The sequence below is a fragment of the Chlorocebus sabaeus genome, chromosome 9 (assembly GCF_047675955.1).
Source record: "Chlorocebus sabaeus isolate Y175 chromosome 9, mChlSab1.0.hap1, whole genome shotgun sequence".
Lineage (NCBI taxonomy): Eukaryota > Metazoa > Chordata > Mammalia > Primates > Cercopithecidae > Chlorocebus > Chlorocebus sabaeus.
The window spans coordinates 93,473,085-93,733,510 of NC_132912.1; the positions used below are offsets into that span (position 1 = coordinate 93,473,085).

At 39.1% G+C, this 260,426-nt stretch overlaps 3 protein-coding genes, 1 non-coding gene and 1 pseudogene across 6 annotated transcripts; 1 reads left to right on the forward strand and 4 right to left on the reverse strand.

Moving 5' to 3' along the window:
- Window positions 1-12,180: 12,180 nt before the first annotated feature.
- Window positions 12,181-14,710, reverse strand: LOC140712469 (uncharacterized; annotated as a pseudogene).
- Window positions 14,711-56,435: 41,725 nt separating this feature from the next.
- Window positions 56,436-169,814, reverse strand: HTR7 (5-hydroxytryptamine receptor 7). 3 transcript variants are annotated; one of them, XM_007963520.3, is made up of 4 exons: window positions 168,897-169,793; window positions 65,549-66,304; window position 65,069; window positions 58,152-59,309 (listed from the first exon to the last, which is right to left on the reverse strand). In XM_007963520.3, exons 1-4 carry the CDS (start codon window positions 169,433-169,435, stop codon window positions 59,205-59,207), a joined length of 1,401 nt encoding a protein of 466 aa, XP_007961711.1. In that variant the 5' UTR covers window positions 169,436-169,793; the 3' UTR covers window positions 58,152-59,204. The 3 variants fall into 3 exon arrangements, with proteins under 3 accessions (XP_007961709.1, XP_007961710.1, XP_007961711.1); XM_007963518.3 differs by lacking the exons at window positions 58,152-59,309; window position 65,069 and adding an exon at window positions 56,436-58,143 and having other exon boundaries at window positions 168,897-169,814; XM_007963519.3 differs by lacking the exons at window positions 58,152-59,309; window position 65,069 and adding an exon at window positions 56,436-58,143 and having other exon boundaries at window positions 65,544-66,304; window positions 168,897-169,814.
- Window positions 169,815-186,749: 16,935 nt separating this feature from the next.
- RPP30 (ribonuclease P/MRP subunit p30) lies at window positions 186,750-215,634 on the forward strand. Its single transcript, XM_007963522.3, has 11 exons — window positions 186,750-186,851; window positions 189,659-189,714; window positions 190,348-190,404; window positions 190,813-190,887; window positions 193,669-193,740; window positions 200,402-200,491; window positions 209,640-209,756; window positions 210,310-210,339; window positions 210,731-210,768; window positions 211,163-211,242; window positions 215,429-215,634. Exons 1-11 carry the CDS (start codon window positions 186,770-186,772, stop codon window positions 215,536-215,538), a joined length of 807 nt encoding a protein of 268 aa, XP_007961713.1. The 5' UTR covers window positions 186,750-186,769; the 3' UTR covers window positions 215,539-215,634.
- An 11,079-nt stretch (window positions 215,635-226,713) lies between these two features.
- ANKRD1 (ankyrin repeat domain 1) lies at window positions 226,714-235,719 on the reverse strand. The gene is made up of 9 exons (XM_007963523.3): window positions 235,588-235,719; window positions 234,751-234,930; window positions 233,713-233,850; window positions 233,462-233,569; window positions 232,325-232,423; window positions 230,760-230,858; window positions 230,380-230,478; window positions 230,141-230,239; window positions 226,714-227,585 (listed from the first exon to the last, which is right to left on the reverse strand). Exons 1-9 carry the CDS (start codon window positions 235,612-235,614, stop codon window positions 227,475-227,477), a joined length of 960 nt encoding a protein of 319 aa, XP_007961714.3. The 5' UTR covers window positions 235,615-235,719; the 3' UTR covers window positions 226,714-227,474.
- Window positions 235,720-237,411: 1,692 nt separating this feature from the next.
- On the reverse strand, window positions 237,412-237,513 carry LOC119628164 (U6 spliceosomal RNA). Its single transcript, XR_005244474.1, has one exon. It is a non-coding gene; the product is annotated as a U6 spliceosomal RNA (small nuclear RNA).
- Between the last annotated feature and the right edge of the window lie 22,913 nt (window positions 237,514-260,426).

Consider the following 260,426-nt stretch of genomic DNA (forward strand, 5'->3'; position numbering starts at 1 on the left):
GTAAAGGAAATAAAGCTTAAAGAATAGTCAGCAGCCACCTCCTTAGGCACTTATGAAAACTTAACTTAAAGGTTCATGTCTGACTTCCCAGGGCAGCAAAGAGAAAGGACAGATAAAAGCTTTCAAGAGTTGTAACCTTCTGGCATTCATTCGGTCAGTACTTTCTTTCCATAGTGATAGCAAATGCAGACTATGTCAAAGATTTTTAGTTTTGCTAATACTCCCTAAGCAATTCTCAAGCTGTTGCTATAAGCAGCTCATGTTTTCTAATGCACAAGAGCATTTTAGTAATTAGGCATGAGATGCTGCTTACCATTTTAGAACCTCAATATTGAAGCCTAGTAGAGGAAGCTTTGACTGAGTCTTCTCAGTTTACGAGGGCTACTTACTTGTACAATTTTTTTTTTTCAAGAAGAGTCCTGGGTACAATGACGAGCTGGGACCAAACCCAAGACAGAGCTGGCTCCCCATAGAGTACCAAAAAGTGAGAACTGTACCAACTGCTTCCTTTTGTGCTTCACAACAGCAGGGGAGGATTATGATAAGGGAAGGTAGGAGGGAAGAAAAAGGAGGGAAGGCCAGGGCTGACCAAAGGTGGAAAGAGAGGAAGTTAGAGGACATATTCTGGCAAAATCTGGTTACCTTCCCTCTGTGGGCAGAGGTAAGAAATAACAAGGAAGGTGCTTGATGACACTGCATTTCTTGGGGTGGCACGAGGGAAGAGGGGAAGGGGCCTTGCATTCTGGAATAACCCCACAAGCTCTTTACCTCATCTGGCTCCCTCAACCTCCATGCAAACACAAATGGCTAAACCTCCTCCATATAATATGCTGCCCTAACCAGGAATGGACCCCAAAATTAAATCTGTTATTTATTATAAAAATATTACATATTCAGAGTAAAATCTTCAATTATGCAAAATGGCATATGATGAAAGGTAAAATTCCTTTGCCTGTCACCTGACTTCCCCTCATGGGCCCTTGTCACAGAAGCTCACACTTAACAATTTATTTTACATCCCTAGAGAAATTATTCATATATGCAACTACACCTATATATAATGTTTTTGTAAAAAATACTCAAATGAGAATCACGCAAAGCATACTGTTCTGCCACTTGCTTTTTTAACTCAGTGTATTTGAACATTTTTCCATAATCATACAGCAGACCAAATTCACTGTTTTTAAGGACTGCATAGTGTTTGGGCAGACCATACTGGAAAGTCTTCTCATAAGTGACCATTAGATAACTTCCACTTACTTTGCATTACAAGCCATGCTGTAGTTAAAGTTATTTGTACATCTATCTTTGTGTACCTGTGAGAGTATATCTTATAAGACTGGAATCCTAGGCTTAAGAAGTATATACATTGTAAATTTTGGTAGATAATGCCAGATTGCGCCCAACAATACTGCTAACAAGTTTTTGCTTTCCAATGTCCTTGCCAATACCCAATATTCACTAAAAGGTAAAAACTGTATTTTATTATTTTCATTTACAATTCTTTAATTATGAATAAAACTGGGTATACACCCACTCATTACAAATCCTAAGTATGGATTTATAATGCCCTATTTACAGACACATACATATACACAGAAACATTTCTCCCAGGAAGGGCCTATTCATATCATTTACTCATTTTCCTTTGTATTGTTCATTCATTCTTCTTAATTTGTAAGGATATATAATATGAAATTACTATATTTTTATCAGAGCGCTTTTACCTTGTTTACAGTACTATTTTAATACTGAAGTTTTGATACTTTTTTTAAGTAGCCCAATTCATCCATCTTGTGCTTTATAACTTCTGGGTTTTATGTCAGGCCCCAAGGACTTACCAACTCCAAAATTATTTTTTAAATCACTGGTATTTTCTTCTATTATGTTCATGTTTTAATTTTTTAAGTATAAATGTTTTAATTATTTGGAATTACTTTTGGTGTAAGATGTAAAGAATCTACCTGTATATTTGCCCAAAATTTTCAGTTGTCCTAACCTAATTTATTACTAATCTAATTTTGTCCCACTGATTTCAGACAAAATTGGGTGCATTCAGGGTGGTATGGCCGTAGACTGCGCCGCTGATTTCAAATGTCAAATGCCAAAACATATGCAGGTCTTTTTCTAGACTCTGTAATATGTTTCATTGATTTTTTATTTTTACCTCAGTTATAAACTGATTTAATTCTGTAACTTTTTATACATTTCAGTATCTGCTAGGGTTAGTCTTTCCTCATAACTCTTCTTTAGTATATTTTATTTTCAAGCTGGAAAAGTTAGAAGCAGACTCTGTCTTCAAAGGTGGAAGCTTGCATTTGCTTTGAAGGATGACTATGCTGGAGCTTTGTGAAAAGCCATTTGAATAGGTCCTCTGGTTATGTAACAATTACCTACAGCTCTGGGGAAGACCTCAATGCAAACTCAGATGCATTCTGTTCCAGCTGAAGCCAAATGTTCTCTTTAGAAATATAAATTGGGCAAATCTTCTAGCAGAACTATGTTTCTACTTATATAGTCAATAGAGAAATGTTTCTTCTCTAAACATGAATTTATAATATCCTATTCTTATATATGAATTCATGTGGCAGAGAAATATGTTTTCCTGCCCTGGCAGAATTTGTGCCCAGGAGGTGCAGAGACAGGGTGAGAGAGCCAGTGCAAGAGAGAGGCCAGGATGGAATCCTGATGCTGTCTTCAGCCTACACTACAAGAGAGACTGTAGGAAACAAAAAGAAACAAAAGGAAAAGAAAAAACAGGCCTGGAGAAGGCAGCCCATCCTGAACCTGAGCTCTTTATTCCACATTTTGTGTTATCAAATATTGAATGGGCTGAATTGGGAAAATGTATATTGTTCTGATTTATTCTGAAGCCTTCAGGGAAACCCTTATTTCTGTGGCCTTTTCCTTTCAGGGAAAAGAGAATGACTATTCCCAGTCATCCAGGAAGGTGAGTGAGGAAATGTGGATATTTGGAGGCCTTTAGGATCCATGGACCTAGACTCCAGGCAAGAGAGATGTGCTCAAGGGCAGTCCACTGTGAGTGTCTGAGTAGTGCATGGCTGGTTTTGAGAGTTGGAAAAGAGGAGATGGCCCAGGAGATGGCCTTACAGAGGAGCTTTGAAAACTGCCATATCTGGAATCCTTATTGTATCCTCTTTGTTGTGATTCGCTTCTGAAACCGCCAAGCCTTCACAAAGCCTTGGATTATCTAACAAGCAATTATGGCAGGCTTAAGGAAAGTGGCTTGCCCACCCTGGGGAAAGTGGTCAAGATGCATGCAGCTGCAGGGTGAAGAGAGAGGGGAAACAGAGCACAGAGGGCAGTCAGATAACTAAAGTGACAACACCCCCCACTCCCAATTTCTCTAACATGTGAAGCTTTACCACGGGGTCCCAGAAATGCTGAAGTGGGGAAAGCTGGGATACACTGGAATTCCTAGAGGCAGACAAAATCGCATACTGACGGAAAATGTGACCTCACATCTGCTGAAGGATAATCATTTCTTGTAACAAATGCTCAACTCTTGTAATTTCTACTTTTGTTACTAAAAGTGAGGTATCCTTTCATTCATTAAACTATTTAAGTTTTTCAAACAGGCCAGCTTCTTTTTTATGTTTTTATTTCAATAGTTTTGAGGTACAAGTGGTTTTTGGTTACATGGATAAATTCTTTAGTGGTGATTTCTAAGATTTCAGTGCATCTGTCACCTGAGCAGTGTACACTGTACCCAGTATGTAGTCTTTTATCCCTTAACCCCTCCCAATCTTTCCCCTACCCTGGCTCCCCAAAGTCCATTATATCACTCTTATGCCTTTGCATCCTCATAACTTAGCTCCCATTTATAAGTGAGAACACACGATATTTGGTTTTCCATTCCTGAGTAACTTCATTTAGAATAATGGTTTCCAAGTCCATCCAAGTTGCTGCAAAAGACATTATTTCAATCTTTTTTATGACTGAGTAGTATTCCATGGTGTATATATGCCCCATTTTCTTTATCCACCATTGATCCACGGTCAATGGGCACATAGGTGAGTTTCATATCTTTTTGTAACACTCAAATTTGGAGACTCTACTTTTGTTTCATAAAATGAGGTATCTTTTTACTCATTAAATTATTTAAATGTTTCAAACAGGCCAGCTTCTATCTAGGCCTTACCCAACAGACACTGTTTTCATGTCGTCCAGTCAATCCTATCAAGGTAGAAAGAGTTTTTATCCTAAACAACAATAAATGAAAATCCAGCTTATCCAGGTGGTTACCTCAAGTCTCCTTTTATCAGACTGAGGGCTTGGAGATCAGTCTTGGTTGCAACCTTTGCCAGCAAGCAGAGAAAGTCTCCAGTGGTGGGTCTTGCTCTATTCCCCACACCCTCACATTTCCACATGGAGATGGCCTCTAGGGGAGGACATTGCTTTTCCAGGTGTTGCTAAATAAAAATAATTAAAGAACCGAGGTTCATATGAGCCTTTTTGTTGTTGTTGTTGTTGTTGTTTTTGACAGGGTCTTGTTCTGTTGCCCAGGCTAGAGTGCAGTGGAGGGATTATAGTTCACTGCAGCCTTGAGCTTGTACATTCAAGCAATCCTTTCTACAGACAATTTTGTAACGTGATTTTCACTTAAGGTCTCCCCAGATTTTTTTCTGAGACAGTGTCTCACTCTGTCCCCCAGGCTGGAGTGCAGTGGTGTAATCATGGTTCATTGCAGCCTCGACCTCTCTGGCTCAAGTGATTCTCCTGCCTCAGCCTCTGGAGTAGCTGGGACTACAGGCACACACCACCATGACTGGTCGACTTTTGTATTTTTTGTAGAGATGAGGTTTCACCATATTTTCCAGGATGGTCTCAAACTACTGGGCTCAAGCAATCTGCCTGCCTCAGTCTCCCAAAACGTTGGGATTATAGGCGTGAGCCACTACGTCCAGCCAAGGTCTCCCAGGCTTTGAACAATCATGAAAAATCATCGTTTGACTAATGTACCATTAGTCTTTATGAGTTCATTCATTCATTTAATAAGCATCTATTGAGCACGTCTATTGTATATGCAACTTTATACTATAGAAAATAGAGATGTTGATGACACTTTGCTTGCATTTTTACAATGCTGCTATTTTTAAAATAATGTCCAAATGTATTACTTTATCTAATCTCAAGGATAAGAAACATCTTTGATTTTCTTTTTGAAATATTAGGCTCTTTGAGAAACAATAAGTCCCACACCAATGTAAAAAAATTAATTTTATGCTTTGCTTATGTTTTATAAAACAGGAAAATTAATATGAAGTCATCTGAGAAGGATACTTGAAGGTGTTTCAAACTTAGAGCAACTTTTAAATTTGAGGATGAATATGAGTACATTTTTTGAATTTTTCATATAATCACTATGTGGAAATTTTGGGAAAACCCACTATACTAACTGATGCTATTAGCATGTGCAAGAAAAAAATAGTGCAATGGAATATGTAATGGAGTCTTTCCTTCCATTAATTTTCCTGTATGTGCTGTGATTACATATATTTCAATACATGTAATTTAATATTCTTATTTTTTTTTTTTTTTTTGAGATGGAGTCTCACTCTGTTGCCCAGGCTAGAGTCCAGTGGCTCGATCTCATCTCAATGCAACCTCCACCTCCCAGGTTCAAGCAATTCTCCTGCCTCAGTCTCCCGAGTAGCTGGGATTACAGGCACCTTCCACCACACCTGGCTAATTTTTGTATTTTTAGAAGAGACAGGGTTTCACCATGGTGGCCAGGCTGGTCTCGAACTCCTGACCTCAGGCGATCCACCCACCTCAGCCTCCCAAAGTGCTGGGATTACAGGCATGAGCCACCACACCCAACCTAATATTCTGAATTTTAAGTAATATTAGAGCATAAATATTAACATGCTATTGAATAGTATTCATAACCATCATGTTAGTATTTATATTATATTACAGTGACTACTATATGATTATAATGTATTGTAATGCCCTATTACTAGACACAGAGTCTTCCAGCTTTTCAACTATATCGTACATAATTATCTCTTCATATTGCTGTTGTTTTCTTATGGTAGTTACTAGAAACCTATTTTTAATAATTTATCTGCTTTTGACTTTAAGCTTTCTTGTTGAAATTATGACAGATCATTGCAAAATTAAGATCATTAAAATCTCAATAAAGAGTTTTGCTGCACATGTCACTCGTTTAAATCCACATCTGTTCTTGAGTTACTAGTCCTCCACAATTTTCTCTGACTGCTTTATTCCTCTGCAAAGTAAATAATAAATTTTTCTGTCAACTTTTGTTGTACAGAAGTGGGCTCATTAACATCAATAAGCCACTCTGTGCCCAAATATAAGAGCTAAACATAAAAAATGAATCAGTAATGAGTGACGCTAAGTGTTGAATTAAACAGCGAAATATCTTGGGCCTCTGGAAGCATTCCTGTGTGTTGAAGACTGACTTAGTAACACACTTTCCTGAGTAACACAGTAGGTTTGCTCTGCTTCTATTTATTTTCTGTCTTTTTTCCCTAAGCCTGTTTGCATAAAAACAAGAAATGTTTCCGGTTTCCACCTGCATAACACCACTCTGCTACTCTTTACACTCCTTTAATTAATCAGTCATCATGAAATCATCTTTTATATTCCTCCCATCTCATGAATAGAGACATCTATACATAGATCCTATTGAGCCATTCACAGTGCTTGCTAACATCCCATTGACGGTAGATTTTATAAAAGAAAGCAAATCAACAATTCTGTTATATTTAAAGTTTCACATCCATAAAGGTTTATTGTGGACTCCCTGCAATTGACTCCTAGAAAATGTTTTCTTTCAGTGAATTTCAGTGCAGATCATTTAAAGGGGGAGAAATATGCAATTATTGCAGAAGCAAAAACTAAAGGACAAAAAATCTCCACCCAAAAAAATAAAAAAATACATGGTTCTACAAGATACATGCACTTTGAAATGTCTCTACATAAATTGCCAAATATAACTAGGAGCGCTTCAGAAGACTGATTAGCTATTTAAGGTATATACAAAGAAGACTGGATAAGAATTTGCAAATAGGAATGTTAAGGTCTTTTTATCTTTCATGTTGCAACAAATGAAATACATTATTCACTAAAAAAATTTCAAATTAACAGAAAAGCACCAGGAAGAAAATAAAATAAAATCCACTGGTAATCCTGTAATCTTTTACATAGAAACAACCACATTATTAATATTACACATGTTTTAAATATTTCTCTGTTATAGTTTTTTGGGGTTTTAGTTTTAGTTTTCACAAAACAAGGACCATGCTCCATGCATTTTAAACCTTGATTTTTTTCAATTAACAATACACTGTGAACAATTTCCTGTGGTATTAGGTTCCTAAAATGTGGTTTTTATCAGTCATATATTCTATATGTTAATATATCACAAATTATTTAGTTCCTGTTTTCAAGTTGGGATTTTTTAGTATACATAATTGTAATTACAACTTTACATAAATTTTTGTATACTCCTTATTATTTCCTTAGGAGAGACTTCTGGGAAAATCACTGATTTTGCTAGCCAAACAGTATTTTAAAGACATTTGGAAAATGTTGTCAAGATGTCCATGAAGGACATGTCATTCATTTAATCTATGAAAATTACATTAAATTTTATTTATTTTTTTCCAGCTTTTTGGTAGCATTATTGACAAACAAAAGTTCTATATAGTTCTATGTATTTAACGTATACAATGTGATATTTTTGTGTACATATATGTTGTGAAATGATTACCACAATTAAGTTAACTGACATATCTACTACTTCACATAGTTAGCATTATGTGTGTGTGTGTGTGTGCGTGTGTGTGTATGGTGAAAACACTCTAGATCTACTCTCTTAACAAATTTTGAGTACAAAATACATTATTATTAACTACAGTCACCATGCTGTATAGGTCTCCAGAACTTATTCATCTTATACCAGAAGGTTTTATGCTTTAACTAACATCTCCCCAACATCCACCCCCGAGCCACTGGCACACCATAATACTCTGTTTCTATTAATTTGTCTATTTTAGAGTCCACAAATAAGTGAGATTATGTAGTATTTTTCTTACTGTGACTGATGTATTTCACTTAACATAATTTCCTTCAGGTTCATCCATGTTGTCACAAATAAGATTTCCTTCTTGTTTAAAGCAGAGTAGTGTCCTATTGTGTATATATACATTTTCTTTAGGAATTCACCAGTTGATGGACACTTAGGTTGTTTCCATATCTTGGCTTTCTACAATGGCTGTACTAATTTACATTGCCACCAACAGCATGCAAGGGCTCCCTTTCTCCACATCCTCACCAACACTTTCTTTCGTCTGTTGAGAATAGCCTCTCTAACAAATGTGAGGTGATATTGAAGCGGCATCAGTCATCTGGGGTGATATCCAAGGTTCGTTGCCTCAAGCAAAGGAAATCAAGGACACAGATACATAAGGAGTGAGAACAAGAGAAGTTTAATATGTGAAAGAAAGAGAAAAGCTCTCACTCCTGCAGAGAAAGGGGGCTCTCAAGTGGGTCTTCCAGTTATGTGGTGAAATGCACAGGGTTTTTTTGTTTGTTTGTTTGTCTGCTTGTTTGTTTTTGACAGAGTCTCGCTGTGTTGCCCAGGCTGGAGTGCAGTGGTGCGATCTTGGCTTCCTGCAAGCTCCACCTCCTGGGTTCATGCCATTCTCCTGCCTCAGCCTCCCGAGCAGCTGGGACTACAGGTGCCAGCCACCATGCCCAGCTAATTTTTTCTTGTATTTTTAGTAGAGATGGTGTTTCACCATGTTAGCCGGGATGGTCTTGATCTCCTGACCTCATGATCCACCCACCTCAGCCTCCCAAAGTGCTGGGATTACAGGCATGAGTCACCGCACCTGTTCAATGCACAGGGTTTTATAGACTAGCTTGAGGAGGCAGTGTCTGATTTACACCAGGCCCAAAAGGTGTACCATTTACATAGCATGCAGAGAAGCTGGCTGCCCCACCTTAATCTTCTATTATGCAGATAGGTTCTCTACCTGGCCGGCACCATGTTGCCTGTTCCTTTACTGTACATGTGGTTGACAAAGAAAAAGGAAGATGGAGCCTCCATGTTGAACATGCCTGGCTCCCAGGGAGCCGTTTCCTGTTGGTACAGCTGCCAGCATTTACATGTGCAAGCTTCTGCCTTGCTTTTCTATGTCTGCAGCTTGATTTTTCAGGCTGCTCTTTATTAGAAAAGAAAAATCAAGCTGCCCTTTGTTAGAAAAGAAATTATTTGGGGGCTGCTTTTTATTAAAAAAAAATGGGAAACCTTACTGAGGACTCTCTTACCTCCACTATTTGTCTAAATAATTTCTTTTTAGCTCCTGTATCAATATCTTTTATGGTTTTAGTTTGCATTCCTTTAATCAATAGTGATGTTGAACATTTTTCATATACCTGTTGGCCATTTGTTTGTCTCCTTTTGAGAAATGTCTCTTCAGATCCTTTGCCCATCTTTAAATCAGGTTATTTGTTTTCTTACCATTGAGTTGTTTTAGTTTCTTATATATTTTGAATATCAATCCCTTTCAGATGTGTAATTTGCAAATATCTTCTCCCATTCTGTAGGTTGCCTTCTCAGTCTGTTGATTGCTTTTTAGTTGTGCAGAAGTTTTTCAGTTTGATGTAATTTCCTTGCCTATTTTCAATTTTGTTGCCTGTGCTTTGGAATTCATAGCCAAAAAATAATTACCCAGAAAAACATCAAGGGGCTTTACGCCTATGTTTTCTTCTACAAGTTTTACAATTTCAGGTCCTACAGTTAAGTTGTTAATCCATCTTGAGTCAATTTTTGTATGTGGTGTGAGAAAAGGGTCTAATTTCATTCTTCTGCAGGAAGATACCCAGTTGTGGAAGAGACGGTCATTCCCAGTTGTGTGTTCTGGTACCTTTGTCAAAACTCAGTTAACTGTATATAAGTAGATTTATTTCTCTTCCATTCATCTATATGTTGTTGATTTTGTTTTAATGCCAGTACCATGATGTTTTGATTACTATAGCTTTGTAACATGTTTTAAGGTCAAGTAATATGCTACCTCCAACTTTGTTCTTTTTGCTTAGGATTCCATTAGCTATTCCAGGTCATTGTGGTTCCATATGATTTTTAGGGTTATTTTTCATATTTCTGTGAAAATATCATTGTAATTTTTATAGGAATTTCACTGATTATGTCAATTACTCTGAGTAGTATGGACCTTTTAACAATATTAATTCCTGCAATCTGTGAACATGGAATATCTTTCCATTTATTTGAATCTTCTTCAATTTATTTCATCAGTGCCTTACAGTGTAGTTTTCAGGGTGTACAATTTTCACTTCCTCAGTTAAATTTAGTCCTAAGTATTTTGTTATTTTTGATAATATCATAAACAGGATTATTTTATTAATTTCTTATTTGGATAGGTCATTATTGATGTACAAAAATTGGTATACAGAAATGAAACTGATATTTGGATGTTGATTTTTTATTCTGCAAGTTTTCTGAATTCATTTGTTGTAAAGTTTTTTTAGTGAAGTCCTTAAGGTTTTCTATATAAATGACCATGTTGTCTGCAAAAAGAGACAATTTAACATTTTCTATTCTGACTTGAATCCTTTTTTACTTCTTCCTGTTGCCCAATTATTCTGTCTAGGACTTCCAGAACTATGTTGACTAGAAGTAGTGAGAGTAGACATTCAGGTCTTGTTCTTGATCTTAGAAAAAAAAACTTGCAACTCTTTCCTGTTGTGTATGATGTTAGCTGTGGCTTTGTAATATATGGCTTTTATTGTGTTGAGGTACATTTTTCTATCACTAATTTATTGAGAATTTTATCATGAAAGGATGTTGAGTTTTGTCAAATGCTTTTTAAGCATCTAGTGAGATGATTATATAGTTTTTCTTCTTTATTCTGTTAATATGGTACATATTATATTTATAGATTTGTGAATGTTTCACCATCCTTACATCCCTAAGATACTTTTAAAGTGTTGTTGAATTCAGTTTGCTGGTATTTTCTTGAGGATTTTTGCATTTATGTCCATCAGCATTAAGGGCCTGTAATTTTCTTGTTTTGTCCTTATCTGACCTTACTATCAGAGTAATGCTGGCCTCTTAAAATGGGTTTGAAAATATTCATTCTTCTAAGTTTTTTTTTCTGAGAAAGTTTGAGAATGATTGATATTTGTTTGTTAAATGTTTGATAGAATTCAGCAGTGAAGCCATCAGGTCCTGGACTTTTCGTCGATGGGAGACATCTTATTGCTGATTCATTCTCGTTACTCAAAATTAGTCTGTTTAGATTTTCTGCTTTTTTGTGATTCAGTCTTGGTAGGTTTTATGTGTCTAAGGATTTATTTATTTCCTCTATGTTATCCAATTTGTTGGTGAATAATTGTTTGTAGTCATCTCATGATCCTTTATATTTCTCTGGTATCCATTGTAATGTCTCCTTTTCATTTCTGATTTTATTTTTCTTCCTTTTTTTCTTAGTCTAGCTAAAGCTTTGTCAATTTTGCTTCTTTTCAAAAAACCAACTGTTATTGATCTTTTCTACTGTTTTTCTAGTTTCTAATTTATTTCTGCTCTGATCTTTGTTATTTCATTCCTTCTGCTAACCTTGGGCTTAGTTTGTTCTTTTTCTAGTTCTTTGAGATGTCGAGTTCAGTTGTTTGCGATCTTTCTTCTTTTTTAATATCATTATGTGTTTCTCTCTTAGTACTGCTTTTGCTGCATCACATAAGTTTTGGTGAGTTGTGTTTTATTTTCATTTCTCCTATTTTCTATTTTCTCTTTTGATTTCTTCTTTGACCTATTGGATGTTCAGAAGTATGATGTTTGATTTCCACAAACAGTCTGCATCACTTAATGACACGGTTACATCCTGCGAAATGCATTGTTAGTTGACTTTGTCATTTGTGCTAACAAAATAGAGGGTACTTACATAACCCTAGAAGATATAGCCTACTACACAACTAGGCTATATGGTATAGCCTATTGCTTCCAGGCTACAAGCCTGTACAACCTGTTACTGTACTGAATACTATAGGCAATTGTAACACAATGGTAAGTATTTGTGTTTCTAAACAAAGAAAAGGTAATGTGTTGTGCTGAGTCATTAGGCTGCTGCCATGCCAATAGGAAACAAGACTTTTTGAGCTAGGTTACAATCTAATGAGACCACAGTGGTATATGCAGTTAGTCCCTGATGGAAATGTTGTTATACTATGCATGACTATATTTGTGAACTTTCTAGTTTTCCTCCTGTTGATTTCTAGTTTCATATCATTGCGGTTGGAAAAGATACTAGAGGATTTCAATTTTCTTAAATATGTTAAGACTGTTTGTGCACTGGATGGGGTGATGTGGTTCCTATTCTGATTTGGGCATAGTCTACATAGTCTAGGTGCAGCTACATCAGCTGAGGGCAGTGATGCTGAAGACTGCAGGGTCCTGGTGGCCAATGCTGTTATGTCCACAGCATTGAGGAAAGCTGTTGGGGTCTTAGGTGGTGAAGACTGCTGAGGTCATCCTGATCTGTTTTTCTCCAATAGAGGAAGTCTTACAAGAAGGAATCCCTCTTGGTGCCAGGTATATCTCACAGGTGTGCTTATATGATAGGGACACTGTCTGATGCATGGTGCCTATGGAGCGGCCAGGAGGCCCATGTCTAGAACCAGGCTTTCATGGAAGTTCAGGCCTCCTGGGTCTGAGACAGCAAAGGCCCTTGTTTTCAGGGTGCAGGGCCTCCCACTGCCTCTATGGTAACGGTGTATGAGGCATGGGAGCTTGTTGAGCAGCAGTGAATTTAGTGTCTAGAGCCTGGGCAGAAGCAGAGTTACAGCAAGAGGTGCGGAAGCGCCTGCTGTGGATTAGCTCTGGTGTCTAAGGATGGAGATGGGCAGGCTCATAGGAGCCAGGATCTAGAGCAACCACCACTTGGGGTTAGAGTATGTCCAAGGCTGGCAAGAGTGGTTGGCTTGTCCCAGGGTAGCACAAGAGCAGTTCTTTCTTGGGAGTTGGGGAGTGCAGAAATATCTCCCTCACCCAAGGACACAAGGTGGCATTGACTGTTGGCTACCTCAGTGGTGAAAGCTGCTGGTATCTTTCGTGGCACAAGCTACTGGGGTCCATATGCTTCCACTAAATACTAGCAGGGAACTAAGGAGTTCAAGGCTGCCATGGGGCTGTGGAGGTCTTAGGCACAGAGATCACCAGAGTCCCCTGCAGAGCTGGTCTTTGGGGATGTGCTAGCAACCACCGCATGACCAATAAATAGCCCTTGTCCTTCCTTGTTTGCAGCCGTCTCCAGGAGTCTCAGGTATGCTATCTCCACAGTGATCCTTTCTAGGAGTTTATTCTCCATTTTTTGCCCCACCGTGTTGCTGCAGTTTCTTAGTTGAGGAAATATTCCTGCTCTCTTGCAGCCTAGGGCCTATTTGGAAGAATTGGCCAAGTTAGACCTACTGGAGTTATCTCCTAGGATTTTATATGCTAACAGTAAGAGAAATACTCTTTCCTCTCAATTGGGAGCTATAATTACACTATCCTGGAGTTCTCATCAGTCTTGCCCTCTGCTATGTGGAGTAAACAGAATAAAGAGGTCAAGATGGAAGCTGAAGAAAATGGTAGTGGCCACAAGATCAACAGTCTTTAAGGCTGATTTGATTCCCGAGACTCATCCCTGTGTTCCCAGTTACAAGAGATAGTATGGCGCTCCCTGCCTTTTTGTCTTTAACCTACTTGTCTAACACAGACTTCTTCTGGTTGGCACTAGTAAGTGCCTTATTTTCTTCTCTTCTCTTCTGTTTTAGAAGATGGGATCTAGGAGTCCTGGAAGCAAGAGACTAGAAAGGAAATTCTAAGCTTAAGTGCATGTTTTAATTATTCTTTCCTGTAGCAGTACTTTCTCCAACTATTTTATTTACTTATATAATTAATTCATTCAACAAATATTGAGCAACTGCTATGCACCAGGTAGTCTACTAGGTGCTAAGGATACAGCAGTAAACAAAATACATAAAATTCTTTACCCTTAGGGAATGTGCTTTCTAGTTACTTTACCATGATTACCGCATAGTTAACTACTGGTGATAAGAAAATTAATCATTAGAAATTCGTCCCTTGTTAATTTGGCATCCATATGCATATCCTTAAGAATTGTGGAGCCATCCCAAAATGAGGATTCTGAAGATGGATTATTGTGCTGCTTGCTCAAAGTTGTGATTGACTCCCCAAACTTGCCTGCTCACTCTCCCAGCGGACCAGCTGGTGTGAGGGGCCCCAAGCAAGAGAGGTTTTAAGGATGCAGACTGGCTGATGTAGGTTATGCCGGTCTCTATCTCCATTGATGTGGGCTCATGTTTCAGGCAGATGGGTAGTACTTAAGGTAGCAAATCCTTTATGGAAAGAAAACTTGACATTCAGATGGTTTTTTAAAAATGTTTATACATTTTACATTTATTGATAGATACCATAAATAATATCTGATAGATATCATAAATAACTCAACTGGTGTTGGTTCTTTTGCTGGTGGGGTGACTGTAACCTTCATGCCAAGATTCTGGGCCCTACACAGTCTTGCCTGAGTTGGGTTGCTGTAATTTCCCATGATGGTAATCACAGGTCACAGTCATACTAAAAGACACCTGAAGGGATCTCCTGTATTGCAGACACACCCTTCCTTACCTCCATTGTGGAGTAGTAGTCCAATTTCCCCTTTGTAGTCAGGATCAATTACCTCAGCCAGAGTCATAACTCCTTTCTTAGCTTGTTGACACAGAGGCACCAGTAGCCCAAAGTGGCCCAGTATCAATCTTAACTTCCAGTTCAGTTGGAATCATTGCTGTGTCTCCTGGTGGAATGATTCTTCTCTCCGAAATTATGACCTCCATGCCAGCAGAGCATAAAGTCATGGGAACAGGGAGCAAAAATTTTGCTACTGGGTCACTAGAGATAATGGTGAGTGGTGCTACTCCCATTTCCACCCCATAATTCCTGGACCCATGAATCCTGGCTATGGGAAAAATAGTATCAAATCTTGGACATTAATTCAGAGCATATACACCCTTCTGTTGAACCTTGCCCAAGCCCTGCAAAGTATTGTCGCCTACCTGGTGCTGCAACTGCAACTTCAAAGGACTGTCTGACTGCGAGATAAAGCTAGCTACTTCAGGATGATGGGGAACATGGTAAGACCGATGAATTCCAGGAGCATGAGTCCATTGCCACACTTCTTTGGCTGTACAGTGAGTTCCTTGGTCAGAATGAATGCTGTGTGGAATACCATGACAGTGGATAAGGCATTCTGTGAGTCCAGAGATGGTAGTTTTGGTAGAAGCATTGCATGCAGGGAAGGTAAATCCATATGAGAGTGTCTATTTCAGTAAGGACAAAATACTGTCCCTTCTATGATTAAAGTAGTCCAATATAATCATCCTGCCACCAACGTAATCATCCTGCCATTTTGTAGCTAGCTGATCGTCCCAAGTGCATGGTGCCATATAGGGAGCTCAGTGTTGGTCTCTGCTGCTGACAAATTGGACACTCAGTGGCTGCTATAGCCAGCTCATCCTTGGTGAGTGGAAGTTCATGTTGCTGAGCCCATGCATAATCTCCTTCCCAGCCACCATGGCCATTTTGTTCATGAGCCCATTGGGTGATAATAGAGATGGCTGGGGAAAGAGGCTAACTAGTAGGCACAGAAGAGATCACTCTATCCGCCTGTATCCACACACCTCTTCCCCAAATTTCTTCATCACCAATTTTCCAATCATTTTCCTTCCAATTCCATGATCATCTGTCCAGACAATTGGCTACAGCTCATAAATCTGTATATAATAACACATCTGGCCCTTTCTCCTTTCAAGTAAAATACACAACCAGCAGCACTGCCATATGTTCTGCCCACTAAGATTTCCTTCACCACTGTCCTTCAAGGATGTCCCAGAAAGGGACTGTATTGCTGCAAGTTGTCCATACTGAACCATCTGTAAACGAGGCCCCAGTCTTCTCTTTCTCTGTCAATTGATTATAGAGTACTCTCCATGAGGACATAGATGCAGGCTAGGAGAGAGAAGGCAATGTAGCAGGAGTGAACTATGGGCATTTGGGCCACTTCACATAACTTACTTATACCTTCAGGACCTGTTCAAGCAGGATCATATATAGACCATTTCCATTTAATAATGAAGTGTTACTGTGCATGCCCAACTTAACAATATGGTGGGTCAGATAACACCCAATGTATAATGGGCAGCTCAGGTCACATGGTAACTTGACAGCCTATGGTCAAACATATAGTGTCAACTGAGGCCCAGCACCAGGCCAAAAGCTGTCTGTCAAAAGGAAAGTAGTTATCTCTGGGTGATGGCAGGACCTTGTTCCAAAATCCTAAGGGCCTCTGCTGCAATTCACCTATGGGGACCTTTCAAAGGCTTCAAACAGCATTCATACCTACCACTGACAGCTCAAGTACCATGGATCTGCTGGGTCTTGTGGCCCTAGTGGCAGAGCGACTTGCACAGCAGCCTGGACCTCTTATAGAGCCTTCCTCTCTTCTGGGTCCCACTCAAAACTAGCAGCCTTCTGGGTCACTCAGTAGATGGGCCAGAGTAACACATGCAAATTAAGAATATGTTGCCTCCAAAATCCACATAGGCCCACTAGGCATTGTGCCACTTTCTTAGCTGTAGGAGCAGCCAGATGCAACAATTTATCCTTCCCCTTAGAAAGGATATCTTGACATGCCCCATACCACTGGACCTCTAGAAAACTTCACAGAGGTAGAAGGTCTCTGAATTTTAGCTGGATTTATTTCCTATCTTCTGACACACAAATTTCTGATCAATAAGTCCAGACTGGTTGGTACTTTATGCTCACTAGATCCAATCAGCATAACATCATCAATGTAATAGACCAGTGTGATATCTTGTGGAAAGGAAAGGCAATCAAGATCCTTGAAAACCTAATTGTGACAAAGTGCCAGAGAGTTCATATACTTCTGAGGTAGAACAGTGAAGGTATGTTGCTGGTCTTGCCAGCTAAAAGCAAAGTGCTTCTGGTGGGCCTTATGGACAGGAATGAAGCATTTGCCAGATTAATAACTCCATACCAGGATATGTGTTCATTTGCTCAAGCAATGAAATGCCATCTGGTACAGCAGTTGGAACTGGGGTCACAATTTGGTTAAGGTTACAGTGATCCACTGTCATTCTCTAAGATCCATCTGTCTTCTTTACAGGCCAAATAGGAGAGTTGAATAAAGACGAGGTGAGAATAACTACCCTTGCATCTTTCAAGTCCTTGATGGTGGCACTAATTTCTATTGTTTTTGATTGACTATTTTCCTCAGTAGAGGTAGTTCTAGTGGCTTCAATTTGGCCTTTCTCACCACACTAGCTTTCACTCCATTAGTTTAGGAACTAATATGGGGATTCTGCCCACTGCTAAGTATGTCTGTGCCAATTATACATTCTAGAATTAGAGAAATGACCACAGACTGGGTTTGGGGACCCACTGAACCCACTGTGAGGCAGACCTGAACTACAACTCCATTGATCACCTCACCTCCAGAAGCTCCTACTTTTGCTGAAGAGCCACAGTGACATTTTGGGTCTCCTAGAATCTGTCAGTTCAGAGTCAGTGTCCAATAGTCTCCAAAGGTCTGATTATTTTCTTTTCCCCAGTGCACAGTTACCCTGGCAAAATGTCATAAGTCTTTTGGGGAAAGCTAAAAGAAACATTATCAGTACAAATTTTTGGTGTACCAGGGTCCTTCCTGGAGGGCACCTGGTCTCCTTTGCTTTCAAGGGGTTTTTTAAACTGACTCATGTCTGGGAACTAATTGAGGGGCCATGATTCTCTGCTTTCATTATTGGAGTTAGACTTTTTGTTTGCCTGACCTGAAAGTATTCTGCTTATACAGTAAAGTAAGGATTTAGTAGGTTTTCTATCTATTTTATATCTAGGAATACCGTAATTGACTACTCAATGCCTTAGGTCTACATCAGTCAGACTATTCTGATTGTTGATTTGCCTCTTCTATTCATTACAATAACTACATCCACCTTACTTTTGGTGTTGGGAACCACCACTTGGCCCCTACCACCCCAGATCCGATTATCCCCATTGCATGTAAGTTTTCCCATTGAGTGACAGTACTTCTCACCATAAGGTCGGGCCTACAGAAAAGTGCAATCACAGAGCTCTTCAGGGATGCTGGAACTCCCCTTACAAATCTGTTTCTCAAAGTATTCGTGAAAGAGCTATCTGGACCTTCCCAGTGTGGGTCAGTAGGTTTTACTACTCTAACTCCACTCTAGCATTACAGTCTCTTTAAGCCTCTAAATCCCTTCCTTTGTGTAAACCAAACGGAGATGAGGCTTATCCAACTTGCCCTCAGTGGGTCATCTTTTGATCTATGTTTCAGCCAACCAACCAACCAAACTGTTACTGCCTTTACTAACTTCCTGAGCTGCAATGTTACATGCAGAATCTCTGCTTAGTGGGGCCGTATCAATAAATTCAGCCTATCCCACTATTCCTTCCATCATTCTTCTATACCTTTAGTATCCATTTCCATATGTTTCCCCCCTTTTCTGCTTATATACATTAGAAAACTCAAGTAGTTCTATCAGCGTATAGGGCGCCTCCTCATGGGTCACACTCTCTACATCACACGTAGGGGCCTGCTGGGTCTCAAGTCTAGTTACAGGGATAGAAACAAAGAGAGATGGTGGGCATGAGTCCTGAGGAGAATCAGCATTGTCTTGCTTGGCAACTGCTTCAAGGGAGGCCACTAACCTTTTCCATAGGCAATGCACAGATCATCCCTTCAGAAAGAGATGGAAAGGCCAATACCACTGGGAGTGAGAACACCACTGCCTTGGAAGGTGGAGAGACCACTTCCAATGGCAAACAAGACTCATGAGGATTTAGGAGCTCGATGTCCCCAGCCTCATCAGAGTCTTCTCACACATCCCCATCCCAACTTACAGGATCCCATTCTTTCCCAACCAATGCCCTCTCTTCAACAGCAGATACGAGGCTGGGAGTTCAACTTTTGTTGTAATGCAGTTAATTGCATGACGAGGGCCTGTGTTGATTTTCAGCAATTTCAGCCCTTTCCTACAGGAAAGAAGATTCTAACTCAGGGCACATTCAGAAGCTCTTAGGCTATTTATACATAGCTGCAGCTGGTAAATCAAATTCATAAGCTCATCCTTTTCTTTCATCGCTTCGTCCAGCAACATTAAAAGTAACCAACCAATATCATTATATTCCTTGGTTTTCCAGAAATGTTCAAAATATCACATGCCAAGTCACCAAGTTCCTTGCCTTTTATGCATGGTGAATTAAAAGTATCAAATGCATTTATTCTGCATGTCTCTGTAAACAGTTCACACCATTGACTATGAGGCACTTCGTACTATTAGAAGTAGAGTCCTTAGCATTTTTAGGTCTAATTAGATAGAGAGCCAATTCCAGGAAACTCCAAAACCAATTAAGAAAACTCATCCTCAAAATTCTATTTCTCTAGGACCATACTTGGTTCCAGAATCTGTATTCGAGAGGGTTCTCTGAGACACAGAACCAATAAGATCGATATAGATATATAAGAGGGGATTTATTAGAAGAATTGGCTCACATGATTATGTAGGCTGAGAAATCCAAGAAAGATCATCAGTAAGTTGTATACTGTGGGATCCTGGTAGCATGGCTAAGTTCAAGTCCAAAGGCCTGAGAACCCAGGAGACCACTGATATAAGTCAGTACAGTCTTCCTTCTTGATACCTGTGCCCTGTAGTGTCTACTAAAGATGCTTTCAGTTATTCTTGGAAATCAGGATGCAGAATGTTTGTTGACAGGAGACCAACTCTGATGACAGAGTCACGATGTCAACCCTTCCCAGGCAAAATGAATTAAATTTAAATTTAAATTGGATTTTAAAATTAAGAGTGCAGTGTGTGGCCCCATCCTATGGATGACAAAATGGAAGAAAAAGTCCAAAAGGAATAAATGGAGGTCAGAGGATGGAGTGCAAGGCACTACAGAAAGAGTAGAGAAAAGTAGAAGAAAAAAAGGAGGAAAAAAGCAGAAGCAGTGTAAATGCATAGGAAGAGTAAAGTGAGAAAACAGAGAACAAGGGTTAGGAAGCTGATAATGACAAACAGACAGTGAGTCCTTCCTAGTGTGAGTCAGTCACCTCCAGGACTGCAGCCCAAGAAGCAACAAGAACAACGCATCTTTAGGAATGACAGCCAGCTCAACAAGAGAAGTCAACAGAAAAGTGTAACAGATGAGATGGAGCACAGGGAATAGAGATGAAAACCCACTTCTCTGGCTGACCAGCTTTTGCCAGCTCTCTAGTCATCTAAGCACAAAATGCAGCATTTGTGCAGGTGCACCTGTAGATATAATAGCTTAACATATTGTAGATTAATTTTGTATGATTCTTTATGTGTAAAGGGTAGAAAAGAACGAATTATTTTCATAAAACTGTTCATTCTCATAAAACAATTTCAGCAATACTAAATAGTAGAAGGAAAAAATGAGACAAAGACTTCATGACAAAAACACCAAAAGCAATTGCAACAAAAGCCAAAATTGACAAATGGAATTTAATTAAACTAAAGAGCTTCTGCACAGCAAAAGAAACTAGCATCAGAGTGAACAGACAACCCACAGAATGGGAGAAAATTTTTGTAATGTACCCAACTGACAAAGGTCTAATATCCAGAATCTACAAGGAACTTAAACAAATTTACAAGATAAAAAAAAAACAACTTCATCAAAAAGTGGGCAAAGGATATTGACAGATACTTCTCAAAAGAAGACATTTACGTGGCTGACAAACAAGATAAAAAAGCTCATCATCACTGATCATTAGAGAAATACAAATGAAAACTACAATGAGATAACATCCCATGCTAGTCAGAATAGCAATTATTAAAAAGTCAAGAAACAATAGATGCTGGCGAGGCTGTGGAGAAGTAGGAATACTTTTACACTGTTGTTGGGAATGTAAATTTGTTCAACTATTGTGAAGGTCAGTGTGGCGGTTCCTCAAAAATCTAAAACCAGAAATACCATTTGACCCAGCAATCTCATTACTGGGTATATATCCAAAGGAATATAAATTATTCTACTATAATGACACATAAACACATATGTTTATTTCAGCACTATTTACAATAGCAACGACACGGAACCAATCCAAATGGCCATCAATGATAGACTGGATAAAGAAAATGTGGCACATATACACCATAGAATACTATGTAGCCATAAGAAAGAATTAGATCATGTCCTCTGCAAGGACATGGATGAAGCTGGAATCCATCATCCTCAGCAAACTAACATAGGAACAGAAAACCAAACACCACATGTTCTCACCCATATGTAGAAGTTGAACAATGAGAACACATGGGCACTGGGAGGGGAACAACACACACCCAGGCCTGTTGGAGGATGGGAGGAAAGGGGAGGGAGAGCATTAGGACAAATACCTAATGCAAGTGGGGCTTAAAACCTAGATGACAAGTTGTTAGGTACAGCAAACCACCATGGCACATGTATACCTATGTAACAAACCTGCGCATTCTGTATATGTATCTAGGAACATAAAGTAAAATAAAAATTTTTTAAAAGAGAAAAAAATGAGACAGTTAAGTCCTACCTCCTGGAAATAAGCATTGTTAACACATAGTGGACATCATTTCAGATAAAACAGCTAAATCAATCTCTCTCTACATGTAGATATAGATATTAACATAAGTAGATGTGTAACATATATGTACACACACATATACATACACACACACACAAGCATATCTCTCTCTCTCCACACATACATACTTACATAAATATATGCTACACACACACATAAAAGAATGCATGGTTGGATGAACAGAAAGATGTGCATATAACAATAGAAAAATAGAAAAAAAAATCAATGATGGATAGAGAGATGATAGATGACAGACTTGCAAAATGGACTTATATTACCTATTTTTAATAAAAAGATTTCAATGGAGTCCTATTATTTAAGCATTTATTTAACTTATATATGTACAGTCATACACTAGAACAGATAAAGAGTGAGAGGAAAATAAAAAATTTATATAATGCAGACAATTTAACTTACATTCACCTCATACAATGAGCATGAATGAGATTTTCATCTATTTTTCTCCATTCACTTTCAATAACAGTGTACCTCTTACAATGCAAGCATTTCACTGCACTGAATATGGGCTTTGGTATTTAAAAATATTATTTGCATAATATGACCTCAAAGACCACAGTAGGCATTAAGTTTATCTAGTAATCAACTGAAAAAACAGCAATCTCCTCCAAAGCTGGAGATTAAATTGGCTGTGTTGAGCTCACTCAGCAAGTGACTTTCACTGCCACGCACTTTTTTATGAGATTTTCAGAGAAAATTTTGACTATATTTTAATATTCATATTCAGAGATCATTTGAAAGCCTATGTCTTAAGCAAGATGCAATTTGTCACTGTAGATTTTTTAAAACTTACTAGAAGGTACTCAAGAGCAACTGAAAAGTTACTAAATCTCAAATTAATATTGATTTACAGGAGATTTTGTTTATGAAAAGTTTCTGACATGGCTTGACTCTGTGTCCTCACCCAAATCTCATCTCTAATTGTAATCCCCACATATAGAGGGAGAGACCTGGTGGGAGGTGATTTGATTATGGGGGCTGTTTCCCCCATGCTGTTCTTGTAATAGTGAGAGAGTTCTCATGAGATCTGATGGTTTTAAATGTGGCAATTTCCCCTGTGTTCGCTCTCTTTCTCCTGCCAACTTGTGAAGAAGGTGGTTGCTTTCTTTTGCCTTCTGCCATGATTGTAAGTTTTCTGAGGCCTCCTGAGCCATGTGGAACTGGGAATCAATTGAACCTCTTTTGCTTATAAATTACCCAGTCTCAGGTAGTATCTTTATAGCAATGTAAAAATAGACTAATACAGTTTCCAAAACAAAACACACAGGGTTGTTTTTTAAACTGTGCTTAGGATTCCTTTTCAATTAACCTATTTTATGTAATTTTAGTTAATATTTATTAATGCATTCCTTTGAAAGACATGGAAATTAACACTTAAACTTTCTTCCAACATCCCTCCCTCAACTCACACTTTTTATTAGTTATATGATTATTTCACATTGCCAAGCCTTACAGGATTACGATCTGTCCTACAGTCATAATTCCCCATTTTTGTTTGGTCTCTGTTATCAAGCATTCCACCACTACTCCACGCATCATGACATCATCATTCATCTCTTTACGTTTGAATGTTGCCGTCAAGTCAGTTTTTCAAGATTGGCTTACAGAGATCACAAAGTTTAGAATGTCTATTTTATAGCTTACCATCTGTATTACCAAGTTACTGAGTTACTGGTAACTATTGTTCCATTATCTTTAGGCACTGAGTAGTGCTGTTAAGAAGCCCGGGCCAGGTGCGGTGGCTCACACCTGTAATCCCAGCACTTTGGGAGGCCAAGGCAGGTGGGTTACCTGAGGTCAGGAGTTTAAGACCAGCTTGTCCAACATGGCAAAACCCTGTCTCTACTAAAAATACAAAAAATTTCCTGGGTGTGGTGGTGGGCACCTGTAATTCCAGCTACTTGGAAGGCTGAGGCAGGAGAATCACTTGAACCCAGGAGGTGGAGGGTGCAGTGAGCAGAGATAGCATCATTGCACTCCGGCCTGGGAAACAAGAGTGAAACACTGTCTCAAAAAAAAAAAAAAGAAGAAGAAGAAGAAGAAGAAGAAGAAGAAGAAGAAGAAGAAGAAGAAGAAGAAGCAGAAGCCCAAGCTCAAGACCAAACATATTTTTCCCTTGTACAGGATTTCATTGTTTGACTGTTGAAATTTTCTTTACTCCTAAAATTCAGTAATTTAGCTTACATATGTCTTACTATTAGTTGTTGTATTAAGGTATTTTTTGCTTTCTAGAATAAACTGGTATTTTTAATCTGTAATTTCATGTTTTTATTTAGTTCAGGAAAGTTGCCTTTCATTATATTTTTGTTAAATACTTTTGCCCCATGTCTAAATTAACATAATAGGCTTCCAATAAATATTCCTTTAATGAATAAATATGTTTGAATACTTTTCCTGTTTCATTTTTTTTGTTCTCTCCTTCAGGAAGTCAACTATATTTATATTGATGATGTTTTCTCTGTCTTCCAGTTTGATCACCTTTGATAATCTTTTAAATATCTGTATTTTCCATTTTGTTTTTGTGATTTTTGAAGCCTGTCCAGCACTCCTATCTTTAGCTGTGTTTTCAGCGTTTACATTATTCTTGTTGCTTCTAAAGTATGTTTCATCTTTATAATGATATTATTTTCTTGCAGTTCTTCCTTAGATTCTACTGGCACACTATTAACTTCCTGCTTATGTATTACATTTTCTTCTCAGAACTCTTTGAGTTCTTTTTAGAGAAAACATCATCATTTCTTTGAAAACATACAAACTTATTTTTCTGAACTCTACCCTATGTTTTAGGGTAATTCTTTTTGTGATATATTCTCTAGGTTACTTCCTTAAAATGAAAACAATAATTCCTCTTTAAATGGAGCCAACTATTAGCTAAGGAATAATATGGGCAAGAGGATCTAAGGCCATTTACAATGTAAATTGAGGTTTATTGTTATGGGCACAGTCTTACCAAGTCTGCCACTACCTACGCGGTAGGCAAGAAGCTCTTGAGTATAAATATACACATTTTAAGCCTACAGTTTTAATGAGAATAAAAGGAAAGAGCCATCTGGACACCTTCATCCACCTCAGAGAGATGCTTGTCTTTAACATTCTTTGCTGATAAAACAAGGAAAACGAGATTGAAATATATATAGTTCCTGTTGTAGACTCAACACTCCCAGAAACAGACAGACCTTTGTCTGTCTCTTTCAAGTCTCCCACAGGAGCAAAAGTTCATGGAGGCAACACTTCTGCTCAGTGTTGTTCAGCATCACTGTGGAATATCTGCTCTTCCCAAGTGAAATTCTGAAATGGTAATGCAGACAGTTGGCAAATAAGAAACCAGGAATAAACAAGGGCAAAATTATTTAGGACCAAAAGATGTGTAACTGAAATGGATGCTTGAGAAAAAAGGGGGATGACTCATGCTGCAAATTATGCAGGAGACAGAGTTAAGTGTATAAGAAATTCTAATATTGGGATTTAGAGTTTGAGTATGGCAGCATTTCAAATCCAATCTGTGCCACTAGTCAGACAATCAATTAAGCTCTGATTACCCACATTCATCCTCTTGCTCATATTTCCAGGACCTACACAGAACAGCCAAAAGCAGAGCAAAGATTCAAATCACAGCTTTGACTACTCTGCTCCTTCCCCAGTGCCTCTGCCTGCACCAGGACCTGAGGAGCCATGGCAAGGGCAACATAGATGTAGAGAGGGAAGGCACGGCTGCTGAGATCTGCCAGAGGGCAAGTTCGCAGATGGAGGGACCTAATGCTTTGCCCTTGAAGCTTTAGTGCTGATGACAATCAAGTCCTTTCTATATTGTGGGTAGATGAACATGGTTTCCCTGCTCTCCATACTGCTCCTGGTGAGATGGATCTTAGACCATAAACACAGTGTCAGTAAGGCTCCTTTTTTAGAGATGCCATCCCTGCCATTGAAAATCACTAAACTGTAACTCCACAGGGGTATTCCTCACTTAGTAAACTGAGTCCTGACACAGCCATAGACATTCTACAAATCATTAGAACTGTAGGATGGGGCTGCAGGTTTGAGGAAAATCTGTATGCCTCTGCTCTCCTGTTCCTACCTCTTCAGGTCGAGAATACACTTTGGGGCAGGAATACCACATAGATTGCATGCTGGAGTTGTGGCCATTTTCTTGTTTCTTTGAATATAAACAGGCTTTTCTTTTTCCTATTTTTCATTCCTTTTATTGCTTTTTATATGTTTTAAGAGAAGAAAGAGGAGCAAAGATGCTTTTACGAGAACACACTTAACCAGAAATGCTATAAGTTTGATTTAAACATTTAGCATATTTTGATTACACTTCACAGTATATGTAAGGAGAACGTTTGGTGGCTCAGAGCATGGAGTCTCGAGTCAGTTTAAATCCTGCTTCTAGCACTCATGAGATCTTGAACCAGTGATTTAATCTCTCTATGTCTCGGTTTCCCCATATAAAAACATGTAGGTAATAGGACCTTACTGATAAACTTATTTTCAGGGTTAAACAAAATAACTCATTTTAAACATCAAGCATATAGTAGGAGCACCAAAAAAAACTACCATTTTTATAAATTTTCCTTAACTGTTCTCTTATTAGAAAATGCTGGTTTAAAAAACAATGAAGTATTGGTTGATTTGCCATATCTACATCTAGGTAGAATTTATTAATCACCTAATATAATTAGTCTTATATCCAAGTAAGAAAATACAGCATCCTTTTCCCCAGAAGGAAAAATATGCAACACTTCCCTGTAGTTCTATTCCACCAATGTATCAATGACAGGTCATAGCAACCTTTTATAAAAGTATGGCACTTTATAAGTCACTTGCATATTTATTATCAACTTTGATGCTTTAATAACACTCTGCACTCTAAAGCAGACATCTATTATTCCCATTATATGTAGATAAAAAAATGAAAGTGATCTGTTTGAGATTTCACAGTAAGGGTCTTAAACTAGAACTTCTCTCTTCCTGTTCTCTTTATGACACAGAGACCCTCATAAGAGGAACGCAGCAGTGCTAAGGAAACAAGTCATCCTCTGCCTCCCTAAAGTACTGGAGGAAATAAAACACCGAAACAGACACGGCCCACATGCCTCTCCTCTTTAAAATCATGCAACTTAGGAAGGCTTAGAATAAGTTAATAGACATTTTCTCAAATCCTATTTGAGGAAGGAAGAAGGGAAAGAAACAAACCCTACTTCTGTCCTTAAAAAGTTGATAGTCAATTTTAGGCTCTCACAGACCTGAATGATGTAATTTAAGAATTTTATTTTATATAATCTTTGTGGAACCAACCTATAGCCATGCCTGACATTATCAATTCTCTTCAAACTTCCCCCTGGTACCTGAAAAAAAAAGGACAAGGCTTGAAGAGATGGCAAGAAGAGATATTAGAAATGGCAGCCTACAAATTGCTCAATGTCAGGCTGTCATTGGAAACTGAGAGCTGTGATACTAATGGGTAGCAGCTGAGCCTGGCTGAGGCGGTGCTGCACATGAGGTAAAAAGAGTGAGCTTTATTAACTGGACTTTCCTCCTTGGACTCCAAACCTCTTGATATCTAGAGAAGGTTGAGTATAGACCTAGAGCAAATATGCCAGTCACAATCATTGGAAGAGTTCTTTAATACATGACTTTACGAAGATGCCAACAATTTTATAAGAATAACTGATTCAAGTTGTAATAAGATCTGCATACAGTTTTACAGTTGTTAACTTCAGCATATGGACCTGCAGAAAATATTTAAGTAGATTTCTCCCAAAAAGATGTTCTCTCTTGCTCTTCTAACTCTGTTTAGTCCATGTACCTAAACTAATTCATTTCACAGCAGAGAGGACGTTTTAGTTTCCTAGCTTTGGGTCAAGAAGCATAATTCCCAGACTGAGTTTGGCAATAGCCTATCACTGTTAAACATCCTCCAAAGAGGCCAGCACTTTAAATGTATAACTGTCCACTAATCGTGCTCGTTAATCAGGAAGACCAACTACAGACTTTAAGAGATAAAAACAAAATAAGGATTCCTAATAAAGAGAGAAGATGGTTTATTTCTCCACGCCTCAAGACTAAAACAGATTTTACTTGGCCATCGAAGAAGTAGCTTGGGCTTCAGAGTAGCTCTCTCTCAGCACAGGCTGCAGTCACTGGAAAGAAATACCAGCCCATGCCCTCCCCAGTGCCCTCTGATTCTCAGAGTCCTCCACAGCTGAGCAACACAATGGAGTCCCTTGCACATTCACAGCATCATCTCAGTCAGTCCTTTTAGGGCCCTTCCAACACTTCCAGTCCTTCTAGGATTTTGTGGACAACAGGCTAAATCAACCACTGAAAATAACAAGACAGGCTCTTCCAGCAGTAGTTGAGGCAGTTGCTTGTGGATCCATCCTGAAGTATCTATTGCATAATAGAACTTTGAGCTGCTACTTTGTACTTGTTGTGTGTTATTTCCCAGGCAGGCAAGTGCTGCCTCCTGTGACAACTTCTGAAATCAGCACCTAGGCCTTTACTATCCCACAACTCCACATCACTGCCGCATGCATTGCTACTGCCCAGTCCTGGTTTTGCCCAGGAAAAAAGCTCTCTGGAAAAGTACAAAAGTTTTCATCTTACACTAAAGCTGAGTAGTGCTGAAATAGAAATTAAAAATAAGAATTCTCCTTTACACATATAGTGGATTCTTGGTCACTCTCTTCAAGCATAATGCTAACACCAGGTGATATCTATTTAGAATAATGTAAAACCAACAATAAGAAACATCTGGCGGAGCGGTGGGGGGGGGAAGGTTACTATAGGCCAAACATGATCTTAATTGTTTTTATGTATTATCCGTTTTTGAAAACACTCCTAAAAGGTTGTTATCCATATCCATATGTTATCCATATGATATTGTTATCCATATGCTGCAGATGAGAAAGTTAGGCAGAGAGATTTAAAAAATTGCCCAAAGTCACACAGCCAGTAGGTGGTTCGGCAGGCATCCAACCCAGGTCTGTCTGACCTCATGCCTTGGGCTCCTACCCACCATGTTTACCATCTCCCAGGGCTTAGACATACATCATGGAATAACTTTATAAAGATATTACTAATGCTTTATATTTGTGTTACATGTTATAGTTTATGAGGCCCTTACATGTTGGTTGTCATAGTTTATCTTTCCAACCCCAAGAAGTAGCCTATCTGATTTCATAAATGAAAGTTCTTCAGTGTTAGGTCATTGAGAGTCAAAGTAAAATTGACCAATGAATCAAAGCGTTTAATCAAATTATCAAGTTAAGCCTCAAAAGGAGCTCTTCTGAATACCAGACCAACATTTAATTTTTACTGAACCACCATGTAAAGCATGTTTTTTTACATAGAAAAATTACAGGAAAATTTAAAGCTTTCTTTCTATTTATAAATGACTAATATTTGATTAACACAAGGATTAGAAACTAAATACATTTCCAAATGCTAAATAACGTGCATAGTCAAGTGCAATTTTGTCATTGCTTTAATCTTGGTGCCTAGAAAACTGCCAGCACAAAGTCGTTGCTCAATAAATGTTTGTGGAATAAGTGAAAGAATGGCAGGAGTAGGGGATCATGGTACAGCTGCACATAATATGTTGTGAGCAGCTCTTTAGTCATGTAACAAGAAAGATCTGATGCGCTAGAGAAAAGTCCTTGAATTGATCATAGTCTGATGCAATGGGACATGGCAGCATGGCATATTGGGAGTTGGGAGGAAGCTTGGGTTTTAAAATCTAAAAAGCAGCCTTTGACTTGTTCCTCCACCACTTCCTATATCGCCTTGGGAATTGATGCAACCACTCACAGCCTCTGCCTTCTTCAGTAAAAAGAGAATTTATTTAAGTCACATCACATGAGTGTTTATATTACGAGTTTAATCAATTATTTAGATATAAGGACATGCGAAAAGCACAGAAATTTATTATTTGAATTGTGCTGCCAGTCCATTAAATAAGCATATGCACTGGAGGGTTTTTCGCTTCTGTCTCTCTCTCTCTCTCAAAATTGTTTAACATTTTCATTTGCATATAAACTGTTTATTTTATAGTGTATATTATGGTACATGGTTATTAAACTAGTCTATCTTAGTTGAATACCTGAAACCATGTTTACTTGATGGACAATTTAAAGGATTTTCAAGAGCAGTTCAGACTGGGGATGATTTTCATCTTATATAATGACACTAAAATCTAAACTCTATGTAAAATAGGACTCCACTAAACAAAGCTATTCAGGAGGCTGAGACAGAGAATCGCTTGAACCTGGGAGGCCAGGGTGCAGTAAGCCAAGATTGTGCCACTGCACTCCAACCTGGGCAACAGAGCAGGACTCTATTTCAAAAAAAAAAAAAAAAAAGGAGTTTATAGATTTAGGGGTGACAATTAAATGAGGTAACACCCATAAAACACTGAACACTGGAGCAATACTCAAGAAGTACTATTTTCTCCACCCACCTCCAAAATCTAATACAAACTTCCCTCTGTCAGTGGAAATTACAAGTCTGAGATCAAACCAGTTGAAATATAGTTCATGTTCCCTTTTCTGAGATTCATTTAGGCACATTTGCTGGGAGTCTTCTCTAAAAACAGCTGAGGAAATGAGCTAGAGACTGCCAATAACATTCAACTGCTTAAATGTTTCTATTGGTCGAATTTTCATATTTTTCATCTTTCTCTTATTATTTCTTAAGCTAAATAAACTATCTCAAAAAATAATTAGGATAGATTTCTAAATTCATGGCATGATAGACATCAGAAAATTGTTCATCTTCAAAACTTCTGTCTGGCAATTTGATACAATGTCAAGACAATTTCAGTTTCTTAATTTCTTTCATACAGCAATCACTTAAATAATTGAAACAAATTTTCTAAGTCATATCCTTCCCTATTTATTCATAATTATCCAATCAATTGAAATATTTTCTTGTAACTTCAACTATAATATAATAAGTGCTTTAATCAGATAAGTTTAAAGTTTAATCAACTCAGACTTCTATGTCTATGGAAATGTTTTAATAATCTAAATTAAAATCACCTACAATAATTCACTCACTCCTCTCAATGGTATTTGGTAGTTCAAGGAGGGGCATATGCCACGGGATTAGCCTTCAACAGCTTTGTATTGTATTAAGCAAAAGTCATTTTCTTTAAACACAATGTAAATTACATTTTAATATCTCTATAGATTTCCATATTAACAAGTGGAAAGCACAGCAGATTTACCAAATAAACTTGAACAGAATTGCCTAGTGTTATTAATAATTTCACCTCCATATTTTAAAGATATAAATTTGCTTGTTTAAAAGCCACCAGATGTAATTTTAGTACTTCTATTTTGAAAACAGGTAAAGTCAATGTCATTAGAGTCTTTGATGTCACAGTAAAGGTAAGCATATGCACATTGTGTTTTAAAAATAATCCAATCCATTATATTGCAAAAATACAGTTAGATTGTGTGTATGTGTATGTGTGTATGAAAGTGATATATAATGTCTAAAATATTACATAAAAGCCAAAGATTATTATTTGGTAGGTGATATGGTTTGGCTCTGTGTCCCCACCCAAATCTCAAGTTGAATTGTAATCCTCAGTGTTGGGGGAGGGACCTGGTGGGAGGTCATTGGATCATAGGGGTGGAATTCCCCCTTGCTGTTCTTGTAACAGTGAGTGAGTTCTGACGGGATCTGCTTGTTTAAAAGTGTGTAGCACTTCCCCCTTTGCTCTCTCTCCTGTCGTCATGTGAAGATGTGCTTGCTTCCCCTTCACCTTCTGCCATGATTGTAAGTTTCCTGAAGCCTCCCCAGCTATGCCTCCTGTACAACCTGCAGAACTGTAAGTCAATTAAACTTCTTTTCTTTATAAACTGCCCAATCTCAGGTAGTTCTTTATAGCAATGTGAGAACAGACTAATACAGTAGGCAAGTCATTACAAGTAGCTTAATTCAGGCCACAGGGTTATTGGAAGCAAAAATCGACTAAGCCAGGAAGCCACTCCTCCGATGGTTTCTCAGTTCATAATGATATCAAATACTGTGATTTGATTGATGCCTTTTTCTAATTATATATTCTATTAACACTTGGAAAATAATCAGCAAAGGAATAAGGATAATCTGAAAGTCCCACTTACTACTAAAAATGTACTTATTTTAATAAAAATAAAAATAAAAATATTTTGAAAATATGAAAAAGTATAAATGGAAATAAAAATCACCTGTAATATCAATATCCAGAGATAATACCTTTTAATAGTTTGATATATATGTACATATACATACATATGCAAGGATATATATATATAAATTTTTTAATTGGTATTAAATTACTATATATGTAGCTTCCTACCTGAAGTTCTTCACTGGAAATTTTTTTTTATATTATTTAACTTTATTTCCAAAACATGATTATTAATGGCCATAACATATTACTGTTAATATACAAGCTCCATGAGCATAGTGACCAAATCTGTCTTGTTCTTACAACCAGTATGTTGTAAATTAAATATGCCATAATTTATTTAACTACTTCCTTAATGTTTGACATTCAGGTGGTTTCCAAATTTTCATTGCCATAAATGTTACAATATTATTAACGTATGAATTTTCCCTTTCTCTGACTTTCCCCTTTTTCTGACAGATGTTTAATTTTCATCTTTCTCCCACCCTCAAAAGGGAGTTCTGTTTTGCCTGATGATTATTTGAGCTTTTGCGATGCAGATTCAGAAGGAAAGAAGTGAGGCTGGAGTTGAAGAACAAGAGGTGTGTGGGCAGGATTGGAAGATAAATTTTCTGAGAATTTTGAAGGATAAGATGTGGGAGTAACTGTGTGAGGAAATTATATGGGAGATTTTTAAAAAATTACCATGGTCTATGTAACCTCCTCATTGGTTTTTTTAATGTAAGTATGGAAATTATAGAATCAAATTTTGGTTTTTTGTTTTGTTTTTTGTCTGTCAAATATACACCCTTGAATATTAGGGTAGCCCCATTTCTGAAATAAAGAACCTCCAAATCTCAGTGGCTTAACATCATTACAGTTTATTTCTCATGCCTCTTTCCGTCCAATGGTGGTACAGACGGTGGACTCCATGTGATGACAAAGAGAACTCAGCTCCTTCTGTGTGGTGGATTTGACGTCCCACAGGGCCTCTGAGTCCTGCACTGGTCCTTTTGCAATCTGCCTTGAGATGAAGAAGGAGAAGGAGCATGGAGGATCTGCAGGAGTTTAATGGGCCAGGCTAGAGGTGCCGTACATCACTTTTGCCCCCAATCCATTGCCTGGAACTCAGTCACATGGTCCCCACCTAGCTGCAAGGGAAATCAAGAGTGTAGTTCATTGTGTTCCAGAGATAGTCTCTGCTATCATTTCCCACGCTATGAAATCTTGATAAAACTGTTACTCGAGGTACCTATGTTCCCTTGGCCAAATGACAGACATAGGGCCTTGGTAAGGCTATTTGGAAGATCTTTCTCAGGTATTTGAATCGTGAGTACAGTGACAGAAGAGAGGAAAGTATTTGCAGTTGGCTCACCTTGATGGTAGTGCCCTGTAAAAATCCTTCATGTGTTCCTAAAATCTACACCCTTAGTGCAGCCTCATACTTATCTTTCATAAGGGCTATTCAGCTTTTCCTTCATGTCTGTGAACTACCCACATCCTTCCAAATAATTCTTTTTATCTATGTTATCCGCAATTATTATTTGTTGCCTGTAACCAAAGGAACCTAATTAATACTGAACTCACAGTGTTTTTTGTTTTTTGTTTTCTGTTTTTTGAGGCGGAGTTTCACTCTTGTTGCCCAGGCTGGAGTGCAATGGCATGATCTTGGCTCACCGCAACCTCCTCCTCCCAGGTTCAAGCAATTCTCCTGCCTCAGCCTCCCTAGTAGCTGGGATTATAGGCATGTGCCACCAGGCCCAGCTAATTTTGTATTTTTAGTAGAGATGGGGTTTCTCCATGTTTGGTCAGGCTGCTCTCGAACTCCCGACCTCAGGTGATCCACCCGCCTCAGCCTCCCAAAGTGCTGGGATTACAGGCATGAGCAACTGCGCCCAGCCTTACAGTGTTTTAAAATTATATTCAGTTGTTATTGATACGTGTTTCTCGGTTCACAACACTACTCTCAGATGATGACTTCATAAGGTTTACACAAATAATGTCAAGATAAATTGATTTGTACATAAATCTTTACCCTATTTCTGATTATTAGGCCAAATGCCTAGATCAAATGTATGTTTATTAAAATATAGTAATACTAATTATGTACTTCAGTCAATTAAATATTATTATAGAATCTTTTCATATGATACACATTCCATTACAGCTTTAGAAAATTGTGTTTTCAGCATTAATGTAATAACAAACAGAAGAAAGTACACTTGAGCACTACACAACACAGTACTCATGTTAAAGTTACATCGATGAACCTTAAATGTGTCTTGAGGAAACCTGTACAGAAATTCTAGATACAGTACGAGTGTTCCTGGAGAGTGCTGCCCTCTGTTGCAAGAGAAAGGGAGGAAGGGACGAGTGTAACTAGATCATTAGTGCAGCCTTCTGCAGCTTGTTTGATTTCCATTGCAGTCAGTTCAGATCTGGGATTTAGGAGAGACCATTCCTTCCCCCTTCCGCCATGCTTGTCCCTTTTCCTCTACGTAGTGACTTCTCGGCCTCCATAAAGCACCAGCCACAACAGAATCAGCCCACTTAAGTCAGTTGGGTCTTTATGAAACTGCCCATGAGGCCTTGTTGTTGCATGTAGACAAATTCAGAGAGAATTTGGTTTGTCTTCTTGGCTTAAGAAAGGATATAGGAAATTTGGGGATATAGGGATTCATGATTTTTACTGAGAGAAAAAGCCTTTTTTTTTTTCAGCTTTGCGTATCTAGGACAATTCACATACAATAAGAGTCAGCTGTGACACTGAAGTAGCTTACATTCTTTTAAAATTTATCTCAGGTGTGGACAACATGGCCAAGTGTTTTGTTGTTGTCTTGTTGTGCTGTTTGAAAAACACATCCTTTACCAAAATTTTACCATAAAATGTTTTAAAATAATATTTAATGCTAAAATATGTATTTAAAGAAGCACAAACACAAAATTAATTAAATGAAGATAACTTACGGAGTAATACAAAGGAAAGAGTATACACTTTTAATAAGAATAGGGTAGAAAAAGTCTTAATTTGATACCAAAGCCAGAAGAAAACAAAAAAACTTTTTAAAAGGCACCTATCAAAAAGATCTGGTAGGATACTTTTGTGAGCAAATTTTAAAATAAATAACATTTGTTTACTTACATAAAAAAAACTTCTCTACTGGGCCTGGAACAATTTATAGAAAAATAGGAATATTTCAAAAATGTGTCAATACATGACACTACTGTCAAATCTTATTAAACAAAAAAAGAACTACTGACCAATCTCACTTATGAATATATTGACCCCCAAAATCCTAAACATAATAGTAGGAAATAGAATTAAATAAGACACTGAAAGGATTTTAGACTGCAAAAATGTATTAATCATTCTAGACTGCAAAGATAACATTATATTAGTAAGTCAATTAATATACTCTCTTAGCTGCCAACAACATTTGTCTATTTCCAAATCTATTCCTGGTTTTAAAAATAACAAACTGTAAAATAGGATTGGATATATCCTGCCTGAATATTATTTTTTAAATGCATATTGCAAATCTAAGGCCAGCACTATGCTCAGGGAAGAAATAATGGAAGTATTTCCATTAAAGTCAGAAATAAAGATGTATTAGATCATCATAATAATTTAATAGTGTTCTCAACATCAAGCCAATGCTATTAATTAAAGAAATGAAGTAAGAGGTATACATATTTAAAGAAAGGATGCAAAATTATTTCCAGCCAATAAAATTTTATATAATTTTTAAATATGTATAATTTTCTGTGAAGCCCTGGAAAACTTCTGGAACTGTTAAGAGAATAAGTAAGGCAGCTAGCTTCGAAATAAATATACAATAATATGCAATCATTCTTCACATACCAGAGATAATCAGTAATAAAGCTACCACACATACAATCATAATAAACACCAAAAATACAAAGAGAAAAAGCTAAAAAAAATGTGCAACGACAAAAATTATAAAACTTTACCAAGAAATACACAAGAATTGTCAAATAAATGAAAAGACATACCTTGTTTATTAACAGAAAGACTTGGTGTTGTAAAGACGTCAGTTCTTTAGTTCTTTCTCTAAAACAGACCATAACTTGTATGTAATGCCAGTCAAAATTACAACAAGAGTATTTTAAAATTTAACAAAAATTATTTTTAAGTTCATCTGCAAAGACCATAACAAAAATTATGAAAGGACTAGAAGAGAGGAGTATACACTTTTTCTATTAGATAGTAACAGTTTGTGTTTAGCAGTAATAGTAATAACAACAGCAACAACATGAATAGTATTGGTGCAGGAAAAGATAAACTGCCAAGGGACAGAGAATCCCAGAAACAGACACTAATCTCACATATTATGAGATTTAATGTATGATAAATGTGGCATTTTAAATCACAGGGGACAGATTGATTACTCACTAAACAATTGGGGACAACAAATTAGCCACATTAGGGGGAAAATTAAATTTCATAAATTCCAGTTAGATTAAAATTCTTAATAAATGTAAAGAGTGAAGCAAAAGTATGAGTAAACACTTTTTCTTTTTTTTTTTTTTTTGAGACAGAGTCTCGCTCTGTTGCCCAGGCTGGAGTGCAGTGGCATGATCTCGGCTCACTGCAAGCTCCGTTTCCCGGGTTCACACCATTCTCCTGCCTCAGCCTCCCGAGTAGCTGGGGCCACAGGCGCCCACCACCGCGCCCAGCTAATTATTTATATTTTTAGTAGAGACACGGTTTCACCGTGTTAGCCAGGATGGTCTCCATCTCCTGAAGTTGTGATCTGCCCACTTCGGCTTTCCAAAGCGCTGGGATTACAGGCGTGAGCGACCGCGCCCGGCCAAGTATGAGTAAACACTTGTAATAACTATAGAATGGAACAAGTCTTTCTAAACTTGACACCAAAGCCAGAAGCCATCGATGAAAATGAATTTACCTACAAATTAAATATTTCTGGGCAACCAAAACAAAGAATCATAATTATTATAGACATTCGGAAAACAGAAAAAAAGTTTAGTAACACACATATTGGACAAAGAATTACTACTGTACAAAGAGCTCTTGAAAATAAATTATAAAAAGAAAAATGGTCAAAGACTATCAATAGTTGATTTACCAAAGAAGAAATTAAAGTAGACTAAAAAATAGAGATGTTCGGTTTCATTATTTTCTCAAATATAAGTAAAACAATAAAAATTAAATATTTTAAAACCATAAGATTGGCATCAGATAAACGTCAAAAGCCTAACATTGGCAAAAGAAAAGGAAATTTGGCATTATCAAAAACTTTTGATAGAGTACGAATAGACATAATTTTGGTGAGAGGTTGGTCAATCCATATCGTAATCATAAATGTTATTTTTGTAATCCATTATAAATAAATCCCATTCAATCCAACAGTCTTATAACTACAAATTCTCCACAAAGAGATAATAACACAACAGGGAAACCATAAATGCATAAATATGCCTATTATTTTAGCATTCATAAAAGTGAAATTGAAAAGGCACAACAAAATGTCCATCACTGGATGATTGGTTAAGAACATGAGATACTCTGCTACCATTAAAAAATAAGAGTGTAGGTTTTTTATTTACTGAGGTAGAAACATGATCTCAGCATGTTTTTTGTCTGTTTGGTTTTGTTTTTGTTTTTTGGGACAGAGTCTGTCTCTGTCTCCCAGGCTGTGGCACATGCAGTGGCGCGATCTCGGTTCACTGCAACCTCCACCTCCCAGGTTCAAGTGTTCTCCTGCCACAGCCTCCCGAGTAGCTGGACTACAGGCATGCACCACCATGCCAGGCCAGTTTTTGTGTTTTTAGTAGAAATGGGGTTTCGCCATGTTGGCTAGGCTAGTTTCGAACTCCTGACCTCAGACGATCCACCAAAGTGCTGGGATTACAGGTGTGAGCCACCACGCCTGGCCTCTCAGCATGTTTTTAAGTGTGAAAAAATTAACCTGCAATGTAGCATAAACTTATTTATAAAGCATTATGTCCACATAGCTATATGTGTCTATATACATTCAGGAATCTGGAAGTTTATCTCTGAATGGTGAGATTTTTGTGATTTTATTGTCTTCTTAGTAGCTTTTTCTGCATTTAATCATGTTGTCAATGAGTATGTCGTCTTAACTACAAAATATTCGAGTTTTTCAAAATAAATATCCTTACCAACAAGATCACTGACTCTTTGCACTGTCTTTGTCCTTCCCTTTACATTAATACTACCACACCTTATCAATCTTGTGATATATGTTCTGCACATTTTCTTTCACTAGGATGCATCTTAAAATAGATGGCATCAGCCGGGCACGGTGGCTCATGCATGTAAACCCATCACTTTGGGAGGACGAGGCGGGCAGATCACGAGGTCAGGAGTTCGAGACTAGCCTAGCCAACACAATGAAACTCTGTCTCTACTGAAAATACAAAAATTAGCCGGGCGTGGTGGCAGATGCCCATAATCCCAGCTACTCGTGAGGCTGAGGCAGGAGAATTGCTTGAACCTGGGAGGCAGAGGTTGCAGTGAGCTGAAATCACGCCGCTGCACTCCAGTCTGGGCAACAGAGCTACACTCTGTCTCAAAAAAAAAAAAAAAAAAAAAGATGGCATCTAACAATTGTTGTTGGCCAGGAGAATGTCATGACAGAGTTGTCACTGCCTGTGCATGTACAAACTTGGTCATAGTTATTCATATTGTCATCAATTATGAGTTATGCAACACATGACTGTACAGCATTTATTGAGTACAACTGGTATTTAAAATTACTTTGGTTACTACTGGTACATAACTAATTACCTCAAAGCGTGGTGGCTTAAAATAACAACAAGCAGTTTATTCTCTCTCACAGTTTCTGTGGACCAGAAATTTGGGAGGGGTTTGGCTGGGTGGTTCTAGTTAAGAAATATCTCATGAGGTTTGTAATTTTGGTAGAGACGGGGTTTCACCATGTTAGCCAGGATGGTCTCGATCTCCTGACCTTGTGATTCTTGGCTGGAACCGGAACAGCAGAAGTGGAGCAAGCAGGAGCTACTGGAAACTGGCAAAGCATCTTTTGTCATGTAGTTTTGGGGCTTCTCCATGTAGTCCTTCTGGAGTTGGGCTAGTCTGGGCTTCCTCACAGCATGGCAGCCATAAGGTGGTCAGACAGTTAACATGGAGACTCTGGGCTTCAGAGCAAGCATTCCAGCAAGCACGGTGGAAGTTGCATCATCTTTTCGGACCTAGCTTCAAGAGTCATACCGTACCACATCTGAGGCATTCTTTTGGTTACAAGCAAGACAGAAACTAGCCTGGATGGGGAGAAACCAAGCTTCCCGTCTTAATGTGGATATAGTAAGGTTCTAGAAGCATGTGTGGAACAAGAGTTATTATTGTAGTCATCTTTGGGGAAAAAAATATCTATCACAAATGTTTTCAAAAATGTTACACCATTATTTAGCATTGAAATGTAGTTATTTTAAATCCAGAAAGGTACTGCAGGATAAAAATAAATCCATTTCTTTATCTGTTGAACAGAGCTCTTTCAATAGGTGTAAAATAAAAATTCTAAGTGATAAGAAAGCAGTGCCTCATAGTTTAATCACCAGAATTTATTCTTGCTTAGTAGCTGTACCAGAGATGTCTCTCATTTCCCCTTGCAGATCCACTCCCCACACTTCTCCTTGTGAGGTTGATGGTTAGACAATGTGGACATGCTCCTGTGCCCTCTGGCTTCATGTTGGGTTGGACCAACGAGGAGCCCTGGCAGGAGACGGGAGGGAGCGGGAGAGTAAGGGCAGAGCATTGGCTGCTCCCTTGCTTCCTCCTGGGAGCTTACCTGACCCACTCAACTTGCTCGACAAAGCTCTCCCCTTCCAGACGTCTGTAACATCTTCCTCTCATTCTTTTGTGGTGAGGTAGTAACAGCTTTTTAAATTCTAACCCCAGTTTCCTGCACGTTTTTTTGTGGTTTCTCTATACCTCTGTAAATAAATCCCCTGCTGGTAGAGAGGTGCACAGAACAATGTTGCATCTTACAAGTAATGGCATCTTAGAAAAAATTAAGTACAGCTTTAAAACTGACTCATTCTCTTTCACTTTACATGTTGGCAAGATGTGCAGAGACTGGCCTCCCAAGGCCTTCCCACTGTCGGGAGGTAGGCTGGTGGTAGGCGAGACCTAAGGGGAGAGACATGAGAAAAATTCCCCATTGTAGAAGGCCATGGCTACTGGACTCAGGGCAATGATACACTGTAATATTTTCTATGTTGGAATTCCCTTGTGCTACAAGCACAATTCTCATGTGTTGCAGTAATATTTTCTCAGTGTTACAGCCTGATCTTATGTATGACCTAAGTAAGGCCTAAACCCTCCCTTACTATATAACAGAAATAGAAAAACAGCAAGAAGGGGGAACCGGTTACCAGACAGCAAGCAGTGACCTAAAAAAGCAGAGGATGACTACATAGAAACACTTGAGTGAGGTGAGAAGTAATGAGCAGAGTGGAATAAGGACCCGAATGCTTTGTGGTATCTCCAACACCTGGGGTGGAAAAGGTAAAAGACAGTACCCCCTTCTGCCACATATGACTCAGGGTGCCAAAGGAGAGAAGAAGGGGATCCCTGCAGACTAGGACACCTGGGTTTCATATAGGTTCAATCATATTTAGGTGAACGTATTTCTTGAATGCTCTTGTGCATGAGCCCATTCTTAGCCAGGGGTATGCATTTTAGTGGTAGGAGCAAGCTAGAACTTCCCAAATCACCTTGAAATCTGCTTAACAATTAGCAATTTAATACTCCCAGATACATCAGACATTCGTCGCATTGAAAACAAGGCATATTCTTTTCAAACAGGATTGGAAGAAGAGACATTTTCCTACTTTCATCTGATTCTTTTGAAAGTTACCAGAAAAGAGTATCCAGACTCCAATTGGTTGTGAGAAGTTGCTTTATAAAAAGTCAGTTAACTTTTTTGAATAAAAGCATTATCTCATAGATGACTGATAAGCTAATTTCAACAAAAATGAACTCTCTTTTTTCTAAAATAATAATTCTAATTATTAAAATTCATCAAGTAAACAAATGCACTGAATTAAGGATCCTGAGGAGAGCCAGAGCTTTGTTACACCGTGCACAGTTTACGGCGGGAGAGCTCTTGCAACTTTCTCCTTCTTTATTCTCTCCTCTTTTATTTTCCAGATTATAAACATTTCTTCTACATGCAGAGATCCTCTGACTCCACAATTGTAGTTGATACTTATCTTCTTTCACCTGGATATTTATGGTGTCTCCTAAAGATAAGCTATGATGTTATATTTTGCCAAAGGTGTTCACCTCCCTTGAATGTGAATTTCTCTAGCATAATTATTTAGTATTTCAAATGCAAATGAAAGTTATCTGAAAAATAATCCACAAGACACCTCCCCCCATTCTGAGGCTTTTCTACTTTCATGTGTTAATGGATTGATACATTTGTGGTGGAAGGTAAGGAAATAGATGTTTCTTTATACTACTTGGCCCCCACCTGAAACCATGCAGATCTAGAAAACTCCACCTACCTACGGCAGCAAACCTGGGTAAATATTACCAGGAGTCCCAATTATCCACATGTGCAATGTTTGATGTATACACTTTATATCATAATTATAGGTACATAAGTATAAAATGTTACACAATACAGTCAGTGAAGCAAAATGTTCACTCTTAAAATGTAAACTTTGAGATATTAGAAATGGAAAAACTGAACAAGCTTTTGCCTTGTTCCTTTCAATGCAAGTTCTCTATTAGGCAGAATTCTTTTAGTTGCTGGTGTCAGAAACCCAATTCCAATTAAAACAAAAACTGAAAACTACTCGCTTGTAAAACTGGGAAAGGTCAAGGGTGATGTGGGCCTCAGGCACCACGATTTAAATGAATAACTACAGTGTTATTTGAATTCGTTCACCTCCTGACTCTGGTTTTCTCTGCATGGGCAGCTGACAACCTTGGCAAGGCAGAAGTCACCATGAAAGCTTCCCTTTCTCAAGTATTTACCATTCAAAAATTTAGGGAAATTCATTAACATAAATTGGCAATGATATTAGATGACCTTAATTTTGAAGGCAAATAAAAGGTTTTTGCAGGATACTGTTGCATTGTTGCTAGGAATATAAATTGGTCTAACCACTTTGCAAAACTATTAGGCAGTATTTACTAAAGCAACATATACATGTGGTCTATGGCCCAGCAATTCCATTTCTGGGTATGTTCCCAAAAGAACTGAAGGCTTGTGTTTATAAAAAAATATGTGCAAGAATAGTCATAGCAGCATTATACATAAGTCTCCAAACGGAAACGAACCAATTATCTACCAATAATAAAATGGATAAATTGTGTTATAGCTATACAATGGAATTCAATGGAATATATGCAATTTTGAAAAAGAAACAGCTAGTGCTACACACAGCAAGATGAATGGATCTCATAAACATTGAGAAACTAAACACCAGAGAATACATATTATATTATTCTATTTATACAAAGTTCAAAAACAAAGAAAACTAACTTATGATAATAGAGTTCAGAATATTAGTAACCTTTGCAGTTATTGAGTGGTGAAGGTATAAGTGATCTGTTAGGGTGCTGGAAATGCTAATAATAAAGAAGCGGTAGTTATATGGATATGTAAAACTTCATCAAACTTTGATGTTCTTTATTGAACATAAAATATACCTCACCAGAAAGTTTAAAGAAAGGAGGAAAAAAAAAGGTGCTTAGAGCAATAAAAAAAAAAAAATACCTATGCCTGATATGTGATTGTCTTCTGGGCATACACATAGTACTCATCTGAGTACCAATCCAATTATTTAAAAAAAAAATTCCTAAGAAGTGACATTTAATGTAACTTGTATATAAAATATTTGACTTCAAATACTTAATAAATGTTTGAACATTCTTATGTTTTACTTTATTATATTCTTATTTCTTCTTTACAATCCGTCTTAGAGTTCTAATAATTATAATCTTGAGAGTCTGTTTCTACTGTCAGTTTTTCCTTCTGGTTCTTACTTATTTCCTTATGTGCTTATTTGTTTACTATGTACTGATAATGTCCTTAAAACAATATTAATGGGAATCCTTTGAAGACTAGACTTCTGCAAAGAGGATTTATGTCTGATAGCTACAGGTGCCTGGAAGTATTAGCAACTCACTCTGACCCACCTCCAACCAAATGCAGAAGCTTGGGGTCCCATAGACCACCTAGACAATGTGAACCAAGCCTGCAAATCTGTTTTAGAACGGACTATGGCTCCAACTTCTCAGGAAAGGTTTTTTCCCCCTTTTTTCTTCCCTGCAACCAACTCAAGACAACCCTATCCAAAGATACCAAGGGACAGAAATGGGAATTGAGTATTACTGAGGCTGAAGTGGGTGTACTTGTATTTAGTTTTACCTCCCACTACTAATAATATAAAGAACTGCCTGAGGCTGGGTAATTTATAAAGGACAGAGGTTTAATTGACTTACAGTTCTACATGGTTGGGGAGCCCTCAGGAAACTTACAATCATGGCAGAAGGGGAAGCAAACATGTCCTTCTTCACAAGGTGGCAGGAGAGAGAAGAGTGAGGAGTGAAGGGAGAAGAGCCCCTATAAAACCAACAGATCTCATGCGAACTCACTATCACAAGAACATCATGGGGGAAACTGCCCCCAAGATCCAATCACCTCCCACCAGATCTCTCCCTAGATGCGTAGGGATTACAATTCGAGATGAGATTTGGGTGGGGACACAGAGTCAAACCATATCAGTTGTGGACTTTTACCCTGGGGATATCTCTGCTCTTTAAGGTCTGATCTTAATTTGGGGAGTCTCCTATTTGACTCTCCTTCTTGGGAGATCCCTTCATTTCTGTACTTGAAGTCCAGCAGAAGTGAACCCCAGCAGCCCCTTACAGGCAGTTCCCTCAGAACAGAAACAGCTTTGGGCTCTGCTTACTTCTATGGGCTCATTTCCCTCTCTGTTTCTTTACTATGTTGTCAGGTGCTCTCAAGGTGCTTTTCTATTTTAATTTTATCCAGCTATTTTATTTCTTGTTACTAGAATCATTGGTCTGAATAACATAGTCCACAAATTATACTTGAATCTTTCATTTATTCTCATCAACTTTGGTATTTTTCTGATACAAAAAGAATTTCCAAAATTAGATCACATTTCATGATTCTAAACTCATAAAATAGAAGGATCCTTCTTATTATAATGGAAAGAATATAACTCTTCCAATTATCATGGAATTTCAGAATAAAGCCCCAAACCAAAGACAAGAGGTGATTGTTTCCTCCACATTCTGAAGAGGAACTGTGGATCCACCAGACACCTCCCCTCAAGACTTGGTGAGAATTAACTGGTTCTTTGACCCCCCCCAAGCCCCTCCATTCCCATCCTACCTAGCCTTTCTAGTATGTTTTAAGAAGGTCAGGGTGATAAAGACTTCCAGGCCTTAGGGGCAAGAATTTTGGATTTTGTCCTCTCTACTCATGAAGAAAGAAAGCGCTCTCCCTTCCAGACTAAATGACAGAGACGCCTACAGAAATTTTAAGAAACTGGAAGTTCTAACAATAAGGTACCCCAGCAGGATGAGAGTGAGCTGCAAAAGCGTAGGGTGGATCCAAAGAGGGTGTTGTGAGAGAATTTGAGAGAGCCTTACATGAGTCTCCTGGAGTGCAGAGGTCAACCTGAATATAGAGACCAGCGCCTGCCTCTGGCCTAAGTCAGAGCTTCTCACACTTTAATGTGCACATGAATCACCTGGGGATCATGGTAAAAAGCATATTCTAATTCAATGGGGCATGGGTGGAGCCTGAGGTTCTTTTGCATTTCTAGCAAGGTTCCACATGATGCTGCTGGTCCCTAGACCACACTTTAAGTAGCCATGGCCTACGGAATTCTGAAAGTGGGAGGCTGGCTAGAACAACCTCCAAAGCAAGGTGGAAGAAAGAACAGTAGTGCCTAGTGAGGAGCCACACTTCTAGCTCTTGGCATGGCCAAGATGTGTGACATTGCCCTTGTGCAAAATGTAGGTCACAGAAGTAGGTAGGCTTGAGCTGGCTTCAATGTGACACCCGGAAAGATGGCCTGTAAGAAACAGAGGAATCCCAGTAGTAGGAGGTCATGGAGCTTAGGGGGGGTCTCGGAAGAAGTTATCTGGAGAGCACAGAACCCACATCAGAATGGATTTGTGTCCAATTAAACCAAAACATAACCCACAAAACGTCAGCCCAAAGACACCTGCCATATCAAAGAACAATAATAACACCAGCTAACTAAAAATACTTCTGTTCCTTTTCCTCATGTATTCCATTTCCTCTCATCTTCCCTCCTCTTCCAACCAGGGAAAAAAGTGAAAGGGTGGGATGTGTGAAACAAGAGACTACACTGTCTTTTGCACGAAAGGTCCCTGAGTTAAAGACCTCAGGTTAAGACTGAGCTGCAGACAAAGGACTTAAATGGCTTTGGGACTAAAGTTTTCATCTGTATCAGAATGGACTTTTTAATACTTTATTCTTAATCATTGAAAAGACATTTTCTTATCCCTGAAAGTGACCAGAAAGTTTTGGGCTTTGCCCACATTAGTGTTCAGGGACCAGGAAAAGAGATCTGATGACCAAAGAGAAAAGAACGGTGAGAAGAAAATCCTGGAAATATCCATATCCTTCATGAGGTTTAGCTCATTCCATAAACCAATTCTATTAATACTTCATCGGCTCAATTTGTAACCATTGCCTTAGTCAATTTGCTCATAAATCAAGGATTACCTGTATTTCAAATAATCACTGAATACCTCAAGAGGGAAGCTTCTCTCTAAACAATTTCAGGTTTAAAAGAATCAAATCTTATTAAACCAATCAACATGACCCTAGGTTTTTAGTAAAGTAATCAATTGCTTTTATTTTATATTTTTTATTCATTTGTATCAAGTTACCTATATATCTAGGCTTGTAAAAATATGTAGTTCTCTTCATGTTGTCAGAAGTGTCCAGATGGTTTGATGCCTTACATGGAAAGAAAATCAGCAGTTAACTTCTAAAGAGGGAACCCTCTGGGAACAGATGAAAAATAAGAATGCTGTGTTAAGGGAAATATTTTTGGCTAAGGACTAGATTGAGAACTAGAAGAGTAAAAGAAATTTAAAGGTGTTTTCCCCAAAATAAGCTGCAAAAGCCAACATCCTATAAAAACTAGTTCCTTACATTACAAATATGTACATTAATCAATTGAAAAATGGGTGAAGATATGAGCAGGTAGTTCACAGAAGAGGAATTCACTAGTAATCAGGGAAGTGCAAACTTAAAACACAGAGTGATAGCATTTTACACTCTATGGACATGCAAAAACTTAAAAGTTGACAATGCAAAATGTTTGAGAAAATATGGAAATAAGAGAATTCCCATACACTGTTGTGGGAGTGCAAAGTAAGGCAACCACTTAAAATTTGGCAAAAAATCTAGGTAAGGATATACACACCCTCCTACATAGCAACTCCACTTTCAGCATACTGTTGGGCATCTAAGCTTTTTACACATGTACTCCATAAAATAATTTTGGAAAACTATGCAGTCACTTGAAAATTTTTAAATTGAGATATAATTTTTAATAATGAATTTAAATACTTGCAAAATATATAATTTTGAAATTATTATAAATACTGACATTCACAAAATAAAACTGTGATGCCATTCTTTCAAAAGTAGTATCAGATAACCATTACCATCTATTTTTTAAAATATGCAAGCAGCTTTTCTTTAACATTGGAAAAACTTATCTTGTTTCCTTTTTTGTTTTGACTTGTATTTCCATTCCACTTTATTACTGAAGTTTATAGTAATATATTTTTATGCTTGAATATCTTTCATTGACCACTCTAACATATTGTTACAGAAATGTGTATATAATGAAAAACTGAAAAAAATATTTTTCTTATTACTTTAAGATGGTGAGGATTAAAAACTTTCTCTTGATATAAAAAATTATTACCACTTTAAATGGTAATTTAAATATTAGCAATTCCTCTTTAATTACTACTAAATTACTGTTGATCAAAAGCTAAATGTATTACAGTTTGACAAGTAATTATTAAATGTAAAATTTTATCAAGAATGCATCTTTCAATGAAATTAATGAGAATTTTTCATTCATTTAGTTTATATATCCAGAGATGAATATTGTTTACTGCTAAAATGAAACCGGGTTCACTGTAAATTCATAGCAAAATAAACGGAAGGAGGCTACCAGTAGTACAAGGCTAACCAACAGTATATTAATGATGAAGTGCATTTTTTACAGTAAAATCCATGACATATACTTGTTAAGTTACGTAAATTTAATAAGAACATAAGAATGAACAAATGAGTGAATCATTGGTTGATGGGTAACAGTGAGCAGGGACATTGAGTCCAAATAAAAAGTGTGTATAGATTTATAGTATCCAATAATTTTGTCAAAGGGAATGGAAATCTTTCTTAGCCTGAATAAATGTTCAAGAAAATATAAAACACTAATTTATTTTTAACATGCATTTACTTTACTTAAAAGTGTAATGTTGATCTACAGGAAATAAACATGGACGTTTTTACCTCTTCCCTTCTCAAACTTGCAAATAATACAGGTGAGCCCAGTGAATAGGAGCAGTCACCAAAGTCTTTCTCCTTTCTTAGAATGAGAAATCCAGGCTATGTTTCTCAACACACTGGTGTTTCCCAGATTGCCTTTTGGAACTCCTGAATATGAATATTCTTACGTGGGTAAATACCAAAACTTTGTCATGAGGTCACTGTCCCAATGAAATACAACACCAATGCCCTCTATATTTCTTACCTGTTTTGCTGTCACAGGACTCCCCACTCAGAAGTGATGTGTACTTTAACAATCAGGAGAAGTAACAGAAGACATCATTAAACAAAAATTGTCCTGCCAACCCACTCTACAATATATCTGAATTCAGATCATCCCTTCAAGGGTCAAAAGACCATTTCTAACTCCACTAGCTTTGCCAGATTTAACAAACTCACACACGCATACAAATGTACACGATGCCCAGTTAAACTGAAATTTCAGTAAATGACAAATAATTTTCTAATGTAAGTATGGGAGAAGATGGCAAATAAGAAAGTGGGAACTTACATGTGGCTCTCAGGCTGTCAATATTAGGATCTGAAAACCGATTCCTTTAACAACCATTCATACTGAAAAAGCCTCTGTGTTTGTGTGTGCACACACATGTGTGTTTTTGTGTGCATGCGTGTGAGTGCATGTTGGCAGGGGGCTGTTGGTTCAGTGTGTTTACCCTAATTTGAAGACCAATGTCCTGGAAAGGGCAGGGCTTCCCAACAGGTCTGCATTAAATAGGCACATGGGTTATGATTTATGCCACAAGATACTGACCTCCTCAGCCCTTAGGGCAGCGCTGGCTTAGAGGCACAGTGACATCTGGCAGGGCAATCCATGTGAAAAAGGTTGGGAAGCCCCATATGGAAGCTATTCTCACTAATATGCAAGGTGACACATCCATAAATGCTCACAGCAGCGTTCTTTATAATTCCAAAAAAAAAAAACTGGAAATAAAATGTCCACGAGAGGGAAAATGGATGAATTGCAGTGTATTCAATTAACCAAATATCGTAAATTTAAATTGACGAACTTGATCTACATCTCTCAATATAAAGAGATCTCAAAATCCTAGCATTGAGAAAAAAGCAGGTTGCAGGAGAATGCACACAATATGGCAGTATGTGTAAATTTTACACAGTTATATAAGGTTTTGAAAGACAAAAATATTGTATATTAAAAGCATTCAAGCATTGATTAGAAGGATGAACAGTAACTTCAGAGAAATGCCTGCCACTGAAGGAAGAAGGGAGATGGGGGAGGAGGAGTAAACACTGGCAGCAGACATCCTTCAGGCATCAGGGCATCAGGGTTTGTTCTCAGTTCTTTACATTTTTAATCACTTAATCCTCTCAACAATTCTATGAGGTACTGGATAGTATTATCTCCATTTTGCAGATGAAGTATCTGAAGCCCAGAAACAGGAAGATGAGAATATTTGTCTAAGGTCACACAGCTTTCACAAATGGCACAAAATGGGTTATACACTGTACATTTAGATTTTTCTTTTATTGAAATAATTTGAATATGATAAAATGATAATGTAACAGATGAATGGGTCTTAGATGTTTCATCAGTTGCCATTTGTTTGAAATATTAAATTTAAAAGCTCTGCTTTATTCTTTCATAGGTTCACATTTCTCTAATAAGATCATTCTAAAATTCTGGTTATGGCTTCTTTAAAAAATATATATCTTTTCCTTAACTGTCCTCACTAATATTAGACAAATTAAATATATTAGTATCCTTTTTAATATTTGCTATGGTGAAATGGAAATAAAAACATTTTATCTGTCTTTATTAGCCAATTTTGCTATAAAACTGCATCCCACACTAGAATTCGTGTTATAATATTTAAGAAGTGGTTTTTGTCCAAAATATTTGTACTCTGCATGATCCAAATGGATGGATGGCAAGTAGGCCAAATTTTCCCTTATTGATTGAATTAAGCAAAGTGTTTTTACAGATAAATTAAATGCCAATGTGTAAAAGCTTGCTGCAATTAAAATTCTAAGAGCCAAGAGAATAAGTAATTTGAAGAGTAATCTCTGATTTATGTGCCCAGAAAAAAATTTCAGGTGTTAATTTTATCTCCACACCCAAAATATATTCTAATATTTCATACAAAGCTGTTGATGAGGAAATTGATGGTCACTAGAATTGCTCTCTGGGGCTGGGAGTGCAGCCAAAGCTGCCCCACAGAAGCAGATCTCCACAAAGACCAGGAGCTGGAGGCAACTGGCCAATAGTTCCTGACAAATCTCAGCTGTTACCTAATTACCTTCATTCATTTTGCTTTAAAAATCTAGGGAATTCCCTCAGTTCTCTGCTCTAATGTTGGCAGAAAATAGACCTGGCCCAAGTCATGTAGATAAGTTTGGATAACAGCAGGCTTTCAGCTTCTGGGGCCCCTGGGAGGTCTGTAATTAAATAACTCTAGGATTTTCAGAATCCTAGTCAAGGAGGCACATACTTTGAGCTGCTTTCTCCATGACCAACTTGTCCCATAGTGAGACGCTTCTATCAATACTTTTTAGGTTCAGACGCTGATCAAAGAAGTTGCGAGGCTCAATGTAATGATATGCCATGTAAGAAGAGGATCTTGCACCTGAATGGATTTGTGTATTTGATTAATTGGCAGTTAAAAGACAGCACAAGATAGAATGGAATACAGGGAAGACACGTTTTAATGAGGAAAGTATAGAAAGGTACACATTATAGGGCAATAGAAGTTAGGGTAGGTTATTAGGGTTTTCCAGAGAAACAGAACCAATATATGAGAAGGGAAGAGATTGAGAGATTTATTTTGAGGCACTGGCTCACATGATTGAGAAAGCTAAGAAATCCCATGATCTGCAATTTGCAGGCAGGAGAGCCAGGAAAGCCAGTGGTGTAGTTCAGTAGGAGGCCAAAGGCCTAAGAACTGGTGTGCTGACGGTCCCCATCCCAGGGCAGGAGAAACAGTCAGACACAAAGCAAATTTTCCCTTCCTCCATCTTTTTGCTCTATTCAGGCCCTCAACAGATTGGATGATGCTCACCCATACAGAAATGGGCAATCCGCTTTAATGAATGAACTGATTGAAATGCTAACCTTATCCATTCACACCCCCATAGACACATCTGGAAATAATGTTTAGACAAATATATGGGTACACCATGATCCTATGAAGATGATACATAAAATGAACTATCACAGGCAGGCTACAAAAGAAATGCATAACTAGGAAAAACCATCAGGATACCCAGGAAATGGAAAAAACCAAGAATAGGATGAGGAGGCAAGAATCATAATCTTTGTGCCCTTCACAATGATCTAGGATTTGACCTTGAACTTGGGACTCTGTCGTACTTTGTATAATAAAGAAGATATTTGAACCCCCTAGAGTGAGTCTCCTCAGAGTTCAGTTGCAGATTTCCAGGTCCACAAAACCAGTCAGCAACCACTGAGATGTATTTTGCCAGAAGGAAGAATATAATGAAAAGTACAGGCTGGGCTCACACCTGCAATCCCAGTACTCTGGGAGGCTGAGGTGAAAGGATTGCTTGAGGCCAGGAGTTTGAGACCAACCTAGGCAACATGGTGAGACCACCCCCCTATCTCTACAAAAATATTTTAAAAATATTTTAAGTAATAAAAAATCATAACAATGAAAAGTACAAGTCAGCTGAGCTCAATTTTTCTATTTACAAGTTAAAATTTTTCTACTTAACAAGTTAAAGGAGTTACAAGGCTAACTCCTTTAGCCTCAGTTCCTTCACCCATAAAATAGAGATAACAATTTTTAGGATTGTTGTGAAGACTATCAGAATGACTGATGAGTAATAAACAATCAAATGTGAGATGTTGTTAATCATTGCCATGATATATATATATACACACACACACACACAAAATGATGAAAGTGTACACCTTGGCCAATGTCAATAGCTCTCACTCAATGGCTAATATTCAACATGTGTTTTACAAAGATCTTATCTTTGTTTTGTTGACAAACATCTGATCAGCTTCTTGGCTATAAGGAATGTGATGCATTGATTCTCATTTGACCCTGTGCTGGTGCCAATATTAATTAATTATAAGAGGGGTTGATTGATGAATACAAAAATACAGTTATATAGTAGAAATAAGATCTAGTGTTTGGTAGCACAATAGGGTGACTACAGTTAATAATTGTACATTTCAAAATAACTAGACGAGTGTTTCTGGAATGTCCTCAACACAAATTATAAATGTTTGAGGTGATGGATATCCCAACTACCCTGATTTGACCATTACACACCTTGTGCTTTTATCAAAATATCACATGTATTCTGTAAATATGTACAACTAGTATGTACCCGTAACAATTGAAAATAAAATAAACTTCATTAACATCAGGAGTCACTCAATCTTGTGGGAATTTGCCAGCTCAGCACCTGTCATAAATGTGTGTAATATAGTTGCTGTCTTGGCCTCCATTTTTAACTTTGACATAAGTTATCTGCAACCTAGTCATAACCCGTCACCATTGGCCTAGTGAAAACTTCCCCTCCCTTTGTGGAACTGTTGACCACACAAAACTTAATTGTCAACACCAGGGTCATACAAGCAAGTTCCCACCCCCCAATTTTTCAGATGTTTTATTGAAACTAGCTGACCCACAATCCCTTCGGGAAAGCCTAAGGGATAACCATGGACCTTAAAAAGGACAAAGTCCACAGGTCCTCTCTCTGTCTAGCTCCCCAACTGCTGGTTGAGCTCCCTGTGACCTCCAGACTTACCATGGACCTCCTGTCAGCACCACTAATTCTCAGGGTCCTGTGAGTAATAATTTCTTGCTTCACGAATTTTGGTTTCACCTCCTCATTGTGCCTCACTTGACCAACACACTCCAATCTAACTTTCCCCTGGTCAGGTCTTCTCTAGAGAGGGGCTATCTTGGCTGATGGCCACATTCGAGAGAGGCCTTAAGGCCAAATGAGAAAGAAACCATAACAATAGATGTCACTTAAACATCTATGTGTCTTTAAATATCATATTTGTAAACTATCTAAGGTGATCTGTGGATTATTTTCCTCTGCAAGCTTCCTGGATTTTTGGTACCAACAATAAGTACTGAGCACTAAAGGATATGTAAGAGAGAGCTTGTGAACAAATGGTGCATTTCTTTGGCAAGATTCTATAACCATATACTAATGATTTGGATATTATTTCACACTGAGCATGCTTCTCCTCACTAATAGCACACAGAACTGGCTAGGTAATTCAGTTTGCCAGCACATTTGGAAATAGCAATTTTTAACACGTGGAACCAGCTGTACCAGAATCACCTGCTAGACTGTGAAAAGCCCTCTTCACTCTGCATCTCCCTATCCCCACCCCTGTACCAGACACAACATACAAGAGTCTCTTGAAGTGGGACCAAGGGATCTTCATGTTTAACAAGCTCCCTGGATAATTCTTACTCAGAGTGAAGGTTGAAAACTGGGCTTAAGATATAAAACGATGTGATTACTTGATAGTAACCTTTCAATATCACAACCCTTTGCCTTCAAACTGTTGGGGACACTTTGTCAAAATGTAGTCTTTAAGAAAAATTTCATTAATATGATCATTCTAAAAATAAAATACCTTTCAAAGCATTCAGATCAGCATTATGGATACAATTTCATTGCAGATAACAAAAGAGGAAAAACGCAGGAAAAAAAGTTTCAGTTGTTCATAGGCCCTGCTTCCTGACTATTTCAGAGCACATACTGAAGCAGGCAGCTTCTCTGTATCAGTACTCCAGGTGTACTTCTCAGGGACAAGGGGTTCCTTGTAGGTCTTCACCCTTCCTGTCAGGATGTTCTCCCTATATTGCAGTCATCACAGTAAGCCTTGCAACTTAGTGTCATGCACTTGCAATGATCACGCTACAGTAATTTCTCATCTGGGTAACTGCTAGGTTTTCCCTACTTGAGTAACTGCTCACTTTCAGTGAACGATGGTCAGTTTTCGTTGTTGTTTTTTCTTCATGTTATATTTGTTCTGAATATATTTATTGAAATGTAGTTTTATGTCTCTTAAATCTTTTGTATGTTTTTGCACTTCATTGTTTTGCCTCAACATACTTCAACAAGATTTTTTGCCTCAATGCATTTTTCTTATAATTCATTTTTATTAATACTTATGTGACGGATTTTTAAAATTATTTCTTCACCAAATATTATATAGAGAAAAGCACTGCCCCGTACCATACTCCTTCAAACAAATTCAGACGAAACACAGCTCTAGTGTTTTAGTGTTGTCTCACCTGCAGAAGAGTAGAGGGGTTGTATTAGATTATCCATGAGATTCCCCAGCTCTGTGATTGTGGATATAGTTATAGCTCATTTTTCCTACAACTGGATCATGCACTTTGTGAATTATCCATAACAAACTTTTATATGTACAGCTGACTTTCTGCTGCCTCTCATCATAGCTTTGAACCACTTCTCCTACTGTGAGACTGTGTGGGTTTAAAGAATAAAGAGCATTTTAATAATAGCCCAATCAAAAGGTAATTAGGAAAAGGTAATTTGGCACCAAAAATGTTACATAATACCGCATCAAAGATAAATTCCAGATATTTCTTATCATCTGCTATTTTAGATTACCATTTTCCCCCTCTACTAGTACAGGTATAATTCTTTCATCTTGGCTTTTTTAATGTACCAAAGACTAAACAGAACCGTTAGCTGCAAATCTACTTCCGATACTTCTCAACGTCTCTCACTTTCTGTTTCATATCAGCGATAGCAAATTTTCTTTTACATTTGTACTGATGACCACATCATATCTCTGTTAACATGTACCGCATAAGCAGGTTTTCTTTAAAAAAATGTATTTAACCCAGCAGCAACTTACAAAGCAAAGTATTTTAAATTAAGACATTATATTCCTTTTTCAGAGAACATGCAGACAAAACAAGTCTAAAGGGTGATCCAATTAAATAAATTTCTATCTCTGGGGGCTAGAACCTCTGAGTTGGTTCTCAAAGTCTGCATGTTTCATATTCAGTACCTAACAAGATATTCCTCACTGTAAGCTTAAAGCAAGCAATGACATCACAATATGCATTACTCTGAGTTGTTTTCAAAACGTGCTGACCCTCTGAAAGTTTCCAAATGGCTTCTTTGTGCGCTGTTACAGACCATCTGGCTAGCTGTAGATAAACAAGTTTCAACATATGGGCCATAGCACATACATGGCTCTGCTTCACTAGTGCAGAAAATTAAGAAAAGGATGCTCTCATGATATGAGTAGCTAACTCATGCAAGAGAAGCAGGACCATGTAGTGGAGGGCCTGACCTAAGGGGCACACAGAATAGCTTAATTCCATTTCCTTCTCTTCCATTCACTGGGCATGTTGCTGGATCATGGCAAGTCTTCTCTGTTTCCTCATATAAACATTTTTTTAAAGGTGCCAGTGAACTCTTGCCTTTCTCTCCTTCCCTCTATCCTTCTCATTAAGATATATCCATTATGGGCCTACCATATATCTGTTCCCAGCATGGTGCTAGGTAATGGGCATATTGTTGAGAAAAACAGACGTGGTCCCTACCCTTGAAGATTTACTGGACAATAATGGAGACATACATCAAATAAATGAGATCAGGAAGAATATCGCAAACCAAGAGGGAAAACATGTGTGATATCAAAAGGAGCATGAACAACTTTTCAAGACTCCAATATTTAGAAACACTTATAGCCATTAAATTGAAAACTCAATTGACAATGAAAATGCTGAAAGGGAAATTCCCATTATCTCTAGATGGTAAATCAGACACTTATTATATTAGCATAAACTATTTGAAAAAATTGCCTGCATTTTCCATTCATATTTTGACCCACTGCCTGCAATCAATGAACCTAATAAAACTACATGAAAATATGATCATCAAATACATGCATAAGCATATCAAGCCCATGACAATATAATCAATGCTTTCAGTTATGAAACAGTTGCTAGAAAACCTAGGAACTCTGAGTGTCTCCTGTTTCATATTTACAGAATAAAACTAAATGCTAAGGCAACAGTGACTCAGTTATCTCTTACAAGTAAGTGATTTACTTCTCAAGCATGGTTTCCCAGTACTCAACCTTGCCAGAAAATGACAGCTGATACCCTAGAGTGAGAAGAGGAATAGTCCTTCTTGCTTGAACAGTCATTATATACAAAATGTTCATTTCAATGATTTTTCCAGTTCTTAGTTAAAACAAAAGCTGTGTCTTTGACACAAATTATGTCATATGTGAAACTGTATTAATGATTTATTTTTCTCATCCCTTTGCCATTTCTACCTTTGCCTTTCATTTGCTGCCATATATTTAAAGTACAGTATACATATGAAGCTCAGCCTTTGTAGCCAGAATGAAGCAGAGAGGTCAACAGTCAGGCATTCAAGTCAGGCAGGATAAAGAGTCAATTTGAATCACGAAAGTCTTCATAAAAAATTAAACAACACATCTGAAAACTTGAATCAATCCAACTAACCATAGTGCCCTGTCTTACACTACAGGAAAGAAAAAGTCACTCCCTAAAACCTGCTATAGCACTTACTATACTACATTGTGACAAACCGAGACATGTTTGCCATCTACCTGATGGCAAACTCTTAAAAGCAAGGACTGTGTCATACCCATCTTTGTCCCCTCGATGCCAGCAATGCCAAGTGTGCCAGGAGCCCAAACAATGCTCATTCATCAGATCAAGTAATGAACAGGCATTGTTTTATAAAAATAAAGTCACTAAGGCAATGAATCCTCACAGTGAAATGTAATTGAATCCAGAGCTGTCTTAGCTACCTGTTAGGATTTTAGCAAACATGTAAAGTGTTTGCCCTTCAGTCATTCTACAGACAGCAACATGTATGACATAAGACCTTTAATTAAAAATTTTTACTTACATTGCTTTATTTCAGCTACAAATAAACTTTATTTGATGTAATGTAATAAAACATTTTCAAGTTTAACAATATGTATCTGACCATAAATAATCATTTAAATTATGAATATAATATATACGGTCACTTTAGCAAATTTGCGGTTCAGGAATTTATACAAGCTTTGTCTGAAAGGACAGTGCCCTCCTCCCCTTTCAGGAAAGGCAACTCTTCCCCATGTCTGGTAAGAAGCAATGTCAATGGGAGTTAGAAGAAGTCCATAATCCATGTCGGAATTCCACTTTATCCTGTGACAGGACAGCTTGCTTTATTGTAGGAAAATAATAATATCTTTCAGTTCTCTCTTATCAAATAAAGAATTGCATTCATTTTTCCCCTTGTAGGTACAGGTACTCTTCTATTCTCATCTGCTGTCTTTCTGTCTCCTTAGCTCTTAATTGCTACATAGTGCCATTTAAAAAATATATATCCGCAAAGAGACCTTTTCTGTTTCCTTACCTGCCCTTCATGTCTACCATTTTTTGGTGGGTAGGGGTGGGAATCAGAGGACAGAATTGCTTAGGCACACATTTGATTTAAGATACAGAGAACACAAAAACAAATTCTCTAGAAGGAACAGACTGGGGTTCTGAAGCATTTCCCAAGAGTGGTCCAGGTGACCTTGCTTCACACAATTTGGTTTAATACAGTGCAGCTCTACAAGAATGAACATGTTTATGCCCCATCTCCAGAAGCATCACAACATTTCATGGAAAACCCATCATTCCCACACTTCTTCCACATAACATACAGTTATGAGCCAGCCCATGGGTGGGCCCACTGCAGCCTGGTAGAAAATGAGAGTCAAAAACATGCCAATAATCATGTTAATTACAATGCAGTTGGGTACCACTTGAGCTTCACTGCGATAAAAATCCTCACAGAAGGCATCACCCTCACCTCTCAAGACCCTTCAGAGCACAAGAAAAAGCTTTGCTCAAGTTATATGCTTCTCTCCATCCTGAGACCTGTTCCTGAGTTATACCATAATAAGTGAGTTAACAAAGAAAGTACATTGGTGGGGAAATCACAGAGACCCTGCAGAAAAGCCAAACTATTTGACAGAAGCTTGAAACAAACACTGCTCTGGGAAATCATCTGTATTAGCTGATGACTGGATTCTGTTTTCTAACATAGACATGCAACATATTCAACACTACACTCACTGCAGTTTGCTTGGAAAAGCCTTCTGTCATACAACAAAATACATTCTGTCTCAGGAATGATTCCTGCATATTCACCACAACACCTAGACTCAGAAGCATGGGAAGTGTGCATTGGAACTTTCTCCCACTTGCATGGATTTGGACATATGCAAAGCACCAGAAACTGCTTCCTTTGTGGAACTCAGTTCTGTCGGTGTGCTTACTGCTGAGATGATCTGCTATCTTAAACTGAGAACACACAATAGCACTGATCCACAGAAAAAAGGAGAAGTCACCATCTCCCTTGTAAGGTAATGTGTACAACAGATCACCCTGTTTGTCACGTTTTAGACATCCCAAGAAAGGAGAGAAGTCGCATTCCATTCTGCAGTCTCAGCAAATGACTTCCTTCTGTTTCCACCTCTAATTTGCCTTGTTTATTTCATCTCCATTGTTCTGCTTTCGATCATGAATCATGACCTTTTTTTCTACAGTAGTCAGCGTTTTGTCTAAAAAAAAAAAAAAGAGAGAGAAATAAGAAAATGATTTAGCAGAACCGTAAATGTGAGTTTTCATTTTGTGGTGGGTGGACTTAATTTTTACAGCAGTCAGTAATTTGAATCATTTGTGGCTTCTAATGGATTATGAGTATCATTAAAGGGAAAGAAAAAGTGCTGTGACTCTTTGGGTAAGTTTCATAACACCCACAAGTTGCCAAGGCTTTAATATATTTGCAAATCAGCCCCAAATAACCCATTTAGAAATTCACCTTTTTAATACAGCTATAGACAAAAATGACTTTGCTCTCAAAAATCCTTGCAAAATACTATTGCACTTGCCCTACTTGAAAAGAATAATGACTAAATAATGATTACCAACGAGAAGTGTTCTCTCCCTCAAACCTAGGAAGGTGTGTTATTGTAAGGTAAGTGTGCAGGGACCAAGAAACTTCACTTCTCTCCCTCGTTCCTAGATGCACAGAAGTGGTATTAGTGATAGAGAAGTGTCAGCCAGTGGCTGAGAAAAGTCCCTTTCTCCTGGTGTAAAGCCACTCCCCTAACTCTGCACCTCCACCGGCCTCGACTTATCACACTACATCATGTGCTTAAGAGCTAGGTCTATGAGGACCCAGAGACTGGGACTGTGCAACCAATCTCAGCCTACCCACCCCATCTAAAGCACTCCCTACCCTGCCATTTGGCTATTTTGCCTGCAGTCCTGCTGTTCCTTCTTTGAGGTCCCCCTCTCAGCCCAGCCCTTCAGATGGGTGATCAATAGATGGATTTTGCTGGAGACATGGTTTCTGGCTTTTCCCCTCAGCCTCACACAATAACACTTGAGGACAAGTGCTGCACTTCAGCCCAGACCCAGCACTATAGGCTCCTAGGTATCTGAAGAGGGGACTGGCAACCATCTGTGCTCCACAGACACGTTCCTAGCCTAGGGCCTCTGTCTCTTCCCAGCACAGGAGAGACCACACTTTCTCCAGCTCAGCACTGCTCTGCTCACATAGTTCATGTTCTGAATTCCTCTAGGCCACAGCACTATCTCCAAAGTCTCCCTTTCCTTGCTACCCACCTGCTAACCAATTGTGATGGTCTGGAGATTGTAGCATCCACACAGACACCTGTGGCCTCTTTGCTAGTCTCAACAGCACCCTCCTTGTGCAGGCCCTCTTGACATGAGACCCCACTCTTGCATCAGTCTTCTAACCCATATCCCTTCTCCTATTGTGAAGCCTTCCATACATCATTTATACTGCATCCCTAGTCTCACTCCTGCTCAAAAGCCTTCATCTCCCTCCCTCACCCCTGCCCACTTAGCCCTCCATGCTGACCATAGACTACCCAGCTTCCCAGTACTGCTGAAGACATGCCCCAAACTTCTTGTCCACCTCTATCAACATCTGGGCCCCTCGGTCCATGCTGTCCCCTCTGCCTTGAGCAGCCACCACTCCACCTCCACCCCTACTATGTCTTCTTGTTAAAATCCTACTCTTTCTTCAAGACCCACCTCAAATATCCCCCTGTTCTTGATATCTACCATGGATATTTTCTTTCTAAGAATGCCCCTCAAGACTTATTTTTCTTCTGTACTCCTCTGTACTGCTTGATTTTATATTGTGCTATATGAATTTATTATCTACTAATAGAACAAAAATATATAAATATTAGACAAAGCAAGGGAGGGAAATCACCTGCCTTCCTTAAAGAAACATTGCAAAGTTAAAATGTAGGCAATTGCGAAGCATGAAGCAAATAAGCTATTATTACTAATTGATGATTTAGTAAAAATAAAATGATGATTTAATGAAAATAAATCATCTATGGAGAAGAAAAGTCCATGAAATAGCAAACTTTTTGTTTGTTTCTGCCTTTAAGGCAGCATCCGATCACAGATACCCAGGGTTTCAGAGGCTTTGATGCTTCTTCCCAATTTTCTCTGGGATCTATTTTATTTTATTTTATTTTATTTTATTTTTATTACTGGTTTCCAAAAAGAAAGAAAGCACCTTTCAGGATGCTTCACGACAAACCCTGGAGCACTGTATTGGCAGAATTCATGGCAGAAACTCAAGGTTACTCTACTACAAGTCACCACTAGGACCCCTGCAATCCACAGGAATTATAAGAGGCCCTTTGAAGACAATGACAATACAATCACCAGGAAAAAAGGGAGGAGGAAAAGAAGAGCTACTTTAAAATAATTTCATGACATTCTTTTATATGGAAGTATTTAGAAAGTGCTGTTCAATGTTATTCATAAATGACATCAACAAAATTCATGAAAACAGGATACTTAAAAGCAATTGATGGCAATTCAAAGCAAATCCATAAGTAATCAAATTTAAAAAGAAAAAAGAATCCTTGATTATATTTCATTATCATATTTGGTTTTATATTACCAATCTGTGAATACTTGTGAAAAGGATTAAAATTGATAGCAGTAAATTAAAATTACCAGTGCAAAAGTATTCACAACTTTTCCCCCATCTATTCACTTCATTACCCCAGGGAAAATTTTCAAGTGCCTGCTGAACTCCTGAGGTTCTGGTTATGCTGATCAAGAAAATGGGGAAAAATAGGTAAATATTTGGGAGTAGGAACACAGTCTCACAGGTTTACACAGGAAAGAAAGAAACTATTATGAAGGAGAATACGTAGAGCCAAGAAGGCAGAACAGGGCGAGAAGGTAAGAGAGACTAGAAGCCCAGAAGCTAATGGGAGGAAAAGAGCTGGAGAAAGCTCAGAGTCTGGAGGAGCCCAGAGTCTGTAGGGTGACCACAAGATGAGTGAGAGCTAGAGAGAGGCAGGGGGAGCAAAGGGTTCTGATTACAAGTCTCCTACTAGACACCACCACCTCTACAGCCACCCCAGCATACTAGGTTAAAAGCTTCCAGAGACTACAACTGTCATTTACTCACCTTTCTACCCTACCCATGCCTGGTTCCATATCTTGTACACAGCAGACCCTCAAATGTTTCTGGGAAAAACAAGCCAATTTTCTGGGAAAAACAACATCCATTTTTTACCTTCTGAGTTACCCACACAGTGCTACTGCATCAGTCTTGACCATTGTGATGACTCCATTCCCCTACCTGCAGATTCACTGACGGCTTACTATATTTACACCAGAGTGTCACAACTTTAGCAATAAGGACTGGGTACTTCTTTGTTGGGGCAGGGAGGGGGGCAGGGGTGCTGGCCTGTATACTGTAAAATCCTTAACAGCAGCCCTGGCCTCTACCCAGTAGATGCCAGAAGCGTCCCACCCCCACTTGTGACAACCAAAAATGCCTCCAGAAAATGCCAAATGTTTCCAAAGAGTTGGGATGGGAGGCAAAATTACTCCTGATTAAGAACCATTTGTCAATACTAAAAGTCCAAATTATTGGAGCTGGCATAGAAGATCCTTTACAATTTCATCTCAATCTACTTTTCTGCTTTGATCTCCAACAGTTCCTATACCCAAATGCTTAGTTTCAACCAGGTGGTCCTTTGCATAAGCTCCCACATTGGTGCCTTTACAAAAAAAAAAGTCCTCTTCACCTAGAATAACATTTCTGCTCTCCTTTCACTATAAATGCTTTGACCAACTTAATAGACATTCTTGAGTTCATATCCTTCAGGAAGTCTTCTCTGATCAGGGTTAGTATAAGCTCTGGGTTATTTTCCTTTCCTTTGAATCCTATAGCTTTTCCTGTCTCCACCTTTCCTTATTACAGAAAGGTTGCATGTGCGTATGTCTTAGCCTAGCCAGGCTGCTATAACAAAATACCATAAGCTGATAGCTTATAAACAACAGAGATTTATTTCTTAGAGTTCAAGAGGCTGAGAAATCCAAGATTAAGCCACCAGCAGATCCCATGTCTGGTGAGGGCTCGCTGTCTGCTTCATAGAAGGTAACTTCTAACTGCGTCCTCACATGGTAGAAGATGTGAACAAGCTCCCTCAGGCCTCTTTTATAAAGGCAATAATCCCATTTATGAGGGCCCTGCCCTCATGACCTAATTACCTCCTAGAGAATCCACATTTTCATACTATTGCATTGGGAATTTGGTTTCAAAATACGAATTTTGCAGGAGACACAAATATTCAGGCCACAGCAACATATGTCTGTTTGTGTAAGGTATATCCAACAAAAATATATGCACAAGGACATGAAAGATATCATCTGTTTTCTGTATTTTCCTCAATGCATGGCAGCCACATTAGAAATTTCCTAAAGCTGATGGATGTTTTTAGGCTAATCATCCTTTATGAAGTGGATATTCTGTAATTAAAAATTCAAACTGAGAGAAATGTAAAGAGGATACAGCAGACTATGGCCTGTGGGCCAAATACAACTGGCAGCCTCTTTTTGTAAATAAAGTTTTATTGGTACACGGGCCTATCCGTTTACTTATGTCAGTGACAAATTACTCATCAGTGAGAAGAGTAGTTTCAATAGGGACCATATGGCTAGCAAAGTTTAAAATATTTACCACTTGGCCCTTCACAGTTAAAGTTTGCTGACCTCTGTGTTAAGCTAACAGGGAAACAACACCCAAGCCTCCAGACCAGCTAAAGATACAAAGGCAAGTATCTTTAGACTTTACATTAGCTGATTTATTTTTATAAAAGGCACAGTAGCATAGAAGTTAAAAGCACTTTTGAACACAGATGTCCTGGGCTCAAATCCAGCTCTATCACTCTCTGTATGACTGTGGGGGAAATTATTTTACTTCTCCAAGGCCTTGTTTTGTTATTTGCAGAATGGAAATGAAGAAAACTAACCTATCATAAACTTTTGAGGATTAATTGATCAAATTCACATGAAGTGATCCTCAGCAAACACAAGCTATTATTTTAAATTGGAAAACCTTTTTGTGTTACATTTTAAAGATTACCATTTTATGATCTATCTGAATTATCTATAAATTGTTAACTAAAATAATCAATAAAATTATTCTCAAGTTCTTTGACCCTATAGGATGCATGCAAATATAGCAGTGTTTCCTTGCTCATGACATGATCTGTTCTTTCCTAGTTTATACACTGGCTGCTTAACTGGATCCCCTGCCACCCATCTTTCCCTTGTCTGCCCTCCTCACTATTGCCAGAGAGACCTTCCCATGTTACTCCTGAGAACTAGAACCAACATGCTTTCCTTTTCCTGTGCTAAACAATGCTGGAGCCAGGCAAAATAGCCTAGCTATTTGTTCTAGGAAATAGTCACTTTCAGAAGATAAGACTATATGCCAACAAAAATAGCCTACTTATCAAAACTAATAGTTTGCTCATTAGCACTTACTTCACAGCCCTCATCTAGTTGTACTTACCAGTCTAAAGCTATTATGTCATAAACTCTGCCTAATCTTCACCAGTTCCCCACCTTCAAATCACCCAGCCCAAGCCCCAAAACTCTATCAATATCCTTGCCTTATTTCCTTCATCTGAGAAACTACTAAGACTGTCTAGGAGTGGATACCACTCATAGTGCAATAAGTCTAATAAACTTTACTTACTAAGTGTAACAAGTCATTCTCATTGTCTTCTTAGAGAGCTTACGGCTAGTCTCCAGCTCAAAAATATTCTGAGACTCTTCACTGCCTATATACTGAAGTCACTTGACAAGTATTATTGCATAACATTCCATAGAAGCATCGGAGTGATTCATATCACAGCTACCACTTAGGGACTGTGTGAACATAGGTCAGTTACTTTATGCTCCTGAGCCTTAAGTTGTTCTTCTGAAAAGTGGGGATGCCAGAAGCACCTATTTTGCAGGTAGCATGCTGCATAGCATGTAGCAGGTGTTCAATAATGGTTAGCAGTTATTACTTTTATTTATCATCTATTATGTGTCAAGCACTGTACTAGATTCTGCAGAAAGAAATCTGATTAAGACATAGTTCCTTCTCTGAAGGAATTCAGAATCTGGTGGGAAAATCCTAATGGTAAATTCAATGAACTCTTACAGGCATAGTAAGATCTCTGGGTTTGCTCATAGTACATGTTCTAGAACTTAAAATTACATTATTTTTTAATGCTACTTTTTATATTGTGAACAATCTCATGTGTACAAAAGAGTATATAGAAGTAAATATGAATGCCTGTGAAGCTACACTCAGCTTAAGAATTAGCATAACTGTAGTCTTCCAACTTTCAGTTGTAAGATAAAGGCAGTCCAGTATAAGAAAAATGAGTAGCACTGAGATTCAGATGATTTAGGATCTAGACTTAGTTGTGACACTAGCTAAGTGTGAGACATCTCACTTTTCAACTCCCAGTTAGCTCTTCTGTTGATTGACAGGGGTGGACAAGATGACTGGGAAGGTCCCTCTCTGCTAGAGTGGTCCCTGGTTCTCTAGTCTGCTCCTTCCCGCAAGGCTGTGAAGACGGATGCCTCCAACATTAATCTGCTCACTGTCCCACCAGAACCTTCCAATTTTTCATTCCAAGTTTATTTTTCCCCTGACTTTCAAATGTGAAGAAATCTCCTCTACCTCACATTTAAAACAGAGTCTTCATCTGACATGTTGACACCTCTAACTAATATACTATCTCTTTCCTTCTTTACAATGTCAATTTTTTAACACGTGGGTCACTTCTGAAATTTCCATTTCTCTATCACCATCAGATCCTTTTTCAGATCCCAAGACCCTATGGTAATTGCTTCCTTGAAAGTCATTAAGACTTCTTAGACCAATTCTTGGTTCTCTCCTGCCAAGATGGCCAAGAACATTTCCTAAATGGTCCTGTGGCTCTTTTCTTTTTCTTTTTTAGAGGCAGGTCTTGCTCTGTCAACCAGGTTGGAGTGCAATGGCATGATCATAGTTCACTGCATAATCCAACCCCTGGGCTCAAGCTATCCTCCCGCCTCGGCCTCCCAAGAGGCTAGAATTACAGAGGCGCTCTACCACGTCCGGTTCTTGAGACCCACACTAACCACTCTTCTTTTTCCTGGGCTGCCTTTCAGCCCAGGTGAATGTAACTGCATACTAGAGAGATCATTGTGCCTCCTACCTCAAAAGAATTTATCGGTGAAGGTTGAGGTCATCAAAAAAATTTTACTAGACAGAAGAATAATAACAACTAAAATAATAATGTTACACAAATTCAGATGTAAGGACATAATTTGGATGTCATTTATGGAGAAAGAATGGAAAATATCACCTCTTTGTTGTCAATCACATCAATTGCAATTCTTCAGCAAATTAGTCTCATCTACCAATCCAACTAAGTACTTATTTTTGGCTTTTGGAATTTTACTGGGTGGAAGATTGGAATCTATACTGTTGTCAATTCAAATCTGGTATGTTTAGTAAAAAATAAGCTAGCTACTCGTTCAGGAAACTTTCTGTGATGTGTTTCAAAAAGCTGCATGAAAGGGTTTGGGGGATAAAAGGAAAATAATGATAAATGACCTTACAGCACAAACTCAGCTCTCTCTGGCCGCTCAGCAAGCTTCAGGGCTTCATGCATGCCTGCAGCTGAGAGCTTCCGGTTAATATTCCGGTACTGGCACTGAAGCAGGCTGCGATAGGTGGTCCTCAGGTCCCGGTTGAAGAAGGCATATATAAAAGGGTTAATGAGAGAGTTTGCATAGCCTAGCCACAGAAATGTCCTCTCCACCCACAGTGGGATGCAGCTGCAGGAAGTGCCACAGATGAAGGGTCTGGCTGTTGAGAGGAGGAAAAATGGCAGCCAGCACACGGTAAAGGCCCCGACGATGATCCCCAGGGTGGTGGCTGCTTTCTGTTCCCGCTTAAAGATGGAGATGTTTTTCCTTTCATGCTTGAGGAGTCTCGAAAGGTTTGCACACTCTTCCACCTCCTTCTGGAGCTTCACTATGCCATTCAGGGCAATGACGCTGTCTGGCTCCACTCGAGGGAAGCCAGGGAATTTGTGCTTGGCAGCACTCTTCCTGGCAGCCTTGTAAATCTGGTAGTACATGAAAAGCATGACGGACATGGGGATATAAAACGCCACGGCGGTCGAGTAAATCGTGTAGCCAAAGTCCTGGCTGATCAAGCACACCTTATCGTCATTTACATTCTGAGCCCATCCAAAGAGCGGAGGTAAAGTGATGGAGGCAGAGAGAAGCCAGACGGAGAGAATCATCTTCGCCATGCATTTCCCATTTTGCCTCACAGGGTAGGTGAGGGGCCTTGTGATTCCAAGGTACCTAGTGGAGAGATGGAAAGATAACAGGTGAACACTGTGATCATAGCTGGTCAACTGAGCAAGTCCTGCCAGCCAGGTACCAGCACCAGTCCTCACAACAGCCCTTCTAGGTAGGCATCATTACTCCCATTTTGCAGAAAGGTAAACTAAGGCTCTGAGATGTTACCTATTTTATTCCAGGTCACAAAGAGGCATTGCCAGATTGTAGCCTGAGAGCCCTCTGGCTCTAAAGTCAGTCCATGCTTTTTGCATGCCTTACAGTTTTTCACAATCCATGTAGTCAACAAAGTTTAAAGAGCTCCCCCTCCCCATGACCACAGCCACCAAAATCAGCCAGGACAACATATCAACTCTGATGTAGGATGCTGTGACACATTCTCAAAACAACCAAGGTCTACCACACTCTGGTCTTATACACCCAGTGATCACCCCAGCTGTCTTAATTTAGGCCAGCTTTTAATTCATTTTAGCTTTCCCTTTGCATTACAGCAGAAGCATTTCTTTAAGATCACACAGATTCGTGAGATAGTCTGGGAATCCTAGAGTGTTGAAATGGTTAGCAGAAAATGATATTATTATTATTATTTACCCACAGAAAAGTCTCACACAACAGCAATGTCAGAGGAACAATCTAAGAAATAAAAACAGCCTGCCTTCTCTCTCCAGTTCTTAGGAGAATCACAAAACAAGGGTACAGTTCTGCAAAATATCAGGGAAATCCAGCATTTGCTCTGTGCTTAGTTCTATACAGGGAATAAATATGACTCCAAGTCTGTGATCAAGGATTTGTAATGCAAACAAATCTGTGCACACAGAGAAAACATATACAGAAGAGATATTCTGCCAAATGCTTAATACTTTTCAGCTTTTCAAACCTGTGTTTTCCTCATATTTAATAGCCTTAGATTCTGTTTTGGGAAGCTAGGAGCACTTGAGAAGCAAAGACAGAAAAAAAGATGGTCATTTTGTTGTTGTTTTTACTTCCTTTATGTATATAAAAGATACATTATTGAAATATAAAAAGGAAAGATACAGAGAGTCCCTAACTTACCAACAGGTTATTTTCTGAAAGTTGGCCAGTTAGTAGGTTAGAACTTAAAAAACAATTTCTGCTAGAAATATCATTTAATACTTAAATTATCCCACAAAAGTCCAAAATCATACTTTCACAATGAAAATTAGCATCACTATAACACTTACAAGAAGACAACATCGAAATACAGTAAAAAATGATGAGCCAGATGTTCTTACTCCTCTAGAATTCCTTCCTTCAACAAGTATTAGTGGAGCTCGTTTTACTGGACAGGTACTGTTCCAGGTGCTGGAGATATGGCAGTGGGTAGAAGAGATGAAAATCCTGCGTGCAGGCAAATGGAGAAATCATGTCGGATGAAGGGGAAAATCCGACACCATGGTAATGTTGAAGGGGACTTCTGATCCCTTCCAAGGACTCATGCGTTCACAATGCTGGATTCTTCATTTGCCAACTTCTGCCTTCCCTTTTCCTTAATAAAGTTGACCTACAATCACTACCCTTAGACTTATCAGCTGTAGTTAGGATTATGATGCTGCTCCCAAACAGAATGAGGGAAGAGAGAGAGGGAGGCTTTCCTTAGAATGCAAGAACAAGAGTTAAGAAAAAGGCAGGCAGTGTGGGGGAAAGTAACTCAGAAGAAGAGAGGGAGGGAAGGAGGAAGGAAGACGGAAAAGGGAGGAGGGAGGGAAAAGGAAAATCTAGTCCTTGTTCTCAACCAGCTCCTGTGAATGTGGCCTTTTGGGCACCTTCCTTATTCCCCCAGCAGCCTTTCCCCAGACCTGCACTTTGATTTCTTGTCTCTCTTTTTCTACAGCCCCATTGCAAATTGCCTGCTCTCAAGCCTGAATGTGGCATCCAAGACATGAGCCCAGGTCGGTACCTCAGGTTCACCAAGGAGTGAAGTCCAGCAGGTAGAGGTTACTGTACACAATTCCCCAGGAGGCCACCAGATGGCATTGTCAGACAATTTTACACCTACTTACTGGGATTGGGGGTGTGTCGATAGGGTAGATGGTTGATGTAACAGGTGTTATGTTGGAAAAATTAAGACAAAAAAAGAAGTTATATTTTATTTGTGGAGAATTAAAAAAATTAGCAAGCCTGGAATTCACAACCTAGTAAACTTCTATTTTGAGGAAATCCTTTTTCTCTCCCATTTCTTCATACTTTCCTTACTAGAACTATGCCTTCCCACTTAAGTAACAATTCCATCTTTTTCCTGGTTAAGTAAATAATATAGAATTCACAAAGATTAATCCTGAGAGATTAATAAAGTACAAAGAACATTTCAGAATATTAATCTCATTTAAATGGTATGTTTATTCATTCTAGTACACTTAGGCTGACACATTATATTTCAATCATGATTAGTCTACATTCAGCCTGCCCTGGATGTACAAATTATATTTCATAAACTCTGTTCTACTTTAGGCACCATTCTCTAATTATTTCAGGACATCCTACAATAAGATAGTTATATTTACTTCTTAGGCCCCTCACTTCCACCTGGTGAGACATTATAAGGCTAAAATCAACTGAAATATTACTAGAAAAAAAAAAATGAGTGCTCACTGAAGTGTCTGGATATAAAATAAATAAACAAAAGTTAATAGTTTATGTTTTAACCATTAACAATCAGAAAATAGTGTGGAGATGATGCAATTAACAACAATTAAAAACATCTAGGAAAAAGCTTTTTTAAAATAATACCTAGGGCCTATATGGAGAAAATACAAAATGCTACTGAGGTACATTTTTAAAAATACTTAAATCCATGGGGGAAAAACTTGTTTTTTCAATAAGAAAATCTAGTATTATAAAAGTACCTATTTCCCCTTAATCTGTAAATACTGTATAACCCCAAATGAATAAACTGGCATGGCTTTTGTTAATGATTTTAAATCTCACCAAGTCAACATGCAAAAATGTACAGATAATCTGAAAAAGAATAATGAAGGGATACTTTTCCTATTAAAAAAAAGCCACAGAAATAAAAGCCCCCCCAAAATTATTCAAAAAGATGTCAATAAAACAGGATAGTTTCAAATTGATTCAAATATATAAGGGAATTCAATATAAAAGGAGTCACTTTAAATCACTAGTAAAAAATTGGATATTCATAAAGTCTCACAACTGTTCAGCGATTGAGGTAAAAGTATTACTGGCTTCTTACCTTTCTTTTGATTAAATATAAATCCCAGATGGATCAAAGATTATCATGTAAAAAAAATTAAACCCTAAGACTATGAAAAATATTGGCAAGTATTTCACAATCCTGAGATGACAAAGGCCATTCTTAACTATAATACAAAAGCTTGAAAGTATAAAATGAAACATCAATAAATGTTTGTAACAAACAAAATAAATGAGTGACATTTATAAGCAACATTTAGTTTAATTCAAAAATCATTCTGTGAAGAGTTAAAAGTCAAATCATAAACTAGAAATCTAAATGGCAATATCACAATATTCACAGATTTCCTACAGGTCAGTACAAAACACAACCATCCCATAGTAAGAACTTCATAGTTTGTAAAAGAAAAAGGAAAAAGCCAATCATCTCCCAAAAAATATTTAAGCAACTGATCAAAGAAGAAAAACTAATGGCCAAAGCCGGGTGCCGTGGCTCATGCCTATAATCCCAGCACTTTGGGAGGCCAAGGTGGAAGCATCACTTGAGGCCAGGAGTTTGGGACCAGCCTGAGCAACATAGCAAGACGCTATCTCTACTTTAAAGGCAGAGAGAGAGAAACTATGACCAATAAGCACTTAAAAATATGTAGAACTTCATTAATAATCAAAGAGATGCAAATTTTAAAACGACACATTTTTATCATTTGCCAATATTTAAGAAAGACAAAATCCAGTATTAGAAAACTGTGAAAAAGCAATCGTTCTATTACGTTGCTACTGGAAGTGTCAACTGAAATAATTCTGGTAGACAGTTTGGTAATTAATCAGATACCTAGGATTTTGTCTTAAGAAGATAATTGTACAGATGCAAAATGACTAATGTGCAGAGATGTTGCTAAACACATAATAGAGGAAAAAGGATGCAATCTAAGTATTATCAATAGGAGATTAGATATGGTATACATATATATACTGTATATAACATCTATAATGCAACCATTAAAATGATAATGTACATCTGTATTTACTAACACAGAAACAACAGAAGAGTGCATTAAAAATGCATTGATAATAGAATATCGTATAACATATTTTATTAACCTTTCTACATAAAACTGGGTGTATGCCTGTGTGAGCACGTCTGTGTATGCACAGATGTCTACAAGAATATTAACTAAAATATCAATAGTAGTTCTACCTGAGATGTAGAAATTTTAATGATTTTAAATTTTCTTTATATTTTTCTATGCTTGATATTTTTGTAGTGAGCACGTAAAAAAACCCTACTACTTTAAGAACAAAATAAAAGATTTAAGAGGATTCTGAGATTCCTAAATTACTAAATGATTCTGGCAATAGAAACAATCTGGTTCATAAAACCTTTAGAAAGCTGATAATTAAATCTTACATTGTTTTATTTGATTAGCTTGTCAAAAGTGCTTTATTATAATACATTCATAAGTTCATACAAAAGAAAAAGAACTCATTGGCATTTAAAATCCCATAATTACTATATAAAGTAATATTGGTATTCGGGGAAGTGTTTCTCTAAATTATACATTCATTCTTCCAAACCTTGTATTGGATAAATCTTACCTTCAAGGGAGAGAAAGAAAAAAAGAAAAAAAAACTAGACTGATTTTTAATATTCCTTAATTATGCATGTTTAATATTTATCACACTAACATTTTATCCTCACTGTTAATTAGAAAGCAGGATGCTTATAAAGTTTTCAAAATTTTACTGTAAAATGCATACAAATGTTAAAGTACAGTAAATCTCGGAGACAAAAGCACCAAAGTATTATATAATTGAGAAATATATGCAACTCACATTAGGGGTGCCATTGAAGTACAGGTTCAGAGAAAAAGAGGATTAGGGAGTTATAATCTGCATAGAGAGGGATCGGAAGTAAACTAACTCTGCTGCCTGTCTTCTGTTCTAACTGTATAGAAACGGTAGATAATGGTTCTTTAATCAAATGGCTTCTTCTGAGTTTCACTGCTATAGAATAATAATTTAGGGAGTAAAAGAAACTGGGTAGAATTATTCTGAAATATGGTGGTTTTTCAGAATGTTAGCTTAAAAAGGGTTCACACACTTAGAACACCGCCTCCAGGAGATTCCTCCCTTGCAGTTGGCAAAATCCACTAGAATCTCCAGCTAATGTCAGTGGCTCCTGAAACTGCCAGATTATCAGAATCACTCAGGAGCTTTAGAAACACGCAGATTCCCAAGCCAATATTCTCATTCAAGGATTGGAGACCTAGGACTTTGCGTTTAGGATTGACTGTTCTGGGTCTTTATCCCACACACTGCTGTCAAAGCAGCCTTCTCCCATTCAATTACAAGGACTTTATACTTATCACATGAAGGGCTTTACTTACCATATATTTCATCTGAACAGTTTGCTTCCAGTTTAGTCTAACAAAATCATTATGAATCATGTTTCCATTATCTCAGCTACTAGATTTATTTCCCAGTACTGTGCTAAATGAGATATGTGTGGTCTTTATGTTTTAATCAAGTTGTAGATTTTTCTTAAGCACATAATACTCAACAGGGTTTTTTAAAACCTTTTTGACCATAGTTCACAAAAAGAAATATAACAGTTTACCTATATAATAAACGATATGTGTGTATATTTATATTTAGGAAATTAAAACAAAAGTTTCACACATCTATATTTACCATTATAAACCATTATTTACTCTCTTCTATTCTATTTCAGACTTTTTAAGTGCTGGCCTTAATGCACTAAATTGATTTCATAACCCATTATTGGATCAAGGCCTAAAGTTTGAAAATTACTCACCTTCACCAAACACATGAAAAGGTGTTTAACATCATGAGTCATGAGAAAAATGCAGATTAGCACAATGAAATGTCACTAACAGCCAGCAGAGTAGTTAAAATTAATGATGATGATGATGATAATGATGATGATGATGATAAAAGCTATGATGCCAAGTGTTCTGTGAAGATATGAAACAATTGTGATTCTCACACATTACTGGTGGGAGTGTAAACTGAGGCAGTAACTTTGGGAAACTATTTTGTAATATCTACTAAAGCTAAATAATACACACACTATGATCTAGCAATTCCAAGTATATAATGAATATTAACCAAAATACACATACAAAACTTTATAGTAGCACTGTTGGTAATAGCCCCAAATGAAACTCACCCACTCTACAAAAGTAAAATTAGTATAACTCTATAATAGTAGGATAAGTACATAAACTGTGGCATATTTATGCAATGGAATTCTATAAAACAATGAGAATGAACCCACTACTGCTTGTCAACATGGATGATTTTCACAAACATAAGGTCGAGCTAAAGAAGCTAAAAAACAAAAGAGAACATACTATCCCAAACCAGGCAAAACTAGCCCCTGGTAACAGAAGCCACAATGGCAGTTACCTGTGGGGAACAGCAGGTCCTAAGCAGTGAGGGTGCAGGAGGAAAGCTTGGAGTTCTGAAAATGTTCTTTCTCTTCCTCTGGGTGTGTTAAGCAGGTATGCTTACCTTGTAGAAAGTAAGTGAGCTATTCAGTTATGACTGGTGCAGTGTTCTGGATGTATGGAAATCAGGGTTTTTTAAAATACTAAAAGTAAATTTTTAACAATACACTGAACTTATCATTTGCCATTAACCTAGATGCTGACCTGTTCTCTAAAACCATCATTACAGTGGGGTTCCAACATACTTTTAAACCATTTCCATCAGTGTTTCTAAGCTGCACTTATAGTTAGGACCAATAAACAACTTAAATTCCTTATTCTGCCCTCAGCATTGAGGGAGGGAAGTAGATAAAAGAGAAGGGGAGAAAAAGCAACAAAATTCAATCAAGTTTGGAAACACAGTAGCAAAGCCTCCTCTTTGAGAAAGCATATTATCATTAAACAAAAAGGAGAGTTTCCCTTAAGAGAGAAAATCAGATTTAATTAAAATAAAACAAATCACTTAATTCTAAAAGTACTTGTAAAAATTCATATATTATATTTGTTAACTGTTGCTACATAACTAATTAGCCCACTTTAGTGGCTTAAAACACCACCAAGGAAAACCCTGTGGCAAAAAAAAAAAAAAAAAAGAAAAAAGAAAGAAAAAGAAAACTACGTAACTATTAAAGGATTTTTAGATAATTATACAAAGTCATGAAAATGAATAGTGTGAGAGATTAGTAGTGACCCCTGAATTATACTTGTTAATTACCTCAGTTGTATATGGATTCACAATAAACTAAATTTTCCCAAAGATTTGGCCTTTTATTCTTCAGAAAAAGGGGGTGGGGGTGGCAGCAAAGAAAGAACCAAAATTTATCAGCAATAATACAAGAAATTAATGGCATAAAACCTTAAAAACTTTGTAAAGGTTAGAGGCAGGAAAAGAAAAGAAAATATTCTGTTTTATGATGCTTCTGTGTGGCTTTCAACCCCATCCCATAGAAGCAGTACTGAGGAAAGGGGGTGAGTAAATCCTTAAAATTCCAAATAATACCTTCATATTGGGGAGAAGCAAATCGAGCGGGTGAGAAGACAACCTAAAGAAAAGTACTGAAAAGCCATGAAGAGCAAAAGCCCCACATACCATTTTAGCAGAGTTAAGGGCCAGCAGAACTTGTCATCTTTCAGGACACTAAGCTGAACCAGAGTAGTATGCCAAGTTCCAGAAGATGGGTAAATCCTGAGCTTAGCAGGATATTTTCTGGTCCGGGACATCTAATGAGTATTCAGAGTACAGAGTAGTCCTCCTTAACAAACTTCACTCAGCTGCAGTGGAATCTACTCCCTTCCTTTCCCTGCAACCCTACACTTTCAGGCAATTGAAAAGTAGATACACTAAATACTAGCCTAAAAAGAGAAAAATAGCATATCAAATAAGGCAGAATATCAATGATAATTCAACCACAGTATGTGAGAACAAATATTAGGGTTTAAATAAACAACTCATGTTAAGAATGAGCAAAATGAAAAAACTGTTACAGCAACTACACAAACATGCTCCAACAATAAATAACAACAATGAAAGGAAAAAACAAAGAAAGAGAACATGGCTAAGACTTGAAGAACCAAGTCAAGAGGCAAACACAATTTTCAGAATAGAAGTTGTTTTCCTAAAAGTACTTTTCACTGTAAGAGACCTTAATAAATATATGTAATCACTGAAGTAGAGGCTCAAAGATGTTAAAACAGCAGAATGAGATAAAAAGAGACTGCTAAGTTAAGAAAATAAATTGAGGCCAGAACATTATCAGGGCAGATCTAATGGATGAATAAGCAGGAGCCGAGAATAGAAACAGACACACCTGACCAGGTGCTGTGGGTCACGCCTGCAATCCCAGTACTTTGGGAGGCCAAGGCGGGCAGATCACGAGGTTAGGAGTGCGAGACCATCCTAGCCAATATGGTGAAACTCTGTCTCTACTAAAAATACAAAAATTAGCTGGGCGTAGTGGTGCTCGTCTGTAGTCCCAGCTACTTGGGAGGCTGAAGCAGAAAAATTGCTTGAACCCAGGAGGTAGAGGTTACAGTGAGTAGAGATCATGCCACTGCACTCCAGCCTGGGTGACAGAGCGAGGCTCCATCTCAAAAAAAGAAAAGAAAAGAAACAAGACATACCTGAAAAGCAAATCAATGGCATGAAGTAAAAAGGCTTGAGGTAATCATATCAATGCATAAGGAAAAATTTATTCAAGCAATTAGAAGGTGATAGGTAAGGAGAACACACAAAGATAAGACACAATAATAACATCTCCCTGAAGAAAAGAAAGAAACTAAACAAGGAGGGCGGAAATTGTTTAAGTAAATAGAGCTGCAACATGTAAAAAGTACACAGTGATATAATTTAGGACATTTTCCTTGAATCAATGAAAGAGCTGAATCTTACCAGCAAAAGGACACATAACATAGTTGGGAAAAAGTGATACAGAATTATTATCCATGATACCTATCCTAGTAAAGTTACTGAACTTCAAGACATGGAAAGACCACTGCAGGAATTTGGGAATGAAAAAAAAAAAAATCAGAAAATACGCAAGGTGGAAAAAAAATCAGGCTGATTCTCAACAGCATAATTCCATGCCAAAATATAATAGAAAATGTCTAAAAATACAGAGTGTATAAAATGTGAAATAGCATTATGTCTGTTATCTAAAATTATAAAGCTAAGAAGTAGACATTCTCAAACATGAGAGAATTTGAAGAATAAAGTATCCATAAAGCCTATTTTGGGGGAGGAAATAAAATCCATCCAACCAAAAATGAACCAAATGAAGAATTTAAAACCAGGGAAACAATGCCTATTATTGAACTTGTTTAAATGCAACAGTAAGACCTATGGGAATTATATTAGCACAACAGAATGTAAATTTTACAAAGTAAAAATAATATAAGCCACAAGAATCAGGAGCTGGGGGAAGCAACGTAGGATACAGTGTTAGAGCACTAATCAATTCAACTTTCAAAGTAGACATCAACTGATGCTGTCTAAAATTGTAACATTTTAAAATTGTAACATATAGTTTATACAAATCCAACCTCCTAATGGCTTTCACATTTTCCCATAATCTTTACACAATCTTTCAGGAACAAATAGCTCTTAAAATTAGTGTTGCACAAAGGAAAGGAAATCAGTGTATCAAAGGGACATCTGCATCCCCATGTTTACTGTAGCCCTATTCACAATAGCCAAGGTATTGAATCAACCTAGGTGTCCACCAAGAGATTAATGGATATAGAAAGTGTGGTGTATACACACAATGAATACTATTCAGCCATAAAAAGAGGGAAAGCCTGTCGTTCACAGAAACATGAATGAAACTGGAAGACATTAAGTGAAATACGCCAGGTACAGAAAAACACCGCATGTTCTCACTCTAAAATCAGTTGATCTCATAGGAGTAAAAACTAGGACAGAGGATAACAGAGGCTGGAAAGGGTAGGAGGAAAGAAGGATATACAAAGATTTGTTAAAGGCACAAAATTAAAGCTAGATAAGAGGAACAAGTTCTAGTGTTCTATAGCACTGTAGGATGACTATAGTTAACAATGCATTATATAGTTTCAAATAGCTAGAAGGAGGATATCGAAAATATTCCCAATGCAAAGAAATGATAAATGTTTGAGATGAGGGATATGTTAATTACCCTGAGCTGATCACTATACATTATATGTATCAAAACATCAATACGGGCTGGATGCATTGGCTCACGCCTGTAATCCCAGCAATTTGGAAGGCCAAGGTAAGTGAATCACCTGAAGTCAGGAGTTTGAGACCAACCTGGCCAACATGGCGAAACCCCATCTGTACTAAAAATACAGAAAATTAGCCAGGCGTGTTGGTGGGCAACTGTAATCCCAGCTACTTGCGAGGCTGAGGAGGGAGAATTGCTTGGATCCAGGAAGTGGAGGTTCCACTCAGTGGTACAATTCCACTCACTGGTACAATTCCACTGGTACAGATTCCACTCACTGGTACAATCCCAGTGAGCTGAGATTGTACCATTGAACTCCAGCCTGGGCAACAGAGTGAGACTCTGTCTCAAACATAAATAAATAAAATAAACATGTACCCCACAAATATGTACAATTATTATGTGTCAAAAAAATTAAATGAAAAAATAGTAGCTCTGACTGAAAGTTCTTCTACTTCAGTTTATTTTTCTTCTTTTAAATTTAAGTAAATTTAGTTTTAATATTTTGTTAAAATAACATGCATAGTGTGATATCATTTTTATAACTTTTTTAATCAATCAACTTTCTATCTACCTGTCATTGAGTCAACTAACCAGCTAGCCAGTCATCCTCCTAAGTGGACATAAGTATAAAGAAATATCTAAAATGATACGTACTACGTGTTATTTATTTTATTTGTCTGCATAAGAGTTTAGATGATTTGTTTTCTTTTTCATATTTTTTATAATTGAATTTTCATAATGAGCACATACAGTTTTCAAAAAATTAAAGAATTACTCTAAAATACTGCAAAGCTTTATTTTTTATTTTTGGACTGTTTCTACCTTAGCACTTTCTCTTTTTTACTATACATATATTGTGAAATGATTACCACAGTAAAGTTAGTTAACACATTTATTACCTCACATAGTTACCATTGTGTGGGGGGGACAGGGGCGGGGGACGGTGAGGTTTACTCTCTCAGCAAATTTCAAGTATACAATGCACTACTGTTAACAATAGTCACCATGCTGTACATTAGATTCCCATACCTTATTCATCCTACAACTAAGAGTTTGGACCAACATTTCCCCTTTTCCCACATTCCCATCCAATGCCCTGCCAACAACCATGCTACTCTCTGTTTCTAAGTTTTTAAGATTCCACATACAAGTGAGATTATGCAGTATTTATCTTTCTCTGTCTGACTTATTTCACTTAGCATAATGCCCTGAAGGTTCATCTATGTTACTGCAAATGGCAGGATTGCCTTCTTTTGTAGCTGAAAAATATTCTATTGTGTATATATACCACATTTTCTTTATCCACTCATCCCTTAACAGACACTTAGATTGCTTCCATAGCTTGGCTATAGTAAATAGTGGGCAATTAACATGGGAGTGCAGATATCTCTTCAACATACTGGCTTCATTTCCTTTGGATATATACCCAGAAGTAGAAGCACTGGATCATATGGCAGTTAGTTGTATTTTTATTTTTTAAGGAACCTCCATACTGTTTTCCATAAGAGCTGTACTAACTTACATTCTCACCAACAAGTGCACAAGGGTTCCCTTTTCTCCACATCCTCATGAACACTCAAGATTTCTTGTCTTTTTGATAACAGCTATCCCAACAAGTGTGAGGTGATAGCTCATTGTGGTTCTGTTTATGTTTCCCTGATGACAAGTGATGTTGAGCACCTTTTCATGTACCTGTTGTCCATATGTATGTCTTCTTTGGAAAAATGTCTATTCAGGTCCTTTTCCCATTTTTAATGGAATTATTTGGGTTTTTGTTGTTGAGTGATATGGGTTCTTTAAATATATTGAATATTAACCTCTCATAAGATACATGGTTTGTGAATATTTTCTCCCATTCTGTACGTGGCCTTTTCATTTTGTTAACTGTTTCCTTTTATGTGAGGAAGATTTTTATTTTAATGTAGTACCATTTGTTTATCTTTGCTTTTGTTGGTGTTATGTCCAAAAATATCACTGCCAATACCAATATAAAGGAGTTTTTACCCTGTGTTTTCTTCTTGGAGTTTTATGGTGTCAGATACTACATTTAAATCATTAAGCAATTTCAAGTTAATTTTTGTTAGTGGTGTAAGATAAGGGTTGGATTTCATTATTTTACATGTGGATATAGTTTTTTCGGCACCATTTATTGAAGAGACTATTCTTTCCCCATTATGCACACTTGGCATCCTTGTCAATTATCAGTTGACCGTATATGTGGAGGTTTGCATGGATTCCATGCTGTCAATTCTGTTACATTAATCTATGTGTCTGTTTTTATGCCAGTACCATATTGTTTTCAGTGCCATTTTGTAATATAGTTTTAAATGAGGAAATGTGATGCCTCGAGCTTTATTCTTTCTCATGATTGTTTTTCTGTCTGGGGTCTTTTCTGATTCCATGTGAATTTTAGGATTGTTTTCCATTTCTGTGAAAAATGCCATTGGAATTTTGATAGTAGTTGCATTGAATTTATAGATTGTGCTGGGTTTTATGGGCATTTTAACAATATGAATTCTTCTACTCCATGAACATGGGGTATCTAGACATTTATTTGTGTCTTCTTCAATTTCCTTCATCAATGTCTTATAGATTTCAGTATATATATCTTTCACCTTCTTGGTTAAATTTATTCCTAAGGATTTTATTGGTTTTGATGCTACTATAATTGGAATTGTTTTATTTCTTTTTTTATGAGATGCATAGATAAAACTTAGTCATGTTTACATTTTACTTTGAGTTCCGGGATATGTGTGCAAAACATGCAGGTTTGTTACACAGGTATACATGTGCCATGGTGGTTTGCTGCACCTATCAACCCATCATCTAGGTTTTAAGGCCCACATGCATTAGGTATTTGTCCTAATGCTCTCCCTCCTCTTGCCCCCTCATCCCCTAACAGACCCCGGTGTGTGTTGTTCCCCTCCCTGTGTCCATGAGTTCTCATTGTTCAACTCCTACTTATGAGTTAGAACATGCGGTGTTTGGTTTTCTTTCCTGTGTTAGTTTGCTGAGGATGATGGCTTCCAGCTTCATCCATGTCCCTACAAAGGACATGAACTCATCCTTTTTTATGGCTGCATAGTATTCCATGGTGTATATGTACCACATTTTCTTTATCTGGTCTATCATTGACGAGCATTTGGGTTGGTTCCATATCTTTACTAATGTAAAAAGTGTTGCAGTAAACATATGTGTGCATGTGTCTTTATAGTAGGATAATTTATATTCCTTTTGGTATATACCCAGTAACGGGATTGCTGGGTCAAATGGTATTTCTGCTTCTAGGTCCTTGAGGAATCGCCACACTGTCTTCCACAATGGTTGAAATAATTTACATTCCCACCAACAGTGTGAAAGCATTCCTATTTCTCTACAGGCTCGCCAGCATCTATTGTTTTTTGACTTTTTAATAATTGCCATTCTGACTAGCCTGAGATGGTATCTCATTGTGGTTTTGATTTGCATTTCTTTAATGATCAGTGATGCTGAGCTTTTTTTCCTATGTTTGTTGGTCACATAAATGTCTTCTTTTGAGAAGTATCTGTTCATATCCTTTGCCCACTTTTTGATGGGGTTGCTTGTTTTTTTCTTGTAAATTTGTTTAAGTTCCTTGTAGATTCTGGATATTAGACCTTTGTCAGATGGGTGGATTGCAAAAATTTTCTCCCATTCTGTAGGTTGTCTGATCACTCTGTGGTTTTCTTTCTTTTTCAGATAGTTTGTTGTTACTCTACAGAAACACGATTAATTTGTATGTGTTGCTTTTGTATCTCACAACTTTACTAAATTCACTTATTTAGTTTTTGGCAGAGTTTTGGTACAGTTTTTTTGGGTGGAGTCTTTAGAGTTTTCTACATATAAAATCATCATGTCATCTGAAAACAGAAACAATTTTACTTCTTCCTTTCTAATTCGAATGCTTTTTCTTTTTCTTGCCTAATTAGTATGGCTAGGACTTCCAGCAGTATGTTGAACAGAAGTGGTGCGAGTGGACAACCCTGTCATTCCCAATATTAAAGAAAAAAATTTCAGCTTTACACCACCGAGTATGATGTTAACTAAAAGGATGTTGAATTGTGTCAAATGCTTTTTATTCATCTACTGACATAATTATATTATTTTTATCTTTCCTTCTGCTAATGTGGTGTATCATATTTATTGATTTGCATACATTGGACCATCTTTTGCTAGTATTAATATCATGCTGAGGATTTTTGCATCTATGTTCATCAGAGATATTGGCCTATAATTTTATTTTCTCATAGAGTCCTCATCCAACTGTGGTATCAAGGTAATGTTAGCCTCATAAAATGAATTTGGAAGTGTTCCTTCCTGTTCAACTTTTTGGAAGAGTTTGAGAATAATTCACATTAATTCTTCCTTAAAAGTTGGGCAGATTCCCCAGTGAAGTCATCTGGCTCTGGACTTTGGTTTGTTGGGAGGTTTTTTTATTATTGATTCAATTGACTTACTAGTTATTGGTCTGTTCAGATTTTCTCTTTCTTCCTAATTCAGTTTTGATAAGTTGTATATTTCTAGCAATTTACCCATTTCTTCTAGGCTACTCCTAGAAGTAACCCTATTAGTTACTTTATGATTATTCATAATAGTCTCTTATGATCCTTTGTATTTCTGTGACATCGGGTTTAATGCATCCTCTTTCATTTCTGATTTATTTAATTATTCTCTCTCATTTTGAGTCCAGTTAATGGTTTGTTGATTTATCTTTTCAAAAAAAAAAAAAAAAAACTAGCTCTGGTTTGTTAGTGTTTACTATTGTTCATCTAGTCCATTTCATTTATTTTTGCTCTGATCTTTATTATGTCCTTCCTTCTGCTAAATTTGGTCTTTTCTATTTCTAATTCCTTGACATATAAAGTTACATTGTTTATTTAGGTTCTTTCTTTTTTTCTTAACATGTAGGTGTTTATTCCTATAAACCTTTCTCTTAGAAATACTTTCATGGCATCCTGTTATTTTTGGTATGTTGTGTTTCCATTTTTGTTTGTTTCAGAATTTTTAATTACTCTTTACATTTCTTCTTTAACCCATTGGTTGTTCAGAAGTATGTTGTTTAATTTCCACATAGCTGTGAATTTTCCCCTTTTACTCTTGTGATTGATTTCCAGTTTCATACTACTGTGTTCAGAAAAGATACACGACATGATTTCAATCTTCTTGAATTTGTGAAGCATATTTTGTGGCCTAACATATGACCTATCCTGGAAAATGTTCTGTGTGTGCTTGAGAAGAATGTATATTCTGCTGCTGCCGGGTGGAATGTTCTGTATATGTCTGTTAGGTTCATTTGGCCTATAGTTCTGCTCATATCTGGGGTTCCTTATTGACATTATGCTTGGATGATTTATTCATTGTTGAGAGTATGATATTTAAGTCTCCTACTATTATTGTATTGCTGTTTATTTCTCCCTTCTATTAGTATTTGCTTTACATACTTAGGTGTTCCAAAGTCAAATGCATAACTATTTAAATTGTTGTATCTTCCTGATTAACTGACCTCTTTATCATTGCCTAATGACCTTGTTTGTCTCTTGTGATTGTTTTGGCATAAAGTCTATTTTGTTTGATGTAAGTGTAGCCACTGCTATTCTCTTTTGGTACCACTTGCATGAAATATCTTTTTCCATCCCATTTTCCATCCCACTTTCAGCCCATGTGTGTCCTTAAAGCTAAAGTGAGTCTCTTGTAGGCATCATGTTATTGGCTCTTATATTTTATCCATTCAGCCATTTTATGTCTCTTGTTTGGAGAATTTAATCCATGTACATTGAAATTACATGTTGATAGGTAAACATTCACCACTGCCATTTTGTTCATTGTTTTCTACCTGTTTTGTAGTTCCTTTATTTCATTCTTCCTCTCTTGCTGTCTTCCTTTGTAACTTGAAGATTTTTTTGTAGCAGTGGTATACTTTCTTTCCTCTTTATCTTGTGTGTATCTACTACAGGTCTTTCCTTTATGTTTACCATAAGGATTACATAAAATATCTTACAGTTATAACATCACCCTATTTTAAGCTGATATCTTAACTTCCATTGCGTATAAAACTCTACAGTTATCTCTTCTAACCTTTATAGGTTCGCTTTGGCAGGGAAAGAACTTCACTACTCAGTCCAGCCTATGGTTCTTGATGGGTCAACTGGTAGCACTGACAGACAGATAGAGCTTCCTGTTGAGGTCTCTAATTGAGTGGGACCATTGCAGGTACTCTAAAGCTGGTTGGGTTTGCTGCCTGGGATCCGAGGTCAAGCAGGGGCTACCGGCTGGACTCCCTGGTCTGGCTGGGCTACTAGCTGGACTCTACTCACAGGCTGTGTTCAGCAATTGGGAAGAGCCTTAGGCTGGGCTCCATGGCCAGGCAGGGTCACTGGCCAGGCTTTCTGGTGGGATGACGCCATGAGCTATGCTCCTCAGTTGAAAGGGGCTACTGGATTGGCTCTCTGCTCGGTGGGGCCATAGGCTGGGTTCCACAGAGGGGTGGGGTTGCTGGCTGAGCTCCCTGGTTAGGTGGGTCCTAGGGGTAAAACTTTCTTTAAAATTATCATTTCAGCCATTAATTTCATTTGCCTGCCAATTGGTCCTTCTTTATAAATCTCTTCACGAACTTGGCAAGTTTGGAATTAACAGCTGATTTAACCATATTCAATTTCTCTGAAATTTTTACAAATTATCTTTGCACTATAAATTCTCATTAGCTTCTTAGTTTATTAAGTAAATGTTGGGAGAAAGTCAGTTCTATGCATCCTAATGGCATAATCTCCCAATGAGCTGTAGTGGACTAAATATGGCCATATATTCTTTGCCATCCCTTTTGATAGATAAATTTTTCTCCTCCCCTTTATTCTGGTCTGGCCTTGTGGCGTATTTTTACCAACAGAGAGTACAGCAAGTGATGCCATGTGACCTCTGAGGCTGACCCTGAAGAGATGTGCAGCTTCCACCTTTATTGCCTGGAAAACTCCCCCTGCATTTAGCTGGTATTTGTGTTGGGCTGTAGGATGCTTCACTCACATTCTCAGTGCTTCCCCAATTATGCTTTCCTTCTTAGCATAGTTAGCCTAGGCTTCCTGAGAGCATGACAGACTTCTCATGTGTCAGTTAGCTTCTCAGGGGGAGTTTTCTAAGCAATAAAGGTGGAAGCTTCCTAGATTATCTCAAAATTTGGATCCCAGCCAAGACTTCCCCCTGGAGCTCCAGACCCATGAATTGACTGCCTCCTTCAAATCTCTACTTGGGTATCTTTAAAGTGTCTTTTTCATTCCCTCCTCTAACAAGTTTTTATTAAACACTTCTATGAGTCTGGCATCATCTCGACATGTCCAAATATATCATCTCTACAAAACTGAACATCCTTCCATTTCCCCAACTTAGTGAGTCTGTCCCAGAAACCAGAGAGTCCTTCTCATTCACCATCTTAACCCAGCTCTGCCTATTTTACCTCCTCAATGTCTCTAAAACCTATCTACTTTTCTGTCTCCATTGCCATCACTCAAGAATCATTCCCTCTCCACAAGTATTGCAATAGCCTCTAAATTGGTTCCCCCACAACTACTATTCTCCTTCCTAACCCATTCTCCTCATGTATCTGGGGTGATCTTTTTCTTAATGTTAATTTATTTCATCAAGTAAGTAACATTTTCCCACACTTCGAAAATACATAAGGCATATATTGAGAAACCTTGCTTCAAATTCCGTTTCCATCCTCTTCATCCCCCACCTCCAATATGTATCACTTTTATTAAAATCTTGTGTGCCCTTCATCTTTTCTTTGTCCAAATGCAAGCAAATAAGAATATATGTTCTTATCTCTCTCTTTCTTATATGTAAGATAGCATACTGGATACCCTCTTCTGGAGGTTGCTTTTTTCACTTAATATATCCTCAAGGTACTTCCATACTAGTGCATCAAGAGCTCCCTCATGCTTTTTTAAAACTGCAAGTATTAAATTGTGGGACTCTGCCATCATTTATTTATCTAGTAATAAATAAATAATGTGATAAATAAATTCAAATGATATTCACATCATTCTTATTCTCATGTCCACCAATCAAGGACAAAATGAAATCCACACTTCAGATGTGAATGGTCAAACATATAAAGAAAAAAACAACTCCAACTTCTTCCTTGGTGATGTGACTTCTAAAACTTAGTGGCTGTCAGTCCTTCAGTTGGCCTTTGAAGAAAAGGAAGAATGTTGTTGGCTAAGGCTGGTGTTCAGTTACAGAAGGTACCACTGAAACAGCACAGTTCTGATGATTCCTCCCACTAGCCAAGAACACTTTCATTACTACAGCCCACAGCACTACGTTCCCAAAAAAAATCCTGCAACTACTAAGGGTGTGTGTCCCAGAGCCATCTTTGCAGAAAAGAAGAGCTTCCTCAAATTTCCTCAATTGCTGCACTATTTGAATGTAAACATTATTTTACTTCTAACTGTAAGGATACCATGCATAGCAATCTAGTTCCATCAATATTCAAGTTTTTAAAAGCATATAAAACTATGGCACCTGGGTAAGCTTTGGGTAAGACATTTATCTCTGTATTTCATACTTTGACAAGACCATTTCTCTTTCTTAAGGAAGTTGTATGGAAAGTTTTGGATTAAATTTACTCTATATTCTCTTTTCTATTCATTACTTTTGATAATTGTTAATTAATTTGCCCATTTCCATTAATCTTCCCCCAAAGCAATCAACTAACAAACGTGTTCAATATTTAAATGCATGTTATTTTTGCATATGTATGCATATTTTCAATGTGTTTTCTTTCTGAATTAAATTGCTTATCTGATCGAGGTCTATCACAAATGTTCATATATTTCCACTAAAATAGAGTAAAATACAAATACATATTTATCAAAATGATTTGTGGTTTACAGTTTAAATAATAAGCTTTAGACTTTACAGTGTAACCAAATATGCGCTTTAAAATAGCCATGAGGATAAATGAACAAAAGAATTTTTAGAATTAGAAAATCAATTATATATTCCAACCTAGAAAAGGAATTTAAAAAAATTAGATTCCAAAAACCAAAGCAAAAACTTTAACAGCAAAACCAGTTGCCAAAATAACAAACATTATTGACAAAAATAAATAAATCTATTACTATTTAAATTACTGACAAAAATAAATAAAACTGAAAATCCCTTTTACAGACAACAAAATTGACAGCGGCAGTAGGCAGTCCGGAGCGGCCGCTGCCATCACGCTGGATGCAGCAAGGAGGTGCCAGTAGTGGCAGCAGGAGCCGCAGCGGGAGCAGCAGTGCGGGTGGCTGGACCCCTGTGCCCCGCATCCCCAAGGCAGCTGACTGCTCTGCACCCACCCTTGCAAAACCAGGTGGGACCTGCCCCAAGGCCCACAGCCTCCGGGGCTCTGAACCCTGGCCCAGCATGACCATTCTAGCATACCGCAGCTGCGGGGAGGGCAAGGGGAGGAGGCAGAGCTGGGCCTAGAATGGTGCTGCGCTCCACGGAGCTGGATGGAGCCAGGGATAAGAGGGACCCTCTGAGAGCCTGCCGCCCTGGGGGCCACTGAGACAGGCCTGAGCTGAGCTACCTGCCAGCGCGGGAGCAGCACAGTTAGACACGGAGGGGCAGGCAGAGAGGAGCCCGGTGAGGAACTGGAGGCCCCACCCCAGGCTGCAAAGAGGCATAGCCTGGGTTGCCTGCAGGCTCCATGGAGACAGCAGGGTTCCGCCCTCCCAGGCGCAGGACCTGGGGTCTCTGACTCTGTACCCTCAGTGGCCCAGAAGGCGCACCAACCCCCTGGAGTTTCTGCTCCCACTGCCTGGCGTCTCCCCACTCCCAGTGCCTGCTCCGATCTCAGAGCCGGATTGGAGCTGAGCTGGGCACTGTCACAGCCCAGCCAGGTGTGCTCACAATCGGGACAGCACTGACATGCCAGTCCCCTGTCACCTCGGCCCCCTCTAGACATTGGATACCAACAAGCGCTGCAGGGAAGCCAAGAGGGGTGCTGAGGGCAGCTTGGCACTGGCCTGCAGGTGCCCCTTGGTGCAAGCCGCCTGGGTGCCATGGACCCTAGCAGGACACAGACAGGCTCCTGGGCAGAAGGCGGTGGGTTCCCGATGAGGCCCCACCTTCAGGCCAGTGAGGGCCTGAAGACTGGGGGTCATGCTGCCAGTCCCACACTGACTGAGGTGGGAACTTGTGGTGCCTTTTCCAGACCCACCCATGGCCGCCCATGGACTAATGGGCACACACTTCCTCCCATCTGAGGCCCATAAAAGCCCCAGGCTCAGACAGAGCAGAAGAGATAGCAGGACCACAAGCTGTAGAGAGGAGCTACCCTCTCTGCTGAGAACTGAACGCTCATCGGGATGACCAGCTGCAGACAGCAGCTACCCTCTCTGCTGGGAGCCAAACACTTGTTGGGAAGACCTGCCTGCAAAGAGGAGCTACCCTCTCTGCTAGGAGCTGAACACTCAATGGGACACCCTGGCCTTTGAAAGGAGCTGCCCGCTGTGGGTCTCTGCTGAGTTGTTCTATTGCTCAGTAAAGCTCCTCTTCATCTTGCTCACCCTTCACTTGTCTGCATACCTCATTCTTCCTGTTCACAGAACAAGAACTCAGGACCCACCAAATGGCGAGGCTAAAAGAGTAGTTATTACACAGACAGAGTTGAAACATGCGCATTGCTCACCACGTTGCAGGCAAAGAGGAGAGAAGAGTTGCAGCCCTTTGGGGAGACCAGACCTGAGGAGCTCCCTGAGCCAGGGCTGTGACTCCCTCTTTGAGGCCCTGTGATTCCTGGTGTCCCCAAGCTTCTGGGTGCCACCACATTCCTCAGTGTCAGCTGGGGAAGCTGCTTGCAGTGTGCCTGGTCCAGCCGCAGCCTCCCAGAGAGCTGGCGCCCATGCCAGCACCTGGAGCTGCCTGCCCCATGGCAGCATCCAGCATGTCTGACCGTGCAGTGGCCAGACCCCACATTCACTCACACACCCCTCACCACCCCACACCTGACTCGCAGTCTCCCTTGAAGGTGTGGGACCCAGGCTGGTAGCATGAGCCAAGTGCAGCCTGCTAGGCCAAGTGGGCAGAACAAGCACAGCAGGCCCAAGCAAAACTCAGGCAAAGGCACCACGAGACAGAGATTTCCAGCCAGAGAAATGACAACCCCAAAATCCTGTAACAAAATGAGAGATTAAAAGGGAAAGAAAATAGAGAGGAAAAAAAAGTAAAAGATACCTAACTTTAAAAATACTTTTTTTTTTAGAAAAAAAATCCCTTTTGGTCAGAACTATAAGCCATTTATGTATAAAAGCATTTAGGAAGATAGTTGAAGTAGAAAATCAATGATAAAATTACCATAAAATTTATTAAGTGAACTATATTCAGACAGTATTCAAACAAATTTCTAAAAATAAAACCCTAAGTCATAGCAGCATAATTTTTACTCTTACTTAATATTTTCAAAAAGCAAATAGTCATTAGATATTGAGTTTATTATTTATCTTCTTTCATTCTAATCCTTTATCCTCATATCCTTTTAATGTTTTTCTTTTAAAATGGAATCATTCTAATAGTTGTAAATAATATTCAACAGTAGTAGCCTATATGAGCCATTAGTTATAGTCTAATAATTTCAATGTCTTACTTTCCTCCTAGGAAATAAGAAATTTATCAATAAGAGTGGAGATGTTTCTTCTCTTCTACCTCTCCCATTTAGCATGTTAGCCATTAAAAAACCACAAAAGTTTAGTTCAAAGGATGTTGTTATTCATCTTTTATTTCTTTGTAGTCCCTTTTCACACGACATATCCTTAAAATAAAGCAAAAACCTTTCAGAATTTAAAATTGTAGCTAATAAACTTACCGTCCATTTCTAAGCATGTGTGTGTGGTGAGGAGGTCATATTCTTTAACACATGTATCTACCCAGAAACCCAATTGCTTTGTCTAAGTTTAATGAAACATGGTATATATTTTCCTTTTATGCCCAGAATAAGTATTACTAAAATCAGAACAAGAACAAAATTAATTCCGCCTCAAGTTTTTATTAAATACTAGCTAACTGAGCATATGTAACATGCCAGGGTCTGGGATAAAAGCTTATCTATAGCACTGGATTCAGTCTTTACAAACCTCTAGATATTATTATCATCCTTATTTTACAAATGAGGAAACTGAGGCTCAGAACGGTTTACTCTCCCAACATCACATGATTAATAAAGCTCAAAACTAGGTTTCACCATGAGTTTTTTCATTCTAGAGCCTCCTCTTAACCAATACACACACACATAATCATTTACAAAGTATATCCATACACGTGCTCTTCTCATATAATCCCAATTTGCCATTTCCAGTTGAAGAATAACTGAAATTTCCAGTTGGAAAAAACTTAGAAACCCTGACAGTAACTCAATATAGAAATATCCGTTTAAAGCATCCCTTGTTTTCGGTTAAACTCATACATTGACGGAGAAGTCGCAGCTGCTTGAAGCAACCAGCTACACTGTGGGATAGTCACAAGTGTTTAAAAGTTCTATATTAAGTCAAGAACAAAGCTCCTTTTAATGAATTTCCCTCTATAGGTGTCATTCCTTTTTTTTAATTTTTGTGGGTATATAATAGGTGTATATATTTATGAGGTACATAGGATATTCTAATACAGGCATGCAATGTATAATAATCACATCATGGAGAATGAAGTGTCCATCCTCTTAAGCATTTATCTTTTGTGTTACAAACAATCTAATTATACTTTTTTAGTTATTTTTAAATGTACAATTAAGTTTTTACTGACTATAGTCACCCTGTTGTGCTATTGAATAGGATGTCTTATTCTTTTTTTTTTTTTTTTTTTTTTTTTTTTTTTTTTTTTTTTTTTTTTTTTTTTTTTTGGTACCCATTAATCATCCTCACCTCCTCTCCATCCCCTACTATTCTTACCAGCTTCTGGTAACCATCCTTCTACTCTCTATGTCCATGGGTTCAATTACTTTGATTTTTAGATCCCATGAGTGAAAACATGTGATGTTTACCTTTCTGTGCCTGGCTTATTTCACTTAACATAATAACCTCCAATTCCACTCATACTGTTGCAAATGACAGAATCTCCTTCTTTTCGTGTGGCTGAATAGTACTGCATTGTGTATATGTACCACATTTTCTTTATCCATTTGTCAGGTGATAGACACTTAGGTTGCTTCCAAATCTTGGTTATTGTGAGTAACAACAGCAACAAACATGGGAATGCAAGGGTGTTCTTCTTTTAGAGCCATTGAAAATAAGGCTATTTTTTTTCCATCTGCCAACTATATGACTGCAGACATTTATGATACATTCCTTTCACATCCTCTGTTCAGTTAGGTCCTTTTTATTAGCGATGCTATAACCCTAAGCTCAAGCAGGAATAAGCAAGATGGCAAACATAATGGCTCACTGAATTAAAAAAAGTTCAGGTTATCTTCAGGCCCATCTTGATCCAGGAGCTCAAATGATACCATCAGAATTTTCCACTGAAGATGGCATCAATTTTTTTCAGAATTGAATTCCAGACTCCAAATGTGTCTGAATCAGCATAGATTACATGAAAAGGGGAGCAGCTTTCTACTTTTTCCACTTTCCTGTTATATTTATAAATCAAGTTTTGTATAAACATATCAATCATTCAGAGTATTTCTTCTTTATTGGAGTTGTTCGTTCCCTTAGTACTCAGTACTCACTTTGTGTTAATTACATCACCAGCTTGTTCCTTGGGGAGAAATTCTACAATAGTACCTCTTATTATGACTTCTGCACTTTTATCTGACAGGTTTATAATTTGGAGGCTGCTTCACATGAATTTTGTTATGGCATAGCATCAGTCAGATATATTTGGCTGGAAAAATTTTTCAGAAAACTCAACTCAAAATGGCCCAAATAAGAATGATTTAATAACTAGGACAGATCTGAAATACTTAATTTGGCAGCCCAATGACACAATGAGGGGCTTGATTTCCTTCCATCTTTTTACTAAGTGCATGGGCCCCACAGCCCCAGGACCACAATATGGCTGCTGCAGTTCCAAACATCACATGCAAACCAAGACCAGCAAAACTCTGACAAACCTTCTTCAAAAGCATTCATTTCTTAAAAAGAAAATTCATTTCTTTTTAAGAAATGAAACCTTTCCAAGATGGCCTTTTCAGCCCTCCATTCACAGCTCAATGGCAAGAAATACATCACATACCCATTCTTAAATGAATCACAGATAGAAATATAAAATATATGAAATATAAAACAACCCTGAGTGGGTTAGTGAAACATGACCAGGTGCAGCAGAGGGACTGCCTAAACAAAATAGAGCTCTCTAAATAAGGAAGAAAATGAGACCGGCTGTTGGGTAGAAAACCGAAGAAAATTAAAGTTACCCATACTCTCATCACTCAAAAATAGATCTAGTATTTTGATGTATATCCTTCTAATAATTTTTCCCTTTTTGTTTGCTTAAACTTATTTCATCCATTTATTCATTGATTAGTTTATTGAAGTCGAGGGCCTACTACATTCCACTACTGTTCGAGGCAATAGTGATAGGATGGTGATAAAGGCAAGGAAACAAGTCATCATCCTTGGTGATTTCAGTCCATGCTTGGTGCTATGTAGACAGTTACAGGGATAGAGGGAGGGGGCAGCAGTGGGGTAAGGTGACACAGCGAGTTGAGAGGTCTCTGTCCCAGCAGAGTCCAAAGAGGTGAAAGAGGGAGCTGTGTGAAGATGCCGGGGAAGAGAATCCCACGTGCAAAGGCCCACAGGGAGCACCATGTGGCCATGATCATGAAACAGCAGAAATGCCAGCGTGGCCAGCATGAAACACGCAAGGGGAAAAGGAAGTGATACGTTTCCAAAGTGGTCAGAAGCCAAACCTCACAGGGCCCAGCAGGCAGCTATGAGGCCTTTTGTTTTATTCTAAGAAAGCCCTGGAGGGTTGAGCAGGGGAAGAGTTGGCCTGACATATTTTTTAATGCTCACTCAGGCTGTTCTGTGGATAACAGACTCTATAGAGACAAAATTCTAGAAAGTAGATTCTTGAAGAATTTGTGACAGCTTTCTCAGATCAATTTTTCCTCAGTTACAAGAACAGTGCTTTCTATTCACTGACTTTCTTCTCTATCTCTGAGAATGTTTCAATTACTTGGTTGAGACCAGCACTACCCAAGAGAAACATAACATAAACCACAAATGCAAGCCATATATGTGAAGTTTCTTGTAAAAGAAGTAAAAAACAAGCAGGTGAAATTAATTTTAATAATGTATTTTGTTTCACACAATATATCCTAAATATAATTTCCACATATAAATATAAAAATTATTAAAGAGATAGTTTGCATTCTATTTCTTGCATACATTCTTTTAAATGTAGTGAATATTTCACACTGACAGCACATCATAATTCTCATGGGCCACATTTCTAATTTTTAAAAGCCCCACATGGCTATTGCCTACCATATAGGATATGGCAGGTGTAGACAATAGGGTCTACGTGCTCTGTTTCCCCAGTGTGCTCTTAGTACTATTTCATGTCTGTAATAGTTGACTACTTAATTTCATAAATATTTTAATCATGAAAGGTCTGGCTAATTTCCATATCCAATGTCACTCAGGTCTGCTGGATGGACACTGTTTCCTTCTTCTGCTGTCTCTAACTTTCCATTTTCAAATGTTTTAATTCAGATACACCCTCATACATATGTATGCCAACCAACTCTAACTCACAGATATTTATTTGAAAAAGCAGCAGGTAGGTAATCTTTGTATCCTCTAATAAGTGAATAAATTTGATCAACCTTAGACAAGATGTGAAGCTTCTAATGTTTTCTTCTTTGTCTAAAGTTTATAATTTAAATTTGATTTAGTCACACAGGTAATTTCCTAAACTTCATACCTCACATGTCACACAGGTTGAAAGAACATGAGTTTGTTCTGTTTTTTTAAATTTTAAAACCAATATTCAAGCAGAAAATATTAGATTAAGAAGAATACTGAGGGAGTAAGATCATTATCTTTTTTGAATCATAAGATTAATGTTTTGCTCCTTAATGTGAAAAACCTTTTTAAAATATATTAGGTAGATTTCCACTTAGATAAGTATTGTATACAGACTATAATAGAAGTTTCTTTGCTGATTACAGAGGTTACACACACTCAGTGCTGTTATTCCATAACAGCTGTCCATATACAGCAAGAATTCGCTATGGCATGGCAAATGAGAGCAATTATTCTGTAGAATAAGTGAGTATATATCAGATAGGAATGTTTTGGGCTGAATATAATAGCCTCACTAACTGGCTTAAATAAATAAGCTTTGTTTTCCTCGGGAGTTCAGCAGGCCAGGACAGGTATGGCCACTTACTCTACAATACTGTCAAGGACCCAAAGGACCCAACATCCTTCTAAATTCCCATTTTTAAAAGACTTACCTGTGGCCTTAAGATGCCTCCCACAAAAAGAGGTACATCATTCACGTTCCAGGCAAGAAGACAGGCAAAAGGCCAAAGGCAAAAGATAATGCCAACCAAGTCAGTCCATTTTTAAGAACTTTTCCAGGAGCCCCCTGCAAGAAATTTCATTTCGGTCTCACTGGCCAGAGCTGTGTAACCTGACCATCATAGCACCAAGAGAGGCTGGGAGGCAACTATCTTGACTGAAAGCATTGCTATCCTAAACAAAACCAGATAACCAGCAGTTGTGAACAATGAGGTTATTGCACAATTCAGGGAAACACAGAGTTGGCTCCTGAATTGCTGTGTCGTGTGACAGCTGATGGGAAGTGAAAGCACACAGGATTGGTATGAGAGATAAAAATCTATAGCAAGATGTAACGATGCCACTTCCTTACCCAGCACCCCCAAATCCCACACACCCCTTCATCTCTTCCTCCTCTGTCCATGCTCAAAATTCCTCTATGAACGCTTCCAAGGCTACAATTTCCTACAGTTCTTCAATCTTCCATTTCCCCTAAAGTTGATTCTAACTAGCTGAACCATGGATTCCAAAGGACAAGGATGTTGACATTACTCTATCCGCCCAGCCATTTCAGCATTGCAGAGTAGACCAATGGACATAATGAGTTCTTGATTATCCTCCTGTGCTATAGTTTGAATGTCTGTCCCTTCGAAAACTCACGTTGAAATTTAATCCCCAACGTGGCAGTATTGAGAGGTGGGGCCTTTAAGAGGTGACTGGGTCAGGAGGGCTCTGCCCTGATGAATGATTAATCCATTCATGGATTAATGGATTAGTGGGACAATGGGTTAATGGATTCATAGATTTTCATGGGAGTGGAAGTGGTAGCTGTATAAGAAAAGGAAGAGAGACTTGCTCAGCCCGCTCACTAAGTGATGTTCCGCACCGCCTGGGGACTCTGCAGAGTCTCCACCAGCAAGAAGGCCTTCACCAGATGTGACCCCTCAACCTTGGGCTTCTCAGCCTCCAAAATTTTAGGTAATAAATTCATTTTCCTCATAAATTACCCACTTTTAGGTATTATGTTACAAACAACAGAAAATAAGCTAAGACATCCTGAAACAGAGACTGTACTAAACTAAAAGTTCCACTGCTACGACTGCTCAAACATGGCTCCTTTAAATGAAATGGGGTCTCCCACAGAAACGTACACTATGTACTCACCCTCTACCTGTGTACTTAATCTAGGTGGCTTTCCACTTGCTCACCCTCACTGCTTTCCTGTCTCTTGCACTGTCTAATTAGTATCCATTCCTGGATACTATTTTCCATGTGATCTCCTTCAACCTCTGCTCTTCCCAACTCAAGTCTGAACTTGAGTTTTTAGCTTTGATCCAACACTCTCCAGATACAACTTCAAAACAGTCTTCCTCGGCCTCAGGCACCCTGACCTTTGCCTTGTTCCTGCATAACCCCCAGCTGGTGTGCCCCCATCAGGAGACGAGATCAGGCACTCCTAACTTTCTACACAGTGTGCTAGATTGAGAGAGTCAACCACCATGAAGGGAGAGAACTGCTGCCCTGATTCTCACTGATGAAGGGCCAGGAGGGAGGAAGGATTTTAAACATGCCACTTCAGTGTTATTTCTTTGCACAGCCCCCAGGAGCCATCCCTGAAGAAACATAGTGCCTCTTGAAGATTTTTTAAAAGATTTTTCCAGTTTGTTCTTCCCCACTTTGGAGCAGAGAATGTTAGAGGTTAGGACAATAGAGAAAGAAGGACCAGCATCACCAGGAATGACAAAATAGAATTCTCTATACTTCTAAATCTGCTAAGAAATAAAATCTGATGTGATTGTGAGAAGTGGGCAACGTTCGGTCCCAAGAAGGAAGACAAGGCCTTCCCTGCTCTGACCCTGCGTTTTGCTCTAGCCTCATTGCTGGCTCCCTGCCTCCACCTGCTTTTTGTTTCTCATATACTACACTGGTCCAAAGAAGCTAGGTTATGGGCTGGTCACAAACAACTCCAAAATCACAACAAATACACATTTTTCACTCGTCGCCTCTTCTCTGAGTCCAAGCAACTCTTTAGGCCAGCTCTCCTCCATGCTATGGCTAAATAGTACATCTCTGTGTCAAGATACTCCTACAATGCCCAGGCCAGGGGAGGAGGGCTCTAGAGAACTCGACCCCCATAATTAAATGATCCCACCCAGAAAAAACACTTGTCATTTCTCCTCATATTGCATAACCTTGATGAACCACAAGGAGGCAGGGAAGTGCAATTTGTCATGTGTCCAGATGGAGGGCAAATGGAAATATTGGTGTGTGACACGAATGCCTAACACACATTCCATGTTATTTTTTACCTCCATACTTTAGGGGAGTGTGGCCCCTGTGCTTAGGACACCCCATCCCCAACCCTTTTCTTGGTTAATCTGTATTCCCATCAGTCATCCTTCATCCTCCAGCCCTGCATGCAGGCTAGGTTAGAACTCTGTCCGTATCATTGCACTGGTCACATCATGTTATTGTCTCTCTTACTCAAAATTACAAGCTTCTAAGTGTATCACTTATCTTTTAAAATTTCAAGTATGAGGCCGGGTGTCGTGGCTCACACCTGTAATCCCAGCACATTGAGAGGCTGAGGCCAAAGGATCACTCGAGGTCAGGGGTTCAAGACCAGCCTGGGTGACATGGCAAGACCCTGTCTCTACAAAAATAAGTAAGTAAACAATAAGAAAATAAAATTTGGCCAGGCACGGTGGCTCACGACTGTAATCCCAGTACTTTGGGAGGCCGAGGCGGGTGGATCACCTGAGGTCAGGAGTTCGAGACCAGCCTGGCCAACGTGGTGAAACCCCGTCTCTACTAAAAATGCATAAAATTAGCTGGGTGTGGTGGCGGGCACCTGTAATCCCAGCTACTCGGGAGGCTGAGGTAGGAGAATTGCTTGAACCCAGGAGACAGAGGTTGCAGTGAGCCGAGATCATGCCATTGCACTCTAGCCTGGACGACAGAGTGAGACTCCATCTCAAAAAAAAAAAAAGAAAAGAAAAAGAAAAGAACATTCAAGAATGAAGCGCAGTATGTCAGTATGTGCCACATGGAAAGTGATTTGTAAATGAGTGATAAATGATTAAATGAATAAACACATAGCAGCCCAGAGAGTGTCAAGGAACAGTGAGAGGCACACACCACAGGGCAGTGGAACAGACCCACACTCACGCACACTCAGTACAAAGGTCAATCAACATTATCAAGAATGACAAAATCAAACTCTCCACGTGTATAAATATGCTAAGAAGTAAAATCCAATGGGATTGTGGGAAGTGGTCTGTTTCTTTGTCCCAGAAAGAGACAGACATAACCCCTAGTGCCTGGAATGTTGTGGGACCATATGCTTTAGTTTCCTACCTTTCCTAAGAGTTCCATTGATTTGAAGAAGAAAACATACAGAACTCCTGTGCAAGGAATAAACGTTTACATCTATGACAGATATGGCTTGAAATTTAACATTCTGAAACTTTTAATTTTTAGATTAGAAAACAATATATGACCACAGCAAAATTTCAAATAATGCAAAATAGTATTAATTGAAAAGTGAAAGTTCTCTCCCCTATTTCTACCCTAGATCCCCAACACTGCTCTTAGAAGTAATCATTGTTAAGTGTATTCCTCCAGAAATTCTCTATGTATAACTTATTTATGTATGTTTATATGTAATCTTTTCCTAAAAATGAGATCATATTCTGCATATTCTACAACTTGCTCTTTTCTCTTCACAGTATATACATATACATATATATATATATGGCATCTCTCTATTAGTATATTTAAACACATTTCATCAATTTTAAAGCTGAATTATGAGAATACAGAATTTAAGCCAAATCCTTAACAAATAAGCAACAAGTTTTTACAGTTTTACTTTTAAATAACTCTTTCAAAGAGAAAAAAAGTCTTTCAGACATTCTTCTCTGGAAACAACTAGAAAACTAACTTCATATTCCACACAAGATCCAGAAGACATCAGAAGGGTAATACATGGTCAACACAATGCTATTATTTATCTTCTAACTTAAAAAAAAAATCCTTTTCCTAGAAAATACTGTGTGCTATTCTACCAGGAAATAAAAAATCTGATTTCAAATGTCCTTATTTCAAACATTTTGTCTTGTTATATAATAAAGCTTCTTCATTTATTTATCTTAGGCACAGAATCAGAACTAAAGTCCCTCTCCCATCAACTTAAAGAAATATTCATGCTTCAGATTTTCTGGATCAAAATCTAGATGTAGCTGGAAAAAGCCCTCTAGCCACTGTTCTTTGCCCATTACAATTCAGTTCATGACATAACCCTGCCTGTGGCCATAGTAAGCACAGGCAGCAGTCAAACCACAATTGGTACTTTACTGAAGACTTTCTCCAAGCCCCCAGCCTTTCTTCCTTGCTTTGGGCACTTTCTCCTTTGGCTGCAGACCTTGACTCTCTCACTTCTCTCCCTGGGTTGGATCAGGCTGGACTCCAGGACAAAGCATTGGCTTCTTGCTCTGCTGGCTCCTGCCTTGGGAGGCCTGACATCAATGGGACATCACAAATACAAGTGAGAGAGCTCCACTCCTGGATACCACCCTAGCAGCGTTCATGGCACCTCCAATTCCACAGACATGGGCGAGAGACTGCACTCAATGCCCCAGACTCCTCAGGATACCACATTGACTGCTCTGCTTCTCAGAGGACACTGAGCAGCTTCCAGAGGCAGCAAAGGTCAGAAATGTGAGCTCAGAAGTCTTAATCTTGAGCAAACCATGGAACCCCTCTAATGCTTAATTCTGTCACTTGTAACATAGGGTTTCTAATAGTAATTATGTAATAAGATTATAATAAGGTTAAGTAAAGCAAAATAATCCATATTATATTTTCAATACAATGCATGATATATAGTATGCCCCTAATAAGTATAAGTGGGGATGATGATGATGATGATGATGGCAATGATGAAGCTAAATCTCTTCAAAACATCTTTGGAATTCCTGACTTCCTTGAGCAGTCAACCCACTAGAATCATGCCCCATCACCTTTCCTATACTTCAAGGAATGAGATCACCTAGATCCTTTCAGAGGAAAGGCATTCTGAAAAAAAAAAAATAATAAATAAATAAATAAATAAATAAATAAAACATATGATTGTGCCCTTCAGTGGTGAAATAGACTCAACAAGGATCTTCCAAAACAAGGTAAACCCCTGATCCATGGAGATGCTTCTGAGGCTCCCCAAGTGTTCACTGACGTGTACAATTTTCTAATATTTTCTAATGTCACTCATTCTGGGGCCTTTTTTTTTTCTTTCCCACAAATCTGCTTCATTTTTGAGGTGTTTTTTGTTTGTTTGCTTGTTTCTTGCTCATACTATTGATTCCATCTTTTATATATTTAAAACCGTGAACATGGCTATTTTATGTTTGGTATTTGATAATTCTAACCTGTCAAGTCTGCAGATCCATTGTGCTGTGTGTAGTTTTTTGTGGAAGTGCCTTGTTTCCTGATAAGTTTTATGATTTGGTTACTAGGAGCCCATGCTTACTGGGACTGGAACTGTGGGAATTCTCTAAGGCCTGTAATAAGGGTCTGTTTCTCCAATTACCGTTTGCATCTATTTCTGTCAGGCCAGCTGTGCTGTCAATCCAGGACCCCTTTAAATTAAATTCCAATTTGAAGTGGTTTTATTTCACTTTTTCTGGACCTCAGGAGTAGTGTGAACTTAGCCCCATGCCCCATGAGTGCCTGCTATAATTACAGATTCTCAAGAAAGACTTCCCACTACCAGTGCCCAAGTTGAAAAGGCAAATTTTCCTTCCTGGGTCATGTTTTTAAAAGTCCTAGATTTGGTGGCAGCTTCAGTCTGACTCCCCACTTTGTAAAAGCCCTGTTTATTTCCCACCTCGAGAATGCAGCCTTTATATTCAAAGTTCTAGGTCACCAGAAATCAGCATCTATCCCCAGTGGAAGCTAACAGTTTCTACACTGGTTTACCTCTTGGGCTTCTTGCTTTCTCTCCATTTCAGATCTCTAAGGATTCCTCTTACTTTCTTGCCAGCTTAGCCACGCATTTGAAATGGTATGTATTTTTAAAATTTTATCCAGGCTTTTTAGTGTTTTGCTTTTTAGTGATAGGCTTTTTAGAATATTTAATCCATCCGTAATCCTACCAGAAATAACCTAGGTTTTAATTTCATGTTAAAATTTTACTCAGTATTTTCTCCACCCCATTACTTGAATGGTTTATGTTAGCCTCTCCTTGTCACCTGCTTCAATTACCGTGATGTTTCTGCTATACTCTGGAGCCCCTGCTAATGCACAATTCACCTCTGCCTGGGTCTTCTTTTCTCAGGCTCCACTCATGGTGGAGCGAAGACTCTTCACCGTTAATTTTTCCAACTAGGTTGGTCCACAGGGGAAAGGTTACTGTATAATTACCCTTTTTATTCTGTGACTTCAAGCAAAATGTCTAGAACATTTAGTTCTTGACAGCTACAATACAATTATACAAAGAAAGACGGGGATTAATTACATTCTTGCTAAAACAAATCATATTAAATAGATGATGTGGAATAGTATAACATTTTATACATTATCTATCATAAAATACACCACATATAAAACTCTCTAATCATGATGCCAGCGAGCTGCCAGCCAGCTGAGGAGATTTAACCATTTATCTCTTAAAATCCTTTCGTTATCTTAAAATTAATTACAAAGGACTCTGAAAAGATCCATTAATAACCCTCCTTTCATCACGTGCTAAATACCTCTGTGTTCTTTCTCTGAAGCTCAGGTATTGGGGTTCTGTGCCCATCCTCTGAGCCTGGGTTTGAACCCTGCTCTAATCCTTCTTAGGCAAGCATCCCAGAGCAGGCCACTTCATCTCTTGGACTGTCTGGCCCTCATCTGCACAATGGAAATATAACAACTCTTCCCTTACAGGACTATGTCAGGGTTTAAATATGAACACTTTTAAAATCCTTGGTACAATGCCAGCACAAAGGTCATCCTCTATAAATGGAAGCCATAAAAACAAATTCTACTACTATCTAGTTTTTTAAAAAACATTCACCCAGTATTATCATAAATGCAGTAGTATATATAATAAATGAATTACAACTGAGCCAATATCAGTAAAATGTCAGGAAGCCAAGAGGTTTGCTTAAGAAATGGGGATTAATGTGAATTGACTTTACTACCTTCTTTCACTTTATCCTATGTGGAGCCAACACACTCTCTAAGACAGACAGTCAGGAGAAAGCCTAATGATTCTCACCTTGATCCAGAACAATGTGTAATAGCTGACCATATGACTTGGCATCATTTGTTCCAGAACAAACAGTTCTATATTACTTCCCAGTTTCTTAACACCTATTCACGTTGTCAACCACTCTGGAAAAGGCTCAAGCTTCCACCATTGCACAGGCTGCTCCTCTGCTGAGAACATTCCATAGACTTCTTCGGCTAAGACTTACTCATTTTTTAGATATCAGCTAGGATGCCATGTCCTCCAGAAAGACTCTGATCTCACGGAGCTCCCTGCTCTGAGTTCTCAGGGAATCTCCTCATCATCCACTGCAGGAGGCTATATGTGACCTACTTATTTGTCTGGATTCCCAGTAATGTAAGATGCATTAGCACAAGAACCGTGTTTTTCATTGTTCAGGTCACCATTAAACCCAAACCCTGGTACAATGGTTGATATGACATAAACATTAAATAAATATTGGTTGGATGAATAAATGAATGAATGAAACATGCAGAAAACTGTAGCAAAAATTGTACCTGTCCCATAAACATCAGAGGCAGCTAAAAACATCAAAAGTGTTTGATCACTCAGAAAGACCTAAATATATAATTGACAATCTAATTAAAGAAGTGGCAGAGACATGTACTTTGAACTCTGTCTTCTCAGTGAAAGTGAAATAGAGTCTAGGGGATTTTCAAACCCTATATGTAAATTCCTTTGATACCTTTGTAATGTCTATCTGTCTGCCTCCTCACCTCCACTGCCCCCGGACACACACACTTCTCCATATAACATATGACTCAGTACCTGGTGCACAGGCACTAAATACATATGAATAACTGACTGTACCTGTGCATTCCCCCGCCAATCTTAACACTGCCTGTGGCAATAGCCATTTCAGCCAAGAACCAGTATTGAGCGTCCAGAACTCCAACCTTGATTTTGTGATATATTTTAAGTAACACTATGGTTCATTCTTATCCTTTACTTTAGTCTTCAAAACTATGTTGATTTTTTTCCCCAACAATTCTTACTCCTCCTCAGAACACACCATAACACCTGATGACAAGAACTGAGCCAAGAAAACAGTAATCCACGAAGTCTTGTGGCCTTGGCGCCCCTTCTCAGGAGAGCTGGAAAGCAGCCACGGTACTGCCAGCTGAGCAGCCCGATGTGGGAATGTAACTGACCCTGGAGTGTGATTTCTCACCTGTGTTCATGTGACCACTGGGATGTGGCCTTTCTACAAGGTGCTTTCCTACCACCTGGCTTCCTTCTTAAATACTGCTCATTCCAAGCATTTCTTGGGATGGAACTTCCTCAGCACATATGTTGGGTTTATCTCTGACCTCAGCCAAACTGTGTTTTCATTAAAAACACATAATTTAGAAGAGCAGGCAGATTAACACCTGATCTTTACTCAGCATTATAAACCCAACACATCCCAACACAGAGGATAACCATCGGGGGCCCTAACACTCTGTAAATGCCAAGTGGCATTTAGCCAACGATCCTTGGCTAAGGATGGTTCATCCACTTCATTATCAGGAAAATGCTGTGGTTCTCGCCTGCTGCTAGGTATCTGTTCATGTTTCTCTATGCAGACCACCGATTTTTTTTTTTTTTTTTTTTTTTTTTTGCCACATACGTATTTTGGGAAATTTGAAGCTAATGAGGAAGCCAGATTTGTGCCTGAGCTCATACTCCACATGTATTTGTTCCTAATATCTAAGAACCAACATAAGAATAGGCTATGAAATGCTTAAATAGATGGAAAAGTCATGTGACCAGGAAAGAGTAAGAAAACCTGACAGAATTTATCTTCTCTTATTTTGGTTATTACCTGAATTTTTATTTTTAAACTACAAAGCTTAAAATTCATGAATAATACAGGAAATCTGTAAAATGCCACTTTTCGGGAATAAGCAGGACATTAAAATGCAAATTGCAGTTCTACACACAGCTGTACTCAACGTGACAAATTAAGCTCTTCCTATTCCTTGTCTTGACATTTGCCTTCAAGATGTTTGTTCAATGTAGAGAGAAAGCATGAGGGCAAGAGGGGAATCAGACAGGATGAGTGGTGACACCTCCAGGAGACCAGCCCCCTGTAAGAGGTGCCCAAGGCACGAAAGGTCTTCATGGAAGCCTTCCTCTCTGGCACACCACATGGGAAAAATAATCGACTGTGTTATTGTATTTTCTGAGGAAGACCTTCTTAGGAAAATGGCATACTTTCATAATAAGATACCTCTTTAAAATGAGTAGGACAGAAATCTAGAAGAAAGTGAGTAAACTAGAAAGTTTCTGAGCTCCTGCTAGACCCTCACTTCCACACATCACTCACTCAGGTAGATTCACAAAGCCATCCTCTAACTGTGCTTTATTCATTCAACATATTTACTCAAGAGGAGGGCCTACTATGTGCCAGACATACTGGGGATACATTAGTAAATAAGACGACAAACCACCAAGCACAGTGGGTCACGGCTGTAATCCCAGAACTTTGGGAGGCCAAGGTGTGTGGATCACGAGGTCAGGAGTTCAAGACCAGGCTGGACAATATGGTGAAACTCCATCTCTACTAAAAGTACAAAAATTAGCTGGGTGTGGTGGCATGCATCTGTAGTCCCAGCAACTCGGGAGGCAGAGACAGGAGAATCATTTGAACCCAGGAGGCAGAGGTTGCAGTGAGTGAGCTGAGATCGCACCACTGCACTCCAGCCTGGGTTACAGAGCGAGACTCTGTCTCAAAAAATAAAAATGAAAAAAATAATAATAAGACAAAGCTCACTACCTGCACTGGACTTACATGCTGGTAGCTGTGGGTGGGGATTTATGTCAGTTATAGTGCTAAGTGCTTCACATATTTAACTCATGTAATCCTCACACCAGCCACATGAGGGAGGTAATATTATCATTTGCATTTTACAGATGAGAAATGGTAAATAAATGAGGAATTATAAATTAAATGTGAATATTATTATTCACATTTTACAGATGACAAAGCTGAGGCACAAAGAAGTGAAGTAATTTACCTAGTAAACTAGCAAATGAACAAGCTGGGATGTGAAACCAGGAACTCTGTCTCCAGAATACGCAAGCTAAACCACTTTATTAGACTGCCTCTCTTATGACCTCTTCCACCTGCTCCCTTGCTATTTCTGTATGACAATAAGAGTATATTCTCCCAAGGTCAGGGTCTGAGGCCTAGTTATCTTTGTAACCCACTACTCACAACCCCTGTAGGGTCTGGTTTGTAAGTGTTAAATAAATATTAAATAAATGATTTGCCTTTGATTACTGAATTACCCTTACCCTGAGCGGGAGCTGCAACAGCAGATGTTAGCACCATCTAGTGGAGAGAGGCCTGGTATGGAAGACTGCCATTATGGAGTGGCTGACAGCCAGCAAGGGATTATAGCAATTACCTGGATAACTCAGATAAACATCTTCATGTAGGTGCTTTGCCATCATTCTGCAGACCTCTGACAGCTGATCTGATAAACCCCCAGATTTATCAAAAACTAAACACCTAGTACATAAACAGTATTCCAAACCCAAAATAGATCCAGCTTTGGTATTTTTAAGGAATCACCAAAGAGCATTTTAAACAGAGCTCTTCTGGAAAATCCATGATTATGCTCACAATACAACAGGGAAGATCTCAACTTCTTGCAGGAAAGGCCTACATATATATATCTACAAATAACTGCATTAAACTTGGTTAAAGCAAATAAGATCAATCATTCGGAAACCAAGAATTAGAATGGATCCAGATATAAAGCTTAAAAGAAAATGGTTATTTCTAATCCCTACAGCTACTGGAACTCAACTCTCTTTGCACATTCTTTTACTAAATATTAGCTAATTGTGAAATCAGTGTATCAGTATGACATAAAATTCAACAATGACTCTATCTATACTTTGTTTACAGTAAAACAAAACAAAAATTTTGAATGTACTTCTTTTACTTTAAGACCTCTTAGAAAAACAAGAAAAATAAAGGAGTATTTTATTTCAGTCAGTCATTTTTAATTACTTTTCCCCTTTGACATAAAGCAAAGAAAAACAGAAGAGAGGAGGTTGATGACAAAATTTAGGGAAACACAGTAACAGACCAAAGTGGAGAAGTCAGAAAGTGTCTGCACTTCTAGTCCCCACTTCATAGCCTAACAAACTCCTATTCATCCCTTAAGACCCTGCTCAAGTGTCGCCTCTACTGTAAGGTCTTTCCCATCTGCACTCCACCCCAGCTACTTACTCCCATTATTGAGCTCCCTTAGCTCTTGATCCGTAACACTATGATGCAATATAATGTTATACTGTCATCCTGCACTGACTTACCCTTCTTCAGCAGAGATGATGAAGCCTTTCTTAAGTTTCTCCGCACATCTACTGGCTAACTGACTACTGAAGCCAGAAGTAAATAACGATCCTTTGAAACAAATACCACTGCCTTCCTCTTTCTATGCTTTGCATTGTTATACCACAAAAAGCTCTTGAAAGTAGCATAAAAACCAAGCAATTCTCAAGGCCTTTGCTTTGACTCTTTTGTGATTTTTTTTTTCCCACATGGTCTTCATAACTTGTCTTCTCAAGACACAAAATCAACAATCATTGAAATGTAAAGAAGAAAAAATAACCAAGGACTCTGGTTTTAAATGCTATTTCTTCTCCTCTGCCCACAATAAAACTGTGTCAGGAGGGATGTGCCACACACACATCAGTGCATCTTCCTGAAATGAAAAGAATGTGGAACGGCTCACTGGGAAAATCAAATTTTTTTTTATAAATCCAAGTGCCGAAACATGATCTGTTTCTTTAAATGCTGTTAGAAAATGTACTGCTGAAGGTTAACAGACAATTAAGAATCATCACAGTTCTATGAAAATGATAAACAAAACACAAAGATCAGCCTTTCGTGATTGCATAAAATCGTCACAATCAAACAAAAAATAATCACTAGGGAAAGCATTGCACTTGCTGAATGCATTATGCTGGTATACTGTCTGTGGTGGCTAAACATTTGGATTTGGGGAGGTCACAAAGCCAGATTTCAAATCCATGTTCTGCAGTGGATAAGCTGGGTCACCTTGAACATATTATGTAACCTCTTTATGCCTCAGTTTTCTTATCTGTAAAATGGAAATAATAATAGTACCATACTGGGTTTGTTATGAGCACTTAGCAGAGTGCCTGGCATGCAAAAAGCATTCCATAAAGATTCATTCATTTCATTATTTCATTTCATTATTTCAAGAAAATAACTATTTAGTGCACACACTAGACATTGTACTGGAAACTTTCACGTCCATCATCGCAGTTCACATCTAGAAAAATGAAAGGGTTAGGCACAATGTACCTTCCTAGTGCTAACATCCTTTTATCCTAGTCATGTGGAATGAAAATGTGTTTCCAGGGTTCAGCAAACATTTGATTCAAGTTTCGTTGTTAAACATATTAATCATTTTTAAAACTGGAATAAAAAGTATCACCCACACTTGAGTTCTTTATCAAATTTTAATACAAGGGAGACCCCAAATGCCTTAATTTGTGCTGCCTGGTTAACTTTGCTTTTCTCTGGAGCCCTCAAAATAAAACTTTGCAGTGGATATATTTGAACTCCTTAAAAATGTGACACTGATTAAGAAAACTGCAGGTCTTTTTCTGTTTTGTTTTGTTCTTTTAATTCAGACCTGTATATGTCTATTCACATAAAATCATACAAGCAAATACAATCCTATGACATTTATGTGTTCCACTCAATTAAGTGACAGGATCCATTCACATGGTATTTTCTGCCAAATGGTGACAAACTAAACTGACTGAGGAATCCATTAATTGACTCTTTAAATTGAACATTTAACAATTAATAACTGCATGCACTTGTTACTTGCTGTGATTTTAATTTGAAACAAGTGTTTCCTACCCTTTTGAGCTACTGTTTCAGTTAAATTAAAGAAGCTATTTAAAAATACTGTATCAGTTACACTAAGAGCAAGTTATTTTAAAAAACTGCCATTTGTGACTACTCATCCAAGTAAATGTAGATTTTCTTGATAGCATGCAGAGAGAGAGAAAGGGAGATCGAGGGAGAGGAAAAGACAGAGAAAGTAAGAGAGAGAGAAAATTACATTGGATGCTTAGACTGATGTGACTACAACTGTCTTTCATGAACAACAATTTCTTTGGAAGTTTGTTAAATCAGCCTCACTGCTCTTTTGAATGTAAGAATCAAATCTCACAAATTGCAGCTAATAAATTCATACTAATAAAATACTCCCCTTCATCCCTTCTATATATTTTTATCAATCCTACATATGTATTTCATTTTGAAAAGGGGCAGTATTCAGAAAATTTTGTCCTAAGCCTCTCTCTATTGTGAGAAATTACCATGGGCCAGTAACTATTATAATTTCTAGGTGGGACACAAACTCGAAAAAATTATCAAATACCTGTACACAAGAAGGTTTACCTCTAGGGAAGACAGATTTATGTATATTTAGAATGAGCCAAATGTGGAAAGTGCCATCAAAGTGTATGTGTGTATGTACACATACATAATGTGTATTATACACAATACTTAAAGCAGTGAGGGGGAGTTAGATTGGGGGTAATTTCAACTGGGAAGTTAAAGAAAGGTTATATGGCTAAACTAATACTGAAGTTGCACATTGAACACTGAACAGAATTCAACAAGAGGACTAAGTGTAAAAGACCACAGAAAGATACAGACTGAAAATGTTCAAGAAAGATGAGTGCCCCAGGTGTATGCAAGCATTTTAGTTTATGTGCATTGAAGGGGGAAGAGGAGTGGATAGTACAACAATGGCAAGGCGAGCCTAAATTAAAATGTCACAGCCCCCAAAATTGCACTAAGAATAAACACATATACTATGTCAAATGAACCCAAAGAAGAATGGAAGAATTTTTAAGGTTAATTGTGTTTATGATCCCTCCAAGTGTTTTATTTCACTTGGGTACTATTACAATTTCTAGTAAGCTGAAGCTCAATAATTTTCCATTTTATCATCTTTCTTAACAATTTCTTACAAACATGAGAATTATTCCATTATTTGACAGGGGTTTTGGCTCCTCAAGTATGAAATATCTGGGCACAGCTGTTTCTTACAGTTCTTTGGGATTTACCTGGGAAATCTCCAAATCTGTTTTCAGTATACTACAAGACATCAGGAAATTAAAGAGCAGTAAAAAAGAGCAGAAAATCTTGTGGTTCAAACTCCTCGTTTTCAGAAGCATTTACCATGCAGAAAGATTAGGTGACTCTGTTGCAAGGATGAAATAAAACAGACTATGAAGCCACTTTATCAAAAACATGAAAAATTTTTAAAACCGTTCACACAAGTTCACTACTCAATCTCTGAATGACAAAAACATAATCATGATTCCATGAATCAAATTTTCAAATTTCTTGCCTTCCAATCCAACATTACTCATGTGTAAGGCAAAGTAGTGGGAGTTAAAAATAAGTTAACAACAAGTTTATAGTTCTAAAGGTTTCAGCGTCTAACTGGGTAAATGAAGAATAGAGCCTGTAAATATGACTATTTTGGGTTTGTTTGTGGGTTTTCATTGTTTTGTTGGGTTTTTTTGTTTTGGTTTGGTTTGGGTTTTTTTTGGCTGCAGCTGTACCAGAGGGAAATAATCATAATTCTTAATTTATAACATATTATCAACATACCTTTTCCATAGAATTTTTCAATGGTTACACTTTTAAATGTATATATTTAAACTGTACATTTTACATATATATACACAAGAGAGCTTTTTTATAAGTTGTAAAGAGATTATGGATGGTCCCTAACTAACTATGGCTTTAGTTACCATTTTTCAACTTTACCATTCTGTATGCTCCTCAACTTACAATGGGGTTACATGTGGCTAAAACTATCATAAGTTGAAAATACCATTACATTGAAAATGTACTTTCAGCTTTCCATTTTTCACATCTAAAATGGAAAGGTTTATCTAAGGGTTCTGATAAACCCTTAGGATGGATTTGTCAGAATTTATCAGAATGAAGAAAGAACAGTACTTCAACAACTGGTGCTGAGAAAACCATATATCCACATGCAAAAGAATACAGTTGGATCCTTACCTTATACCACATGTGAAAATTAACAACAACAAAAAAAAATGAACTGAAGACCTAAATATAAGACTTAAAACTATAAAACTCCTAAAAGAAAACATAAAGAAAGGCTTCATAACATCAGATTTGACAATGACTTCTTGGCTATGACACCAAAGCACAGGCACCCACTACCACGCCCAGCTAATTTTTTTGTATTTGTAGCAGAGACAGGGTTTCACCGTGTTAGCCAGGATGGTCTCGATCTCTTGACCTCATGATCTGCCCACCTCGGCCTCCCAAAGTGCTGGGATTATAGGCGTGAGCCACCACACCCGGCCTGGTAGTTCTATTTTTAATTTTTTGAGAAACCTCCATACTTTTTTCCATAATAACTATACCAATTTACAAACCAACAACAATGCACAAGGATTCTCTTTTCTCCTAAATAAAAAACAAGACATGAAACTGTAACTATGGCACAAACTCACTTTTCATAAACATTTTTATGTAAGAAAAAAATTAGCACCTACTTCTACCACGTTCACTACCACTTTCTAAAGAGAGTAATGGCAGAAGTACAAAAATGTAGAGGTTCTCTGAATAACAACGAAACAAATGACAAAGGTAGAAGATATTAACCATTTAAGTGTGAAACTAGAAGAAAGAAGACAGGAGATGGCAAGATAGGAGTCTACAAAAGCAAGAGGAAGGTTTAAAGAAAAATGCTCTGAACTGGTATAAAGTTGTGAACCCAAAAGTTATCTGAGACAGGTCTCAATCAATTTAGAAGGTTTTCTTTGCCAAAGTTAAAAATGCACCCATGACACAGCCTCAGGAGGTCCTAATGACATGTGCCCAGGGCATTTGGGGTACAGCTTGCTTTTATACATTTAGGAAGACATTAGACCTCAATCAATACATGTAGGATTTACATTGGTATATTGGAAGGGCAGGACAACTTGAAGCTTGCAGGGGTCAGTGGGGGTTGGGGGGTGCTTCCACGTCATAGATAGCTTTTAACATGTTCTGATGGCAAGTGTTTGAAAGGGTTATCATCAATAGAAAGGAATGTCTGGGTTATGATAAGGAGCTATAGAGAGCAAGGTTTTATCACGCAGATGAAGCCTCCAGGTAGCAGGCTTCAAAGACAATAGGTTGTATAAATGTTTCTTTTTTTTTTTTTTTTTTTTTTGAGACGGAGTCTCACTCTGTCGCCCAGGCTGGAGTGCAGCGGCGGGATCTCAGCTCACTGCAAGCTCCGCCTCCTGGGTTTACGCCATTCTCCTGCCTCAGCCTCCCGAGTAGCTGAGACTACAGGTGCCCGCCACCTCGCCCGGCTAGTTTTTTGTATTTTTCAGTAGAGACGGGGTTTCACCATGTTAGCCAGGATGGTCTCGATCTCCAGACCTCGTGATCCGCCCGTCTCGGCCTCCCAAAGTGCTGGGATTACAGGCTTGAGCCACCGCGCCCGGCGTATAAATGTTTCTTATCAGACTAAATATCTGTGTTGATGTTAATGCTGGTCCGCTTTTCCTGAATTCCAAAAGGGAGGAAGGTATAATGAGGCATGTCCGACCTCCCCTTCCTATCACAGCCTGAACTGGTTTTTCAGGTTAACTTTGGATACCCTTGGGCAAGGAGGGAGGGTTCCATTCAGATGGCTGGGAGAATCTCAGGATTTGATTTTGGTTTACAAGCAATAAATAGATGCAAGATACTGTCACAACTATCTGAATTATTCTATCAAGGAACAGAAGTCCCACAAAACAATGAGGAATATATCAGGGAAATTTTCCCACAACATAAATGTTCCAACCCATGGATGTTTAAATAACAAAAGGTTGAAAAGAGTGAAATCTTTCAAAAGTAATTTGTGTGCTTTCCTGCATTCTGAAACAGCACTTACAAAACAAATTTTAGACCAGGTGTGGTGGCTCAAACCTCTAATCTCAGCACTTTGAGGCCAGGAGTTCCAGAACAGTCTGAGCAATATAGCCAGACCCTGTCTCTAATAAGCTGGGTGTGGTGGCAAGTGCCTGTAGGTCCCAGCTACTCGGGAGGCTGATGTGGAAGGATCACTTGAGCCTAGGAGTTTGAGGTTACAGTAGTCCAGCCTGTGTGACAGAGCAAGACCCTGTCTCTAAAATGATTAAAAAACAGACAAGGCCAGGCGCGGTGGCTCACACTTGTAATCCCATCACTTTGGGAGGCCGAGGCGGGCAGATCACAAGGTCAGGAGATCGAGACCATCCTGGCTAACACGGTGAAATCCCGTCTCTACTAAAAATACAAAAACAAAATTAGTCAGGTGTGGTGGTAGGCGCCTGTAGTCCCAGTTACTCAGGAGGCTGGGGCAGGAGAATGGCATGAACCCAGAAGGCAGAGCTTGCAGTGAGCTGAGATCGAGTCACTGTGCTCCAGCCTAGGCGACAGAGTGAGACTCCATCTCAAAAAAAAAAAAGATAAATTTTAATATTGTCCTGATCACTGAGTGCCACAATCACAAACATCAAGTATTGCACTATGATAAAGGTATGTCCTCAAAAGCAGCCAAATTTTCTAGGATTATTTCTCCAACACTGGGTCCAAATTTCTAGGTTTTTTCCATTCTTATGTGTTTTTCTGAAGCTTTTTATAGCTTTTATCTTAGACACATTGAGTTTTAGAGCTGAAAGGGGCCTCAGAGACCAGTTCAACCCACACATTTTACAGAGAAGGAAACTATTTTCTTCCTCCACCATGAAGCTGTGGCTCCAATGTATTGCTGTTTTAATGTGTCTATTGTGAACAACTCATCTCCCTTTTCTAATTTTCTGCTTCTAATCTGACAACTGGGAAACCAGATAAGCAAACTTGTTAGAATTGTATCAAAAATAGCCATAATCTAAATGAAAAACTATTCTAAGAACAAAAAGTAAGAGTTTTAACGTTATTCTGTAGGGTCATACATTGTGGTAACTTGAAGGCCTCTTTTCCATTCTTTGCATTTTGGGAAGGTGTTTACAAGACAATACTAAAGGTTTCCAGGACTTTTGCATAAATGATGCTAATTCTCAGAATGAGAAAACTCTTCCCCTTATGGACTATGTGATCTTGAGTAAACTGTTCAATGGCTCTGAGTCTCTGTCTCCTCACATGTAAAAAAGAAATGAACTATCAGGGTAGATAACTGTTTAATTCAATGAGGTCACATGCTGTCTTTGCTCATTTTGTGTTGATATAACAGAATACCACAGACTGGATCATTTATAAAGAAAATAAATTTATTCCTTAACAGTTCTGGAGGCTGGGAAAATAAATTTATTCCTTAACAGTCCAAGGCTGAGGGACTCATATCTGGCAAAAGCCTTCCTGCTGCACCATTTCATGGCAGTAGAAAAAAGGGCAAGAGAGCATAAGAGGGTAAAAGAGGGCAAGAGAAGGTGGAACTCACTTTTATCAGGAGGCCATTCTTACTATAATGGTATTAATTCACTGATGAAGGTAAATCCCTCATGGCCTGCCTAATCACCTCTTAGTGGTCCCACCTCTTAATACCATCAAAATGGCAAATACATTTCAACAGTTTTGGAGGGAACATTCAAACCACAGCACATGCTTTAAAGAGGGCTAAAAAAATGGGAGTTCTTGTTTTCTCTCCACTTTCTCTCAAGCAGCAGAAGAAGCCATGTTTGCAAAAGCTAATAGTATCTTCATTTTATGTAGCTCATTCAGGACTGGGTACAATCCTACTCAAAGCAATATTGGGTTTTCCACAGAAATTCTCAAATGTAGATGTCATTAGAATCACCTGGGAGCTTTAAAAACTCCTATAGCCCAAGCCCCATTTGCAGACAGTCTGGTTAAATTGGACTGGGTTGGGGCCCAGGCATAGGTACTTTTTAAGATATCCCCAGGCTGGACCCAGTGGCTCATTCCTGTAATCCCAGCACTCTGGGAGGCCAAGGAGGGAGGATCACTTGAGCCCAAGAGTTCAAGACCAACCTGGGCAAAATAGTGAAACCCCCATCTCTACAAAACCAAAAATAAAAAATTAGCCATATGTGGTGGCACATGCCTGAGTCCCAGCAACTCAGGCACTGAGGTGGGAGTATCTCTTTAGCCCAGGAGGTTTAGGCTGCAGTGAGCCGTGATCATACCACTGAACTCCAGCCTGGGTGACAGAGTAAGGCTGAAACTACCACTGCAAAATTATAACTGAGAAAGTGACAGAGATCTGACCTAACCAGCTCCATCTTCCTTCTAACCTCAAGTGTCCTTGTTCATTACTGGGTGTAGGCTGAACTAACTTTGGGAGGAACTTAGTTATAGTTTATACATTGGAACAAAGATAATAACAGCCCTTTCACAAAACAAACCGCCTTCTTGCCTGAGAACTAGACTGCCTTTGTAGAGCTAACAAATTAGTCAAAAGATTAGAAAGTATGGTTTAGGAGTCATGTAACTGGAGGCTACAAGATTCTGACCTTCTCCAAATTGCTCCTGGGGATAACATCACTAATGTAAAACCTAATATTAGTGCTTGAGATGTTGTGCAAACCCTGCACTTAATGGATCAGCTGGCACCACACAGATTGATAAACTGGCTCATCTGATCTTGTGGCCTCTACCCAGGAACTAACAGTACAAGAACACCTCCTTCGACTCACTGCGCCCCACCCTGACATCCACCAAATTTTCCTTAAAAACTCTGATCCCTGAATGCTCCAGGAGACTGATTTCGGTAATAAAACTCATGTTTCCCACACAGCCAGCTCTGCATGAATGAATGAATGAATGAACGAACGAATGAATGAATGAATGAATGAATGAATGAAGAGATCCCCAGTTGATTCTTATAAAAGCCTGGGTTGAGAGCCAATGCTCCTGAGAAATACTTTGAGCCTTGCTGAGTGTCAGTATCCGTCTGCATCAGATCAAAACCCCTAATAGCCCCAGCAGTCCACTGGTGAAATTCTAGGCTGGTTTCTTCTTTGTGCTTCCACACTGATACCTCTAGGACTCCCCCTTGAATCAACTCCTGGACCCCTCAAATTTGCTTGACAAAGATGTAACTCTGATCTCATACCAGGTATATACACTGGTATAATGGTACCAGTTGTTTAAATATAATATTTCCATACTTGCTGGCAAATAGCTGCTGTTCCAAGCTCCTGAGGGTCCCCCACCTTTCCACCATCTACCCTATGAGCCAAATCCATTCTGACTAGTCAGTCAGTGGTGATAGTTAAACATTGTATTATCCCTAGCTTTGATGACCTGGGGCTTTGCCCCACCACACTAAAACTTAGAGGTTGAAAGTATTTTAAGTAATGATTTTTTAAAAATAATAGATGGGAGAAAATACCTTCAAATCATATATCTGATAAAGAGGATGTATCCAGAAGATATAAAGAACTGCTACAATTCAATAATAAAGCCACAAACAATCCAATTAAAAAGTGGGGGTAAACTGTGTATGGACATCTCATCAAAGAAAATACACAATTGGCTAAGATAACACCATTAATAAGAAGAAAAATACAAATTTAAATGACAACGGAAATTCTACACACTCACTAGAGTGGCTATAATCAAAACATTTAACATTATACAGTGTGGCGTGAATGTGAAAAAAAACCCTGGAATTCCCATACATTGATGTTGAGAATGTACAACAACTTACAGAAGTTTGGCCGTTTTCTTAGAAAGTCAGACACACACCTATTAGCAATTCTACTCATGGTAATCTACCCAAGAAAAATAAAAACAACGTCTAAGAAATAAAAATAAAATTCTAAGCCCCCAACTGACTGAATAGAACCTCTCTTGGCCAAAGGAACCCTAGAGAAACCTTGGAAGCTGAGTCACCATCACAAGGGAAAGGAGATTAGCCACGCCTTATTATCCTCCCACCCTCGCTAACAGCCATCAGGCTTTCTTCCCTAAGGGCTAAATAGAAACTAGTCCTTTCAAAAGACTACTAGCTTATCTTCACATGTACAGAACAAATACAATATGAGATTAATCATTCCTTCACCCCTCCCTGATTAATCGTTACTTCACCGCTCCCTGAAACATCTGTTTTCTCTATTCTCTTTTTCTTCCAACATTCACCTTATCTTATGTAAAATGTAGATTTACTGGGCACTAACTAAATTCGCACAAGTATGTAATCATTTGTCTCACTGCTGTCCCGCCCTCTCCCCTTTTTAAGGAAAAATATATAAATACTAAATATCCTGAGAACCTCTTTGTAAAAAACAGCCATAAAAGCTTCTGTTTTTCCTGGGCATGCCCTCAGGGTGGCTCAATAAAGCTCCATGGTTTGAGACTTAGGCCTCAGTCACTCATGTTAGTAGTCACTTCATTAACTGTGACTGGATCTGGGAGAAGAGATCAGCCCCTCTGACCCGCAGCAATTCTCCTACCAGCGCTGGCAAGAGATTCTCTCCGACAGATTGTGCACACCACCAAGGCTCAAAAGCTGCTCTCTTCTCCTGAGATTCCCTGATCTCCTGAAATTTTTGATTTCAGATCCCAAGGTTTATTTTGCCACAGAACTCCTCTAAAAAGGGAGTTTGCTCACTTCCAATGGAGAGCAGTCTTCAGCTTGGGCCCCATCTCCAGGTAAGGAGCTGGTTTGAGGTTTTATTTTGAGATTTGGTAGCTGAAGGTCAAGGTTTATTGCCAGCTGGCTGTAATTTCTCCTTATGCTCAGAGATCTCAACTATACGTAAATTATGAAATCACTTTTTCTGTTTTTTGGTTTTGATCTATCTTCCATTAGATTTAACCAACTCTTCCTCCCACCGACAATGTTGACTAAAACTCCATAGTTACAGAAAGTCAAGCTCCAACCCCAGAAATATCAGTTGGTTAAAAGAACTCAATATTTTGCTCCCCAAAATTTATTTATTTGACATATTTTAAAGTGGCCCAACCAGACCTTTCCTAATTTGGATCTAAGAAAGATTAGCTAAGAGTCTTCATTCTGAAGGTTCCCATGTAAACATGATTAAATAAATTGCATACTTTTTCTCCCATTATACTGCCTTTTGTGAGTTAATTTTTCAGGAAACCTTCAGAGGGTCAAGGAGAAAGCTCCTCCTTGGCCCCCACAATTTGGCGTATCCAGTAGGATCCCCAAAACCACTCTTCCCTTTTGCAAGCCAGAATGAAGAGAACTCAGGAAACTTACAAGCCAGCAAATAGGTAAGAACTTCTTATCAATGAGCCTCCTGGCCTCCTTGTGCAATCCGATTGAATAGATGGTTAAAAATCACCATTTTGTCTCAAAGTTTTCATTATTGGGAAAAAAGGGATTTGTGTTACTAGTCTTGAGGTGTAGTGACTCTGGTGTATTTTTGGTACTTTATGGTGTGAATGTTCATATTGTTTGACCCCTTGCCTCTCAGAAATAGCCTTTTTTGTTGCTATTTTCCTTTGTCTTTCTGTGTTGTTCTCTCATAAAGAGCAGTGTCATAGGGTAGAGTACACGAACCTAGAATCCCTATAAGCCTGCTGTTCAAGCCAGCCCTGCAGACTAGTCCATTTTATGGTTCTCACTAGACCGGTGTCTGTTAAGACAAACTTTGCCGTGGGCTCCTGAGAGGGAAACTGGATGAGTTTTCCCTCTTGTCTTGTTTTATGTCCTTGGGTTACTTTTCTAGTCTCTGCCACCCAGAGGGCATGATTTTTCAGGGTCAGACCAGCCAGCCAATCTGAAAAGACTGGGATTCCGAGACACATAATATTTTAAGTAACACACTGTTCTGAATGTGTCAAGCTCTTGAGAGGAGTTTGGACTTAAAAGGTCCCATCCCTCCGGGGCTTTTGTAGTCTTTCGCTGTCTTAAGTCTATTTCTGAGAGAGAATTTTGGAGGATCATGGGGATTGCTTCCTCTGTGCCCTCTCCAGGAATATATGGTAAAAACCTGGAAAATTACCACCTGGGCTTTAAATGAAGAGGCTTTTGAATTGAGTCACTATTGGAACTAAGTACACTATTGGAAACAAAAAAGATTTTAGAGATCTCTTATTCTAAACAATTGATGGAAAAGTTAAATTTTTAACAGAACACGTAATAGTGTTATTGCTAGCCTTAAAAATTCTCTTTAAAGAGCAAAATCTGACCTAAAATGAAGTTAAAATCCCTTGCACACTCAAACTGCCTTCTTTTGATTCCATGTGGGATTAACAACGGAAGCGGCTCCATTTTGTAGTCTGGTAGTTAAAATTCATCATCATGGAATCAGTCCTTTTGGTTTGATATTTGTGTTACTTTTGCCACTTATTGATCCTTTTCCCTTCCATGGACAGCTTTTGATTTCCTGTCTTCCATCTGTGTGGGCATACGGTGGTTTGGGGCCTTTGTATGTAGATGACCAGCTGAGAAACTGAGACCATAGAGTATATGGCCAGACAGACAAAAACGAGTCGTACCCCATTTGTGGCCACTTTTTTTTTTTTAAGCTGTCTTTGGGGTCATTCTGTTACCAGTAGCAGATCCATATGGGCCTAAAGCAACCTCAATTCTTGCCTCCTCAGAAGAAAGAATTTGACTGAGGGGTATAAGGCAGAAGAAGAGACCAAGGCAAGTTTTAGAGTAAGACTGAAAGTTTATTTAAAAGCTTTAGAGCAGGAATGAAAGGAAGTAAAGTACACTTGGAAGACGGCCAAGGGGGTGACTTGAGAGATCAAGTGTGCCATTCGACCTTTGACTTGGGGTTTGATATGTTGGCATATGAAGGTCTTGCGTCCCTTCTCCCCGATCCTTCCCTTGGGGTGGGGTGTTCACATGTGCAGTAGCCTGCCAGTGCTTGGGAGGGGTGTATGCACAGTATGTTTACTGGAGTTGCACACATCTCACTTGAGGTGTTTTTCCCTTACTAGTTGAATATCCCTAGGAGGTCAAATACCACTTAAATTCCACTATTTGCCATTTGATGCACAAGGTTGAACCCACTCGCCCCACTCCTGAGATCTTATCAGGAAGCTGCTGATCACCAGTTTCAGGTGTTTCTGTTTATCGGGAGACTGCCTTTTCCTGAGTCTAGCTATGACCAATTATTATTTTGGAGAGTTAACAAGTGCCTGACCATCATCTGATCGTCACCTGACATTCCTGGTGTGGGGGAGAGGAGCCCTCTCCTGCCCTGGTCATGTCTGACTAGCTACCTACTGTAACAATTCTGGATCTTACGAGGACTGCTTTGTACTGCTTTGGAGATACTTTGTGTGCTCCTGGCTAAGCCACAATGATACAAACAGGAAGCAGGAAAATACTGGTAGAAGAGGGTAGAGTCCCTGGCAAGGGTTCCACCTGCAAGCCTGTGCCTGTGGCCCTAAATGAGAACTTCACATCCCTGTTTCTCCCACCGAGTGTTGCTTTTTCCAAAACCACCAGGGCCTGCCATGCCGCTATCCTGTACCCATAAAAACCCCAAGCTCCACTGGCAGAGGAGCAGAGCAGCATGGCAGAGAAGGAGAAAAGAGAACAAGCAACTAATTGTCGAGAGGAGAAGGAGCAACTGAGCATCAGAGACTAGGAAAAGATGCAGCTTAACTTCAGAAGACATGACTTCAGAGGAACCCAGCCAGAGGCTGGGCTTCAGTGAAAGATCACCTTCTTCCTGCATCCTCCCCTTTCCAGCTCCCCTTCAGCTCGGAGCCACCTCCATCACTCAAGAAAACCTCTGCATTCACCATCCTTTGAGTCTGCGTGACATGATTCTTCCTGGCAACCAGACAAGAACCTGGGTACCAAGAGGGCAGGGTGTATGTCTCTCCACTGAGCTAGTTAACACTTAGCCATCTTTGGACAGCAAACAATAAAAGAGCATTGTTTGTAACATATGCCCTCTGGGGTTACAGAGGTTGTGGGCAACTGCTAGAATCTGCCACGGGCTGGTACAGGGCTCATTCCTGCTGGTGTCTAAAGGCACCCACCCCAACTCCTGCACCTGCTCAACCTGCTCACCTGCTCACCTACATGCTCCCCTTCCCACAAGAGGTTTGAGCTCAGAAGCTGAGCAAAATGAGCCACCACCCCTCCCCACTCCTTTACATTTGGTAAAGGAGTTCAAAGGCCAGAAATATTAGCTGTTTATCCCAGGTAATAAGAGATATGAAAGATTTTTTTTTTCTTTTACAGATTTCTATGGTTAGAAGTCGGCTTCCTTAAAAGCTGATATCTAAGCTATAATTACAATTTTTTTAAAAAAGAGCTTTATGCTGTTTCTCTTTTTGGATCCTGTCTTGCAGATTTTTATTTATTTATTTATTTCTGAATCCTGTCTGTTCCTCCTTCCTCTAGCAACTCTCAGTGCCATAGCAGGGACCAAAAAGAAGGGGAGGAATTTCTGACAACCTAAGATCCTTTGGGGAAAACATAAAAGTTGACAAAGACTCCTCTGTTGGGAGGAAAATTTTGTTTTTCCTTATGAAAACCCAAGAGTTGTAAGCAGACAGATGCCTCTCAGGTCTAAAACTCTGCACTCTTGCATTCCCTGGTCTCTGGCTTTTGCAGGGTACCAGATATTACTTTGTACTATGAAAGGACTTAACATTGGTGTGTGCATGGGCTGGTGAGTTGGGCAATAGCTACAATGTTAGGGGTGGCTGAGGACAGTTATTTACAGGAAATGGTCATTACTATAAGGGGTTACTCATTTCTTTGCATGTTTGGATAAGAAAAGCATGGTTTGGGCCCTAAAAACCACATGCTTTATTTGTTCCCATTCCTTAAAGGACTCCACCCTGAAGCCAGTTATTTAAATAAGACACAAGCTAAGTTGAAAAAAACACCTATTAAATTAAATCAGTCTTTGAATAATCTTGCCTGTCTTTGTTTTGTTCTAAGTTCTGTGCCTTTGAGGTGTGCATTTTCTACCTTCTCTCCCCTAAGAGTCTTGTCTTTGGAAATGCAAATGTAGAGTTGCCTAGCTAATAATTGTTTAAGGTATGAAACAGGTAATAAAGAGATTGATAGTCTAAAGTGGGGGAGAGAAATTTTTTGAAACCTGACAAATGAAAAATCTTATAACTCTGTAAGATCTGCTTCTACATGTCTATATGTTTCTATGTGTCATGTGTATGTGATGTTTCACTACAAAATGTTATGAAAGAGCTCTAATCAATAGGCTTAAAGAAAATTAAGTGCTTAAATCAAATATCAGAACAACATACTAGCCCAAATGCCTGGTAGCTCATAAGACTTTACTAATCTTTGATAAGTAAAACCAGTTGTAAAATTTCTTCAGTCATTCAAATCTAGAGATAATGTTATATTAAGTAATCCCAAGTTTTTCACTGTAAATTAGGGTTACTTAGAGTTAGAATAGTTATTAATAAATACAATTAAAACTACTAGATTTAAGAGAATTCTACATGCAGAGTTCATAAAGAAACTAAGATGTGTTTTGGTGAAGGTTATAAAAAACATAAGGATGTGGCTTTTGCTAAAGAAAAAGTAATTTTATATAGTTTAGAGGCTACATAAAGGTTTCTTCAAAATGAAGAAAAAAGAAAAAGTAATTTTGTATAGTTTAGAGGCTACATAAAGGTTTCTTCAAAATGAAGAAAAAATGACATAGATAAAATTAAATGGATAGAAGGAGAAAGGATAAAAGGGTGGGGAATGAGGAACCCTTGATTCCTAAGTGGCCACAGGGTCATCCATGGTATGGAGCTGCAGCTGTGCTGTTTTAAGTTACTAAAGGTAAAAGTTACCAGTGGAGTTTAGCAATGGATCCAGCTCCCGGGGAACTGGTTCACAAGATGCATGAGGAAATGTAAACTAATAAGGAAAAAGAGAAATATTCAGTCCCTTGGTTATTGTTATCTATAATAGCTAAAACGAAAGTAAAAGACGGTGCTGAGTTGGGCCTCGGCCAAACCAAGTTCAGATGAGGGACTGTCTGATCTCAGATCGCTAGCCTCAAAGCCACCCACAAAGGGGAAAGATAGACTGGGGCAACAAAAAGTACCTCTGAGACCTGTGATTACCAAGAAAGTAGCTAATGTGAGGGAAGGGCAAAACCAATTAACTACTGAAACCAGAGGGCATAATGTAAAGGAACATTTTGCACATTAGTATCATCAGCTTCCTAAAAAACCTTTACTAAAATGGATTGTAACACTGACTGATTTTGGAGTAGTATTTTGCATTTTAAATATGACAGAGTGGAAAAAAACATGTGTAGGTTGATGCAGGACCCACAGCTCACTACTGAAACATCACAGATGGGCATATGTGATACAGACTGACAGGAGGGTATTCCTAGACAATAGTTGATATAGAAGTTAGAAAGAAATTATTGGATGGGCACGGTGGCTCACACCTATAATCCCAGCACTTTGGGAGGCCGAGGCAGGCTGATCACCTGAGGTCAGGAGCTCAAGACCAGCCTGGCCAACATGGTGAACCCCATCTCTACTAAAAATATAAAAATTAACCGGGAATGATAGCACACCCCTGTAGTCCCAGCTACTTGGGAGGCTGAGACTGCAGGATCGCTTGAACGCACGTGGCGGAGGTTGCAGTGAACCAAGATCATGCCACTGCATTCCCGCCTGGGTGATGGAGTGAGACTCTGTCTCAAAAAAAAAAAAGTATTTAGACAGTGAGGGTTTGGGAGTCCTTGGTAAGGTTTTCCTTTCAATGAAAAGTAGCCCCCAAATCATTTATTTTTTAACAAAGAGCAACCTGTAAAATCAAGCTGAAGACATAGACAAGCAAGCTAGAAGCTTACAAGGGTGAATGCCGGCAACTGTGTCAATAGGAAATGGCTATCTGGGGCTAGGCAGGTTCAAAATGGCTCCATCTTCCCTTCTCTTTGCCAAAGCATGTGTACAGCTGGCCACACAAAAACTCCATTTGCATAATAAGATTAGGGTGGGACGCCCAGCTGCCTCACCAGCCATGTAAACATTGCACCTGGTCCAACCAATCTATGGGCCCTATGTAAATCAGACATGGCCTCCTCAAGCCTGTCTATAAAATCCGGTGCATTCCACAGTGGGCCAGAAGTCCCATTCAGGTGCCCCCTCTCTGTCAAGAGAGAGCTGTTCTCCTTTCTCTTTCTTTTGCCTGTTAAACCTCTGTTCCTAAACCCACTTCTTGTGTCCACCTAATTGATTTCCTGGCATGACATGACAAACCTCAGGTATTTACCCTAGACAATGGCGCTGTTTCACAGCCAGCCTGGTGGACTGGATAAAAGCCCTAAGAAGGGGGACTATCCAACTCTACTTAGAAATGCCAAATGGAGCACGCCGGATGAAGCTGCTGATATGCTTCATATACAAGCCATGAGGGACTCACTTTGTGATGACAGGAATATTCACCCACTAAATATGCCCATTACCTAGTTCATGATAAATGCTGTGGTTAAAGGGGCCCCTTCCAAATGGGCACCCCATGTAATGCTACTCCTACTTTTGTTCCAGAACAACATGAGAAGCTATAGCAAATTGGCTGTTTCAGCTTACCCTCATGGGTCTTACAGACGCTAATAAAACATTAAGGTAATTAACAAGAGCATGGGAAAAAGCAAAAGGGAGAGTCAAAGGACTCATTCCAAGAAGGTGGAAATTTTTAAATGGTTATTCTAAAAAATAAGGTGAAGAAAGAAAACAATGATAGGAAAACAATGAAACTCAGAGAAGAAATGAGAGAGAATCATGGGATTCATCCCATCAGGGTAGAAGTCTTTAGATGGTTATTAAGAAATGAAATGAATAAAATAGAAATTGATGGGGTTAAAACAAAGGTCTTAGTACGACACTACCAAGGGTCGGATGGACCAAAGGGACTTTGCTAGTTCCCCAGCATTAAAGCACCCCAAACCTATCTATTCTCTTTACCCCAGATTGGATAGATTTTTTTAAAAAAGTCAAAAGACAAAGATTACAATGAGAAAGCTGGCCAATACTTGCCTGGGGCAATAGTGAGGCAGGTGAACCAAGATATGGATTGACAAAAGGGCCTAAGTCCCTTGGCTCAACCTCCTGCTGGGAACCCAGGTCCTTTTCAAAAGAAAGGGTAAAACAGTCATAAAAGAAGTTTCTGGGACCAGAATGTAAAAATGTAGGATTGCAAAGGTTGGAATTTTTTTTTTTTTTTTTTGATGTAGTCTCACTCTGTTGCCCAGGCTGAAGAGCGATGGCGCGATCTCGGCTCACTGCAACCTCTCCCTCTTAGGTTCAACCGATTCTCCTGCCTCAGCCTCATGAGTAGCTGGGATTACAGGTGCCCACCACCTCACCCAGCTAATTTTTATATTTTTAGTAGAGACAGGGTTTCATCATGTTGGCCAGGCTTGTCTTGAACTCCTGACCTCAGGCAATCCACTTGCCTCGGCCTCCCGAAGTGCTGGGATTACAGGCAAAAGTTGGAATGTTTAAACAGGCATTTTGTAAAGTGATTGTGTCTCCTTTACCTAAATGTTTATAAAAATGGATGTTGTATCTGATTGGGAGATGTTTCCCCTACCTAGTACTATAAAACAGAAAGGATGTAAATGCGCTCTTCAAGCAATATTAAATGGACATGTGCGGGGAGGAGGACAACACATGCTGGGGCCTTAGTGGGGGTTCTGAGGGAGAGCACTGGGAAGAACAGCTAATGAATGCTGGGCTTGACACCTCGGTGATGGGATGATATGTGCAACGGGCCATCACGGCACATATATATACCTGTGTAACAAACCTGCACATCCTGCATACATACCCCTGAACTTAAAAGTCGAAGAAAAAAAAAATGGACATGCTAAATGAGAACCACTAAGATTGCCCAAGCCCACAGAGTGGAGAGTAGAAGCTAGAATGCTGGTGGGAACAAATTCTGTACTTTGATGGCCCTTAGTAGAGCATTTATTGCAGGTTTTGGCAAAAGCCTGTGAGCACCTCCCAATGATGACTACCGAAACTTTAAAAGAATTTCCACTTGAGAAGCATTTACTGCCTTGCTAAGGGACATTAACTGAAGCTACCCCTATGCTAACGGGGATAGAGACAGAGAAATTCTATTTCAAAGGAAAACTACAACACAATTATTACTGGATTCCAGCTGTGACTTTTGTTTTGAACTATTATTTTTCTGCAGTGGGTCTCTAAAATAGAACCTAGTTATAATTTTCTTCATGATGTTTTTAGTTAGCTCTCTAATGGAATAAGTTCCTCTTCCATTCTGACATATAAATTCTCTTTTGTCCAATTATTAATGTTATTTATTTCCCCATTGTTGCACTTCTGAGAAAACTGAAGTTGTGGTGTTTTGAAAACTACAGATGATTCAAGAGCCTATGAATCTCCCTAATTTGAAATCCCACTAGGCCTGATCTGTTTCTCCTTGCCAATTCCCTGCTGCTAAAACTACACAAGCACCCTCCCTCTAAACCCAGGGACTATCACGGAAGAAGGGGGCACATGAAACTGCTAGGTCTGGTTTTGAGGGATAGAATTAATTCAGACCCTACAAATAACCTGGTCTTTTGGCTTTAGTTTTTAGCTCTTATATTGCATAAAAGGTTTTAAACATTGATGAGTGCCTGCCCACCTCTATTGCCATCTAGCCTAGAACACTTAAATTGACTGTAAGTTTTTTGGCTCTGTGTCCCTTGACACCACCAAGGGACAGGATGGACCTGAAGCAGATAGCCACACCATCTCAGCAACAACATGGGACAAAATAAAAGTTTGGCCACTGATGCTGCCTCTGGCCAATCTTAGCCAAAAGGGGGAAAATGAGAAATGAAAACAATTTTAAACCCCCAACTGACTGAACACACCTCCTCTTGGCCAAGGAAATCCCAGAGAAACCTGAAAAGCTGAGTTCACAGCCATGGTGAAATGGTAGGTTGGACACACTTCCTTATACCCCCACCCTCAGGGGAGCCATCAGGCTTTCTTCCCTAAGAGCAAGAGAGAAACAATCCTTTCAAAAGACTACTAACTTACCTTCACAGGTACACAACAAAGATTAATCATGCTTTCACCCCTCCCTGAGGTAAGATGAGATTAATCATTCCTTCACCCTTCCCTGAGACATCTGCTTCTTCTATTCCCATTTTCTTCAAATGTTCACCTTATCTTATGTAAGATGTAGATTTACTGGGCACTAACTAAACTCTCACAAGTATGTAATCATTTGTCTCACTGCTGCCCCATCCCCTACCCCTTTTAAGGAAAATATATAAATGTTAAACTTCTTGAGAACCTCTTTGGAAAAAGCCATAGGTGCTTCTATGACGCAAGTTTGTCCTGGGCAAGCCCTTAAGCTGGCTCAATAAACCTCAATGATTTGAGACTTGTGCCTTAATCACTCATTTCAGTTGTCAGTCCACAGAAAAACTTGTATATAAATGTTCATAATATAACTAGTCATAATAGCAAGAAAGTAGAAACATTTCAAATGTCTTTCAACTGTTGAAAGAATAAACAAAATATGCTATACTCATACAACAGAATCTATTCAGAAAACAAAACGAGCTACTGATACATACTACAATATCCATGAACCTCAAAATTATGCCAAGTGAAAGAAGATAAACACAAAAGAATACATATTTTATGAGTCTATTTGTACTACACTTCCAGAAAAGGCAAATCTATAGACAGAAAGTGAGTGGCTGCCTGGAACTGGAAGGCAGAAGTGGATATAGACTATAAAAGAGCACCGGGAATTTTTGGGGATTGCTGTGGTTTAAATGTGTTCCTATGTTGAAATCTTAATCCCCAATACAACCATGGTGGGAGGTGGGGCCAAATGGGAGGTGTTTAGGTCATTGAGGGCTCTGCCTTCATTAACACAACATTGTTCTGCACTCATTAATGTAACACTGTTATTGCAAGAGTGGTCTTGATATAAAAGTGAGTTTGCAACCAGTGCAGTGGCTCAGGCCTGTAATCCCAACACTTTGGGCTGCTGAGGCTGAGGTCAGGAGTTTGAGACCAGCCTGGCCAACATGGCGAAATCCTGTCTCCACCAAAAGCACAAAAATTAGCCAGGCATGATAGCGCACACCTGTAATGCCAGCTGCTTAGGGGGCTGTGGCAGGAGAATTGCTTGAACTCAGGAGGCGGCAGTTGCAGTAAGCCGAGATCACACCATTGCACTCCAGCCTGAGCAACAGAGTGAGATCCCATCTCAAAAAAAAAAAAAAAAAAAAAGGAGTGAGTTTGGCCCCTGCTTCCTCTCGTGTTCTCACACTCTCTTGGCCTCACACTCTCTTACTCTTCCACCATCTGCCACGGAATGATGCAGCACAAAGGCCCACACTAGATGCTGGCACCATGTTCAACTTCCCAGCCTCCAGAACCATGAACTAAATAAGCTTCTGGTGTTTAGAAGGTATAGATTGGATTTGTGTTCCCACCCAAATCTCATGTCGAATTACAATCCCCAGTGTTGGAGAAAAGGCCTGGTGGAAGGTAACTGGATCATGGGGGCAGACTTCTTCCCTTGCTGTTCTCATGATAGTGAGTGAATTCTCATGAGATCTGGTCGTTTAAAGGTATGCAGCACTTCCCCCATCTCTCTCTTCCTCCTCCTCCAGCCGTGTAAGACATGCCTACTTCACCTTCTACCATGATTGAAAGTTTCCTGAGGTCTCCCCAGCCATGCATCCTGTATAGCCTGTGGACCCATAAGCCAATTAAACTTACTTTCTTCATAAATTACCCAGCCTCAGGTAATTCTTTGTAGCAGTGTGAGAATAGACTAATACATATAAATTACCCAGTCTCAGGTACTATGTTACAGCAACACAAAATGAAGTAAGAGATATTACAAATGTTCTAAAACTGAATTGTGTTGACAGATACAAAACTCTAAAAATTCACTCAAAATAACTGACCTATATACTTATCTATACCCACTTACCCTGGGTAGTTTTATGATCTTGAAATTTTACCTCACTGAAGCTGCTAAACAACAAAAACTTTTAAAATATGTATATAAATGTTAAGTCTACATTTCTACCCCTTCTTAGAAATTCTCTCCTCTTCCCTTATCACTAAGCTGCCTCTTTAAACAGAGACACCTAGGGTTGGGGATGGAAAGCCCACAGGAATCTGCTGGGTTTCAAACCTTTTGTTTGAACAGAGTACTTCATCCCTTTTTAATTTCTTCTAAAATATCCATTGATTCGTAGGTAATGTAGTGTTAGAACCCCAAATTGCCTCACGAAGGTTTTGCCTGATAGTTGGTTTCTGTTTCTGCGGCCAACCCTCTTCCAATTGTCCTCTTAGTTTCTGAGATCACTTTTTCTCTGACACTGCATTTAGTTCAGCCTCATTCTTTAGTATAAAACCTTGCAATAAGAAACACAAATACTATCACAGACCCCAGACCAGCAATCATTCAGATTGGCATCAGCTAGCTTCCCACTAGCTTTGAGGAAGGGTGGAGTCTAAGAAGTGTTTCACAAACTAAAAGGCTTATCCCAGAGATTTACATCTTAAAAAAAAAAAAAAAAAGAAGAACCTTTTTTAAATGTCAAAACATTTTCGTAACCCACATTTAGTAGTGACTTTACTTTTAGTATTAGTTGACTGAAAAAATACAGAATGACAAAAAGCTACTAGAATAGCTTAAATGCTATTAAGTAAATTTGCATTTTATTAATCATAACCATATCTACATTTATCAGGAAGGAAAATCTATTTTGAAAAAAGAAAGAAATTCTTGCACAAGCTGCTTCTGCATTCTGGGAAAGTGCAGAATTCACCCTGGGGGAATAAGTCATTCTCTTGTTTGGGATGGCACAGTCTTTAGGTTGTGAAAGGGATGGCTCTAGGCTAGTCTGATGGGTGAGTCAGGCTGACAAGAGATAAACTGTTCTGCATAATGAAATAATAAAGATTTTTAGGTGGTCCCCCAGTAATTTAAAGGAGTGATGGCTTTTTGATTTTCTTTTTATTTAGTTGTTGGTGGTGGAGGAGTAGGGACGAGAAAGAAGAATCTGAACAGTGTTCAGAAGTTTTGAGGAGAAAAGTTTTGTCAGGAAGAGTTGCTGAACATGACTTCAGACGACCATTAGTGCTTAGTGCAAAGATCCAGACACTCCCAGACATCCTGGCTTATAAAGGGGGATACCTGTTGTAAGAAATGTGCGGTCTAGTAATTTTCTTGAGTTAACCCTTTGGAATCAAAAGAACTAAAAATGAGTTTTATACATATAGGAAGATCCCAAGCAGTTTAACTAGTACTGTACACAGAACGAAATGTCAACATAAGTCCTACAAGACAGTCCCACTGAGTCTGTCAATTCAAAGGACAGTTGTAACATCCTAGCACTACAGTAAGGGCAATACAGATGTTCCTTGACTTATGATGGGCTTACAATGTGTTTACCCAGACATAACCCCATTATAAGATGAGGAGGTACTAAATGCATATTGCTTTTGAACCACTAAAAAGTTGAAAAATAGTAAGTGGAACTATCCTAAGTTGGAGACTGTCTATAATCTCTTTACAACTTATTTTTTAAAAGCTCTCTGGCATACACATTTTTAAAAACTTAACCATCAAAAAACCCTATGAGGAAGGTATTATCAACCCAACTTTACAATGTGGAAATTGAGGCTCATGTGGAATAAAATTATGTGTTATATCTCTTAAGAAAGTCGCAGAGTAGAAGGTGTAACAAAATGGCTGAATACAAGTTTCCACCAATCATCTTCCCTGAGGAAATATCAAGTTTAACAGCTGTCTGCACACACACACACACACACACACACACACGCAAGCACACACACACACAAGCACCTTCATAAGAACCAAACATCAAGTGAGTAATCACAGTGCCTGATTTTAACTTCATATCACCAAAAGAGGCACTGAAGAGGGTAGGAAAGATAATCTTGAATTGCTGATGCCATCCCTTCCCCAACCCCCAGCAGCAGCCCCAAAGCATAGAGAATCTGTGCACTTGGGGGAGAAAGAGCATAGTGATTGTGGGATTTTGCACTGGAACTCAGTGCTGTCTGTCACAGTAAAAAGCAACCCTGGCCAGAACTCAGCTGACATCAATGGAGGGAGCATTTAAACCATCCCTAGCCAGAGGGGAATTGTCCATGACGGCAGTTAGAACTTGAGTTCCAGCAAGCCTTGCCACTGCAGGCTAAGGTGCTGTGGGGTCTTAAACAACTAGAAAGACAATCTAGGACACAAGGACTGCAACTCCAAGACAAACGCCTAGTGCTGTGCTGGGTTCAAGGCCAGTGGACTTCGGGGTCACATGACCTAGTGAGACACCAGCCAGTAGAGCCAAGGGAACTGACATGGTTTGATGTTGGGTGTCCCCACCCAAAACTCATGTTGAATTCAGTGTTGGAGAAGGGGCCTGGTGGGAGGTGACCGAATCATAAGGGTGAACTTCCCCATTGCTATTCTTATGATAGGGTTCCCATGAGATCTGGTTGTTTGAAAGTGTATAGCACCTCCCCCTTTACTCTCTCTCTCTCCTGTTGGCAATGGGAAAGACATGCTTATTCCCTTTACTTTCTGCCATGATTTTAAGTTTCCTGAGGCCTCCCCAGCTGTGCCTCCTGTACAGCCTTTGGAACTGTGAGTCAATTAAACCTCTTCTCTTCATAAATTACCGAGTCTCAGGTAGTTCTTTATAGTAGTGTAACTACAAACTAATACATAAAATTGGTACTAGGAGTGGGCATTGCTATAAATATACCTGAAAATGTGGAAGCAGCTTTGGAACTGGGTAATAGGCAGAGTTTAGAACAGTTTGAAGGCATCAGAAGAAGACAGAAAGATGGTAGGAAAGTTTGGAACTTCCTAGAGACTTGTTAAATTATTGTGACCAAAATGCTGAAAGTGATATGAACAATAAAGTCCAGGCTGTAGTGGTCTCAGATGGAGATGAGGAACTTATTGGGAACTGAAGTAAAGGTCACACTTGTCATGCTTTAGCAAAGAGACTAGCAGCATTGTGCCTGCCCCTGCCCTAGAGATCTGTGGAACTTTGAGCTTGAGAGAGATGATTGAGGGTAACTGGCAGAAGAAATTTCTAAGCAGCAAAGCATTCAAGACATGGCCTGGCTGCTTCTAACAGCATATGCTTGTATTCATAAGCAAAGAGATGATCTGAAACTGGAACTTATATTTAAAAGGGAAGCAGAGCATAAAAGTTTGGAAAATTTGTAGTCAGGCCATGTGGTAGAAAAGAAAAGCCCATTTTCAGGGAAGGAATTTGAGTTGGTTGCAGCAATTTGCATAAGTAAAGAAGAGCCTGATGTTAATAGCCAAGACAATGGGGAATATGCCCCAGGGCATTTCAGAGACTTTCACAGCAGCCCCTCCCATCACAGGCCTGGAGGCTGGGAGGGAAGAATGGTTTCATGGGCCAGGCCCAGGAACCTGCTGCTCTGTGCAGCCTCAAGATATGGCACCTGGTGTCCTAGCTACTCTGCTCCAGCCATGGAGCCATGGCTAAAAGAGGCCAAGGTACAGTTCAGGCCACTGCTTTAGAGGGTGCAAGCCAGAAGACACCAAGGTTTCCACATGGTATTAAGCCTGTGGGTGCACAGAAGGCAACAGTTGAGGCTTGGGAGCCTCCACCTAGATCTCACAGGATGTATGGAAATGCCTGGATGTGCAGACAGAAGTCTACCACAGGGGCAAAGCCCTCATAGAGAATCTCTACTAGGGCAGTGTGGATGGGGAAATGTGGAGTTAAGAGTACCTACACAGAATCCCCACTGGGGCACTCCCTCGTGGAGCTCTGAGAAGAGGGCCACTGTCCTCCAGACCCCAGAATCTACTGACAGCTTGCACCTTGCACCTGGAAAAGCTGCAGGCTCTCAACACCAGCCCATAAAAGCAGCCAAGAGGGCTATACCCTGCAAAAACACAGGGTGGAGCTGCCCAAGGCCTTGGGAGCCCATCCCTTGTGTCAGTATGGCCTAGAAATGAGACATGGAGTCAAAGAATATTATTTTGGAGTTTTAAGATGTAATTACTGCCGTGCTAGGTTTCAGACTTGCACAGAGCCTGCAGCACATTTGTTTTGGCTGATTTCTCCCTCTTGGAATGGGAGCATTTACCCATTGTCTGTACTGTCATAGTATCTTGGAAGTAACTAATTTGTTCTTAATTTTATAGGCTCATAGTGGAAGGGACTTGCCTTGTTTCACATGAGACTTTGGACTTGGACTTTTGAGTTAATGCTGGAATGAGTTAAGACTCTGGGGGACTGTTGGGAAGACATGATTGTTTTGAAATGTGAGAAGGACATGAGATTTGGGAGGGGCCAGAAGCGGAATGATAGAGTTTGGCTCTGTGTCCTCACCCAAATCTCATAATGACCTATAATCTTCAATGTTGGAAGAGAAGCCTGGTGGGAGTGATTCAATTAGCAGGGCGAACTTCTCCCTTGCTGTTCTCATGATAGAGTTCTCCTGAGATCCAGTTGTAGCCCCTCCCCTTTCACTCTCTTTCGCCTGCTGGCCATGGGGAAGACATGCTTGCTTTCCCTTTGTCTTCTGTCATGATTTTAAGTTTCCTGAGGTCTCCCCAGCCATGCCTCCTGTAGAGCTTTCAGAACTGTAAGTCAATTAAATCTCTTTTCTTCATAAATTACTGAGTCTCAGGTAGTTCTTTATAGCAGTGTGATCACAAAGTAATACAGGAGTGCTTGTACTAACCATCCCCCAATCCCAGGCAGTGCAGCTTGCAGCTCTGAACAAGATTCCTTCCTTCCACTTGAGGAGAGGAGAGGAGAGGAGAGGGAAGAACAAAGAGTTGTCTTGCAATTTGGATATCAGCTAAGCCACAACAGGATAGGGTACCAAACAGAGTTCTGAGGTCCCTGTTCCAGTTCCTAGTGCCCAGATGGACATTTCCAGACATACCTTGGGCCAGAAGAGAAAACACTGCCTTGAAGGAAAGGATGTAGTCCTTGCAGGATTAATAACCTCCTAACTAAACAGCCCTTGAGCCCTGAATAGTCAGCGGTGGTATCTAGGTAGTACACACTGGGAGCCTTGGATGAGACTCTGAGATGTATTGGCTTCAGGTGTGACCCAGCACATTCCTTGCTGTGGTGGCCAAGGGGAGGGATTCCTTCTGGGGGAAAGCGTAAAAAAGAGTAAAGGGGACTTAGTCTTGCAGCTTAGATACCAGTTTGGCCACAGCTGGGTACAGCACCAAGCAGGCCCTTGGCGTTCCCTGATTCCAGGCCGTGGCTCTTGGATTACTGGACTTGTCCTGGGCCAGAGGGGAGCATATTTCCCTGAAGGCTGAGTCCCAATCCTAGAAGTATTCACCAGAAGCTGACTGAAAAACTCCTGGGCCTTAACTGAACATCAGTGGTAGCCTGGCAGTATTCCCTATGGGCCTGGGGTAATAGTGGCTATGGGGAGAGACCCCTCTTCTTGTGGAAGGGGGAGGGACTATTGGGAAAGACATTGCCTTGTGGTAACAGCACAGATTTCTTCAGTTTCTGACTTTAGGTCCTGGCTCTTTGGTGGCTTTTCTGGGCCCATCTGGGGCCCTGGGGAACTCCACTCCTTGAAGGGGAAGCCTGGCTGGCTTTACCACCTGCTGGCTGTAGAGCCCTAGGGCCTTGAGTGAACACAGTAGCCAGGCAGTAGCCAGGTAGTGGTTATAGTGGGCCTTGGGCGAGACTCAGTGTTTTGACCCAGGGCAGTCCCAGTGGTAGTGGATACAGGGGTACTTACATAATCCCTTTCCCAGCTCCAGGCAACTCAACACAGACAGAGATGCTCCATTTGTTTAGAAGAAAGTAAGGCAAGAATATGACAGTCTCTGCCTGGCAATCCAGAGAATTCTTCAGGATCTTATCCACAACCACCAAGGTAGTACCTCTATAAGTCTGCAGGCTTATACCTCTATAAGGCTGCCCCCTAATGCAGACATGGCAGTGGTGACCAAAAACTTAGATCACAACATCCAAGTCCCTTCAAATACCTGAAAAATCTTCCTAAGAAGGATGGGTACAAACAAACCCAGCCTGAGAAGACTACAATAAATACCTAACTCTTCAATGCACAAACACCAAGAAACATCCACAAGCATCAAGACCATCCAGGAAAATGTGATCTCAAAAATGAACTAAATAAGTCACCAGGAGCCAATCCCAGAGAGATGGAGATATGTGACCTTTCAGACAGAGAATTCAAAATAGCAGTTTTGAGAAAACTCAATGAAATTTAAGATAACATAGAGAAGGAATTTAGGATCTTATCAGATAAATATAACAAAGGAATTCATAATTTTAAAAAATCAAACAGAAATTCTAGAGTTGAAAAATGAAACTGACATACTGAAGAATGCATCAAAGTCCCTTAATAGCAGAATTGATCAAGTATCAGAAAGAATTAGTGAGCTTGAAGACAGGCTATTTGGAAATACATAGTCAGAGAAGACAAAATGAAAAAAGAATTTTAAAAATGAAACACACCTACAAGACTAGAAAATAGCATCAAAGGGGCAAATTTAAGAGTCACTGGCCTTAAACCGGAGGTGGAAAGAGAGAGAGTGATCAAAAGTGTATTCAAAGGGATAATAGAGAACTTCACAAACCTAGAGAAAGCTATCAATATCCAAGTAAAAGAAGATTAAAGAATGCCAAGCAGATTTAACCCAAAGAAGACTACATCAAAGCATTTAATAAACTCCCAAAGGTTGAAGATAAAGAAAAGACGCTAAAAGCAGCAAGAGAAAAGAAACATACTATGTTGTATGTATGCCAGGAAAGAGTAGCATACATATTTTAAATACTAAAGAAAAAAAAAAGTATACCCTAGAATAATATATCTGGTGAAAATATCGTTCAATCATGAAGGAGAAATAAAGACTTGCCCAGACAAACAAAAGCTGAAGTATTTTATCAACAGCAGACCTGTCCTACAAGAAAATGGAAGTTTTTCAGTCTGAAAGTAAAGGATGTAAATGAGCAATAAGAAATCATCTGAAGGTACAAAACTAACTTACAATAATAAGTAAACAGAAAAACATAGAATATAACACTGTAATTGTGGTATATTAACTACTCACCTCTTGAGTAGAAAGACTAAAAGATGAACTGATAAAAATAATAACTTTTTAAGGCACAGACAGTACTATAAGATATAAATAGAAACAACAAAAAGTTTAAAAGCAAGAGGATGAAGGTGAAGTGTAGAGTTTTTATTACTTATTGCTTGTTTATGGAATCAGTATTCAGTTGTCATACGTTTAAAATACTGGGGTAATCCCAGCACTTTGGGAGGCCGAGGCAAACAGATCATGAGCTCAGGAGATTGAGACCATCCTGGCTAACACGGTGAAACTCCATCTCTACATAAAATACAAACAATTAGCCAGGCACGGTGGCAGGTGCCTGCGGTTCCAGTTGCTCGGGAGGCTGAAGCAGGAGAATGGCATGAATCTAGGAGGCGGAGCTTGCAGTGAGCCAAGATTGTGCCACTGCACTCCAGCCTGGGTGACACAGCGAGACTCCATCTCAAAAAAATAATAATAATAATAAAATTAAATAAATAAAATACTGGGATATAAGTTATTATTTGCAAGCCTCATAGCAACTGCAAAACAAAACAAAACCTACCACAAATACACAAAAAATAAAAAGAAATTCAACCATGCCACTAGCAAACATAACCTTTACTAAAAGGAAGACAGAAAGGAAGGAAAGAAGGAAGAGAAGAACACAAAACAACCAGAAAATAAATAAAAAATGGCTGGAGTAAGTCCTTACTTATTAATAACAACAATGAATGTAAATGGACTAAACTCTCCAATGAAAAGACACAGAGTAGGCTGGGTATGTCGGCTCACACTTGTAATCTCCAGTAATAACAACAATGAATGTAAATGGACTAAATTCTCCAATGAAAAGACACAGAGCAGGCTGGGTATGTCGGCTCACACTTGTAATCTCAGTATTTTGAGAGGCCAAGGAGGGAGGATTGCTAGAGCTCAGGAATTTGAGACCAGCCTGGGCAACAAAGCGAGACCTTGTCTCTACTAAAAACAAAAATTAAACCAAAAATTAGTCAAAAAAGACACAGAGTGGCTGAATGGATTTTTAAAAAACAGACCCATTGTTCTGTTGCCTACCAGAAACACACTAACACACTTCACCTATAAAGACTCACATAAACTGAAAAAAAAAGAATGGGAAAAGACTTTCCACGCAAGTGAAAACCTAAAAGAGGACGAGTAGCTATACTTTTATCAGACAAAATAGAATTCAAGACAAAAATCATAAAAAGAGACAAAGAAGGTCATTGTATAATGATAAAAGGGTCAATTCAGCAAGAAGATATAACAATTGTAAATACATATGTACCCAACACTGGAGTGCCCAGATATATAAAGAAAATATTAGAGCCAAAGAAAGAGATAAACTCCAACACAATAATAGTGGGAGATTTCAACACCCCACTTTCAGCATTGGACAGATCACCCAGAAAAAAAGTCAACAAACATAGAACTTTATCTGCACTATCGACAAAATGGACCTAATAGATATTTACAGAATATTTCATCCAGTGGATGCAGAACACAATCTTTTCAGCACATGGATTATTCCCAAGGATAGACCATATATTAGGACACAAAACAAGTCTTAACACATTAAAAAAAACTGAAATAATAAGTATCTTCTCTGACCACAATGGAATAAAACAAGAAATAAATAACATGCAAAATCTTGGAAATCACACAAACACACGGAAATTAAATAATACATTCCTGAATGACCAGTTGGTCAATGAAGAAATTAAGAAGCAAATCAAAAAATTTATCAAAACAAATGATAATGTAAACACAACATATCAAAACCTGTGGGATACAGTGAAAGCAATAATAAGAGAGACGTTTATAGTTATAAGTGCCTACATAAAAAAAAGTAGAAAAACTTCAAATAATCAACCTAACAATACATCTTAAAGAACTGGAAAAGCAAGATTAAACAGAATCTAAAATCAGTAGACAAAAAGAAATAATAAATATCAGAGCAGAAATAAATGAAATTGAAATGAAGAAAACCATGCAAAAGGCCAACAAAATAAAATCTTGGTTTTCTGAAAACATAAACAAACTTGACAAACCTTCAGCCAAACTAAGGAAAAACAGAGAAGACCCAAATAAATAAAATCAGAGATGAAAAAGAAAGGCATTATAACTGATACTGCAGAAACTCAAAGGACTATTAGAGGCTTAATATGCCACTAAATTGGAAAACTTAGAAGAAATGGATACATTCCTAGACACATACAACTTACCAAGATTGAACCATAAAGAAATCCAAAACTTGAACATACCAATAACAAGTAATGAGATAGGAGCAATAATAAAAAATCTCCCAGCAAAGAAAAGCCCAGGACCCAAAGGCTTCACTGCTGCATTTTACAAAACATTTTTTTTGAAATATCAATCCTACTAAAACTATCTGAAAAATAGAATACTTCTAAACTCATTTTATGAGGACAGTATTACCCTGATGCCAACATCAGATGAAAAAGCATCCAAAAAAAGAAAACTAGATAGGTTGTAGAAGTCTTAGGAGGTCAAAAACTTAAAAAAAGAAAAAAATAGTACAGGCTAATATCCCTGATGAATATTGATGCAAAAATCCTCAACAAAATCTCACAAATCAAATTCAACAACATACTAAAAAGATCATTCATTATGACCAAGTGGGATTTATCCCAGGTATGCAAGGATAGTTCAGCATATGTAAATCAATCAATGTGATACATTATATTAGCAGAATGAAGGACAAAACCCATATATCATTTCAGCTGATGCTGAAAAAGACATTTGATAAAATTCAAGATCCCTTGGCATGATAAAAACCCTCAAAAAACTGAGTGTAGAGGAACATACCTAAATATAATAAAAGCAATATATGACAGACCCACAGCTAGTATGATACTAAATGCTGAAAAACTGAAAACCTTTCCTCTAAGATCTAGAACATGATAAGGATCCCCACTTTTCTTTTTTTTGTGGCTGTCAAATCATTTCTTTTATACTTTAAGCTCTGGGTTACATGTGAAGAATGTGCAGTTTTGTTACATAGGTATACATGTGCCATGGTGGTTTGCTGCACCCTTCAACTTGTCACCTACATTAGTCTCCTAATGCTATCCCTCCCCTAGCCCCCCACTCCCTGACAGGCTCTGGTTTGTGATGTTCCCCTCCCTGTGAAGGATCCCCACTTTTCACCACTGTTACTCAACATAGTACCAGAAGTTCTAGCTAGAGCAATCAGACAAGAGAAAGATATAAGAGGCATTCAAATTGGAAAGAAAGAAGTCAAACTGTCCTTGTTTGCAGATTATATGAACTTACATTTGGAAAAACCTGAAAACTCCACACACAAAACAAAGAAACTATTGGAACTGATAAACTCTGTAATGTTTCTTTTTTTTTTTTTTTGAGACTGAGTCTCTCTCGGTTGCCCAGGCTGGAGTGCAGTGGTGCGATCTCGGCTCACCGCAAGCTCCGCCTCTCCAGTTCAAGCCATTCTCCTGCCTCAGCCTCCCGAGTAGCTGGGACTACAGACGCCCACTACCACGCCTGGCTAATTTTTTGTATTTTTGGTAGAGACGGGGTTTCACCGTGTTAGCCAGGATGGTCTCGATCTCCTGACCTTGTGATCCGCCTGCCTCGGCCTCCCAAAGTGCTGGGATTACAGGCATGAGCCACCACACCCGGCCTGTAATGTTTCAACAGACAAAATCAATATATAGAAATCAGTAGGCCAGGCGTGGTGGCTCAAGCCTGTAATCCCAGCACTTTGGGAGGCCGAGACAGGCGGATCACAAGGTCAGGAGATCGAGACCATCCTGGCTAACACAGTGAAACCCCGTCTCTACTAAAAAATACAAAAAACTAGCCAGGCGAGGTGGCGGGCACCTATAGTCCCAGCTACTCGGGAGGCTGAGGCAGGAGAATGGCATGAACCCAGCAGGTGGAGCTTGCAGTGAGCTGAGATCCGGCCACTGCACTCCAGCCTGGGCAACAGAGCAAGACTCCGTCTCAAAAAAAAAAAAAAAAAAGAAAGAAATCAGTAGTATTTCTATATGCCAACAGCAAACAACCTGAAAAAGAAATCAAGTAATCCCATTTACAATAGCTACAAACAAAATTAAATACCTAGGAATTAATCAAAGAAGTAAAAGAAATTGAAGAGAACACACACGCAAAAATGGAAAAATGTTCCATGTTCATAGATTGGAAGAATCAATATTGTTAAAATGTCCATAATGTCCATCTACAGATTCAATGCAATCCATATCAAAACACCAATGACATTTCTCACAGAAATAGAGAAAACAATCCTAAAATTTGCCAAATATTTATTGACTGTTTATCTTGTGCCAATACACCCACAACAGCCAACCTCAGTAATCCAAACTTGAATACCACTCAATAACTGTTACCAATAAACTGTAACAATAGTCTTCCTTTGAAGAAGATCCTGATTCACTGCCATTCTGGTTCATGAGTGTTATTACACTGATGAATACTCTGCATTTATTAAAGAACAAAAACCAATTATCTGAAAGACATTAATTAAACTCACACACAAACCACTTGCTTACACAGCTTCTAAATTTGTAACCGGATAAACACAGAAGCCCATTCATGGAATTTTTTATTCTGGAATACCTAAGAAAAGGCAAAAGTCATAGCTGAAAAGTTGCCTAAGTACAGCTGAGCAATAACGTGGGCAAAAGTCATTACAGAAAGATTTGGTCAGCCGGACGCAGTGGCTCACGCCTAGCCACTAATTCTAGCACTTTGGGAGGCCGATGTAGGGGGATAGCTTGTGCCCAGGACTTTGAGACCAGCCTGGGCAACATGATGAAACCCCATCTCTACAAAAAATACAAAAATATTTGCCAAGTGTGGTGGCACGTGCCTGTAGTCCCAGGTACTTGGAGGGCTGAGGTGGGAGGATCACTTACGCCCAGGAGACGGAGGCAGTAGTAAGCCAAGATGGCGCCACTGCACTCCAGCCTGGGTGACAAAGTGAGACCCTATCTCAAAAAAAAAAAAAAAAAAAAAAACGAAAGAAAGCAAACAAGCCTTGGCCCACTTAGGACGCTCCACAAAAAAAGACAAAAATAAAATAAACGCCTCCTCCATCTAATGTGCCACTCACTGGTCTTTCCACACTTGGGTTATGTGGGGGGATCCCCAGACAAGAGGTCAGTCCGGTTCACCTTTCGAGTTCAGGACTCTGCCACTTAGCAGTTACTTCAAGCAGGCACTTACTCTCTATACTTTGGTTTTCTCCTCATAAAATGTGAAGGTTGTGCTACATAACCTCTAAAATTCTGTATCAATCAGGGTCTCCGCAAGGAATAGATTGCACATTCCAATTAAGGTAGTTCAAGGAGACTATTTGCAGAGCCATGGGCTGGAGGTAGGAAAATCCTAAGAGTTCAGCAACAGAACATTCGCCATCCCACGCCCACAGGGAGGAGGGAAGAGGACAGGAACGTGGTTCAGAAGGAAGGAGTCATGCAGCAAAGGCCCTCTGAAAAAGACCAGTAACTTGCAGACAAGGGCACAGCCAGTGCAAGGTGGCCCTACAAGCCGGGAGTCTACTCTCCACCTTCCCACTCCCTCCGATATCCTTCCCCGGACCCTCCACTGGCTGAACCCCATTGAAGCCAAACAGCATGTCAGTTTCCCAGGGAAGAGGATGGAGTGGAGGAGGGTGGAATAGACTTGGAGACATGAACTAAGATGGGTCCCTTCCAGTTTTAACATTCTTTGGTAGTTGTGAGGATAATTCGACCTCAACTGACCTCGGGCATGCCAAGCCTGAAACTCCTAGGTCATTAGAAATGGGTATGGCTCACCCCTGTAATCCCAGCACTTTGGGAGGCTGAGGTGGGTGGATCAGGAGGTCAGGAGATCGAGACCATCCTGGCTAACATGGTGAAACCCCGTCTCTACTAAAAATACAAAAAATTAGCCAGGCATTGTGGCGGGTGCCTGTAGTCCCAGTTACTTGGGAGGCTGAGACAGGAGAATGGCGTGAACCTGGGAAGCGGAGCTTTCAGTGAGCCGAGATCACGCCACTGCACTCCAGCCTGGGTGACAGAGCGAGACTACATCTCAAAAAAAAAAAAAAAAAAAAAAAAAAAAAAAAAGGGTATGAACCAACATATACCCCAAGGTCAGCCCCTACGTCACCACTATGGGGAATACTCCAGAGTGTCGAGATCATGCCTCTAGGGGACCTTCCAAGCTCTAGATATGTTATTCAATTTTTATCTTTTTAAAAGAGGATACATGGTTTACCATGAATAGACCATCTTTTACATTCCCTTCTCTGTGAAGCTTAAGAGTTAAGGCACCAGCTCTGAAAGCAGACCCATGCTGGTTCAATTCCAGGTTCTGACTCTAGGTAACCTGATTAAATTATCTAAGCCTTTCCTCATTTGTAAAAGGGAGGTACTAGAACTTACCACATGGGGTTGTTGTAAAGGTTAAAAGAGATATTCAGCATGTAACACAGGGTCTGACTAATAAATAGTAACATTTATTATTAATCTTACATTGAGGATTTATTTGACAAAAATTTCTTGAGGAGTTGTTAATGGCTTTTATCTGAATTACCTTCCTTTTTCTTCATTTTGTCTCTGGGGGCCTCCTCCACATGACTTCCTGGGGTTCCCAAAATGCCAGTAATAATCAGGGATTTTAGTGAAGAGACACAGTAAATGATTTATCACCTTAGACAAGATGAAATTAATAGCTTTCATTGGGAAGATTGTTCATTTTGAAAATATGAAACTTACACATTGAAAATAAAATTAAATCTAAATGAAATAAAAATCAATCATCACATAATGCTATTTGAAAGATGTAATTTAGAAAAAGGAAACTTGGATTATTATCAAAAGGCTTTATTTTGGCTGGTGTCTTTTATGACTACATAATCCTATTTTGAAAAAACTTGGGGGCACTTTGTTGTTGTCTAACTATAGGTACACTAAGAAATTACAAGGATAAGTAAAAGGCACCCTAACTGCAAAAGAGAATGTGAAAATAGAAAATTTCAAGAATATGGCAAACATCAGGTTTTATATACCCAGTTGAGGAGTAGGAGGGAAATAAATAAAGGAGCTACCAGTGACACAGAAGCCAAGATTCAAAAGTTGAGCTGCACACATTCATGGAGTCCATCCACATTTCCAGAGCACATTCTTAGTCCCTGGCACTGGGCTAGGCCTTAGGTGTGCAGATCCTACTAGTCCTCCAGACAGTGCTCCTACCCTTGGAGTATCCAGAGTCTACTGGGGAGGCAGACTCATGAACAACCATCCAAAGAACAGGATGGAGATGAGCACTGTGTTATAATCTGAATACCTAAATATGGGAACGTAAATTCAGGAGAAGGCCGGGAAAAATCACTAAAGGCTTGCTACATCAGTTATCTTTTTCTATATAACAAACTACTGCAAAACCTTGTGGCTTAAACCACAGCCTTTTATTCAGCTTGCTCTTCTGTGAATCAGCTGGGCTGTTCCAGTCCAGGCAGGTTCGGATCATCTCAGTTGGTTTTTTTCTGTGTCTGTGGTCAGGTGATAGATCTGCTGGTGTCCAGACAATCTATAATAACTTCATTCATTCACCTGACTGGCAACTGGTGGCCAAGGAAATAGAATGAGTAGGCCATGGGTCTCTCATTGTCCAGTGAGGGCTTCTTCACATGGTAGCTAGCAGTCACAGGGTCCCCAAAAGACGCAAAAGAAGACCAACTCCAATGAACATCCCTTTTCACGTCTCTGTTCGTATCATGTTTGCTAAGATCCCATTAGGTAAAACAAGTTATAAGTCCAATTCTAAATTCTGTGTAGGAAGGGGTGCAAACTCACCCTTCAGAGGGGTGTGCATGTAGGAACAGGAAGAATTGGGGGTAGTTTTTACAGTCTATCACAAGGCTGCACACAAGTGATATCTCGGGACAGGGAATGTTATAGTCTCCTAGGAATTTTCCAGGAAAAAATTGCTATTCCCTGGAAGAAGAATCAAGACAAGAACCACTGTGGAAATGTAAAAAATGCCTCTGATTCACCCAAGATGTACTAATGTGTATGTTTGGGGAGGTTCTGGAGATAAGGTTAGAGTTCATCTTATGATTTCCCATTTTGTATAGGTATGTTTGAAATCTCTATAGCTATCATACTATTTCCAGTGTCTAGTCTTGCCGCTGGGGCTTGGAAAGTAACCCAAAAAGCTAAACCATCCCCATGCTGGGGATATTCACATAATGAGCTATGCAGGTAAAATCCCATTGTACTGACCACCCTTACAGGAAGACCTTAGTGACAGAACATCCTGGGGATGAAATTGGCAGTGTCCTCATAAATCACATAAAGCAGAGTTAAGCCTTCAAAGTAACAGAACAAATGGTCCTGGCAGCTATGATGAGGTCTCCATTCAGGGAAGAAAAAAATACAACCCACCAAGGCAGAACTGGGTCATCAGTGGTACAGCTTCTATGTCTCCCTTGCATACTCCTCTGACTACCTGTTTTATACCAAGACCTGATTAAACAGTCAACTATTGCTTGTTTTCTTGTTTCATTCATTCATTCAACCACTAATCCACCAAACATTTATTGAGCACCTTCCACATACCAATAGGAGCTGGAAGAAAACAGATAAATAAGATGCCCTGTCCTGAAGGACCTCAGCATTTGGTGTGCAAGGGAACCAGAAATATAAACAATTACAATGCAGCATGATGAGAGTAGAGAAGGAAGCTCAAGGGACCAAGGGAGAGCTTGAGAGGGACACCTAACCCAGACCTCAGTGTCAGAGACAGTTTTCCAAAGGCTGTGACACTTTCATTGAATCTCAAAGAATGTTTAGGAAATAGGCAGACAAGGGTAGAGCATTCCAAGCAGAGGAAACCACTTGTACTGGGGCATGGAAGCACAGGAGAACACATGACACTCAGGAAGTACACAAGGAAAAGGCAAGAACAACTCGGATGCTATCTGAGGTGTGATGATGCACCCCTCCCCATTCACTAAAATGTTATATAAGACACAAATTATGTATCCTTCCCAACTGACCTACTGATCCCACCTCAGCATGAATGAATTCAAACCACTGACTTACCTTGAGCAGCATCTGAACTCGATTATTAGATACATTTTGGCCCCCATTGCTGGCATCAATAAACACATAGGGTGCTTTGGAGAACAGGATGGCATTCCCTGAAGCCTCATCAAGCCCCAATACAGGTTTTTCATAAAGGTAAACTTGATTTATTTATTCCTTTTAGGATGAAAACGGAGAGTCAGAAAGAACATCAGCAAGCCCTCCCATTCAAACAACTCCTTAATTCCAGAAAGCTGCCCTAACTGACCGGTGGTAGAACCTGAGTCCCTGGTACAGGTCAATATTGAATAATATTACCAATAGTATTAATAACAATGCTGCCTGTCAGTGGGTGTTTATATGAGTTAAGCCATTGCCTAAACTCTTTGTGAATATATATTAATTAAATTTTTTTAAAAATTTGAGATAGGGTCTTGCTCTGTTGCTCAGGCTGGAGTACAGTGGTATGACACAGCTCACTGTAGCCTCGACCTCTGGGGCCCAAGCAATCCTTTCACCTCAGCCTCCTGAGTGGCTAGGACTTACAGGCATGTGACACCACGCCAGATTTTTTTTTTTTGGTAGAGATGGTGTCTTGCTATATTGCCCAGGCTGGTCTTGAACTCCTGAGCTCGACTGATTCTCCCGCCTTGGCTTCCCAAAGTGCTGGGATCACAGGCATGAGCCACCATGTTCAGCTGTGAATGTAATCTCATTAAATCCTCACATTAACTCTACAGAGATATTTCTATCATCACGAGGTTAGAGATAAGGCATAACGACTTATGTAAGGTCATAGTTAGGGAGTCAGAGACAAATCCAGAAGAACCTGTATCCTATCCCCTGTCTTCTACTTCAACAGCTTTCTGTGCCCTTAAACCTCAGTCCCAGGTCTTACCCAGTCCTATGAGAACCTTGGTCTAAACAGCTCCCATCTCTGACCTTTCCTGGCCCCAGCTTCCCTACTATACCCCTCAGTTCATTAGAGTCATTTATTCATTTAGAAATATTTTTGCATCCTGACTAGTTTGCATGGCCTGTAGAAGATTAATCAGACATGGTCTTCAGCCTAAAGTGTCTCTACTCTAATAGAATATTCATTAATTTATCCATCCATTCATTCAACTTAAATGTATAAGTATTTACTGTGTGCCAAGAACTTTTTAAGTATTAGGAAATTGAAGTGAATAAGGACATCAAAGTTTTTGTGCATTCTAATGGAATATAAGACACTTACATAAACAATGGTATAGTTGAATGTGTTCCCTAAAAGTTCATGTGTTGGAAACTTAATACCTCTGCCTTCATGAATGGATTAATGTCACTACCATGGAAGTGGGTTTGTTATCTCCAGACTGGCTTTGTTATAAAGTGAACTCTCTCTAGCTGTCTGGCTCTTGCCCTCTCAACATGTTATGATACAGCAAGAAGGCTGTCACCAGATGTTGGCACTAAGCTCTTGAACTTCCCAGCTTCCAGAACAGTGTGCTAAATAAAATTCTTTAGTTCATAAGTTACCCAATCTGTGGTATTCTGTTATAACAACAGAAAATGACTAATACAAACAATTATCATCAGAGTACAATGCGGCACATTTGGGCTGGAATCTAGGTCCTTTGACTTCCAGGTGAGTGCCTATCAGCAAAACTTCTTGGAAGAGTTGCTTCTACCTGCAATCTCTCCTTTCTCCTCCTTTTCTCTTTGCCTAACTCTTGCTGGCTTCCATCTGACTGCTTCACTAAAACTACTCAAGATCACCAATGACTTCAAGGTCACCGATTTGATTACATTCCATCTTTGTCAAAACATTTTCCCCTTAATTTCCACGACAGGTGTTCCTCATATCGCACTGACTAACCATCCCTTTTTAAGCTTTGCTGGGTCCTCCTCTTAACCTCCAAACATTTTATCTCCTCAAAGCTTGGTGTTTAAACCCCTTTTCCTATCTGCTGTCTCCTACACCATTGCCTGAAATATCATGCACAACGACACTCAATTTTTTACCTCTAGTCCTGAATTCTCTCTGAAATTCTAGACTCATATCCAAATGTCTATTGATACAAAATTTATCAATCAAAATAGAACACTTGATTTTTACCACCAATCCTACTGCTGTCACATCTTGTTAAACTGTATCACCATCTACTGAATTGCTTGAGCCAAAAGCACAAGAGTCAATCTTTGGGCTTCTTTCCCTCAGTGCTTACATCCAGTTCATCAGCCAGGCCTGCCGATACACCTCCAAGATAGATCTGGAATTCCTCCAGTTGTCTCTGTCTCCACTACTCGAACCCAGTCCAAGCTACAATTACCTCTTGCCTTGACTAACATAGAAGCCTTCCCATTGGTCTCCAAGTTTTCATTCTCACCCTCCCCCATTTCATTCTCCACAAAGTAACCACAATGAATTATTAAAATTGAAAAACCAGACCATTTCACCCTAGGTTTCAAAGTCTCCAGTGGTTCTGCCACACTTAGAATAAAGTCCAAACTCTTTATTTATTATTATTATTATACTTTAAGTTCTAGGATACATGTGCATAACGTGCAGGTTTGTTACATATGTATACTTGTGCCATGTTGGTGTGCTGCACCCATCAACTCGTCAGCACCCATCAACTCGTCATTTACATCAGGTATAACTCCCAATGCAATCCTTCCCCCTACCCCCTCCCCATGATAGGCCCCGGTGTATAATGTTCCCCTTCCTGAGTCCAAGTGATCTCATTGTTCAGTTCCCACCTATGAGTGAGAACATGCGGTGTTTGGTTTTCTGTTCCTGCAATAGTTTGCTGAGAATGCTGGTTTCCAGCTGCATCCATGTCCCTACAAAGGACACAAACTCATCCTTTTTTATGGCTGCATAGTATTCCATGGTGCATATGTGCCACATTTTCTTAATCCAGTCTGTCACTGATGGACATTTGGGTTGATTCCAGGTCTTTGCTATTGTGAATAGTGGCACAATACACATACATGTGCATGTGTCTTTATAGCAGCATGATTTACGATCCTTTGGGTATATACTCAGTAATGGGATGGCTGGGTCATATGGTACTTCTAGTTCTAGATCCTTGAGGAATCGCCATACTGTTTTCCATAATGGTTGAACTAGTTTACAATCCCACCAACAGTGTAAAAGTGTTCCTATTTCTCCACATCCTCTCCAGCATCTGTTGTTTCCTGACTTTTAAATGATTGCCATTCTAACTGGTGTGAGATGGTATCTCATTGTGGTTTTGATTTGCATTTCTCTGATGGCCAGTGATGATGAGCATTTTTTCATGTGTCTGTTGGCTGTATGAATGTCTTCTTTTGAGAAATGTCTGTTCATATCCTTTGCCCACTTTTGGATGGGGTTGTTTGTTTTTTGCTTGTAAATTTGTTTGAGTTCTTTGTAGGTTCTGGATATTAGCCCTTTGTCAGATGAGTAGATTGCAAAAATTTTCTCCCATTCTGTAGGTTGCCTGTTCACTCTGATGGTAGTTTCTTTTGCTGTGCAGAAGCTGTTTAGTTTAATCAGATCCCATTTGTCAATTTTGGCTTTTGTTGCCGTTGCTTTTGGTGTTTTAGACATGAAGTCCTTGCCCATGCCTATGTCCTGAATGGTATTACCTAGGTTTTCTTCTAGGGTTTTTATGGTATTAGGTCTAACATTTAAGTCTCTAATCCATCTTGAATTAATTTTCGTATAAGGAGTAAGGAAAGTATCCAGTTTCAGCTTTCTACTTATGGCTAGCCAATTTTCCCAGCACCATTTATTAAATAGGGAATGCTTTCCCCATTTCCTGTTTCTCTCAGGTTTGTCAAAGATCAGATGGCTGTAGATGTGTGGTATTATTGCTGAGGACTCTGTTCTGTTCCATTGGTCTATATCTCTGTTTTGGTACCAGTACCATGTTGTTTTGGTTACTGTAGCCTTGTAGTATAGTTTGAAGTTAGGTAGCATGATGCCTCCAGCTTTGTTCTTTTGACTTAGGATTGTCTTGGCAATGTGGGCTCTTTTTTGGTTCCATATGAACTTTAAAGCAGTTTTTTCCAATTCTGTGAAGAAACTCATTGGTAGCTTGATGGGGATGGCATTGAATCTATAAATTACCTTGGGCAGTATGGCCATTTTCACGATATTGATTCTTCCTATCCATGAGCATGGTATGTTCTTCCATATGTTTGTGTCCTCTTTTATTTCACTGAGCAATGGTTTGTAGTTCTCCTTGAAGAGGTCCTTTACATCCCTTGTAAGTTGGATTCCTAGGTATTTCATTCTCTTTGAAGCAATTGTGAATGGAAGTTCATTCATGATTTGGCTCTCTGTTTGTCTGTTACTGGTGTATAAGAATGCTTGTGATTTTTGCACATTAATTTTGTATCCTGAGACTTTGCTGAAGTTGCTTATCAGCTTAAGGAGATTTTGGGCTGAGACGATGGAGTTTTCTAAATATACAATCATGTCATCTGCAAACAGGGACAATTTGACTTCTTCTTTTCCTAACTGAATACCCTTGATTTCTTTCTCTTGCCTGATTGCCCTAGCCAGAACTTCCAATACTATGTTGAATAGGAGTGGTGAGAGAGGGCATCCCTGTCTTGTGCCAGTTTTCAAAGGGAATTTTTCCAGTTTTTGCCCATCAGTATGATATTGGCTGTGGGTTTGTCATAAATAGCTCTTATTATTTTGAGATACGTTCCATCAATACCGAATTTATTGAGCGTTTTTAGCATGAAGGGCTGTTAAATTTTTGTCAAAGGCCTCTTCTGCATCTATTGAGATAATCATGTGGTTTTTGTCTTTGGTTCTGTTTATATGCTGGTTTACGTTGATTGATTTGTGTATGTTGAACCAGCCTTGCATCCCAGGGATGAAGCCCACTTGATCATGGTGGATAAGCTTTTTGATGTGCTGCTGGATCCAGTTTGCCAGTATTTTATTGAGGATTTTTGCATCGATGTTCATCAGGGATATTGGTCTAAAATTCTCTTTTTTTGTTGTGTCTCTGCCAGGCTTTGGTATCAGGATGATGTTGGCCTCATAAAATGAGTTAGGGAGGATTCCCTCTTTTTCTATTGATTGGAATAGTTTCAGAAGGAACAGTACCAGCTCCTCCCTGTACCTCTGGTAGAATTCAGCTGTGAATCCATCTGGTCCTGGACTTTTTTTGGTTGGTAGGCTATTAATTATTGCCTCAATTTCAGAGCCTGCTATTGGTCTATTCAGGGATTCAGCTTCTTCCTGGTTTAGTCTTGGAAGAGTGTAAGTGTCCAGGAAATTATCCATTTCTTACTAGATTTTCTAGTTCATTTGTGTAGAGGTATTTATAGTATTCTCTGATGGTAGTTTGTATTTCTGTGGGGTCGGTGGTGATATCCCCTTTATCATTTTTTATTGCATCTATTTGATTCTTCTCTCTTTTCTTCTTTATTAGTCTTGCTAGCAGTCTATCAATTTTGTTGGTCTTTTCAAAAAACCAACTCCTGGATTCATTGATTTTTTGGAGGGTTTTTTGTGTCTCTATCTCCTTCAGTTCTGCTCTGATCTTAGTTATTTCTTGCCTTCTGCTAGCTTTTGAATGTGTTTGCTCTTGCTTCTCTAGTTCTTTTAATTGTGATGTTAGAGTGTCAATTTTAGATCTTTCCAGCTTTCTCTTGTGGGTATTTAGTGCTAAAAATTTCCCTCTACACACCACTTTAAATGTGTCCCAGAGATGCTGGTATGTTGTATCTTTGTTCTCATTGGTTTCAAAGAACATATTTATTTCTGCCTTCATTTCGTTATGTACCCAGTAGTCATTCAGGAGCAGGTTATTCAGTTTCCATGTAGTTGAGCGGTTTTGATTGAGTTTCTTAGTCCTGAGTTCTAGTTTGATTGCACTGTGGTCTGAGAGACAGTTTGTTATAATTTCTGTTCTTGTACATTTGCTGAGGAGTGTTTTACTTCCAATTATGTGGTCAATTTTGGAATAAGTGTGATGTGGTGCTGAGAAGAATGTATATTCTGTTGATTTGGGGTGGAGAGTTCTGTAGATGTCTATTAGGTCTGCTTGCTGTAGAGATGAGTTCAATTCCTGGATATCCTTGTTAACTTTCTGTCTCATTGATCTGTCTAATGTTGACAGTGGGGTGTTGAAGTCTCCCATTATTATTGTATGGGAATCTAAGTCTCTTTGTAAGTCTCTAAGGACTTGCTTTATGAATCTGGGTGCTCCTGTATTGGGTGCATATATATTTAGGATAGTTATCTCTTCCTGTTGAATTGATCCCTTTACCATTATGTAATGGCCTTCTTTGTCTCTTTTGATCTTTGATGGTTTAAAGTCTGTTTTATCAGAGACTAGTATTGCAACCCCTGCTTTTTTTTGTTCTCCATTTGCTTGGTAGATCTTCCTCCATCCCTTTATTTTGAACCAATGTGTTTCTCTGCATGTGAGATGGGTCTCCTGAATACAGCAGACTGATGGATCTTGACTCTTTATCCAGTTTGCCAGTCTGTGTCTTTTAATTGGAGCATTTAGTCCATTTACATTTAAGGTTAATATTGTTATGTGTGAACTTGATCCTGCCATTATGATATTAACTGGTTATTTTGCTCGTTAGTTGATGCAGTTTCTTCCTAGCCTCGATGGTCTTTACATTTTGGCATGTTTTTGCAATGGCTGGTACCGGTTGTTCCTTTCCATGTTTAGTGCTTCCTTCAGGGTCTCTTGTAAGGCAGGCCTGGTGGTGACAAAATCTCTCAGCATTTGCTTATCTGTAAAAGATTTTATTTCTCCTTCACTTATGAAACTTAGTTTGGCTGGATATGAAATTCTGGGTTTAAAATTCTTTTCTTTAAGAATGTTGAATATTGGCCCCCACTCTCTTCTGGCTTGTAGAGTTTCTGCTGAGAGATCTGCTGTTAGTCTGATAGGCTTTTCTTTGTGGGTAACCCGACCTTTCTCCCCAGCTGCCCTTAAGATTTTTTCCTTCTTTTCAACTTTGGTGAATCTGGCAATTATGTGTCTTGGAGTTGCTCTTCTCAAGGAGTATCTTTGTGGCGTTCTCTGTATTTCCGAATTTGAATGTTGGCCTGCCCTACTAGGTTGGGGAAGTTCTCCTGGATGATATCCTGACGAGTGTTTTCCAACTTGGTTCCATTTTCCCCCTCACTTTCAGGCACCCCAATCAGATGTAGATTTGGTCTTTTTACATAATCCCATACTTCTCGCAGGCTTTGTTTATTTCTTTTTCTTCTTTTTTCTTTAGATTTCTCTTCTCGCCTCATTTCATTCATTTGATCCTCAATCGCTGATACCCTTTCTTCCAGTTGATTGAGTCGGTTACTGAAGCCTGTGCATTTGTCACGTATTTCTCGTGTCATGGTTTTCATCTCTGTCAGTTTGTTTTTGGCCTTCTCTGCATTAATTATTCTAGTTATCAATTCTTCCACTCTTTTTTCAAGATTTTTAGTTTCTTTGCGCTGGGTATGTAATTCCTCCTTTAGCTCTAAGAAGTTTGATGGACTGAAGCCTTCTTCTCTTATCTCGTCAAAGTCATTCTCCGTCCAGCTTTGATCCGTTGCTGGCAATGAGCTGCATTCCTCAGTTGAAAATGCAGAAATCACCTGTCTTCTGTGTTGCTCGCGCTGGGAGCTGGAGACTGGAGCTGTTCCTATTCGGCCATCTTCAAGTCCAAACTCTTTACCTGGTCTGAATCCCAATATAATTTGCAACACTTCTCTAATCTCATCTCCTTCCAGGTTTTCCTTTTATCTCTCCACTCCAATCACACTAGCCCAGGGCCTTTCTGCCAGCTGCTGCCTTTGCCTAGAAAGTTCTTTTTCCTGATCTTCACACAGCTGGCTCCTTCATGTCATTTACATCTCAGTTATATGTCACCTCCTCAGAAAGGCCTTCCATGATCACCTACTCTTACACATTGCCCTATTTTAATTACGCGTGACACTTATTACTAACAAATTAATGTGTGTGTTTTAACTTATCTGTTTCTTACCTGTCTGTTTATTCTTACTAGAATATAAGATCCTAGAGAGCAAAGGTCTTGTTTGCCTTGTTTATGATAAGGAAGAGTAACCAAAAGAGATTAGGTAGTCAATAAATATTAAAGCAGCAAAAAGATAAAACCCCTATAACTCACATAAGAAGAAAAGGCAATTTTATTACGCTAAGGAGTTGCTAATAAAGGGCTATCACCGTTGTGGCCCAGAAAAGAAGCCAGATTAGTAGGTGCCTGTGGAATTCAGTAAACTGTCAAATAAAAAACTGTAAGACAATCCTTTCATCGGAATGAAAGAATTTTCAAAGACTTTTACTGAAAATAGCAGAGACTTTTCAATCCAAACATACAGAATATACATTTCCCAGAATACAATTCTGAAATATTCAGGCAACTGGACCAGACTGATTACGGATGGATGGGAGAATGCCTTTTAAGTCTCCCCATGTTTGACCATAAATATTGATAGCCCCTTTTTGGTAGATGGTTCTGCCTCATGTTCCAGATTTAAAAAACCATTTAAAAGCAAGAAACCTATGTAGCTGCCTCTCTTTTAAAGAATGGAATATGTTATAAACATGTCCAGAAAAATAGAATACACAAGTATTTGAATCAGAACAGAGGCCGTTATGAAAGTGATAATACAAACTGGATAAATGGGTGAAATAAAGCCCCCCAAATAGATGCACTCGAGATAGTCCCCAATCCCAGATTAGTATCCTTTACTTTAACATACAACATCAGAAGAGTGAGTACTTAGGTTTGACCTAGAAGCCATCATTTTGCAGGAGTACTTAAGGATTCTTCAGGCACAAAAAGGCTGTTGGAAAACAGACCAGATAATAACGGGGTTTCTATTGATGGAAGTGCTAATAAAACAACACAATTGTTTGCAACCAGAAGCTAAATGACTCATATCTCTTTCAAGAAAGGTCATATCACACAGAAATTGACTGTAAAGCAATACCTATAACCTAACTTTCAAAAGCTCTGAATTTTCTGATGTGAACAAAATAGTCTTAATTTACCCTCAACTAGATAACATGTTAAGGATGGGAATCTGTCTTTATCCACTTTTGTATCCTCATAGTTCTTAAATATCTAGTAGGCAAGCAGTAACAGTTTGCTTATTAAATAAGTGTCACCACCACCATCTTCTCTAACTTGGTTGTGCATGCAGTCATCTCTTCCTCTCTCCTCTCCATCTCTCCATCTGTCTGTCTCTCCATCTGTCTCTCCATCTGTCTCTCTCTCTCTCTCTCACACACACACACACACACACACACACACACACACACACATCTGGCGTCTCTGTTAGAGCTCACCACTTATATTCTATCTTAAATCTGTGAAGGACTAGATCTGATAGTCCATAATACCTTAATCATCATCACTCCCTGATGGGAGGGAGTGAGATCAGCTTTCTCGTCTGTAAAATGGGGATAATAAAAGTGCCTGGAATTATACTGGAAAGGAGTAAAGCCAAATGATCAGACAGGCTGCTTCATTCTCCCACTCCAAACATGCAGAAAACTTAGCTGCAGTATGCAACGCAAGTGTCCTGAACACCCAACACTCACAGCAGCCACTGAAACCAACAGAAGGGAATCCTGTGTGACAAAGGCATGGAGTTTGTCTTATTCTTTCAACTCCTTCAATTTTTAAGCACTGTTCAAATTTTTCTTAGAGACCTGACTCCTCTATTCACAATATGTTCCTTATTAAAGAAGCATAATATTAATACAACAACACTACTAATAAGTGTAACCGCTCACATTTATCAGCAGAATTGGTATTAGCCAGGCATGTGACAAAAGACTTCACCTACATCAACTCAATTAACTATCACAAACCTATGGGGAAGGCATTAGTATCACCTATGTTATAGATGAGTATCTTTCATCTCAAAGAAGTTAAATAATGTTCACATGGCCACAGAACTACAAATGTCAAATTTGGGACCAAGGGCTGCCCAGTGTTCATCTTTAACTTGTTCATCCTTATCCCCAGCATTAAGTACAGTCCCTGACACTGGTCAAAGCTTTAAGCCTCAAATCTAGGCAACAACAATTGCTTAGAAGCAAGCAGTCTAAGAGCACAGACCAAAAAGCAGAAAAAGAGACATGGCTTCAAGTCTCAGACTGGTCACTTATTAGTTCTGCAACCTTAGGCATATTTGTTAACTTCTCGGAGCCTAAGTTTTCTCATCTGTAAAACGACGATAATAAAAGTGTCTTCAATAGGACACTTAGTATCTTGAGTAATGCACAGTAAGACTACTTACAGGTCCACAATTTCTTAACCATAAATCTAAAGCTCAAAAAGCTCTGAAATCAGACCTTGTTCTTAAACTGGTTGTATTAATTTCTATTGCTACTATAACAAGTTCCCACAAACTCAGTGGCTTAAAACAATAAAAATTTTTTATCCTGCAAATGTGGGTCCCTGGACTAAAATCAAGGTGTCTACAGGCTGTGTTCCTTTCTGGAGACTCTAGAGAGGATTCATTTCATCACCTTTTCCATCTTTTAGAGGCTTCTCCTATTCTTTGGCTCAGGGCCCCCTTACATCTTCAAAGCTACCATTGGTGGACTGGGTCCCTCTCACATCACATCACTCCAACCTCTGCTCCCATTGTCACGTGTCCCTCTCTGACTCTCTTGCCTCATTCTTCCACATTTAAAAACCCTTGTGACTACATGGTATACATCTGGATAATCCAGGATAATTCTCCAACTTTAAAGTCAGCTGATTAACAACCTTAATTCCACCTGCTACCTTCATTCCCCCCATTTGCTATGTAAGGTAATATATTTACAGAGTCCAGGAATTAGGACATAGTTAGGAATTAGGGGAGCTATGATTTTGCCTGTCAAACTTGTGGCAAACTGATCTTGCAACAAAACCTAACTTGAACTGATATGACTATAGTCTTAATTTTCTTCACTAAATATGAATATTCATACATTTGATTTGGGATGCAGCCCCAGACCCCATTGTGGTGCTGTGTAATATACAGTATACCAACTGAATTACATTTCTAAAATCCAAAGAATTCTGAATTCTGAAATACCTGTGATCCCAAGGGTTTTAGATAAGAGACTATAAATTTATATTCTAATTATTATTATTAACATCATCTTCTTCTCTGAAAGGCAAGAGAAAATGGTCCATGGTTAACATGGTTGATAAATCATGTTCACAGAGCCAGTGCCCCCTTGAGCCTTGGAAGACCATGCTGGCCAGGCATGGTGGCTCACACCTATAATCTGAGCAATTTGGGAGGCCAAATTTGGCTGATCACTGGAGGCCAGGAGCTCAAGACCAGCCTGGCCATCATGGTGAAAACTCGTCTCTACTAAAAATACAAAAATTAGCCAGGCGTAATGGTGCATGCCTGTAATCCCAGCTTCTTGGAAGGCTGAGGCAGAAGAATCACTTGAACCCAGGAGACAGAGGTTGCAGTGAGCCAAGATCATGCCACTTCACTTCCTCCTGGGCATACAGCAAGACTCTGTCTAAAAAAAGATCCTGCTATGGTTTGAATGTATATGTCCCTCGAAAATTCATATGTTGGAACTTAAACCTCAGTGTGATAGTATTAAGAGGCGGACTTTTGGGATGTGATTAAGTTATGAGGTTACAGCCCTCATGGATGAGATTAGCAACTTCATAAAAGGGCTGGAGTAAATTTGCTAGGCCCTTTTGCCTTCTGTTCCTTTGCCACATGAGGATGCAGCAACAAGGCACCATCTTGCAAGCAGAGACTATGTCAATACCAGACATGGAACTTGCCTGTGCCTTGATCTTGGACTTCCCAGCCTCTAGAACTGTGAGAAACAAATTTCTATTGTTTATAAATTACCCAGTCTTGCATATTTTGTTATAGCACCATGAAGGGGTAAGACAGATCAGGAGTCAGACATTCCTCATGGCCAAACCTGATACCACTCCTTTCTTGCTGTGTACTCCTAACCTCTATCAGCCTCCCTGTCCTCATCACCCAGGGTTAGGGGTGAGGGTGTGAGTGTGTCCACAGAGTAGTCATGGGGATTAAATGAGATGAATCATACATAGCCCTTGGCACCCAACAATGGGATTGCTACTGCCAGTTATTTTGCTCCTCTACTTGGGTATTGCCTTCATGGCTGACACCCATGGCTTGCTTTCAGGAATGTGTGGCCTTCATCAAAAATGTGTTTATCTAGTGGGGAAAAAAAGGACTCTCAGATTTTTCATTTAATTTTGCCTATGTTTTCACCCTGCTCCATAACACAGCACTGATGATAATAAAAAGCTAACTCCTGGATCTAAGCTGCTAAGACCTTCACATCACTGGCAGCTTTGCTAACGTCGGTGTTCTGCAGAACAGGAAGTAACTCACCAGCCTACTATGTTCTCATGAGGCCAACCTTTGGGATTGTCCCACTGCCTCCACACTGTTTCTATTTTCACCAGACATCTCCTGATCCTAACTTGGTTTCTCAAGTAAACTTCTCCACTGCCACCAAGGGGAATGTCTTGTAGGAAGTTGCAGAATAAGAAGTCAAGGCCAGATGTGTGGATTTGAGAATCAGAAGCACCATTTCCTTTTTCCTTCCCTTTCTTCCCTCCATTTTTTTTCTTCCTTTCTACTTCCTTCCCTCCTTTTATTTTCTTTCCTTCCTTCTTCCTTCCCTCCCTCCCTTCCTTCTGCAGTCAATCCACAAAGATTAACTGAACACCTACCAAGTACAAAGTACTATGCCAAAGGGCTGGCAATGCAGTCTTCAAGATAAGCCTGGGTCATGCTATGCAGAGTGTACAGATGATCCCACAAATCACGAGTTTATTACAGTTAATTTTACAAACCATTAATTACAAATTGAGGTGAGAATTAGGAAGAAAAATTGCAAGGTGTTAAAAAACTGTTTAAGATAGTCAGGGGATTCTAGAAATGTGCCCATGACCTAGTAATATCTAATCAAGGACCTGCCTAAAGAGTGATAAAAATTACCCAGCTAAAGAGATAGAAGAGTATTCCAGGGGAGACATAAATAGACATGTGAAGACCCTGAACATCAGAATGTCAGGAAACTGAAAGAAGACCAGAATTGCCGAAATATGGGGAGGAGAGGTGGTATGGATACATGACTGGTTAGTTGGTGGTAGGTAGGAAGAAAGGAAGGAAAGGTGGGAGAAAAGAAAGGGGGGAAGAAGGAAAGGAGGGAAATAATTAAATGGAACCAAATCAAATCTGAAGCAGAAGCTGGCAAGCTCCAGCAGGACCAAATCTGGTCCCAGTCTATTTTTGTATGGCCCCCAGCTAAGAATGGTCTTTGTATTTTTAAGTAGTTGAAAAAAATGAAAAAGAAGAATACTATTTTATGATATGTTAAAATTATATCAAATTCAATTTTCTGTATCCATAAATAAAGCTATATTGGAACACAGCCACCCACACATTTACATATTATCTATGGCTGCTTTCATGCTACAGTGGCAGAGTTGAGGAGTTGCAACAGAGACCTTACGGTCCACAAGCTTAAAATATTTACTATCTATACCTTTACAGAAAAAAAGTGTTTGCCAACCCCTGATTTAGTGAGATTGGCAGAGGCCAGATCATATAATCTTTTCGGTCACATTACAGATTTATGATCTTATCCCAAGACCAGGGGAACCCAATAAATTGTTTGAACAGGAGAACAGCATGACCCAGTAGTGCCCAAACCTATCTGCACATTAGACTAGGAAGCTTCAAAAAATATGGATACATGAGTTCCACTTCCAGATATTATGAATTAATTAGTCTTGGTATGGCCAGGGCTTTGGAATTTTGAAGAGATTCCTAAGTGACTTTAGTATGCAGATGAGCTTGGGAACCATGGATATAATCACATTTTTATGTTTTAAAGATCAGTCCAGCTCAGGGGTTCTCCCTCTGGCTGCACATTAGATTCATCTGGGGGATATTTTCAAATATGCTGATGTGACGCCCAGGCCCACCTGGCATCAATTAAATAAGAATCTCTAGGGGGTCTCCCCAAGCATTGGTATACAGTTGCCCAGGTGATTCTAACATGCAGCCAGGGTTGTGCACCCTGCAATAACAGGGGCCAAGTATGAAGACCCAGAGACCCCCGAGAGGCTAATGTGAGTGCCCAGCTGAAAGATGATAGGGACTGAAGTTGAGTTGTTGGGGGTAGGGGGCTGTGTAGGGACAATCAGAAAGACTTGGTGATCAGTAAGTGAGAGTGGAAGGCTGAGGTGGAAAATTTCAAAAACGATACTCAAATGTCTAGCAAAGCAACTGGGTACAAACTGATGGCACTTATTGGGATGGGAACCTTGGATGAGAAACAAGGTACGGAAGTTAGAGCATTATTTCTGTTCTGATGTAGTGTTGAAAAGGAGGGTGCCTTCAGAGAGTTAGCCAGATTAAAGCTATAAGGGACTGCATGATAAAGAGCCTTGAATGCTATCCTAACAATATCCTCCTCATACAGCAGGCAATGGCTACAATGATGTAGTGAAAGACGTATGACCTTTGGATTCAGACACTGTTCCAGTCACATACAATGTGTGTGAGCTTCCTCAGCTTCTTCACCTATAGAATGGTATTAAAAGTGTTCACATATGTCTTGTTCATCTTTGGCCAGCAGAGTCACTCAACGACAGACACTCAAAAAGCACCCTCACAAGGATATTGTAAAGATTCGATGAGATGCCATGTATAAAGTGTCTAGAAACTTAAGTAGCACAAACGGCATTCATAAAATGGTAGTGTTATCCCTGAAGGGTTTCCAAAGAAGCATGACCCAGTGACACCCTCACACTGAAGTTTTAGAAACTGTATGTGATCCCATACATGCATGGAGTGGTCACCTCCATGCATCTGGAGACTTCCTGGTGCTGCATATGATGCCTGGCCGCCAAGAAGACCACCGCCTGCCTGGGATGGCCGCCCTTGGTGCCCAGAAGCCATGAGCTTTCCCCCTAGACCCTTCACTCTGTGATCTTCTGCCCAAGAATTTTGTTTCCACGATACTTCACCCTCTGTTCCAATGCCACCCAAGAGGCTATGGCTGACCAGCGCTTCAGACACATTGTTCTCTTTTGCCTGTTCTCAAAATAGAATCATATGCCAAGGTGGGAAAAAAAAAAAAAGCGTATATGAACATCTGTGGGAAGGATGGGCGAATGGGAGGAGAAATGGTTGAGTATCCCTGATCCAAAATGCTTGGGACCTTTTTCATATTTTTTATATTTTGAAATATGTGCATATACATAATAAAATATCTTGAGCATGGGACCTAAATCTAAATACAAAATTCATTTACGTTTTATATTTACCTTGTACCCATAGCCTAAGAGTAATTTTATTCAATATTTTAAATAATTTTGTGTGCCCATCACATGAGGTCAGGTGTGAAATTTTCTACTTGTGGCATCATGTCTGTACTCAAAGATTCTAATCTTGGAGCATTTTGGGTTTCAGACTTTCAGATCAGGGATGCCCAATCTGTACTAGGTTTAGCAGCTGAAATTAAGTTCAGCTGCATGTGATAAACAACACAATGGTATTAGTTCATCAATTAGCAAGAAGTCAAGGTTCCAGCAATTCTGTGGAGTTGACAGTCCTCCATGATCCAGGCTACCATTCCAGTATACTGCTCTTCTTTACCAAGCATGGCCATTTTTGTCCATCTTGACTAAGATGGTCAGAGCTCTAGCCACCATCTTCATATTCCAGGCAAGATGGAGGAAAGGACAGAAAACAGGAAGAGGAAACACACCAATTTTCTTGAAGGCAGTTTCTGGGAAACTGAAACATAATACTTCTACTAACATCTCTCAAGCCCAAATTTAGTAACATGGCCACATCTAGCTATAAGTGAGGCTAAGAAATGCAGTCTTTATTCTGGGCAGCCATATCCCCAGGTCAAAGCAGGAATTCCCATAACTGAGGAGGAAGGGTAGGATGGAGATTGGGGTAGGCAACCAGCAGTATCTACTGCAAGGGGTGAAGGGTTATTGACGGGCTTCTCCTATGCTATTCCCTCACTCAGAATGCCTTTCTGCTCCCTCTGTGAGTTCACTCAAAGACTCATTCACTGCCTCTGTGTTCTTGGCATCTGCTGCTCCTTTGACTGGAATGTTCCATGTCTCCACTTTTATTATTTTCCTTAAATATATTTATACACATAGATATAAATAAATACACAATATTTGAACAGGCTTTGAACACAAGTTCCATCCATACAAACTGTATGTCCTTGGCAAGTCACTTCTACCCTCTGAGCCTTAATTTCCTCCTACATCAAGTGGGGATACTCATGCCCACCTCACAATGTTGTAGAGGGGATCAGTGGAGATTTCTGTATTTGGGAGTGGTGTGTAAGGAATAAAGCATTAAACATCTATTAGCTATTATCATTTCTACCCTGAAGCATTACTTCCTGTTAGTTAACGTAAGAGGAAAAAAAAAGTAGTTGGTGGCTAAGTGTTACTACACAAAAGAACAGGGCAGAAGACCCATTTCATCTCCTTCTCACTTTCCCATAGCAAAGCCAGAAGAGGATTCCATCAATTCTTAAAATGTATCTACAAGCAGAAAATTAATTTTAGAGATGAGCAAGGATAACTTCCTTTGAAGTGAAAGGAGATCTGGAGAAGCCAGAATGCACCCTGCCCTGCTGATTGAAGCAGAATTAAAGCCAAAAGCAGAACTCAGATCATCAGAGGGAATGAGTCATAGTACCTGGCGAGGAAGCAAGGCTTCAGCCAGACACCAATCAGAGCTAAATATTACAGCTCTTGCAAATAAGGCAGATGAGTTCCTGTAACCATGAACAACCCAAAGGTGGCCCCTGCCCTCATACACAAAGCTAAAAATTAACGGTTGCTGACAGCATTAAAACAATAACTGTATCTGCTCAGATTAATCATATATCTGACTTAATCCAAATATACCTCACGAGATGTATCAAATACATACTTTTGCCCCTTTCATTATAATATGAAATACATACGCATGAAAGTGCCTAAAATATACATGGACACTTTAACAATAATTAAGTTAACCCTTTTGTAATTACCACTCCAGTCAAGAAAGAAAACACTATACCACCTTAGAAGCATGCCTCTCTGATCTCAGTTTTCTTCATCCCATCTAACCATCTAAAAGCAATCACTCTGTTTGTTCTTTCGTTTTTTTTTTTTTTTTCTTTTTTTTTTTCTCTTTTTTTAGACAGGGTTTGCTTTTGCTGCCCAGGCCTGAGTGCAATGACGCGATCTCAGCTCACCGTAACCTCAGCCTCCCAGGTTCAAGCGATTCTCTTGCCTCCCGAGTAGCAGGGATTACAGGCATGTGCCACCACACCCAGCTAATTTTGTATTTTTAGTAGAGACAGGGTTTCTCCATGTTGGTCAGGCTGGTCTCTAACTCCCAACCTCAGGTGATCCACCCGCCTCAGCCTCCCAAAGTGCTGGGATTACAGGTGTGAGCCACTGTTCCTGGCCTCTTATGATATATATTTCCTTTCTTTTCCTTATAATATTACCACTTATGTACATCCCTAAAAATAGTTTTGTCCATTTAAAATTTTTATTTGAATTGAATCACATATGTATATACTTTATACTTTGCTGCTTCTGCTCAGCCTTACATTTGTAACCCCAAAATATTTATCAGTGAAATGATATGACATCTGAAATTTGATTTAAAATAACTGAATGAAAGAGGAGTTGCAAATTATATTTTTAATAAATTGACCATAAATTGATCACTGTTGAAAATGGATGACGGCTACATCAGACTTACAGTATACCTGACTTTAATATATGTTTCCAAATTTATATAACAAAAAATAGTTTAAATGACTTCATGAGATTCATTTGGTTGCTGTGTGTAGTTAGAATTTGTTCATTTTCATTGCTGTATAGCAATACTTCTCTAAGATCCCAAGACCAGAAGCATCAGAATCACTTGGGAATTTATGTGAAGTATAAATTCTTAGCCCCACCCCAGACTTTTGAAATCAGAAACTCTTGTGGTAAGGTTTCTGATTTGGTAAGGTCTGGGGTGACGCCCAACAATTTGTGTTTTCATAAGTTCTCCAGGTAGTTCTGAGGCACATTCAAGTTTGATAAACACTCCTAAATAGCATTCTGTTGTATGACTATACCATCATTTATTTGTTCATTCTGCTATTGACACATGTGTGTATTATTTCAAGTTTTAAGGTTTCAAGTTTGTGAATACTATACATATTCTTATAGAAGACTTTTGGTGGACAAGCATCTTTCTGATACATACCTGGTGATAAAACAACAAGGTCTTAGGGTGTATGTATTTTTAACATTACATGATAACATTAAACTATTTGCAAAGTGGTTCACCAATTTACAGTCCCACTGGTAATGTATGTAAATTCCCTTTGCTCCATATCTTTCCCAATACTTGGTAGTTTTTTGATATTTTAATTGTTGTCAATCTAGAGGGTTAAACACTTAAACTTTCCAACTTAGAATTTTTTTAAAAAACACACATATTAGAGAACAGAACTTCAGACGTAAAATCAGTTTCACAAATATATTAGTTGGTGAGTTTTCATGGAGTAAACCTGATGCAGGAAAGAATCTGGTACAATAGAGAAACTGAGAAAGGTCAATGTGACTGGAATGTGGCAAACAAGACAGAATGCAGTTCAAGATCTTGAGGAGTGAGGCAGGGACAAACCAAGGACCTCCTACATGTGCTAAAGAGTGAATTTTATTCCAGGTGAAATGAAAAGAAAATGAAAAATTTTAAGCAGGAAATTTACATAATTATGTTTCTATATTAGCATACATTTAAAATATTTCAGGCACATATCCACTTCTAGCTACAATGGGTTGTTTGATACTTCAGACCAATGCTTCTGCTGAAAGTCACTTTAAAAGCTGGATAAAGCACAAATACACACACACACACACACACACACACACACACACACACCCCTGCATGCTATGATGCCCAAAAGCATCAAGCAGTTGTTAAGACAACCAGGACTTCAGGGAACAAAATCCTAAAGAAGACAGAAGCACAGGGAGGTGAGCCAATATTGTGCAGCTGCTCTTTCCCTTGGGCATTTGTCAAAATTGGGTGAAGGGTAAGGGGCTAAGGATCCAGGTAAAGAGCCTCAGCAGAGAGTTGCTAATAAGGGGCAAAAACACCAGAAGAGCATTTGGCAGTCTCTTGGAGATAGAGAGGCAAAAGTCAGAGGCCTAAAAGGTAAAGATGCCAGTGAAACCTAAGCCTAGCACCTGTTTGATATTTCCCTCAAAACATTTGCTGAATTCTGAGACTGCATAAGGCAGGAGGCTAAGAAGCCATGCTTGACAGTTTCACAGTTTTGAGGAAAGAACACTTAAAGTTCCGAACTAGCCAGCGGGAGAAGTCATTGGGCTGAAATCCTAAGAAGGCTACATCCTAGAAAGCCATCTGCCAGTGGCAGAGCTCTATCAGAACTAAAATACAGCCTATGTTCAGTTCAGTCCCTAACTGGATTAAAATAATTAATTGTCCAATATGCCTGCCTAGCATTTTCTCTGGAACAAAATAACATCATCTACAGCATCTACATTTTTCATGCAATATGATGAATATTCAGTCAACATTTTCCAGGCATGCCAAGACCAAAAACCCAGAGAAAAACACAGATCACACAAAGAAACCACAAGTGACTCAGATATTGGAGTCAGGAAACAAAGAGTCAAACTATGATTAATATACTAAAAAATATAACAAGATGAAGAAATTAGATGAAAAGGTAGAGAATTTCACCAAAAACATCAGCATCAATTTAAAAAGCTTAAATGGAATTCTAGAATTGTAAAATGCCATTATGGAAATTAACTCAATAGATAAGGTTGAACAACAGATTAGACATAGTAGAAGAGACAATTAACAAATTAGAAGGCTGGTCAAAATTTTTTCAAAACTCAAGCACAGAGGTAAAACATAAAATGGAAAATATAGAAAAGAGTAAGAAATGTGTGTGACACAGTAAAAAGGTCTACAATACATATATCTGAAGACACAGAAAAATAAAGAATGGAACAATAGTAGTGTTTGACGAGATAACAGCAAACTGATTAAAGATATTAATAAACAAATTTTAAAAATCATTAGGAACCCCAAACAGGGTTAACAGTAAATAAACAACAAAAATCAATACAGCCAGATCTAGTGACATCACAGAAAAACTGAAAACTGATAAAAATTAAAGACAAAAGACAAAACCCTAAAAATAGTCAGGGGAAAAAAGACACATTACCTTCCATGGAGTCATAATAATGTTGGCTAATGGCTGATTTTTCAACAGAAATGATGAAAGTCAGAAAACAATGGAACAATGTTTTAAAGTTCTGGGGAAAAAAAACTAGAAATATAAAATTCCATACTCAGTGAAAATATCATTCCAAAATGAAGCTGAGGCCGAATGCATTGGTTCACACCTGTGATCCCAGCACTTCGGGAGGCCGAGGTGGGTGGATCACAAGGTCAGGAGACTGAGACCATCCTGGCTAACATGGTGAAACCCTGTCTCTACTAAAAATACAAAAAATTAGCAGGGCGTGGTGGCAGACACCCGTAGTCCCAGCTACTCAGGCGGGTGAGGCAGGAGAATGGCATGAATCCAGGAGGCGGAGCTTGCAGTGAGCTGAGATCGCGCCATTACACTCCAGCCTGGGCAACAGAGTGAGACTCCGTCTTAAAAAAAAAAAAAAAAAAAGAAAGAAGCTGAAACGAAGACACTTTCAGACAAGTAAGAATTGAAGAATTGAGAGGATTTGTCACTAGCAAACCCTCAGTAATATGGTTTGGCTGTGTCCCCACCCAAATCTCACCTTGAATTGTAATAATCCCCACATGTCAAGGGCAAGGCCATATGGAGATAATTGAATCATGGGGGCCGTTTCACCCATACTGTTCTCCTGGTAGTGAATAAGTCTCATGAGATCTGATGGTTTTATAAATGGGAGTTCCTGTGCACAAGCTCTCTCTTGCCTGCTGCTATGTAAGACATGCCTTGCTTCCCCTTCACCTTCCCCCATGATTATGAGGCCTCTCCAGCCATGTGGAACTGTGAGTTAAACCTCTTTCTTTTATAAATTATCCAGTCTCAGGTATGTCTTTATTAGCAGCATGAGAACAGACTAATACATTCAGTAAAAAAATAATGCTGGGCAGGGCATGATGGCTCACATCTGTAATCTCAGCACTTTGGGAGGCCAGGGTGGGAGAATTACTTGAGGCCAGGAGTTCAAGACCAACCTGAGCAACATAGCGAGACTCTCTCTATGTTAAAAAAAAAAAATAGTTTTTTAATTTAAAAAAATAATAATGCTAGCAGGCATCTAATTTGGCAGAAAATGATCCCAGATGAAAAGGCGGTAACGCAGAACAAAATAAAGAACACTGGAAAAGATAAACACGTAAGCAAAGAAGAATGAATACGGACTGTTACAACAATAAAAATAATATCTAATGGGTTTTAATAACCTGTAGACCTAAAATGAATGCCAATAATAACATAAAAGGTGTGAGGCGATAGATAAAATTAAAATGTTCCAAAGTACCTTATTACCTAGGATTGAATTTCCCCAAAATAAATTTAAACATGTCCACAAATGACTCACACACAAATGAATGTTCAGATCAGCACTATTAGAGATAGCCAGAAACTGGAAAAAACTCAAATGTCCATCTACTGTGAATGGATAAGCAAATTATGGTATATTTATACAATGGAATACTACTTATCAATAAAAATGAATGAACCACTGATAGGCTAAAAACTACAGATGACTCTCACAGACATGATGTTGAGAAAAAGAAGCCAGATTCAAAAGAGTACATACTATACAATTCCATTTATATGAAGTTCTAGCCAAGCAAAACCCCAATGTGTGATGCTAAAGTCAGGACAATAGTTCTCTTTGCAGGCAACAGAAACTAGAAAGGGAGAGGAGGGGACCTCTGGGAGGTTGCCAGTATTCTATTTCTTAATATAGTTGTTTACATGGATGTGGAAATTCATCAAGCTTCATACTTAGAATTGTGCACATACATATACTTTTCTATATGAATTTCAAAAGTTTTAACAAATATTTCAGTCATACAAAAAGTTATACAAAGGATAATAAGTCTATATTCACCACTGAGGTTAAGAAACAAAACATTACCAACATAGGTGATATATATACTACTGATTATACCTCCACCCACGCCACCAGAGATAAACCACTGTCCTGAATTTGGTGTCAACCACTCCCCTGCACTATTTTATACTTTTACTCCTTCTACAAGCTTCCCTAAATGATATGTAAAACTATTTTCCATGTGTTAAAACTATACATAAAAAGTAATTTGATTTCTTTTTTTTTTTTTTTTTTTAAGACAGTGCCTCACTCTATTGCCCAGGCTAGAGTGCAGTGGTGTAATCATGGCTCACTGCAGCCTCAACCTCCCAGGCCAAAGTGATCCTCCCACCTCAGCTTCCCAAGTAATTGAGACCACAAGCATTTGCCACCATGCCTGGCTCTTTTCTTTTCTTTCCTCTTCTTTCTTTTCTTCCTTTCCTTTCCTTTCTTTTCTTTTCTTTTTTCTTTTTTTTGTAGAGGTGGGAGTCTCCCTATGCTGCCCAGGCTGGTCTTGAACTCCAGGGCTCCAGCAGTCCTCCAGCCTTGCCCTCCCACAGTGCTGGGATTACAGTTGTGAGCCACCACATCTGGCTGGTAATTTGATTTCTATTTTTAAAAGATCATTCTAAAATTAGCACAAGGGAATTTTCTTGGATGACAAGATATTGCATATCTTGATTAGAACATTGGTCACATATGTATATATATACTTGTCAACATACAAATTGGATATTTAAGATCTGTGCATGTCATTATATGTACATTATCTCACTTTAAAAAATGTTCTAAATAGACCGTTCTTGCTTCTTCTCAGGGAATAGATCAGGGCTGGACAGAAGTGGAACCAGGAAAGTCAATTAGAATATTGCAGTAAACCTGATGAGCATCAAAGTCATCTATCTAAAGTGTAAGGAAGAAAAGACAACTTATGGATACAATTCTTTGAACAGCTTAACTGTGAAGCAGAGCAGTAGCTGGAGGAAGAAGTGAGGCCAGAGGCCAAAAAAGGGTTTTAAAAGATACAAAACAGAACTTGACACCGTAGAAAGGAAAAGCTGAAGAAAGACCATCAATGAGCTGGGCATGGTGGCTCACACCTGTAATCCCAGCACTTTGGGAGGCCGAGGTGGGCAGATCAGTTGATGTCAGGAGTTTGCCAACATGGTAAAACCCCGTGTCTACTAAAATACAAAAATTAGCCAGGCATGGTGGCATGCACCTGTAATCACAGGTACTTGTGAGGGATGAGGCACAAGAATCACCTGAACCCAGGAGGCAGAGGTTGCAGTGAGCCGAGATTGCACCACTGCACTCCACCCTGGGTAACAGAGTGAGATTCTGTCCCCTCCACACCACCACACCCCCTAAAACAAACAGAACAACAACAACACAAAAGACCATCCATGAAGAAACAATGAACAAAGTCCTTGAGAAGGTGGGGAGACAGAATATAACGTCCAAGTAGTTTGGTATTTGCTGGCTTACAATGTCTTTTTGCTTTTTAACTGAAAGGAAGTTAAAAGAAGGGTACATATGCAGGACAGATTGTTTGGTGGTGAAAAGATAAAAGTTCTCATCTGATGGCTGCTACTTTTTCAATGAATACAAGTCATTTTCTGAAAAAGACGGGATGGGAGCTCTGAAGCCTGTGAAAAACAGTGTGGCATTACATTAGAAAAGCATCCCAGTGTGATGGGGAGTGGTTAAGAAAAATGAAAGGTTCCATTTTAGACAGGTTAAATGCCTAACAGATATCCAAACTCTCAAAGTACAGTATGAACATGAAAGCAACAATACTGTAATTCATCTTTGATTATGCTGCACAAAGCACAGTGTATCCTATATTAGGTACTCAAGAGGGAATGAACAAGGGAATGAATGAAGATAATTTTTTTTACATATTTTCACAGCACATTTAATATCATCTGTCATATTCTACAACGGTATTGCAGAAAATATTCTTTTCAGAAATAATATATTTTCCTTTTTTCTCATTTTTAGTTCTCAATGTTCTTGGAAGAAAATCAGTCTGTGTCTTCCAATTTTATCAATTCTTCATTTTCTCTGAAGACATGATATGCTGGTCTTCTAAAATAACTTTTAAGCAGAATTCACCAATGGGGCAATTCTCACAGGTGAAAGGAGAATCTATATGCCTACGTGAACACAATTTGTGACAATCATGAGAATATAGTTAACACTAAAATTTTAAGCTCTTGCCAAGAAGGATTAATCTCTTCTCTGTATTCAGGACATGCCTGCCGATGCTAAATCACACATGCATGCTGAGTGAAGAATGCCTTTAGCTCATGTATAGGGATCACAAGATGATCTCAGTCAAACCTCAACGTAGCCCAGAAGAAGAGAAACACTGGCTGTCTTAGGAGACAAATTAGCACAAGGTACTATTTATGTATCATTTATCAACTGTGAAATTTTAAAAAATGGTTATAAATACAGTACTTGCAGCATAAACCATTATTTATTACACTAAGTTCCATTTAAAAGGACTCCATTCATGCAGGATGCTCTGTTTTGGTTGGCTGAGCAGTCAGATTTCTGTGCTTATAATTCATGTATATACTTACTATGTGTATTGAGTGTACTCTCTTAATTCCAGTTGCGACAGCCAGACTGTAAATGCATATGTTTTTGTCATTCTTAACTACTGTAATTCAGAACTTCAGCTGCCAAATTTGGTGCTAATATTCTCACATATGCAGTTCATGCTCTGCTCTTAAATAATTCCTTGTTTGCTGTCAGCACCTTCTACCATGATATATAAAATGGGAGAATCAATTTAAAGAAAAATAACCTAAATTGTTAACTAAATGGAGCTACAATGTATCTTTCTTCTTGAAAATATTCCCTTTCCTATTATTTCCTTTATTTAGTAATTATAAACCCTGGTCAAGCAAAAAATACATATAGCAGAACATTTTAAGTATCAGCAAACAACAAACAGCTGTGTTTTCAAGAAGAAAAAAGGAAAATCTCAGTTTCATGCTAGACCATTTTTTGAGGCACTGTCATTTTAAGTGTGGAGGCATCAATTATTTCCCCTAGGCTGAAAGGTCTACACATATAAAGGTTCTATAGATCCACTAAGAAAATAAGCAACCATTTCTGTGTATCATTAAACGCAACAGGATACTAGTCCTGAAACACCGGCAGAATTCTGAGTGTGAACATTAAGGTTTCATACATCAGTTTCAAGTGAAATAGTTGTTTTAGGCCAAAGACGTTTGAGACCATACTTCAAGTTGTCAGCTGCATAATATTTCAAGGGTCAAAAACTAGCTCCATTTCAAAAGCCTGTAACCTTACAGTCTGAAGAAACCCTGTGGGTCTCCTAGTTCAATATGACAACAGAGGCAGGAATTTTTCCCCTAGCATCCCTGACAGATGGTCAGCCTCTGTTGCAATTACTCCAGTGGGGGAGTTCTCAACAGAAGGTTCCCAAGGGCTATGATGAAAGGCCAGAACCAGCCATTCAGACCTGGAGTAAGGCTCCAGTCAGTAAGCTCGCAAGATACAGACAGCATTACCAAACATTAAAACCAGACTTTCACAAGCAAGAATGCGATTCTGAACTGACCATCATAAGGATGCAATGTCTAAGACACGCAGACCCCAATTCTAGAACCATCCAAGGTCCTTTCACTGGCCTAGGGAGTAGCTCTCACAACTGGGGAAGCAAGGTGGCTTTTCTCCGATTTTTTTTTTTTTTTTTTTTTTTTCTTGAACGACCCTTTAAGGCTCACAGCAAGGCTTGATCAAGTCAGGGAGCATCAAATCCCTTCCTTCCAAAAATCAAGGCAAGGGACCCCCTGGCGGAAATGCTAAGGCTTAAAATACTCTTAACTTTGGTCTTAAATTCGTCACTACAGTAAACCAGAACATTTCGGGTTTTTCTTTTAAAGATGTACACAGGCTATGCTATAACTGAAGTTTGGATGGTGTAGGGTAGATGGGGGGTGGGGGGCGAGCGGTGTTTTCAGCGCAGCCCTTCATCCCGCCTTGAAGTCTGGCTTGATCCTCCCTGGAAATCCAGGCGAGCGCGCGGGGCTGAGCTGCCGGCCGGTCCCCAGCCGGAGCCTGGGACGGGGCGGTCCGGCCCTTACCTGTCAATGCTGATCACGCACAGGGTCATGATCGAGGCCGTGCAGCACATGACGTCCATGGCGATGAAGACGTTACAGAAAAAGTGGCCAAAGATCCACTTGCCCCCGATGAGGTCGGTGACGCTGACGAAGGGCATGACCGCCACGGCCACCGAGAGGTCAGCCAGCGCCAGGGACACGATCAGGTAGTTGGAGGGCTGGCGGAGCTTCTTGACGAAGCACACGGAGATCACCACTAGGCAGTTGCCCGCGATCGTCAGCAGCGTGATGAGCGTCAGGATGGAGCCGATCACAACTTTCTCGGCTCTGCCGTAGTTGATCTGTTCCCCACAGCCGGAGGCATTGTCCGGGGGCGCGTCCCAGGTGGGCGCGGGGCTGGCTGTCACCTCGCTCAGCAGTTGCGGCGCCCAGGAGCCCGCGACCGGGTCGGCGCCACCGTCGGGGCTCAGGTCGGGCAGCCCGCGCCCCACCTCTGGCAGAAGGAAAGAGCGGAGGTGCCCGTAGAGGTCTGGGCGGCCGCTGCTGTTAACGTCCATCATCGCGCCGCCGTGTGCCGCTGCCCATGGAGCCGGCGCCCCCGCCACGCGCTCCGGCTGCCGGCCCCGGGGCTTCACCTCACCGGTTCCGCTCCGCCCGGCCCAGCCATGGGGCCCGCGCCGACCGCTGGGGGGCGCCCCGCTCGGTCTCGGAGCCCCGCACTCCCCGGACCCCCGGCCGCTGCGGATAACGCGGGAGCGCGGCCTCACGGGGACTCCCTGCGGGAGGCACCTCGGCCCCCGACGGACGCCCGGGACACGCGAAGTCGAGGGAGCTCGGGCCGGGCTCCGCCGGCAGCTCCACAGCTCGCAGCAGCCGCTCGGCTGGGCCGAGAGCGCCCGGGCGGCAGCGGCAGCGGCAGCAGCAGAAGTTGCGGAGTGCGCCCCGCCCCTCGCGCCCGCCGCCGCCGCCGCCGCCGCCGCCGCTCCCCTGCGGCAGCCGCGCCGCGTCCCCGCCGCCGCCGCCTCCGGCCGCTGCCCGCGCCCTCGCGCTCCTGGGACGGGATACCCGGGCTGGGCAGGGACCGCCGCCTCTCCCGCGCCTCCCTACTGTGAGGGGGCGGCGCTGCACGCGCCTCCCGGGATCCCGGGTCCCTTCGCCCGGGAAGCTGTCCTTGCCGCATGATAGATACTCAGAACCCCTCCAGCCGACCCCAGCCTCCGCACAGTAGTCAGCCACAGTTCAGTGGGGCATTTTTCTTTTGTTAAGAGGCCTAATGAGCCAGCGGATGTTCGGGCTCATTGCGAAATGAAGAACCTGAGGGGGATTTTATTTTTCTTAATTAAACAAACAAACAAAAAAACCTCTCCGAGCACTACACTAAGCAACAAATAGGTACTTCCGTTTTCTATTTTGACCGCTTATGGAAAGAAGCGAAGATGGAATAGAAGCAGCCGAATGGGGTGAGGGTGGGAGCTCTGAGAAGAGGAAGAAGGAAAAAAAGGAGGAAGGGGGATTCCTTAAGCCCCTGGCACTTGAGAGATGGGAATGCTCCGGGGACGAGGCCTCCAAGGGGGTTAAACCCATTTAGACTAATCCTTCCTGGATGTCTAGAAACAGTCCTCTTCGCTCTGAAAATAGACCCTGATTGCCCTTATATTTCGACTTCAAAGCCTAATATATTGAAAAGAGAGTTAATTTTCCCGTAGCGTTCTGGAAGTCTTACACATAAGCAAAGAAATGGCCGGTTATACTGTTCTATAGAGGAATCCGCGAGGTGTATGTTGATTTAATACCTATTGGCTAAAATTCCCCTTAGTATCTAAACCCTGTCAGAGCGACTGATTTTTATTGTTTGTGAGACTTGCTTCATTCCATTTCGTTTAAAGGTTTCACTGGAAGCCAGCAGTGATTTCTTTAGTTTAAGACTCTAAAAATAATCAAATCTGTTTTCTTTTCTTGTTAGGCCCTAGCGGATTATAAATAAGAAGAAAAGGAATAAAAATCTCAAAGTATATTGATCAGAGTGCTGAATAGTACTTCCATTCTTCAAGGTGTGTATTAGCCCTGTTTTTCCAGATAAGGAAACTTGTTTGCTCTTGCAATCAGCTAGTAAGAAATAGTTATGTTTCAAACCCAGGTTTATCTGATTACTATGCCCGTATTTTTCCCTGTACACATTCAAAGAAAGTTTTAATGAAAAGAAAAGAAAAAAAAAAGCCCTCATGGTTGGCCAATGTTCACAGCTCTTTCGCTGTGATCAACATTTCAGAGGCTCCTGTCTGCCTAGGATAAGCAAACTAATCCATTGAGTCAGAGGAAGAATGGAAGATAATATCTAGGCCACAAAGCAATATTATCTAATAGTTAAGAAGATGGATGAGGAAATTTCTTCAACCTTACTTATGTCAGTTATTCTCTGTTTCGCTTTTCTTGGTTTCAGTTATCTGTGGTGAACCATGGTCCCAAAATATTAAATGGAAATTTTCAGAAATAAACAACGTGTAAGTTGTTAATTGCACACTATTCTGAGTAGTGTGATGAAATCTCTGTCTTACCCAGGATATGAATCATCCCTTGTCCAACATATCCACACTGTATATACCACCCACCATTAGTCACTTAGTAGCCCTCTCTCTTATCAGATGGAAAAAAAACAAAAAAAACATAGTATATATAGGATTGAGTACTATCTGAGGTTTTAGGCATCCACTGGGGATCTTGGGAGATATCCCCTGAGGAAATCTCAGACAAAAGACAAATAGTTTGTTGCTGGAATGCATCTAAGAAACCATTTGTTCACCCTTCAGTGCAGAGGAGGAAATAGAGGCTGGGAGAAATTTTATAACTTGTCCAAGATCATATGTGACTGCATTGAAATGTCTCCATTTTTTATTTTGAGGTGTAGAATTGTCTTAAAGTCTTTTAAAAATTCGTTCATGACATTTTTTCATTTTAACTTTTCAACTCATTTTAACTTACTTTGACTTTTGTATTCTTCCCCTTGAATACCCTAATCAGTTCAGCTTATGTATTCTGTCTTGGCTCTGTCAAATAATATTCCACAATAATTACACACAGATTTTGAAAATTAATCGTTTTATTTGTATTTAAACCTCTAGTCAATATGATTTACCACCTACACTCTTACCAGCCCTCACATAGCCCATTTATATTTCACAACAGCTTCTAGTTTTTGCTTTTGTCTTGTTTTAGTCCCTTTGGGATACCATAACAAAAATATCATAGCCTGGGTGACTTAACAACAAACATTTACCAAGATCAAGGCACCAGCAAATTCAGCATCTGGTGAGGGACAATATTCTGGCTTATAGACAGCCATCTTGCTGTGTCCTCACCTGGCAAAGGGGGTAAGAGAGCTCTCTGGGTCTCTCTCTTTTTTTTTTTTTTTGAGACAGAGTCTTGCTCTGTCACCCAGGCTGGAGTGCAGTGGTGCGATCCCAGCTCACTGCAACCTCCACTTCCCAGGTTCAAGCAATTCTCCTGCCTCAGCTTCCCAAGTAGCTGGGATTACAGGCACATGCCACGACACCTGGCTAATTTTTGTATTTTTTGTAGAAGAGACCGCGTTTTACCACCTTGGCCAGGCTGGCCTCAAACTCCTGACCTCAAGTGATCCGCCTGTCTCAGCCTCCCAAAGTGCTGGGATTACAGGCATGAGTCACCACGCCTGGCCTGGGGTCCCTTTTATGAAGGTACTAATCCCATTTAGGAGGGTTCCACCCTCATGACTTAATCATCTCCCGAATCATCTTCCCTCTCCCATCTGACAAAGGCCTAATGTTCAGAATCTATAACTTAAATGAAGAAACAAGCAAGAAACAACCCCATTAAAAAGTGGGCAAAGGACATGAACAGACACTTCTCAAAAGAAGACATACAGGTGGCCAATAAACATGAAAAAATGCTCATCATCCCTAACCATGAGAGAAATGCAAATCAAAACCACAATGAGATGCTCTCTCACACCTGATGCCATCACAATGGGGAGTAGGATTTCAATATACCAGTTTTTCGGAGGAAACAAATGTTCATTCCATAACAACTTTTAAATTGTGTGACATATAAATACAGGAAATAATCATTAAAATACTATTTTTTAAATTACTTTCTCCTTCATTGTCAATATAGCGTCGAGTTCAAGCTCCCTTTTTTATAGAACAGTCACCTCTATTATATTATCCCTAGTGATGGCTGAGTGTATTTCCCAAGAGTTGCTAGGTTTTTAATTTATAAGCTGTCACAATGCATAAACATACTTATTGAAAATCTCGGCTTCTACAGCATTACTTTGCTTATGTTGAGTTTAAATTTCATCTATCATTGTGTTATTCCAAAATCCTGACAGAACAATCTGGAATTCTTTCAGTTTCCCTTTAACCTTCACTAACAAATAATTATGTCCTCATAAAAATGCCAAAATCTAGTGTATACTTTTCCATAATTTTCTCACAAAGAAACGCTAAAGATATAGCTTCACAAAATATTCATAAAATATCTAAATATTCATCTAAATTTGTTGTTTGTTCTGCCCTTAGTTTTCTGGTGTTTAAAAGCCATATCAAGGTGTTGCTTCCTTCTTCCCTCCCACTGCCCGCCCACTCTTCGACAGTTATACCAGAGACAGTGAGTAAAGTGTTGGCATCTAAATCAAATCATGTCTTTAGTTTTTATCCCTTTTATTCCTTGCATTTAAAAAAATTACTGCTTTTAAAAGTACCAACTCTTATCTAGACTCCCATTGGCTACAATAACATTCTCATAAGATTGTCAGTGAGGGCACCTGAGAATACAGCTTTTTGAGGTTTCCAACTGGCAGTCTCCTGCTCTCAGAACTGCTCTGGGGGAGGGCAGAAGAACTGTGGAGTCTTACAGCATAGTTACTGTCTTCTTATGCCCTTCTTCCCTCTAGGTACTCATCTAGCTCATCTAAATGCATATGCGTAATCCCATCTATGAAAACCCACACATATCCCTCCATAGGACATAAGCTTAGGATAGTTTGTTTTGCCATAAACCGGCATACCCTGACAACCTAGATGTACTTTAAAAAGCACAAATAAAGCTTCCTAACCATAGGGTTCATTGGCAACTCACTAGTCAGTCAAGCATGCTGATATCATGTCTACTGGGGGTCTGATGGCCTCCCATGCCCAATGCAGTGAACTTCCACAGGGCTACTCTTTCATTTCCCCAAATTTTTCAGTCTCTCACATTTGTACCCCATTTTCTCACTCAACTAAACTAATTATCTGGGTGTCCTTTGCCCCAGAATTGGGTGAGACAAGACTAGGCAAACTAGAATGCTTAGACAGTGTAGCACTAAAAGTATTGCATATAAATATCCAGATACTACCCTGTGGCCATTATTGGGGCTACAGATCACTATCACAGAGACAGAACACATATGCTAGAGACAGGGACTCAAATCCATCAACACAGACATTTTTGAGGCCCAGTTAGGGTAAAAGCAGTTAGTCTGGGACACCTGAATGTCTCCTTCTCAGTGAGAGTACCCCTTGCCATAGTTAATATCATTCTTTCTAGGGTTTTAAAGCACTTTTAAGTTATCTTTATTATAGTATATACTGTTGCATTATGCTTCATATTTCCATGACATCTTCCCCATTAGACTGTGAACTCACCAAAGGGATATTTCCTTACTCCTGCCATACACTAGGTGTCCAATAAACATTAGTCAGTTGAACTGAGTGTAGAATAATGCCTATAACCAAGAATCCGTCATGTTTCAAGGTAATTGTTCAGCTTAAAAAATGAATCGTGAGTTTTGTTTTAATTTAGACATACTAAAAAAAAAGTACATTTTTTCTTTGATTTTTTCCATTTAGAAAATTTTCATTCTATTTACAAAGTAAATGTAACCTTTAAAAAGTTTCCACCAAACAAGATAAATGAAAAATCCAGACAACAGCTACATCCAAGAGCCCTTATTTATTTTATTAATTACTCAATTTTTCTTAACCAGGACTGTTTTCAAAATATAAGTGATGCATGCATACCCCCTAGTGGGGAATCTATTCAGCAATGCAAATTCCACAGAGACAGCTTTCATGGAAAGTTTTTATCAATGAACAAATTTGACATTGTCAGCTTCCAATCCTTCCTGAAAGATTTCTAATGAGAAGAAAATTTGAATTCCTCAATTAAAAAATTGATTAAAGTAGCAACAATTCATTGAGTCAACATTAATTAAGGAGTGTCTAATGCAAACCAGGTATTGTTTTAGGAGCTTTGTTTTAAAAGGACACATTAAGTTTGAGATACTATTGGATTATTCAAGTGGAGATGTCAGCTGTGCAAATACAATTTCAGGGGAAAATCTCCCAAGAGGAAAAGGAGTTACAGAAGAGTCCTGAGGATTTAACTGTGGGATGCACCAACATCCGGAGATCTTGGAGAGGAAAAGAAACCAACAAAGACTAAGAATGAGGGGGCAGTCAGGCAGGAGAAGAACTAAGAGAAATTGGATATTTAAAGTCAAGGGAAGAAAATGTTTCAAAGGGGGTAGAAATTGACTGAATTAAGTGCAAAGTAAGGCAAGAACTGTTTCAGTGGAATGGTAGGGGTAAAGCAGATTGGAATGGATTCAAGAGATCAAAAGAGAGAACATGGCAATTCAGAAGGTGGACAACTTTTGGAGTAGTTTAACTCAAAAGGGCAACCAGTAATTTGGACAAAATCTAGAGAGATTTGTGATATTTCAAGATAATCAAAATAGAAGTAAGGCTTTCATTGAAGTAGTGATAGGATACATCTTATTCTATAGTTTCTTTAGAATTTTATGAATCCTTCTATATTCAACAAAATGATATCTTAATGTAAAATTACCATCACGGTCATATCCCATGTCTAGGAAAAACTATGCCTAATCCATTATTTTATTTTATTTGTTGAGACTTTTTTTTCTCGAGATGGAGTCTCACTCTGTCGCCCAGGCTGGAATACAGTGGCGCGATTTTGGCTCACTGAAACCTCTGCCTCCTGGGCTCAAGCACTTCCCCCTGCCTCTGGCTCTTGAGATGCTGGGATTACAGGCCCCTGCAGCCACACCTGGCTAATTTTTGTATTTGTAAGTAGAGACTGGGTTTCGCCATGTTGGCCAGGCTGGTCTTGAACCACTGACCTCAGGTGATCCACCTGCCTTGACCTCCCAAAGTGTTGGTATTACAAGTGTGAGCCACCGCACCCAGCTTGATCCATTCTTTTAGTCATTCAATAAGCATGTCCTAGCTACATATTAATAGGCACTGTGCTAAGTGCTGGTGTCGATAAATAAGGCAGGATCTCTGCTCTGCAGATGTTCATTGGTAGAAGAGACAGACAAGTAAATAATTACAGTACAATGTGAAAGTCTCCTAATATAGGTATGAAGCAAACATATGAGAGCCCAGAGGAAAGAGATATTAGCTCTGCTTGGAAAGACCAAAGAATTCACAGAGCTAACATATCAGCTCAAGTAGAAAGTTCATTAGAAGACTGGAGGAAAGGAGAAGGCAATGCTGACAGGGTCCATAAACACATGGAAGACTTGCCATAGTGGTGGAAAATGGCAAGGGTAGACTTGTTGGGGCAGATCATAAAGAAACCTGTGTGCCGGCTGGGCGCGGTGGCTCAAGCCTGTAATCCCAGCACTTTGGGAAGCCGAGACGGGCAGATCATGAGGTCAGGAGATCGAGACCATCCTGGATAACACGGTGAAACCCCGTCTCTACCAAAAAACTACAAAAAAATTAGCCAGGCGCGGTGGCAGGCGCCTGTAGTCCCAGCTACTTGGGAGGCTGAGGCAGGAGAATGGCGTAAACCCGGGAGGCGGAGCTTGCAGTGAGCTGAGATCCGGCCACTGCACTCTAGCCTGGGCGACAGAGTGAGACTCCGTCTCAAAAAAAAAGAAAAAAGAAACCTGTGTGCCATGCAAAGTAGGTATGAGTTTTACTCTGTGCAAGAAGGGTCACATTATTTTTCTAAAATAAGTTGTTGACTGACACTTATTGCTCAATAACACATTTAAATGTTTTTTCAAATACTTAAAAATCTAAAAATGATTCTTAGCTTGCAAGGCATACAAAAACAGGTGGCAGACCAGATTTCACCCATGGACCATAGTTTGCTAATCTCCAATTTAGACTAACTACTGGCAAGATATTTGTAAAATTCTAGTGTTCCAATATTATCATTTTAAGTTCTCAATACAATGCACTGCTGTTCAAAAACTTCCTTTGTAATTTTTATTCACACTAGCAGTAGCAATTGAAAAAGGCAAATTAAGCAATATCATCATCAAGTCTAAGGGTTTAAATCAGAGTGTCTTTTTTGAATCACAGTCTTCAACTTCACAATTTGGTACTGCAATATAGGGTTATTCCATAATTTTCATATCTGGAAACCAGTTTCAGTGCAAAAAATGGGCTAGATCATTCCTACCTAGATGAGCTTCCCAAAGATATAATTTTGTTATATATGAATAAATCTGTTTGTATGCTTTTTTTAAGGGACAGGGGTTATATCATCAATCACAAGAACCAAATCTTTGATTCAGCCATCACTGGTGAGCCAAGATGGATATTTTAACCTTGATGACATTAATAAGTAAATTTCTTTCAGCAGCTCAAAATTGAGTTCTCAACATCCACTATAGCTATTTGGGGCATGAACTGTGTGTGGCCCATGGTTAATGCCTTAGCTATTATTTGTATGGCTTTTAAATTTAGAGCTCAAAGTGGTTTCTTGTTAATGGTACAATAAATTGGCTTAAATTTTGTGTCTTGACAAAATCTTGTCACATCGTGCTTATATTTCATAAGTCTGATGGTAACACTGACCCCTACTGGAGTCCCATCTGTAGCCATGGTTACCAATTCTGAAAAGTGTACTTTAAAATTCTAAAAAAAAAACCTCTTCTCCATACACAAAAATAAGCCACTTCCTAATGTGCCTTTTTGAAGCACCATTTCCAAAAAAAAATTTTTAGTCATTTCAAAATACTCTCCAACACAAATAGCTTTTAGGTTTCTATACACTTATCAGCTGCAATGAAAAAATGCCAGAAATAACTTAGGTTTTTTCATATAACTTGTCTTGCAAGCTCTAAGCCATATTTACAACATACTGAGCAGTAAAAGCTACAGATATTACATTTGTAAATGTTAGTTTCTGTTTAGGACTTGTGCTTTCTTTTGCTTCCAATAAACTTTCTTTTTAAACTTGCCTTTTATGCAAAGTTTTTGTTGCCTGAGCAGTTTTTTGTTTGTTTTTTTTTTTCACTTAATATGCAACCATTTCTAGACAGCATCGCTGTGAAAGTTAATTTTATGTTTCAACTTGACTGGGCCATGAGGTGCACAGATATTTGGTCAAACATTATTCTGGGTGTGTCAGTGAGCATGTTTCTGGAGGAGATTGACATTTGAATAGGTAGACTGAGAAAAGCAGATTGTCCTCCCTAATGTGGGTGGACCTCATCCAATCAGTTGAAGGCCTGAACAAAAAGCTGACTGTCTCCTGAGAAAGGGAAGATTCCTTTTGCCTGACTACCTTTGATCTGGAACATCAGCTTTTCCCTCCCTTTGGACTCAAATTGAAATGTCAGCTCTTTCTTGAGCCAGCCTACCTGGAACTACACCATCAGCAATCCTGGTTCTCAGTCCTGTAGACTCAGACTGAAACTACGCCATCAGCTGCCTTGGATCTCCAGCTTGCTGACTGCAGATCTTAGGACTTGTCAGCCTCCATAATCACTTAAGTTAATTCCTTAAAATAAATCTCTCTTTCGCTGTCACTTTACATACACACACAAACACACGTTGATTCTTTTTCTCTGGAGAATCCTAATACCATCATTTATTCTATTTTTATTTTTAAAATCCTGTTGAAATTCAGTCCTCTTCTTTACATTTATTAAGTCTATCATTACGCATCTTTTCCCTATACCAGTCATAGTTCTTCCTTTGATTTCTTTCATAGTGGCTCCTGAAATTGTATTTTTTAAAAAATCAGGCACACTGTGCATCTTAAAGAGGTAGGACTACCTTTATTTTCACAATCGAGCATGTTCTTATGCTAATTTTTGTAAATACAAGCCTACATCTGTCTCATTTTCCAATTTTTAATAGAAACATGGGTATAAAAAATATTTCACTTTCATTTAACTGCACTTAAAAACTAATATTGCGAGCAGGGGCAGATTACCCCAGCACAGAAAGTGGACAAATTTTTATGATATCAGGTCAGTAACGAGTTTCTGGGGGAAGGTAAGAAGATGAGGAAGGAACTACTATGAGCTGTGAGCAGCTCCCTGGATGGGTGATGTCCTATGGAGTGCCATTAGAGTTCTAGGTTTAGCAGTTAACCCCTCTGATCTGCTTTATGAGGGCTTCTGGGAAAGGCTGGGCAGATGGTTCACTGCACAGACTTCCCAGATATGTGATGAATAGGGCAACTGTATTGTCAGCCTGGAGTTAAGGCATCTTTTAATCTCCCAAGAGCTCCTATAAGTGTCCCATCATGTGGGACGTAGAGGATGGTTCTGTTTCAGTTGCTGGTGTATCATACTAGTGCACCATGTGTACAGTTCAGTGAATTTCTGGCCATGTGATTAAATAATACATCCAACAGTGTTACAATTCTGTTGATATGGGAACGAAGTCAAACAAGAGGCCATGAGTTCATTTATTCAATCAGTTACTTTTGGCTGAGTACCACCTACTTTATGCCAGCTCTGGATATACTCTCAACACCCTAGATCTCTGCCTCATGTATGTTCCTCTTCCACTTCATGTGTCAAAATTTAATTCAAGCATTACTTCCTCAAGGAAACTGCCCTTTTTCCTCTTAGGATCTCCCAAACTTACCCCCTCAATCTGGGAGATAAATCTCTGCTTTGTGCTCCCAGTACATCCGGCTAAATCATTTTATAATATGGATTTCTTGCCTGGCTCCCCCTCAGCCTTAAGCTGCAAGAGGACAGGTTTGGGTGGAGCATTTTTCAGTTCACTCAGGAGGGGTGAATGAAATAAAAGTAGGATAAGGCCAAAGTCTAATCAAGCACACACCCAAGCCCACACACAGCCCAAAAAAGAGAGCTCTTCTGGGAGGATTAGAAGGGCCCAATGATTGCGTTGGATGTGAAAAACATCCTCTTTTTCTAGGCTTCCCGCAGAGGAAGAAATTACTGAAGAGCCCTCCTATCTCAGCCCAGGACTTCTACTTGATATAATGGAAATAATATCTCTCTCATTGGCTATTGCAAGGATCAAATCAGATAACTGATGTAAAATGCTTATCATAATTATACAGTACTTTTTTTTTTTTTTTTTAAACAGAGTTTCCCTCTTGTTACCCAGGCTGAAGTGCAATGGTGCAATCTCTGCTCACTGCACCCTCTGCCTTCCAGGTTCAAGAAATTCTCCTGCCTCAGCCTCCCAAGCAGCTGGGATTTTTAAGAGACAGGTCTCATTCTGTCACCCACACCGGGGTGCAGTAGTGCAATCCATAGCTCATTGTATAATAACATCGAACTCCTGGGCTCAAGGGATCCTCCCATCTCAGCCTTCCAAGTAGTTCAGACTACAGGTGTGTGCCACCACTTCTGGCTAATTTTTTTTTTATTTTTTGTAAAGACAGGGTCTCACTTCGTTGCCCACACTAGTCTTGAACTGGCTTTAAGCGATTCTCCTGCCTCAGCTTCCCAAAGTGCTGGGATTACACGTGTGAGTCACTGCTCCCAGTCTTATACAGTACTATTATCTTCCAGTCACAAATGTCTATGGTCTTCTTCAAGCTGCAGATTCTTGCTGCCACAGCCATCCCTTCAGGTCAACTTCTGACCCCTCTTCCCTATTCATCTCCCCTATTCTGTCTTGTCCTTTTCTTCTTCCCACTTCTCTCTCCCCCCTTCCACTTCTTTCCTTTCCTTCCTTCTCCTTTTCTACTTCTCCTTTCCTCCACTCTCCTTCTCTCCTCTCCAGTCTCCCTTCTCTTCTTTTCTCTTCTTCTCCTCCTCCCTCCCCAACAACTCTAGTCTCTGCTTTGCTCAGGAAGCAGTACACTAGGCAAGAACTGAAATAAATTGCCTCCATCCACATGTAATTCTACCACTACTAATGCCTTAGATTTCTCAGATATAAAAATGAATATTGATTTTAAAAATAAAATAACAAAAAGTAAAAAACAGTACTTCTGCAAGTCTATATCTGAAAACAGTAATAAAACAAAGATAAAAATCAGCACTTAACACACAGCTGCTTTGAAAATAAGATACATACATAAGTACTTAGCAAGTTTGCTGACCCTCAGTATATTGCTAAATACTGATTGTTATCTATTCCTATTCTTTCTTACCTTTTCTATTCCTCTTCACCTAGGCTTAGGGTGCAGAGAAGAAAAGAAGTGTATATGGTACAGTCCACAGCAAAAGTTCTGTGACTTTCAAAGAAGCCCACTTTAGTCTCATACTAGCATCAGATAATTAAACCTTCTCCTAGCCAAAGCAATTAGGCAAGAAAAAGAAGTAAAAGGCATCCAAATTGGAAAGGAGGAACTCAAATCATTCCTGTTTGCAGACAACATGATCTTATACATGGAAAACCCTAAAGACTCCACCAAAAAACTCCACCATTTAAAACTAGCAAGTAAATTCAGTGAAGTTGCATGATACAAAATTGACATATAAAAAATCAGTAGCATTCTGTATGCTAATAGCAAACTATCTTAAAAAATCAAGAAAATTCCATTTACAATAGCTACAAAAAATATACCTAGGAATAAACTTAACCAAGAAGGTGAAAGATGTCTACAATAAAAACTATAAAATATTAAGGAAATAAAGATGACACAAATAAGTGGAAAGATATCCCATGTTCATGAACTGAAATAATTAATATTGTTGAAGTAGACATTCTATCCAGAATGATCTACAGATTCCACGCAATCACTATCAAAATACCAACGACATTCCTCACAGAAATATCTTTTAAAATCCTGAAGTTTGTGTGAAACCACAAAAGTCCTCAAACAGCAAGAGCAGTCCTGAGCAAAAAGAGCAAAACTGGGGACATCACAAAGCCTGAGTTAAAAACATGCTGCAAAGCTATAGTACCCGAAACAGCATGGTACTGGCAGAAAAACAGACACATAGACCAGTGATGTAACAGAATAGGGAGACCAGAAATAAATTAATGCACCTATAGCCAACTGATTTTTTTTTAAAACAGATGCCCAAAACACACATTGGGGAATAGACAGTCTCTTTAATGAGTCATGCTGGGAAATTGGAAATTCACATGCAGAAGAATGAGACTAGACTCCTACCCTTCATCATATTAAAAAATCAACTCCAAACAGATCAAAGGCTTACATGTAGAAACTGAAACTATAACACTACTATAAGAAAACAGAAGTGCTCATGACAAGCATTGGGTTGGGCAAGTATTTTTTAAATAACACTTCAAAAGCACAGTCAGCAAAAGCAAAAATAGACAAATGAGATTAAATCAAACTAAAAAGTCTCTGCACAACAAAGGAAAACTTTAAAAGTGTGAACAGACAATGAAGATATTTGGAAACTATGCATCTTACAAGGGTTTAATATCCAGAATATATAAGAAACTGAAATAACAACAACAAAAAAGCTAAAATAAATAACCCATTAAAAATGGGCAACTTGGCCAGGCATGATGGCTCACACCTGTAGTATCAGCACTTCAGGAGGCTGAGGTGGGAGGATTACTTGAGGCCAGGAGTTTAAGACCAGTCTTAGCAACATAGCAAGACTATTGCTATAAAAGGAAGTTTTAAAAATTATCTGGACACGCATATAGCTAAGACAATCCTAAGTGAAAAAAGCAAAGCTAGAGACATCACTCTACCCAACCTCAAACTATACAACAAGGCTACAGTAACCAAAACAGCATGGTATTAGTACAAAAACAGACATGCAGACCAATAGAGCAGAATAGAGATCTCAGAAATAAGACTGCACATCTACAACCATCTGATCTTCGAGAAACCTGACAAAAGCAAGCAATAGGGAAAGGATTCCCTATTTAATGAATAGTGCTGGGAAAACTGGCTAGCCATATGCAGAAAATTGAAACTGGATCCCTTCCTTACACCTCATACAAAAATTAACTCGCTTGTTTGTTTGTTTGTTCATTTATTAAAATTAACTCATTTGGATTAAAGACTTAAATGTAAAAAGCAAAACTATAAAAACCCTAGAAGAAAATCTAGGCAATACCATTCAGGACATAGACACAGGCAAAGATTTCATGATGGAAACGTCAAAAGCAATTGCAACAAAAGCAAACATTGACAAATGGGATCTAATTAAACTAAAGAGTTTATGCACAGCAAAAGAAACTATTATCAGAGTGAACAGGCAACCTACAGAATGGGAGAAAATTTTTGCAGTCTATTCATCTGACTAAGATCTGATACCCAGAATCCACAAGGAACTTAAACAAATTTGTAAGAAAAAACCCCATTAAAAAGTGAGCAAAGGACATGAACAGACACTTCTCAATAGAAGACATTCATGCAGCCAACAAATGTATGAAAAGAAGTTCAACATCATGGATCATTAGAGAAATGCAAATCAAAACCACAGTGAGATACCATCTCATGACAGTCAGAATGGTAATTACTAAAAAGTCAGGAAACAACAGAGGCTGGTAAGGCTGAGGAGAAATAGGAAGGCTTTTACACTGTTGGTGGAGTGTAAATTAGTTCAACCATTGTGGAAGACAATGTGGCGATTCCTCAAAGACCTAGAAGCAGAAATACCATTTGACCCAGCAATCCCATTACTGGGTATAAACCCAAAGGAATATAAATCATTCTATTATAAAGATACATGCACACATATGTTCATTGCAGCACTATTCACAGTAGCAAAGCCTGAAATCAACCCAAATGCCCATCAATGAAAAACTGGATAAATAAAATGTGGTACATATACACCACAGGATACTATGCAGCCATAAAATGTAATGAGATCATGTTCTTTGCAGGGACATGGATGGAGCTGCAAGCCATTATCCTCAGCAAACTAACAGGAACAGAAAACTAAATACTGTGTGTTCTCACTTATAAGTGGGAGCTAAGAAATGAGAACACATGGACCAGGGAGGGAAACAGCACACACTGGGACCTGTTGGGGTTGCAGGGGGAGGAAGAGCATCAGGATAAATAGCTAATGCATGCTAGGCTTAATACCTAAGTGATGGGTTGATAAGACTTTAATAGGCATTTCTCAAAAGAAGTCATACAAATGGCCAGCAGGTATATGAAAAAATCAAAAAATCATCAGCCTCACTAATCATAAAGGAAATGCAAATCAAAACCACAATGAGATACCACCTCACTCCAGTTACAATGACTATTACCAAACAAATGAAAATACGTGTTGGTGACGATATAGAGAAAAAGGAACACTTACTGTTGGTGGAAATGTAAACTAGTATAGCCATTATGAAAAACAGTAGATGTTCCCCAAAAAATTAAAAATAGAACTATCATATAGCCTGAAAGTTGCACTACTGGATGTATAATCCAAAGAGAGTGAAATCAGTATGTCAAAGAGATGTCTGCACTCCATGTTTACTGTAACGCTATTCACAATAGCCAATATTTGGAATCAACCTCCATGTCTGACAACGAATGAATGGATAAAGAAAATGTAGTATGTACATAATGACATACTATTAAACCATTTAAAAAGTATGAAATCCTGTCATTTGGGATAACACGGATGACACTATCTTTAGTGAAATAAGCTAGACACAGAAAGACAAATACTGCGTAATCCCACTCGTATGTGAAATCTGAAAAAAAATTAATTTGATAGAAGTCTAGAAAGTAAATAGTAGAACAATGGTTAACAGACTAGGGAGGGATTGGGGGAGGGAGGATGGGGAGAGGTTGCTCAACAGCTACAAAGTTAGATAGGAGGAATAAGTTCTGATGTTGTATTGCACAGAAGGTGACAATGGTTAACAGTAAGGTATTGTTTATATATCACAAAACAGCTAGAAGAGAGTTTTTTTAATGTTATCACCAAAAATACATGAGGTGATGACTATGCTAATTACCTTGATTTGTTCATTATACAACATATACATGTATCAGAACATGAAATTGTACCCTATAAATACGTATAATTACAATGTGTCAACTAAAAATGAAAAAATAATTGAACTATCACCTTATTCACCTTCACCACACATTGGTCATATTTCTGACCAATCTAGATTGTTATGGTCATAGGTGAAGATGCCTGTGTGACCCTGCAAAATTAACATTCGACATTCTCATGAAAAACAAAGGGTTTGTTTCATATGACCTTATTCTATTTGCAGAAGTAATACTCTCTTCTACTCCTACTTAGGAAATATCAAGTACTGAAAAAGGCAAAATATCTCTTCTTTACAAAAGTTAACCAAGAAGAGAATTGCATGCTACTGCATGGAACGGATCCCTCCTGCCTTCTGAGAACGACAAGAAAATCGCATAAAGGAGTACTAGTTAAGGTGTGGTCCATAGACGAGAGACTGTCTGTGAACTGTTTGTGATCAATAAATAGAGAAATTGATGGGTGGGGCACGGGAGTGGGCGCGTGTGAATCACAGCTAGGAGAGAGGACTGCTTGCGTTAGAGTCCATCCTGGTCAATAATAAGGTGCTCTCTCTAAAAACAAAACAAAACAACGAAACGAAAACTCAGCAGGCCACCAACCGGGACACTCCCCAGGTCAAATGACCGAGCCTCTAATTCTGTGATTGTTGTTGCTGCGCTCACGTTATTAAAACAAACAAACAAAAAGTGAAGATGTTTAGAACGTTTACAGTACTTTGGCATTGTCCTGATATCCGAGCTCCTCATCAGCAGACTCTATTCAGCCAGGTATAGGGCAGTTCGAGTGCTGTCAAATTTGTGATTCCCATGAGGCCAGGCTGCTTACCGGTGATGCATAAAGAACCACATCCTGGTTCGTGAAGAATTTGGAGGTAGGGGAGAAGGAGGGAGAAACTGGTCCTTTATCACAGGTGGTTTGAGAGCACTGATGTAAACTATTGTCACACTTTTGTAGTATAATTTGCTATTAATCCTCAATAGATCATTTACACTAAGTCGGAAAAAAGTGGAAACATCAGATATGTGGGATATGCGTCACCTTGTACATTTCTCAACTGGAAAAGTGTAAAACATCTCAATTTTGCACCTCCCTTTTCAAACGTGTCTTTGGCTAAATCAATGTTGGCTGTAACCGCTCGTCCTCGAGCGAGCCCTGCCATCTTGTGGTTGAAGGTGTTGACTGCAACAGAGATTAGTGGTCTTTGACATCAACAGTTCTGATTGGGTAAAAGGACCCTCGTCTTGGGGTAGTTCTCTTTTGAAGTCCTAGAGTCAGTCATATTCCCGAAAAGTCCATTGTAAACAACGGAATAGACTTTAGGGAAAGGAAAGGAAAACGTGTTCTTTAGGACTCTTTAAATAGCATTCACCTATTAGCAGAATTCTCTGATTCATGAGCAGCGCTAAATAGATACCGTGGGCGTGAATGTTGAACGAATTCATTTCTACACTATTTTATAGGAGTACTGAATAGTGGGGAATTGGAACCCCTCCAGGGGGAACCAAACATTGTCATTCAGAAGAAGACAAAGAGGGACTGAGATGAAGCTGTTGATTTCAACACACAAATTCTGGTGGTAGTTGAAGGCAAAGTAAGTTTCTACGAATCCCTAGTCAACTGGCGGTAGAGACGGACTGCGCAGGTTAACTACAGCTCCCAGCATGCCTGAGGGGCGGGCTCAGCGGCTGCGCAGATTGGCGCGCGCGGGTGGTCATGGGACTTCAGCATGGCGGTGTTTGCAGACTTGGACGTGCGAGCGGGTTCTGACCTGAAGGCTCTGCGCGGACTTGTGGAGACCGCGGCTCACCGTGAGTTGCCCCGGCTTAGCGGGCCGCAGCGCCTGCCCAACCTCATGCCACCCTGACCATCGGGACCCTCTCGGGAGGAACTGTTTCCTGATGGGTCTCGGTCAGGTCTTCCAGAGTCTCTGGGATGTCCCTGGAATGTCCCTGGAGGCTGATGCCCGCCGAGGTGTTGGTCTGATTCCTGGCGCGGAAAACTCGACGGTTCTGGGGGTTGTTACCTTGTTCAGCTCCTTTCCTGCAATGAGGGAACTGAGGCCCAACGAGGGCGAGGGATTTGCGTAGGGGCCTACAGCTGATAGTTGACAGAAACCGGAGCTGGACTCCAAGTGTACAATCTTCTAAGCTTCTAAGTTACTATCAGCCCTTCCTGACTCTCACTACAGTGTCTAAACAAATGCTGGAATTTGGGGCACGGACAGGAAGCGCCGTGGAGGCTCAGAGAAGGAGGAGGATGCGGGAGTGTTGGAACAATATTATCCAGACAGAGAGAGGGTAGGTGGGGGTAGAGGACATACACGGCGGAGTGGAGGTGGAGGAGGAGGACAGCATGGCCCGAATCGAAGGGAAGCGAAAGCCTTGAGAGACTAGAACCTGTTTTAACTATTGGAGTTAGTCGTGGATTCTGTATTCCTTAGACTGTAAAGTGTGGGGGTAGAGATATTAAAAAGAATCAAGAGGTTCGTGCAGTAACATCTGCTCCTCGGAGACAGTTTTCAGCTCATTGTGAGTTCTGATTACTGATACTGTTCAGAGGTGGTGCTAGAAATGACAACCACTTCTTGCAAAATGAATCACACCATTTTTTAAATTGTCCTCTTTATGAAGTATCCGTGGCGAAATGACTTTGCCTTTCCACTGCTGCCACTAAATAAATGTTATCTCTGTGGTACTTTGCTCATCAGCACGAAGAGGAAAGTAGACAAGATGATCTGGGCCATTTAGCGCTAATGTTCTTTGATCCTGTAAAATAAATTTTCCTGGGTGTAGCTCGTCGCAATTATTACCTCCTCAATGAGGCTTTTCCTGATGCCATCCCATTTTTAAATAAATCATGAGCTTCTTAAGAGAATTGCCATGTCTTATCCTTTTATTTACTGTGCTTAACACATTCACTTTGCAAGCACTAGTGCATGGCAGTTACTCAGTTAATGCTTGTGGAATAAACTGAACACATTAAAAAAAAATACAAAAAAGAAAAGTTATAATGATTTCTTTAGAGAATTTCCCCCAGTTTAAAATACACTTGAAAGAGATGTGGTAATTATGTACATTGTTAGTGGTTATTTTTTTATAAATTAAATGGAATTCATGGCATATGACAAAGTTGCCTCAACTTGCAAGTCAGACAAAGGACTGCTATTTGATGAGTCTGGAAATAAATAGTGGACATTTTCAAAGAATAGGGAAGACAGAGCCCTGGTTCTTAGTTTCTGATGTGATATAAGAAACCAATAATAAGCTTCAGAAATACACTGCGTAAATTAAAATACCTTAAAGCCTGATTAGGGAAGTAAGTACTCCTAAGCTGCCAGATGAGGAGTAGTCTAGGAAAAAGTTTTGTGGAGATACAGATCCTAGTTGACATTTCTGTAGAATGGTAGGGACATTGTTTAGTAGCCAAAAGGATACCCCAAATGGGTATAACAAGGAAGTTTAGAGCAGATTTGGGAGTGGTAAAGAAGAATAGGGAGAAGGTGTGACTGGTTGATATGACTAACTGGGTGCAAGGTGAAGCCCAAGGTACAGGCATACATGTGATTTTTTTGTTTTTAAGGGTGACTTTCTCCAAGGAGTCTTTTGTGACCCCTACACCAGGTTTTATTGTGCTATATACTTCCATAGAAAACTTACTTATAAAAAAATGTATTTATATACAATGACTTGCTTAATTACCTTATTTACCTTAGTTCTCCAACAGACTGGGCTGTAAATTTCTTGTGGAGAAGGATTGTATTATTTATCCTGTATGCTCAACACCAGTTTAGGGCTTGTCAAGTAATGGATGCTCAGTAAATACTTGAGGGAGGAAGGGAAGAAGGAAGTTGGACAAACTGTTGAGAGTTTGGCATTGATATGTATTTTAATATTAATATCCTTTCATCCCCATGGTATTTTTAAAAATTAAAGATGAGAATCATGGTTTTTAGATTTTTTTTTGGTAGCCCAAATGTCCAGAACAGTGCTAACTGATGAGGGTAATAAAGCAAGCCCTTGACCTCAAGGAGCTCCCTGTCTGTCGATGGTGTGCAGCTTCAAACGGGAAGTGGGCGGCAGTGGTGTGAGGGAGTTATCACTCCATTTCCCTCTAGGAAAGGAGTCTCTGAAGGAAGTAAAAGGACAAAAAGCAAAAGAATGAGAATAAAAGTGACAGTGATAAAGTAGGAACTTGATGGGATGAAAATGAATACAGGGACATGAAAGAGAATGACAGTTGAAAAGGAGAAGCACAAAGTTAAGAGTCTTTAGTATCATTTTAATAATAATTCATAATGGTTAAACAAAGACCTATATGCCAGGCACTGTTCTCAAACACCTCGTGTGTATTATTTCATTTAAATTTCATGAGAGGTGTATGAAGTAAGTGTTGTTATTTTCACTATTTGACAGATGAAGAACCTGAAACTTCACATTAAGTAACTTGTAAGTGGTAGTGCGTAGACTTTAAATCAGGCAGACTGACACTAGAGTTCACATTCATAACCACTCCTTAAATGGCCTCCTACTCTTGACATCTAGACTCAGGATGTACCTGTGTTACAGGAAGGAGAGGTTGTTATATTTAACAAAAGTGTTCAATTTTTCTTTTTCAGTTGGCTATTCAGTTGTTGCTATCAATCATATCGTTGACTTTAAGGAAAAGAAACAGGTAAAGTAATATTTCTGAAGTTAATAAGTTCATAAATAAGTATTTTTAATTCTGTTTATATTGGTAATTTGGAAGCTACAGATTAGAATATTTCTTAAATGCACTCCTTTGTGCACTATTCCTTTTCTATTTTTATATGTTAACAGTTGAACTGATGCATATTTATATAAACAATGAAGATTTTTGTGAGATACTATGATATAGTGTTCAGGATTCATAAAGTTGATTTGAAATTAAGTTACTTTCACTGTTCAAAAAGTGCATTGTTATTGGCTGGACTGTACTAAAAATATTTAGTCCTTTTATTGTCATGGACTTATTAACTAATTTCTCTCTTAAACATTACTAATAAGTATGTATATTTCTCTTCAGGCCAACAACTGTATCCTGTAGATTATGTCAGTCTAACAATTAGTTTTCATTCTTCCTATTCACTGATGTTTACAGTTGCTTCTCTGTTTAGCTTTCTTTTTAAAAATAATTTTAAAAAGTCTTTTTGAATACCAGAAATCACCTTGCTTTCTTTTAAAAATAAATGCGTATTTTTTTTCTGAGAACCCCTCATAATTTTTCCATTATGCCTTGTGCTATTGATGTATTCAATCTGCAGTAACTATTTATCATTTGTTGTAGGAAATTGAAAAACCGATAGCTGTTTCTGAACTCTTCACAACTTTGCCGATTGTACAGGTAGGTGTTTTGTTGCTTAAGAAACATAGTATCTATTTATTCAGTTAAAAGATACCTAATTATGTGTGTATTCTCTAACTTGAGCTGCACCTTACTCTGAGTACCAGTCTTACATTTTCCTCAAGGCTCAGCTCTTCAGGAAACATTCTTTTACTATCAGTTCAATACTGCTTTGATGATCTTCTTTCCTGAAGTCCTACAACTTTAAAATTATCTCATTATGTAGTTTAAGATACATACATCCCTTTCTGTGTCTGTATTGTAAATTCATAGAGAACAAGGACTGGGTTGTACTGATCTTCACTATCCCTTATAGCCAGTACCTTTTAATGAGTACTTTCCACTGGTAAACAGGAAAATCAATCGTCGTCTTTTGTGCTTTTTGACATCATGTTTTTTTTTAAATAGGGAAAATCAAGACCAATTAAAATTTTAACTAGATTGACAATTATTGTCTCAGATCCATCTCACTGCAATGTTTTGGTAAGTTAATTAATTTTCTTCTCTTTTGTCTTCCCCCTTTTACATTTTCCCTCGCCCCCCTCCAAACCATGACACCTGCCTGCTCTCCTTGTCCTCAGAATTCACACAGTGTAATATGTCTGTTCTATTTACTCATGGCACATATGTAGTGATACCACAATTAAAGAATCTCTTGGCAACTATTATTCCGAACTCATGTGCACCAGACTTGAGGTGGGTGCTGGGGGGTATTGCCATGAATAATATGAGCACAATCCTTGAATTTATAAAGCTTAGAGTTTACTTGGCAAGGCAAGCACTGAACAAATAATAATTACAAATGTAAGGAATGTTCCAAGGTAAGGAAGTGGTAAATAAAGGATGCTCCGGGAGTATGTAACTTGAGTAAGTTGATATTCAAGCTGGGAGACGGAAGAGTCAGTAAATGTTATATAGGTGACAAGCAGGGAGCTGGTGTTCCCAGATAGGATGGATTATGCATAGGTCCTGAAGCTAAGAAAAACATGGTATTTTCTGGGAAGTGAAACCAAACAATAGGGCTAAGCCTAGCGAACTGGTTACATGGGATGAGGTTGGAGATATAAACTTGGGTCAGGATTCCAAGAGTAGTTGGAAGCCCTTGAAGGTTTTAACTAAGGGAGTGAAATTATGAGGTTTGAATTACAGATAATGGATTAGAGAGTTAAAGAGGGGACTTAAGAGGCATCCAGGAGGGAGAATTGAAAGGATTTGTTGGTTAATTGGATGTAGGATGATTACTCCCTAGGCCTGAGGGAGTGGCCTAAGCAGCCAGGTAGGTAATGGTACCATTTCCTGAGATGGACCATACAAACAAGCAGGTTTAGGGGCATCCTGATGAGTTACTGTGAGAGTTTCAAAAGAGTCTGTCAAAAAAGATGTGCACGGTGGCTCACGCCCATAATCCCAACATTTTGGGAGGCCTAGGTGGGCAGATCACTTGAGGTCAGGAGTTAAAGACAAGCCTGGCGAACATGGTGAAACCCCATCTCTACTAAAAATCCAAAAATTAGCAGAGCGTGGTGGTGGGCATCTGTAATCCCAGCTACACCTGCAGTGAGTAATTGAAATCATGGGAATGGATGAGACTTCCTGGCCAACGTGCATTGTGGGAAGAAGAAGTTTAGTACAGAGTCCTAAGGAACTTCACTATTTAATGGTATAAAAGAGGATGAGCTAGAATTGGAGACTGAGAAGGGACTGCCCTAGAAGTAGAAAGACAACAAGCAAAGGGAAAACAGAAAAGGAGGAATGAAAGGTCAACAGGGTCAGTATACCTGTGTAGTCAAGCAGAAACGCAAAAAAAAAAAAAAAAAAAAAAAAAGTCTGTCAGATTTATTGGTATGACAGTCCTTGGCTGCTTTAGCAAAAAACATTTCAATGGATATGATAGAGATGTGAGAAAATGCAGACTCTGCTGCTGACTTTGCTTAAGAAATTTGACTCCATAGGAGAATGGGAGGCATAGGGTGGTTGGTGGATAAGAATCTGCTACATAAAGAGATTTTGTTTCTTAAATGAGAGAGGTTTGGGTATGCCTGCTATCAGGGGAGAGAGAAAGTGAGATTCCCTGAGAAGGTGAACTGTTTTATCTTTAGCTGGGATAGACATCTCCATCATAGAATAGAAGTAATTAAGGAAAGACCCCCTTTATAATAGTTACTGTTGCTAAAGAAATTGTGAAAAACCAACTTTTGGTGTCTTATACACCTGCAAGGCAGCATTCTGGTTCCTTAGGCCCAGATAGACATAAATGGAGCTGACTTTTGATAGATGTAAAGACTTTCATTTACTCTTGTTACCATGAACATCTTGGTTCATGTTCCTTTTTGTATCCTTCACAAGTGGGAGTGGGCAGGTGAAGGAGAGCAAATCCCAGATCCTGGCTATTTCTGAGACCTGGACCCTGCCCTATCTCAGCACAGGTCAGCCTAGCAGGCCCTCTTACCTGCTCAAGCACAGCACCTGCTGCTTCTCTTATACCCTCCTAACTTTTATTATACTTTTTACAAAATAAGAGATTGCAAAATTTTAGAAGATGCCAACAAGCAGAGAAGAAATATGACACTTTATTCCATAATTCAGAGATTATATGTTTGTGTAGAAATATATTTTTTTTCTAGTCTTTTCATATACAGACTTACACAGTTTAGGTTTGAAATGAGATTTTCTTTCTTCTTCTTTTTTTTTTTTTTTTTTTTTTTGAGACAGGGTCTCACTTTGTTGTCCAGGCTTGAGTGCAGTGGCATGAATGTGGCTCACTGCAGCCTTAACGTATGGGACTCAAGTGACCCTTCTGCCTCAGGCCCTCCAAGTATCTAGAACATAAGTGCCTACCACCACACCCAGCTAATTTTGTAATTTTTTTGTAGTGATGGGTTCTCACAATGTTTCCCAGGCTAGTCTCAAACTCCTGGGCTCAAGCAGTCCTCCCACGTCGGCCTCCCAAAGTGCTGGGTTTACAGGCATAAGCCATCATGCCTAGCCTAATTTGATTTTTACATCTCAAACACAATGTTTGGTACGTGGTTAAAGTATAACCAATGTAGGAAGGAAGGAGGAGAATGATTAGTGAGATGGATGTATGTATCTAAATTCTCATGTGCTTAGGTCTTTTCTGCCAACATACACAGCAAAGCAGAAATGTCAGTAGTATATTAGAAGTGTTCCATGATTGAAATGTAAGTGTGAGTCAGTCACTAGACAGAATTTCATGTGTACAGATTTTGTTATTGTATGATAACATTCTTTTTGTATTCCTAGAGAGCAACTTCTTCAAGGGCCCGCCTCTATGATGTTGTTGCAGTTTTTCCAAAGACAGAAAAGCTTTTTCATGTGAGTAACAGATAAGTAAAAGAAAGTAGTATTTATGTGTTATGTAAGAAGTCTGATGTTCTGATTTTGTAGATGACCTGTTTTGACTCATCTGGAAACTTTTAGGATTTGTTATTTATTTGGAGTTTCTAGAACCCCATAAGGGTATATATAACTGGCATTTGTGTTTTTTGTTTTGTTTTGTTTTATTCATCCTGCTATCATTTGATGGGCTCAGTTTGAAAGAGCCCGTTTTCTTCTGTTTCTTTATCTGCTTCATTCATTCAAAACTTCTCTTAGGTAAGTGTTTCTAAAATCACTTATTTCTGCCCTCCTTACCATTTGCTGCTCCTTGGGAGGGAAAGGAGCAAGGTTCTATTATGTAGCATAAAAGTTTCCACCTCTGTTTCAGATTCCGCCTTTGCATGTTCTGAGGTATAGCCCATATGCCAGCATGATTGTCTCAGCTTTTAGTCTTTCAGAAATTCTTCAAAATCAGCCATTTGCTAGTATAATCCCTCTTCTCATCTTGAGAGCCTTTATGAATTGAATTTCTTTTGTACTTTTAAAATTGCCGTTTCATTGCCTTTGTAGAAGGGAAAGGAGCTTACCATGTATGCTTGTTTGTCACCTTGAGACAGAACACCCTGGGCATTTTAAATGATTACAGTAGGGAAAAAACATCAACTGTAATGCATTTTACTGTGTAAAATGAGGTATAGCTACTTTTAGAAAGTTCGAAAGTTGCCTTTATCTGGGTTCACAAAAGTGTCCATCTGCCAAAAGTATAAAATGACGTATAGCTACTTTTAGAAACTTCTGAAAGTTGCCTTTTTCTAGGTTCACTAAAGTGTCCATTGCCGAAAATATAACCACCAAAGGTACTACTCTTTGATTTTTTTTTTTTAAAGACTAATCAAGTGCCCTATTAAGAAGAGGGGAAAGAGTAGAACAGGGAATTCAATTTGTAACTGACTGTGAATAGTCAAGTTAACTGACTGTGAACAGTCAATTAAGATAACTGACTACCTTCAGACCAGCCTGGTCTTTGAGATTTTAATGTTACTTCAGTGTTTTTTTTTTTTAAGTGAAATTCGTTCTAAAATTGCAGAAAGATGTTTTTGCTAGATGTATCCAGTAGATGGAGCTATTAACTAAGGATGCTAATGTGTGTGGTAAACATTAATAGTTTTCCAGACATACTATCAATTCTTAATTATTTATATTAACAGAGGGAAACAGCACAAATTATTTATGAGTGCCTACTCTTTTTTTTGTTGTTGTTACTTCCTTTAAAAAATGCAATTGTAGCCCAGGCACAATGGCTCATGCCTGTGATCCTAGCACTTTAGGAGGCCAAGGTGGGTGGATCACTTGAGGTCAGGAGTTCAAGACCAGCCTGGCCAATATGGTGAAACCCCATCTCTACTAAAAATACAAAAATTATCCAGGCATGGTTGCACGTGCCTGTAATCCCAGTTACTTGGGAGACTGAAGAACAAGAATTGCTTGAACCCGGGAGGCAGAGACTGAGCTGAGACTGCGCCGCTGCACTCTAGCCTGGGCAACAGAGTAAGACTCTGTCTCAAAAAAAAATTTTTTAATGCAATTATAGATATTCTCAAGAATTTTGTTTTAGTTAAAGGGGTAAGTAGAAGCAAGTGGTTTTTAGTCATAAAATACACCTGTAGAACTTTTTAAAATCAGGCACATTAGTCTTCACCACTGGAGACTCTGGTCCAATAGATTTGGAGTTGATTCTGGGTATTTGTTTTTTCATGTTCTGTAAGAAAGTATAGTTCAGTGCTGAAACCACTAGTGTTTAATATAAGGCAGACCATGGGCATTTCCAAATTTGTTAAACAACCAGCAGCAACTTAGTTTTGTTATTAAATAATAGCAACTCAGTTGTGATTTGGAATAAAAGTTGCTGATGTACCAAGCATTTTGTTGTCCATTTGATTTCTGGATTAATTTTGAAGATCGTGCAACTTACATTTCCATATCCCTTTACTGATGATTAGAGAAACAAAAGAAGGTATACATTTGTAAAACCTTTCAAAAGCTTTTACATATTTATTTCCTTTAACTTTTACAACAGTCCTGTAGGATAATTGGGACATATTTATTACGATCCCCATTTTATAGAGGAGAAAACTGAGACGCAGGCTGAGTGATTTGCTCTAAATCTCCCAGCAAGTATGTTCTAAAGATAGGACTTTCGGTTTTAGACTATATTGTAATTTCATATAATAGTTTTATTTGTTTATCTTACTGTTTTTCTCAGACTTAAAGTTTGAATTTGCTGAACACATGCTTGATGATAGTAGATGGGCCTGTCAAAAATACTTTGGAAGATGGAAGAAAGCACAAAGTATTGACTTTACACATATACTCAAAAAGTTATATGAAAATGCTGTTTTAAAAATTGGAACATCTTCCTCTTCTCTATCCAAATATTACCCATTCCTTAAGATTAAATTGAAATTAGAGTTCTCCTTGTTTTCTATAGGAAATCAATTTTAACAGACATCTCTTTTAAAGCTTTTATAAGTATATTGTGGTTTGGAATCAGGTCAAATGCCAGCAGTTTGTTTCTTAAGTTACATTCTATAAGTCATTTTATTTGTTTTGTTTGTAAGTTGATTATCTAGAATTCTAACAGCTATCTATCTATATAGGTGTGGTATTCTAAAACTAAGTTAGGTCTCCAAGATGAGTCATCAAGCATACACACACACAGACACACATTTATGTCAATAGTATAAAATCTAACCACATTAAATAGCATCATTTCCATAGGACATAACATAGCATTTTATTTTCTACTCAGAGTATCTGGAAGATTTCTCACAGAAACTCCCTCCCCATAACTACTTAAGGAGATAAGGCAGAGGTTAAAGATTTTGAGGGTGTCCATTGGTTAGGGCTCCTTGGAATGTGGGACAGTTGTGGAATATGACACAGAGAGAGAGTTGCATAGAAGCTTCAGGAGCATCTGGACCAATTATTCCCATTTAGGATTTAAAGCAGCTGAGCGGGTTGAGGAGAATTCAGGTTATTTAGTCCAGTGGTCTCTAACCTGCTTTGATTGTGCACCCTGTCAGTTTAAAAATTTTTTGAGCCTGCTTCCAAATATATATATGTTTTTTATAAATTATTTGCATCTCTCATTGTACTGGTGTGCCTTACAAAAACTACATAAACACAAAACAAATCTTAAGATAGTGAATTAAAAATTTAGTAAATGGGCCAGGCGTGGTAGCTCGCGCCTGTAATCCCACCACTTTGGGAGGCCGAGGCAGGCAAATCATCAGGTCGGGAGATCGAGGCCATCCTGGCTAACACGGTGAAAATACAAAAAATTAGCCAGGCATGGTGGCGGGCGCCTGTAGTCCCAGCTACTCAGGAGGCTGAGACAGGAGAATGATGTGAACCCGGGAGGCGAAGCTTGCAGTGAGCCGAGACTGCGCCACTGCACTCCAACCTGGGCGACAGAGCGAGACTCTGTCTCAAAAAAAAAAAGTAAATGGAGGCTGGATCCAGTGCCTTGTGCCTGTAATCCCAGCACTTTGGGAGGCTGAGGCAGGATGACCACTTAGACCAGGAGTTCGAGACCAGCCTGGGCAACATAGTGAGACCCTGTCTCTATTTTTAAAAAATAAAAGTAAATGGAAATAAAAGTTTTATTTTCTTCCTGCTCCTGAAATTCATGCCTTTCCTTTGCAGAGCACTGTTGTAGAGTATCTTGAGGAAGGGAGTGTCCTGGTGTTTCTTGGAGTATGGTCTGGCTCCACTGGCTTTAGAATTACCTGGGATGTGTATTAAAATGCAGATCAGTAGGCCATACTTAATGAATCAATGGAGGTAGGGCCTGGTTGTCTCCATTTTTGATACATTCTTTAGGGGAGTTTTATACACACTAAAGTTGAGCGCCACTGTTAATGGGCATCTCTGTTTTTCCTTGGTAAGCCTGATTGCCTCTTCACAATTTATCAACCTGGTATCTTTGAAAGGGATTCAGGGAGGAATATGAACCCCTGCAGTCCTATTCCTTTTCTGCCATAGAGGCAAAGATGTGTATATACGTGTGCATGTTTATGGGAATACGTTTTCTTTAAATTGTCATGGGAGTTGCTGGCCAAAAAAAAAAATGGTTTGGACAACTGATGTAAATTCATATGTAACCTACCAGTTTTCAGAGAAAACCATGATAAGATTCTTAACCCCAAGGCTCTATTGGGCATAATGTAATCTTTTAAAATGATATAGAAAGCATTTCATTGTAGTGTGAACATTAACTCTTATTTTGTGGTTATCTAAAAGTATCAATTAGACATTTTGGTTAATAGAAAACTAAATAACAAAATAATTCAGTTTGGGGCATTCTAAGGTTGAAGTGTCAGAGGGAGCCATGTGGAGCTGTCCCTTGTAACTAAAAGTTTATGTTAGTTCATGTATTTGCACATACTTAAACCAACATAGAGCCATTGTTTAATTGGCCACTCTTATATAGGAGAAGGGAAGAAAGGAACAATATGTATGAAAAAGTAACCTAATTTAGCTTCATTCTGGGGAGAATGTTTAACAGGCTTTTAAAGAATTAATCAGCTTTTTAAACTGAAGAAATAATTTATATTCATGATGACTAATTTAAACATTACAAAGGTACTGAAAAGTACGCCTTACTTCCACCTAAAACTCCCTCCCCATTTTTTCCAGAAGCAACCACTCGTAATAGTTTTTGTGTATCTTTTTAGAAATACTATTTACCTCATCTTTTTTTCCTTTGTTCTCCCCCTTTCTCCTTTCCTCTTTCCTTCCTGCCTAACACCATGCTTCTTTCACCTTACAGTTTCTTAGAGGTTGTTCCATAATATCCATTAGAGATGTACGTCATTCCCTTTAACGAGTTGGCATATTCTGTCATATAAAGGGATCATAATTTATTTAAGTAAAATTGAGGGATATTTAATTGTGTCTAGTCTTTCATGATTGGTATTGCAATGACTGTCATTGTACTAATGTCCCCTGAGCCTTTGTAGGGCATATAGCTACATAATATATTTCTAGAGTCTCTACACTTATAGAGACTTCTCTATAGGAGACTTCACTTATACCTACTACATACCTATAAGTAGAATTGCTGGTGTGCGTGTTTAAAATTTTGGTAGCCATTGCTAAAATGTTTTTCAAGACCTTATACTGATTTAAATACCTTGTGAGTGCCTGTTTATTCATTCTCATGTCAGCAAGGTAGTACTAAACTTTTTTATCTTTGCCAGTATGATAGATAAAAAATGGTGAACAGAACTGAATTTGTTTCAGCTATCATTCAGAGCTTTCCTTCATCCACTCTTATTAAATTTTCAATGACTTTTATGAGTTGGACAGCTGTGGCAGTTGGGATGGGGCAGATTCTTTATGAGCCAATTATTTCTACCAAAACAATATTGCTTCCCAGGCTTACTAAGTTACTATGACTGTTTTAAAGCTAGCCAACCTCTGATCTCTACTTGCTTCCTAAAGCCCTGGGGTTGGAGTAGGAGTGACTGAAGTGGGGATTCTGAAGAAAAAGGGCAAGACACAGTATTCCTGTCATTGCTGAAGGTTGACACCAATCCTGCAGGTCGCTATTGCTCCCTCTTCTCTGCTCTTCCTTACTCTGCCCTTTCCCCTGGTACGTGCCACTGATGTTGTTTTGTCAGCATAGCCATCCTGGAAGTTTGGATTTGTCTGTCAAGCCTGTACACACTAGCATTGTCAATAAGCTTTATTTTTAATGTAATGTATAACAGCCAAATATTTTATCACTATAAACCAAATAATGGCAGAATCAGAGCCAGGTATATTTCTTCCAGCAATGTCTTCTGGCTTGCCCTCTACACTAGTAACCTTTTCCCAGCTTTATTTTTCTTCCCTGATTTTCCATTTATCCTGATTTTCTTATCTGTTTATTTTATCTTGTATATGGTTTTTATAAGCAGTTTCCAATCTCTTTGAGAAGAAAATGCAGAGTATTACTCAACAAGTCATAGCAAAAATTAAAACAATGGAAAGGGAAATTAAAAGTTGAGAAAATGCATTCGTTATCATTTGACTTGTAATAGCTCTGCTTTAACTATTTATGTAGATTCCTTCTATTAGTTTTTGAACAAATGTCATGAGGTGCTGTGTTCATACTTCTTTAGCTGCTCATTAGACTTGATAGGAGCCACAGCTCTGGGACAATTCTTGGCACAGAGTTGTTCGATAAATAGTTTGTGGGATAAATGGACCATGTATACATTCCATTTGGCTTATTTTTTCCTTGGATTTAGAATAGTCAGTTTCTTCTTTCTGGAACAGTCTGAAGTAATCTTCCAGAAACTGAGCCTCACTCCACAAACCGTCCTTATGTAGCAGACCATATGAGTTAGAGAGTCTCTAGGCTCCGTCTTTTGAGAAAGTCTATGGACATAATCCACTTTTGCTGGATTACAGTTAAACCATTTAAACCCAACCTAAAAGAGTAGCAAAACAGTTGACTTTGTAAAAGGTCAGATGTATTTCAACACAGAACCATCAAAACACCTATGAGTGAACCATACTTATATTTCATTATATCGGGTTTGACCCTATCTCCCGTTCTTACTTGTGCCAATTTTCCTTTTGGCCTTACCTATTTTTTTCTTCTTTACAGATTGCTTGTACACATTTAGATGTGGATTTAGTCTGCATAACTGTAACAGAGAAACTACCATTTTACTTCAAAAGACCTCCTATTAATGTGGTAAGTGTTATACTTTCCATTCTGTATTTGAATCTTAGAAACTTACATTAGCAAATTGGAAAAGAAGCAGAAGAAACCAGTGTTCTTAGAAGGAAAAGCAAAGACTAGGGAATAGGAGGCGGTTTTAGAAAAGAGAATTTTAGTTTTGAAAGCTGAACAAAGGGAGAAAGAAAGTTTAAAATGAAAAATATCCAGTTAATTATTAAGATGTTTTTAAAAGGCTATAGAACCCAAAATTTATGAAGGATATTTCTTGAGAGGATAGCTAATAATCATGGGTACTTATAACTTGAACATTGATTATTAAGGGAACAGAGCAGTCAAAAAAGAAGGGGAAGGGAAAAAATAAAAAGCAGAGGATCCTTGAGGCACCAGCAAGCTAAAGAGAATCAAGAGGGAACAGGGCATGACATCACATAGACGTGGTCTATGCAAAATTAAAATGTGTGTTGAAGCATGCTTATTCACAAAGAGCCTAGAGTTATATTAACCTAATAGGATGGCCATGTGTTCAGAGAACTTTTTTGTTTCTCCCTCTGCTATAGAATTTTTCTCATTCCCCTTCTACATAGTTTTCTCTTGTTTTCCCATACCCTTCATCTTCCGTCTGCCATGCCTTCTTCTAAGTCTTAATTTCCTCCCATTTCCATCATAAGGTACTATTATTTCACACCAGTAACTATTTTAGTAGCATAAGGTCAGCACAGCTGTTAACTATTTGCTTTGCCAATCAGATCCTAGGAAGAGTTGAGATGCTATTTTAGAATAGTGGCTTCCAAAACCCTACTTAGTCTCCTGTTCTCAAAAACTGGTATCCAGGGAGAAAAAAAGAGTTTAGCAAATACAGTCCAAATTACGTATCCAATCCTATCAGAGTCAGAAGATTAATTTTTGTAAGAAGTTTTTCAAAACAGGATAATTCCCCTGCTCTTTTGCCTCTGTAAAATCGTAACTTTCTCAATTTTAATTCTCTTTGGTGCTAAGGCATTGGCTTGAGAATCGGGGGAGACAATAGGAGGAGAAAATGGAAAATTGGTATGGGAAAATTCAATGTGGCAAAAATAATAATTTATTATAATAAATTATATATAAAATTTATATATATATAAATTATATATACATAAATAATAATAAATTATTATTATTATTATTATTAGAGACAGGGTCTTACTCTGTTGCCCAGGCTAGAGTGCAGTGGCATGATCATAGCTCACTGCAGCCTCAACCTCCTGGGGTCAAGTGATCCTCCTACCTCAGTCTCCTGAGTAATTGGGACTACAGGTGCATGCCACCACACCTGGCTAACTTTTTTATGTTTTGTAAAGTTGGGGTCTCACCGTGTTTCCCAGGCTGGTCTTGAACTCCTGGGCTCAAGCGATCCTCCCACCTTAGCCTCCCAAAGTGCTGAGCTTACAGGCGTGAGCCACCACGCCTTACCCACCCAATGTGGAAAAATTTAGGTTAGCTTATGTTCTACCCCTAAAAATATGCTACTCAAACTAAAAATATGTAATCATGTATTTCAAGGGACAAACATGAAAGCTCTTGTTGGGTAAACTTTTTTTTGATACGGAGTCTTGCTCTGTCACCCAGGCTAGAGTACAGTGACACGATCTTGGCTCACTGCAACCTCCGCTTCCCGGGTTCAAGCAATTCTCCTGCCCCAGCCTCCCAAGTAGCTGGGATTACAGGTGCATGCCACCGTGTCCGGCTAATTTTTGTATTTTTTTTTTTTTTAGTAGAGATGGGGTTTCACCATGTTGGCCAGGCTGGTCTCAAATTCCTAACCTTCCTCAGCCTACCCAAATGCTGGTATTACAGGCATAAGCCACCATGCCTGGCCTAGGGTAAATATTGACAGTACTAGTGAACATAACAATATAGGCTAAGCTCAAATCATTGGTTCCTTGTGTTGTTGCCAGTACTTATAAATAAGTAAACAGTGAAAAACCCCTGAATCACCACATTTTCGACTTGGAAATCTATGTTGTGCAGCAGCTCGTTTGTCAAATGTGGGGAAATGAAAAACTGCAAGAAGTCATTCAGCTCTTTAGTCACACAGGATTAGGAAAGTTGTGATTGGTTGTCTGTCAAGATCTCTGATGTGCCCCAGGTACCTATGATAAAAGCCACAAATTAATACAGTACTAAAGGTTATGACAATCTTGTTGGCCTCACATATTGTTTCTCTCCAGAGGTAGCAATCTCTGTCTTTAGAAGTTTGCCTAACCTTTTTACCAGCCTCATACTGCCAATACAGTTTCTATGGAAGTAGCACCCCCAGAGTTGGGCAATATAGCTACTCAGCAAATTGCTAGTGAACTTACAACTTTTTCACCTTTGTCTTCACCTTAATGAACTAGGAAGGTCATTTTCTAGACGGCTTTGCCTGAATAAGCCCACATACGATACTGTGACCTTGGTTGGGAGGAGCTAGCATGTGATGCTAAGGCCAAGTCCATGGATTGGACAGCAGTGCACAGCACATAATTCCTCATGTCTCACAACAATGGTAAGATTCCCAGTGGCTACTTCGGTGAGAGCTTTTAATTGGGGTTCTTAGGAACTTGTATTATTGTTTAAACCAGAGTGTGAGCTTCTAGAGAACACTAGCTGTGTCATGGTCCTTTTTTAAGTACTCCACTGTCTTGCCTATAATGAGTCCTCCTTACAGTTTGTTGAGTGAATAAGTACATGTTGAGCTTAGCATCTCAGGGTACAGCATAGGGGATGTGGCCAAATTCTCGTTGTTGGTCACTAGCTGGATGTCCGCATTCAGCAGGAAGTATATGCAGTGAGGGAAATGGGGCAGCAGGGCAACATGAGGAGGACAGTGGCATTCAAGATAGTGACACCAGGACACCCCACCCCTGATTCCATTGGGAAGTTCAGGAAAGCTACTTTTGTTTGATGGGCATTTTTGGCTTAATTCCTACATTTTTCAATTTAAGAATTCTGAAAAGTAAAAAATTTTGTCAAGTTAGAGGGATACGCAGTTTAACACAGTGTCTGCTTTAAAAAAAATCTGGTGTGAACATTTTACATATGTTGTTTAATAAAAACTAGATGATGGAGTGGAAAGAAAGGCTGCACAAGATTATTTTTAGTCTTCATCTAGTAGAGGAGTAGGCTGCACTGTGAATTGGTCAAGAAGCAGAAGCGTCCCTGTTAATTTATTCACCTATTTTTTTATTAAAGAGAGAGTTGGAAACATACAGGGTCCAGCTTGTTGGATAATAGTTGTGGTATAGGTATGTGTGTATTATTTGTAACATAATATCCAGTCTGGCTGTGGAGCTATTTGTCTACACAAAGGGTGGAAATGTATACATTGTGAGAGCACAGAACATGTAGTAAGTAGGTGTGGGTAATAGTTCAGTCTTCAGTCTTGGTCCTTGCATGTTCCCTTGGCTTTGAGAATAAACCTGTTTTTGGCCTTGAGAAGTTCATAGATTGGCTTTAAAAGGATCACTTTATAAGGATTACTTTTTTTTTTTTTTTTTTTTTTGGAGACGGAGTCTTGCTCTGTCACCCAGGATGGAGTGCAGTAGTGTGATCTCGGCTCACTACAGCCTCTGCCTCCTCAGTTCAAGCGATTCTCCTGTCTCAGCCTCCCAAGTATCTGGGATTACAGACGTCTGCCACCATACCTGGCTAATTTTTTTGTATTTTTAGTAAAGATGGGGTTTCATCATATTGGCCAGGCTGCTTCTGAACTTCTGACCTCAAGTGATCCACCTGCCTCGGCCAGGGTTACTTTAAATTAAGCACAGATCTTAATTTTGTTACGATTTGGGCCCTTTTCTTTGGTTGTGGTGAAAAGCAGTATTAAGAAAGGTAAGTCGTTCATATTTTACCAATAGGCCAGACGCCATGTGAGGATCTTCAGCTTGGAAGGTTGGGATTGTGAAGGAGGGCCCAGGAGCTCTAGAGCATGCCAGACACTCCATTTGTGTACTTTGCAACTCTTCTGCCTTTTGTCATCTTCACTGCATGCTTAGGGCACCATGATTTCAATTATGCAATTTCCTCTAAAATCTCCCACAAACCTCTTCTGGAGTCTAAGTAACTTGTCATTGCAACTCTATCATGTGATAGATGTGTTTCTAAAAAATTGGATTCCACTCCTCTTCTTGGATAATCACATGACTTCAGATTATTTAGCATTTTATGACGAGCAGTTTGATACCTGCTGTGGCCCAGCAGCTTTGGGATGGGGTAGATATTAATTATCTCCATATGCAGATAATACAGTCTTTCTCAGGTAGTTCATGGTTCACACAGTGAAATGACTCTCTCAAGGGGTTGACTAGGGATTTGTACTCAAGCTTTGATTCCAAATCTGTCATTTCCTACTGGGAAATGCTATTTAAAGTTACTTTACAGCAGTACTCTTTGTTAAGCAGAGTAATTTCATATTTTAAAACATGAGCTTTATGAATTCAGGTTGTGAGAAGAAGGATGTTCTTAAAGCTGCACGTATCTCTTTACTTTCCCTTTGATTTTTTTACAATGTTATTTCCATTTCAATGTTATTGTCATTTAACACTGACTTCAAGCTTATTGAGTTATTTTAAGGGATCTTATATGTTTTACACTCTGATGTTTTCCCCTCAGCCCTTCCTTTAACCCTAATCCATTTCTGTCTTTGTGGTCCAATTACTCCCCACTGAGAGATGTTTAGTAAGTAATATCTAAAGCAGTGAGGTAGTTCCATGAATCGTGCTATAAATACTTGATTTGGATGTGAGTGTTCTGTAAACTTTGTTTTATCACACATGAATCTAATGTGTTAAGTACTGTGTCCATTCAGTGCCAGTATTAAAAATTTCTGTGGCAAAAACAACAACAACAGCAAACAACTCCAGAAACAAAGTTAAAAGACAGATGACAAACTGACGGAAAATTTTCACTCATGTCATAGACAAAAAGCTTACTTCCTTAACACAGAAAGACCAAAGAGTGCTTAGAAATTAATAAGTTAAAAAAAAAAAGATGAACAATACAAAAAAATGGATTAAGAATATGAAAAAGGCATTTCACAGTAAAGGAAATGCAAACAGGCCTTAGACATATGAAAAGATGATTAAATTTATCATAGTAAGAGATTTCACATTAAAATCACCTGTGTGATTAGAGGTACACTCTGTTGTAAGACTGCAGGAAAGCAGTCATTCTCATACTTTGCTTGTAACAGTGTAAATTGGAACAATCCCTACATGGAGGGTGTGTAATTTGGCAACAACTCTTCAAATTACAAATACATTTACTGATTTAAACAACAGTTTTAAACTGTATGATCTCACAGTTCTGAAGCCTGGAAGTCTGAAATCAAGGTGTCAGCATGGACTTGTTCCCTCTGAAATCTATAGGACCGCCTTCTTTGCCTCTTTTTAGCTTTTGGTGATTTTCTGACAATCTTTGGTAATCCTGGGCTTGCAGCTACATAACTCCAATCTCTGCCTTTGTCTTCAGTGTGTTCTCCCTGTTTGTCTCTGTGTCTTCACATGGCCATCATCTTACAAGAACACCAGTCATATTGGGTTAGGGGCCTACCCTATTCCATTCTGACTTCATCTTAACTCATTACATCTACAGTGACCCTATTTCCAAATATAAGATTACATTCTGAGGTACTGAGGTTTAGGGCTTCAACATGTCTTTTGTGGATGAGGACATGATTCAACCCATTATGACTAGCAATCCCACTTCAGTGTTATTCTACAGATACACTGAAACCACCCAAAGGCTATCAGTAGAGATTTGGTTAAATACATAATATACCTCTACAATATAATACTGTGCAACTGTAAAACAGAGAAAGTTATGAGCTGACTTGGAAAAGCTTTCATGTCAGGACAAGAATGTAGCAGACTACCTTTTGTATAAGAAAGAAAAATAGTATCCATATTTGCTTATAGTTGTATGAAGAAACTCTGGAATAAGACACAAGAAATTAATAAAAGTGATTATTGGAGGAAGGGATAGGGCAGATAGGATCGGAGATGCAAGTAGTACTTTTTATTGTTTTCTTATGTTGCTTTGTGAGTCATGTGGACAGATTACCTATCTTAAACACTGAAAGGGTGTCATTCATTTGAATGAATAAAGAACTAATTTTTATGACATTAACAGGGAATCAGTATATTGTCCCAGTAATCAGCTCCTTATTTTCTTCTGTCTTTCTCTAAGGCTTTGCTTAATACTTAGAATTTTAGTGCCAGTGTGTCTTGATTCAACTGTCACACACCTGTCCTTAGTAGCATCTTTATAACCATTATTTCTCATTAGGAAAAAAATCTGATCACCCACCCATGCCAGAACCTTTGGTCAGACATGAGAACAAAAGCTAATCAGGCAGGCACTGTTAAGAAGAGGCTGTTATGAACAATCATTTGATGAGCTTTAGTCAATTTGCATTCAAATGGTCTTACAGCAAGATCCCAGGTAATGAGTCTGTATTTTATCCATCTAAAAATTTAAAATGAGATATTGTGAAAGAAATATTCACAACCTTCAATAGCGCATTATTTTTAATTTTTCTTTTTCAAGAATTCCTATAGCAGTTTTAAAGTAAACTTGATTCATGTACCAAGATGAAAATCAGAACTTTTTTCTTAAAAAATAATTATGCTGATAATATCCTTTTTTTCTCCCCTTCCCCCTACAAAAGTTGTTTTTATTTTGATTTGGTCCCCACAAGGGTCTAGAAATTTAGATTCAGTCAATTAGGAATATTTTGAGATCTAGCCATCCAACTCTATGTATCATTCATCTCTTTCATTTGTTTCCCCTCTTCATCATCCTATTGCCTTGTATTATAGTTCCACAACTAGAAGGATAAGGAAAAGAAATACAGGTCAGCCTCTTCAGCTAATTAATAGTTTTGGTAAAATATATAGCCAAGGAGATGGCTGATAATATGGCTAAAAGGGATGTTTCTGTTTATCTGTGGCTTTTGGTTAGCCAGGTGCATCGAGGTTCCTTTGATGATGGATCGTCTATAATGAACAACGTTATCACAGGACATCTTCTCCATAAGCTACTATTTATTCACTCAAAATATAAATACACACTTTTTATGTAAAAGGCAGTCTAGCTCTCAAGAAGTGTACAAGCTTCCCAGAGAGAATGAGATACACATTCAACTATGACAGAAATATTATCTTAACAAATGTCATTCCTAGAAATAATCAACACAGGTAAAGAATTAGAGATGGGGAAAAGTCAAAAAATGAGAGAGGGGAAGGTTGCAGTGTGGAAAATAGCATTTAAATTCTAACCAAACTAGAATCAGACAGACAGGAAAATCTAAAATAAAATCTGGGAGCCTTGAAGCCAGAGGAAGAATTAAGGAAATCTGTGTTCAGGAAGGAAAAGTAGAAGGGGCCTTGAAGTGCAAGTGAATTAAATCAAGAGAGACTGCCAGTTCTAGAAAAAGACAAGTTTCTCCATTCCCTGTAAATGCTCAGGAGTAAACCCTAGGAGTCACAGCTGGGCCAGTCTCAACTCGTACTCTGGGCAATCGAAACTCATTTGCCAAGCAGAGACTTGGATCATACTGCCTAGAACATGCCTACCATTCTTTATTCATTGGAAAGAGTACTGCCACCCAAGTGACTTTTGCAATTGGATAAGAAAGAAAAATAGTATCTATTCATATTTGCTTATAGTTGTATGAAGAAACTCTGGAAGAAGACACAAGAAATTAATAAAAGTGATTATTGGAGGAGGGGATAGGGCAGATAGGATCAGAGATGCAAACAGTACTTTTTATTGTTATGTTGCTTTGTGAGTCATGTGGACAAATTACCTATCTTAAACACTGAAAGGGTGAGAATCTGATTATCCTCTCTATGCTGAAAATCCTTCAGATGTTTTCTTCATTAGGAATAATCCTCGCCATCAGCTCTAAAGGCCTGCACAGTTAGCCCTTCCCATCCTCTTTAGCCTGTCTTCCTCATTATTTTTCTCCAGCATTTGACCTTCCCTACGTACTGCCATGCTGCAACCTTGGAGACTTTGCCAATGCAAAAGTCTGACCTCCCTATGAAAATGCACCTTCCTCTGCTATTTAACTACTTAATTTCTTCCTTACCCCCATCCAGTCTTCTCCTTGATAGCACTTAACACGGTTGAAGTTTTATATTTTTGTGTGGTTATTGATCGTCTGTCTCCCCCACTAAAATGTGAACTTTTAGAAGGCAGGAACCATCTCAGCTTTTGCACGTGGTGGGCTTAAAACATATCTTCTGTGAATGGATGAAGACATTTAGGTGCTCATTAGGAAAGCTGAATAGTATGGTGGTTAATTTCAATCTCATTTCCACTCATCTACTTACCTGTGGATCCCTGTGTAGTAAGAGTACATTAAATAAAGAAGTTTCTTTTTCTCATGAAAAAAGCCAGGCTTGTATGGTGAGCTGGGCAGAATCTTCACGGGCACTTCCTTCTTTTTTGTTGTGCAGCTATAAGCCCAGTGAAAAACCAGGGCCTTTATTACTAAAGAAAAAGGAGAGGACAGATATCTGGGCAATTAGCAATCTTTGCAGTAATGCTTTATAAAGATATTATAGTAAGGATTAAATGTTACATATAAGACTCTCTTAGCATATAGTCAGCACTCAATTAACTATGGCTGTTATTCTCTCTTCAACATATAGGTAATAAATTACTTACCTGAAAGACCTACCCACCCTTGGTTCTTTGGGCTTTTTTCAGCTCTTCATTTCTTTGTCTCTTTGTGCATTCGTAGGTCAGATTACTTGGTTTACTATGTTTGCATACAGTTTACTCTAAATGTAGGGAGTACATTTCTGTTTTCCTTTTGATAGTGCATAGAGTAATAGCCCCTCTCTCTCACCCCATTGGGACTTTGTTCTTCTTAGCCTCTTCATAATTCCTGTTTATGTAATGTCAGCTTCCCCACAGCCAAGATAAACTCTTTTGATCAAGTAGAGCCACAGATTTATTTTCTTCTCCTTGTGGGTGGTGCCATTTGAGTGTTAATGTGTCTTTCATAAAGCTGTACCTTGACATGTAAGGGGTGAGTGGTAGGGAGTGAGGAAGGAGGTGAAGAGAGAATCTGTGAAAATGAAGTAGGCCAGTGCATGTTTATCTCTGACAGTTTTCTTTATTTCCTGTGAAGGCAATTGACCGAGGCCTGGCTTTTGAACTTGTCTATAGCCCTGCTATCAAAGACTCCACAATGAGAAGGTATACAATTTCCAATGCCCTCAATTTGATGCAAATCTGCAAAGGAAAGGTATGGTTCTATAATTTTAGGATGTTTTTCGCATCTGGCAGTTTATTATTAGTGGTACACTGGAATTGTCAAACTGACTCCTTTTCCTTAACGCAGAATGTTCTCAAAGCATAGGAACAAATTTTCCCATTTCAGTGAGCTCTGCTAGTTTTAAAGGAAAGAAAAATACCAAGGGAAGAATAATATAAGGGAGAAAAAGATGTGTTGGAAGCCATATCTTTTGATAAAAATTTGCAGTTTACATACTGTGAAAGAAAAGTCTAGAATAACAATTGTCCTCACTGAGTTGAATTAAGATTATGTGACCTTTTCATCTTGTTTTTTAAACTTAATTCATCTGTACTAAGATCTGTTAGGAAAACATATTTTGCCTTTAGTTTGAAATGAAATCTTTCATTTTTTTCACCTTAATCATTTACCTTATCTTTAAAAGAAGATGGTATTTGAGCCTTAAATGTTAAAATGTGATTACTGGCTATTTATATTATGAAACTCTCCTTTTTTTTTTTTTGCATTTATCTAAGATTAATATTAATCACTTTCTATTTTGTAGAATGTAATTATATCTAGTGCTGCAGAAAGGGTAAGTCTAGCATGAAGTACTTTATTTTCATCTTTCAGGTTATAAAACTTTGCAGTTTCTAGGAGATAAATTAAAATAGTAAATGAATATTTGTTGCATTTTTTTCTATTTTAACTGCATTTGCTCATTGTAATTGCTAAACAGTAAAATTTATCCCCATTTTCTTTAGGCTTCAACTTTTGTTTATATGGTTTTTCTTTTATACTTTTACAGAATGCTTTTCAAGCTTCTCTTATATTTTCAAAAACTATAAAACCCATCAAAATTATAAGGACTTAAATTTATGTAATTTTTTAGTTTTGGATACTTAAATATTCTATTAATTTGCTATAAGTTATTGAAATATTATAAATAATTTTCTCGTATCCACTCTTTGTTCATTTTATTTCAGCCTTTAGAAATAAGAGGGCCATATGATGTGGCAAACCTGTATCCTTTTCTGAGTAAAAGTTGTTGACATTGTCTTCAGGAAATTTTGAATTCAAAGCTGTATTATAGTTGAATGTGGTATTTTTCTCAACCTTTTACTGTAAGTTTACCAATTAATAACTTCAAAAATAAATTGTATAACCTTATAGAGATCTTTATGTTTCTGTTTTTTAATTAATCCTGAGATAGAAAAGAGGAAACGGGGGACTTCATATGATAAAAGCTTAGAGTTAAATGAGTCTTTTCTCAGATGCATGTTCCAGTTGGACTAAGAACTGCTGTTGAATTAATTAACCTCTCAACACGACCAGGTTAGCTGGCACTTTCTGTTATGTTTGTGTTAGTCTCGTGTCCTTGGCTGACTCCGGGTTGAAATCTTTAATGCTCCTCCAAGAGGCTTGCTGTTTGGGCTCTCTGAAAGTGATGCCAAGGCTGCGGTATCCACCAACTGCCGAGCAGCACTTCTCCACGGAGGTAAGCAAGTTCTTCCAGTACAAACTGAATGGTCATGTTAGAAGCAAGTCATTTTTACAGCCATACCTATTTTTATTGCCCTATCCTCCTGAGTTCCTTTGGGGTCGTCTTTTCTCAACCTGTTCTAACCATAGCCATCAGTGTTTTCTCACCCTCACTTCAGGCTTTACTTTCTAAAGTTTGTAGAATGAGTATAGTTTTCATTACAGAAAGAGTATTGAATAGTTCCTCCAGCTATACATGTGTGCTCCTGCCCACATTTTGATAGACTTCTAATCTCCCTTCTTCTCCCTCACCAAAGGGCCGTGCTTTCCCTGTTGAAAATCTGTTTTAGAGAACTGATATATTAAAAATATACATTAAACTATTTATTAGGAAAACAAAAACAAGTACATTTTAAAAATCCAACTAACAAAACATAGACTGTAACTTTTACATTTATTATAACTCAGAATGTTTCTTTTCCCATGTTTGATACCATGGTCAAGTTGTGTCCAGACTGTACTGTTGTTGTTGTTGTTGTTGTTGTTGTTGTTGTTGTTGTTTTCTGTTTTTAAATAAAGACAGGGTCTCACTATGTTAGCCAGGCTGATCTTGAACTCCTGGGCTCAAGCAATCCTGCCTTAGCCTCCCAAAGTGTAGGATTACAGATATGAGCTACCATGCCTGGCCAGACTGTACATTTTTTACTTACGTTTTGTATACGTACCTTTTCACTGACTGAATTTCCTATTCATCAGATGTTAAAAATTGAAAGTATGCTGAAACTTTGGAAAATGAAAATGAAATTTTATTAAAACAACTTAAGCTTTTGATCACTGTTTTGTCTTCATTATCTTTATAATCCTTAGGACTAGTTGTAGTGGTTAAGAAGCAATTTCATTGATATCACCCAAATGAATTTTAAACTTCAAAGTAGATCGCTACATATAGACTAAGTTATTTGTCATGAATAGCTAGGTTATTGAGGGCTTGTGTGTTGGGCTTTATTGATCTGATTTCCACTTGAGAGAACTGCTTACTGTATTGGCTTGCCATAAATTAGATGATTTTTGCTTTTAGTTTCAACATTTTTAGTTTGAGATTTTTGTGTTATGTAGCCTAAAACTCATCACATAAGCTTTAGGAGTGATCAAATTAATTGAGATTTTTTATGATGATTTTCTTGAAATTAGGGAACAGTTGGTTCACACTTTCGTAGTTCTGTCATTATTTTGATCTATTTTAAATAAACAATCATCAAGATTTTGAGTAACAGTTAGGGTTCCAAAATGGACTAAACAAGAAACAGTAACTAAAATACAAATACATATATAATTTTATATATAGGGAAATAGGAAGTCCTGCATTTGACTTTAAGAACTCAGCTGTTCAGCATACAATATATAATATGTAATGTATTTTTTTTTTAGAATTTCTTTTTGTGGGTACATAGTATGTGTATATATTTATGTGGTACTGAGATATTTTGATATAGGCATGCAATGCATAATAATCACATCATGAAAAATGGGGTGTCCATCCCCTTAAACATTTGTCTTGTGTTATAAACAATCCAATTATGCTTTTTTAGTTATTTTTAAATATACAATTAAGTTACATTGACAATGGTCACCCTGTTGTGCTGTCATATACTAGGTCTTGTTCATTCTATTTTTTTTGTACACATTAACCATCTTCACCTCCCCCTCAGCCCCCTACTACCCTTCCCAGCCTCTGGCAACCATCCTTCTACTTTCTGTCTCCAGGAGTTCAGTTGCTTTGTTTTTTAGATCCCACGAACGAGTGAGAACATGTGATGTTTGTCTTTCTGTGTCTAAAATCAGGCTTTTATAGGAGCTAAACTTAAAGAAGACTTGTGAACTTCAGGTGGCATTACCATTCACCCCAGTGTACCCAGGACAGTTCTAGTTTATGCCTGCTGTTTCTGTGACCTTATTAGCACTTCTATTCCCTGAAGAGTGTCCTAAATAGATGATAAAATATGGTTACCCTGGTTTTCGTTGCCATTGGGATCAGTATGAGACGGTAGTGTGATGTGTTCTTAAGATTGCTAATTCAGCTTAGGTAATATTAGAAATAAAGGATTCTGAGGCAAGGAAATGCAAAGCCTCATTATTATACTCTTACTTATGAAATCTCAGCCAGCATCTGTATCATTCTGAGTGCCACATTTAAGAAGGACAGCAGTGCACTGAAACACTATTGGAAAATGTCTACTCGGTCTTTAAAGGGTCTGGAAACCTCATGATGAGAGGAATCATGACAGTGGTGCAGGCATGGATACCTGGCAAACAGAAGACTTTGGACACATAGTAGTTGGCTTTCAACTTGGAAGGCTTGCCACAGGAAATCAGAATTAGGTTCCTTGGGGGTCCAGAAATCCAGAAACTAATGAATAGCAATTCTGAGGAGGTTGTATGGAAAGGATAGAGGAAAGAGGCCCAAGGTCAGAGTCTTTGGCCTGTGATTGACAAAGTTCATGCTGTCAGTCAGCCCCTGGACCAAAATGAACCTGTTGGGGACACCTGCCTTAGCCCCTTGTGAACAAAATTATTCACTTGTAAATAATCCTTTAGATTTTCCTTGGCAAGATGATTAAAGGAAATACTATATGTGAAAACATTTTGTAAACTAAAGCATACCCAAATACAACTTCTCGCTGTTACAGAAATGCATTTATTTTTAAAAGACACTAAAGAAATTAATGCATTTTGTTTAAAAGTGCTGATTTTCACAATGTTTTATTTCAGGTGATTTTTAGACTAGACTATATGGGTAGAGAATCAGTGATATAAATTAATAGCTATTAAGTGTGACGTTTTTCATTTGGTGAAATAGAAATAATTGACAGTTTTTATTTTGAGGTTCTCATATTGACATTTTAATAACCTTGAGAGCAGTTTTATCCCTTTTACAAATAAAAGTGTTTTAAAATAATTGGCAAAGCAGATTTACTAAGTTAATCTTGATAAATGGGAAAATAATGCTTAACACTTTATAGTTGACTTTATTTTTATTATTTGAAATAAGAAATAATTCATAGCTAAATTCTGGTCAAGTTGTTTTGATTCTGCCACCTTTGTAGCTAATGGGTATCTCTCTCCTTCTCCATAATCCCTTTCCCTTTCTAAGAACAGAGTTGGAGTCTATTTTCATGACACTATGGCCTTTCATAAGCTACCCTTCCGGCCTCGTTTTCTCCTAATTTTTTCATATTCCTTCTTCACATCAGCCATATATTGTCCTCTAAACTGTCTTACCTAGGTTCTTCTTACCTTTCTCTCCATGGCTTTGTAAAGGAATACTTCTCTTTTTCTTATTCCATTTACCCTATTCAGAGTAGTGTCACCTTTATATAATACCTCATTGCTTTATCCAGCAGTTAATTCTTGTGGATGCCTCCACTCCTATTATATTTGCTCTTATTGTGCTTCTCACATGCATGTATTATGGGGAAAAGCACCGACTGTTAGGCGTCTTAATACCCTCTGTATATGGACACAGTGCCTAGCCTATTAGTAGGTTTCTAGGAGAAATTGGTTAAATTTAAGTTGAACTCTGCTGCCAACCTAATCTAAGCATTTAATAATTTCTATTAATTCTTTGCTCATTGTCACCAGTTAAAGAGATCAATAAATTTATGAGTTTGATTTTATTCATTAACTCAACTAGTATTTATTGAACACATTTTGCATAGCCAAGCCATTGTTGAGTGTTGGCAGTATAATACAATTGATTCTTCAGAGGTACCTTGATGTTCTAATGAGAGAGATAGGGTACATGCTGTAAAATGAGGCAAACATGTGCTCCACTTGGGAGCCATACACTCGATTGCTGTGTGTGCTCTCTTGATTTGTCTGTCTATCATATATAAAGTATCTGCTACACTAATGTCTATGACGGGGTTCTGGCTACATAAGATGCCATGGACAGACCACTGGAGATAACACTGTCCTGCAGTTTTACCCATGAGGTAATCTTCAGGTATGAATTAGATGTTAATATATTGATATTTGTGTATGTTGGGAAAAAAGATAATGACAGTAAATGGCACTAGCACCCATAGCAGTTCATTATGGCTTATCATTTACTAGTGCTGTAAGCCAAAGTAATATGTTAAACCACCTCCTTTTAAATTATGTCTTAACTTCAAGCACAAATGGTTTCCCTGTTTGTTTTATAGAAACTAGAAAGACTGCTTTTGGAATTATTTCTACAGTGAAGAAACCTCGCCCATCAGAAGGGGATGAAGATTGTCTTCCAGCTTCTAAGAAAGCCAAGTGTGAGAGCTGAAAAGCATGCCCCAGTCTCTGTCAGCACTCCCTTCTTCCCTTTTATAGTTCATCAGCCACAACAGAAATAAAACCTTTGTGTGATTTACTGTTTTCATTTGGAGCTAGAAATCAATAGCCTATAAAAACAGTTTTACTTCCAATCCATTAAAACAACAAATGAAACCTAGTGAAGCATTTTTTTAATAGGCTGCCAGCTTAATGAATTTAGATGTACTTTAAGAGAGAAAGACTATTTATTTCTCCTTTGTGTAAGTGATAAATAACAGCAGATATACTTGAATAGGATGTTTCAGGTATTTTTGTTTTGTTTTGTTTTTGAGATAGGGTCTTGCTTTGTTGCTCAGGCTGGAGTACGGTGGCATAATCACAGCTCACTGCAACCTCAATCCTGGGCTCAAGCGATCCTCCCACTTCAGCCTCTCAAGCAGCTGGAACTACAGGTGTGCACTACCAGGCCTGGCTATTTTTGTTGTTTTTTTTTCCCTTGTAGAGACATGGTCTCACTATGTTGCCGAGGCTGGTCTCAAACTTCCAGGATCAAGCCATTCTCCTGCTTTGGCCTCCTCAAGTGCTGGGATTACATGAGCCACCACATGCAGCCAGATGTTTGAATATTTTAAGAGCTTCTTTCGAAAGTTTCTTGTTCATACTCAAATAGTAGTTATTTTGAAGATATTCAAACTTACATTGAAGAAGTGCCTTAGTTGATCTTGAAGCTGCTTCCATGTATTCATCAAATCAGCATTTTTTTCTAAAAGAATTGCTATAGAATTTGTGGAACGAGAGAGGATACACATGTGAAATTACACCTGGCCTCTTCCTTCACTGCTTCATACCTATGGGAGGTCTTTGAAATAGGATTCCTTACTTTTAGTTAGAAACCCCTAAAAACCTAATATTGATTTTCCTAATAGCTGTATTAAAAATAGCAAAGCATTGGACTCAGCCAATTTTGGAAATAATTTATTTTTATAATGGGATCATATTAAGTAGAAGTAGCTTTTTACGCAAATATGTACATTTATGCAATATTAATGTAAGGGCTCTAAAACACGATGGAGTGGAGCCAGAGGTACAACTAAATAAGAATTTTTTTTTAAAAAAAAGAGAAAACAGTTCTATGGGTTGGATAAAAGATAAAATACAATTTTAAAAAGAGAAAGCTTTATAACCTTACCAATGAATATAAATGTTTAAATAAAATACTGATTTAAAAAACCATTAAAACAAAGTACATCATGACCAGGTGAAATTTATTCTTTTTTTTTTTTGTTGGGGGGGGACAGGGTCTCACTCTGTCGCCCAAGCTGGATTGCAATGGCACAATCTCAGCTCACTGCAGCCTTTGCCTCTTGGGCTCAAGCCATCCTCCCACCTCAGCCTCCCGAGTAAGTGGGACCACAAGCCTGCACCACCACATCCCGGCTAATTTTTGTATTTTTTTTGTAGAGATGGGGTTTTGCCATGTCCAGGCTGGTCTCAAACTCCTGGATTCAAGCAGTCTGTTCGCCTCAGCCTCCCAAAGTGCTGGGATTACAGGCACAGGCATGAGCCACCATACCCGGCCTTCCAGTTCTTTTTAATGCAGTATCCTTTATCATATTCATAGGTCAAAGAGAAAAATCAGAATATTTTTAATAGATGCCAAAAAGACATTTAATAAAGTTTAAAATCTCTTGATTTTTAAAATGACAACAATAAAAACCCATGGCAAAATTAAAGTAGAAGAATATTTTATGCGTACATATATATGTTCGTATGTGTCTGTTTTTTGTGTATATTAAACATGATGGCTCCAAAAGCATTTTTGACTACCACTTGGCCAATTTGATGGATTAACCTACCCATTCCTTCTGTAAAACTGAGGCCAGTGCTGCTGAGCCCACACACCAAAAGTCTGCCACTTCCTTGTGTGCAGTTTGCTTTTGTCTTCACCCCACTTAAGTTTAGTCAGCTGTGTTTATTCACAAATCTGTTTATGCCAGCTATATTTAGCATTTTATGTAAATTAATTTTTTAAATATGAAAATTGATGAACTATTGGGGGCAAATGAAGAATTCCCAGGAAAACTAAGTCAACACTTTGGAAAGGTTTGGAAAAGAGTCATTACAAAGAACTGCTGTCAAATTAGGTGTGAGAAAGATAACAAATTTGGGGTTGATCAGTAAAAACATTGGATTGCTTCGCTAATGTCAAGTTCGTTTTCTGCTTTAAAGGGACTAGAATTCAAAAAAGATAACTATGGATCTCTCGTCAATGTATCTATACTCCCAAGAACAGGCTTTGACCCTTCTTTAAAATTGGTACCCAGTATACATTTATAAATATAAATGTATACATTTATAAATATAAATGTATACATTTATAAATATAAATGTATACATTTATCTATTTTAAACTCAAAATGCTTAACAGGATGTATGTTCAATTTTTTGTGATGTCCCACCTTAATTTATGAATTAGTGACGTACCAGCTACAGTTACCAGATACAGTAAGATTTTCATGTTACAGAAAGGAGGTAAAATTATTTGCAGATATGACTGTCTTGGAAAACTCGTGAAGTAAATGGGAAAAAAATAGAAATAAGGTGCCTTTCAGCTTATGTCCATGTACTACACATTTGTGTAGTATGTGTTTGCAGTTGTGCCTGCTTTCTATTCATACACGTTTATGCCATTGTTCACAATAGTAGGGCATGATGGCTGATCACCAGTGAATAGCAGAGGCAGGTTTCCTTCTAATATTTACTTTTGTTAAAATGAACCACTGATTTAATTGCTGCAGGATGACAATACCTCTGCCAAACCAAGATGAAGTTTGGCAGAGTGGCCAATTATGTATAAATATGCAAAAAATAGTTTTGATTAGTAACCTGTTATATAATTTTAAAAGATGACACTATTCACAAAGATGTAAATTACCAAGAAATGTGTAGGGCCTCTATAAAGAAAACTTAATGAAAGTAATAATAAAGGGAAAATAAAGAATACATGGAGAGAGACATTCTGTTTTCTTGAATGAGACAAATTGCAAATCAAATTCTCCCCCAAATTATGCATTTAACAAAATTTAAAATCAAAATGCCTGTAAGTATTTTTTGTTTTCTTGTTTATGTAGTTGGTCTTTGGACTTGGTATTCTGAAAGAGTAAATATGAGAACTGGAAATTTCAGATAAAAATCTAATGGGAGGGACTTACAATGCTGAATATTATAGAGTATAACAAAACTAGTACTGTAATTAGAACTAATTGGTGCAGAAATTCAGAACAGTGAAAAGAGCAGGAAGTCCAAGATCACACTTAAGATATAAGAAGAAATGATGGATTGATTATTCAGTAAGTGATACTGAAGTGATTGGTTATCTATTTGGGAGAGGCAGTACAGCATACCAGTTAAGTGCATAGGGGAAAGAAAAACTAAATGCATTAAAAACCCAACTTGCTAGTACTCATTAGCTATGACCTTGGGCAAATTATGTAACCTCTCTGTGCCTCACTTCATCTGTTCTCCCTACCTGTGACATTATTGCAAAGGTTAAATAGGTTAATATTTGTAGAAGGCTTACTTTGGACAGGGCCTATCATATAAAATGTACCAACTACGGCCAGGTGCCATGGCTTACCCTTGTAATCCCAGCCCTTCGGGAGGCCAAGGAGGGCAGATCACTTGAGGTCAAGAGTTCAAAACCAGCCTGGCCAATATGACAAAACCTCATCTCTACTAAAAATATAAAATTAGCCAGGTGTGGTGGCACACACCTGTAATTCCTGGTACTTGGGAGGCTGAGGCAGGAAAATTGCTTGAGCCGGGGAAGTGGAGGTTGCAGTGAGCCTAGATCGCGCCACCGCACTCCAGCCTGGGCGACAGAGTGAGACTCTGTCTAAAAAAGAGAAAGTACCAACTATTTTATTATTTATTACTTGGTTATATTAATTTAAATATTGAAGTGTCAGCTATTATTTAGGAAAAAACTAAGTCAAATCTCTATCTCACACCCAATATATACCCATAGTGAATCCAGGTAGATTCAAGTTTTAAATTCTTCAAAACTTGTAAAATACTAGAGGAAAATATAAGTTAATTAAAAAAATGATAATCTTGGGTTGGAATAGACCTGCTAAGCATGGTCATCAAAGCCAGAAAACAAAGTTTGATTGATTTGTCTCTACATAACAACAACTGGGAAAGTACATTTACAATGCATATTCCAGGAATGTTTAATATGCTTAGCTTTTAAGAATTTTTTTTTTTTTTTTTTTTTTTAAATATCCGGCATGACGTGCTGTTAGCATCCACACAGATCCCCATTCCCAGGGTGGTGTACCTATTTTGCTGGTGCTTCCGACGTTGGATACTAATGACTTCTCTTCACCCTTTTCCAGAGGATTGTCCTGGGCTGATGAGAGTCACTTTACCTGGAGATACCTGGGAAGTTTTGTCTCCTCTGAGGTTGGCCCATGGCCAGTGACTGATGCAGGGCATTACAGCCCAGCCCACTGGCCTCGGTGGTGGTACAATTTATGCTCCTGAGCACCCCATGGGATTACGCTGTGTGTGGATTTCTCCTGAAACCACATATTTGCCTCTTCTGCCCTGTTCTGTTTTTTCTCATTCCCTTGCAGAGGACTTTCAGTAAGTCACTTGCACAAGAATCCTAATTGGAAACACTACTTCCGGGAGACTTGACTTAGAAAATTGGACAAATAAAGTTGTTTTTTTTTAATGTCCAGTAACATGACGATGCTGAACTTTCCTAGTCATTTAAGGGAAAATCACCACAAATATATCTGGCTGATCAGGTTGAAAGTTAAAAGAAAAGAAGATTTATAAAGTGGGTATTTTCAAGGTTGAGGGGAAAGGCAATAACATTGTGGAGGGAGATATAATTTGATGCAAGTCTTATACTTTTTATGTCAATTTATTCTTCAGAAATAAATGGTTAATTATAAAGGGTGTATGGATAAGGATATTCACTGCAACAATGTCTAAAATAATGTGAAAATGGAAACAACCTAAATACCCAATATTAACAGGATTAAATAATCCATTGTACATTAAAACAAAAGAATACTGTCTATAAAGACGTCTAGAATAAGTTGTTCAGTTGAAAAAGATGTAAAGCTAAATACACAATACCCATAATGTGCACAGAAATAATCAGAATGTCATGAAACCAGGATTATTGGTGATGTGTTGCTTCCTTTGTTATTCATTTCTGTATTGGCATAATCAGTATCGGGTGTTCAAGAGTAGAGGGAAGGCAGTATGACAGATGTTATGACATGGGGAAAAAGCAAAGCACAACAAGAAGACACCTAGGGGAAACTAGTAGAATCTAAGGACTCAAGGATGGCTTCCTGGAGGAAATACAGCTATACCAAAGGGGAGGAATGAGGAGAAGTGATGCGATGGGGCGGAGTGGGCTGTAGTGGGAAGAAGAGACTTCCAGGGAGCTGGCACAGTATGTGAAAACAGTAAAGCAAGTGCCTGGATTTTTTAAGGAACTGAAAATTTAGTTGAGTTGAAATTTACAGTTTGGCTAGGAAAGTAATGAGAGATAAGAATAAAGAGTTAACAGCAGCCAGATTTTAAGGATTTTATAAGACATTTTTAGGAGTTTTAATTTCATCTGAAGGAAATGTGAAGCCATCGAAGGGTTGAAAGAGGAGAGTGAGTTGATCAGCATTGCATTTTAGAAAAATCACTCTGGCTGCAACTTGAAAAACATTCTGGAGGTAAGCAAGCCTGGAGGCCAGGAGCTTGGGAGGACTGTTTGAGTGATCCAGATGAGAAGTAATGGTGACCTGAACTAGGGCAGAGGCACCTAGGATTGGAAGACACAGACAGATCACAGCACTACTTACGTAGTATACTTGGTAAGACCTGGTGGTTGATTGAAAGAGAATGGTGAGGGAAAGAAGGTCAAAAACAACTAGGACTCTCCATTGGCCAGTGTGATGTGCCCTTCACTGGAGAGCAAACACAAAATGAAAGATTGTGGACAAAGAAAGAGTTGAGTCAGTGGGAAGGCAAGGAGAGAACCTTAATTTAAAAAGAAAAAACGACTGATTAGAAACGTGAATATTTCCCCCAACGTCTTTATCTTTTCCATTAGCAGAGATAACTAAGACTTGGTCTTACTCTAATGGGATTTATTCCGTATTGTCTCTCATGCCCTCTAACTAGTTATTGGTGCAAATAGTTATATGTGGCAACACAAAAAAATAACTCTTTATTCTCTTCTCTCATGTACCTTCCATGAGGTACTCTTTAGCGGAGTGGATTTGAGGCAGATACCATAAAGAAAAGTTGGTCACATGGTAACACATTGAAGTTATGCCACATCAGCACTAGCAGGAGAAATGTCTGTATTGTAGGTGCTTCACTTGGAAGAAATTGGAGGACCTTGAGCCTTAAAAGTCTGACAAACTTAAGCCAGGACCCGTGTGGGGAAGGTAGATGGGTGGACAAACAGGATTGGGAGTCAAAGAGAGAACAATGAAATCCCCACTGCCTGCGGGAGGTGGACTCCCTGGATTGATAAAACACGAGATAGAAAAGTCACAAAAATATTTCAAACCATTCTCACAAGTCTATATGTGTCTATGACTGGACACCTGAAAGACCTTCTGGTTATGGACTATGCATATACACTCTTCCAGATGGTTAGAGGCATATCTAAGAGGTTAACATATATGATCTTGTCCAAAATGTGTCTCTTGGTTCTAGTGTTTCACATCAGACTTCACTGGCTTTCATGTATTTCCACAAGGGCCAAACATTTCTCATATATTTGCTGTATTCCAGAAAGCAGTGTTCCTGCTACCTGGAACACTTGTTGCTTGAATAACTTCTGTTTATCTTTCAGACAAACCCTAAAGGTTACCACCTCAAAGAAGTCTTTATGGAAGCCTCATCATCTTAGACACTCACAGCACTCTGTATTGTTTCCTTCATCGTATTTACTACAGATGGATACTATGCACTTATGCCTCACTTAACAACAGGGATACATTCTGAAAGGTGCATTATTAGACGGTTTTGTTGTGTGAACATCACAGAGTGTTACTTACAGAAGTCTAAATGATACGGCCTACTACACACCTAGGCTATATGAGCAATACAGCCTATTGCCCCTAGGCTACAAACTTGTACAACACGTCACTGTACTGAATACTGTAGGCAGCTATAACACAATGGCAAGTGTTTTGTGTCTCTAAACAAACATAGAAAAGGTAATGCACTGTACTATGATGTTACAGCAGCTAGGGTGTCACTGTCAATAGAAATTTTTCAGCTTCATTTTAATTTTATGGGACTACCCTTGTATATGTGGTCCATTGTTGACGAAACATCATTCTGTGTCACATGACTATATATTTATTCCTTATTATTCCTTTAATATTCATCTCTTCCAGGAGGGCATGTCAGGGACAATCTCTTTTTCTCACCACAGGTCTTAGGACCTGGCCTAGCACCTGGCCAAGAACTACTGGCATACTTTCTTTTATTGTGCTTCAATTTATTGTGCTTTGCAAATATCGAATTTTTTACAAATTGAAGATCTGTGCCACCTTTGTAAACAGCAAGTCTATTGGTGCCATTTTTTCAGTCATGTGCCTGTTTTCTGTCTCTCTCATGTTACATTTCGGTAATTTTCACAATATTAAAAACTTTTTCATTATTATTATATGTGTTTTGTTGGTTAGTGTTCTTTGATTTTACTATTATAACTTTTAGGTAGCCACAAATTGCACTCATATCGGACAGTGAACTTAATCCATGAATGTTGTGCGTGTTCTGACTCCTCCACCGACCAGCTTTCCCCATTTCCCTCCCTCTCTCCAGGCCTCCCCATTCCTTGAAACAAGACAATATTGAAATTAGGCCAATTAATAACCCTACAATGGCCTCTAAGTGTTCAAGTGAAAGGAAGAGCCACACATCTCTCACTCTCAATCAAAAGCTAGAAATGATTAACCTTATTGAGAAAAGCATGTAGAAAGCCAAGATAGGCTGAAAACTATGTCTCTCAAGTTGTGAATGCAAAGGAAAAGTTCTTGAAGGAAATTAAAGCTGCTACTCCAGTGAACACACAAATGATAACAAAGCAAAACAGCCCTATTGCTGAATGGAGAAAGTTTTTGTGGTCTGGGTAGAACACCAAACCAGTTATAATAATGCCTTAATCCAAAGCCTAATCCAGGGTTTGGAGAACTGCAGCAGAAGTTGGTTCATGAGATTTGAGGAAAGAAGTCATTTCTGTAACATAAAAGTGCAAGGTGAAGCACAAGTGCTGATAGAGAAGCTACAGCAAATTATCCAGAAGATCTAGCTAAAATAACTGATTAACATGGCTACACTAAGCAACAGATTTTCAATGTAGATGAAACAGCCTTCTATTGGAAGACGCCCTATAGGACTTTGATAGCTACAGAGGAGAAGTAAGTGCCTAGCTTCAAAGCTTCAGAGCTTTGACTCCCTTGTTAGTGGGTGATTTTAAGTTGAAACCAATGCTTATTGACCATTCTGAAAATCCTAGGATTGTTAAGAATTATGCTAAATCTACTTTGCCTGTGCTCTATAAATTGGACCACAAAGCCTTGGTGATGGCACATCTTTTTACATCATGATTTATTGAGTATTTTAAGCCCATCATTGAAACCTACTGTTCAGGAAAAAAAAAAGTATTGCTTTCACAACATCACTGCTCATTGAAAATGCACCTGGTCACCCACGATTTCTGATGGAGATGTGCATCTGATGAGGATGTACAAGGAGATGAATGTTATTCTCATACCTGCTTACACAACATCCATTCTGTAGCCCATGGATCAAGGAGTCATTTTGAATCAAGTCTTATTAAGAAACACATTTCATAAGGCTTTATGCCATAGATAACGATTCCTTTGATGGATCTGGTCAAAGTAAATTCAAAACCTTCTGGAAAGGATTCACCATGCTAGATGCCACTAAGAACATTTGTGGGTCATTGGAGGAAGTAAAAATATCATTAACTGGAATTTGGAAGAAGTTAATTCCAAACTGTGTGGATGACTTGGAGGGGTTCAAGACTTCAGTGGAGTAAGTAACTGTTGATGTGGTGGAAATAGCAAGAAAACTAGAAATGGAGCCTGAACATGTGACTGAATTGTTGCAATCTTGTGATAAAACTTGAACAGTTGAGGAGTTGCTTCCTATGGAAGAGCAAAGAAAGTGGTTTCTTGAGATAGAATCTACTCCTAGTGAAGATGCTGTCAACATTGTTGAAATGACAAAAAAAAAAGGATTTTGAATATTACATCAACTTAGTTGATAAAGCAGTAACAGGGTTTGAGAGGATGTACTCAATTTTGAAAGATGTTCTATTGATAGTAACATGCTATCAAATAGCATCAGATGCTACAGATAAATCTTTCATGAAAGAGTTAATTGATGTGGTAAGCTCATTGTTGTCTTCTTTTAATAAATTGACGCAGCCACCCGAATCTTCATCAACTACCACCCTCATCAGTCAGCAGCCATCTACATGGAGGGAAGACCCTCCACCAGTAAAAAGATTATGACTCACTGAAGGCTCGGATGATCGTTAGCATTTTTTTTAGCAATAAAGTATTTTTAAGTTAAGGTATGTGCAATGTTTTTTAGATATCGTGCTATAGCACAATTATTAAATCACAGAATAAAGTAAACATGACTTTTGTATGCACTAGAAAACCAGAAAAATTGTGACTCAGTTTATTGTGATATTAGTTTTATTGTGGTGGTCTGGAGGTCAAAAATCATGGACCTGTGTGTTCTCTCCTGGGAGGTCTTTGACATTGCCAGCCCCTGTCCACAGGAATTGTTAAATCTCTAGTTAATTTGCATTTTTCTAATGATCAGTGATCTTGAGCTTTCTTCTCCAGATGTTTGTTGGCCGCATGAATGTCTTCTTTTGAGAAGTGTCTGTTCATGTCCTTTGCCCGCTTTTTTGATGGGGTTGTTTTTTCTTGTAAATTTAAGTTCCTTGTAGATTCTGGATATTAAAGCTTCGTCAGATGGATAGAGTCTGAATGGCAATTATTAAAAAGTCAAGAAATAACAGACGCTGGCAAGATTACAGAAAAATAGGAACACTTTTATACGGTTGATGGGAATGTAAATTAGTTCATCCATTGTGGAAAATGGTGTGGTGATTCCTCAAAGATCTAGAACCAGAAATACCATTTGACCTAGCAATCCCATTATTGGGTATATAACCAAAGGAATATAAATAATTCTATTACAAAGATATATGCATGCATATGTTTATTGCAGCACTATTCACAATTGCAAAGACATGGAACCAACCCAAATGCCCATCAATAATAGACTGTATAAAGAAAATGTGGTAGATATACACCTTGGAATACTATGCAGTCATAAAAAGAATGAGATCATGTCCTTTGCAGGGACATGGATGGAGCTAGAGGCCATTATTCTTAGCAAATTAACACAGGAGCAGAAAACCAAACACCACATGTTCTCACTTATAAGTGGGAGCTGAACAATGAGAACACATGGACACAGGGAGGGGAACAAAACACACTGGGACCTGTAGAGGGGTGGGGTGGGAGGAGGGAGAGCATTAGGGAAAATAGCTAATGCATGCTGGGCTTAATACCTAAGTGACGGGTTGATAGGTGCAGCAAACCACCTTGGCACACGTTTACCTATGTAACACCCTGCACATACTGCACATGTACCCCAGAACTTAAAATTTAAATTAAAAAAAAAAATCACTCGTTAAGCCCTGATGGGAACTTCTTAAGGAATGCGGGTTTACCATGCAGAAATCATTCTCACCACCAGGGGTCTCTTTCTACACATCACTGGGACTGAAGGCTCGCTAGAATTCCTTCGTGTCTTTACAGCTCTCAGCCTAGTTGCTGAGTGTGGTGGTGGCATTTCGTGGCCTGTCACCTGGGAGCTTATCAGAAAAGCAGAATCTCAGGCTCCACCTGAGACCAGCTGAATCAGAAATCTGCATTTTAACCAGATCCCCAGGTGATCTGTATACATATTAAATACTGGGAGTGCTGTTGTATGGGACATTTCTAATCCGCAAAACTCGGAAAACAATGGGAGAAAACCCCTCCTATAGAGCTTGTTTTTCACATAGGACATTTCCACCACACTTATAGACGGATTTAGAGGTTTAGAGTTTGCTTGCTTTTATTATGAATATAAAATGTACATACAATACAATATACATTTACACATTTACAGTTTGCATTTCCTTTCATCTTTTTCGAGCAAATTCAATTTTGCATGTCCCAGTTTGCCGCTCCTTCCACTGCCTTGCACTTACACTCATGACGTTCTCTTCACCTGGGTACTCTGTGTACTTGGTTAAAAAAAAAAAAAAAAATCCTGCCTGGGGGTAAAATAGCTGGCTTCACTGTCCTTTTCACAGAATCACTTTCCTTCCATTGTTTCCTTTCCTGTCCCTACATGCCTTCCCTTGCTTCATTCAAACTTCTGCATTAAAAATTAAGGAGAAAAGAGGGCTGCAATAATCAGCCCTCTCTTAAAAACTCTTACATAAGCGAATGACACGTAAGTAGGCACTTGAACTTTGCTCTTTCACCTGGTTTAAGAACCACCTATGGGAGGGCTCTGAAAGTGTTATATACAAATGAAGCTCTGCTCACCAAATGGATTATCATGAAGGTCTGAATATCAGTAGCGTGGTAGTAAATAAAAAACAGGAATACATAAAAATAAATAGAGTTTCACTAAAGGAAATTTAAACACATATAACCCTGTGCTTTCTCAAAACTTCATTAGGTACGCCTTCACAACACGTTGATAAATAGAAACTAGATTTTATGGCTAGTGTCTCTTCTCTTGGGCCATGCCTTCAAAATGCCAGTGAACATTTACTGATCAAAGAGTCTGTCGTTTCCCTCAGAATGTAGCTATGCGAGAGGTCTTGTAGGAGTTCTCTTTGAGGCTATCGAATATTGCTTTGGTTCCATTCTGCCAGTGTAGCACCAGATCCATCGGCGTTTTCCCAGCCTAATCAAATGAGATAAGGAAACTTGACTTTCAGGTGGGTGACATCTGTAAATTCACATTCTCTGTGTGTGTTTCATGAGGTAAGGATTAGGTATATAACGGTGTTTTACAGTTTCCACTAGTGATCTGCAGTTTGCACTCAAACCAGCCCTTCACTGTTTCTCAGGGGTATGCTTTTGCCATTTTAGAGTAGAAATCTTTTTCACGTGGGACCATTCCAGGTATTGGTAAAATCCATTGTCCCTAGACACTAAGTGTCAAGAGCACCTCAAGTCATTTTGAAATTTATAAAATGCCTCCATACATCTTCCAGTATCCTGTGGAATGGGTTCCCGGAGGTGGCAGCATCCCTCTTGAACCAAGAATCAATGCCTATCCATTTGAACGATAGTTCTTTGATTGATAAGAAATGGTGGTAAATGAGCTGCATCAATAACTTGGCTTAAGTACTCAGGTACTGCTTGGGTACTATTACTGTTCCTGGGAGCAGATTTTTTCATAGCTTGTCAGAATTTTCAATGAACTCTCCCAGGAAATTTGTTTTCCTTGGAGTTGATGGCAATGACATGTGTGAACAAATCATTTTTGGACGAAATTTTGATTTCTCTTATGCACATGTCTCAAGATTTAAAAATATTAAAACCATATCATCTCTCAATTCTTATCTATAGATCTGAGAAGTCCTAATTTTTTCCATCTCTATTCATTGAGAAGTTTCTTTGTAACCCAGTGACTGCAAATTGGCAGCTTGGAGATGCAAACCAGAATAGAGACCTGTTTTGTTTTGACCCAAACAGAACTTAGATTTTTGTTAAGATTAGTGTGAATTGGCAACAATTGGAAACCAAGAGATTTCCCAACTGGATTTGTGACTTCTATGAAAAAATCAGAAGAGTTAACAACATGGTACCCATGGTTCTACAGAGCAACATAGACTGGGTTGGGGAAGGGCCACATTTAAAAGAGTTATGTGCACAGACCCTGACAACCACACATTGAAGTCACTTATGCCATTTGCCCGGCACAGTGAGGTCAGCCTGCAGTCAGATCACGTGATCTGTAGGTATTTAAATTAGTGGCCCTATAACTTTCATTTTGGAACTTCCCCACCTTTGTAGTGTCTTTCTCTAGGAACAGTCATCAGTAGACATGAATATAGAGTTTTGGATAACGAGAAAATACTGTATGCTGCTCCCGATCTCCTTAACATGGTATCAATAGGTTATTGATCTTTGGGGAAAACATCAATCCATTGGGTCAATGACATTAATAGTTCCATAAACCTGATGCTAAGATCTAACTGATAATTCAGAGCCCTATTTGTATATTCTGGGCTACTCTTCCAAAAATTCCTTGCGCTTCTCTCCATTGAAATGTATATCGTGATTTTTCTGGCTACTTACACAGTCTCCCTAAAGCTATATGCTGCCATTTGTCTCTGCTGGTAGTGTCTGACTGCCTGAAAAAAACTCTTCGCATTTTCTGCAGCTTTCAAGATTTCATTGAACCTGCTCTTTTTCTGATAGTTTAAAAAAATTACTAGATAAGATCAATTCCAATATCTAGACTGAGGGAGCCCTACTGTTAACACTTTCCCATTCCAAGCAATCTTCATTTACCACCATTCTTTGTTCCTGTCACCAAGCCAGATTTTTTTTAAACGGTAAAATATTCTTCTCAGTCTTTGCAGCACAAATAAGGGGAGAAAATTATTTGCATTTATATGATGACTGAGTTTCCCTCCCCCCCTCTTTTTTGTAAAGTGATTCTTCAAAAGCTTCTTTAAATTTATTTCTTCAGAAATTTATACCTGTTCCTCTGGGCAATATTTTTTAAGCTTATATTAGATGGTGTTTGTCTGGAAATTGAGACCATGAGGAAAAGTTGGTTATGTTCCCTGCTTACAGATGAAGTTAAATTAATATGTACTTATACAAGAATTTTCAGGGCCTAAATATAGGAAATTATTTTGAGAGATGTGAAGACAAATCCAAGTGGAGAATGGATAGAAATTATCTGAAAAAAATACAGGCAAAGCACAGCTACCCCTGGAAGAAAATGGTGACATTTCACATTGCTGTAAGGAGGAAAGGGACTTTCTGAATTACTCAGATTGGATATTGATTAACCTTAGTTCACTGCCTGCACTGACCCTTGTGGAATTTTAGGACATTTTGGAAATGGTGGATGCCTTTATTTCTAACTGCCTCAGCCCTTGCACAGGCAGAAATGGCCAAGGCAGATTGGACTTCTAGGTGTTTGTGGGGATGAGCAAATTTTGACTATCTTTCATTTCCAAGACCAAACTGTACAAGAATTATTATGCACTGTATCAGGCACTGAGGTCATAGAAGTATCTATGGCTTCCCCCATCTCTGGCCATGTGACCTGAGTCCTAACCAAGATAAACACTGTCCTTGGGGAAATGGACAGGGGCATTTAGACCATCGAAGACCCCTCAAATACTGCCACTGTGGGAGTCGTTTCACCTATTTAAGAAATGCTCCTGGAAATTGGAAAGCTTGCAAGCGGTGTTTCTTGTTTCCAGTACTTACACAGTTCTTGATGTTGAGATCCGCGCCATACATAATCAGGAGTCGGATCATCTTATAGCGGTTCAGTCTCACCGCATCATGCAACGGGGTATCTCCTTCCTAGAGAAGCAGAGTCAACAGGTTCAAGTTGGGTCTGAGGCCAGGAAGTGGGTCCTGCAAGGGCACCCAGGCTTGGGAGAGTGATTCCAAATACAAAAGCAGTGAAGCTTTGGGAAACCCGAGCGTGTCCAGCTACTCACTCTGTCTTTGGCGTTGAGGTCTGCCTCACAGGCGATAAGATGCTCCGCGCACTCATAGTGGCCAGTCCTCACCGCCACATGCAGCGCTGTGCTGAGCAACTGGAAAATTGGAAAACGCTGCTGATTCGCTAGGAATGAGGACAGAGGCTGTCCCAGACCCCAAGACATGTGCGAGGGGGAGAAGTGGTCACTAGGGTGCCTGCGCACAGCATGGGCCTCCAGATGACTTTAATGGAGAGGCGAGGTTAGGAGATGAAGGAGTAGGGGGGGAGGAGGGGCGGGTAGGGGAGAAGGAGAAGGGGGAGGGAAGAATGGGAGAAGTGGAGAAGGGGGGGCAGGGAGGGGGAAGGGGTGAATGAAGGGAGAAGAAGAAGAAATACCTTATCTCGGGCGCTAATTTTTGCTCCTTTGTTCAGCAACAATTTTAAAACATCCAGGTTTCCTCCACGGCTTGCCCAGTGGATGGCTGTGGATTCAAGCTACACCGGGAGGGAAAAAGACCCAACAATGTGAAGGAGAATGTGGTCTGGGGAATCAGAACCTGGTTGCTAGGGCACCCCTGATAATACTGAGTTGTCCCCATCTAGATTGCCAATTCTAACTGGAGTCAAAAGTTCTTACCAAATGTTAGCTAAATTACGCGTGTGTGTGTGTGCATATGTGTGTCTTATTAGGAGGCTTTTAATAAATCTAATAATGTTTTAAAAGAATAAGAGCGGCCATTTATTGAGACATTTCTCATGTCAACATGGTGCTACACTCTAGACACCTTGATTCTTCCAGCAACATTTTGAGGTAGATGTTACTATGCACATTTTGCAGATAAGAAAAACCAGGTTCCAAAAAGTTCAAGTTTCTAGCCCAAGGAAACACAATTAATAAGAGGCAGAATACATAGTCCAACCCCCATCTGCCTGGAACTTCTAACTACTTTTGTCAAATGTACTCAAAAGTTCTAAACACATGTATTTAAAAATTCTAGCAGAATAAAAGTTGTCCCTTCCAAAATATTTTAATCTGAATCTGACACCTCATCTAGGGTCCCTGTCGCTCTTTCTCTACCTCTGTGGGTTTTCTGCTCTCATTTTTGCTAGCACAGCCTCTGTACCTCAACTATAGTCACTTGTGTCTACAGTTGTAACATGTATAGTTACACCTGGGAGACCCTCTCCTCACTGATCTATGTGGTTGATATGCCCCTGGCCTTAATCCAACACTCAAGATTGTTAGTTTCCATGCAAACTTCATATTTTGTTTCTTTATTTTTTTTTTTTCAATGTGTTTATGTTTTGGATTCAATTTTGGCCAAGTCCTTTGGATTTCTTTGATATCCTGTTTCTGCTTTGCTATAAAGTCAAAATGAGCTGCATTTAAATACATAAAGAATTTTCCCAGCTCAATCTGCAGTTCATAAATTATGCTGCATACTGGTCTTTGTAGAAGTCACAGTGGTTGAATTATTGAGGTCTGAATAGCAGCTACTTTCCATAGATGCAATTCATTTCATATTCAGTCTAGCCCTAAATCTCATTGGTAACAATTGGCATCTATAATATAAAGTGTACAGCTAGAGAATTCATATATGTTGCTGGCAGCCAAGGGACCATGAGCAGGCTGCCCTGTGAACAATGGAGGGACAAGGCTGTTGAAAGGCAAGTGTCGAAAATGAATGACTAACTCACTGATGAGGATATTGAATTCAGTTGAACAGCTTTCACTTCCTTCTTTTCCCTGAAATATTCCTCTATTTTCAGTATGTATGGAAAATATTTTCACATGACCTACTCTCATCTCCCAACTTTTCTTTATTTGGAGAAATGAGCTTTTGCCTAGTTCTCTCAGATCAATTTTCAGTCCAATCAGTCCGGTTTTGCATTGGAGGTTTTCCGGAGCTTCATATAGTCTACTTCTTTTGGCTCATTCCCAAGCAAAGAAATATATTTACCATATCACGGAATTCGATCTGGGCTCCAGCTTCCATTAACTTCTCCACAATTGCCAAATGTCCCTCCAAGCATGCTCTATGAAGAGCTGTCCGTTTATACTGTCAGAACAGAGATTTTAAAAAGAGATAGCAATAAATATAAAAATGTGCATAAACCCTTTTAAGAGCTATGAAGCTGGAGATTCTGATGACCTAACTGATAGAAACTCAAGTGCTTCTTTATGAATAGAAATGTCAAAGTTAACTAAAGTTGCAGAATCAGAACAATTATCCTGCAACTAATATTTGAACTTCCTTCAACATACATTTCTAAGGGCTCAAAGGCCTACATTGAGGAATGTGAACTTAAAGGCTCAAAACTATCTAAATGCTGACGTCTCCCTTTCTTGTATCTTGCACCTTCCTTGTTCATGTGACCTTACCATGCAGATCAGAGAGTTTTCTTGTATCTGGGACTGCTGCTAGACTGACTCTCAAAAAGTTTCCATTCATTTTTAGGAGATTGGGAGACACGTTTTTAGTTCAACTTCAGAAGCAATCCCCAGTTTCACTTCATGGGGGAAAGAATACAAAAGGATTAGTGATTTCTGATAAATTGGCTTTATTTGAATGGGCGAATGAACTATTAGAGCTGGAGCAACTTTAGGCATTATTTCACTCCAATGCTCCATGTTTACAGATAAGGAAACCACAGCCCAGAGGATGCAAATTAGCTGCTCAAAACCAAATAGCCAAGTAGTGGTACAACTGGCCCCTGAACTCCAGTCTCCAGATTTCCTATCTAGTGTTGACATGTTTGGTTTCAATCAAAGATGATGCTAATTATATATCTCTAAAGGTGACTCTTTGGCCCACATTAAAAATCTTATCACAAGGATCTAAGAAGTTAAAGAAAAACTGAAAAATCAGCCAGATGTATATGAGTGCAAAAGACAATACAATCCACAGCACTGATCCAATATCTATTTATTTTTTGGACCACTGAACTCTCCTATTAGGCTCCTGGCACACACAACAACAGCTGGGGAAACTGTTTCAGGTGGAAGGACTTTGGCATTATATTAGCAAGAGTGCAGTAAAGCATAAGAAACATAAAATTAATGAGCTGGATTTTGCAGTGCTTTGCATGAGTCTTACCTCATCACAAACATCTGGGTTGTTCTTGTCTGACAAGAATTTTTCTACTACTGGCAGTTTATTCTCCAGAGCAGCCTTCAGAAACGTAGGCACATCCACAGGTTCCGTCTAAAGCCAAAAAATATAGATACGTATATATAGCATAAGAGTTACCGTGAGCTTGCCAACATTCAGTCAAACCCTCCACAGATATTTGCTCCCCTGTAGCACAACACTGGACACGTATTACTGGAAACCAAAAAAGTCCTTACAATGATTTCAGGTTCTGGTTCCTTTACAACGGGAACTTTCGTTTTCCTGTATTTTTTCCTTTTCTTCAGTTGAATGATTATTTCAAGGTCTTCTAAATTTTCAAGCTTTGATCTTTGTTCTAGTTTTTTCTTTTTGAGCTAAAAAAGAAATCCGTATTTCAAAAATATGGTGAGTTCTACTGACAAGCATTCTGGTTGTGTCTAAACTAAATCTGCAAGGTCTGAGATAAACATGTGAACAGTTTGAGCAAAAACATTTTTTAAAAATTATATAAATCTTTGACTTCATTTTAGGGATTTCTTATTCAGATATTTATCTGGGAGTCTAATTTTCAGCTAATTGCCATCATCTTTACTTCTGTTGCTTGTAGAATCAGCCCTTGCCTAACTGAGGATACAATCTGGTCTCTAAGTGATGACTTTGTAATTAATGCTGTAAACAAGCTCTAGATTTTTGAAGGATTTTTAAAATTATGCTCAAAGCTTGGTTTAATTTTTGAGCATGATAAAAAAGAATCTAACAATAAATGTTAAGCTCTGAAATATCAATGTCATTCTCTTTCACTAGGCAGAGCCTTCTAAAACAGACTGTCCAGGTACCACAGCTAACTAAAGCAACTTTTATCTGTGTTAGTAATTAAGGAAAATTCACCCAGAAACACAGATTGTGTCAACACAGACAGCAGACAGTCAAACAATGATCCAAGGACCACAGACCATGTTATTGAGAAAAAGAGATCTCCCTTGCTTGGGATTAACTACATGGTGTGTAACATCAGGAATTCACTGGACATGTGTATCTTTCAATCAAAACATGGTCACAGCACATTTATTCATTGATTCAGAATTCAGAGGTCATAGTCTTGTCAAAGAATTATTCCCAAAACCTGTTCCATACAAGTTGCCTCTTTATGGATTAGAATCTGGTAAAGAAACATCTTAATGATTGGGTTTGCTTCTCTCTTCTCCTTCCCTGGCATTTCCAATCCCTGCTCCAGCCCCAACATCCTACTAGTGGATTCCACAGATGGCTCTCACCTCTGCCTCTCGTTGTTTCTCGCTTTTCCACTGTTGCTCCCCCAGGGTCACAGGGTGGGCTGGAAGTGTCTTCAGATCCTCCTGCTTCTCTAAAGTTACAGCAGCCTCATACTCTCCATCTCTGAAATCCTCAGGAAGGAATTCCCCTGCCTCCCCGTTGCCATTCTTCTTCCCAGTGACCTATGAGGGAAGAAGATGGCAGTGCCAGAAGCAGAAGCCTTGTCCTGGGTCCTTCTTCACAGACAATGCTGCAGGAGGCTCTGGGTTCTTCTTCCCTGGGAACAGCCCCCTTTGAGCAGTGCACTCTCAGATCTCAAGCTGCGACACACGCACGCTGCTACAAATGTCTCAGAATTAACTTCAGGTGCTTGTCCTCTCTTGGTTAAATCAAAGCTTGGGTTAGGTTGACATATTTAAATCTACTTTTAATCTGCTTAATCACATTTCTTTTAGGAAAGTCACAAACCTTCTCTACTTAATTAAAACTCAACTTTAAGTACTTTTGTTGACGCTTCACCTTGTTGTAAAGTTTCCAGACTTACATTCTTGCAAGAAAACTTCTCGCCTAAGACATTTTGATAACTACATGTGATTCCACACCGTAGTAATAAAACCAAAGGAGAAGATATTAAATAAGAAATATGCAGAGAATTAATTGCTGGTAGCTCCATTTTTTTTTTTTCCAATTTTACTTGTTTCATCACATCAACCTTTTTCCACATATGACATTTTCAGAGTTCCCTTGCATTATGCCTGAAAGCAAAGGGCATTTCCACTTTCAAACAAAAACCAAGATGAACCAGTTGTCAATTTATTAAATTAATGTATCTTACATACCAGGTCCTCTACTTTCAGTACCATCATGTTGGCTGAAGGAGTCTTGTATGTTTTTCTGTCGTGGAAGGAATCCCTGGAGTTGGCCCTGCTGGGCCCCTCCACACCGGTCAGCTTATATAGCTGGGGCCGGGTGAGATAATCTTCCAACCTGGGAACCCTAGTAACACCCCCGCCCCTACTAGGAGCCAACTCAGAGGCAGGTGAATTTTCATTCCAGACTCAGTGTCTGGGAAGCTGAAGAGGGAGGGGAGGACAAGCTAACCCCGCTGAATATGTGAATCAGGAAGAAATGTGAGAGGGCCATTCCTTTGGTGGTGATCACACCGCTCAGCAATGCAAGTCATCCTATTTGTCAAGAGGCAGGGGACAGCTGTCTGTTGACATTGCACCACATCACTGCCCTTTTTTTTCTTTGTCAGCTTTCATATGACTACCTATCAAGAAAATGTAGATGCCCTACATATCACACCCCAGTAATATCTTTCTGATAAGCAGACTTATCAACACTTCACTTAGGGGAAACTTGCCTCAGGACATCCTATTCCCTGGGTAAACAGCCTAAGGGGAAGGGATCTGGGCCCTAAGGGCACTTGTCTATATCTGTTTGGAATTCTTTGGAGTGATGTCTGGGGCTAAATAGGCCCCATGACATGCCACCTTACCATCATTATAAGAAATTGAAAGCATTCAGTAATGCACTTGTCTTTTATGATGTCACTGGCCATAATTAGCACATGACATGCTTACCGTGTTCTTAAACAGCATAATAATTGCAGCATTTTTTCTTCAAAATGGATCAGAGAGGTCAAGAAATAGAGTATATGAAACCAGCTATTGGCCAGGCACAGTGGCTCACACCTGTTATCCCAACACTTTGGGAGGCAGGGACAGGCAGATCGCTTGAGCTTAGGAGTTCAGTACTAGCCTGGGCAACATGGCAAAATTCCATCTCTACTAAAAATACTACATATATATATATACACACACAGACACACACACACACATACACACACATGCACACACACATATGTGAAAAAAAATGGGACCATTTATTAGCAATGGCAGGACTCTGATTAGGTCACTGGGCTGAAGTTCTCAAATGCTATGGGGAAAGGAATCACCTGTGGGAGCTTGTCAGAAATACAGATCCCTGGGCCCCACTCCAGGGAATTCTGAGTCGATTTATGGTATTTATGGTAACTTGCAGGAATCGTCTTGAATTCCAAAGCACCCAGATGATTCTGATGCATCAGGATTTGAGACATGTGGCCAGAGGGATGATGCACTTTGCTTCAGGAAGGGTTGAAAAAGGTCTCTATTTCTGGTTTCTAATCTTTGAGGTATAAATTATGTAAAAATACTGGGGTCTTTTCATAGTTTCAGGAAAAACTGGGTTTACTATCCTTAAGTTGTTTAAAATCTTACCTTTTTTTTTTCAGTAAAAGAAAGAAGAATGGGAGAAGGGAATTATGAATGGAGAGGAGGGTTAATTAGGAAGTTATGTTTGATCTTTGTGTGTCTATTTCTCCCCAGACTCACCCAATCAACAAATGTGGCTGCCATTCTCCTCTTCCCGCTTGAATGCTCAGCCAGTTGATGGTGTTTCTGGAACTTTCAGAAGACATCGACTCCCCACCCCAAGACAAAACACTGACAAAGAGGGACCCACCCCCCCCAGTACCTCCTGCATCATATGTTCTGGTCTCCTAATGTTCTATCTTAAAAGGGGGTTAATTAAAGGAAATCTCCTGGGCTTTTCTTTGAGATGGACACAGCTATCACTATTTTCTTTTTAATTTTTATCCTTTTTTCTTTATTTATTTTTGATATATGGAATGTTTCACAAATCTGTGTGTCATTCTTGCACAGGGGCCATGCTAATCTTTGTATAGCTCTTATTTTAGTATATGCCCTGCTGAAGCAAGCAGAGTCATTACTATTTTCATTGGTCTCTTCATCTAAGTCAGAAGTAGTCATGGACACTTTTTCTACTATTTCTTATGCCTTTTTGTTCCAGGCCTGACCCAGACTGGGGGAAGTATTAGGAGGAGAAGTCTTTAGGGGAAGGACTGTGGGATGTTTAAGGGTCTTGGATATGAAATCCTAGAGCTGTCCATGCCCTCAAAGTTGGAGCAAGACTAATGTTCTCATTTTACAGAGAGGATGCTGAGGCACAGAAACGTTAAGTAACTTGCTGCAGATGCATAGCTAGTTGGTGAATGCTAGGTTGAAGAGTTTTGATTCCATGCAACGAAGCACACAATCATTGAGCCCAACAGATTTCCAAGGGCAAGTCTCACTTAGACCCACTCAGGATGCAACCAAAACTGATTAAAAGGCTCTTTACTGTTTCAGTCACCTCAAAGAATGCAAGTGAAAGTGGGCAGGGAGGCTTACCAAGCCCTTTTCTTTCTCCAGTCATTTAATTATCCCTTGAAACCTAGCTGATTCTATAGAGAGGCTCCAGGAAGTCTTGAAGAAAACTTCGCACAGGATGACACTTAAAGATGAGTTGACGGAATGAGCTGAACTTAAAGGAGCACGCTGGTGGATGCAAGGATGTCAGGGCTGGTGAAATCACTGCCAGTTCAACCTTTTCCCACGTTGATTCAGTTTGCCATAAAATATGAGAGGTACAGCTTGAGGATAAGTGGTCAGAAGATGTAAAAAGAATATGACAACAAATAAAGAAAAAAACATGAGAGAATCTGCTTTTTGAAAAGAGATTCTGGGCACCTTTAGCTCTCTAACAAAACAAAAACAATGACCATTGTATTTTCAAATCATTCTTATTTATCAAAGTTGAGAACAAAATTCCCCTGCCAGAAAGTTTTCTGTCATTTGTTTTTCAGGAGTATCCTTCCCATAAAAGTTCACCCAGTGGTGTAAATTCTGACATTTGTGTATTTGGCTTTATCATAGCCTCGATCCGGACATCATCTATCCTTACTAAGATGAATTAAAACAATAAAGGTCCTAGTCAGTTCTACAATCATGAAGCAACTTGGTATCACCCATCTCCAACCAGAAAGAGGAAAGAAAGCATCCCTGAGCTTCTCCAGTGTCACCCCATGAGCCTTTTCCCACTCCCCTCAGGATCACGTGGGTGAAATGACATGTGACTAGACTATGACCATGGTTATAGTTGGAGAAAGTGAGAAGCAGAGAAGTAGCACCTAAAGTGCTTACTGCTGTCACCTAGGGATTCAAAGAGGTGCTTCGACCCCACCCAGATCCATGTGCCATAGCTCAGCTCCAAGTCCAAGGGCAGTTTTATCTTTCTGTATAAAATATGAAGTTCAAGACATTCTACTTCTACTCCAACTTTTCATTCTTATATTTTAACTATATAATAGACACATTATTGTTAAAAATAGCACAGAGAATGTTACTTAGTTGAGATCTCACTGTTGATTTGATACTTGATTATTTTTCACCCAGTAACCGTGTCTTGGAGATTGTCTTCTATCAGCGCAAACAAATCTATCTTTGCTATTTTAAACAACTACATGAATTTCCATGTATGGACGTACCATTTCTTATTTAACCACTTTCTTATTTGTGGACATGTGGGCTGTTTTTTATAATGGGCATTTTTATTTTTTAAAAAGGTATTTTATAGCACATAAAACTGTATTGTTATTAACACTCCTTGTCCTTAGAACACCCACCTTGATACTAAAAGGAAGTGCTCCAAGGGCTGTAGCCAGATTCTGACTTGGAAACCTCCTTGTTCTACTGTTGTACTTACAATTGCTCATTTTGCCATCCCTTTTAATAGCCTTCCCAGACCCAGCTGTTACTCACCTTCCTTGGCCCAGAGAAGTGGCTGACTTAGCCTGACCGGCAAGCCATGGCTCAGTTACATGTTTGAAAATGCCAAAGGAAGGTCACAAAATTGAAGCAAATAAGGTTCAATGTTGGAATGGAATAACCTGTATTTGAAAAGCAGAAAAGTACTGGAGACATTTTCAACAGGATTGTGGCACCTGCCTTCATCTCCTCTGGAAAGGCAAAGTCAAGACTAAAGTCCTTCTGCCCAGGACTCTGGATAAAAAGAGCACAAACTGCCCTAACACAGTTGGGCTGCCCACAGTAGGTTACTTTTTGCGGATATCGGTGGCCTCATAACGTTAGAGGTAGGTGAAGGCTGTAGGTCTCAACTCCACACCTTACAGCACGTGCCTTGTTACAGTAAATAATGTATCTCAGTGCAAATTCTGCCGCACATAAGAACTCATGTCAGCCAACAGGCACAGAAGGCCACATGGACTATTCAGTAAACTCATGAAGCCCAACTCTTTGTCCATTTAGGCCCTTGGACAGTGTCCAGCACAAAAGATTCACTTGGCTAGGCACAGTGGCTCATGCTTGTAACCTCAGCACTTTGGGAGGCCAAGGCAGGAGGATCACTTGACCCTAGGAGTTCGAGACCAGCCTGGGCAACATAGCAAGATCCTGGCTGTATGTTTTTTATTTGAAAAAAGAAAAGAAAAAGTTTCACTTGAAGGAAATGAAACCACCACCACATTCTAGCAGCATATTCCAGCTAATTTTCTAGTCTACTCAAGATGACTACAGACTCCTCCACATACCGCCTACCACAAAATATGGACTCCTAGCACTCACTGTAGGCCTAGGGACTCCAAGGACATAGAAAAGTGCCTGACACATAATGGGGCTGAATAAACATTTACCTGAGACCCAGCAGGACTCATATTCTATTCTAACCAAACCACATATTTCAAATTCTCCTTTCAATGAGAAATAATTGGTAACATTTCTAATGCTAATTAACCATTAATCCTTCAATACTACTCAAAGGTAAAGATAGGTAAAGTGCTTGGGATTACCTCCACTGGAGTGGGAGCAGCTCATTAGCGTCTTTCAAATGCTAACTAACCCCAACAGTTGTAATCGCAGAGTTAAGGCTTCTCAGGTGTGAACTAACATTTCTTGGAGCAGTGGTTCTCTAAGCTGGGTGCATCTTAGAATCCTCTGTGAAGCTTTTTAAAAAATGCTGATGCTCAGGCACATGAAATCCAAATCTCTGCTCTAGGGTCCAAGAAATTGGTATTTTTTAAAGTTTTCCAGCTGATTCTAATTTCCACCCAGCGTTGAGAATACTGTTCGAGGGTGTAGAATTAAATGAATATGTATCTAAATACACTTGTATTTTCTCGAAGTTGTAGTGGACAGTCAAGCTATTGTTATTCTGGTCTCAGAATTTTGATTGCTGAAGACTCTGCCTATGCTAAGACCACAGGAAACACACACATACAATTTACCCATTTTGTATTCATTTTTATTTTATTTTATTTATTTGAGATAGAGTCTTGCTCTGTTGTCCAGGCTGGAGTGCAGTGGCACGATCTCGGCTCACTGCAACCTCTGTCTTACGGGTTCAGGCAATTCTCCTGCCTCAGCCTCCTGAGCAGCTGGGACTATAAGCGCATGCCACCATGCCCAGCTAATTTTTGTATTTTTAGTAGAGATGTGGTTTTGCCATGTTGGCCAGGCTGGTCTTGAACTCCTGGCCTCAAGTGATCCTCCCGCCTTGGCCTCCCAAAGTGCTGGGATTACAGGCATGAGTCACTGTGCCTGGCCTACTCATTTAATATGTATTTAGCTCTACTTTGTGTCCAGCACTTTTCCAGAGCTGAGGTATACTTATGCTCTCAAGAGACAAATGCCTCTGCCCTCATGGCATTCACACAGTTTTACTGAAGTATTTAACAAAAACTACAGACAATATAACATGCTTCTTCTGCCACAAACCAAGAAGAGTAAGGTGAGACAGTAGTTTTGTGGGTCTGGTGGACATGAGATGAGGAATCGGGAGGCTTGCCTCTAAATCCTGGCTTTGCCCTGTGTTCCCTTGAGCAAGTCCTCTCACCTCTTACCATTTCAAATCCTGAAGTTATAAAAGGAGAGCTGTGAACAAAATGATTTCTAGGGCCCTAAAGTTTTATTGAGGTTTCAAAATCACTGAATCAAAAGGTAGAAATAAACATTCATAACTGCAGCATCACTGCAGACAGTGAAGTTGATTCTCCAATGCCTCTAAAAGAGGAAATGGTCCATAAAGCTTTCGCTAGCCCAGAGTATTTCCACTATCTTTAAGACATTCTCCCATTTGATAAACATAAAAATTTCACACTCTCTGTTACATGGATAGAAATTCCAAGAAGATCAACTTGGGGTCAAAATGAAATAAAAGTAATGGCAATTTTGATTATGCCTCTTCAAACCTTCCAAGACCATAGAGATTTTTATAAGGCCTCGTCCCCTTTCTTCCCCTTCTGAGAATCCCTGCCCAGGTTCTTGCCTACGCTGGCATCTGTCCCCATAGAAAAGGTAGTGATAAGTGGCCAGGAAGGGTTGTCAGTGACTTTCTATCACATTCTTATTTCCCCAAATAATGGGTTCTTGTTTAGGCCCCTTACACTGATTCCCAGAACATTAGGAAGGCAGAGCCTCTAACAATCAACATTCTGGGACTGTGATAAGGACAACTGGCCCGTCTATTACAACCTCAAGAAGAATGAGTGTGGGTGGGAGAATCAGTTAAAATATGAATGCATAATGGTTCCCCTCCCACCCCTCAACTTTCTGAAAAGCCAAATTTACTTCATGAGATTAAATTTCACTCAATGGACGGTGGGTTGATGGAGAGTTTGCATTGAGATGATTTTTTAAAAGGAAGTTTGATTGTCATAGTAACGCTCTGAAAAGATTTTGATGTAACTTTGGAATTACTTCACACCCAATTACATAGGACATCTACTTGGAATGAGAGAGAAGTAATTCTGTGACTGCAAACGTAGAAAGAAAATCCATTAACCTTTTTAGCCATTTATTAAAGCAGACGAAAATTATTTTAAAAATGCAATTTCTGACTTCAGGAAGAAGTACTGAAAAAAATATTTTCTTGGTGTAGTTTGGAGTTTCCTAATAAAAGGAAAATGCCACAGAACATCTTAACTATGGATTATTTGAGAATCAGAGAAATTTAGGGCCAATAACACACTGAGTGGTCATTGAGTCCATTCCCTGACCAGGAAGGGCCAGAGTTAGGCAGGTAGAACCCTATTACTTTAAAAACTAAAACCTTCCTTGGTCATTATCCTCATATTTAAAATCTTACTGTAATACAGTTTCTTGTGGTTTGCTTAAAGCTGGGCAGTTTAGTCTGTTTGTCTCATTCTAGTTTCAGGAATGATCATCACCAAAAACACGTATTGAGCATTTTTTATGATGACTTTTGCTAGTTAAAGGGAAAAAAGCTAAAAGGTGAAATTACTGCCATTGAAATCTTACTTGAACTACCTTCATCCACTGGATCAAAACCCTTTTCATAACTGGCTATTGTTAAGCTCTCCAGAACATAGGCTTTTGGACCATTAAAAGGGTTTTCACATTGTCTAGTCCAGATCTGTAATTGTACACATTGGAGCAAATGACACCTGAAGAGGTTCTATACATATGTATTATCTTACTCATTCAACACATTTGTTTAGTCTGTTCCTGTGGGACAACCTGACATTGTCCATTTCCTGAAGTGCTGCAACAAGAAATACCATACACACCATCGCTTATGTTCTTACCCAAAATTTTACCCTGAATCCAACTTCAGACAAATCCAGAATGTAGGACATTCAACAAGGCAACTATTTTGGGCTCTTCAAAAAGGTGAACGACTAGAAAAACAAAACAAAAAAAGAAGTGAGGAATTGTTCTCACTTCGATAAAAAGAGACGAAAAAGCATGAACCTTGGTGGGATCCTGTAGTTCAAAACACAAAAGCTGTAAAATATGTTTTTGAAGACAACTGGAGGACTATGGAAGGTATTTTAGACAATATTATTAACTGAGTGATGGTTTTCTTATGCATGATGATGGTTTTGTGGTAAGGTAGCAGAATGTCCTTATTGTTAGGGGATGTATTCTGAAGTATTTAGGAATGACCTATGATGCTTTCAAATGATTCAGCAAAAGAAGTTGAATGTGTGTAGAAAGAGAGAAAGACAAGAGAGAGAGAGAAAGAGAGTACGACTGTAAAATATTAGCAATTGGTTAAGCTAGGTGACGGTGCTCATTCTACTATTCATTCAACTTTCTGTATATCTCAAAATTTAAATGTGAATAAACCATTTTAGTAAAACAGATACCCTAGCATGTAAGTTCCACGAAGCAAGAGATGTTTGTCTCTCCCACTGATGTACACCAAGAGCTGAAAGCAGTCCCCAGCACATAGTAGGCACTCAATAAATATGTGTTTACATGGAAAACAAAAAAAGAAGTGGCCCCAGTATGGGGTCAGAGGGAGAGAGGGGATAGAAGCCAAGGAGTGGGCAAACCTGCTGGCACACCACCCTGACATCAGCGTTTTTCAGAGGCTTCCCGAGAGCCACAGGAATGCTACAGAATAAGGCTCCTGTGGACAGCGCCCTCTCAGCTGCACCTGCTTTTGGTGCAGGCAGCTGGGCAGAAGATTAGGTAGAGAAGACTCACTCAGCCAGAATGTCTTACCCATGTTCCCCCCACACCATGATCAATCTGGAAATGGCATGGGGATGTTTCTGATCAGAGTGTAAAAATGTAGGCATCCGTCAGCTCGCACTGGTTCAGTCATCCCATGTATACAAGGGAAAGCTTGAATATATGTCAAACCTCAGGGATCGTGAGATCCATTAGAACCCACTTAATAATATGATGCAAATCGTGAAATTGAAGGTCTTACAATTAGGCAAGAACTGGCTTCTTTCTTCATTTGATTTTCTTTAATGGCATCATAATAATATACTGTTTTTAAAAAGATGAGTTTTCTAAGATTCTACTAGTTGATGATTTATTATCTCATTTCCAAATTCCAGGGTTGAGGAAACATGTATATTAAGAAATGGCTAAAATATGAATAAAGCACAAATGCTCTGGGAGGCTGATGGAGGAGGAGGAGGGTACCAGGGTGGCTGTGCGAGGTCATGGTCCAGCTGAAGGTCGATGAACTGAAGGTTTCCTTCTTTCCTCCTCTTTTTCTTTTTATCTTTCTATCCCATTTTCTTTCAAGATCTCTTTTCTTTTTTCCTCCCTCTTTGCTTCCTCCCGCCCTTCTTCTTTTCCTCTCTTCCTTTCCTTCCCTCCTTCCTTCATTCCATTGTCCCATTTTAAAAACCACAGTGACTGAAACTAAAGAGCTGGCCTCCGCACCTCAGGGCTGAGGGCTGGTTAGCACTCCTTGCCTCCTGGCAACCATGCCCCTTCTAATAGTGACTGGTTGAGAAAGAGGCTCAGATTATTTTAACTAGACGAATCCCCCCAGGCATGTCATCTCTTTCCTGTGCAGACCTGCAAGGGAGGTGATCTTACTTCTCCCACTGAGAAGGAGCCTGGCAGTGCTTCTAAACTGAATTCTCATAAGAAAGAGAAGAGCCTGTTTGCAAAAACATACTCTTTTGCTGCCAACACAAGCAGATATTTTAGGGAGGAGGGGAACTGTAACCCCTCCAAGATCTTTGCTCTCCTTCAGAGCCAAGGCTCTCAGGTTTCACAAAGGAATTTATAGAGCAGACTGACGCCTCTGGGGTTGGAATCAGCTCACGACTAAGTGGAGAACGAGGAGAGGGACAGACACCCTTCTCTGCTCTGTGCAGGCTGGGGATTGTTTACCAGGGGATGAAAAGGTCCTCTCCCTGAAAAGGAATGTTTGGCAAGGAAATGACTTCTGGAGGCACAACTGAATGGCTCCCCAGGGAGTCCGTTTGGGTTAGTTACAGATCAGACCCACCACCCTGGACAAATCTCACTGGGCAAGGGCGGCGGGGCTGTGATCACAAGAACTTGGGGATGTTTAGAGCAACTCCTGCCTTTAAAAGACAGCTGTCCTCTTTTCCAGATAAGTTCTGTATGGTAAAAGAAGGAAAAGGAAAAAAAAATAGAGGTTAGAAATCATATTGAAAAATTAAAGGAATGTTTGATTTGTCTATAAGAATTTCCTGACTGTGCCACTTTGCTCAGCGCTTGTCCTAGGTCCTTCCAATATCACATTTAGTGGGTAGTGAGAAGGCGTAGAGTAAGTGACTCTGGTTGCTGACATTCACACTTGGATGAAGTGGAGAAAGATGATGTCCTTCCTTATTTGGTGGCTCTGGAAGCCACATTCCCTTCTCATCTGCCTTCCCAAAAGAACCTTGTGGCTAGCCAGCGGAAGCCCACGCTATTCAGCAGCCCCCACCCTTGGCATTTCCTTATCTAGGAGTCTTCACTGTGGAATTCCAAGGCCCACCCCAATGCTCCGGATGTGTTTCAATCCATGGCCTGCCACTTTGTTCCTCTTGTGATGACAAGCAGATAACATAGCTCACATGCCTTCTTTTCCTGCATACCAACCAGACCCCAGTTCTGAAAAGGAAACAAACCACAAACCAAGAGAGATGTGTTATTTTTATGTAGACATTGTTAAGACGCTGCAACAAGCCTAGAATTGTGGAAAGTGCTTTCCCATGTTGCTCCAGTTAATCCCCTCAGTCACTCCGGCATTTATACAAATGAGGAAACCAGTGAGTGTGGAGGTTAGTTAAATAGTCAAGGTCTCATAGCAAGTGTGTGTGTGTTGGGGAGTGGGGGTTGCCATTTCAAAGTCCAGAATGACTCCAAGTCCACAGCACCTTTGTTGCAGTTAAATGCCATTACGACTAAGCCTAACCCCCTTGGCCATCATTACTAAGAGGCTTTACCAACTTCTGACATTGTTAACTTCAAGACAAGTATCCTTTTTTCAAGACAAGGCATCAAAAACTGTATTTCTGTTATTCATCATCACCATGGTTACAACCACAGTTCAAAGACCCTCCATCTGAGAAACAACAAAAATGTGGAGAAAATATTTGCTGAACACATCAGTAAATAAATAAGTATAAAATATGAAAGTGGCCAGAATACACTCAAATCAATAAATATGAATGAGTTAAATGCCTCTTTTGAAAGACAAATATTGGCCGGGCACGGTGGCTCACACCTGCAATCTCAGTACTTTGGGAGGCCGAAGTGGGCGAATCATGAGGTCAAGAGATCGAGACCATCCTGGCTAACACAGTGAAACCCCATCTCTACTAAAACTACAAAAAATTAGCTGGGCATGGTGGCGGGCACCTGTAGCCCCAGCTACTCAAGAAGCTGAGGCAGGAGAATGGCGTGAATCGGGAGGTGGAGCTTGCAGTGAGCCGAGATTGTGCCACTGCACTCCATCCTAGGTGACAGTGAGAGACTTAAAAAAAAAAAAAAAAAAAAAGGGAAGAAAGAAAAAAAAAAGATAGATATTCTTAAAATCCAACAATTCCACTTCTGGAATTGAAAGTAGAGTCTTGAACAGATATTTGCATACCGATGTTCATAGCACCATTATTCAAAATAGCCAAAGTATGGAAGAAACCCAAGTGTTCATTGACAGATGAATGAACAAGCAAAATGTGGTATTTACACACAATGGAATATTACTCAGCCTTAAAAAGGAAGGAAATGCTGACATATGCTACAACATGGATAAATCTTGAGGGCATTATACTAAGTGAAATAAACCAAAAAGACAAGTACTGTATGATTCTACTTACATGAAGTACTTAGAGTATTCAAAATCATAGAGACAGAAAGTAGAATGATGATTGCCAGGAACTGGAGGGAGGGGGAAATAGGAAGTTATAAGAGTTTAGAATTTCAGTTTTACAAGGTGAAAAGAGTTATGGACATGGATAATGGTGATGGATGCACACTATGAATGCATTTAATACAATTGAAATATACACTTAAAATGGTTAAGATGATAAATTTTGGGGAGAGGAACTAGAACCCTAAAAATGAAAGAAGAATGAATTTTCTTAGAAAGATACTCTTATCTGATATAAAACAATACAAATAATAAAAATATATGCCATTTATAAGAGATATACCAGGATGACACTGGAAGGTTGAAAATAAAGGAATAGACAAAGGGATACCATATGAATGCTGCCAAAATATGCAGAAAGGGCAATATTAGTGCCAGACAAAATCAAATTCAAAGCAAAAAACACTAAGTGGGACAAAGAAGATTGAAAGACATAATCCAACAAGAAGTTATACTAATAATTAATTTTTGTGCAATAAACAACATAGCATCGAAATATCTAAACACCAAGTCTGTGTACTTAGGCATGCTAAGAATGGGTAAATATAGTAAAAAGTACTGTTTTGGCCTGATAGGAACTTGCTGTCTCTTCCAGTGGATAATTTGTCTGCAGTGTATTTAAAGCAGGGAGCTTAAGCTCAGACTTCCAGATTGGAAAGATTCTAAGTATTTCAGGGAGAGGTTATTTATGCTGTATGAGTATTTTACGTCAGGGAAGCATTATAACAAATAGACCATAAAAATCGTACCACATCCAAAGGAAAAACAAAAAGCCACAGAAGGTTCTTGGAGTGTCTCTTCAGGAAATCCTCCACACTCAAGGCTCTTGCCAGTTAGGGTAACGTGTTCATAAATTTCCTCTAACAAACTCATTCCAGCATCAGAAAATGACAAATCAATCAAATTTGGGGAGATTGATAGCTAAACTCTTCCAGGACTGTGGGCATAAATCCAGGAAAGGAATTTGTGCCAAAAATTGAACCCTTTCCTGCCAGAAATGGAAATACAGACAGAAATAAAACCAGTTACTTCATTTCAACTCATATCTACCATGTTTTAGGCAAGACAGTGAGGATGCAGCTTACAGCTTCTCACAGGTAAGATAAAATTTCTAGCAAAAGTAAGGTGCTGGCCAGTGTTGGAGCTTTGGGAAGTAGAGCTGGAGGATCCTTTGAGGCCAGAAGCTCAAGACCAACTTGGGCAACATAGTGAAACCTCATCTCTACAAAAATAAAATAAAATAAAATATTAGCTGAGTGTGTTGGTGCATGCCTGTAGTCCCTGCTACCTGAGATGCTGAGGTGGGAGGATCACTCGAGCCCAGGAGTTCAAGGTGACAATGAGCTAGGATCTAGGTACTGCACTCCAGCCTGGGTGACAGAGTGAGACTGTTTCAAAAGCAAACAAAAGTAAGGCACTTAAAACACTCTAAAGCACTCAGTTGCTAAACAATCTCATCTCCAGTTTGGACTGGGTTAGTGGAGCATAGAGGCCAGGGAAGCCAATGACAGAGAAGGAATGGACCGGGAACCTGGGTTTTGAAATATCTTTCTCATAATTTGAGTTGATATTTAAGAAAAACCTAAAACTACTAAGGGCTAATCTAGCATTTTTTAATTCTGAAAAGTCTAAATTAGACATAAGGAATTGGTTAGAAGTACTGGATAATAATTTTCCAAGCAAAGAGGGCTTTTTTCTTCCAGATCCTTTGTCAGACGTACTGAGGCATGAACCCTATTCTTGAAAGGGAGTTGTTGCAGCTGAGCTCACTAGTACCTTATGTTCTACATCCTAAGCAAATGCATATCTACGAACTCTGGGGGAATGCGGAGTTGAGACCCTACTAGGTCGTTGGTCAGCAAGTTTTTTGGTGTGTGAATGGGTTGAATAAACATGCATGTAGATATATTTATGTATATCTAAATGGGTAGATAGAAAATAGATAGATAAATGACATTTAGATAATAGATAAGTCATAGATAGATAGATAGATAGATAGATAGATAGATAGATAGATACATAGATACATAGATAGATAGATACATAGATAGATAGATACATAGATAGATAGTGATATGGTTCGGCTGTGTCCCCATTCAAATCTCGACTTGAATTGTATCTCCTAGAATTCTCACATGTTGTGGGAAGGACCCAGGGGGAGGTAGATAATCATGAGGGCCGGTCTTTCCCATGCTACTCTTGTGATAGTGAATAAGTCTCACAAAATCTGATGGGTTTATCAGGGGTTTCCACTTTCTCTTCTTCCTCATTCTCTCTTGCTGCTGCCATATAATAAGTGTCTTTCACCCTCTGCCGTGATTATGAGACCTCTCCAGCCATGTGGAACTGTAAGTCCAATTAAACCTCTTTTTCCTCCCAGTCTTGGGTATGTCTTTATCAGTAGCATGAAAACGAACTAATACAGACAGATACACAGAGAGATAGATAGATAGATGATAGATGATTGCTAGCTAGCTAGATGATAGATAGATAGCTAGCTAGCTAGCTAGCTAGATAGATAGATAGATAGATAACAGATAGAAGATAGATAGACAGATAGATAGACAGACAGATACTACTTTTGGTCTTTCTATCTCTCCCTCTTTATTCCTGGTATTCTCTCTTCACTTCCTCCTCTCTCTGGTCTAGCTGTCTGCCTCTGTTTCATTTCCTGTGTGTCTGCCACTAGGTAGGTCTTTTCTCTCTCTGAGCATCTCTCCATGGGTCTCCGTGTATTTCTCCCCATCTGTCTCTGGCTGTCTGCCCTTCTTTCTTTCTCTCTCCATCTCCCTGCCTTCCTTTTGCCTTTCTTCTACTCTGGTGGTGGTTGCTGCCCTTGCTGCTGTGATGCATTTTCTATTGATGGAGTGAGCATTAAGGAGGCCCAAATATGGTCATGGGTTTCAGGCGGAGTTGAGATCATGGCAGCTAGGCAATGCTCGCCCCCAGCACAGTCGTTGGCAAACTCAGAGCTGTCACAAACACTGGCCCACCTTATATCCAGACACTTAAGTTCAGGAAGAGACAGAGTGATCCAGCCAGAGTCCCGTTCATAAAAGGCAGCAAAGGCTCTCTGCTGTCAGTTGCCACTTGTTACAATACAGTCAATTTTCCATCCCACAGCAATTTACATTCATGTCTCTGTTATAATCACTTTGCTGTGCCCTTACTGGAAGGGAAACCATTTTCCTTAGTATCACTCAGATAATTAGAGCAAGTCCTCTGGATAAGGAAAGCTCAGGTACAACAATGAAACTATTGAAATATCTTTAAAAAACCTCTCCTTTTAAAAGAATGTTCAAAGAAATTGCCACATCAAAGTTCTGAAATGTCAAGAATTCCTATAATTTCCTTCTGTGGCTAATGCCAGGAACTTTCTAGAATACTACAATTTCTTATTCTTTAGAGTGCAGGATAAAGGATAATTTTGTTTGCCTGAGATTTAACCCACCTGAGAAGTATTTTTCCAGGGTTATGCTTGAGCAAAAGACTGGCTGAGAAACTTTCAACCAACCTATGGGGAAATAACTTTTTGATTAAAGAGCTTTGATTAATTAAGCATTCCTTCATGGAATTCTTTTAGGAAATTCATTCTTTACTGAATTCTTCTAGAACTGCAGAAAATCTTCAGAATGGGCCGCAACAACTTTGGTCACAGAAGACAGCTGCAGCTGCACGGCAGAAAGACAGGCTAGAGAGCAGAATGGCAAGGATTCAGCTCCATTTTTCCATGTTTCCTTTTTTCATGCTTTATTTTGTAGGGGAGTCTAAGCCAGAAAAGCAGAGATGCCTTTCCCTTAAATTCATGACTCTTGAAATTATTATTATTTTTTTTTTTGAGACAGAGTCTCGCTCTGTTGCCCAGGCTGGAGTGCAGTGGCCGGATCTCTGCTCACTGCAAGCTCCGCCTCCCGGGTTTACGCCATTCTCCTGCCTCAGCCTCCCGAGTAGCTGGGTCTACAGGCGCCCGCCACCTCGCCCGGCTAGTTTTTTGTATTTTTTTAGTAGAGACGGGGTTTCACCGTGTTAGCCAGGATGGTCTCGATCTCCTGACCTCGTGATCCGCCCGTCTCGGCCTCCCAAAGTGCTGGGATTACAGGCTTGAGCCACCGTGCCTGGCCGACTCTTGAAATTATTACAAAAGGTCTAAACATCTTCTGGAAAGGTTATGTAGGGTGTAAAACTTTCCACCCAGGACAAATTCTAAACACTGTAATGGAACTTTTCCTTCAACCTAATCTATTTGGTACCATTTACTGAGCACTTACAATACATGGCAAGCCCTGGGATAAATGTTCAATGTGCTCATTTAAATCTCCCAGTAACTCTTTAATGCAAATCTATTATTTTCCCCCATATTACAGATGAAGAAACTGAGCCTCATGTGTTAAAGTGGTTTTTTGAAAATCACACAGCTAGGAAGGAGGAGATCTTGGATTCAAACCCAAGTCAGCTGGCCTTATAGTCTGTGTTTTCAAATACCTGCCTCATGCCAGGCTCGCTACTCTGACTCCAACTAGAGAAAGAAAATGAACTGAAAACTGGCAGAAAATTGGCAACAAATGTCTTAGATGGATAGCCTGCTTACTCTCCCCTGGGCCTGTACAGTAAGTCTATATAGTAAATCCTGCACAGGATGTTACAGAGACCATAGAGTAGCAAGAACTATTTAGATTAGTCCAACCCTATACCATTTGCAAAGCCTGATATCTGTGATCTCAGATGATCTTTTCTAAAACTCTGTGACTTAGAGGTTATTGTTTCCATTTTAGCAGAAAAAGAGACTAACACCCAAGTTGGTTAACTGACTTGGTCAAGGTCTCATAACTGGTAACTGACAGAGCCAAGACTTGGGCCTAAGAAGGGTTTGACTCCTTCCTCAATGCCCTTTGAGCTCCTGCTCCTGAGCCAACTCTGGTCAATTGATCATGACTGGCCTGTGTGGTGCTATTTGGGAGAAAATAGTCCTAGGATGTATTAAGACTCAGCAAGAAAAGGTGTCACAGGCCGGGCATGGTGGCTCACACCTATAATCCCAGCACTTTGGGAGTCTGAGGCTGGAGGATTGGCTGAGCTCAGGAGTTCATAACCAGCCTATGCAATGTGGTGAGACTGTATCTCTACAAAAATTTAAAATTAGGCAGTCGTGGTGGCACACACCTGTAGTCCCAGCTACTTAGGAGACTGAGGTGGGAGGATCACTTGAGCCCAGGAGATGGAGGCTGCAGCGAGCTGTGAAAGCACCACTGCACTCCAGGCTAGGCACCACAGCAAGACCCTGTCTCCAAAAGAGAACTTAAAAAAAGAAAAAGAAAAAGTATCGCTGTTGATTAAGCATGTCTGCACCTACACCAGCATGAGGAGTGACAGCATCCTTGCCACAGTGATGTCATCTCTCATCTATTTAGTGCAGCCCCTTAATTCTATAGAAAAGGAAATGGAGGCCTAACTCAGAAATTCTGAGACTTCTGCAGGTTCTCTCAGAAAGTTGATGACAGTCAGAACAAAACAGCATTTTGAGAAGTTGTCCAGATCTCTTTTCATAGTACTTTAAACCTGGGATTTAGGCTTTTCCATGCTCATGCTTGCTCGACTCTAAGTCCCAGAGTCCCTTATGAGTCGGGGACAGAAGGTGTTAAGCAAACGTAACAGAGAGGACAGAGAAAGCTGGGATTGGTGCAAGATGTAGCTTCCACTTAAGAATGCTCAGCCTCCCCTGACACCTGCCTTTCTCTCTCCTTCCCTGACTCTCACCATTGCCAACACTGACCTCTCCCACCCCTGCCCTGAGCTAATCCTCCTGCCTTTGAGAAGGAGTTTTATTCTACCCCATCTCTCCCACAGGACTGTAAACCATCTAAGGTCAGCTGATGACACTGTCTTGTTCAGTCGTGTAGAAGCCTCATATTACTCCACATAGACTTGGCACACATGCTTATGGAACTCAATTGATTCCGCCCAAACTGGAATTGGAGTAAACTGAATTGAACTAAATATACCTGAACCAAAGTAGGTAATAAAATAGGCCTGGTGACTAATGTATTACAAAGTGAAAAGTAGAAATAAAACAGGAAGGAACTGGAATTCTTGAGAGGGAAAATAGCACCTTTCTATCTCATATTCCCAATATCCTCCCCGAAATCACCAACACATTAATAATAGCAAATATCATCAGCTAATTTATACCTATCACAGGACATTGAGGGGTACTTGTCTTCTTGTCCTAGTTTTGGTCTCTGGGACCTATAGCTAAAAAGCAAAGACAGCATCCACACATGGTAAGATGTGGGGCCAAAAACTGTACCACAAGGAGATGATATAAAAATTGTACCACAAGGAAGAGATGGTGCAAAGGTAATCACCCCTTTCATCCTCCTTTCTCAGTCTATATCAATGACTATCAAACCCATTGGACTGCAGGTCTTCATTTAGTGACAAATGTCATGCAATGCCAATTTGCAAATTGAAATGTAATGGATAGACAATAAAACTTTCTATTAAAAAATTATATATGTATATAATTTTCTCCCAAAGCCAATATAATCCCTAACTTTATAGAGATAATATAAATAAAGGAGAGGTAACTTATTAAAATAATATGTGTTTCCTGGGGCACCACAACTGTAGGAGACATAACGAAGTAGTCAGTGGTGTGGGCCTGTTCGTAACGAATAAGTTTGCATTGATAAGAAAAGAAGTCAATATAAAGTTGAATATCATCAACACTTTGTCTTTATACATATTGAAATAATGGGTAAATAAATTTGTTTTTTTACCTAGACTTTTTGCCAACTGAACAGATAAAATGCAGACTGATATTTTGACAACTTAAACAGCACAACTGGCTTTGCCATCAGCAAAGTGATTGTTCGAAAGGTGAACAGTCTTTGGTAAGTTTCCAAAAGTAACAAGTACTGTATAATCTTCCCTTGATTTACATGGTAGTTATGTTTTTGGAAAATTCAATGTATATCAAAGCCATACAAAAATACCTTGTGTTTTTTACATAAAATGGAATTGAGTTATAGGCCTATGTCATTATAAAATATCTGGGAGGACACCAGAAAGATGTGTAAATGTGAGTTGATTCTCCATGTGGAATTGTCTTGTGCATTGCAGGATGTCTGGAATCCCTGGCCCATTAAGTATCGGAAGATCCCCCAATCACTGTGACAACCAATAACAGCTCTGCATATTTCCAAAATGTCCCTAGGAGATAGTGTGACCCTCACTGAGGAGCACTGCCCACTATGTAAAAAGACAGGCAGAAGAAGGGGAGTCTGAGAGATGGTCATCCTTCCCGTGATTGGGTATCCACAGCAGACTTGCTCTTCTGCATCAGCGTCAGAGACTTGGAGAGACGTGGAGGTGGAGACAGGTGGTGCAGCAGCTGCATACCTACCACTGGGTGTGACAATGAGCATGAGTTTCCCATGGGACCATTGGACACAGGGCATCACAGAGAACTGGCTTGAGCCATCTTGCTATTATCCCACCCAGGAGGGTTGTCTCTTGATGAAGATGCACTACAACAAGAGGATGTTGCACACAGGGCCCCTGTGGAGCAGAGGTGGGCGGGGAGCAGGGAAGCAGATGAGGTGGGGCTGGAGTTGGATCTCCTGGTCAGGGAATTAGGCAGCAAGGGAGGGGAAAGGGCCTTTAAGGGTCTCCAAAGAACTGCTGCATGAACTCCGTCACACTGGGGGCATGGACATTGGCTAGAGTGTGCTGGCTCCTCAGTAGCCATTAAAAACAAGTTGATTCTTTCTCCCTCCCTCTTCCCTACCCCAACCCAATGAGGGAGTGGGAGCCCTGAGGAGCGGAGAGGCTTTGAAAACATAGTAAATTGAAGTTTTGTGCTGTACCAGAACTTTCTCTCTCTCTCTCTCTCTTTTTTTTTTTTTTTGAAACAGGGTCTCACTCTGTCACCCAGGAAGTGCCATGGCACAATCACAGCTCACTATAGTCACAACCTCCCAGGCTCAAGCAATCCTTCCACCTTAACCTCCTGAATAGCTGGGACTACATGGGATCCACGTGCCACCATGCCTGGCTAATTTTTTTTTTTTTTTTTTTGGTAGAGACAGGATCTTCCTATATTGCCCAGGATGATCTCAAACTCCTGAGCTCAAGCAATCCTCCCACCTCAGCCTCCCAAAATGCTGGGATTATAAAAGCACGAATCACTTTGCCTCGCCCAGACTACATTTTAACTGCTGAAAGTGAAGCAAACGTCATGAAAGATGTTAATTATACCTAAGATGATGTTAAAGCATAAAGAATGATTTGATGGAGTATAACTGGGACTTGGGAACAGGTAGTGAAAGAAATTAAAATGTTTCATGTCTGTCCTCCAAGAAGTTGAGATTCTTCCATAACCCAGTTACATACTTGATTTTGTCCCACAATGGATTTAAAAGAGCTAATAAGAAGCCATTTAACAAAACAGAGAATGAAAACTAGACCCAGAAGAAATATAAACTGAATAGAATAACAATCAAGCAAAAGGGAATATCAGGTCAAAAATCCACAGGACTTTCAGTCCTGCAATGCCATTATGGTTAGGCCACCAATTTTGGCTCCCTAGAAGCCAAAACAGAAAGGAGAACATGATCCTTTAGCTGGTAAAAGGGATACAATATGTTAACAACTTCCAAAACAAAAATGGTCTGAGATGTACACAAAGTGGTCGAAGAATGAACACCAATGACTACCACTGTCCAGTGCTCTTCCCCCAATTGCTTTAATGATTTAGATAGGCCTTCCAGCTAATCATATACTTTAGATTAATAATATGTGCCGAGTATAGTGCTAGGATCTCTGTTATCACTCACATTTTATAGATGAGAACCCTGAGGCTCACAGAGATAAATAACTAGACAATATTGTCCCAGCTAACAAGTGGAAGAACCAGAATTCCAAGTTAGATCTGCTAGTCTGTATACCACGCTCTTCATTAAACCCAGGTCTATAATGCTGTTATGAGAAGTGAGAAAATACTGATAGTTCTGGCTTAGCTGGAGCCCTTGAGGATTGGAGCACTCTGGTAAACTGAGGAGTGAAGCCACTGGTGCCATCTCACAGTTTGGAAAAGGCAACACTATGACAACAGTGGGTAACACTGGCCTGCCACATAAACACAAAATGTTTCAAAACCCTACCTGGTGAGGAGTATTCTCCATCATAGCTGCCTTTTCATGCCATGAAATAAGAGTCCACACACCTCTCATCACATCCATGGCAGAAATTTGAGATTGTATTTTGATTGTTTGTTTTATCAAAGAAAGCACAAGATTGCTTTTATTTAAAAAAATGTTTTTAAGGATACTCATCATTGAGCTTTTACAGTGAAGCTTTGGTTTCACAACTTAATGCAAGATCTGATTTACCTGATTTTGTGGTCCAATCGGCTTTAAGTTCTGAGATGCTTTTGTTCAGTATTAGGGAGGTTGCAGAAGTGTAGTAGGAAGCAGACTGAGTTTGGAATCTGAGGACCTGGGTGCAAGCTTTGTCACTTAAATTGATTATGTTGAGTGATCTTGATCTTCAATTTTCTTATCTACAAAATTGAGACAATAAATCCTAGTATTCAGAACAAAGATGAAAATAGATATGTTAAAAATCATTAGGCTGGGTGCAGTGGCTCATGCCTGTAATCCCAGCACTTTCAGCAGCTGAGGCGGGTGGATAACGAGGTCAGGAGTGCAGCCAGCCTGGCCAACATGGTGAAATCCCGTCTCTACTAAAATACAAAAAATTAGCCGTGCATGGTTGTGCGTGCCTGTAGTCCCAGCTACTCAGGAGGCTGAGGCAGGAGAATCACTTGAGCCCGGGAGGCAGAGGTTGCAGTGAGCCAAGATCGTGCCACTGCATTCCACCCTGACAACAGAGCAAGACTTCGTCTAAAAAAAAAAAAAAAGAAAGAAAGAAAGAAAAAAAAAAAAAAAGAAAAAACTTTATGAACCCTAAATTGAAATTAAAATATACAGTATTACTTTTCTGAATTGAATTAAAAAGGCGAGAAGCTAGTTGAAAGAGCATTAGGTTAACGTTAACAAGATCACAGTATTTACCTAGCCTGGGTCCCAGTAAATCACCTACCACTCTGTCTAACTTCCTGGCTTTAGATAATTCATAATTTTTTAAAAAAATTAAGACAGAGTCTTGCTCTGTCACCATGCTGGAGTGCAGTGATGCGATCTCCACTCACTGCAACCTCCGCCTCCTGGGTTCAAGCAATTCTCCTGCTTCAGCCTCCTGAGTAGCTGGGACTACAGGCATGTGCCACCATGCCCAGCTAAGTTTTGCATTTTTAGTAGAGACCAGGTTTCACCATGTTGGCCAGGATGGTCTCGATCTCTTGACCTCGTGATCTGCCTGCCTTGGCCTCCCAAAGTGCTGGGATTACAGGTGTGAGCCACCACACCTGGCCATAAATCTTTTAAATGCCATTTTTTTCCAGCTATTAAATTAAGTTAGATTGGTGTTACCAAAAGCCTCCTTTTTCCCCCTTTCTTTTTTCTTTTCTTCAACTTTGTTTTAAAATTATGGGTTACATGTACAGGATAAATCGGTTTGTTACATAGCTAAGTGTGTGCCATGGTGGTTTGCTGCACAGATCACCCCATCACTTAGATATTAAGCACAACATCCATTAGCTATTCTTCCTGATGCTCCCTCTCCCACCACTCCCAACAGGCCCCAGTGTGTGGTGTTCCCTTCCTTGTGTGCATGTGTTCTCATCGTTCAGCTCCATTTATAAGTGAGAATATGCGGTGTTTGGTTTTCTGTTCCTGTGTTAGTTTGCTGAGAATAATGGCCTCCCGCTTCATCCATGTCCCTGCAAAGGACATGATTTCATTCCTTTTTATGGCTGCATAATATTCCATTGTTTATGTGTACCATATTTTCTTTATCCAGTCTATTATTGATGGGCATTTGGGTTGATTCTATGTCTTTGCTCTTGCGAATGGTGCTGCAATGAACATATGTGTGCATGTATCTTTATAAAAAGAATGGTTTATATTCCTTTGAGTATATACCCAGTAATGGGATTGCTGGGTCAAATGGTATTTCTGGTTCTAGATCTTTAAGGAATCACCACACTGTCTTCCACAATGGTTGAACTAATTTACACTCCCACCAAACAGTGTAAAAGCGTTCCTTTTTCTCTGTAGCCTCATCAGCATCTGTTGTTTCTTGACTTTTTAATAAGCCATTCTGATTGGCATGAGACGGTATCTCCTTGTGGTTTTGATTTGCATTTCTCTGATGATCAGTGATGTTGAGCTTATTTTCCTATTTTTTTCACTGCATGAATGTTTTCTTTTGATAAGTGTCTGTTCATGTCCTTTGCCCACTTTTTAATGGGGTTTTCTTTCTGGCAAATTTGCTTAAGCTCCTTGTAGACTCTGAATATTAGACTTTTGTTAGATGGATAGATTACAAAATTTTTCTTCCATTCTATAGGTTGTCTCTTCACTATGATGACACTTTATTTTGCTGTGCAGAAGTTCTTTAGTTTAATTAGATCCCATTTGTCAATTTTTGCTTGCATTGCAATTGCTTTTGGCATTTTTGCCTTGAAATCTTTGCCCATGCCTGTGTCCTGAATGGTATTGCCTAGGTTTTCTTCTAGGGTTTTTATAGTTTTGGATTTTACATTTAAGTTCAACAACCCCTTTTTAATCCCTAAACATTTTGGTCTTTGACTGTCAGCTTCCACTTATGTTTTCATGTTTGTGTGAGAATATAAATTAAAATCAAGAATATTATGGTCTGAATTCCTGTTTTGGAAAAGTATGAAACGTGAAAATTCTTAGTATTTGTAACTAACACATGTAAAATCTCTCAAATTGACTTTTGGAATAGTTTTATGTGTTAACAGATTTGAATAGTGGCATCTGGGTGATAAACTTCAAATTGTCAATGTGGTGAAACCTTTAGTTGATATCCAGTTAGAGTTTCAACTCTTAAAAAACTGCCTTTTTGCTTATGTTTACAATCTAATTTCCTAGGGTCACCATAACAAAGTACCACAAACAGGGTATTTACACAATAGAAATTTGTTTTCTTACAGCCGGGAGGCTAGAAGTCTAAGATCAAGACATTAGCAGGATTGGTTCCTTTTAAGGGCAGTAACGAAGAATCGTTCTATGCCTTTCTCCTAGTTCCTGATAGTTTCCTAGATGTTATGGGTCTCTACAAAATTCACATTTTAAAGTTCTAACCCTCAAAACCTCAGAATAAGACTTCATTTGAAGAGAAGATCTTTACAGAGTTAATCAAGTTAAAATGAGGTCATTATGGTGAACTCTACTCCAATATGAATGGTGTCCTTACAAGAAAAATAAATTTGGATTCAGACTCATACAGACGAATGATGATTTAAAGACACAAGAAGAAAACAAGCCATCCACAAAACAAGTAGAGACACCTGAAACAGATCTTTCTCCCACAGCCCTCAGAAGCAACAAACCCCACTGACACCTTGATCTCAGACATCTAGCTTCCAGAACTGTGAGAAAGTAAATTTCTGTTATTTAAGTACCCAGGTTGTGGCACAGTCGGCCCTTCATATCCAGGGGCTTAACCAACCACAGATCAAAAATATTCAGAAAAAAATTTGATGGTTGTGTATGTACTGAACATGTATAGACTTTTTTTGGTCATTATTCCCTAAACAATACAGTGTAACTATTATTTACGTGGCATTTGCATTGTATTAGGTATGATAAATAATCTAGAGATGATTTAAAGTATACAGGAGGATATAGGTAAATTATTTGCAAATACTGCACCATTTCTATAGGAGACTTGTGCATCCATGAATTTTGGTATCTGAGGGAAGTCCTAGAACAAATTCCCCCAGAATACTGAGGGACAGCTATACTTTGTTACAGCAGTCCTAGCAAACTAAGAAACTGGCATTCCTCGGCTTACAGACACATCACCCCGATCTCTGCCTTTGGGGTCACATGGTGTTCTCCCTGTGTGCGTGTCTGTTTCCAAATTTTCCCTTTGAATAAGGACACTAGTCATATTGGATTAGGGCCCACCATAGTCTAGTGTGACTTATTCTTAACAAATCACATCTGTCACAACTGTGTTTTCAAAAACAGAGCTACTGGAGCTGAGGACTTCAAAAATGAAGGGGAGACACCAGTAAACCCATGAC

What these genes read in the sequence shown, in the direction of transcription:
- ANKRD1 (XM_007963523.3), bottom strand. Translation starts at nt 235,614, where the DNA reads ATGATGGTACTGAAAGTAGAGGACCTG. An exon ending in AAATTAGCGCCCGAGATAAG is followed by an intron (nt 230,479 to 230,759) that starts GTATTTCTTCTT and finishes CCAATTTTCCAG; the next exon opens with TTGCTCAGCACAGCGCTGCA. An exon ending in ATCTCAACATCAAGAACTGT is followed by an intron (nt 227,586 to 230,140) that starts GTAAGTACTGGA and finishes TCATTTGATTAG; the next exon opens with GCTGGGAAAACGCCGATGGA.
- HTR7 (XM_007963520.3), bottom strand. Translation starts at nt 169,435, where the DNA reads ATGATGGACGTTAACAGCAGCGGCCGCCCAGACCTCTACGGGCACCTC. An exon ending in TGCGTGATCAGCATTGACAG is followed by an intron (nt 66,305 to 168,896) that starts GTAAGGGCCGGA and finishes TCTCTCCACTAG; the next exon opens with GTACCTTGGAATCACAAGGC.
- RPP30 (XM_007963522.3), top strand. Translation starts at nt 186,770, where the DNA reads ATGGCGGTGTTTGCAGACTTGGACGTGCGAGCGGGTTCTGACCTGAAG. An exon ending in CATCTCACTGCAATGTTTTG is followed by an intron (nt 190,888 to 193,668) that starts GTAAGTTAATTA and finishes TTGTATTCCTAG; the next exon opens with AGAGCAACTTCTTCAAGGGC. An exon ending in CCATATGATGTGGCAAACCT is followed by an intron (nt 210,769 to 211,162) that starts GTATCCTTTTCT and finishes TGCTCCTCCAAG; the next exon opens with AGGCTTGCTGTTTGGGCTCT.